Here is a 266,504-nt window from a genome sequence, read left to right as displayed (position 1 = left end):
CTCAAGTATTGACAGTATTTGGCCTTCCTGTTAAGCATTTTCTCATCATTCACTCAGAAATTTTCAAGTTTATTAAGGAAAAGGTAATCCTGATGATTTACTGGAAAGAAAATGTCAACTAGATTGAAGTGATTTACACACACAGGATAAGTGGAAATTATACATTTATAACAACGAATTCAAGCTGCTGATGTTAAGTTTCAAAAGCAAAGGTATGGGATTACTTGGCTCATTTGATAATTACCTCTGGTAAAATGCAATATTTTGAAACACAAACATTTTTTTCCTCCTTTTCTCTCTTTTACCTCCTTCCCATTCAAGCATTTAATAAACCCTGAGCTCACTTCCTCAGAGGAGGGACAATTACAGTGTTAACAGTAGCTAACACACATGCCACCCTTATGTAACAGACATGGTAAAGATATTAACTCATTCAGCCCCAACAGCCCTATGAGCAGGTACTGTTATTATTTCTATTTCACAAATGAGGAAACCAACACACAGAGTTTTAGATAACCAGCCCAAGTTCACATAGTTAGCAAGAAGTAGAGCTAGGGTTCAAAGGCTCAGAATCTGTGCTCTTTATCATTAAAGATAGTCAATGCTGTCTGTCAAGGATTTGAGCAGCACCATGGCCTCAGGAGAAACCTGGTAAAAGCTAATCAGACAATAAGGACAGAATCTAGGGTCAATGTTCTGTGAAGGCATGCCAGAACCTGAACTTGCTGGGAGGAATGTTAGTACTGTAGTCCATGGATGCATTGTCAGAGCATCAGGAAAGGTCATATTTGTGACCTTGCACAATGGTACCAAAGCTATGAGATGAGAATGAGACCTGAGCTCACTGGCTGACAGATGTGTGAGAAAACGATACAAGAGGAAGAGGTGAGATCCAGTGTTTGAGGAGATGGACCAGAAACAGAATGGTTGGGATGCATACTGTAAGGCATGGCTGCTTTTTTTTTTCTTTTTCTTTCTCTCTTTTTTAGAAATTGAAATATATAAACGCTGTATAATATAGGTTATAGGTGTACAATATAGTGATTCACAATTTTTAAAGGTTACACTCCATTTATAGTTATTATAAAATATTGGCCATATTCCCCATGTTGTACAGAATATACTTATAGCTTATTTTATACCTAATAGTTTGTACTTCTTACTCCCTTACCCTATATTGCCCCACTCCCTTCCCTCACCCCACTGGGAACCACTAGTTTGTTCCCCAAATCTGTGAGTCTGCTTCTTTTTTGTTATATCACTACTCTGGTATATTTTTTAGATTCCATGTATAAGTGATATCATACAGTATTTCTCTTTGTCTGGCTTATTACACTTAGCATACAGGGCACAGCTTCTCAAAGGGGCTTTACTGAACAGAATAGTGAGCTCATTAGGCTTGCACCTTAAATTAGCTTGTCTAGACACCGGATTTTACACATTTACCCCAAGTGATTATTTTCTGGAGAATAGACTAACACTAAACAGTTTCTCAAGGGATATATAAAACAGAAAAGTGAACTTTTTAATTTGAGAAAAGAGAATTGCTTGGGAAGATAACCTGTTTAGGAATTTGCATAGAGGACTTCCTCATGGTGGGCAAAATTGCCCCAGAGCAAATCAAGCAAAAGGAATTTTGATGAAGAAAGAACATGAATAAGGAGCGTTGGACTTAGAGGCTTTTTTTTTTTTTCAAAGTAAGGGAATTAGATAAACTTTTCTTCTCTGACCCAAGAATATTTCCATTGGATAACAGGTACAGTTGCACCAAGATCAGGTCACTCTGGCTCCCAGACAAGGTGAGATGGGCACCAAAATTCTTTCCTTCTCCTTTTGGAAGACTATATTCAGAGAACTCTCTTAATTAATACATCAGTTATAGCACAATTGTCATCCAAACCCTCTGGACTCTGTATTGTGTCTGCCGGTTACCTGACACCTGACCCAGTCCCAGCAGGAAGGCTGAATTCCAGGTCTCCCCATCTTCACTCCACTCCCACCTGCAGCAGTAAACATGTTCTCAGCCCCATCATGAGCTAGACTCAGACAACGGATCATGTATCCTTTAGTGTATTCTACCAGCATACATTTCTGATGGTTATATTTTCCAACCTTGACTCCCAATGAAGGGGGAGACACCTTTTATGGGATTTATAAAATCCTGTGCTCCGAATACAGTGATCACATTTAAACTTAAAAATGTGCCTTTTATCAAAATATTTAGAATTGAACATATTTTATCAAGGAAAGAGGTTAACAAGACTAATCTTCATTTCAGGCAACTAACAGAGCCTCCTCAAGTGGAAGTTATAAAATTCCTAAATATATAAACTTCCTAAAATGTTGGTTTAGATATCATCTCATATGGAGTCCTGAAAGCACAGAAAACATTCTCATGTAGCATAAGTCTAAGAAATTACAATGGAAAAGCATTTTTAAATTAGTAAAACTAAACCAATTTTACTAGTGAATCACCCTACCTATTCCTATCGTCTATGTAACTAGTAAAAGTTTCAATTAATAGATGCTGGGACTTCTGGTGGCACAGTGGTTAAGAACCTGCCTGCCAATGCAGGGGACACAGGTTCGACCTCTGGACCAGGAAGATCCCACATGTCTCTGAGCAACTAAGCCTGCACACCACAACTACTGAGGCTGCACTCAGGAGCCCACGAGACACAACTACTGAGCCCAAGCACTGTAACTACCGAAGCCTGTGCGCCTAGAGCCTGTGCTCCTCAATAAGAGAAGCCACTGCAATGAGAGGCCCACACACCACAATGAAGAGGAGCCCCCACATACTGCAACTAGAGAAAGCCTGCATGCAGCAATGAAGACCCAAAAAACACAGCCCCCAAAAGTAATTAATTAATAGATGCTCAATAAAATGGGTCCTGAATTAAGTAACCCATGTCATGTCAATATGAATGGTGTGGTCAAGGGAATAAATGCATTTTACTGAAGACTGAGAGAATTGCATTGATTTCCAAGCTCTGTCATGGCTCATTATACGCTCTTGAGCAAGTCATTGATCCTCTCTGAACCCCAGTCTTCCCATCTGCGAAAAAAACTATTGGATCTAATGGTCCCTATGATCCACTCCCACTTTTAAATTCTTCTTTTTTGCTTATTTATTATTATCTATAAGAAACCTTCCTAGAACACATTAAGAAAGAGGATTAAAGTTTTACATCAAAGTTAGGAAAGTTCATGGATAACTAGGCAACATTGATAAGCATGTGTAACGGATGAGTCAACGAGGTTGGAACTGAAACTTGGATACAAAGTCCTGTGGAATTAGGGATGCCCTCATAGCTCCTCTGGGGCTTAAAGTAGACAATCACAAAGCTGCTGTCATTATCCAGTTGGAAAACCTGTATTATTACCTAAAAAATCTAGTTGTTTTCTTCTGTTCCTGGCCGAATCCTGGAGTTCTGGGACCACGGTGGTCTTGAAATGCTGCTGTTACTACCAGGTAGATTTCAAAATGTTTAAGTGGTAGCTGTAGGAAAAGGCAATTTTCTCCTTCCTTAACCTAATCTAGATTTGGACCCAAGCCCCTTCCCTGAAACCCCAACAAAAGGCTGTGATGTTTGCAAAACTTCTGAAACTTTGGGGATAATGGAAGGAAATTAGAATGCAGAGAAGGAAAGTGTAAACAGGAATATTAGCTATGACTATTCTCTTCTCCATAGAGGTCCCCCATGGGCCATCTCTCCCCTTATACATGGACCCAAACTACTGACATGTTGAAGTAATTACGTAGCCCCCCAATGCAGAAAATGTCCTTGGTCATATCCTACCCTTAATTCCTCTCTTGCTGTGTAAGAAGGGAAAAAATTTCTATCTTCCCAGCCAATACAGTACTAACCACTAGTGATTCTTTACCTACAATTAAGACAACTATTTATAGATTATACAGAAAAATATTTTTTTCCCACAAAGTTTCCATTTCAGAATATAATCTGCACTGTACTTTTGTGTAATAAAAGCTCATTAAAGTATCACCTACCAAGAAAAAGAAAAGTTTTCTCCAAAGATAAATATGGCTCTTCTCCTAGCTAAACAAAAAATTGTTACCAAACTCTTCTTGTTAAATATGGTGGGCTGACCACACATTTTAATATGTGCTTTCTCCCCAAATCCCTTTAAAATGACAACAAGGAAATAAAAAAGGCATAAACCTACAATGTCAAAGCAAACAGGAATGATATGTGAAGAGATAGATTGCAACAATTTATTGGAAGAGATTTTAGAGGAATCACAAAATTCAAGAGTGACTGTCAAGGCTGAAAATAAGGGGACTGGTGAAATAATATAAAAAAGAGTAGTTGGACCCTGTGGCCTCTTCCCCAGCCCCAAGTAACTCTTACCCTCTATATTCATATACCACCTACCACTCGCCCATTTTTTATTCCTAAAAGAACTTGATCTGGAACTTATTTTCATAAGGAATGTTGAAAGGTAGGAACCACAACAGAGACGTTAAAATAAAGTATGTATAGAAAAAGTACAACCAGGCACCTCTTTCAAACAAGATTGCTGTCAGGCAGGCTTATATTTCCTGGCAGGAGATAGGGTTCTTCTTGGGAGAAATGGAATTGCCCCACAGGAAAAAAAAAATTAAGGATACTAAAATATAATGGTCCCTCCACAGATATGCCAGCTCACCAATTAACCATATATTGAAGCTCACCAGTCCACAAACTCCACGCATGAACATTAAGCTAGCTTTCAGTTAGCTTTGTTGGTGCCTCACATGGAGAAAACCAAGGATCACCAGACATTTGAAGAATGTCTCCAAGAAGAAAAACAGAGATAAAAACAAAGGAAAGAAAAAAATAAAAAAGGAACCCAGGGAATACAAAATACTGAGGGCCAGGCAGTGTTCTAGATGCTGGGGAAATTGTAACGAACAAAACAGACAAAAGTCTCTGCCCTCATAGAGCTTACATTCTGGCAGAAATGGGGAAGTAAACATTAAACAAAATAAATAAATAGATTTGTTAGAAAGTGATGTCTGCCACATACTGTGAAGAAAAAAATGTCAGTGGAGAGGATTAGGGAATGGGTGGGGGAAGAGGGGCAAATTTAAATAGAGTGGGTCAGGGAAGGCTTTATTGAGATGATATTTGAGCAAAGACTTGAAGGAGATAAGAAAGTAAATCATGGGACTTCCCTAGTGCCACAGGGAAGACTAGTGGTTAAGATTCCATGCTCCCAATGCAGGGGGCCCGGTTCCATCCCTGGTCAGGAAACTAGATCCCACAGGCATGTTACAACTAAGAGTTTGCATGCCACAACTAAGGAGCCTGCCTGCCGCAACTAAGACCCGGCGCAACCAAATAAATTAAAAAACAAAAAAGTAAATCATGGGGATACCTGGGGACACAGGTGAGAAGGAAGCAGTCCAGGCAAAGAGTAGTGAATGGAAAGGCTGTGAGGCCAAAGTGTGCATAAATGTCCAAGGATAGGAAGCAAACAATGGGTGTGTTCAGAGAGATAGTGGGCATCCAGATTATAGAGAGATTACTAGCCTGTTGAAGGGAATTTGAATTTTACTTTGAGTAATGGGATGAGCCATTGACGTATTTTTGAACCAAGGAATAACAAGACATGACCTACGCTTAAAAGAAAAGACTTATATTTGAGGGGCACAAGAGTGGAAGTAGAGACCAGCAAGAGACTAGAGGAATACTCCAGGCAAGAAGTGATGGCAGGTCAGAACAGGGTGCTAATAGTGGAGGTGAAGAGGAATGGATATAATTTGAAAGTAGAAGAATGATTCCCTGACAGATTGAATGTGAGTTGTGAGAGAAAAAAAGAAATCAAAGATAACTTCAAAGTTTTTGGTCTTAGCAACCTGAAAGATGGACATGTCATTAAGCTGAGGTGGGGAAGAATGAAAGAATAACAATTGGAGCAAGGAGGAGAGATCGAGAACTCTATTTTGGAAATGCTAAGTTTTAGATGACAAACACGCAAGGAAAATGTCAAGAAGGCAGTTGGATTATGGAGTCTATGGTTTGGGGAAAATATATATTTTAAAGTCAATACCACAAAGAATGGTATTTAAAGTTATGAGTGAGGACAGCAAAGACGTAGTATAGACTCAGAAGGGAAGAGGCTCAAAAACTGAGCCCCGGCATAATTCAATGTTAAGAAGCAGGGGAGATGAGGCACAAAGAGCAAAGGATAGTAGAAAGGAGTTGTCATTGAGTAGGAGGAAACCAGGAATGAGCAACGTCCTAGAAACCAGGTGAGAAGATGCTTTAAGGAGAAAGGAGAAATTTATGTATCTAGCAGATAAACTAAAAGGAAGACTGAGAACTGATCCTTGAATTAAGAAACATGGAGATCATGAGAGGCTGTGAGAAGGTCAGTTTCAGTGGAATGGTGGGGTGAAAGCTTGGTCAGAGTGAGTTTAAGAGAGAATGGGAGGGGATAAATTGAAGATAGCTAAAAAGAAGTACAACTGCTGTAATGGGGAAGTGGAGTAAAAAAAAAGGTTTTGTTTTGTTTTTAAGGTGGGAGATGTCTGCAGAAGAAAACTTCTTCCAAACTATATTTAGTATTATCAGAGAAGTAAGAAACAATAATGAAATGCTGTTATTTTTATTTAAAAGGGAACAATTAGCACAAAGCAGAAAAAGTTCAAAGGAATTATATGAAATAGTCAAAATTAAACAAACTTCACTAGTGGATTAGAATATATATTCAAGGAAACCTCCCAGAAAGTAGAATAAAAATACAAGGGTAGTAAAATAGGAGAGAAAAGATAAGAAAATTAGAGGTATAATTTAGGAAGTCAAGCGTGTACCTAACAGAACTTTCGAAGAGGAGACAGAACAAAATGGAGAGTGAATTATCAAAGAAACAATAGAAAAATAATTTCTAGAACTGAAGGAGATGAAGTTGAGTTTATTTTGTATCCAGCACAACGAATTTTAAAAACAAGACAAAAAAAACCTACCCCTTGGACAAATCATGATGAATTTTGAATAACAGTGTTAGTGAAAAGTTGCAAAAAGCTTTCAGAAGTAAAATCACATAAAAAGTACTGAAAGAATGCCTTACAAATTCTGAAGGAATTTATATTTTCCAAATCAGGACTCTACATTGCTAAGCCAGCCATCAAGTGTGAAATGTGAATAACGCCATTTCAGACATGCAAGAACTAAAAAAACAAAAACAACAAACAAAAAACTGCCTTACCATAGCCTTTCTGAGAAACAGTCTGACAATGTGATCTAGAAAGAAAAGAGCGAATGAAGATCGATACATCAGAAGACAAGGAAAGGGAATCAAGAAAAAGGGTTTGGGGGGAGGGGTGTCAACTTTGCTAGGCTAAATACATTTCCCAGAAATCCCCTTCCTTTGCCAGAGGTGGGATTCCTAGGGGAGATCTGGAGGGCAGAAATGAAGAAACAGGCTTTGTAGCTCTCACAGGCTGTTGCCTATCTGTTGGCTCATATCATTGGCATAAGATATCTGCCAGGCCTGCAGCTGCCCCGCCTTCCCCTGGATCTTCCTTCAGAACGTGACAAAAGGTTCAGCTTCTACAGGACACCCACAACACCCAAGTGAGAGGCAACGAGAACTGACACAGCTTTCAGTCCGTCCTCATGGGCTCCAGCGCCCGCTTTCCATACAGCCATCTACTCTGCATCTTTCGAACTCCTCCGGCATCTTATGTCAAGAAAAGTCCCTTTGAGAGACCCACAGTCACCTAAGGTCATCCCTTATATATCCTAGAGACTCTGCTTCTCTGATTGAACTCTGTTATATACAGGATCCCAAACAAGAAAACCGAATGCCAGAGAAGGAATTTTCCAAATGCACTGTTGTTTCCTGGAGGACTCCCTGCCAGAGCCCTCTATTCTTTTGCTCAAATCTGGATTGCTGGCCCTCTCAGCCTGCTACGTGAAGCATGTAAAAAGTATTCTTAAATAGACATTTGACAGATTTCCCAAAATGTATAGCTTCAGGTCCCACAAAACCGGTATCCTCCCCTGCTTACCAGTTAAGATAAAATGAAATGCTTATTCACTACTCTTCAGAGGTTTCTCACCCATCTGAAATTTTTTTTCCTCTTATATCTAACCAAGTCTAAACTAGTTGCCTAATAGGGCAAAGTGCAAAAGATGTTTCCTTATTCAATTTATTTTTCCTGCAAAGAATAAAAAGAGGTCTGGGCAAGGAATGTTTCTCTTTCGATGTGTAAGCAAGGACTTCAGAATTGCATATATTTTATGCTTCTGAACAATAACATCTTTCTTATTAAAGAAGAATCCCCCCATAAGATCATGTGTCATTAAAAAATTTTGCAACAAATAAATGTTAAATTCTAATAGAACACAGATTTTTTACACTAGACACATGAAAAAGAAATTAAACTATATTCTGTAAAAATATACAGGGGAAAAAGAAAACAAGAGCTCATGTTAAGTAAAACCACATTTTAAGATATGCCTTTAGACCCAAAGAAGATGGGCAGTAACAAAAGTGTCTGCTTGCACTCTACTCCCCAGTATGATTTCTCTGCTTTCTTTGATAAATATGCTATAAATCTTTTTCGTTCAGGTACCTAAATCCAATTTCTACATGTGCTTTTTTTCCTCCAGTTTTTAGATTCTCAAAATATTATCTCCTCTTAAAACATCATCCAACTAATTGGAAAACACATGATGATTCATACTTTTATGACCACAACTAAAAGTAGAATTCCCAGAGTTGTTAGCTATCCTGACAAAATTTCTGGACACTAGCAGAAAATTTAAAAACACGCTACTGACAGAAGTGTATTTGCACATTTGGATTTAAAATTTGTCCTTACTTTTCATTCAGCTTTTAATATTTTTTATTTCTTAGAAAAAATAAGACATCCTAAATATAATGCTCTAAGATACAGTTTATTTATTTTTTTGGCCTTGCAGCTTGTGGGGATTTTAGTTCCCTGCCCAGGGACTGAACCCCTACTGCCTGCAGTGGAAGCACGGAGTTCCATGGCAGGAGTGGAATTGTTTATGGAGTTCTAACCACTGGACTCCCAGAAATTCTTACTTTCACTTCAAAATAACTACATAATATTGAGAAAAAAAGCTTTATTGTGCACAATTACACACACATACTGATTCATTGTTTGGTTAGCCCACATATGGTTCATTACAATGAATTTATTTTTCTGCATATGCATTTGAGACCAGAAGCTGGTGTATTAAACTTTTTAAATTTACATTTAAAATTTACATTGCATGTGGACGACTTTACCAAAAACTAAGACTACCCCAAAAACAAAGGGTAGATGTCCACAGATTTGCATGACCAAGAGTACACACCAAAGTGATGCTCTAAGATTGAAGTGTTTTCCCCTGTTTCCTCCTTAGAGATATTGAGGGAAAATTCTAGAACTCTTAGATTAGACTTTTTGTCCCTACCTCCAGCAATCAAAGATTATGAAATATCAAAGCCTAATCTCAGAGTAACCCACTCGTATTGCTTTTTGTCTTGTTTGTCCTTATAAGCTAAAGAAATAAATTTATCTAGTCATCTTGAGCAAAAAAAAAAAAATTGAATTTATTGGAGGGATATTAAGGTAAGTAACAGAATCAATAACAGACTGCCACAAAAAAGCGGAGGAAGGCAGAACACCTACTGCTCCAAAAGCTTAGCAAGAGGAGTTCTTGGATTTATTCTGTTGTGTGCGCCCTTAAAATGATTTAATTTCAGTGGCAGTTTAGCCCCTGTGTCTTTCCATACAAATTCTACAACCCTAGGAGAGAAAATCCAATTATCCTAGTTACTTATATATCTTTGTACACCTAGACATATAGCACCCACACATCAGGGCTATATGCCTGCTTTCTTGCCCACAGATGATAGATTCAGGGGTAGAGATTTTTACCAAACATGACTACTGGGGGAACTTTTGTAAGCAAAGAAGGCTCCCAGTATGTACCATTCTCCTACCAGCCAATCAGGAAATTGAAAGAATGAAGAAAGGGGGAGGTATCCTGTTTACTAGAAGATTGTCTGGTTCAATAAAGGTGCCTGGCAAGCCTAATATCTCATCTCCCATGATGACTACTTTCACCAATGAATCAACCACATTGTATGTGCTCTTTTGTTATTGCTGCCATATACATATATATATGGCAGCAATAACAACTATATATATAGTTGCTATGTGTGTATATACATGTACGTGTGTGTGTGTGTGTGTTTGTATTCCAGTCATCTTTTACTTTATTTGCCTATTCCAATATTCCAATAATCCCTCTGTATCCTCTATGAATGAAATAAGCCTTCCCTGGCCAGCTAAGCCCTAAGCCCATGACTTAGGTTAGATATTTTCCTATGTGCTTACTCTCTTATATCACACATCACTATACTGTGTACTGGAGTTTCTCTTATTAAAGAGAGATCAGGGACTTTTTTCTTGCTTCCATATCCACAGCACCTAGCATATACATACCATACAATAGAGGCTCAAAAATATTTATTGTTCAAGGAATAATAAAATTCCCTATCTGTAATAGTATATAATAAAAGGTTCAAACTTGGTAACTTATATCCAGTTGGTATCTTAACATGAAGTACTTAGTACCAGGCCTAATATACAGAAGACATGCGATAAATTTTAGTTTCCTATTGTCTTGAAACAAGATTAGGACTGTTGAATTTGATCTGTAGAGAGTGAGGCAGCAATATAAACACACAGATAATTAATGGTTTCATATATATTGCTAATTTAGATGGGGAAGGAAGAAAGTCATTTTAAATAATCTAGAATTACTTGTGAGGCGGGGAAGAGGTGAAACTGGAGAAAACACCCTGCTCCTAAAATCATTTTCTAACATTGCCAAACTCACACCTCCAGCAGAATGAGAATTTCACATTCAAATAAAGAAAGGTAACAGAAACTTCTGCTTTAATCTATAACAGAAGGGCTTGTAGCAGAACAAAACTGCTACCAAGAAAACCTTGAAAAGATAGGTGAAACAAAAAAGACTATCTCTATGAAAGAATCAGGGAGTTACTCAGGCAGCCAGGGTTGGAGGGGCCAGATTGTAAAGAGAGGAGAGCTGTCCACAGTCATAATATGATAAATGTAAACTATTCTTGATTTTTTTTAAAGCATAAACTATTGATCAAAGCAAAAAATACACACAGGAAAAGTACACAAATCATTAGCATATAGTTCAATGAATTTTCTCCAACTACTTTTTCTGTAGTGTGGAATTCTGGTGATTGATTTTTCCTATTTTATATGTCTGAAAATATTTTTACCTTCATTTCTGCATATAGCATTCTTGTTACTCCACTGTCTTCTCACTTGTATTGCTTTCAAACTTGCTAGCATCCTTGTTCCTCTGTAGGTAACACTTTTTTTTTTCTCTTGTTGATTTTAAAGGAACTAAGTCTGCCCATTCAGATTATATTCTCCAGGAAGCTAATTCTAAGATAAAGTTTTGTTCTCGGGATGTTTATGAGGGAGTGGGCTGTGATCCACCTCTGTGGAAGCGGGCAGGTTCGGACAAAGGGAGAACCTATGCAGAGTTTTGAGCTAATATGGTCCATCAGAGGTATCCTGCTTAGGGCCAAAATGGCTGACTCCCGGCCTGATGGGACATTACTTGTAGGCTGCCCAGGGAGGGGAGAGACCCTGGCCAGAGGTGTCTCTCTATAACTGAGGAAATCGCTAAAGGGGCTGATGGCACACCAAGCAACAGGCAACAGATTCTCCCTTGAAGGAGGGATCTGGAGGTGGTGCATCACCATTTCCACTACATCTGTGAATACAATTGCAGGCATTATTCATTCACTTGATGGAAGAGAGCAGAGTCTAGATACCCAAGAGAATGTCTATTATTGTATCTTTTTGGTGACTCAGAAAGACAGTTAGATGCCTTTTTAAAACATTATGAATCTTCCAAGACTGAACCACGAAGAAATAGAAATTATGAACAGACCAATCACAAACATGGAAATTGATGCAGTGATTAAAAATCTTCCAACAAACAAAAGCCCTGGGCCAGATGGATTCACGGGTGAATTCTATCAAACATTTAGAGAAGAGCTAACACCTATCCTTCTCAAACTCTTCCAAAATATTGCAGAAGGAGGAAAACTCCCAAACTCATTCTACGAGGCCACCATCACCCTGATAACAAAACCAGGCAAAGGTGTCACAAAAAAAGAACATTACAGGCCAATATCACTGATGAATATAGATGCAAAAATCCTCAACAAAATACTAGCTAACAGAATCCAACAGCACATTAAAAAAAATCATACACCATGATCAAGTGGAGTTTATCCTTGGGATGCAAGGATTCTTCAATATATGCAAATCAGTCAATGTGATACATCATATTAACAAATTGAAGGATAAAAACCATATGATAATCTCAATAGATGCAGAAAAAGCTTTTGACAAAATTCAACATCCATTTATGAGAAAAGCTCTCCAGAAAATGGGCATAGAAGGAAATTACCTCAACATAATAAAAGCCATAGATGAGAAACCAAAAGCCAACATTGTTCTAAATGGGGAAAAACTGAAAGCATTCCCTCTAAGAACAGGAACAAGACAAGGGTGTCCACTCTCACCACTATTATTCAACATAGTTTTGGAAGTTTTAGCCATAGCAATCAGAGAAGAAAATAAATAAAAGGAATCCAAATTGGAAAAGAAGAAGTAAAATTGTCACTCTTTGCAGATGGCATGATATTATACATAGAAAACCCTAAAGGCTCTACCAGAAAACTGCTAGCACTAATCGATGAATTTAGTAAAGTAGCAAGATACAAAATTAATGCACAGAAATATCTTGCATTGCTATACACTAACAACGGAAGAGCAGAAAGAGAAATGAAGGAAACTCTCCCATTCACCATTGCAACCAAAAGAATAAAATACCTAGGAATAAACCTGCCTAAGGAGGCAAAAGATCTGTATGCAGAAAACTTTAAGACACTGATGAAAGAAATCAAAGACGACACAAACAGATGGAGGGACATACCATGTTCCTGGATTGGAAGAATCAACATAGTGAAAATGACTATACTACCCAAAGCAATTTACAGATTCAACGCAATCCCGATCAAATTACCAATGGCATTTTTCACGGAACTAGAGCAAGAAATCTTACGATTCGTATGGAAACGCAAAGGACCCCGAATAGCCAAAGCAATCTTGAGAAGGAAAAATGGAGTTGGTGGAATCAGGCTTCCTGACTTCAAACTATACTACAAGGCCACAGTGATCAAGACAGTATGGTACTGGCACAAAAACAGAAAGGAAGATCAATGGAATAGAATAGAGAACTCAGAGGTAAGCCCAAACACATATGGGCACCTTATCTTTGACAAAGGAGGCACGAATATATAATGGAAAAAAGACAGCCTCTTCAATAAGTGGTGCTGGGAAAACTGGACAGCAACATGTAAAAGAATGAAATTAGAACACTTCCTAACACCATACACAAAAAGAAACTCAAAATGGATTAAAGACCTACATGTAAGGCCAGACACTATAAAACTCCTAGGGGAAGACACAGGCAGAACACTCTACGACATACATCAAAGCAAGGTCCTTTTGGACCCACCTCCTAGAATCATGGAAATAAAATCAAGAATAAACAAATGGGACCTCATGAAACTTAAAAGCTTTTGCACAGTGAAAGAAACCATAAACAAGACTAGAAGGCAACCCTCAGAATGGGAAAAAATAGTTGCCAATGAAGCAACGGACAAAGGATTAACCTCCAAAATATACAAGCAGCATGCAGCTTAATACCAAAAAAGCAAGTAACCCAATCCACAAATGGGCGGAAGACCTAAATAGACATTTCTCCAGAGAAGACATACAGATGGCCAACAAACACATGAAAAGGTGTTCAACATCACTAGTCATCAGAGAAATGCAAGTCAAAGCCACAATGAGGTACCACCTCACACCGATCAGAATGGCCATCATCACAAAATCTGGATGCAACAAATGTTGGAGAGGGTGTGGAGAAAAGGGAACTCTCCTGCACTGTTGGTGGGAATGTAAGTTGGTACAGCCACTATGGAAAACAGTTTGGAGGTTCCTTCAAAAACTAAAAATGGAACTACCATATGACCCAGCAATCCCACTACTGGGCATATACCCAGAGAAAACCATAATCCCAAAAGAAACTTGTACCATAATGTTTATTGCAGCACTATTTACAATAGCCAGGACATGGAAGCAACCTAAATGCCCATCAACAAATGAATGGATAAAGAAGATGTGGCATATATATACAATGGAATATTACTCAGCTATAAAAAGGAATGAGATGGAGCTATATGTAGTGAGGTGGATAGACCTAGAGTCTGTCATACAGAGTGAAGTAAGTCAGAAAGAGAAAGACAAATATTGTATGCTGACTCATATATATGGAATCTAAAAATGGTACTGATGAACTCAGTGACAAGACAAGAACAAGGATGCAGATGCAGAGAATGGACTGGAGAACTCGAGATTTGGGGGCTGGAGGGGTGAAGGGGAAGCTGAGACGAAGTGAGAGAGTTAGCATAGACATATATATACTACCAACTGTAAAATAGATAGCCAGCGGGAAGTTGCTGTTTAACAAAGGGAGTTCAACTCGAGGATGGATGATGCCTTAGAGGACTGGGATGGGGAGGGTGGGGGGTAGTCGAGGGAGGGAGGGAATACGGGGATATGTGTACAAAAACAGATGATTGAACTTGGTGTACCCCCAAAAAAATAATAAATAAATTTAAAAAATGGCAAAAAAAATTGTGATAAAATATACACAGCATAAGATTGACCATTTTAACCATTTTAAGTGTATAATTCAGTGGCATTAAGTACATTCACACTGTGGTGCAACGATTACCACCATCCAACTCCAGAAATTTTCATTTTCCCAACTGAAACACTGTACACATTAAACAATAACTCCCATTATTTCCTTCTTCCAAACAATGACAACCACACTGTACACTCTGTCTCTATGAGTTTGACTACCCTAGGTGCCTCAAATAAAAGAATCATTCACTATACGTCCTTTTGTGTCTGGCTTATTTTACTTTGCACAATGTCTTCAAGGTTCATCCATACTGTAGCATGTGTCAGAATTTCCTTCCTCTTTAAGAATGGATAATATTTCATTGTATGTATATAACACATTTTGTTTACCTATTCATCTGTTGATGGGTATTTGGGTTGTTTCCACCTCTTGGCTATTGCGAATAATGCTGCTATGAAAATTGGTATACAATATGTTAATTGCCTTCTAATTAGTAGTTTCTGTGACTACTAAAGAATAAAAGAAAACAAAAGGCCAAAATATGAGCTATGAACTTCAATTGGTGAGATTTAGTCAGATTTTGAGTATTTGATCATGCAAACTACAGGAGAATTAAAAGCAGTTTTGCACAACAGGTTAAGTGTCTTTAAAAGGAGTGTTCAGCTTTCAAAAGAATAAAAGGCCACACACACACACACAAATCTGAACAATCTCATGTTCTCTCCACCCCAGCCAAACTGGATATATGCCATTTCCCAAATATAAGTTGTGCTTTCTGTTTCTGTGCCTCTGCCCAGGCTGTTCATTAAGTCTGCAGAAAGCTTTTGTCAAAGGATCTGTGATAGCCAACTCTGACCTGCAGATCAGAACAGAGCAAAATGCCAATAATTATTTTCCTATTCTGAGGCAATTTCATTTAGCATCTTTTTATTCCACTACTAACACCTATTTTGATTTATTCCCTTTTTTTTTTCAGTTTGTCCTTTAAATATCACATTATATACGTATTAGAGCCAAGGAATATTGTGCATTTTAGATCATAAGGTCCTTATGGTTATTCACTTATCAATAACCAGTTCTGTGTCATCCACAGTCAAGAGGCAGCCCCAGACAACAGCCCTGTCTGGTTAATTGATGAGTTTTGCAGTTGACATGTTATTTTTTTGCCTCCCAGCTTCTATTCCTGCTCTCTAATAGCATCTCTATTTCTGGCTGGGCTGGGGCTTCTCCATAACTTTTGGGGAAAATAATTCTGTGCTTCCACTGCAGGAGCCAAAGGACAGTGGGCTGAAGGAGTTAGATGCTTTCTCTAGAATTTGCACATTTAAGGAGAGACACAAGGAGGTCATGCATCCCAGAAGAGAGAGGCAGCAACATGCAGGCCAGATGGTACACGCTATGACACAGGTGCTCTGTCCCTTGCTTTCTGCTTCTCGGCTTTCCAGAGCTCCCTTAATTCCTCTTCATCCTGAAGCCTGATGGTCCCAGATGACTTTGCATTCTGAGAGTCCCACATTCTCCAGTAAATTTCAATAAATTCACTTTTGCCCAAATTAGCCGGTCAGAAACCAACCAGGAACTCTGATACATTACTATCATCTTGCCCCTACTCATCTCTCAAATTCCTGTCCCACTCTGGCCTGTATCTATTTTTTTAGATGTGTGTGTGTGTGTGTATACACACATACATATATAATATATATGATATAGACATATTTGTAGACGAAAATGTAGATGTAACTTTAGACACAGATGAAGGAATAGACAGATTATCTATCTATCTATCTATCTATCTATCTATCTATCTATCTATCTATCTATCTACCTACCTACCTACCTACCTACCTACCTATCTACCTACCTACCATCTCAAAAAATGAAGGATCAGATTCAGAAACAATGGAAGTGAAGGACAGTAACACAAGTTGGCAGTTAGCTTTTACACATCTCTGTTTAGAAGATCCTTATCCTAGGCTACTCATCTGATGATGCACACTACTGGCATGGACAAAGAAGCAAAAAGCACAAGTTGTGTTTGGGCAGTACCATGTAGCCAGTTTGCAAAAAGGTTAATAGAAGTAATAAAGTATGATTTGGCTGGAAAAGCTTAAGACTTGGAATTAGGAAGCCTGGGATAATGTTCTAATTCAAAATCTATTTAAACTGGGGTTCCCCCCAAACAAAGCCTGAGACAAAGATTTGGATGCAAGTAGTTTACTTGGGGTGGGGGGAGGAATCATAAGTGAGGGAGTAGTGAGATGGAACAGGGAGGAAAGCCAATAAAGGGTGCCTAGTGAGTGGGTTACAGCCCTAGACAAATGGGGCTCAAACCTGCTGGACCCTGTGAGAGACCCATATCAGAATTTCCCCTCATGTGGCGAGAGACCTGGGGTACGTATCTAGCAACTCCAGCCCCTCAGTGCTTGAGGGTTGCTTCTGTAGGTATTGGCTCCTCTCGTTTTAGTCTAGTCCTTCTACCTGTGCTCTGAATTCCAGCCCCCACCCCCTTTCTTCTCTAGAACTGTACTCTTTATCTTTCCCCTTCTCATTTTAACATCACCCTCTCTATCCATAGTCTTGTCCTCCTTTCACCCTACAGACAAGCTCAATTCTTTTATATGCTAGAAAATGAAAATCTCCCTTATTCCTGCCTCTAGCTACCCTCTCTAATTATTTCCTCTCCCTTCCAACCATGCTTGGTAGAAAGGGCAACCTACACTCACTGACTCCACGGTCTCACTTCCTATTAACCCTGAGACCAAAGCCAGTGACTTCTGATCCTTTCAGTTCGCTGCAACTGCTCAGAATAAGGTCACAAGTCTCCTCAGAGCAGTTTCTTATTGATTTCTTAGGCTACTCCTTCTTCAAAACTTCAATGGGCTTTCCTAAAACCCCTCCCTTTTAGTTCTCTGGGTGTCCTCCAAGTTTTTCATCTTTTCTTTACAGAGTATTCTTCCCCTGCTAGTACACTGAGTGTTCATGTGTACCAACTCCCAAATATTTAAAGCCAGGTTTCACTTCTCTCTGTAACTCTGTGTTTGGCTAACAGACATAACAACTCATTATAGCCTCTTCCTCTTCCTCTTCCCTTCCCCTGAAGGAAAAGGCTTGCCTTTGGGAGAACACAATGAGTTGGCAAAACCCCTATTCACTCATTCAGTTCAAAATCTTGGCAGTATCAGACATCATTCTTCTTCATCCTTTATTTCCTTAGTCAATAAGAAGTCCTATTGAATCTAATTCCTAAACACCAAACTCTCTTCATCAGCCCCATTGCCACAACCTCACTGCCACGGCAATCTTAACTTACGGCCTCATCACCTTAGCATAATCTATTGGTGCCTCCTCTTTGATCAATCTACTTCCAGTTTCTTTCCATGGCGAATATCTCCCACACAATAAGAAAACAAAAAGGTATCTTTATAAAAACAAATGTGACCACATCACTCCTCTATTTAATAAGGCTCAAGTGGCCCTCCATAATCAACAAGATAAAATCCAATTTCTTTCCTGTGGTGATCTAGCCTTGGTGTCAGTATCCACTGGTAGTCAAGCAGTCCCTACGGTTAAAGCCATTGTGACTCAGCCAAACTGGTATAGTGTAAATGCTTTGAAACCTCTGCTAAAATGTGATGTAGAAATAGATACTGAAAACTTGGAGGCCCAAGTCAGTATCTACACAGAGTCTTCTTTGTAAGCATAACAAGCACAAACATTTATATATCACTTACTGTGAGCTGGGTACTCTGAACATTTTCTATGTATTAATTCATTTAATCCTCATAACAGACCTTTGAGATATGTAGTCTTATTTTTATTCCCATTTTGCCAGTGAGGTAACTAAGACATAAAAAGAGTAACTTGCTGAAGGTCACGTATGCTAGGATTTGACTTGAAATAGTCTGGCCCCAGAAGCATGTTCACTTGCTGTAGTGCTTTACTAGCTTTACACAAAGGCAGTGGGCTTACCCAGCCTTAGAACATCATTACAACTCAATACTCTGTAATGGCCTATATGGGAAAAGAATCTAAAAAACAGTGGGTATATGTATAATTGATTCACTTTTCTGTACACCTGAAACTAACAGAAAATTGTAAGTCAACTATATTCCAATAAAAATTAAAAAAAAAAAAAAAAAGAACATCAGTACAGCCTGTGCAGGGATCTAGCTAATCAGCTGAGGGCAACCTAAACTTGGAGCATAACATTATAAGGAGAATCCTTGTTTCCACATGTTCCCAGTGCCCCGCAACCCCCTCCTCCCACCCCAACACACACCATACTCCATGAAAAGCTTCTGAGAGACCTGAAGTGAAACCATAGCTGCAGAGGATAATGGTGACCTCGGATCACATGGGAATGTTTTCAAAAATGACAAGATGCGGGCAGTGGAACAAAGAGCAAACAGTGGGACCCATCTTGAAAATGAGGCTTAGTCTAGCTTTCTCTCTCCACTCTGGGTCTGGACTATAGACGGGCTCCTAAGAACTGAGTTAAGCATCCCCCACTCCATTCTTGAATATTAAGGGAGGAGATGTCAGGTCAATGGAGGGAAATGTTTCTGCTTACAATATCTGCTAATCAGGATAGTTGAGTCACATGCAGTTAATTTCAGCATTGAAAGGAGACATAACTTTCTCAGAACTTCATGCTGAGAAAATGGGTCACACTAATTCATGCAGCAGAGGAAGAACACTGTTTATTTTAATAGTTGGTCTAGCTGGGACAGGCTAAAAGCAAGGCCGAGGGAAAAACACTGTTCTCATAATAAGGAATTAGCGAAGAACTTGGCGTTTCCATGGATAACCCAAGAGGAAGCCGGTGAAAGGGAGGAGTGAGTGAGATAAGAATGGGGAGTAGAATGTGAAGAATCCATCAAGATGACAGAAAGTTGGGTGAGAGGCAGCCAGTGAGAAATTCCAGGCTATGACCAAAGGTCTTTACAGAACAGGGGTGTTGAATATTCATTTTTAAGATGTTTGCTGCTGCACGAAGTCCTCTTTCTCCTCACTCCCTTGCACTGTTAACACCAAATCTTCAGTGAAAAGCTACCACACAGAGGTGCCTTGTGCCCATGGTATTTTGAGAAAATAAAGGGGGAAGAGGCCGTGTTCTGCCTTGGGAATGGGATGAAGAAAAAGAACAGTCAAGAGACTTGAGACAACAGCTAGACTTGAGAGAAATCAAGAATTCAGCAAAAGCAAAAAATAATAGAAAAACATTAGCGCCAAGATCCTAGAAGATGTTGGCAAATGAGATCAGGTTTCCTGCTGTACCGGTGATGGAGATGTGGTTTCCCCAACAACGGCGGGGGCTTTGGAACATTCAGGTAGCTGACACTTGAACTATGTAAGTAAAGTGGGTCTGTTTCTTATGCCACAAACTTACATGTGAAAGATAAATGTAACTCTTGTTTTTCTAACTGGATTTCAAGACTATATTCTATTGACTTCCGGGGCTTGTGGTAGGCGAGGTCTGCACCGTGCCAGGAGAACCATCTATTCCTGCCGCAGATACTGACCCCTCTTAGTTCTTCTCAGTCAGCAATCCACACAGGCTGCTGCTAAACCTTCCTCCTCTTCCTTTTCAGAGATTTAAGGGAAAGCCTCAAAATCGTTTGATTTCCCATGAAGTCTTCCTCTTTTCACAAATTGTAAGGGGTGGAAACTGATCTGATTTTAATCTTTTTTTCTTATGTCTGAAATTTTTAGCTTTTGTTTTTGGTATGACTAGCTGGGACCATCCTTCATGGAGGTGATGCATGCCTATAACTAGTCTGAATGGGGGAAAAGAAAAAAAACAAGAAAATGGGACAAACTAACACCTACAAATATTGTTCAGTTCCATTTGCTTGATATTCTCCCTTTCTTAATTAGTTCAAAATATTCCTTGTAAAATGACCATCCTGCAAAATAGTAAAACTGTATTTTTTTCCATTGCTAATTTCTGCTTTGATCTATCATTCATCATCTAAAAACTTTAAATGTTCAGTATTCTCTATCTGAGGTCAGCAAACTATGGCCCCTGGGTTAAACTGGACCCACTGCCTATTTTAATATTTTTAAATGGTTGAAAATAATTAGAAGAGGATTAATATTTTGTGACATGAAAATTATATAAAATTTAAACTGCAGCGTCCAAAGAGAATGTTATATTGGAACACAAACCATGCTCATTCATTACCTGTTGTCTGGCTGCTTGCACTCTACAATCGAGTAGCGGGATTGTCTGGCCCATAGTACCTAAAATATTTAATATCTGGCCTTTTAAAGGAAAAGTTTTTCAACCCTTGCCCTACACCATTCCACTGCACCTATTGTCAGGGTTTTATCTTTTTTTCCTTCTCTAGATTAGATTGCCTATCCATTCAATATCCCCCAGTTTTTAACTCTGGAAATTTAGTCCTCTTCTTGTAAGAAAGAACATTCTAACCTCTTTTACCTGGTTAATGAGTTCACACATGTTCTGCCAGTTCTCCCTCACCTTAGAATCTTTCTCATGGAAGGAGAAATGCAGTGTGGGAAGCCTTTTTATGCTAAAACAGCAAAAATCATAGCTTATACAGCTGTAGCTTCACTATATAATGCAGTGAATTTAATATGGCTCAATGTAACCCCAATCATGTTGGATATTCCTTGATTAGCCCACCTTTATTTTCATGCATGTACCAAATCTAGACTTGCAGAGCTCCCTTCTGTGTGAGAAAAGACCCTCTTCTGACCCAGAGTTCATCTTTTGTAGTTACTCCAGGTTACTCCTTTATAACTGTGGCAATTGTTGAGTTATTTCATACAATTTTAGTTTCAATAACAGGGTTTTTAAAGTAAAAGCTGAAAATTACTTTTCATACCTTTCTAATATTTTTCATATGAGTTAGGGAACAAAATCCCTGTCTATATTTCCATAATTTTGGAACCCTCCCACCTAATTACCTGATTTTTCTACTTAATTATTAAAAACATACATATAGTTATATTCAATATTTTTCTGTTGTAGGGGTGGTGGGAGGCTAGAAAAAAAAAGATACAGATCATTTTCTAATTTTTTATTGTTACTCACAACCCCTTTTTTAAAACCCTTCAACTTGATTTCTCCTGGGAAGCAAGCACTGCACACAGCACTACACTACTGCAAGCTCTGATCAGGTTTACAATGAATAGAGAAGGTGGGGTAAAAACACACAGACCCCCCCCCCCCAAGAATATACACAATGAAAATACAGGAAGAAGTGTATAGTAATTACAACTCTATAGTCAGAAAGCTATGTAAAGACTGATGACCTGCAAATATGTATGGAATTGTCAGAATCACAAGGGTTACATTTATTGAATAAGTGATTTTAGAAAGAAAAGGATCATAAATTGGTTATGCAGGAAAGAGCAGTTCAGGCTGGTGTAAACATTAATATTGTGTGTTGAGAGCAGCAATTAGGTATTTTGGAATCTACAGTCTGTCATACAGAGTGAAGTAAGTCAGAAAGAGAAAGACAAATATTGTATGCTCACATATACGGAATCTAAAAATGGTACTGATGAACTCAGTGACAAGAACAAGGACGCAGGTGCAGAGAATGGACTAGAGAAGTCGAGGTTTGGGAGGGGGCGGGGGGTGAAGGGGAAGCTGAGATGAAGCGAGAGGGTAGCACAGACATATATATACTACCAACTGTAAAACAGATAGCCAGTGGGAAGTTGTTGTATAACAAAGGGAGTTCAACTCGAGGATGGAAGATGCCTTAGAGGACTGGGAGGGGCAGGGTGGGGGGGAGTCAAGGGAGGGAGGGAATATGGGGATATGTGTATAAAAACAGATGATTGAACTTGGTGTACCCCCCCAAAAATAATAAATAAATAAAATAAAATAAAAAAGTCTGAAGTAGGCAGTAATGAGAGATGTTATGGTAATTAGATATGGGGGAAACAGAAGAAGAGCCTTGAAACATTACTTATGCATGTGGATTTGATATAATTAGTTGATATAATTACATAGTAATTAATTGATTTAATTATTTATACGTTCGGGTTTTTGAGCAAAAGAGGTACATAAAAATCATAATATGGTTTTCTCAATGCAAACACTAGACTGTGTTTTTCAATCAGGAGTGATTTTACCCTCACAATCCCCCAACACCCGAACTGCCGACCCTACCCTGACTCCAAGGGTTATTTGGTAATGTAAGGAGACACTTCTGATTGTCACAGCTGGGGAGGCAGCGTGCTACAGGCTACAAGAGGCCAGGAATTCTGCAATGCACAGGACAGCCCCCCACCACAAAGAATCATCCAGCCCCAAATGTCAATCATGCCCAGACTGAGAAACTCCGGGCTAAATTAAGGCAGAGCAGTAAAGTGCTCAAATTTAACCAAAAGGTGTAAGAATTAGGCCAGAGGTCTCCAACCAGTTCCCAGCATGACATGATCAATCTTTTTTTTATCAAGTTACCTGCAAATCTAAGATAAAGAGTAAAGATAAAATCACTTATAGTCAATTGTAGGATTATTCAAAAATTAATTTTACATTCTGCTCTTAATAGACTTTGTTTTTCTACCCATCAACATGGATGAATCTCAAGAACATGAGTGAAAACAAGTGAAGCAAGAATATAATCAGTATGATACCATTTATATGAAGTTCAAAAACAAGCAAAACTAAAAAAATATACTACTTAGGGATCTATACATATTGTTACACAAGAAAAATGAAGGAATTGTAACATTGATATCATTCAAGATAGTATTTTTGTCGGTAAAGGGGAATGAGTTTGGTGGAAAGCACAGGGGTTCTTAAATATACTGATTATATTCTATGTTTTAGGTTAGGAAGTGGGTTCTTGAGTGTTTCTTTTCTTATTGTATTTTATAATTTACATAAATGTCATACATTTTCTTGAGTCTTATCAAAAATCACATAATAAAAACAATCTTAAAGTCAGTTAAAAAAATAGTAGTATAGTGGTCGCTGAAGGTTTTTCCTTTAAGTTTTATCACCACCTGCAGGTTAAAACTAGGTACTGCAAAAAACTGTCTTCAGAGACCAAATTAATGAACATCAAAATAAATGAACTGTTAAGGCATTTGGGATATAAAGAAGCATAAAAGGCAGGGTTTCTGCTCTAGCCATGCTTGAAATCTATCTGTGGGTAAAGGACTACAGAACACGTTAAAGAGATAAACAATATAGCACAAAATATTATATTTTAAGTGCCCTCTGGTCAGTGTCATACTAAATATCAAATAACAGAAACAAATGATATATTACACAGCATGACAACTGATTTAATTTACCATCAGATCCCAACTCCTTGACTTGATTCATTCTGCTACCACCTTTGGCTGGGCCTTAATTACTTCATGCCAGTTACCACCTGTTCTTTGTCTCTTTCCCCTCTCCTCTGCTCTCCCTAGTGTGTTCTAAGCATTGCCATTAAAGTCTTAAAAATAACTACTTTACTATATCATTGACTCTTCCAAACCCTCAACTAGTTTCACACTATCTGTTGAACAAAGCCCAGACCTTTCATATCAACATTTAAGATTTTGTACAGTTTGACCCCAACCTGTTCATGGAGCTGGCTTTCTTCTCCTGCCTCCCCATCCCCATCACATGAATCCTCTGCTTGACCCAGTCTGTTTTCTGCATTATCCATTGCTTATTTTGGATGTATTTATTATCTGTGTTACAGGTGTGATCCTTTTTTTTGAACATCATTCTTCCACTTAGGCCTCCTCACCCATCTTTAATACTTTTTTTTTTCAAATGTGGAAAACTGAGATGTAGTTTCAAACTGTATCTCTTAGAGGCCACTCGTGTTCCCCATTTACATTTCCACCAGACTGTTGCCCCTAATTTCATCCTACTTAGAAACCCTGGAGCTATCATCATCTTTGAGGCAATATAATATACTTAATATACTCTTCCTCTGCATTCCTAAAGTACTTACTGTCTGTATCATTTATTTGCGATATTCATACACTACTCATACTAAATTGTTTCATTTTTTGATTCCTAAATTAGATGTGAAGGTTTTAGAAATCCAAGATAATTTCATCATTTGGGGGGGTCCTCTCTCCTCTGTTAAGATCAATAATGCCCATATTTAGTTTGAGGATCCCATTTTAATGTAAAAATTTCTCAGACTCCTCCCACCACCAGACAAGTAATAGTATTTGCATTTTTTATGGTTCATAAATTCAAAAAACATGACTATAATGATTCCAGTGGTGCTTCTGAACCCATGTGAATTGTTTCAATGACAATAGTTTCTACATATTTAAAAATAATATATATGCATAAAACAGTGATGATGGTGATGGCTTACCATGTGCCTGTATTTTTTTCCTATGCATTTTCTTAATCAAAAAAGTCCTCCAAGGAGTCAGCAGACCTCAGTTTAAACCTGGGCTCTCCCACTTGGAGCTGTAAGAACTTTGGTAATTTATTTAACCTCTTATTAGTAAAATGGAACTGATGCAGAACCACTATCCTCAGGACAGTTGTGAGAATTAAGAAAATCACAATGGATGAAATGCTAATTCTGTGTTCTGTGTCTAGCATAGAATAAACACTACTTAGAAAAAGAAATCCTTCTAAGGTAGGCATTATTATTTGTTCCTCCCCCTCATTTCAGAGATGGGGCCACTGAGGCGCAGAAAGGTTAAGTAACTTGCCCAAAACCTTAGAGCTAGGGATTGGTGGAATTACAATGAGGCCTAGGGCACACTGGACGACAGTAAACACCTAGCCCATTAGCTATTCTGTGTTGTGAGTTCCCAAGCACTTTGTTCTCTTATGAAACAGAATTTATTTACATTACACCCTATTCCTTCATCGCTCACTAAAATATGAGTTCTTAAAGGGCAGGGACTATGTTTTTGTTACCTAAGTAATCAGCACTGTTAGACACACACAAGGTACTTAAAAATGTATGACAAAGTGTCAAAGATCATTGCACTAAAACTGCACCCGGATTCAGTTGCAAATTACAGCAACAGGATGGGCTTTATTTATCTTAATTATGTACTTCTATTTCTTTTTATTTTTTTATTTTTTTATTTTTTTCTTGTACTTCTATTTCTATTAACTGGTATTGTGAACAATTTCTATCGGTAACTGAGGACGATTTGCTGTTAGAACTCCAGTGACCATTCTTCATTCCTCCTACCCTTATTTCACTTAAAACAAAGTTATCCTACAATTACAAACTGTCGAAAAACATGTCTTGCACGCAAGAAAAAGTGACCAGTGTTTAAACCTTTCAATTAGCCACACTGAAGGCCTTAATTGTCATTTTACCGCATTTGGGGGGTTTGAGAGAGTACTCGCCGACATACTAACCTTAACATGGCCGCTGCTGAGAGAAGCGAGTAAATAAAAAGGGACTTGAGAGACTACAGTTTTAGACAACATTTCTCCAGGTCAAATTTTGATGAAAATCATCTGGTTCTTCTAAGGAAAAGTAGCGGATTAATGCAGGTGGCATTAATTACTAACACCGATGATTCTCCCACTGACCAGCTATACAATGTTTGGCCAATTAATTGGCGTGGATCTATCTCCTCACGTGTAAAATTAGGCCCAGACTGTAAACACTCTTTCGTTTCCATCCCTTCGTGACAGGGATGTGGGTGGAGAGAGATCCCCATCTCTCGCCTTTTCTCCTCCTTCCGGCGCTGTCCGGAGCTGGCACCCCCCACGCAAAACCAGAACGCGCCTCCGCTCTCTCTCCAGCTGCCTAAAGGGGGATGGGAGGTGGGGGTCCAGCCACTTCCTCACAGGCCGCGACCTTCCCGCTGGAGGAGGCGGAAGCGCACAGCATGCTGGGATTTGTAGAACGAGCGGGCGCGTAGAACCCAAGATCGAGTTAGCATTCTGGGATATGTAGTTTCTAGTGGTTCGTTTGTGTACTCGTCACCCGGCTCCGGAGCCAGAGGTAATAACACGGACTCCAGCCGGTCACATGACTCCAGTCTAGAACGCTGAACGCAGTGCGGCTCCCGCCCGGGCGAATTTCGCCCCCGCGCGGCCGTTGCCGAGGAGACGGCGCATGTCTCCCGGCGCGTTGCCCCCTCTGCAGTCCCCCCGCCCCTCTTCTCCCACCACAATGAGATCCTAAGATGGCGCTGGCTGCGGCGGTTGGCGCCGAGTAGCTGAGGCAGACAAGGCGGCCATTGGGCCCTAAGCAGCCAGGGAACTTGGGGACTCTCCCTGCTGCGGTCTCTAAGGGAGGCCCGCCGCTAGTGGCGGGTCGTGGGGGCTGACCGCTACCCCGCCCTTGGCAGGAGCGGCTGCTTCGTTTACAGGTAATGCCTGCGCGTCCCCAGCCCTTGGCAACCGAGGGCAGCGCGGCGTAGGGGCGGGAGAGCAACGGCCCGGGGACACTTGACCCTGTAGGGCCTGGCCTTGGGCCCACGCCTCTGTCTGGGCTCCTGGGTCTTCTTGCTGCTGGGCGGGCAGTCGCCTGCTCCCCCGGGCCGACCGACGCGATCTCGGGGTGAGCATCCAGAGAGGCATCTTGGCGACTGCTGAACCCCCTTCTTGCCTCCCCGCCCCTCTCTCTCTTTCTGGCCCTGGGGAGGAGGCCGCGCTGCGCCAACTCGGGCGCTCCAGGAATGTCCCTTGAGAGTGGAGGAAGCGGAGTGGGGGCTACGGTTTGGTTGCCAGGGGCAGTGGGTCCAGTTTGACATAGCAAGGGGCCTTAGTGGCCTTCGTCTTCGTCACTGCGCCTTTCCCACCCTATCCCCTAAATTCTATTCTGTGGGCCTCTCGAGGTCCAGAATTTGGGGTGGAGAAGGGCGGGTGAGGAGTCGACGCGACTTTGGGGTTGGCTGTGAGCAGTGGGACTTCTGCTGTCTCGGGCGTTCCTAGAGCAGAAGGGCCGAGGGAGGCGTTCCTGACTTTGGGGTTTCTGCTTGCGAGGGGAATGTTAATTTCAGAGCTCTTCCCTGCCCCCTTCCTTTGCGCCCCTTGTCCATCCCTTACTGCAGTCCAGTTTGGATGGGCCCAGGGTGGGGAAAAACAAATTGCCGAATGGGATTCGGGCAACGTTGCTTGCTTTGCAGCAACGGGTGTTTGGGGATTAAGTAGTAGGCCCCGCTAGGGAGGCGGGTCGTCCAAACTTTTCATCCCGCTGCTCACTCTAAAACATCTCGCCCTATCAGAAAAAAAAAAAAATTCGAGGGGGCCGATTCAAGGTCTGTGTCGTGTGCTCTACGGGTGACGGATCGTGTTTTGGCGCTGTAAGAAGCGGGCTTTCTGGGCGCCCCTTCCACCCCCGCCCCGTAACTGCTTTCCAGACTCCGCCTTCTTGTATTCTCTGGTTACTGAAGTGGGTGTTGTAAAGCCTAGGGTGCACCTGCTCCTTTCTTTCCCTATCACCTTCCCAGTTAGAGCCACTGGAAAGCATTATAATTCTGAGTTTTTGAACTGAGTGTAAACCTTGCGTTTAAGTAGTGACAAGGTTATTTTTTAATGAAGTAGCTAGCTTTTAAATAAAAATTTCCTCATCAAGGGGTATGCAAAGTTCTGGAATAGTTTTGAGTGACAGGAAGTAAATGACTTGATCACTCTTAAGAGTAAACTTTGGCATGGGTTTTTCCATGATGATTATATTATAATTTCATTATATTCCAAAGTAGATATTAAGGTATCACATTGTTGTTTGGTAGGATCTTACAAGTTTGGAGAATTAAAACATGTATGCCACGTTGTTTTCCTAAAGGATTAAAGTAAGTTGAATTTAAAATATTGATAAATTGGATTTTTCCTTTTCTCTTGATTTTCTGAACATACTTTAGGTTATAAATATAGTTAGTATTTGTTATTCTGTACTTCATAGTGTAATTTACTAAAGTGATTTTTTTTTTTTTATCATAAGCACACAACAGCTTTAAGGTGCAAAGCAGGAAAGGAGCCGTTTCTGAGCTGCAAAAACTAGTTTCTAAACAGGTAATTTGACATCATTGTATGTTATTGGCCTTAGTGTTATAGTTGAAGAAGACTTTATGATGGATATGGTTATAAAATACCAGTGCATGTAGTGAACAAATGGTCTAGGTTTGCTGCCCTGTTTGTCCTGCTTTTTGGCATGTCACTTTGGTCTACCTTCATACATTTGTTTGAAAAGAGCCATATCATTGCTAATTATTAAATACTAGAATAGTTTATGCAGTACCTTTTTAAATGTTTTTGCACAGAATTTCCTCTTCAGCACATTTGAGTTTGAATGTGTCCTGTAACAATTGTTTGGAAAGCCTCTTCTTCCGAACTCATTTAACCTTAAGTCATCTTATACAACTTTTCTATTAATTGGCTGTTTTTATTTTTTATTCACAAAGTCCTCTACTTTTTGAGCTTGTTATATATATTGTTGTTTGTTTGTTTTTTATAAGCTGTCTAAAATTACTTTAAACATTAGTTTCTGTGCACAGTGCATTGTCAAATGCTCGTTTTGTAAAGACATTTCTCTGACTAACAGAAAAAAGTCAGTGTAAGTTCATTGAGGGAAAGTTAAGTAATTGTTTGCTAAGGACCATTCAGAAATTAAATGACTAAAGGATGAGGATTAGAAGAAATTTGTGTTAGAAGCATTTTAGCAATAATTACTCTTTTTTTAAAAAATCTCAAAATTTAATTCTATTTGTAAAATTTTAAGACAGCCCATTTTCGAAATATGTTTACTGTATCCTTACTTTCTGGGAAAGCAGACAAATCTTCAGCTCCCTTATGAAATAGGCTACCATGAGAAAATATAGATTGGCCATTGATTTATATCCTAATTGTAATTCTTGGTATTTTTTTCTTTTAATTGAAAGAGTATAACAGAATAAGACAAGAGAAGTGGAATTTGGGCAAGGTCAAATGTGAGGTTGTGTATTAGAGTTCTTAACACTGGAGTGTGTGTAATAGGCATTTGATAAAATAAAAAGTTATAAAATCAGTCAAAATAATTTTCCTTTTAACACATTAGAGTAGATGGATAAAATAGAATAAAAATATAGGGCAGTTGAGTTAAATTCACTTTAAAAGACCTTAGTTTTCTCGATTTGGAAAAAATAGAAAGTGTTTGGAATAATCACACTAGAGAATTTATTAAGAAGCCAGAAAGGGGTTCATAGCAGTACATTCATCTTACAAATTTGGTTGAGTGCCTACAATGTGCCACTTAATGGCTGTAAAGTACTAGAGATACCGCAGTGAGCAAAACAGATAAGGTTCCTTACCTCAGCGAGTAAACCTACATTTTGAAAGTGAGTGTGTAGTATGGTATAATATACCTTAAAGACACAGTTGATGCCATTTTATAACTATTTGACTGACCTTACCTTTGAGTTTGAGAGTAGAAGCAAAGAGAATAGGTAATGGGGTTTATCCAGAATTGAGTTGATAAAATAGGCAAATAGGTGAGGAGGCCAAGGATGCTAGCAAGACATTTTTGGAATGGCTTGCTTGGGTTTGTATTTGGGGTTGAGTAAGAAAACGAGGGTTTAACGGGTTCCTGGAAAGAGAAATGATCAAGGGGCTGGAAGTATACAGCAGGGCCAAGGGTAGGTTCAGCAGGAATGAGCAAGTGAGAGAAGTAGAATGCAAGGACTTAGGTTCAGAAAGAGGGGTTTCAGAAGTTCAGGATCTTGAACAAAGTATCTGTTCAGAGTATAAATAGTATTGGAATAGAGAAGATGAGATGGATGTTGGAACTGAGGTCAGAGTCTTAGAAAAATCATTATAAATGTTCAGGTCATGAAAGCACAGAATGAGGTGAAGAGTGAAACCACGAGCCAGTTATTATCAAGAAAAGTTTGACTGTCTTGGGGTGGACAGTAGGAAATGGCACCCAAGATAGGGAGAGTGGCATTTTTGATGGTTGATTTGTTCGAAAGAGGAAGGTTAAGCATTGTTAAATAAGAACGGCCTGCAAATGGTATCCTTTGCCCCATGTATCTGAAAGACGAGGAAGAGGAGTATCTTCTTTTAGAAATGATTTCTAGGAAATAGTGCTTTTAGAGTGACTTGAGTTTTTATTGAAGCCAAAGAAGCAGGAGGAATGTTTGAAAACAGATGGAGGATGTATAGGGAGTTTGTTTGTAATGGTCCAGTGGAAAGAGATCATAGGAAGAGCTGTTATCAGTAATGAGTATGGGATGGAGTGGCAGTGAAGATTGCAGTTGGTTATAGCAGGGTGTATAGATGTGCCTAGGGAGGTATATGTAATCAATGACAATGAAGTGACAGGTTTTGAACATAAATTGTAGAGAGGAAGAGGTTTTAGCAAGCAGAATTTAATTGACCTCAGGGTTCTCAATTTGCTTTTTTTGTTTTAAGAACTTTTATTGAGATAAAATTGACATAAAATTGACATAAAATAAACTGCATATATATAAAGTGTACAAGTTGATTTTTTTTTCTTATTCGTAATGTATGTATGGCAGTCCCAATCTCCCAATTCATTCCCCCCCCAACCCTCATTTGCTTTTGTAGAGAGCAAGGATATATTAAATTTTCTTGGTGTGGAAATGCTTTACACAGATTAACTGTACCATAAGATAGACCCAGTGCAATACTTGGTACGTAATGAGGTCTAATCAAATTTTTGTTGATTCAAATTGAGTGTTATATTGCAGTCTATTGTTGTAATCTATTCATTCTCCTCCCCCTAATACCTTAAGAGTTTTTTTTTTTAATTTAAAAAGGGTAATTATAAAGAGATATTTTAAGTTCTAGAAAATTATTGAAATTTTTAGAAAGTATCAAGTTGAAAGAACTATGGAAAAGATCTGTATGATTTTTAAGTACAGAGAAGAAATTGAGAAATTCCTCAAATGAAACTAAACAACATATAATGCCAGAAATTTAGGCATTTTCTTCTCAGTTTCCATTAAAAGTGATTAGTATGGCTGTGCACTGTATTAAGGCTTTCAACACAGTATACTGGTTATTGCTTTATATAATTAGTAAAAGAAATATTCCAAATAATGCAACCTTTAGAAAACTTGTACAGATAACATAAAATACCAGCATTGGTTATTTTGTGACTCTAAGTAAATATTTAGGAAGAAACCTATACTTTCTACATTATTTTATTTGGATGAGTATTTCTTAACCACTGCGCCACCAGGGAAGTCCTTGGAGGAGTATTTCTAAAACCTTGATTTTATAGCTGTCAGTTGAGAAGTAAGGTATTTCCAAAGACAGTTATGAATAATACCATTTGAGAAATAATATCTGAATTGTGAAGATTTTTGGAAAAATAATCCTTTTTTCTTTTTTTGATTAATTTTTTCTTTACTTTGTATTTTTATTTCAAAGGTAACTTTAGTCAACCATGGGTATTTCCATCATAATTAATACTGTGATACTCTACTTAGATATATATAATACTTCTCTATAGTAAGAATCCTATAGGATTCTTTCTCTTTCTGAAGGATTTTCTTTAGAAAGATCAGTCACTGAAAGTAGCTTATAAATTGCCATGATATTTTTGCATTTCATATCCTTTTAAGATAAGGGAACCAAATAGGCTGTCAGAAATAGCAAAATGAGACTTAAAAATAATAGTTTCAACTTAGTTTAGTAGGTCATAGGATGGATAGAAGTGCTTGTTTGAAGTAGAATATTGCTTTTATCTGCATTCAGCTTCACATACTGTCATCCATCACTTGCACTAATTGTTGTGTAGTGGCTTCAGCTTCCCATCTCATTGTCTTTCTATTAAACCTCCCTGGCAAAATCCCAACCTTGGTCGTATTCAGTGGAGTGTTTATACCAAGGCTGATGAGCACTGCTGGGGTAAAAAAAATTCACACTGCAGACTAGTGATATATTAGGGATATCAGTGAATGTTCTCCACTCTCATCTGAGTCCTTAGTGCTGCCTACAGTTATTCTTCATCACTGTTCCCCAGTCTCTCAGGCACTGTCATCTTACCCTCGCACATTTAATGAGCAATCCTTTTTACTTCACGTCTCTTAACAAACTCTCTCAACTTCCTACCACCAGATCTGCTAACCAGCCTGTATGCAATTCTGTCCTTTCTTCCTTTTCTTTTGTTTCCATGAGAAAGGTGCTCCTTTGCCTATCTAAAGCTAATTTTCTTACGGCCTGGATCCCAGTTGCTCCCGATTTTTCAGAGACCCCACAATTTATCTCCTTTCTCTTTTGCATCTTCATTCTCGCCCTGTATGAGCTCTATCCTGACAAATTTTAAATGTGCTCAAGATGCCTCCCTTTTGAGGAAACTTTCTTCTTGGCCATCTCTACCTGCTTTCCTTCATAGGCTGATTGCTTGAAAATAATCACCTCATCACTTTCTTTATTTTTTTCCCCTTCCCGTCATTAAATGCACTTGTTATGGAATTGATTCTTACCAAGGTTGTCAGTAACCTCCTTGTTGCTAAATCCAAGTGCACACTACTCACTACTTTCCTTATATGACAAAGTAACGTGGCATTCTTATCATACTCTCCTTCTTTATATTCTTCTTTATATACCCCCTTTTAGCACATTCTTCTGGTTTCCCTCCTGTCTTTATGTATCTGCTTAGTGTTCTTTTCCTTTCTCTTTTAAATACCAGTGTCTTTTTTTTTTTAATTTTTAAAAATTTATTTATTTATTTACTTATTTATTTTATTGCCTGTGTTGGGTCTTTTTTGCTGTGTGCGAGCTTTTAGTTGCGTTGAGTGGGGACTACTCTTTGTTGTGGTGCGTGGGCTCCTCATTGCCATGGATTCTCTTGTTGCGGAGCTCGGGCTAGAGGCGCATGGGCTTCAGTAGTTGCAGCACATGGGCTCAATAGTTGTGGCTCAAGGGCTGTAAAGTGCAGGCTGAGTAGTTGTGGCGCACGGGCTTAGTTGTTCCGCGGAATGTGGGATCTTCCTGGAGCAGGGATCGAACCTGTGTCCCCTGCATTGGCAGACGGATTCTTAACCACTGTGCCACCTAGGAAGCCCTAAACACCAGTGTCTTTTAAGATTCAGTCTTCATCTCTTACTCTTTATCTTCTCCCTGAACCTTCTGTACCACTTTAAGTTTTTTATGAGTTGATGATTTACAAATCTCTCTAGCCTAGATTTCACTTCTGAGGGATAAGTATTTGCCCACTAGACAAATTTAATTGGGTATACAATAGGTATCTCAAATGTTTCTAAAACTGAACATCATCTTCTATCAACAACAGAAAATTGTTTCTTTTCAAATTACTCTGAATGCATTGTCATATATGCATTTGTTCAGGCTAGAAACCTGGGAGTCATCCTTTAACTCATTCCTTGCTGCCTCATCTCCTACATCATTATAGTCACCAAGTTCCATTGATTCTGCCATAAAAAATTTTTCTTGCATTGGTCCTCTTCTCTACATACCTAGTGTTTTGATTATTGGAAATCTTTCTATACAAATAATAGTTTGTAATAATAATCATAAAATAATCAAAAACTATATAAATAGTTTATATTAATGAGTTTACAGATAAAATTTAGAAGGTAGAGAGATCTGCAGCTTTGATGATGACTTTGAGGCAGAAAGGCTGACATAAAGAAGAAAAATGACTTGCCTTTGTTTTCTACCTTTTATAGGGTGAGAGAGCTACTCCCATAGAAAAATCAGCTGAATGTTAATACATTGAGAATCGATCCACATGTTATTATTTCTTTAGCTTCATACTGATAATTTTACTTCTGTAGGAGTGTGACTTTTAAACCATTTGGTGTCATTATTAGTAAGTTACTAAATACTTGATCTCATCTTATGTCGATCACAATAAAACAGCGGACAGAGTTGTTTATAAACTTAATAGACTTCTTTTAGTAAATGGCTTTTAAAAAAGATTTTAAAAAATAGTTAATATATTTTTCCCAAACTAATTTTAATGTGTTTTTAAATTGTTTTAGAAACTTATATTAATAGTGTTCAAAGTCGTTAGCCTATAAATAGATCTTTAGAAAAAGCTTTTCATTTTAGGGGGAATTCATCATAATAAAAATTGAGTATAAAACATCTCTCTGAATATATTCTTGATAATTTATCTTAAAGTAAACTTACCTTATTACTCTACTGATAGAAAATGTAACATACTCTATTTTACAAAAAGAAAAAATTGGTAAGAGTTTTTATACTTAAATATTTTAATAATTTTCTATTCTAATTTCCGTTTTAAGATAAGTTGCTTTTAGTAATGTTAAGTATCATTATCACCTCTACTGCTTATGTATTTTTTTAAGCTCCTTTTCTTTAATATTGCAGATTATATCAATACATCTAGAAAAAGGTAGTTGTAAAATGTTTCATTTAAATGAGTCATTTCAGTTCACTGGACATACCTCTTTATGAGTATCAGTTATTTTGCAAAGTTCTTAAATATATTTTGAGTATAAAAAATGATGTAAAATATTGCTGAAAATATATGACAGAGAAAAGAGCAAAAATCATCACGTTTCTACCCCTGCAACCAACAATTGCTTTCATGCAAGCATTTTTTAATAAAGATATTAACTATATACTTTGTATTTCTTTCAGATTTCTCCATTTGTCATTTACTGTTTATACTCAGCATACTTAGGATTCGCTTGTATGTGAATAAAATCGGTTGGACATACTCCTTTTTATTTCTGCATTTCAAATTAGTAAAATCTCTATTTTTAAAGTCATTCTTTTTTCTTGTCTGTTATTTGACACTTTCATATTTTCTATTTTTAATCTACTAGGTAGTATCTTGGTGTTATAGTATAAGGCAGTCTTTCAGTTGGGAGGGAATTAAGCTCTACTGCTCTAAGGCATCTGTTGTTTACTGTGAATGAATTCCTATTCTTTGTGTCTGGAATGGTACTGGGTATGTACCATCCTTGGGAGAATAGAGAAAATTGTCACTCAAATCATTTTTCTGTGTTCTGTGTTTAAGATGAAGAATCCTGGTTTAGGAAGCCTGTTAAAGCTCTAAATAAACTTTTTTCAACATCGTTAGCAAACTGTCCCATCTACTGAGTAATCCAGTACTGCACAATTGTTGGGAAGATTAAATGATAAACGCACATAAAATATTTAGCATGGTGCTTGGCGTATAGTGAAAAAAATAGATGTTAGCTATAATTAATTTCTGTCATTAAATTTTTTGAATTGGGTTTATTTGCGGATTTTCTTTTTGGGTGGTACTAATTTAATCATATAGATACTTAATGTAGTTGAATATTTTGGGACTAATTTTCTACTCACTGACCTCTCCTGCAGTTCTTGCTTTTATTTTTCAGATAATTTTTTTTCTAACTTGTTTATTCTTCCCGATGGTTTTTGGAATCATTTTGTCAAATTCCAGAAAGAATCCCAGTGGGATTTTTCTTGGTATTTAATTAGGTCTATACATTTAGAATAAATGGTACATTCATAATATTTAGTCTTTTCATTAGGAAAGATTGTTTTTCTACTTATTCACATTTTTTATGTTGTTTTATAGAGTTTAATATTGCTTCTTATATTTGTTTAACTGAATCATTTTGCTGTACAGCAGCAATTAGCACAAAAATGTAAATCAACTATACTTCAATTAAAAAAGTAATGGTTCTTTATATGGGGCAAAAATATATTATCTAGATAACTTTATTTTTTTGTCACTATTATAAGTGATATCATTTCTACCCAGTATATTCTAGCTGGTTATTTCTGATATTTTGAAGTTCTCTAGGCTTTTAAAATGCATATTCTTTAAGAATACCACCTTTTCTCTTTCAGTATTAATATTTGTTTCATATTTTTCTCTTTTGTAGGAACAGTTTCAAAACAATGCTAAATAACTAATATGTGGTGGTGGTGTTCTGGTTATTTATTTAGTAAAGCTTTTTTGATGTGGACCATTTTTTTTTTCTTTTTTAAGCTCCTTATTGGAATATAATTGCTTTACACTCTTGTACCAGCTTTTGAGGTACACCAAAGTCAATTAGCTGTATTTATACATATATCCCCATAGCCCCTCCCTCCCGTGACTCCCTCCTACCCTCCCTGTCCTGGCCCTCTAAGGCATCACCCAGCATCAGGTTGATCTCCCTTTGTTACACAGCAACTTCCCACTAGCTATCTATTTTACAGTTGGTAGTGTAAATATGTCTGTGCTACTCTCTCACTTCGTCCCACCTTCCCCTTTGTGCCGCCCCCCCCAACCGCATGTCCTCCAGTCCATTCTCTGCATCTGCATCCTTATTCTTGCCCTGTCACTGCGTTCATCAGTACTATTTTTTTAGATTCCGTATGTGTGAGTTAGCATACAGTATTTGTTTTTCTCTTTCTGGCTTCCTTCACTCTGTATTTCAGACTCTAGATCTATCCACCTCACTACATATAGCTCCATTTCATTCCTTTCTGTGGTTGAGTAATAGTCCATTGTATATATGTGCCACATCTTCTTTATCCATTCATCTGTTGATGGGCATTTAGGTTGCTTCCATATCCTGGCTATTGTAAATAGTGCTGCAGTGAACATTATGGTACATGTGTCTTTTTGGATTATGATTTTCTTTGGGTATATGCACAGCAGTGGGATTACTGGATCATATGGTAGTTCCATTTTTAGTCTTTTAAGGAACCTCCAAACTGTTTTCCATAGTGACTGTACCAACTTACATTCCCACCAACAGTGCAGGAGGGTTCCCTTTTCTCCACACCCTCTCCAACATTTATTGTTTCTAGATTTTTTGATGATGGCCATTCTGACCGGCGTGAGGTGATACCTCATTGTGGCTTTGACTTGCATTTCTCTAATGATTAGTGATGTTGAGCCTCTTTTCATATGTTTGTTGGCCATCTGTATGTCTTCTTTGGAGAAATGTGTATTTAGGTCGTCTGCCCATTTGTGGATCAGGTTATTTGCTTTTTTGGTATTAAGCTGCATGAGCTGCTTGTATATTTTGGAGATTAATCCTTTGTCCGTTGCTTCGTTGGCAAGTATTTTCCCCCATTCTGAAGGTTGTCTTCTTGTCTTGTTTATGGTTTCTTTCACTGTGCAAAAGCTTTTAAGTTTCATGAGGTCCCATTTGTTTATTCTTGATTTTATTTCCATGATTCTAGGAGGTGGGTCCAAAAGGATCTTGCTTTGATGTGTCATAGAGTGTTCTGCCTGTGTTTTCCTCTAGGAGTTTTATAGTGTCTGGCCTTACATGTAGGTCTTTAATCCAGTTTGAGTTTATTTTTGTGTATGGTGTTAGGACGTGTTCTAATTTCATTCTTTGACATGTAGCTGTCCAGTTTTCCCAGCACCACTTACTGAAGGGGCTTTTTTCCGTTGTGTATTCTTGCCTCCTTTGTCAAAGATAAGGTGCCCATACGTGCGTGGGTTTACCTCTGGGTTCTCTGTTCTGTTCCATTGATCTTCCTTTCTATTTTTGTGCCAGTACCATACTGTCTTGATCACTGTGGCCTTGTAGTATAGTTTAGTTTGAAGTCAGGAAGCCTAATTCCACCAACTCCATCTTTCCTTCTTGAGATTGCTTTGGCTATTCGGGGTCTTTTGTGTTTCCATACAAATCGTAAGATTTCTTGCTCTAGTTCTGTGAAAAATGCCATTGGTAATTTGATAGGGATTGTGTTGAATCTGTAAATTGTTTTGGGTAGAATAGTCATTTTCACAATGTTGATTCTTCCAATCCAAGAACATGGTATGTCTCTCCATCTGTTTGTATCCTCTTTGATTTCCTTCATCAGTGTCTTAAAGTTTTCTGCATACAGATCTTTTGCCTCCTTAGGCAGGTTTATTCCTAGGTATTTTATTCTTTTGGTTGCAGTGGTGAATGGGAGAGTTTCCTTCATTTCTCTTTCTGCTCTTCCGTTGTTAGTGTATAGCAATGCAAGATATTTCTGTGCATTAATTTGTATCCTGCTACTTTACTAAATTCATCGATTAGTGCTAGCATTTTCCTGGTAGCATCTTTAGGGTTTTCTATGTATAATATCATGTCATCTGCAAAGAGTGACAATTTTACTTCTTTTCCAGTTTGAAATCCTTTTATTTCTTTTTCTTCTTTGATTGCTGTGGCTAAAACTTCCAAAACTATGTTGAATAATAGTGGTGAGAGTGGACACCCTTGTCTTGTTCCTGTTCTTAGAGGGAATGCTTTCAGTTTTTCCCCATTTAGAACAATGTTGGCTTTTGGTTTCTCATCTATGGCTTTTATTATGTTGAGGTAATTTTCTTCTATGCCCATTTTCTGGAGAGTTTTTCTCATAAATGGATGTTGAATTTTGTCAAAAGCTTTTACTGCATCTGTTGAGATTATCATATGGTTTTTATCCTTTAATTTGTTGATATGATATATCACATTGATTAATTTGCTTATATTGAAGAATCCTTGCATTCCAGGGATAAACTCCACTTGATCATGGTGTATGATATTTTTAATGTGCTGTTGGATTCTGTTAGCTAGTATTTTGTTGAGGATTTTTGCATCTATATTCATCAGTGATGTTGGCCTGTAATGTTCTTTTTTTGTGACATCTTTGCCTGGTTTTGGTATCAGGGTGATGGTGGCCTCATAGAATGAGTTTGGGAGTGTTCCTTCTGCTATATTTTGGAAGAGTTTGAGAAGGATGGGTGTTAACTTTTCTCGAAATGTTTGATAGAATTCGCCTATGAAGCCATCTGGTCCTGGGCTTTTGTTTGTTGGGAGATTTTTAATCACACTCTCAATTTCCGTACTTGTGGTTGGTCTGTTCGTGTTTTCTATTTCTTCCTGGTTCAGTGTTGGAAGATTGTACTTTTCTAAGAATGTATCCATTTCTTCCAGGTTATGCAGTGTATTGGCATATAGTTGTTTGTAGTAGTCTCTCATGATCTTTTGTATTTCTGCAGTGTCCGTTGTTACTTCTTTTTCATTTCTAATTCTGTTGATTTGCGTCTTCTCCTTTTTCTTCCTGATGAGTCTGGCTAATGGTTTATCAATTTTGTTTATCTTCTCAAAGAACAAGCTTTTAGTTTCATTGATCTTTGCTATTGTTTCCTTCATTTCTTTTTCATTTATTTCTGATCTGACCTTTATGATTTCTTTCCTTCTGCTCACTTTGGGGTTATTTTGTTCTTCTTTCTCTCATTGTTTTAGGTGTAAGGTTAGGTTGTTTCTTCAGTATTTTTCTTGTTTCTTGAGGTAGGAATGTATCGCTATAAAATTCCCTCTTAGAACTACTTTTGCTGCGTCCCATAGGTTTTTGGGTTGTTGTGTTTTCATTGTCATTTGTTTCTAGATAGTTTTTTATTTCCTCTTTGATTTCTTTAGTGATTTCTTGGTTGTTTAATAGCGTATTGTTTAGTCCCCATGTGGTTGTATTTTTTAGTTTTTTTCCTGTAATTGATATCTAATCTCATGGCGCTGTGGTCAGAGAAGATGCTTGATATGATTTCAACTTTCTTTAATTTGCTGAGGATTGATTTGTGACCCAAGATGTGATCTATCCTGAAATATGTTCCACGTGCACTTGAGAAGAAAGTGTATTCTGTCGTTTTTGGATGGAATGTCCTATTAATATCAATTAAGTCGAGATGGTCTAATGTGTCATTTAAATAAAGCTTGTGTGTCCTTATTTACTTTCTGTTTGGATGATCTGTCCATTCATGTAAGTGGGGTGTTAAAGTCTGCTACTGTTATTGTGTTCCTGTTTATTTCCCCTTTTATGGCTGTTAGCATTTGCCTTATGTATTGAGGTGCTCCTGTGTTGGGTGCATAGATATTTACAATTGTTATATGTTCTTCTTGGATTGATCCCTTGATCATTATGTAGTCCTTCCTTGTCTCTTGTAATAGTCTTTACTTTCAAGTCTAATTTGTCTGATATGAGTATTGCTACTCCAGCTTTCTTTTGACTTCCATTTGCATGGAATATCTTTTTCCATCCCTTTACTTTCAGTCTATATGTGTCCCTTGGTCTGAAGTGGGTTTCTTGTAGGCAGCATATAGAAGGGTCTTGTTTTTGTATCCATTCAGCCAGTCTGTGTCTTTTGGTTGGAGCATTTAATCCATTTACATTTAAGGTGATTATTGACATGTGTGTTCCAGTTACCATTTTCTTAATTGTTTTGGGTTTGTTTTTGTAGGTCTTTTCCTTTTCTTGTGTGTCCTACTTAGAGAAGTTCCTTTAGCACTTGTTGTAAGGCTGGTTTGGTGGTGCTGAATTCTCTTCACTTTTGCTTGTCTGGAAAGCTTTTGATTTCTCCGTCGAATATGAATGAGATTCTTGCTGGGTAGAGTATTCTTGGCTGTAGGTTTCTCTCTTTCAGGGCTTTCAGTATTTCCTACCATTCCCTTCTGGCCTGCAGAGTTTCTGTAGAAAGGTCAGCTGTTATCCTTATGGGTTTTCCCTTTTATGTTATTTGTTGCTTTTCTCTTGCTGCTTTTAATATTTTTTCTTTGTGTTTAATTGATGTTAGTTCGATTAATATGTGCCTTGGTGTATTTCTCCTTGGGTTTATTCTGTATGGGACTCTCTGTGCTTCTTGGACTTGGTTAATTATTTCCTTCCCCATGTTGGGGAAGTTTTCCACTAGAACCTCTTGAAATATTTTCTCAGACCCTTTCTTGTTTTCTTCTTCTTCTGGGATGCCTATAATTCGAATGTTGGTACGCTTCATGTTATCACTGAGGTCTCTGAGGCTGTCTTCTATTCTTTTTATTCTTTTTTCTTTTTCCTGCTGTGTGGCAGTTATTTCCCCCATACTATCTTCCAACTCACTTATTCGTTCTTCTGCCTCAGTCATTCTGCTGGTTATAGCATCTAGAGTATTTTTAATTTCAGTTATTTTGTTATCCATTGCTGTTTGTTTTTCTGAGTTCTTATGAACTGTTTCTTGTACTTTCTCTATTTTTTTTAATCAAGATTTTGTATCATTTTTACTATCATTACTCTGAATTCCTTTTCAGGCATTTTTCCTGTTTCCTCTTCATGTATTTGGTCTTGTGGGTTTTTTTCCTGCTCCTTTGCCTGCATGGTGTTTCTTTGTTTTCTCCTTTTGTCTAATTTATAGGATTTGCTGTCTCCTTTCCCTATGCTGCCTAGTAGTAATTCCTCTTGTTTCTGCCCTCTGCCCCCTGTTGTGGGGTTTGTCCAGTGTCTTGAGTCGGCTTCCCGGTGCGAGGGTCTGGTGTCTGCTTTCCAGTGTGTGGCTCTGTGTCTTTTCTCTCTGATGAGCAGGGCCGTGTCAGGTGGTGTGTTTTAGGGTATCTGTGAGGTTAATATGGCTTTAGGTAGTCTGTGGGCTGATGGGTGGGTTTGTGTTCCTATCTTGTTTGTAGTTTGGTGTGAGGTGTCCAGCACTGGCAGTTGCAAACAGTCAGACAAAGCTGGGTCTTAGACTCTGACACAGGGCTCCGTGAGAGTTCTCTGCAGTTAATCTTCCCTGTGTCTGAGGACTCCCTGGTAGTCTAGCATCCTGGATTCAGTGCTCCCTCCCCAGAGCCTCCTACTTGACTTCTGATGAAGTAGTCCAGACTTCAGAGGTTGCTTGTCCCAGTTATGTTGGGATCTTTTCAGTCCTTTCTGGTGTCCGAGGTCATCTGCTGGTGTTCAGCTGGTTCTCTGTGGGAATTATTGCGTCTTTTGATGTATTCCTGATGCATCTTTGGAGAGGGATGCATTCCACATCCTTCTACTTCACCACCATCTTTCTTTTTCTCTGATGTGGACCATTTTTAACGTCTTCATTGAATTTGTTATAATATTGCTTCTGTTTTACATTTTGATCCTCTGGCTGTGCGAGGTAAGGCATGTGGGACCCTAGGTCCCCAACCAGGGATTGAAGCCCCCCCCCCCCCCCAAACACACTGGAAGGTGAAGTCCTAACCACTGGACAGCCACGGAAGTCCCCGTTTTGGTCTTTTAACAGGAATATTCTTCATATCTTATTTTAAGATCATTGGCTATTGATTTGAAATATGCTTTTCAACTCTTTAGAAAATTATTAAAGTAACATGCTTATTGAGTATAACCTTTAACAATTATGAATCATTATGTTTTACAACTGAAAATTACATGATATTGTACATCAACTATACTTTAGTAAATTTTTTTTGAAAAAGTAATAAATGCTATTGAGAAAATCTCTATAAAAATATATATACCTGTAAGGAAGTACCAATGTATTTGTACTTTTTAAGATTTTTTTCAAATTAAGTGTTGAATTTTATCACTTTTTATTTTGAGATGATATTTAACCTGTTACATAATCTGTTTCATGTAATGTATTATTCTAATGTATATCGTAGCATTCAGATACCCATGGGATAAATCCTGCTTTGTCAGGGATGATTATAATCCTTTTAATATTATACTCTAGTGAATGGGAGAAGTTGGGATCTTAGAATCAAAGCAACTTGGATTTGTATTCTTTTATGACATTTTTAACTGAATGACCTTGGCAAAATTATCTAACTTCTTTGCATGTTAGTGTTTGTAAACTGAAAAACCTATTATAATTCTGATGTCTAATGGCTTACCCTGCCCCTTGAGTTATAGATGAAGTTTTTTTACTATCTTCTCTTTCACTCAGTCCCCCTCCAACCCGAGCAGTTCCACACCCAGTGGAAGTACAAAGTCCTCCACAAGATCATGTAGAAATTTATTTTCTCATGATCACCTCTGCTTCTGAACCTTTGCTTGTATTATTGCTTCTTCTATTTCTCAGCTCTTTGACCCAGGTGTGAAATTTAGTACCTTCCTTGATTTTCACAAACCCCACTTTTTTTTAGTGGGGAAAATTTGTAACTTTAGTAGAGTATATCAAGATCGAGGGAAAAACTATGAGATAGCAGCAATATAATTTAAAATAGGGCAGCAGGCATCGCTGTGTTTAAAACGTTTTTAGCTACTATATTCTTGGCTTTTATTGCCCGTTCACCTACCTAGTCCTGTTTTCTCTCTTGCTGCTTTCTTTTCATCTTGCTTACCATTACCTTCCTTCCCATTAAGTCCTAACCTTTCTCCATGTTCTGTGCACAGCAGTTCTAAGCTTTTTGAATCTTTGGCACAAAACAAATGCCCAGGTCTTTAGGGGTATTCTTTTTGAAGAGCAATTTTGGTTCTAGCTATTAGTAACTTTTTCCTACCTTATTACTGTATCTTTTAGGATTACGTTGAATAAATTAAATAGCCTTAAAGCGTGCAAGCCAGCAGACACTGAATATTGTGAGGTTTTTCTCCCCCACACCTCCATCGCTTCGGCTGCTTAATGCATGCTAATTGTACTATGCCTGTGGCAGCTAGATCATTTTGTCTGTGATGTATGGTTGACAGTGCCTCTTTTATTTCATAAAATCAACTCTTCTGAGATTCTTTTATATTGCTAAGCTTCATGGAATGATTTAAATTTACAATTTGTTTTTATGTGTTAAAAAAGTTAGTTTTCATTTGTTTTGCAGAAAATTCGTTGTAAAAGCCAGTATGGCCACAGGAGGAGGTCCTTTTGACGAAGGCATGAATGATCAGGATTTACCAAACTGGAGCAGTGAGGGTGTTGATGACCGACTCAACAATATGGTAGGATATCTTATTATTGATGGTGTGTTGTTGACTACTAATGTTGAAATGCAGCTTACCCCGTCTTAAACAAGTCATACTCACTGAAACTTGTTGTAAACACATTTTTTCTTGCTGGCCAAGATATTAAATGATCCTGGGCTGTATATTATATTACTTGAAGACATTTTTGTTTACAGGTAACATATAAACTTAAGTTAGCTTAAACCAAAAAGGAGATTTATTATAAGGATATAAAGATGTTTTATAGGAAACAAGTTAAAAGAATATAGCTGGGTTTTAAGAAGGGACTAGAAAAAGCAACCAGAAAGATGTCAAGAATTACTTTTTCACTATGCTGACTCTCTGCTTCTGAGTGCCTCTGCTTAATACAACTTTCTTTTCACAGACCAGTTTTCTCTCTTCTCTAGTGCACGTGGTACACTATGGCTGCCCCTTCATTCTAAAGTTTTAAGTTATGGCTGCAATTATATACTGAGTAGTTATCTGTTAGTTCCAACTTGACATTTTAAAGTATGATTATCCTAATTTGGATTAGATATGCATCTCTTTTCCAGTCATCTATGGCCAGGATTGGGTGGGATAAGTAGAACAGGAGGTTGGCAGGAACACCAACTCATGGATTGGAGGGGAGGGACAATTTGTAGAGATGGGAGTTTTGTTATAAAAGAGAAAAATATTTCAAAAGGTTTTAGTAAAGTAAAACTAAAAGATTCTTCCAGTATGGATAAGGTAGGAATTTATAGACCTTTTTGTTGAATGCGTTGAGTATAGCTAAGTAAATAAAAATGTTTTCTAATTGAAACATTAAGCATTTTTTGTTATTTCATATCAGACCTTATCATGTAGTATATTGTTGCCTATGGAAAATAGTAAGTTATATTTATTGCTTATAAGTGTGCTAGGCACTGTGCTAGATGTTTTATGTATGTTATTTTTAATTGAGTTTTAAAGGTGACACTATTTTAGAGATTAGGAAACAGATTTTGTGAAGTTAAATAAATTGCCTAGGGTCACACAGTGAAGCATTTCTTCATATAACAGTAATTGCTTTAGAACACAGATTGATTCCAGATCTGTCTACCTATACATACTGACTTTAAAGAAGGCCAGTAAAGGTATCTATAATTTATTGCACGGTTCAATTTATAAATAGTAAGTAGCCATTTTTAAAAATGCTTTTGAAAGTATTCAGACTGACGCTAGGGTTGGAGTTTAGGTATTTATGCTTGTTAATGATCTATGATAGGAAAGTAATTATTTTCTGAATAATTATAATTTCAGCACAGTGAAATTTAGGCTAGGTGTAGTGGAGGGAAAACGGGTTAGTACAAGTAAATAATTGAGTACGTAAGTAAATAAGACTATGTATTTATGTGAAAATATGTTTTATTTCATGTTTTATTTTCGATTTTAAGACCAAAAATTTTTAAGCATACCAAAATATTTGCCTGATTTGATAGAGGTCAGATTAACATTTGCCTTTACTATTTTAAAGGATTGGGGTGGCCAACAGAAGAAGGCAAACAGATCATCCGAAAAGAATAAGAAAAAGTTTGTAGAAAGTGATAAAAGGGTAACTAATGATATTTCTCCGGAGTCATCGCCGGGAGTTGGAAGGCGAAGAACAAAGACTGCACATGCATTTCCACATAGTAGATACATGACGCAGATGTCTGTTCCCGAGCAGGCTGAATTAGAGAAACTTAAACAGCGGATAAACTTCAGTGATTTAGATCAGGTTTGTAAATTATTTTAAAAATCAAGTTTTGACTGTAGGAAATATTTGCAATCGATTAAATAATTTGTCTTAATAAAGTTGAGCTGTTTATTTCCTTTATCTTTGTTTCTGTGCCTATGAAAAGAATGTTAATCAGTGGTGATGGTACTGTGTTCTTTGGAGGGCAACAAAGTCCTTATTTCTAAACTTGCTGAGGACAAGTTTTTCAGGACGTTATTATTATATGGTATGACTAACTTAAAGGATTTCATTTTGAAACTAAATTTTGCATGCTAGTAACTGAGTAAGATTGATGTTAAGCAAAAGGGAGGATCCAGTTTAGAGTATTTATCATAGGGTAAGTGTAGGATGTGCTGGGTTATCTCCAGTTTAGGGTGAAACCATTGTTTGTATTTATAATCACTGAAATCAAGTTTAGAACTAAAATCAAGCAGAAATGATAATGAACTCTTAACATTTTACTGTCACATCTGCTTCACAGAGATAAGGGTTCCAAAGATGCATAAAGGTAGATTCACGTCTGTTATGATGATGTTGATGATCCTATATCATTCAGCCACCTATGTATTAATGTTGAACACTTACTGTATGCCAGACACTGAGTTGGGTACTTTATCAGACAGTGCTTTGCATTTTCACATCTTTATGTTGATGTTCATATTAATTAACATTGATTCAGTGGGTCGAAAGCATGTGTTATATTCTGTGATCGAGTATGACTAGCAATATGAGTTATAAATATGGTTCATAATCGTACTACTTCATTTAGACTAATCTTGCTCATATTCACCATTTGAATTGTCTCTGGCAGAATGAGGAATAGGATGTGATAATTGAATTTTGATATTTTGGTAAAAGAATTTTGTTCGTTTGAAGCTGCTTTGAATTTTATAACAAGTCTGTTTATATACATCTCCTGAATCAGTATCTGATGGTGAAACTAAGAACATTGGAATTTTTTTTTTAAATTTTGAAAGATTAATGTTTGTGGGATTTGGTTTCTTTTTCATATATAGAGAAGCATTGGAAGTGATTCTCAAGGTAGAGCAACAGCTGCTAACAACAAACGTCAGCTTAGTGAAAACCGAAAGCCCTTCAACTTTTTGCCTATGCAGATTAATACTAACAAGAGCAAAGATGCTGCTGTAAGTCCTCAAAAGAGAGAAATGATTGGCTCAGCACAATGTAAAGAGTTGTTTGCATCAGCTTTAAGTAATGACCTTTTGCAAAACTGTCAAGTCTCTGAAGAAGATGGGAGAGGAGAGCCTGCAATGGAGAGTAGCCAGGTGATAAAACTTCTTTCTTTTGCTCTTTGCTTTCACAAACCTCAATGTAGAAACATTAAGGTTTAAAAAAAGAAATATTGGGTTATGCACATAGGAATTTTAGTTAGGTAGAATGAAAATACTTCCCTGACCTTCCTCATTAATCTATCAGATTTATTCAAAACGGTATAAATTTCTTTTTACCAAAATGATTGTAGAAATGGCATAGTCAGGTAAAATAAGACTTCTGTTCATCTGCTAAATGCTATATTGCTAATTTTTAGTAAAGAGGAGTTGGGGGCAATGTGATTAATAGATTGCTGTAGAAATTTTTTTAAATGGTTATATAAATCTTTTGAAAAATAGTTTTTTCAAAAGTATTTTAATTTTAAAAATTTGTAAAGAAATAAACACTAGAAAAATTTATGTAAATAATAGTTTGATATGCAGTTTCATAGAATGAAGTATTCAAGTGATGTAAATTAAAACTAATTTCAAAATTTTTAAATTAACAGCAGTTGGAATTGTAGTATTGTCTGTTATGGTTTGGTTAAATTCTAAATTTCCTTCAGATCTCTTGCATGTATGAATTCACACAATAAACCCAGAAGTATCTTTTGTTGTTATTCTCCTCATTTCCACAGACTGTTTATTTTCATGCTTTTCCCTCTCCTCCAAATATTTCCCCTGCAGATTGTAAGCAGGCTTGTTCAGATTCGTGAATATATTACTAAAGCTAGTTCCATGCGGGAAGATCTTGTAGAGAAAAATGAAAGATCTGCTAATGTTGAGCGCCTTACTCATCTAATAGATCACCTTAAAGAACAAGAAAAGTCATATATGAAATTTCTCCAAAAAATTCTTGTAAGTTTTGGACCTTTTAAATAGTGTATTGAGTTACTGTTGTAGTATATCAGTGTACATGTACTGATAACAGTCTGATGCCACCCCAGAGGAGTTAATATATTTTCAAAAAATTGTGCCATCCATTATAACATTTTATTGCCCTTTTTAATAGTTGTATGATTTATACCACTAAAATATTTCAGGCTAGAGAAAATGAGGAGGAGGATGTTCGGACTATAGATTCAGCTGTGGGATCTGGTTCTGTAGCTGAGAGCACATCGCTAAACATAGATGTGCAGTCTGAGGCTTCAGATACCACGGTAAGCGGCTTTTTAGTAATTAAAGTGCTGGAAATGAAGATATAAAGTTTTCCCCCATTTTTCAGGATGATATTTTTGTAGGCATTCCTTAATGAAAAGTATATCTCAGGGAAGAAACCCTCAGATTATTAATGCTGTGTATATTCATTTTGAACATGAAATTTTAAAGTTTTATTTATTAACATTAAAAATAGTTTTAATGGCTGATTAAATCTAATAATTTCTGATCTTCAACTTGCAGAAACCTGGTTTTTCCTAGTTTGTTTCATTAAGCACAGCTTTACTCATTTTAAGAAGCATTGGGAAAGTTGAAATTCATCGTGGATTTAAGAGCTATAAGTACAGTGTCATTGCTTAGCATGTTGTCTGTTGGAAAAGTCTCCCAAGTTCATTTGCCATTGAGGACCCATTTTGAGGCTGTTAGGATTTTCATTTCTCAGGCTAGCCTAGAACTGAAGCAAAACCAGATGACTGATAAATTGAGATGAAAATGGGACAGGGTAGCATTTACTTTGGGATTTATTCTAGTGAGAAAAATACTATAAATTATGACTGTGCAAAATGAAATGTATCAAAATACTGTCTTTTGGAAAAATAATCAGAAATTTACCGAACTTTGAGGAAAGATTTATAAAATAAACTTAGCTCATAGAAGTCAGTATGAAACTAGTATGCTTTTAAGCATTTTAATTTTAGCAGATGCACTTAAAACTGTGTATTAGTGAACTTGAAAGCCTTTCTTGTGAAAGGATAATGGCATCTTTTGTTTCTGAGGTATGTTCCAAAGTACTGTTCAGCATTAGGAATTTGAGGGTTTGTTTCCTTTTAGTATTGACCTGCATAGTTTCGTATCTGCCTCCTTTCTGTTCCTTGCCCTTCCTGATTTGAAAAGGAAATTTGAATTTTTTTTTCTCTCCATTATTTTCACCAGGAGATGCTCAGTGGGCTTGATCCATATGGTTGTTGAAGAATGGATGCTACTGTGGGGAAATTGTTTTTCTATTTACAATGGTGTGGGAATAATTTATTTCTCACATTTCATTCCAGCAGAAATGGAAGGGTTGGGACATGTGGGTAAAGGAATTCTGTTGGAGAGGGGAGGGAAATGGTATAATTGATTATTATAACTTATATGCTAGTATATATAGTGTTCACCATGATGAGAATTTGTTTCATAACATAAAATCAGGACATTTTGAAAATTAAATAATAACATAGAATAAATGTTAAAATATGCTTTAGCAGTTGTTGTATAGCTTACTGCCTAGGATATAATACTCAATTATAATAAGCCAGTAGTCTAGTCTATAGAAATTTAAGTCTAATTTAAAGTTTTATTGCCACTTGGGGGAGGATGGATTGATTTTCTAAAATATGGACTGGTAACTTTTTATATTTATTTACAAGGCTGGCTTATATGTTAAACAGGAGTTTGTGTTAAGAAATTAATATGCTACACTATTTAATAAAGGAGGCATCTTTTAGTCTGAGAATTCGGCCGTGCATTGAGGACAAACTAGGGAATTCAGCTTCACAAGAACAGGTTTCAGACATTGACGTTACTACAAGTCCAAAAGGGAAAGGTGCCAGACCTCCTCAGAATGACAGGGAACTGAGGCCTAATAGGAAATATAGCCGAAAACGTGGATTTCCCTCAAAGGTATACTTCACAATATTAACTTGGGACGTCTCTAAATGAGCACCTCTTTTGTTCTTATTTCCTTTTCCTCATTTGCTTTTCTGTTGTTGCTATTACTTTTAAATATGTACGTTATTAATGTGGTTAATTGTACTGTAATTTGCATTAGTAAAATGCTATCCCTTAGTGTTTTTCTTCTTTTCTGCTTTCTCATTCTCCTCTCCATGGGTTATGTGTGACAGCTGTTTTTATTTGCATTAACAAAGGACTTGAAACTTAATCCATTTTCCTTTTTTTGCTGTTGAGAACTCAAAATATAACACATTCTGAAACCTTGACCATTAGTTGCTGATATTTCTGTTCATGGATTAAGATGGTACTTTTAAGTTCTGTCTTATTTCCTGTAGTCATTCATTAAAGAAAGAAAAAATAGAGCAAGCTATTAGCTTTCCTGTTTTTCTAAGAATGAAATATTCATATTTTTATAGTGCCTTTTGGTTTATATTTTTCTTCCCATTGGAAATCCCTTTTATTCTTTTTTTTTAGAAAAATATTTAATTATCCAGTTGACTTGTTTCCTGATGTTTTTGTTACTTTTTCCTCTAATGTTTGCTCTAAATGTTCTTTCTTTTAATTTTCCATGATTTGCATAAAGACACTCAGGAAAGGTTTAAAGACAACTATTTGTGTAATTCCACTTAAAACAGTTTGAATAAAAAATAACATTTGTAAAAGTGCTCATATCCATTTGACAGGAGTGAAATGTTTTAATGAGTATGGGTAAGACCAGTTTCATGTTTTCTTACTAGCTTGTTACCTAGGATTAGGCTTTCTTTTCTGTTATGTACATATTTTATATTTTTCGTGGCTGTTTAAAAATGAGAAAACTTATCTAGATATTTTGGTGTCTCCCCCACCCCACCCCCACAAGGGTTTGAAGATACAGTTTGAAATCAGCTATATATAGTGCTCTTACTGTATATAAAATGTTAAGCAAAATGTGTCCCAATTCAACAGAAGAGTAAAGTAGCTGATTAGTTTTAAAACTGTTAGCATTGGAGAAGAGAAAGTGAATGGGGGAAAATAGATATCCTTTGGAATGTAATGTTCCTTTCTTTAAGTCTTCTGAATAGTGACAAACAGAACTTGAGTTGACAATTACTACAGCATAGTATCCGCCAGTTTTACTTTTTTCCTCTAAGGTGTTATGTTTACTTTTAAAAACCACTTCTCTATTTTTAAGTTTCTTTAAATAATGTCCATATAAATGAATATTATTTTCTCTTGAACTTCTCTTTGAAGTTTATTTTAATTTGATTCTTTTTAATCTTTTCATTCTTAGGGCCATCCTAGGGTAGTTCTATCAGCACTCTGTTTATAAAATGATTTCATTTTCTTAGAAAAACCCCTAATTCCCACTGACTGACTTTATTCTTTCTCTGCTATGCAGAATCTGTCGTTCTCCCCACCTGCCTTCATTCCCTCCTTAATATCCTTTCAGAATTTAGTATTCTGTTAGAAGACTAGGGAAAAAAGTTGGTGCCTTAACTGAGGTTCAGAGCTTAAAGGAGCCTTGTGAGTTGCAGCTTCATAGGAAATAATTGGTATTCTTGAGTTGCCTACAAGGGCAGAGTCCATATTATGAAATATTTTATAGGCATGATGACATTGCGTAATTTTTAAAAAGAGCCTTCCCTGAATATCTATGCCCTCATTGTTTTCCCATACTCATCTTTCCCCCACACTTAATCTTAGCTCTTAGAGAACTCATAAGCTTTTAAAAATACCATCTACCTATTTTTTGTTACTGTTTTTATCATTTCTAGTTATTTCATGTGGGCTAGATTTGTCTCCCAAACCAGACTTTGCTTCTTCAGAGAGAGTTTTAAATACAGAAGACCTAGTCTAAGGACATAATTTTGGGGCAGATAGTATGATGTGAAAAAACACTAGCCTAGAGCTTAGGAGTCTGACTTCCCCTCACTGTGATACTGGGTAAATCACAGCTTTATCTTCTCTGGGCTTATAATTTCTCACCTTTCAGATGACAAAAATTGGAGTATGTATTATCTGAAGTGCTTTTCAGCTATAAAAATATATTTGGATCCATGAAGAATTATTGGAAGAACATCAGTTGAGTAGAGGAAAGGAAGACTTAGGGTTTTCTGAAATTCTTTTACTTGTATGCAACTCGAGATTTCACTCCTAAGTTATTTTTTTAAATTTGTAAACGAAAAATGTACTCACTGAAAGTGACTCAAAAAGTTTAAATGAAAATATGTGTTTGAAGGATGGATATAGTCCTGGCTTCCTTTTTTGAATTTCTGTTTCATGCACCATCTTCTTGTCATATTTTTATCCCCGGGTATTTTTATTTATATTTTCTCATCTTCCCTTTCTTTATATTTTTCTTTTTTTTAAAATATAAGTTTATTTTTGTCTGCGTTTAGTCTTCATTGCTGCATGTGGGCTTTCTGTAATTGTGGTGAGCAGGAGCTACTCTTCGTTGCAGTGTACAGGCTTTTCATTGCTGTGGCTTCTCTTGTTGCAGAGCACAGGCTCTAGGCACACAGGCTTCAGTAGTTGTGGCTCATGGGCTCTAGAGTGCAGGCTCCATACTTGTGGCGTGTGGGCTTAGTTGCTCCGCAACATGTGGGATCTTTCCAGACCAGGGCTTGAATCCATGTCTCGTGCACTGGCAGGCGGATTCTTAACCACTGTGCCACGAGGAAAGCCCCTTTTCTTTATATTTCATTGTAATTCCCACTCACCTCCCTCAGTTCATCTTTTCTAAGTATTAGTCTGAAATGTTATTTATGTGGATGCAAAAATTAACCAGTAATGAAGCTCCACTGATTTCAAAAATTGTTGGGAATTCATCTTTTGGCTAGTGAAAAATCTGAAGTTCAGAATTCTTTATAATTAGAGCATCAAAGTTTTACACATAAATGCGATCAACGAGAATTAAAATTCTTTTTAAAAATTTGCATTTTAAAGGGTAGGAAACCATACTATTAAATTGTTTAGTAAATTCTTTAAAATTAGATAGCTTTAAGGTTAGCTTGAGGTCTAAACTATTTTTGAGAGATGGGAGGATTATGAATTAGATGGAGATAATACGTTCTTAATGATTTTCTTTTTTCCTAGATGACTTTTTGCCTTATTTGTGGAATGTTTCTTTTCTTAGTTATTTACCGTTGATACTTTGTTGGAGTATTTGATTGATGTCAACCTGGGGAGATTTCTCCGAGTTGTTCCATTAAAATCTGTACCTGATTGGGCGCGTTTTTGTTTTTGTTTTTCTAGGCCCCATCAGTCAGCTCTTCATCCTTTCCACCAGCTCCCCTGCCAGGTTATCATGGCCAAATAAATGTGAGGCAAGGACAGCCCAGGCAAGGCTCCTGTCTTAACTGTTTCTCCCACGGGGGAGGAAGCCTGGCCTCTCTGCTCTAGGCTCGTCTGAGGGGAGGTGGGGCAGGCTGAGCCCACCCCCCAGGAAACCGAGCCAGGGGGCCTGGTTTTACACTGATATTTTACCAGTGACTTTGGTGAAATTGATTTAGATCAAATCTGAAATGGCTACCTATCTCAGATTGATAGTTATCTCTCACCCTTCAAATTATTTTTTTCAAGATGTAAATAGTCTTGAAAGGAGCCAGAACTAAGAAGGTGAATTTTCATAGGAATGAATGTAATGTTAACAAGGTAACTCCACTTGTATAGGATGGGAGATAACTCAGTAAATTGTAGTTGATTTGAAAATGGCTTTAGTTTATTGGAAACTCTCCAATAAATAGTAGCTTAACCAAGATACATTATTTCTCTTCCATTGTTAATGAAGTCCAGTTGGCCAGTCCAGGATAGACAGAGCACTGACCTGGCTTGTCTGATATGTACATCAGACATTCTAACTGTAGTCTTCTACTTCCTATTTGATCTTCCTTTCTTTGAGTTCTTAATTCTGAGCCATGTACTTTTTTTTTTTTTCCATGTACTTATTTTTATTGCTTGCCAAATTATCACAGTTACTCATTCTTATTTACAATACTGATGAGTTCTACTTGGGGAGGTAAAGAGAAGAGATTTTTGCAAAGTATTGGTAAGGAAGGTTACCCAGAAGGGAATTTCTCTGCAGCCATCTGTGTTCTCCATAATTTCTCTTGGGATCACATGTACATAGGGAAACAGATCAGTGCCGTTTTACCTTCAAAAAAAATCATTGAACTTCTTTACTCTTCTTGTTAATTTTGATCAGAGCCAGGGGAGATCATTCATTTAAAGTCTACATAGCCCCAATAAAAATTTGATAGCAATGCAAATTTAAAATTGACTATTTCTAAGTTAATAGAAATATTTAATGTAAACATTATGTAAAATCGTTAAACTTTTAAGATATAAAAATTTTTAAAAGGCAGATTAATGGTGAAAAACACCACTATGGTATACATTTCATGCATAATTTGTCTTATTTATTGTTTCCAAGTTGTATTTAAATTTTTCTCTTTGATTAATTGACTATTTTTTCTGGTTGGATTACATTTGAATAGTTTTAAGATTAACGTTTAAAATTTTATAATTCCTTACAGGTGGTATCTATTTAATCTGTTCCTCTTTTAAGCAAAATGCTTTCTTTTGGGGGCAATTTCAATGTAATTTATGTCCTCAGACTCAGCTAAATGAGTATCTTTTAAAATAAAAAATAATAAAGATATCTTTGATGCAAAAGAATATTTTTTCTTCATTGTAAGCTTATATAAAGTGATGCAAGTAAATTAAAGCCTTTCACATCAAATAAGCAAATAAAAATATATTTTTAAAATTTCTGTCCTTAGAAAATAGTTGGTTTGTTTTTGTTTTGTCTTATTGGTTTTTAAACATCACTTCTAGGAATGGGGCAGAACATTTTTTAGTCCGGTCTTTTTCCAGGGCTACTTTTAGGGCATTAACCTGGTATGATCTGCTTTTCCTTTTCTGTAAGGTTTGGATCCCTCATTTGTGTGTGTGTGTGTGTGTGTGTGTGTGTGTGTGTGTGTGTGTGTGTGTGTGTGTGTGTGTGTAGTTCCTTTTGCCCTCTTGGCCTTCCTTTTTGTATGCCTTTTCCTTTATTTTCTTTTTGTTAATTCTTCATGCTAAGCCTATCCGTATGGTCATTTACCTTGAAATTACATAACTACCTAATTCTTAACATGACAGGCTGTCTCTGTGTCATGATTTTCTTCTTCTTTTTTTCCAAGCCTGTATCTAGGGTTGTATATTTAATACTAATGTATTATCTGTGTATGTACTTTGCCGTTGGTAGTTGAAACAGGAACATGGGTTTTAATAGGTATAAGTGTTGTTGGTCTTATTTTTCAGGCCAGAGATCCTCAGCAGGAGCCTATGGAAGAGATAGAAAATTTGAAGAAACAACATGATTTATTAAAAAGGATGTTACAGCAGCAGGAGCAGCTGAGAGCTCTGCAGGGACGACAGGCTGCTCTTCTTGCTCTGCAGCATAAAGCAGAGCAAGCTATCGCTGTGATGGATGATTCTGGTACGCCTCTATCTTAGAATGTTGTTTTCATGAGTAAGGCTCAGTGAGTAATGATGTGATTGCACGGTGGATGCTGGTTATTATATACTCAGATCTTGATTGTTGTCTCGTTTAGAAACCTACTTGTGAGGCTTACCCTGTCCTGTGCTTTTCTCTGGTTATGCAGAAAAGGTTGCAGGGACAACTCCTGGCCATCATACTGTACCGTGCAGACAGCCAGCTCGCTCTCCTTTTCATCAGAGAGTACCCTTAAGAGGTAAAAGGGACAGGCTGTAGTTCTGTTTTTGTACTTCAGATTTGTAGGGCTCTTGTTGCTTGTATTTCTGCCTTTTGCACTTTATTTAACCAGGATTGCTGTACTTTGCTTGCCTGCCAAGGAAGGGTTAAAACCTTAAGAGGCAGTGAATAAATGTAAGCTTCTTAGCTTCAGATGTGAGTAGTAGCCCTGTTATTTTAGTGAGGTATCCAATTGTATGCATTAGTTCCTTTGAACTAAATTTATATCCTATCCAGTCTTCCTGAGACTCAGAAATGTTCTTTTCTTTCTTCTTCCTTCCCTCATAGCCATGTATTACTTAGATAGAAATTGTATTGAATTCTTTAGTATTGAGTCTAACTTTATAGTTTGTCTCATTATCATCAAACCTATGTGTTTAGCTTCTCATTAAGTTGAAAAAAAAGTTTTGTTACTTATTAAAACTTAATGAAACTAAGGTACATTTCCTAGTAGTCTGTCATCCCAGTCTAATAATAATTTATCTCCTGTGGGCTCTCCATTTTAGGTCCTTACCGTGGTTACTCAGTTTATCGTGCTGTCCACACTAGCCCACTGGCTCAGCCCTGTTATACGTAATTTAATTTTCCATTTTCATGAGGAACTTTAAGACTTGCAAGTAACTTACTTTTTTGTAATAATTATATAGCTATATATAATAAATATGGTTGAGTATATAATAATAATGTAAATTTTATCCCCATTTTTTTCCTTGTAAAATTCAAAGTATCATTAGGTTTTATATTTATATTTAGGAAAAAACAATATTTGAACAATGACCAATACAGTTTGGTTAATGGCTAACTTTTAAAATATTTTTCAAGATTGGAGTATTAGATTTCAGAGATTTTCTTGTGATATATTATTTCAGATAGTTATATTTACGTCATCTCATTTGATCACCGCAAAATCGTAGGTTAGTTGCCAGAGCTTTTTTTAAAATTCTCACAAAAGAGAAGGAATTCTGACACAGAATTTGTGACTTGTCTAGGTTTATATGGAATTTTAGTAGAATCAGATTTCGAGTTCTAGGTGAGGGGTCTTCTATTTCTGAATATAAACCTTAAAGTAAGCAGATAATCTTTTTTATTTAATGTACAATTATGAGTCAGGGACCAGGAGGAGAATGAATAGGAGTTTACATTGGAATTTATTTTATGTACTATTTCGAAAAGAATTTTAGGTTAATGATTAAAAACATTTCCTCTTGCATTTATGAGATTTTGCAGGAGAATACTGATGAAAAAACAAACTTACAGTATTTAATCTTCTGGTATATAAGAGAGACAACATAATTGTTATGGGAAAGAGTGCTCCTTTTATCATTTAACTAGCAAGTTGTGTGTTATCTAGACTGTAATTGCTTTTTCTCCCCAAGTAGTTTGGACTAGATATGTGGGATTCTGTCCCGCCCTGAAATTCCAGTTTCTCATTGAAAACACTAATATTTTCCTTCAAAACAGAAACAGTTTATAGTCACTGTCTGTTTTAGAACTGGAAAGATAAGCATGGAGTGGTTGAGTAGTAGAGCAGTAACTGTTATCAAAAGTGTCATCAGAATACTGCCTTGTGAATACTGCCTCAGGAAGATAAAAACTGTGTTCTTTTAGTATGACTTGTATCACAAGCACCTCCTTCAATAAATGATCTGTTCTGCTGTAGGGGTCAGCAAGCTGTGGCCAACTGGATTTGGCCCCCTGCCTGAAGTAAAGTTCTATGGAATACAGCCATGTCCACTTGTTTATGTATTGTATATAGTTGTTTTTGCCCTGCAGTGGCAGAGTTGGGTAGTTGAGACACGAACTGTATTTCCACAAAGCCTAACATATTTTCTATCTGAATCTTTAAAAAAAACTTTGCCAGCACCTGTACTAGAACAGTGATTCTGTTGAGGGAGGTGGGGATTGAGACTGGTCAGAATGAGCTGTGCTTTTTCAGACTAACCACTTTACCTGCCACTTCTCCAACCCAGCCTGGTAGACCTGCCCACACCTTGACTCTTAGAGTCACTATTCTTAATTGGAATCTAACAGTATTCCCTCCTTGAATGTTGGGACAGAAAAAGATGAACCACTATACTAGAGTTGTGTGAGTGTTCCTTTATTTTAGGTTAGAAGGAAACATAAAATGATTGGTTGGCAGATAAATCTGAGGGTTAACTAGTTTCAAATTACATTGTGAGATTTTTTTAAATCTCACTTTTTAAATTTCTTTTTTTCCCAGATTTATTTTTAGCTTCTCAGAAATTAAAGTATTTTATTTATTTGCTTTAATGAATAGTTAACTTTCTTTCCAGTTGTAACAGAAACTGCAGGTAGCCTGTCTGGAGTCAGTATCACATCTGAACTAAATGAAGAATTGAATGACTTAATTCAGCGTTTTCATAATCAGCTTCGTGATTCTCAGGTAACTTTTATTTTTGGTATACTAGATTTAAAATCGCATTAACTAAAACAGTGCTTCTCAAACTTTACTGAGCATAGATAACACCTGGCATAATTAAAAAATGTAGATTTTTGGTCAGTGGGATCCCGCCACCTCCAAAATTATGATTCATATGTTTGGGGTGGGCTTCCCACCATGTGATTCCAGTGCTGGAAGTCTTGGAACTATACTTTGGGAAACACTGAATTTGAGGAAATATCTACTTTGAATAAAGTGATTAGTGAAACTTCCCTTTTGTATGACACATTCTGCTTCACCTTAAAGATTGTTAATAGTCACAACTGTTAAACATAAGTTAGTGTGAATCTGTGTTTTTGCAGTGTTTTACTAACAATTTTAAGAGAATTCTTAAGTTTAATTTCAGAGTTAATGAGTGTTATAATTTGATGACCTTTGTAAATAATGATATAAAGGCAAAATTTCAATCTGTTGAGTAAGATTGAGTAAGAAAGGGTGAATTAATACCTCTCCACTCAATGCATTATCTCCTGTCTGCTGACGAAGTTAAAAGAAAATGACCTAACTACTTTATGAGTTATCTACCAATATCTAGTACATTTTTTCTAGTGACCCTGCAGTGGCCCACTTGGAAAAACTCTCACATTCAAAAGGAGATACATACAAGAATGTTCATGACAGCATTGGATTAATAGCAAAGCAGAAACAATCTAAATGTCCATGAACAAGAAAATGGATTAATAAATTATGAAATTTATGTAGGGTGAAATCCTATAACCAGTTACAGTAAATGAATCAGAGCTAATGAATGAAAATGCAGGTTTAAGAAGGATACCACTTAGCTTATGTTTTAAAATGTGTAAAGAGTATATATTTTTTATGGATACATATACAGGTATTACAAAATAGAACATGTATGAGAATGGTAGATGTCTAATTCCAGATTGTGATTATCTCTTGAGAGAGCAGTGGGGTCAGGATTTGTATGTATAAAGCTTTAGCTGTATTTATAATATTACATTTCTCTTAAAGAATTGATGCAACTGTGGCGAAATATTAAAATTTGACTAAGCTCAGTGCTGGTTATTCATTATATGATTCCCTAATCCTTAGTGGATTTTTGAAATGTTTCATAAATTTTTTTTTTAATAGGAAAGAAGTGGTAGGAAAAACTGATAGGATAAGAAGTTAATGATGGTGGTCTTAAAAAGATGGTGAGAGAGAATGAGATTTTTGAAGGCTTATTCTACATAAAATGTGGCATTTCTAGCACCTAATTTAGATCCAGGTGATAAGGTGCGGTGAATTCCCACTGTGTAGTTAATGTGTGTCTATAAAACAGGATACATGTATACGTACATATATACATGTATCCTGTTTTATAGATATGGCGGCACATCGGGAAACAGTATATATAAAATTTGGGAATAGGAAATGCATATACTTACCCACCAGTATAAGCTACACAAATGTTTATCTCTTTTTTATAAAGAATATTTATGCATTTTTAGAATGAGAATGCAACCTTTAATTGCCTAGTCTTTTCTCTTCTTTTTTTTAAATAAGCCTCCAGCTGTTCCAGACAATAGACGACAAGCAGAAAGTCTCTCATTAACTAGGGAGGTTTCTCAGAGCAGAAATCCATCAGTTTCAGAGCATTTACCTGATGAGAAAGTCCAACTTTTTAGCAAAATGAGAGTGTTACAAGAAAAGAAACAAAAAATGGACAAACTGCTTGGAGAACTTCACACACTTCGAGATCAGCATTTGAACAATTCATCATGTAAGTAAATCTGGCTCTGCAGTGTTAGGTAGAGGACACGGAAATATATATGCCAACAGCTAATTACTTAGTAAATATTTAGTGAATGAATGAACGCATAGTTAGCCAAGAAAATTATAATTTTTGTGGGGAAATAGGACTTGCATGTGAAAAGTTTTTAAGTAACAAGGTAATGTATGGTAAAGCCAAATAGATGGTAGATCTGTAAAATTCATAAAGGGAGAAGAATGAATTTGGGCTTGAAAAATTGGTAGGATTTTAAATAAGGGAAAAGTATAAGAGAAGGTAACTGTTAGATAGTTGGACGTAATAATACTGCACTTTTTAGCATATCCAAAATTTTTCCTTAAACAAAAACTAAACCAAATTAGTACTTTGATTTTAAAACTATGAAACAGATTTAGGAAGTATTTATACAAAAAAAACCTGAGATATGAAAAATTTATTTAGTGCATAAAACCTCAACACCTCATCTTTTTAAAATACAGAGGTAGTCGTCTCAGGTGGGACTAGGAAAGGCATATAGTCTTCCTAGTTATACTAGTTAAATAGTTATACAGCCATTCCTCAGTATCCATGGGGGATTGGTTACAGCACTCCCACCCACACCCCTACAGATACCAAAATCTGAGGGTGCTTAAGTCCCTTATCTAAAATGGCATAGTGTTTGCATATAACCTAAGCACATCCTCCAGTATACTTTAAATCATCTCTGGGTTACTTACAATACTTAATACAATGTAAATGCTATATAAATAGTTACCAGCATGCTGCAGATTCAAGTTTTGCTTTTTGGAACTTTATGAAATTTTTTTTTCCTGAATATTTTCTGTCTGCTTTTGGTTAAATCTGCAGATGCAGAACTCTTGGATATGGAGGGCTGACTTACATAGAAAAGCCAATAGTCATCTTAGTTATACTGTAGGAACTATCTTTTCTCCTCTACAGAGTTTTTACTTGACTTTGTCTAATTCAGATCTAGTTACTAGTCCTCACTTATCCTCATACCTTTCCAAGCCTGGTCCTTGCCTCTTACTCAAACAGTTGGTAGTAGGAGGTGTAACATTGGAAATTGGAGTCAGTAGGGTCAACCCCAACTAATCATTATTCTTTAGCATTCCAGCTGGTGTCTTATTAAAGAAAAGACAAGGGATAGGAACATTATCTCTGGATCCCTGTTCCTTGTTCTTCACCCTAATTCTCTGCCACCCTTGAAGAACTGTACTATTTCTGCCCTGAAACGTACTACTTTCTTTTCCCTGATTTCTGCTCTTCCTCCTCCTCCTCTAGAGTGTAATCTCAGTGCTTATTGTTCCTAAACAGATGAGCGCAGCCTAGAAAAACTTAGTTTTGCAAACATTGTACTTAAAGCCTTGTGGTCAGTTTTATACACATAATGAAAGTAGCACTCTGTCTGCTGATGTCTAAAAAATCATATTTTTCTCTGGGAAACAGCATGAAAGCAGCAGCAAAAGGTAGGACAGTCAAGGAAAAAAGAGAAGACGCTTGACTATCAGAAACCAGCTGTAGCAGTTGATAATGTGAGCAACAAATGATGGTTGTCACTGTGAGAAGGAGATAAATGGTAAAGTGGTAGGAGAGAGAACAGCACAAAGATTCTTAATCTTCATTCCTTGCTCTTGAAGGCATAAGATATCTTTGATCTGTGTGGGCAGAAAAGTAATTAAAGTGTAGTTCAAGAGCTGTAGAGGATTAGCTATCATCTAATTAGAAAATTTTAATACTGAGTAGTATTTCATGGTATTATGTACCACAGTCACTCTAACAATTTTGCTTTATCTTTTGGAACAAGAAAAGTTCCATCTTGGAGACCAGATAGAATCCCTGTGGACTGGAACATTCTCAGAGATCTAGTCATCTAGGGCTGCACTGTAAAGATTTGTAGATGTGTACTTGCACATCAGATGCAGTGGCTCTATTTAACTTAACTGAGAACCAAGTTTGTCAGAGAAGTACTCTCGTTACTTTTTCAAGGTAGAATATCATAGTTCTTGTCAGTTTCCATCTTGTCTTTCCTTATTCTTTCCTTTATTTTAACTCTGGTTGGTTGAGGGACGTGTTAATAAACAAGTGGCTTGGATGTTATATGCTTAAGTTTCACACTTTAAAGCTTCAGGATTTAAGATGTTAATAATGACTTTTACTTTTTATTTTTCTATATCTGGGCAAGCTATGAATGTGTTGTTTGATGCTGTATTTGTTTATTTATGGTAACTGGTCTTTTTGTTTTTGTGTTTTGTTTTTTTTTGGTAGTTGTGCCTTCTACAGCCTCTCCACAAAGGAGTGTGGATCAGAGAAGTACAACCGTAGCTCCCTCTGCTCCTGTAGGCGTAACACCAGTTGTCAATGGAGAAGCCAATAGCCTCACATCATCTGTTCTTTATCCTGCTGCTTCTCTAGTTTCTCAGAATCAGAGTGAAAATGAAGGCCACCTAAATCCAACTGAAAAACTCCAGTAAAACGTTTCTACATACATTGTTTATATAGATTAGAATCGAATAATGGGGATGAATCTTGGGGGTTTTTTCTTTGTTGAAAATTCTGGAAAAACTGAATTTAATATGATAAACATTCTTAAGTGATATGGTGGTAGAATAAGTGTGTGTGTTATATGTGCATTCTTATTGTCCTAGAGAAATGTGACATTGGTAACACATGTCATTTCTGTGAACTAATGTGTTGCTCTTTTCCACATAAAGGGACTGCAGTTAAAAGATTTCTTTATTCAAATGGTTAGAGCCTAGGCAGCCCTGAAATTGTATCTCACGAGGCTGTGTGACTGTGGACAAATAGCACCCTCACTAAACCTCTTTTTCTTCACCTGGCATAATATATTTGTTCATAAAGGTGTTTTAAAGATTAAAAAACATTGGCATAATTCCTGGGACTCAGCAAAAACTCAACAACCTAATTATTCTTTTTGGTAAACATGTTATATACTGTGTAGATCTCTGTATGTTGTAGATAAATTGGGAACCCTCTGTAAATGCTAAGTAATGCCTGCATACCTGATTTGCCTAAGAGGTACTATTTAAATGGAATATTTAGTGTTTCACATTTTTGATCATTTATTAAGAAAGCTAGGAATATTTTTGACATTGACATTTAAGCTGTTAACATTTATACCTCCTTAAAGTGAACACTTGAAAGAGGGTTTCTTATGCTTTTGTCCGTAACACAACATAAGTAAACAAGGTGATGGGATTTTGAATAACCTGCACTTGAAATTACACTCATTATCGTCACATCCCCTGGATGTTTGACTAGGTTTGAATTTTGTTTGTGCTGGCTGCTACTGTATGAAAATAGTGTCTGCTTTATTTTGCTAAAATGGGTGTCAATATATGTATATTTTTGTTGTTGTTTATCAGGAAATTAAATGAAGTTAGAAAGAGGTTGAATGAACTAAGAGAGTTAGTTCATTATTATGAGCAAACGTCAGATATGATGACAGATGCTGTAAATGAAAACACAAAAGAAGAAACTGAAGAGTCAGAATATGATTCTGAGCATGAAAATTCTGAACCTGTTACTAACATTCGGTAAGAATTTTTCTTTAAGTTTGTTTTTCTAACAGTCACCCTAATGATACGTTTAATACGAAACAAAAAAAGCCTCAATAGAGTGCCTGTGGTTTGTCTTTAAGCTGTTCTCCTATAAATCTGGTGTTTTGGTCAGTGTGTTCTTACTTGTCCTGTAAAGGGAAACAAATAGGGAAGTATTGAGTATAGTAGTTTAGCACATTTGCTGTTTGTTTGATCAACTAAAAGTTAACCATAAGGAGTATATAACTTCATTTTCCTACCTCTTTACTTTTAGGTGTAATTTTGATTTTTTTAGATGTTTTTCATCTTAGATTTCTGAATAGGAGAAGTTAGTGAAAAGCAAGAGCCACTTATTTAGAGGATGAATTTAAATGGGGAAATAGCCAATAATGTTCATAGTTTAGAGTTATTTTATCAGCAGTTCTAAAACTTTAATTTTTTTATTATCACATTTATTTTTTACCTTAAATAACTTCAGATTGTTTTCTTTTTTTTAGAAATCCACAAGTAGCTGCCACCTGGAACGAAGTAAATAGTAATTCTAATGCACAATGTGTTTCTAATAATAGAGATGGGAGAGCAGTTAATTCTAATTGTGAAATTAACAACAGATCTGCTGCCAACATAAGGGCTCTAAACATGCCTCCTTCTTTAGGTATGATTGACTCTATTCACAGATAATTTTACTGTATTATTCTTGGGAAGTGGATTTTCTTTCTTTAGTACTCTTTAAGTTTATTAAATTATTGATTTCATGAAACATATTTTCAGCAGATTGTCGATATAACAGAGAAGGAGAACAAGGGATTCATGTTGCACAAGGTGAAGATGATGAGGAAGAGGAGGAAGAAGCAGAAGAGGAGGCAGTCAGTGGAGCTTCATTATCTAGTCATAGGAGCAGTCAGGTTGATGAGACTCCCGAAGATGCTGAATTTGAACAGAAGATCAACAGACTTATGGCTGCAAAACAGAAACTTAGACAGTTACAAGATCTTGTTGCTATGGTGCAGGTAAACATTGCTTGTTTTTTTTTTTTTTAGAAAAACTGTCAAATAGTATAGGTTTATAGGGTAATATTTATGTATGTGTTTGATAATTATGTTGGTATAAGTATACTAGTACACATGTATTGAGTTCTAACTGTATACTGGGTTTAAATGCTTAGCACTTTACATGCCATATTACATGGTGAAAGATCAGCAAACTTTTTCTGCTAAGGGTAGGTTAGTAAATATTTTAGGCTTTGTGGGCCCTACAGTTTCTGTCACAACTACTCAATGCAAAAGCAGCAATAGACAATATGTAAACAAATGAGCATGGCTGTGTATCAGTATGACTTTATGATAAAAACAGGTTTGGGCTTCCTAGGTGGTGCAGTGGTTAAGAATCCGCCTGCCAGTGCAGGGGACACGGGTTTGACCCCTGCTCCAGGAAGATCCCACATGTTGCAGAGCAACTAAGCCCGTGCGCCACAACTATTGAGCCTGCGCTTTAGAGCCCATGAGCTGCAACTATTGAGCCCATGTGCTGCAACTACTGAAGCCCACGTGCCTAGAGCCCATGCTCCACAACAAGAGAAGCCACAGCAATGAGGAGCCTGCGCACCACAACGAAGAGCAGCCCCCACTCACCGCAACTAAAAGAAAGCCCGTGCACAGCAAAAGAGACCCAACACAGCCAATTAAATAAATAAATAAACTTATTAAAAAAACAAAAAACAAAAAAAACAGGTTTGTTTGGTTTTTTGCTGGAGACCCCAGTTCAATATCACGTAGAACTTGGTAACATCTCAATGAGGTAGAAATACAGATTAAAGGTGCTAATTGACCAGAATTATACTATTGTCAGAGCCAGAGTTCAGACTGACATTCTGGCTGAGATCTTAACTCACTTGATATAGAAGAAAAACCATATATTGTCTTATTCAGTAAGGCCAAATAAGTAAAGTTGGAACTATTAGTTGTAAATTTTAAAAAGCCATTTGTATACATGAACATGAAATTACATAACTATTAAACTTCTATATTGATTGATGTGGTCCAAAGGCTTTTTGTAGTTTATTAGACTAGGTGTAAATCTTTCTATGAGTGATTGGACTTTTTGAAATCATTCCTTTTCATATGTTTTATATATATATATATATTTCTGTTCTTGGTAGCGTAATCACTATGGAAATATCTTTGAGACTTTCTGAAGTATTGAAATTTATATGATTTTTGGAAGCCAGAAAACTTCTGGTAAAATTAATGAGTGATTTGTATTCATTTAGGTTTGCTTAGCTTGTGTTAGGTTGAAAAAATGAAGCATAGAACATTAAAATTAACCATACTAATAAATGTATAGAAAAACGATTTTTTTGTGAATGAGAAAAATTCAAATGTTATTCACTTCTTTTGAAATGCTACTTATTTTAAATTACTCAAGTGAAAGATGAATGTGCTCCCATTTTTAAATAAAGGAAACACTACTAATAAACTCCCTCTGAACCTTCATTCATAATCCCGTTCTTCACAGAGGTTATTGTACATTTACATAGTTCAGCATGCAGTTATAAAAAAATTACATAGAAGTTTTGTTTTATATTTCTTTGTGTTTATATAAATTGTATAATACGTAAGTATTATTTTACAGCTTGCTTTTTTCCCTACTCCACAATGTCTTAGAGATTTTTTTATATCAGTGTATATAGTTCTATGTAATTATAATATAATTATGAAATGTAACTAGTACCACATGTTTATATAGAGTAAATACAGTTCTTTTTAACTGCAGCATAGTTTTCTGTAGTATCAATGGGCCTTAATTTAATTAATCTAACATCCTATTGATGTTTACTTTTGTTGTTTCCAATTTTTCACTATTTAGAAACAACTCTACAGTGAACATTCTTGCACAAGCTTCGTGGTGCATTTGTGTTTCTCAAGAGCAGATATGAAGAAGTGGAATTGCTTTGTCAGAGTTTATGCACATTTTAATTTTAATGGACACTGCTTAATTGCTCTCCAGAATGACTATATTAATTAATATCTAAGCAGTGGTGTATGAATCCACTTCTTTATACCCTTAATTACATTTTATTATATTGAGTTACCATACAGCTTATTTAACCATTACTGGAATTGGCTTTTGGCTTTTTCCAAGGTTTTCCTATTATAAGGGATGTTGAAGGAGCATAAACACATGTATACAAATATATATAGGTTTATATACACATGTATATATTTTTGCTTATATATTCAAAGTATTTCTGTAGATGGATACATAAGCTGATAACATCGGTTACCTGTGGAGAATAGAATCATTTGGGGAAAGGATGGAAGATTTTTCTAAACGTCTTTTTTACTTTTTGAACTTTGATTATATGACAGTAGCACCATTTGAAAAAATTAAGACAGCTTCTAAAGCAAATAATAATATAGGTTGTGCTATCTTGAACATCATTGTACTTGTTAATTACTTTTGCAGTTTTTCTTTAAGACTCCTCTTCTCAGATGTATTGCCCAAGGTGGAAATAATAGATCAGAAATGATGAATAACTTGGTGGCTTATAGATGAATCAGCTTAATTTCAGGCTAATGTTGAACAGAGTTCTTTTGCTTTAGGGAGTGTTATAAGACCTGAAATAACATGTATGAAAAATGAGAAAACTGCAGTACAGAGGGATTAAGGGTCCTTGTCCTGAGACCTATTAAAAAAAAAAAAAAGATCCCCAAGGTTTTATGTTTAAGATGGCTATATTTTACTTATTTTACTAAGGGTAGTTTTCTTTTGCTTGTGCCTTTACTTATATCCTCTTTCCCAAGAGACTCAGGAGAAGGTCTAAATAGTTACATAGTTATGATTGCATAAAGCAGTTATTACTCTTTTTTTGAAAATAAATTTATTTATTTATTTATTTTATTGGCTGTGTTGGGTCTTTTTTGCTGTGCGCGGGCTTTCTTTTAGTTGCGGTGAGGGGGGCTGCTCTTCGTTGTGGTGTGCAGGCTCCTCATTGCTGTGGCTTCTTTTGTTGTGGAGCATGGGCTCTAGGCACGTGGGCTTCAGTAGTTGCAGCACGTGGGCTCAGTGGTTGTGGCTCACGGGCTCTAAAGCACAGGCTCAGTAGTTGTGGTGCATGGCCTTAGTTGCTGTGCGGCATGTGGGATCTTCCTGGAGCAGGGATGGAACCCGTCCCGTGTCCCCTGCATTGGCAGGCAGATTCTTAACCACTGCACCACCTAGGAAACCCTGTTATTCTTCTTGATTAGATTACCTTAGAGAATTTATATGGCTCTTATAAAACCTTATAATGTCTTTCAAATCTCCAGATGTTCATCTCTTTTATTTCCTTAGTCTGTGATGCAACATGTGTTAAAACAATAATTCTCTAGTCAGTTACTTTTAGTATCAGAGTTTATATCATTTCAGTTGTTCAGACACCCTCATATGACAATCTGAAACTTGTTTTTTTTTTTCTCCCCTCATACTTTGATTTTTCCACTTTTTATTGTGTAAAAATGCCTCATGACCCAGCTTCTCTATCCATTTTAGTAATAAATTAGGTTTGCTTTTAGATTGAAGAGAAGACCAAAGTAACACCATGTCTATAAGCTTAGAATTGATTAGGCAGTTTTACAATCAAGAGTCACCTTTAAGATTTTACTAGAATTGTATTTCCAAAGGTTAAAGTTTCAGTTGATTTCTGCAGAGATAGCATGAGTATAAATATGAAGTATACAATATTAGATGTTTTTAAGAAAATGTCATAGATTACCTCCAACCCTCCATTTTAATAAGCACATTGATTTCAACAGATGATATGGATCTACTGTTAGGAAGCTATGAACTTTTGCTGTTTTTCCAGTAGTGACAGATTTGAGGTGGTAATTCTCATTAGTTTTTGTATTGTGAGCTGTTGTTACTTGTTTGGCAACTGAAGACCAAAGTGAGGAAATGGAAAACTTTAAGTGAACAAGTGATAATAGACATTGATTATTAAATCATTAATGTAAAAGTTACATCTGAAGAAAAATTATCTAATATCAAGAGTTCCCCGCTCCAGTGATATATTTTGTATCTTTTTCATATTCTCTAGAAAGCTGTTCTTTGATAGCTCAGAACCTGGTCAAGGAGAGAAAAGGGAAACTAATATTTGCCATTACTGGGTAATTGGCAGCTCAAATGATTAATGTGCTGTTTTTAATTTTAGTGCTTTATTTCCTGCCGTTGGTAGAGGATGAATTTCATTGTTCTCTAAAAACCATGTGCTTTCCCTGCTGCTTAAAATATTATGTTAATTTTACAACCTAGTTGTGTTTCCTAAGGTATGAATTGGATAATGTCTTTAGGTATCAAGATTATTTTAATATAATGATGCTGTTTTAGGATGATGATGCAGCAGATCAAGGAGTTATCTCTGCCAATACTTCAAATTTAGATGATTTCTACCCAGCAGAAGAAGACAGCAAACAAAATGCAAATAACACTAGAGGAAATACCAATAAAACACAGAAAGATGCTGGAGTAAATGAAAAGGCACGGTATGTGAAGCTTCTGGCTTTCCTGTCGTAAGAATTTAGTGCCTATTAAAAGGTACTCCACTAGGTACTGTATTACATTGTGCTTAATGCTGTTATCAGATTTACTAGAGTCCACAAATATAATGTCAATTTAATTATAGAGAGAAATTTTATGAGGCTAAACTACAGCAGCAACAGAGAGAGCTCAAACAATTGCAGGAAGAAAGAAAGAAACTGATTGAGATTCAAGAGAAAATTCAAGCATTGCAAAAGGCATGTCCTGACCTGCAGGTAATTAGGAAATTTCTTTCTGTTTGTCTGAAGAAAGATGTTTAAAACCTTAATTGAAAATACTCTTTGTCTTTTTCTAGTATTTATTTGATAGGTTTATATCCTAATTTTATGATTAATGAAATGGATGGATGAATGAAATGGGCTAGGGAGGTACATTTATACTGTGAAAGGTGGCACATAGGAATTGACTGGTTATTTCCATTCTTTCACTTGTTTGCCTGGCTGGTTATAGATTCAGAATGTGAGTGTTCATAACTATTGTATTAAAATATTCTGGTTTGAACTTTGCAGTTAAGGGACTAGCATTTCCATTTTTTACTGGCCTGAAATTACATAATAAAGCTATTAAGCCATCATGAGTTTTTTAAGGAAATTAAAACATTTGTAGTTTGAATATTCAGTGTATATAGGCTTATTAAATAGTATCCTTTGCATGGGTTTTTGAGATTGAACAGAGAAAGTGCAGCCTCTGCCCATGTCAGGTAATCAGGAGTAGCATCAGTGTGGGAGGGGAGGGCAGTGTCAGTTCTGTTGTGAGATTTTTCCTACACTTTATTGGTTATCTTTATTCTTCAGTCAGGTTTTGTTTTCAAAGAAAGGGAAATTTATATCAAATGATATTTCTAACATAACTTTATTTTTTAGACGCTTTTCTACTTTACCTAATCCTTTTCTTCTTGTTCCCAATCTAAATAATGTCCAGAGAAATATATGTCAGAGTTCAGTCAAGTATATGAAACATTTTATCCCTCATGTCTGTTGTTTAGGAGAGTTGGTTACTGCTGGTCAATTTTAGCCTGTGTTTTCGTCTTTGTTTTCTTACGTCAGATTTTCTTTGGATCATGATGGTAATTGAGGTAGCAAATTATGACACTAGAGCCCTAGAGAAGTAGTGAAATAATTGCTTTTATGAACTTAACGTATAATTGCTCTAATTCCTCATAATAGTTTTTATTCATTTTTAGCTGTCAGCCACTAGTGCAGGTAATTGTCCCACAAAAAAATATATGCCAGCTGTTACTTCAACCCCAACTGTTAATGAAAATGAAGCCAGTACAAGCAAATCTGCTTTTGAGCCTGATGATTCTTCAGTGGTAGATAATGAGGTATTGTATATTGTACCTTGTTCCTGGATCTTAAGTCACATCTTAAGGAAGAAAACGGAATTATCTGTGAAACATGTCTTTCAGTGTAGCCTATTATGTTCTTTTTTTTTTTTTTTTAATTTATTATTTTTTTGGGGGGGTACACCAAGTTCAATCATCTGTTTTTATACACATATCCCCATATTCCCTCCCTTCCTTGACTCCCCCATGTTATGTTCTTTTAGTTGTGGGAAGAAATAATTTTTTCCAAAAAGTAATTAAGTTGGGGTATTTTCAAAATACTCTTGCCCTTTATTAGCAAATATTTGGCAGAATTATATGTAAGGGATAGTTACAGTTAATAGTAATCATTTCAATTAGGAAAACTTGTCCTTTGGCATTATTTTTATATGGGATTTGTAGAAAACATTGTAACTTTCTCTTAATAGTTGATGAAGTGTACTTGGGTGCTACCTGTTTTCATTAAGAATTAATGATTGCCTAATATTTTCTTATTTATTACTAAAATGTCAGGTGTCTCTGTAAAAAGAATAGAGTGAGAATATAAATTTTTGTTGGTATTGACAGTGGTATTAACCTGTTTTTCTTTAAGGCTAAAACAAATGCAGATATTTCCACTAACTTGACTCTAATTTTTAAAATAACAGTTGTGGTCAGAAATGCGAAGACATGAAATGTTAAGGGAAGAGTTGCGACAGAGAAGAAAGCAGCTTGAAGCTCTGATGGCTGAACATCAGAGGAGGCAAGGTCTGGCTGAAACTACATCTCCAGTGGCTGTTTCATTGAGAAGTGATGGATCTGAGAACCTGTGTACACCTCAACAAAGTAGAACAGAAAAGTAAGAGAACTGTTTAAATCATTTAAAAAAGTTATCACCTACTTAAGGCCTGTAGGATAGGCAGCCTCATTTCCCCTTTGTATCACAGCACGAATCTATTGTTTTTAGTGATACTTGTGTTTTAAACATCACCTTTGTGACTCAGTTTGACTAAATCCAACTACTTTCTGTTCTAACTTCTCACAGCATCACCTTTTTCTCTTTTTTTAAAATTTTTAAAAAATTACTAAGACACTTGGTCAAAAGATGATACAGATTTTCTTGAGTTTATAAGCCTCTTAGATAAGTTTCAAGTTTATGAAAAGAAAATGCTTAATACTTTGTAGTGCTTTTCTATCAGGCCAGAAATAAATGCTTTTTTGCTTAAATTATCTGCTTTTTGTAAATTTTCGTAGGAAGTTGAAAACATTTTGTCGTATAAAACATTTAGTTTTTAGGATTTACGTTTGAAATTTCCATATTTAGAAGATTCCTAAAAGAATTGGTTGTCTATAAGGTCAGTTAATTTCTTATCTATATAGTAGTATTCAGATCTAAAAATTTGAAATCCAAATTTGCTATGACCTTATCCTTCGATATCTTCACATGGTATTTCTGCAATATTGCACTAAATCTTACTCTCTTTCTTACTCATAAAAAAAACTGTTCCTGTTCTTGGAGTGCCAATATGCATTTTATTGATCAAACTATATCTACAATATTTTATTTTGTTCTGTGTACCACACATCTGTACTTTAAAAAAGTTCTTTAGATTGTTTTGTTAAACATTTAGATGTGAGAACCATGGGTCTAGAATTGCGCTTTCCAATATGGTAGCCACTAAATATAGGTGGCTATTTAAGTTTAAATTAAAGTTCATTTCATTTTCACACCAGCCACATTTTAGGTGCTCGTTAATCATGTGTACTTAATGGCTGCTCTACTGGACAGCACAGATATGGATCATTACTACTGTTGCAGGAAGTTCTGCTGGATAACTGATCTAGAAAACTCAGGGAAAAGTTGAAAGTTGAGAGGGGTTTAGTTCAGGAATAAGTTCCAGGGGATATGATTACTAGTTTAATTTATATGAAGAATTGTGGAAGGCAGAGTAAACAGATTCTATATAACAGTTGGAGAGTAGCACCTATCTCATAGTTACTATGACTAAATGAAATTTTATATACATATACACACACACACACACACACATATGCATATACATATATACACTTTTTTTTTTTGGTACAGCGTTTTTTTTGTTTTTTGTTTTTTTTTTTGTTACAGTGTCCGGTACATAGTAGGCGGTAAAGTATTTAGCTCATCTCCAGAATGATCTCATATTGTTTTGTCTCTTAATCTCTAGAACAATGGCAACTTGGGGAGGTTCTACCCAGTGTGCACTAGATGAAGAAGGAGATGAAGATGGTTACCTTTCTGAAGGAATTGTTCGGACAGATGAAGAAGAGGAAGAGGAGGAGCAAGATGCCAGTTCCAATGATAATTTTTCTGTGTATCCTCCTAACAGTGCAAATCAGAACTCTTATAATATAAAGGAAACTAAAAACAGGTTAGTTTCACTATTTTAATTTTTTGCTTAAATTGAAGAGTCTCAAGTCTTTCTGACACCAAGCATTTCTTTGATTCTCTGAACCAACTGCGTGTTTTACAAGGTAATTCAATTCCAGCACTAACTATTTGGAGTCAGGGCAGACCCTACAGGTTAAGAGGCTCAGTCCCACAAGAGTGCCCTCACTTCAGATGCCACTTTAAAGTCTTGAGTCTTCAGGGCATCCATACTTTGTCTGACTTGGCTACAGACTTGGGGGTTCCCACAGCTCCTCTTCAGGTTCCATAATTTGCTAAAACAACTCATTGAACTCTGGAAAATACTTATGTTTACTGACTTATGAAAGATACTACTCAAGAACAGCTATATGAAAGAGATGTGTAGGGCAAGGTATGGGTTGGAGAGGGGCACAGAGCTTTTATGCCCTTACTGGGTACACCAGCCCTCACTGGGTACACCAGTCTCCCAGCACTTTACTGTGTTCACCAACCCAGAAGCTGTCCTAACCACTTTGTTTGGGAGTTTTTATGGAGGTTTCTTTACATAGGCAGAATTGATTAAATTGTTGGCCATTAGTAATGAAGCTCAGTCTCCCTCCCTGAAAGTTGGGGGATGGGGCTAAAAGTTCCAGCCCCCTAACACCTGGTTGGTTTTTCTGGCAACCAGTCTTCATCATGAAGTTAAGTAGGGCCTGCCAAGGAGCTCATTATGAGTCACAAAAGATGATTGTCACTCAGGAGATGGCCAAGAGTTTTAGGAGCTGTGTGCCGGGAACCTGGGACAAAGACCAAACATGTTATTTATTTTATCACAGGAGTACTGTTGTCGAGATAGATTCCAGCTAGATAGGATCAAAATTGAAAAGCTTTCATCTTCGCTCTTGTTTTGGGGAATTAAGCAAAAACAAAAATCATTGATAGTGAAAAAGATTTGTCAACAAAAATATTTACTACATTGTTATTTATGACTGAAAAATGTTTCATGTATAAAAGATGGTTAAGTAATTCCACTTGATGGGATGTTATGTGGCTAAGCTTAAAGCATGAAGAGTAGAAAAATGCTTGTGATATAACTATAATAACTTTTCATTTTGAAGAATATTGAATTATATGGACACTTCTCTGTAAAACATAAATGAGAAAAAGACTGGAAAGGATTGAAAAGTGAAATTCTACAAGACTAGAAATCCAGAATTTTTCTCACTCTATTTTCCATACATTTTAAGTCCTGTGAACTTGAGAATACAGGCGTACAGACCAGGGTTTCAAGATTTATTGCCAGATTTAAAAAACCAAGTAATTACATAAGATGACCTAATGCTTTAAATCTTGTGTTAGGTGGAAGAACAATCGCCCTTTTTCAGCAGATGGAAATTATCGTCCTTTAGCCAAGACAAGACAACAGAACATCAGCATGCAGCGTCAGGAAAACCTTCGTTGGGTGTCAGAACTCTCTTATGTAGAAGAGAAAGAACAATGGCAAGAACAAATCAATCAGCTAAAGAAACAACTTGATTTCAGTGTCAATATTTGTCAGACTTTGATGCAAGACCAGCAGGTAAAGTTTACTGTGAAAGTAAAATTTTTTTATCTTGTTTTTGAAGCAGTACACATTTTTCTCAAGTCATTGGTAAAACTATTCCGAAAATTTTTCTTTCCACAGACTCTATCTTGTTTGCTACAAACTCTTCTCACGGGCCCTTACAGTGTTATGCCCAGCAATGTTGCATCTCCTCAAGTACACCTTATAATGCACCAGTTGAACCAGTGCTATACCCAGCTAACATGGCAACAGAATAATGTACAAAGGTAATCTGTTTCTGAGAAGTAGTGAGAGTGTATAGTAAGGGCTAAAACTGAGCAGGAGTTTTACAGTTACCTTCTGGGAGAAAAGGGCATGAGCCAAGTTGCATTTTTGAATATCCTCTGACACCTGAGAATTTTATAAGCAGAGATTTTGCCCAGTGTTCGTTTTAATACTGTGAATCTGATTTTTTTTTTTAAACTATAGTGTTCAACTTTACACTTACCTTAGGTGAGTTGTGTAATGTGTAAATTACACATTGTTAAAGCTGTAAACAACAATACAAAAAATGAATTTGTTGTAATTATGCCTACCATATGATAGAAGTGCTAAGTGCAGTTCTTGTTCCAAAGACTGAGTTATTGAATTAAGCATGCAGGACAAGCAGATATTTGTTGTAGTAAACATCAGAGCAGCCAGTTTGTTCCACATACCATTGAATCATGTCTTACATATGTTCTTTTTGGATGTACTTTAATTTTTTATTATTATTATTATTATTTTTTAACAGACAATAAACTGCATATATTTAGAGTGTACAATTTGATATTTTTTTTCTTATTAGTAATGTATACATGGCAATCCCAGTCTCCCAATTCATTGCCCCTTGGATGTACTTTGCATAGATGGTAATATAACATGTTTAAATTACTGACTTCTTAAATTTTTATAGGTTGAAACAAATGCTAAATGAACTTATGCGCCAACAGAATCTACATCCAGAAAAGCCTGGAAGCAAGGAAAGAGGCAGTAGTGCATCACACCCTCCTTCTCCCAGTTTATTTTGTCCTTTTAGTTTTCCTACACAGCCTGTAAATCTGTTTAACCTACCGGGGTTTACTAATTTTTCATCATTTGCACCAAGTAAGTGGCTGAAAACTTAAATGAAGATAACTAAATGCGGAGTGTTTGAGAATAACATTTGTGTATTACATGGATTTTTATCAGTCCCTTTTGGAATAGTAGGAAATGTTTGCAAAGAAGGTTATGAACTCTTTTCTACATTGATTCTTTATAGTGAATGCTTAAACTGAATATGGTTGCTAATGAAATTAAGAAAATTATGAATGATTGCTTTGTCTCATACCTTTGAATTATTCAACAACTGTTTATCAAGGAAAAAGGGAATTAACCTGTCTACTGGCTGCTGTACATCAGGCACTGTGTAAAACATTAAGAGAGGAGAGGTGAATAAGATAATGCTCTTGTAGAAGAGCTTTATGTCTTGATAGGGAGATATACTGCTAGAGTAAAGGTGAGTGTTTGATTTAGGTTTATATTTACTTTTACTTAATTTAGGCTTTTATTCAGACCTTTTTTTGCACCTGTTGTGTGCCAGACACTATATAAATGACTGGGATTCAAAGATGAGTAAGTCTGGTGCTTTAAGGAATTTAGAGTCTAGTGAAGAAGCTGAGAATGTCAATAAATGCTTATTGCTTTGCCATGGGTGCTGTAGCAGTGGTGCAGATGAGATGAATGGCCTACTTTTCCTTGGGGCAAAAGCGTGTCAGTAAATCTGTTTTTTTGTAGAGGAAATGACATTAAAGCTAAAGAATGAATATAATTTTTTTCCAGGGAGATTAGAAGGGAACGGACTTTCTGATTAATGGAACCACTTAGAGTTACAAAGCGATGGAAGAGTTTATCACTTAGAGCGTTTAGAGGTCATGAAGTATGGCTAGTGTTTAGGGCCATGGCAGGGGAGGAGTACTTGATGTGACTGGAGAGCAGCGGAGACCTTTGTGCTGAGCAAAGAAGCTTACTTAGACTTTCTGTTGCTTACTTTAAGGGCCATTGGAGGATTTTGAGCAGGGGAATAGCATGAGATTTATAGTTTAGAAAGGTTACACTAATGATAGTGTTGATTGAGACTGGAGAGAGGGAGCAAAGAGTATAGATAGTGACTGGAAGTCTATTGCAGTAATAGCAGGGAGGAATGATAGCTTGACCTAAGGCATTGGCAGTAGTGGTAAAGAAAAAGGATAATTTTAGAGACATTCTTGAGGTAGAATGATCAGTTAGATGAGGTGAGTTGTGAAGGGAGGGAGTTGAAGGTGTTTGCCAGAGAATATCGGAAAAGAAAAAGGGTTGGGAGGGCTTTGTAAATATAAATATCTATATATCACAGTGTATTTTCTTAACAGGATTATAAAAACAATGGTGTTAAACGATTTAAAAGGTTTTTAGTTCTTGAGTGTGGATTAATATTGGCAGCAGACTTTTTTGAGTAGGCATTTAAGTAACAAATAATATAAGAAATTGCACATGCAGTTCCTTTTCGTCATAATATGCCTTATATCCATGCCAACTCTATATGAAGACTGTTCATTCTTCACAATCTAGTTCAGTTTTGTGAAACCTTCCCTGACCCTCTTCTCCTCCAAATTGTTAGTGGTGCTTTGCAAATACCTCTGATACAGCACTACATATTAAGTATGTGGTTATATTTTACTTCTCAATTAGAGTGAAAAGAATCTAAGCTTTGGAGTCATGCAGACCCAAAATCTAACCTGCACTTTCATTTACTAGGCATTTGATCTCTAAGCCTGTTTTCTCACTAGTAAAATGAATATAATACCTATTTCATAGTGTTGTTTTGTGCATTAAATGAAATAACATGTAACGTGCCTACAGTAGAGTCTTGTACCCAGTAATACTTTGATAAATATAAAGCATTATTTTCTTCTAACTTTTAGCTCTTAAGGGGCTGAGGATCAGTATTTATCTTTGAATCACCAATGCTGAAAACAGAATGGACTGAGCTGTAAAACAGTGATTGAATAAATGAGTGTTAGTTTATTTTAATTACAGTTTTTTTGTTTTGGTGGATTTGAATGGCATATTTAATTAAAACTGTTGTTTAATTTCATTTTAAGGCTAAAGATGCTTCTTTATTGTTGTCTTACCCATTGTTTTTATTTATTAGGTATGAATTTCAGCCCTTTATTTCCTTCTAATTTTGGAGATTTTTCTCAAAATATTTCTACACCCACTGAACAGCAGCAACCATTAGCCCAGAATCCTTCAGGGAAGACAGAATACATGGCTTTTCCAAAACCTTTTGAAAGTAGTTCTTCTATTGGAGCAGAAAAACAAAGGTGGTTGGTTGTAAACATAATTCATTATTTGCTTAAACATCACTTTGTGATTATATATAATTATATGTAATTGGAAAATGTAATTAGGAAGGATGTTTGTGATTGTTTGGCTTGATAGTGTTGGGAATACGAAGGTTTGACATCTTACCAGATGCCTCTCAGGCATGTACCTGCTGCTAACCCTGGAACAAGAGCACTTCAGAGTTTTGGTCAGGGTGTCCTTTGAGATTCATTTTGGAAGGATACAAACTAACTAATAGGGTGTTTCTGGCCTATCTGTCTTTAAAGTTATACCACTTCACTGTTTACTGATTTAGAACGAGAAACTAATATTAACTGCTGGAGGATAGTTGTTAAAGAGTGATGGTTCCTTTGTTTGATTTGTAGCCCCTGATTAAAGTAAGTTCCTAAAGCCCACCCAGGTGTAATGTTGAGTTCTGTTAGGTTATAAAAACAACTTTTGCCAAGGAAGTTTTAGTAATACATATCATCAGTCATAGTCAGGATTCCTTTTTCTCTCTGTTTCTCATATTTATTATTTTTTAATATGATAATCTTCCCAATTATAATTTTGACCCAAATAGTGTGAAAGACTCATTGGATTGTCTCAGGTTAATCATTCTCTAAAGCATTTTTGTGGCTTGATAATGTTTTTAATAATTGTTTTAATCCAGGAAATGATTTTGATAGCAAACTGGTAAAAATATAGCCTTTTTATTGTTATTTACTTCAGAAAAGCGTTTTAAAAGGATGAAAAGTTAGAGGTCAGTTCAGCCTAGTACTTGTTCTGTTAGAAGTATCTCTATGATTTTGTCTTTCCTATTCTTTTATGTATATCCTTTTATGTATATATAATATATGTCACATTACTTTTCTCTTTAGTTATGTGATTGGGCATATCTCAGGCTCTTAAATTAGCATTTTGACAGTTTAATTGTTAAATCATGACCTTTTTTGTTTTTTTATTTAACCAAAAATTCTTAGAATTCAACTTCTTGTTCACCTCCAGGAATCCTGTGATAGAGCGCCCTGACTTTGTTGACTCCTTTTCTTAGCTGTACTAACCATTTTTTCCTAATAAATCTTTTGTTATTATGTGAAAGTATTCTATTATTAGAGCCTAAGACAGTGGTTTAATGCTCAGTTGACATTCAGAAATGAGGATTGAATGAATCTCCATCACAAGCAGTAAACATTTATTCAAAGCTTTTGTGAGTGGCCTTCCTATTGGAAGGTCCCTACTTCATTATTATCTATATTTTATATGTGACTGATAGTAAAATATAAAACAACGGATGCATCTGGATATTATTTTAGATATTCAAACCTACTTCAGATTAGACCTCATCTCTTTCCAAAGTTTCAGCTATTATAGGTTCCCTGAATTAAATGGTTGGAGATAACAAAGAGGTCAGATGAAACATTGTAGTCGTGAGCTGGGGTCAGAAAACTTTTCCTATAAAGGACAAGGTAGTAAATATTACAGGCCATAGCATCTGTCATAACCATTTATCTCTGCCTTTTTGCACAGAAGCATTTCTAAACAATATGTAAATAGGTAAGTTGCTGTATTCTAAGAACATTTAATTTATGGGCAGTGAAATTTGAATTTTATGTAATTTTTATGTTATAAACTGTATTTTTCCTTTTAATTTTTTTTTTCAACCATTTAAGAATACAAAGATCATTCATAGCTCTCAGGCCATACAAAAACAGGCAGCAAGCAGAATTTGGCATGTAAACTGTAGGTTTGCTAATCTTTGTCTTGAGTTAATTCCTATAGATCAGTGTGTCCCAGATTATTATTCTTTGGAACACTTTTGTCCATGTCAGGTTCTGTAATAAAAAGTTTTGGACAGCTTGTTCACTGTGTTCCCTTCTAAGACATTTATAAAGCAAATTGGCATCTTAAAAGTTCAGAGGAGTACTGCAGACCTGTTTAACTTTGTTTTGCGTATTTTTTCCCAGACTTAGATGACCAGTGACTACCTATTAACATATTGAGGGATGCCAGTGTTAAGCAGATAAAATTTGGAAAGTGACACTAGGCTAACAGAGCTAAATAAGACAGTGTTCAGAGAAGTAAATTACTAGTTACATGGCCAGTTGTTTCCACCAAATTCTGGTTATATTTGAACTGCTTTAGGTGACACAGATCCATCTGTGTTTAGAAACTTTCTACTATGGTTCTTTTTCAGTTGTTTCTTTAAGTTTTTTTGTTTGTAATTTGTATGTCCCATCCTCCCTTGATCTCTCTTTCCCGCTCTTTCCATCATGAATGCTGAATCTTTGGTTTGGAACTTTCACTAGTGAAAATGATTTAGTGAGAAAGGTCTAAAATTAAAGTTTAAAGTAATTTAGTACATTAGCCTATGTAATATTTTCATATGTAATGTGTATTTTGTGGGAATATTTTTATAGCCTGTTGACAATTTTTATTTACCTGAATCTACTGGTAGACTATAAATTAAGTATATCTGGAGTTTTCAGTAGACATAGAAAGAAATATATCATTGTAATATATAAAAACTTATTTTCATTGGTAAGGAATCAAAAACAACCCGAAGAGGAGGTGGAGAACAGTAAGACACCATGGTTATATGACCAAGAAGGTGAAGTAGAAAAACCATTTCTCAAGACTGGACTTGCAGTGTCTGTTGAGAAACCAACAAATAGTAATCGCAAAAATCAGTTGGATACCAGTAGGAGAAGATGCCAATTTGATGAAGAATCGTTAGAAAGCTTTAGCAGTATGCCTGACCCAGTTATAACAGTAACTAAGACATTCAAGTCAAGAAAAGCATCTGCACAGGCCAGCCTGGCATCTAAAGATAAAACTCCCAAATCAAAGAGTAAGAAGAGGCATTCTACTCAGCTGAAAAGCAGAGTTAAAAGTATTGGTAAGTATTGAAATTTGTTGACTATTGATCAGCATAAATATTGGTAACCTTACTTTCACATGTTGACGTGTAATTTCAGTGTGACTAGATGAGTAGGCACTGTTCTGGACCCACTTGAACAAAGTCATTTTTAGTTACCTTTGAGAACTTTTTAAATAAAATTTATCAAATAGGGTTTGATGTTATAGATATTTTAAAACATGGCATTTATTGTTTTTTGTGCTTCTTAAAACTTCTTATATTTCCTATGTATGTGGTTCCTGTGAGCTCGGAACTTTTACTGTTCTCTCGTTTAATATTACATGTAAGACTTTATTCGTGACTTCTGGCTAGATCCGTGATGGACTCATTTAAAGAAATGTAGGCCTCTAACTATATTGCAATCTTTGAATATCATGTAGATGAAGTTGCCTGTAGAACAGGTTTGCTCTTAGTCCTTTAGGAACTGAACCTTAGTTAATGTGATGAAACATTCACCCATATTTTATTGAATCTTGTCATTGAATATCATATCAAAGTTTTCTTTATAGTGTTCACTCTGTGCCACTTTTTAAGAAAATAGGTTTTTATGCTTTTTGAAGAATTTACTTAAGTGTAATATAGTACTAGGTTAAAAATTGATTTCTTAGCTAAAATCTGGAATATTATAGCTAAAGGATGCTCCTTCCAGTTTGCAAGGGACACTTTTAGACTGTGGTCTTGAAAGGTTGTTCTGCATTCAAGGAGATAGTATTTAGTGCTTAAGAACAAAATAGTCTAGGCTTATAATCAGAAAAGTTTGAAAACTCACTGTACCCACTAAGTCCCTCTCTTGGAAGCTCACAACACAGAAGTGTAGTAAAGGTCCTGGGACACTTGCAGGAAAATATCCACTGGTAAACTGGCATCATTCATTTCAACCATTTTTGGTTAATGGAACCCTTGAAAAATCTGATACCATGGACGTGAAAAAGAAGACATGTACTTTTTTTTTTTTTTTTTTTTTTAGTTCAGTACTTCATGTATCCTAAAGTTCTGGGCTCCTACACCTACTCCCATGTAAAGAATCTGATTTTATGGTTAAACAAGCAAATTTAAGTGGGTAATATTTTTCTCAGCATAGACATTATCATCTTTGAAATAATTTTTCAGTTATGTAGGTTTTGGAGGAGCTGATTACTTAGTAGATTAGTGATCTGAAACCATTCAAATGAATGAAAATACAACTACTGTGCCTTTTCCATGATCATTCTTGGTGCCACTAGCGAACATTTAAGTAGATAGTGACCATTTTGAGAGAGGCCCTCTGGGTAACTGAACTTTTTATTAAAGTTCTTGCCCCCACAGGATGCTTTTTTGTCATATGAATAAATGGGAAGAAACCAACACTTGTTATCCCAGCATTCTCTCATTCAGCTAGTTGATTTGAGTGTGCTAGGGCAGTGCTTCTTAAACTTTAATGTTTCATACAGATCTCCTTGGGAATCTTGTTTAAAGTCAGGTTCTGATTCAGTCAGTCTGAGGAGGGACCTGATAGTCTGCATTCCTGACAAGCTCCCATGTGTTGTTGATCAGCATTGACGGTGTCGTCTGCAGACTACCCATCTGAGGAGCAGGGTCTTAGAGGACTCTTAGCCAACATATGGTCGTGTCTGCCTGAGCCTAGAAATCCTGGTGTATTTGTACTTTTGAAACCTCTTTATTCTGAAGAATTATGGTTCCAGGTATATAACTGAGCCTTTTTTTTTTTTTTAGCTTCAAGGCAAAAATTGACATTCTGATCTATTCTTTTGTATTTAAGTATAGAAATATTTGCCAAAAACACACATTCACATTTGTTCAAGAGGCATTTAAGACCATCTGTCAGTGAGAGCTCCACTTTAAGGCACACACACAAAAATAAAAGACCTGATAGTAGAATGGAACTAATATATGCAGAGTCAAAATAATATGTAGCAAAATCAAATTAGCTGAATCCTTGCTATTGAAATGTGAACCATAGAAAAGCAACATCTGCATCATCTGGAAGCTTATTAGAAATGCAGATTCTTGGGCCCCACCTTACATCAACTGAACATTACGCATTGTTTCTCAGTATGCATGTTAGCAAGATTCCAGATGTTTTAATATGAATATATGCACATTGAAGTCTGAGAAGTGCTGAGCTAGACCACTAATTTATGTTGCTTTTGTTCTCTTTATGGGATAGGAATAGCCATGATTTCTTAGAAAAAAGAATGTTTACTCTGTCTTGAAGCAGGAATGAAGGTTGGTGGAGGGAAGATTAGAAAGCATTCCAAATTGTAGCAACAATAAGAAAAGTAGTATAGAGTCAGGATGAAGCAAGAAGAGAAGATGAGAGAACTGGGGGAGGAAATAGGATATGACAAGTAGACCAGTGGGACTTAAGTTGCTGTCTTGAAAGATCTGCTACAGCCAGTTATATTGTCTCAGATTTGAACTGTTTCTATGTTTTTTGCGCATGTTGACAGTCTTGCAGAGGTGGCATACTGAATCTTCATTTAACTTTGTTTCCCATGATGGTAATGTACCAATGATGGTAGTCTTTAGAAGGTCTTTATATGTAAAGATACATATTATTGCATGCAAAGTAAGATTTTACAAATTATGTGCTAATCATCTTTTAAACTTCGGTTCAAATTCAGACTTTATGAGCTGAGCCTGATTTCTTGCCTTGCTGGGTACTTGAGTTATCAGACTCACAATTTGGCTGTACTCTACCAGGCCCATTTCCTCTTTTGATGTTATTAGAGAGGAGTAGAAGCATATAGTCTAGATGGTCCTCATTCTTTTCTTGGGAAATTGGATGGGACTGTTAGTATACTGACTTCTGGGTTCTACCCAGCCCTGAATCTGCTCATTTCTTCCTTCCCTATCTCGTTGCTCACTAATGAAGATTGAGATAAAATGGATGTCTAGCATTAGGCAAAACAAGGCTTGACAGATGTGGCCAGTAAAGAAATGGCTTGACAGATGTGGCCCTTCTTAGATTCAGAAAGTTTATTACTTACAAAATCAGAGAAAGGAAGGGTAGCCAAAGGTGCCAGCTCCCTGTGTCCCTTATTCCACTCACCACAAGGGTGACACTGAAATAGAAGGGGCCAGACGACAGTTGCATCATGAGTGGTGTGACATCCTGTAGCTTAGGAGCCAATGTTGTGCTGTAGCTAAGCCGCCCTAGAAGATGGAGAATGGGGTGAGCCGAACCAGTCTCATATTTCATTAGGGCCCAGGAAGGGATGAGAAGTTCTCTCATGACAGCCTTTCAGGGGAGACAGAGGGAGGCTCCTCTATTCCATGTTCCAGAAGGATCATAAGGCCTTCTGCCAAGAGTTTAGATTCAGCGACGGCCGCAACGGTTCATTCCTTCCCTGTGTGGCCTATGTGGATACATGGAAGGTCTCCAGGGTGCCATGGCTGAGCTGGTTCCCTACAATGGAGACACAGCTGGAAATACTGTTTCTTCTAGCTCTGTTAGCCACTTGTGCTGAGAAAAACAGAAAGGGGTGAGAGAAGGAATGCTGGAGTGAGACAGGAGATAACCCCTCTATAGTAATCAACATCGTATGTTGTTGTTGCTATTGTTACATGAGCTGACCTGGCCAGTGTTACCCTGAAGTATTGTTAACTTTTATTAAATCTCCTACTTTCCCTGGAGGGTTACTATTAAAGTGCCCCAAAGAGAAACTAATCAACAGTAGTACCTTAACTTTGGAAATCTAGCCCTTGATATTTTTAATTTGGGACTCATATAAAACCATGGGTTTTTTTTCCCCTCTTTTTTATAACATCTTAAAAATTATAGCATGCTTCTCTTCACAGTTTCAGCTGTTTGGGAAGGATGACTGATATATATATATTTTAAACTACTGGGGGTCCCTAAAGAGAATTTTGTGTATGCTACACAATATATATTTTAATTTTGATTAGAATTCATTCAGCACTTTTTACATGACCAGTAACAGCTGTCAGAAGCTTAATTTCTTTTATATAAATGTTCCTGTTAAAATAACATACTTTATTTTCTTCAGAGCGGTGTTTGCTATTAGTTAAATGAGCAGTAGTACTACCATTCATATCATTTTACATATTACTTTTGGCAAGCATACCTTTTATTGTTGTTTTATGTAATAGCCCAAAGTAACCAAGAGGGCTCTGTTTCCAGTAAGTTTCATGCAAAATGAATGAGAGTGGCTCGAGAGTCTGAGAGACCAGCAGAGCTGTCAGGAACCTATATATGAGATGATGAAGTCCTAGCTTGAATGGTGGCCTTAGAGAAAGAAAGGGACTTTGAATCCAAATAGGATATCCCAGAGAATATGTTGACAGTATACTTGGAACGTATTCGTTATGAACGGAGCAGCTGTTGTGATCTGGAGATAGAAGCAGCAAGGCTTTAGGTTCTGCTGGCTCTTTCATAGAGTGTCTGGGCAAAAATCAGAGCTCTGTGGTTCTTAGAGAAAACTTGGTTGGAGGAGATCCATGCAACTCCTCCTTCCATGGGGAGGGCACCTCCCTCCCTTCCAGGAGTAGCAGTCTTTTGCGACTTCAAGGTACTAATGGGAAAGGTGTCATTGAAAAAGGAGGTGGCATCCTCCCTACCCTGAACATGGTAGAGCGTTTACCTTTGCAGCTGAGGAGACTGAGGAGTTGAGAGGCTTCCTTTTATTGTCTTGATGGGAGGCTGACAACTTGCTATCCAGAACATCACTTCACCATGGGCATGAGAATTACAAGCTCTTTCAGCATGCTGCCATTAAAGCTGCCCAGCAGTTGGGTCCGACCTTAAGGGTAGATAAGAGTCATGACTGATGAATATAACAACACACATAAAAGGGACCAGTAGCCGGAGAGAAGACGTAGAAGCAGACCACTGGAACAGGTAAAATCTAATAAAAACAGAATTATTGAAGGAAATACTTACTTATGTGAAATGATAAGAATACTTAAGCAAATTAAATTATTTTAAAAAGCAGATAGAATTATAACAAATTCTTCCGAATTAGAAAAAATGATTTTCACATTTAATGTTTAGATTATTTGAAAAAGAGGACGAATGCTATTAAGTTCCAAATTACTGGCCTAGAAAATTAAAGGGAAGAGCTGTGTCATTACACAGAGCAAAATAAGAGATAAAATAAAGAGGGAAATGATTAGAGGCTTAAGGACAAATCTTGAAGATTTGATATACAAGGAGTTCTAAAGGAGAAAAAGAACAGGTGGAGAGGCAATAATTAAACAAATAATAAAGGGAAATCTTTATTGAAGAAAGACTCAAGACTACAGATCAAAGTAGTTGACCGTTGTCTAGCCAGGAGGCAACAAGAGAAAGTACACACCCCTTCTCTGCTATGTATAGTTTGATAAAATCCCTGAATTCCAAGGAAAAAGTAAAAATCTTCTAAGCTTCCGGGTTGAAAAACAAGTTACATGTAATGAAAAAAAAAACAAAACAAAACTGACATCAGACAGTCTTACTTACAACCTAAAAAAGTAGAAGAAAGTGAAATGACATCCATTCATGGACAAAAAAGGACTGCAACTCAAGAATCCTATTCTCTGACAAGACTCTTCACCTGTCAAGATGAAAAGAAGATATTGGTATATCCTACCTGAAGAAAACTATAGAAACAACATGTGAATCAGATAGAGACCTTTATATAGGGGAGGGTGAAAAGGAGAGGTAACAGTTCAGTAAAGAAAGCAGTAGTTTAATCTTAGCCATTAATAAAAATTCAAAAGTAAAAGTACAGGCTTCTCTGGTGGTCCAGTGGTTGAGACTGTGCTCCCAATGCAGGGGGGCCTGGGTTTGATCCCTGATCAGGGAACTAGATCCCATATGCCATAATTAAAGATGCTGTCTGCTGCAACTAAGACCTGGTGCAGCCAAATAAATAAATATTTAAAAAAAAAAGTAAAAGTAAAATATTAGCAAATTTAATCTGCCAATATATGAAAAGAATATAGACTGTCAGTGGGGTTTATTATAGAAATGTAATGATTTATTATCAGGAAATCTGTCAACATAATTTATTATGTCAACCACATTACAGAAGTCATGTAATCATAGCAGTAGATTTGATAAAATTTTGTCATTCCTAATGAAAATGCACCTAAAAAGGGAGGCAGTTATTTAAATATAATAAAGGCTGTTAGCTGATGCCAATCGCAAGGACTATTATAAATGAAAAGACTCCAGAGATATCTCTATCAAAATTAGGAATTAACAGGGATTCCCTCTCAACCACCATCAGTATTTAGCATTGTTTGGAAAGTATTATGACAAGATTAAATGATTGGAATAAATATTTGAAAAGGAGGGAAACAAATTTTATGTTTTTCTAAGCCAGCCCAAGAGATGCTGGAAAATAGCTGCCTAAGTTAACTAAGTAAAGTAATTATGAAATAAGGTTATGAAATAAGTGTGTAAATATTTTTCTCTATCATAGTAATACCCAGTAGAAATGGAAGTGGCAGGGAGTATTCTTTTCATAGTAGTATCCAAAGCTACTGGGGAAAAAAAATCCTTAGGAATAAATTTAACACGAAATGTACTAGATCTATAAAATTTTTTTGAAGAACATGGAATATGATTGAGCAAATTTAAAAACATAACTGTTCTTAAGTTACAATGTATAAAATTATAAAATATCAATTCTCCTCAAAGTAATAAATACTTTTAATGTGATTTCATTTTGAATCCCCATGGATTGTTTTTGAAATTGGGGGAAAAAGACCTCAAAGCTTATGTGGGGACTTCCTAGGTGGCGCAGTGGTAAAGAATCTGCCTGCCAATGCAGGGGACACGGGTTCGAGCCCTGCCCTGGGAAGATTCCATATGCCATGGAGCAACTAAGCCTGTGCGCCTAAAAAAAAAAAAAAAAAAAGCTTATGTGGAAGGACAGATGTCCAAAAAAAGCTAAGTTAAGAAGCTAGATAGGATTTGCCTTACCAGATGTTTAAGCATACTGTAAAACTTCTGTGGCATTGGAATAGATAAGTTAAACAGATGGAATGCCCAGAAATAAAACCCAATAAATATGGAGATTTAATATATTGACCGAGGTTGTGTTTTAATTCAGTGGGACAGGGTAGGTGTAAACAACTGTCCATGTGGAACAAAATAAAGTTGAATTCCTACCTTGTGCTAGATACCAAAAAGTGAATGTAAAAAAAATAATGAAATTTGGAAAATTTAATAGAATATATGTATAACCTATGGATGGGGAAGACTTTTAAAACCCAGCATATTACACAAAAAGTATACAAAAGCAGACAGCTGATTATTTAATGCCCTTTACTCTTCTGTCTGTTGTGGACATATATAGATTATATGTGATTATTTCTTGTATTTCCTAATATTGAAAAATTGTTAACTTGAAGTCTAGTAGAGAACTTGGGTTATATAAGATCTACCACGTAGTTTGAGTTGGGATATATTCACTGAGATGAATATCGAAGGACAATGAAGTGTTAGAATTTATTTCTGTTACTCCATGCCTCCAAAGGTTATTGCAAAGGTATTTCCAAGACATATTAACTATTTCAGTTTCTATTTATACCAGGCCTTGACAGCATTCTAAATTGTTACCTGTACTATTTCACTATGGAAATCAATTTCCCTTTCAGTTTGAGTTAGTTGCAACTGTTAACAGTTGTCACTTTTTTTACTCAAGGGTATGAAAGTGCCAGTATGTCTAGCACATGTGAACCTTGCAAAAGTAGGAACAGACATTCAGCCCAGACTGAAGAGCCTGTTCAAGCAAAAGTATTCAGCAAAAAGAATCATGAGCAGCTGGAAAAAGTAATAAGATATAGTAGGTCTACAGAAATATCTTCAGGTATGTTCTTTTTTTGGTTTGTTTTAATTTAAGGACTTCTTCATCTTAGATTTGAAAAGCTATATTAAAACAAGCTTAAAATCAACCTGTCACACTTTTCTATCATGTGTAAGGTTTCATAGTAGAGATTACAGTACGCAATTCTTAACATCAAGAAATGTAAACTGAAAATATATTTTATTGTTATTGTGATACTGCCTTTTGATAAAATTCTGAACAAACAAGTATAGTTGACATTAATTTGGTACTCTAATTTGAAATTATGGAAGTATTACGTGAATAAGAATTTGATACAAAATCATATTCCCCTGCTTAAAATCTTTGGCCTTCACCGTGCCTTGCAGCAGTAAGTCCAGATACCTTAATGTAACATATGTGGCCAGCAGAGATTTGATTCCTTCCTGCCTCTCCTGACTCATTTCTCACACCCTCTGCCTTGAACTTGACTCAGTGGCACTGAACTGAAGTTTTCCCATAGCCGCCTCACCAGTTGTCTCACCTTGGCAGCTGTCTTTTCTACTTCAAGTCCTTTTTGCTCTTTTCAGCCTTTTTCTCTGCTGGCTCTTAAATAAAATGTTAATTCTGTAACTCTGGAGTTGCATCCAAGTCCAAGCTGGGAGAGGTTACCCTTTCTCCTTTTGTTTTTCTCTCATAGCCTGTGTAAACCTCTTTTGTGGCCTGTATCACTTTATATAGTATTTACCTGTCTGTGTCTGTATCTCCTTTTTGAGTCCTTTGGCAGTAGGTAATATTTTTTCATTTTTGTATCTTAAATGTTAGCATGGTACCTGACACATGGTAGGCACTCAGTGAGTGTTTATTGAATGAATGCAGTCATATGTATTTGCCACCATTTTAGTTTAAATAAGTACTGGCACTTCCTGATTTATAAAGAATAAGTACATCTCAGAAATATGGAGAAGGAGGCAGTAAATATAGACTCTAAATTTTCAGTTGTCAGCAAGACTCTTGGTGAAAATGATAATAGTAGCTACCATTCATATTATGCTTTACTATTTACAAATTAAACAAATTACTCATCTCATTTGAGCCTCATAATCCTGTGAATTCATTTTATTTTCATTTTGCAGATGAGGAAACATGATCAGAGGGGGTATCTGTTTTTTCCCAGTGCTCATAAAGGACCAGTAATATTAACTGGTACAGGTTTTTTTGGGGGGGTGTGGAAATCATGCCCTTAACTCAGTACTTGTAGGCATCCATCCTAAGGAAACAAAAGTGAAAAGAAGAAATTGGGATTTAGGTGTTTGTTGAACATTATGATTCCAACTATTTTAAACAAAAATCTGGATAAAAATAAAACTGGAAAAAAATGCATCAAAATGTTAGTGGTTTTATTATCTTTAAACTCTATATTTTCTAAAACTCATTATAAGAGTATTTTTTTTTGTAATCAGAGAAGAAACATCACATTTGTTTATATTTTGAAATGACTTCCTCACAGTCATATTGCTAGCAAATTATAGAGCTGAAGTTTCAATCCTGGTCTCCTGTTAAGTCCAGGATCCTTTTGTCAAACATTCTATTGTTCCGACCCCAGCATTTTAACAAAGGTTTGTAGTTTCCATCTCCTTTCACTATCTTTGTCAAATACTGATGCCTTCAAACAGTAAACAGTTGGGTAGAGGTTGAAGAAGGGCACTAAATTGATAGGCTTAGTAAATTAGCTATCAGTTATCTAAATAATTCATAGATGGTCATAGTACTTCAGATCTTATTACTGTCACTTAGGAACATATAACCATCAAATTTTGGTGTACTAAAAAAAGTTTGAATAATATAAATATTCCTCTTTTCTAAAAATACTTATTTTTAGTTTTAACCATTACCCTAAAATTCTTTATAGCATGGAATAGTAGTTTTTGTTGTATCATCATTAGATCGTGGCACATGTGGCTTGGCTGCTAGTTTTGAACTGTATGCAGTGCTCCTCTCCCTCAGGAGTTGTGGGAGGGTCCCGTTGGTGTGTGTGCTTCTGAGGGTGAATGGCTGGAGTTTATCATGGTAGTCATCATGAGTCACAGCAACACAAGTTTACAGCAGAGCTTTCGATATTTCCCCGAAGAGATTATTTTTAAATAGAGCATAAACCATGCCTTGTGATAACGTTTCAGTTCAGGCAGACTATTTTAAAGAAATTTGCTTATTTTTTTCGTTCATTTATTCATATTGTAGACCCTGTCTTTACTATTCATACACATTTTATGTTCATCCTTATGTCTGCCCTTTCCTACAGCACATGCTAGGAGAATACTACAGCAGTCTAACAGAAATGCATGCAATGAAGCGCCAGGTAACAATCTGCTTAGTTTTGGTGTCCACTTTTTGTTAATTTTTTCCATTGGTCCTACAAATCCTTAGTTTTATTGTTCTAATTATTTTTTTTAGATTTAGTTTAGTGTGTATATGTTATTTGGCTGGTAAAAGGGAAAAAGAATTCATACTCACTAAATTCTGAAGCTTTCCATTTATAATTCTTTACTTTGTTGGTAAAATTGGCTCCTTTTCTTATTTTCATTTTCTGTTAGTCTATGTAACGTAACCAACACATTCATGTAGGAGGTAGAAAACCTTTTTATAATGTAGTATTTTATTTGATGTTATCTATTTTGTATTCTTTAAATGCTTATGAACATTAATATTTTTTGGAAACAAAAATATAATTTTTTTATTCTTAGCTCTGATTTACAGTGTTAAGTATTATGTATGACTTCTGTTGTAGCTATTTTTCCTTACCAGTCAACATGTGTAAAAAAATAAACCATTGAACAAAAACAACTATGACATGCAAAGACCATGATAAATAAAGATCATGGAAAATTGCAGAATGCTATTTTTGTCTTTAAACTGTGAGTTTTCATTAGACATGGTTCTGTATGATTTAAAATTGTAAATATTCTTTAATGCCTCCTGTGCTATACATGAGTGAAAAAGAAAAGCCTCTTATGAACCTTTAGGGGAATTTAAAGAAATAAGAACGTAACACAGATGAAGCTAAATATGTTAGTGGCACTTCCTGAAGAAAAGAACTCTGAAAGTAGGGAAAAAACCAAGATGGAGTCAGAAAAATCTGGCTGAGATCAAGGATTTTTCTAGCCTAAACTAATACATTTTAGTCCAGGAGGAGAAACTGGCAACAACTTTCCACTTCTGTCTTGTAGGCAGGAGGGATGAAGCATATATTTGGCATAATTCATTATTTGGGAATAATTTAATCTTTACTGATATATAATTTTATCACAGAGGTATGAAACATCATCAGATATGCTTTGTTCTTATATCTTTAAAAAACATTTTCTAAAACAACTGATCAAACTACAATATAATGTATAAATTGGGAAAGTTTGTATGATATCATCTTATCTGGAGTTTTCCTATAAGAGATTTGCTAGTTCTTGTTTTTGCTCATAATAAATATTTTTATAGTAATGTAGCACATTTAAACATTTTAAAAATACTAAGCATTTTAGTATATTATTTCATTTTATACTCATAAATGTCTGAGGCAAGATAGGGAAGTTGCGTATTTATTATCCTTATTATTTTATACTTTTGGAAATCGAAGCCTGAGGATGTTAATTTGCTTAGTAAATTAATGGAAAGTTTTTTCATTAAACTGTATTTGCTTTGCATTTTTAAAATTTCTCTTGCAAAAAGTGAATTTTTTAAATCTTTATGATCTCTTCATATTTACTTGAAAGTGGAATATATTAAAACACTCAACATTTCAAATTTTCTTTCTTGAAAACTTATCACCAATTTTTGTGAAACTTGAATATTTACCTACTGTGGTTCTACTGTTACTCTAGAAAGTTTACAGAATATGATAGCTAGAAGAACACTTGGAGTTTTTTTTTTTTTTTTTGCTGTAGAAAACTCAAAATGGGAACAGTTCCTAATTTGTGCTCTTAAAAGTAAAGGTATGACTATATAACTTTAAGGGTGATAATTCTTTGTTATAAACAAATACATATAGCAGAATTGTTGCTAAATAGTGATGCCTAGATTCTGTGAAACTGAAAACTTCATTTGGGTCACTGCTTGCTCCAACTTATACTGAGTATGTCAGTAAGACACTCTAGTAAAATTGACCTATTTTGTTATAGTTACAAATTCAATTTTTCATCAGTATAGCATGATAGCAGAGATTTGTGAATCAGTAGACCTAGCTAGATAAACCTTAAAATAGTAGGTTTCCTTGGCAGCATTTAGTTTATTCTCAGAATTAAAAAAATAATTTCCTTTACTGTAAAAAAAAAAATTCATATTAGCAAAAAAAGTAAATTATTTTCAATTTGCTTATTTCATTCAAGTGCTAATTTCCACTGATTATTCCTATGAAATGTATAAAATTTTCCAGTATTTTTCACTGAGAAATAACTTTGCTCTGAGTAATGCTAGTTAATGTTATTTGTCTAGTAAATAGGATATATCTTGATATTTTTAAGATTATTTTTATCTTGGTAATTTTAAGATTCTTATTCTACTTTAAAAGCTCTGAAGGTGTGTCTTCTGATTTTGAAGTAATTTAAAGCTGAGAGTAATGATACAAGTTAATAATCAGGAATGTACTTCAATATTAACTTCCTGATCTTTTATATCTTCCAGAAACGGGGAGTGATTTTTCCATGTTTGAAGCTTTGAGGGATACCATTTATTCTGAAGTAGCTATGTTGATTTCTCAAAATGAATCTCGTCCACATTTTCTTATTGAACTCTTCCATGAGCTTCAGCTGCTTAATACAGACTATTTAAGACAGAGGGCTTTATATGCATTGCAGGTATCTGGTACCTAACATTCTTTTTCCTATGCTTTCTGATATTGCCATTTTTCACAGTTCTATCTGGTTAGTTTCTTAGACTGAAGTATGTCCTTGTTCCATAACTATTTTGATCTGTTTTTTATGTATTCCCATGCCATTTTAATAATCTTCTTATATATAACTTAAGCAACTTTAGATAAAGTCTTTTTCTGAGCAATTTTTCAGTGTTTTATCCTAAATGTTATGTCTTTCTTATAGTTAACCTTTGAGATCAGGAGTATTGCATTTGCTCTGCTATCTGCTTCTACTTTTAATTTTGTGATTAAACACAGATGTTTTTCATAAATAACTATTTTATTTCCTTATTTAGGACATAGTATCCAGACATATTTCTGAGAACCATGAAAAAGAAGGGGAAAATGTAAAGTCAGTGAATTCTGGTACTTGGATAGCATCAAACTCAGAACTTACTCCCAGTGAAAGCCTTGCTACTACTGATGACGTAAGCTGATAATGATTAGTGAAATGCAGACATAATTTCATTATGCAGCTAACAAAAGTTAAGTAGGTTGTTAATAAATTGTGAGTATACCTAATATATTTGGTTTTTAGCTTTTTTAAAAAGCTGAGTATAATGTATTGCTTTATTTTGAGGTGAGGTATAAATTCAATCATATTATGACAGCAAACACCAAAAATTATATAGAAATGATAGGTTATAAGGTCTAAAATAGCCATATTTATATCTCCTTTGTCCAGCATAGGAGTCATAATAGACATTCGGTAAAAATTGTGTTCATTCCAAACATTGAGTAAACCAGACAGCAATTAAATGATCACAGAACCCTTGAGTAAATACAAGATAAATTGTGTCTTTGGGTTAGAAGAGAAGCCTAAACAAAAGAAAGCCCAGAAGAAAATGTAATTTAATGTATTAAAATTGATGAAGAAAATTTTGACTAAAGTAAGGCCTGGGCCTGGAAATGGAAAAAAGTTGTGAGGAAAGTGTGTATTTTCAATAAACTATGTTCTCCAAATAACACCTACCTTGCACATAGTGGATTGAATGATTGTATGGATACTACTAGGATACTGAGGAGATAATGAGCTAGGTATTTGGAAATCACCTGTTTAAAAGTTCAGACCCTGATTGTGCTGGAAAAGATTATATGTGGTCCTGGGATAGCGGATACATTCTTTTTTATACCAACTTCAGCACCTGAGTATTCATGGATAAGAGTGCCATAATTGATTAGCAAATATCTGCTATAGGTAGAGAGTTGGAAGCATATTATTGTGTTTCTGCCCATTGTTAATATAACATAAGTTTTTTTCTGAAAAGATAGTGTTTTCTCAAAAGATCATCTCTTCTTCATGTATAGTAATTTCCTTACAATTATTGCGGATTTTTTCTGAATTTTTTCTCTTTTTATTTTACTCATGTTTAAAACAAGACTTCCCCAAGTCATCTTTTCTGTTTAAAACTTTCCTTTACTAGGCTCCAACTCCTATATTACTATGAACAAAAACCTGTGTGCAAAAACTACATGGTTTGATTGACTTTATGCTATCAAATATAAATTAACTGCTACTTGGGATTGTTATTATAACTAATTGAAAATTGTGTTCTCTTTTTTTTGTGAGAAATGAAAAGTGGTCCAGGTGTATACATAAAAAATAGGAGATACTAGGTTACATTTAAGTTTATTAGGCATTGAAATAACTTACTGAGAAAGCATGAAGAGTGTCTGCTTTTAGAAATCTTTTTTAGTAATTTTATATCCTTAACTCCAGTGTCTTTCTTTTTATCCAAATTTCATATAGGCAGCATTACTTCCAGTTATTTTAAAGGATTTGAGCCCATTGGTTTGCACCATCAACAGTAAATTTTGAAAATTGAGCTACGATTTATGATAAAGTTAACCTGACAAGGCTTAAAAGTTAAATAAAATTTAAAGATACAGTATTACTTTATAAGTAGGTATCTTAGCTCAGGCTGGTACAATAAAATACTGTAGACCCTAAAAGGCTTAAACAACAGACATTTATTTCTCATGGGCCTGGAGGCTTGGAAGTCCAAGATTGTAGTGCCATCTAATTCAGTTCTTGGTGAGGGCCCTTTTCCTGGCTTGCAGATGGCCACCTTCTCCCTGTCTTCTTGTGTTGCAGTGAGAGGAAGCTCTGATGTCTCTTCCTTGTCTTATAAGGGTCATCATGGGGACTCTGCCCTCATGACCTCATCTAAATCTCCCAAAGGCCCTACCTCCCACTATCATCATATTGGGAGTTAAACTCCAACATATAAATTTTGAGGGGACAAAAAATTCAGTCCATTGCTATAGGGTCTTGGCATATTTATTATTACTTTTAAATAACTAAATCAGTTCTTTAATTTTTCATCCAAAATTTAAATTCTTTGTTAATGTCGACATCTTCCCTTTATTAATGTCTTTTAATCAGCAGTAGCAGAAGCACAACATCCAGTGTTCATATCCACAGATCTAGAGCAGTGCTATCCAGTAGAACTTTCTACAGTGATGGAAATGTCTTACATCTGCATTTTCTAATACAGTACCCTTTAGCTACATGTGGCTATCGAGCACTTGAAATGTGGCTAATGGGATTGAGGAACTAAATTTTAACTTTTATTTAATGTGAATAGCTGCATGGTTAGTGGTTGGATGGATATAGAGTCTCATTCTCCATGTTTCTAGGCCAAGGTCCTTTGAGTTCCATTTATGGAGTTTTTACACATATCTTTGAGAGCGCGTAAAAGTCTTCATACCAGAAAGAGAGAACTAAAGTAGACATCTGGGGATTATAAGTCAAGGAAGATGAGGAGTTGAGGTTTAGGAAGAAGAAGAAACAACTTGCATTTTTTATTCCATGTGCCTGTAAAATGGCAAAGGGGCACATCCACCTTCAAGTCTTACTTGAAGGAGTAACAAAATGGTTCCATTTCTTAAAACATATTCCCTAATGCCTGAATTTCCTTTAATCAGGGACAGACCTTTCATTTCATGATTTAAGAGAAAACTTTAAAAGATCAGTAGCTAGGAAAGAACACAATTGTGGAATGAGTTAGAATATAATTGAGACTCCCTCCTAATCACACTATACACAAAAATTAATTCAAAACTACTTACAGTCCTGGAAAAGTTAAAAGTATAAAACTTCTAAAAGAAAACAAAAATCTTTATGATTTTGACATAAGCAGAGATTTCATAGGAAATGTGAAAAGAAAAAAATTGATAAATGAGACTTCATAAAAATAAAATCCTTCTACTTTTTGAAAGATACCATTAGGAGAAAACAACCTCAGTACATATATCTGGCAAATGACTGTATAAAAGACAAATCCTGAGTATATAAAGAACTTTTACAACTCGGTTGTAAGAAATCAGCTCAGAAAAATGGGCAAGAGATTTGAACATGTGCTTCACAAAAGAAGATACATAAATGGCCAGTGTGCAGATTAAAACTACATGAGATACTACCTCACACCCACTAGAAAGGCTGAAATTTAAAAGATTGACAGTAAAAAGTATTGATGTGAATTTGGAGCAGTTGGAACTCTCACAGTGCTTGTAGGGTTGTAAAAATTATACAGCCACTTTGGAAAGCAGTTTGGCAGTTTCTTATAAAGTTAAACATAAACTTGGCATGTGACCCAGCAATTTCTCTTCTAGGTATTCATCCAAGAGAAATGAAAACATGTCCACAAATACTTGTACACTAATGTTCATAGCATCTTTAGTCATGATAGCCTCAAACTGGAACATCAACAGATAAATGGGTAAACAAACGGTGGTATATCCATACAATGGAATACTATTTCAGCCATTAAAAAATAATGAACTTCTGAAACACACAACAACATGGATTAATTTCAGAAACATACTGAGTGAAAGAAGCCAGTCACCGAAGAGTATATACTGAGTGGTTGCATTTATATAAAGTTCTAGAACCAGCAGAACTCATCTGTGATGATAGAAATCATTTGAGTGGGGTGTAGAGGATGCAGAGGAACTCTTTGGGCTGATGGAAATGGTCTTTATCTTTAGGAAAGATGGCTGCATCGGTGCATATATTTTTCAAAACTCAGTCTGTACACTTCATGGGTGCATTGTTATATGTAAATTATATTTCAATAAAGTTAGTTTTTAAAAATATGAATGATGCTGTCATGTTTTTCTTCTGATATGAGACAACCAGATATCATAGTAAGTTAGTAGGCATTATTAGAGTTTGAAGATAGAATTTCCTTGGGGGTGGAGAAATAATGTTACCTTTTCCAAGTTAGAATTTAATTAGTAGGTGGCTCTGTGTATTTTCATCTCAATAATGACAGAGTGTTCTGCAGGGTTACTTAATATTTTAACATTCTCTGTGACTCTGTCTTCAACCTTTTATAGCTTTCGTTATATCACAATTTTAAGTGTTTTATACAAATACTTAGTTTCTATGTTAAATTTTTAATATTAATCATAAAATTTTAAAAGAAATATTAGTGACTTATTTGTTTTTTTAAACTATAACTTAGGAAACATTCGAGAAGAACTTTGAGAGAGAAACACATAAAATAAGTGAGCAAAATGATGCTGATAATGCTAGCGTCATGTCTGTATCTTCAAATTTTGAGCCTTTTGCAACAGATGATCTGGGTAAGCAGAATTTTTTATAATCTTAGAACATGACTTTAATATAGTCTTTGCATTGCACTGATAAGGAAACAAAAGTCTAGAAAGGCAAGATGTGGTGAAAAGAATGTGGACTTCAAAGTCTATCCATCCATCAGTCTAAATTCAAGAATCTCTTAACTGTTAAAACTCTTTGACTTTGGGCAAATCATCTAACCTTTCTGACTCTGCCTATACTAAGGAAATGGGGTCTTATTTACTTTGCTGTATTCTTGCATAAAAGATACAGAATTCTCTAGCATGCATAATAGAAGTTCAGAGAATGTTAATTTCCTTTCCCTTAAAGGAAAGGTCATCCTTTGAGATCTTCTAGTTAATCAGTAGGAAAAATTCAGAGGTAGCAGTGCCTCATCTGGTCACATCTTCAATAAAACTGTTAACTTCATCATTTGAGGTAAGAACTGAAGTTTCATAGTGTATATAATCTATATTGGGAAACCCAGGCAACTCAAAGGCGTGGCACATTGCATTTTTTACATCAGTAGTAAAAAAAAAAAAAAGCTTAGAGGGTTGCATAGGTCAGAGAGAAAAAAACCCAAGTCCTAAATTTGGGAAGGTAATTGGAGAAAAGAAAGATGTCTAGGTACCTGATTCATTTTCCAGACTAGCATATCAAAATATACCCAAGTATTCAGTCATTCAGACTCCCGGGGCACTTAGTTGATAGAATAATGTAATGTTTTGTAATTCTAGTGTTTGTTTATATGCTGTGACAAGATTTAGGTGATTTCAAAGGCCTTTTCCACTACAAAGAAAAGGGCCAAGCCCTACTCTTTTGTTACCTACCTTTTAATAAACAGTAAGTTTTCCTTTTGGTTTATCCCAATTATAAGAACTCTAAGCACTAGCCCTCTCTGATTAAATACCTATCTAGTCTCTACTGAGCTCATCTCATTAAAGAGAAAAATCACTCTGTAGGCAACCCTCTCTCCCTTATTAGTTGTCCCTACTTTCTGAGTCGCCAAGCGATTTTGAATCCTGCCTGTTTAGTTTCATTAGCTGATTGTTTATTCACAGTCCTTCACCACTAGCCTTGTCTGAAGGGGGCAGAGGAGAATTGAGAAATCTCATTCTTAGGTCTTTTCCTTACCTTAATTGCTTGTATTAGGTTGGATTATTGCATCAGAATTTGCATGACATTTTGGAATTCATTTTTGCTGCACTGTTTATGTGAAGTAACATATGGACTTGAGAGACCCAGGTTCGAATTCTTGATTTTATATCTAACTGGCTGTGAAACCTTGGGCAGTCACTTAAGTTCTGTGAGAATGAGGGTACTGTCATCTACTTTATAGGATTATTTTAAGGATTAAGTAAATGTGATAATGTATGCCAAGTACCCAACTAGTACAGTATCTGGAACTTGTTAAGCTAGTTTTTCTTCCCTATGTTCAGACATTATATTTTTATTAATAAATTTTATGTAATACATGAAAAAGTTTGCTTTTGTAACTTCTAGAAATATTTCTGTTCCATATGCAGGTAACACTGTGATTCACTTAGATCAAGCATTAGCCAGAATGAGAGAATATGAGCGTATGAAGACTGAGGCTGAAAGTAACACGAATGTCAAATGTACCTGCAGGATTGTTGAGGATGAAGATGGTGCTGCTGCCATGACTACGGTTAATAATTTGGAAGGTGTGTTCTTGAATTGATGACAAGTAAAGTCATAGCTCCATATATAAAAAATTAAGAACTTCCTCTGATGTATGATGGTGATTTTTTGACCACTTTTCTTTTAACTATCAGCGTTACTAGAACTACATGGATGTTCCTTTGTGTTATTTTTGCATAGAATCATCAGAATTTAATATTCTGTAGAATTTTGCATAAATGTATATGTATAACATCATAGACTTTATTTTGCTAATATAGCATTTTCTTTTTTAAAGTAGGAACTCCTATTATTGAAAATCATAGTTCACAGCAACCTGTAAGTGAAGTTTCTACTGTCCCGTGTCCTAGAATTGATACTCAGCAACTGGACCGGCAAATTAAAGCAATTATGAAAGAAGTCATTCCCTTTTTGAAGGTAAGCAATAATTTTTAAAGAAAATAAACTACGCCGTGTTTTATTTTTTTAATTCATACCAAAGACTTCATTGTAATAAATTAAGAAAATAGGTAAAGAAAAAACTAAAAATTACCCATAATTTTGTTACTCAGAGATAGCTGCTGTCAATGTTTTGTCAGCCTTTCTATATTTTGTCCGTATATATGTGCATTCTGCTTTTTTCAAATATTAATAATACCATGAACATCTTACTGAATCACCCTTTTCTACTGCATATGTTTTTAATGGTTACACACTATAGATTCATTATTTATTCAGAAATATTTGTAGAATGCCTGCTTTATGTCAGGTTTTGTAGACATAGTAGTGAACAAGTCAAGGCCTTTGTTCTTGTGAAGTTTACATGCTAGGGTGAGAATATGGATTAAAAAAACAAGTAAATATAATACAGGTAAGTAGGTGTATATCAGGTAGTTATACAAGCCATGCAGCGAATTGAAATACAGTGATGTGATGGTGTCTCTTTTTGACTGGATGGAAGAGGAAACGTTTAAGCGGAGGTGTGAATAAGGAGCCGGCTTAAGCCAAGATCATTCCAGGCAGAGAAGGGCCTTAAAGTAGAAGCTAGCTTGGCATGTTAAGGAACTGGAGGAGGGACTGTGTGGTTGTAGGAAATTTGTGTGAGGTGATGTTGGAGAAGGAGGAAGGTCCAGTTATATAGGACATCATAGACATGGTTAGGAGGTTGGATTTTGTTCGAAGTTCAAAGGGAAACTCCCAGAAGATTTTAAGTAAAAGAGAAAATCTGGTTTGTTTGTGGAGAATTAAGTATATGGGTCAGAAGAACAGTGAGACAAGTGAGAAGTGATAATGGCTTAGACAAAGGTGTAGTACTAAAGATGGGGAGAAATAGACAGTTGGGATATATTCTGGATGTCAGCAAGTCCTAATAGTAGATAGGGTCACCTAAAGCACAGCACTAGATAAGAGAAGAGGGAGTAGAACTGGGGCCCAGGATCAGGTGGTCAAACATATAAAAGCTGTGTAAAAGAGGAAGAGCCAGAGTTGACTAAGTAGGACTGCCAGTAGTGAGCTGTGTTGATTGCTACTGTGAGGGTTGAGTATTCATAGAACAGAATTTCCTGTTATTTTATCAGTTCCTATTGTTAAACATTCGTGTTTATTCTTGTTTCTTTTTCACTATTATGAACAATACTTAAATGATTTAGCTAAATTTAAATATACATCCCATTTTTATTTCCTTAGAAATAATTCTTAGACATAGAGTTTCTGGCTTTAATGGTATGAATGTTTTTAAGGCTTTTGAGACATTATGCAACCTTGTCCCTCAGAAAGGTTAACAATTTATACTCCTCCTAACAGTGAGAGTATGAGACTAGTAAGCAGTACTCTTAATTTTGTTTAATAACAATGAAATGGGGAGAGAAAGAAGCGTCCAAGCCAGGACTTCTTTCTGAGATGGCCTTCTTTTACATTCTAATTTAAAATGGAAATTTTAAAAATTAGAAATGAAAAGGCGGTCTTTCCATTTAGATGTGGGCAACTACAAAATATGTAATCGTTGGGCTCATTTCTTACAACCTGCTTGTACTTGCCAATGTGTAGGGCATTGACGACAGAAACTTGTTTCCATATACTTATATTTCTTCCCTTGGTGGAAGCAGTTGCTTTCTTTGGAATATTTTGAGAGAAGAGAGATCTTTGAAAAGGCAGTTATAGAAACTGCTTTCTCTGAAGAGATCTGATAGCCAAGAGGAGAGAGGGGATCCATCTGTCTGTGCCCAAATTATTCCATGTAAAAACTTTTCAACTTAGCCTTTTCCTGGGCACCTGTCGCAGCTCCAAATGGTTCTTTCTGTCTCTGGTTCCTATTCTAATCTTTCAACTCTCCTGCTAACATTGCTAGTACTTTTAAGGCTTTGTCAGTTGCTGGTACTTGTACCTGGAATGCTCTTCCTTCACATACCTGCATGGCTTTCTCCTTTGAACCCTCAAGGCTTTAGTCAAATGTTACTCATTTGGTGAGCAGATCTCCCCTACTCCTTACCTGCTTTTCTTTATCTTCATTGTGCTTGTCACCTTATAACTTATTTAATATTTGCTTATTTATTTTGTCTGTCTCCCTTGTTACATGCAAGCTCCATGAAGTAATGGGAGATTTACATCAGAGATCTGTTTTGGTCACTGTCTTACCAGGGCCACATATAGTACATGTGTGTAGTAGGTACTCAGTAAATATTTAGTGAATGAATTAGTAAGTGAGTGGATCCACCAAACCTTGATTGTGGTTTTCAAACTAATTAAGTATAATTTGAAGTGTAGTTTGAAAACGGCCTGTAGGATCCAGATCAGATTCAACATTGCTCATAAAACTTTTTTTTTAATTGCCTGCGTTGACACATGAATTTTTGAAAAATGAGCTTAAATCCTTAGATTTAAGGGATCTTAGACATCATCTAGTTTGGCCACCTCATTTTACACATTTGTATAGAAGGGAAAACCCCCCACAAACTTACCTGAGTCAAGGTTAGAGGACCTGCCCAAATGAGTTTAGTGCGGAAAGGGGATTAGAACCTTGGGGTTACTTGATAAGGATGTTTTATGGACACACCTCAGAAAGTTAACCATGGTTTGGATTATTATATAGTTTGCACATGCTTCTAAAGAAAGGTTAAGGTGATGAAGAGAGTTGCCCAGAGGGGGCTTGTCAAGAAAGGACAATAGTTCTCAACTGGGTGTGATTTTGACCCTAATAACATTTTGTGATGTTTAGATACATTTTTAGTTATCAGAACTTGGGAGAGTGCCACTAGCTTCTAGTGGGTAGAGGCCAGAGAGCTGCTAAACATCCTGCAATGCATAGGATGTCAGCAGTGCCAAGGTTGAGAAAAGTTAGAAGATAACACAGAAGAAATTGGGTGGAAGGTGAAATGTGGTTGTGACAGTAGTTGGAATGAACTGAACTGCAAATAGGAATACAGGCAATATGGAAACCATGGCATGAGTAGTTCCTTAGGTACAGAAAGGAAGTGATGGAAAATGTTGTATCAGCCACTTTCTTTTACTGGCTGTTATCTGCTTTGGTGAATCAAAATTTGCAAACCTTTTAAAGTGTGTAGGGGGGAGCATGGCTGTTCTTATGAACGAAGTCTCCAGATGTGCATCTGAAAGCTGAGGAGCTTATGCAAGAAAAATAGAGTCTCATATTATGTGGATTAATATTTTTTAAACAATAGGTAAGTTATTTCCTAACCAACTAGGATTTTTCTCAGGAGCACATGGATGAAGTATGCTCATCTCAACTTCTAACCTCAGTAAGACGCATGGTTTTGACCCTTACTCAGCAAAACGATGAGAGCAAAGAGTTTGTAAAGTTCTTTCATAAACAACTTGGAAGTATATTACAGGTAAGAGTTTGTACTTGTATGACTTACCAGTATGTATTTTTATAAGGTTAACTTGCTAACTTATTCCTACATAAAGAAATAAATAACTCCATTTTAGAATCAGGTTGAAAGAGAAACAGTTTATAATTTAAATGTTTTTGTTAATCAGGATCCACACAGCCCTTCCTCAGTTTTGTCTACCATTATAATCGTGGGCAGATTCCATATATTAATTTGCAGATGAGATTTTTTGGTTCTAAGTCTAAGAAAATTTGACTGCTTTTCTTTTGTCCTGTTCCTGATTTTTTTCACGAGGGAACCTACATGAAGAATAAAAGTTAGTTTACATTAAATTTTGCCCAGAGTATTGAAAATTTTTCATGAGGTAGAGCTTAAATTACTGTGTTCTACTTTTTCTCTTATAAAACCTATTCAGTGAATTTTTTTTTTCATGAAGGACCCAGGGTTTGTATTTCTCTCCATCACTGTGCTAGATAAGGCAGTTTTTTGGGTGAGGGAGGGAGCACTGAACATCATAGTTGTTTACCTGTTTTCTAAATAGCATAGTCCATATTTTTAGGAAGAAAGAAAAATAAAAGCAGTTTTATTAAAAATGTGTAGAATATAGCAGATTTGTTCATTTGTTGATGCTGTATTTCAGCTTAAATAGAACTAAAGTTTACTTTTAGACTGACTCTGAAGAGAAAATTGAACTTAGAGTGATTGACTGGCTTACATAAAAGGGAAAACTTGAAAAGTTTTTAATGGTATTTTCTTCTTTCATAGCACTTCAGCTATCACTGTGGTTTTTATGTATCCCCTGGTACTGTGGGGGACCTCTTTTGAGATTAGGAATCCTTGTCTTATATACTTGTGGCTAGCAGTTATATTAAGTAGGGACTGAATCTGTGGATGACCGTATGTTCTTGTATACTCTTTAAGCAAGACTAGCAAGATTCCTACTCAGTAATATTAACTTATCTTTTCTTAGCCTATCTTAGACATTAGTTTTAAGTTTTTCAATGCTACAAAGTAATAAAATTGTTTTTTCCTTGGTGAGTATTATAATTTATATTTGTTAATTGTCTGTATCGCTCTACCTACAGTTGACGTTTACTATAATCTTAAAGTTATTTGGTTTATCTTTGAATAGGATTCACTGGCAAAATTTGCTGGCAGAAAACTGAAAGATTGTGGAGAAGATCTTCTTGTAGAGATATCTGAAGTGTTATTTAATGAATTAGCTTTCTTTAAGCTCATGCAAGATTTGGATAATAATAGTGTGACTGTTAAACAGAGATGCAAAAGGAAAATAGAAGCAGCTGGAGTGATACAGTCTTATGCGAAAGAGGTAAATGACATTCATTTTGATTTTAGGAGTAGTTATAATTAGCATATAAATATAGTTCTTGATCATTATGAATAACTAAAATCATACTTGACCTCAGCTAAAGTCGGTTTTTTAGTAATGTGAGTTAATCAGATTATAAATCAGTACATATGCTAGCCACATACTGACTCTCAGGAGTGACAGCAGTGGCTGAAGATGAGGAGTGCAGACAGGAATGGGCGGCAGGCATTGTCAGGTATCCACGTCACGTTATTGCTGCTTACACAGGTTTCCAGAAAAGAAAGGAGGACTGGGATCCGGCCCTGGGCCAGCTGCCTGCCGTGGCTATTGCCAATTCCAGTAGATGCCCCAGGAGTATTTGTCACCCCAGCCAATACTCACGCTTTGTTATTGGTTAGGATTTGGTTGCACATCCCTGTAGCTGCTTATACCTTCTTAAATTAGTCTTGATCACATATGAAATTGGAGGTTTTTTCCCCTCAACTTGAGGCATACCAGGAGGCTTTCTCCCTAGACCAGCACCCTTTTCGTGACTCTAATCATGCGAGGGAAAGCAGGTCAAGACCCAAAACAGAAAGAGATAACCCTTCTTCCTGAAATTGAAAGTAGATAAAGTCAAGCCATCTTTTTCACACTTTTCATGATGAGTTTATTCTAGACATTAAGTTTAAGATCATTTCAGCCATTGCTTTGAGCTTGAAGAAAATAAAAGAGGATAATACTATAAAAAATGATAGGAAGGGATGCATTAGATGGCGGAATCACAAGATTCCTTCAGCAGATGAAATGTGAGCTAAGCCATGGAAAGACAAGAGCAGTTTATAATGAAGATGAAAGGGAAGAGCATTCCAGGCAGAGAGAACTGTTAAATGTAAAGACTCTAAGGCAGGATTGAGTGTTCTGGAGAACAGAGAGAAGGCCAGGGAGGCAGGAACACTTTAAATGAGTTGAGCATGTAGATGAGGTCACAGATTTATGGAACCTTAGAAACTGTGGTAGGACCTTATATTTTATTTTATTCTAAGCATGATGGAAACTCATGGGAAAGTTTGAAATAGAGGAGTGACATAATCTCAAGTTTAAGGTTTGTCTGGATACAATACTGAGTAGGAATTGTAAAAAAGAGTAGAGATAGAAGCAGAGACATCAGTTGTAAGGCTGTTGTAATAGTCCAGGTAAGAAATGGCGTGTCTTAGCTTTGAGTGTGTAACAACAGATACTTTTGGATGATTGAGTCAATAAGGCATTCTAGTAGTTTAGATGTGGATAATAAAAGTAAACTACAGGTTGGTTCCTAGTTTTTTGACTTTTGCATTTGGGTGAATGAAGGGCCATTTACTGAGATTGGGAAGACTGAAGGAAGATGGGGCTTTGGAAGGAAAGAAATCAAGATTTTTGGTTTGGATTTAGTAAGTTTGTGATATTTCTTATATGTATAAGGAGATATGAGGTAGACAGTTAGCTTTTTGTTTTGTTCATTTAGAAGATTTAAATAAAAGAATTGAATTTATATTTCTAAGAAAAGTCATCTCTTTGGATCATGGTTAAAAAATGCAGCATTTGTTAAAGTTTACTGAGTCCTTAAGTGTAATGATGAATGATTACCCCTAAATTCTGCTTAATTGATTTGCTTATAGGCCAAAAGGATTCTTGAAGGAGATCATGGCTCGCCTGCTGGAGAAATTGATGATGAAGACAAAGTATGTGCCAATCAATGCTTTTGAAAAAGATTAAGTGATTTTAGCAGCTTTTACCTTAATCTTTGAGAGCAAAGTATGTCATAAAGTGTCCTTTCTTCTGACAGACTTTTCTTTTAAAAACAGAACTAAATTTAAAATGATTCTTTATATTTTTATTAGATAATAACTGTTTATGATAGACTTAGTATATACCTCTTAAAAATGTACTTTAAGGAATTAATTACTCAAATTTATTTGTGGCTAGGACAAGGATGAGACTGAAACAGTTAAGCAGACTCAAACATCTGAGGTTTATGATGGTGATGGTCCTAAAAATGTGAGATCTGATGTGTCTGATCAAGAGGAGGATGAAGAAAGTGAAGAATGCCCAGTATCTATCAGTAAGTCTGAGGGCTCTAGACTTAGGTTTATATATTCGGTCTTTATAGATTGCTTATTGAAACAGTTTGGTGGGTGGAATGAATACAGAATTAGGTGTCAAACAACTCTGAATTTGAATTCCAGTGTGACTCTGACTAAATTACCTGTCTTTTCTACACCAAAGTTTTCTAGTCCTTACTGTTTTGAAGATTTCAGATACTATACGTAAAGCACTTGTGCAGTGCAGGAATGCAATAAATGGTAACTAGTTTTAAGATTAAGTGCTGAAATTTTACTAAAAATTGTATATTAATCAACTTAGATTTGTCCAAAGCTGAAACTCAGGCTTTGACTAATTATGGAAGTGGAGAAGATGAGAATGAAGAGGAAGAAATAGAAGAATTTGAAGAGGGACCTGTAGATGTCCAGACTTCACTTCAGGCGAACACTGAAACTACAGAAGAAAATGAACACGACAATCAGGTATTCCAGTGCAGACTAACACACCCTCCACCAGTCTTACTGTAACTATTAAAAGCAGATTCTTTTTAAAGATGTTAAAATTTACAGCTTCCCCATTCTCATTTTCATGAATACAAACTTCTTTAATATCCTTATTGAAATCTGAAACACTATTATTATTTTTGTATTTAGCAATGCTTACATTTAAAGCATTTAAAAAAATTTTTTTGTTTGGTTTTTGTTTCTGGCCATGCTGTGTGGCACGTGGAATCTTATTTAGTTCCCTGACCAGGGATCCAACCCACGTCCCTTACATTGGAAACGTGGAGTCTTAACCACTGGACCACCAGGAAGTCCCTAAAAGTTTTTTTTGGATAACAAGTCCTAAAAAGCTATGCAGTTACTTTAGAAGATCTGGATTTTTAAGTTTTATTTTTTCTACTCATACATGGAAGTGGTATGTAACAAAATAAAATCATTCCCTTTCCTACCTTCACCTCATCCTGCCCCAGAGGCAAAACTTTGTATGATTTCTTCTATTTACCTCCTTATATCTGAATAATATGTATGTGTATTTATGTATTCATTTATGTATTAGACATTACCTACTGACTTATATTATAGCAGGTGAAGATTTTTAGGTCACTTGTGGCTCCTCATTTAATTATGTTAATCCTATCCACTTGGTTTCATTATATCTTTTGGTTAAATCTGTATTTAACCAAATATTTAGATGTAAACAAACTATGTAAATATTACTGACTGTTGAACTAAGCAAATATTATTTATTGCTTAGTCTTGTACTTTTTTCACCTGAATTTAATAATTGTCTCAATTTTTTATTTACTCCATTTTCTTTGATCACAAACCCAAAGTCTTTGCTGTGCCCACCAATAGCTTTATAAACTTCTCAGTAGAATTTTCTACATGAACCCATCAGTCAGTTTTGTCCTTTCTGGAGCCTTCTCCCTTCCTGCTCCATTCTGGGTTTGGCTCTTCTTTAGACCTTAAATAGCTACCAGCCTTGGTCCCCTTTGTTGTTCTTTATTAGGTCTCAGTTTCTGGAGTCAAATCTAATCTTTCTCTTCCTTGGTTTATTACCTCATTTTAGTGGAGCACATCTTACAGTAGCTCTCTAAGAAAGAGTGCAAAAAATATTTCGGGAATTTATGTTGTCTAGGAAAACTTAATGCTTCTATGTTGAAAATGCTTTTCCCTCAGGTCTTTGAAGGCCCTGCTTTGTTGTCTTCTAGTTTTCAGTGTTGCTGTTGAGAAGTCCAGTCCTTTTCTTAGTTCTGATTCTTCTTAGATATGTTTTTTTCTTTTTAGCTCTAGAAGCTTCTTCCCCCTGCAGTTCTGAGATTTTACAGTGTTATACACTGTTGTAGGTTTTTTTACATTCTCTGCACTAGGTACTCAGTTGTTTTTTCAATCTATAGCATGTTCTTCATGTTTGGTAAATTTTCTTTTATTTCTTTTATCTCCTCCTCACCATTTTCTTCTGGAATAAATGTTGTCACATGTTATTAGCCCTCGTGGTTGATCTAATTTTCTCCTCTCTTCCTTTTGTTGTCTCATTGCTCTTTCTGTTTTACTTTCTGGGAGATTTCTTTGATCCTAATATGTATATGAAATTATTTTTATTTCAACTGTCATATTTTAATTTCTAAGTACTTTTTTTCTGATTGTTGCTTTTTAATAGCACTCTGTTACTTCATGGGAGCAGTATTTTCTCTTATCCACCCAGAGGCTTTTTTAAATATCTACTGTACCTTTGGTGCTTATATTAAAGAATTATACACCAAAAAGCCAGTTGGGTTTCTTTTTGGCTTCACCGTAGGGCAGCTAAGTAGATAGCTTTTTGATAGAAAATCCCAAATGTCAATTCCTATTGGTCTTTTCTCTGGGGTGGTTTGGTTTCTCTAAAGGACGGTTCTCCAGTCTTCTGCCTGGGAGGAGGTCTACCTCCTTGGCTGTTGGTATTCTGGAGTTACATGTAGGATTAGGGCTGAGGATCCAACCATTACACAAACTTGCACTAGATCTTTCTGTTTCACTGTGGCACTTCATCCTGTCGTCATTTGTGCTTCCTGCAGCCTGCCCCTTCCCTGTTGCCCCCAGGTCTGAGGCTTACTAGTTCATTTTCTCCAAAATATAATCTCTCATTTTCTGTCAAGGTTGGGGGAGGGAATCTAAGGGTCCACAGTTTTCTTAAACAGCTTCAAACAACCACCAACACCACCCCTTTGTCACCAACTCCTACCCCACCACCGTATCCCTTCCTTCTTAGAATCTGGTACATTCAGTTATGAGGTGAATAATCTTCAGTTTTTTCTCCTCCTGCAGAAGGCAGTTAGCTTTGTTCATCTTTCTCTCCTTCTAGTCACTTCCTCTTCCTTTCACGTAACATCTACATGTCTTTTAGTTTCATTTAAGATAGAGTCTGGTCTGAACAAAATAATGAAAAATAGTAGAGTCCATAATATTCCAGCTCTTTATATTATTCTGAGGTTAAGAAAAGGATACCTTTTTTTACTCAGTCATCGTCAAATTGCAACCACAGCCTCCTTGAAACACTTTTAGAAGATAACTTAAGATTCCCTTGTATGAAGGTCTCAGGTTGGACATAACCACACATACCAACCATCTCCTGTATAGTGACCATATATTTAGGCTCTACTGTTAGACATCACTTTTTCCTTCTAGGTTCCACAGCATAATTTTGAAAAATCAGCAGAAAGCAAAAATGTCCCATCAGAACAAGAACACACCACTAGTAAAGGTAAGAAATCTAACTAAGTTTCAATGTTAAGATTATCTAAAGTGCCCTTTATGTGCTTGAAAACAAAAAAATGTAAATTCTTAGCTAATAGAAGTTCGAAGGTATTTTGGACCTGATATATGTCTTTTTTCTCTCCCTAAATCCTTTGTAGAAAACACGAGGGCTTTGTTTCTGCAAACAGCTTTTAAAGAAAAGTTGACAAATATTTAAACACAGAGAAAAATTTTGTAAGGAAGGTATCTTTAGATAATAAATGTAGGGGATTTTTTAAAATACCCATTCCTGGGCCTTACTCCTGAAAATCCTGTTTCATTAGAAATCAGGTGGATTTCAGAAATCTAAGTTTTAAAGCATCCCCAAACGAATCTGGTCATATAAACTTGGGAACCATTGATAAGGATAATTTCTAGTTGCCTTCTCTTTTGGGTCTTAAATGTCTTGATTACTCTCATTTATACATTTTAGTCTCTTTGGTATAATAGTGAAATTTAATGACAGTTGCATTACACTAACGTTAAGATTTTCTTTTAATGACAGATGACCAAGATAGCACTCCTTTGAAGCCCTGTTACCTCAATATCGTGGAAAGTGAGCAACCTTTAAATACAGCTGTCCAGAAGGACTCTCTTACTACCATTGATTCATCCAATCAGCCTAACCCATTGCCTTTACCTTTAACTGAAGTTGAAACCTTGGTGCCTAGAGTCAAAGAAGTTAAATCTGCTCAGGAAACTCCTGAAAGCTCTTTGGCTGGAAGTCCTGATACTGAATCTCCAGTGTTAGTGAATGACTACGTACGTATGGTTTATATTTCGTTGCTGTGCATTTTCTTCATTTTCAGGTTAACACTTCTAGTATGTAAACACAGCTCTGCTTTGTGTTTAGGTTTAGAAACTGTTGGAACATTTGTATTTCTTATTTAGACTTATTTTAAACTCGAACAGAAGAGTGATAGTGAGTTAAGATGACCGTCTCAAAACCTAAAATTCCACTTTTCATAGTTATGAGGACCAAAGAGATAAGTTTTATGTGGAAACCTTGGGAGAATTCAAGTTCAGATCTAAAGGGATAGTGATACGTGAATTATCTCTTAGGCTCCCCATGCTTGACTTCTCAACAATTTGGAACATGTCATAAATCTTTGATAAACCTGAAAGTTGACATTTGGGATGGGAAATAAAAGTTTGCCAGCAGTAGAGTCCCTGTCTCTGTATAGTGAATGACAGAAAAGTAAGCTAGCAAATCTGCATTTATGATGTAAGTAGGTAAGTTTAATTTTACTCTGGACCTTTGTTTCAATTTAATTTTATAGCAAATAGGTTATTTTTTGAATCCTTGGGTTGTTTATGTTTTATATACTGTACTTTCTCTTTTCGGTAAAAATGAAGGATTTATAATAATGTACCTTTAGGTCTGAAGAATGTGTTTCACACATTTTTCAAATAACATCCGTTTTCTTCCAAAAGATATATTTACAATTATGACTTCATAGCTTCTCAGCAAGGGGGCTTATAATGTTTCAAAAACATTACTAGAAAGAGTAACTCTCTTAACTGCTTTGTTTCACTACCAGTAAAATTTTGCATTTAAGACTGTGAAAGTTACTTATTAGATTTGTTCTTGTTATCATTTGATGAGTGCATAGAATTGCTATAGGAGGCGTTCAATCAAAATGAACTTGAAGTTAGATCATAGAGGGTCTCGAAGTTGAATTTTAGGCAGGGAGCACTGCTGAAGGTCTTTGTGCAGGAAAGTGAAGTGGTCAAAGTCATGGTTTTTGAAGATGAATCTGATGACTGTATAAGAAGTGTTGTCAAGGAAGCTATGTTAGGAGTCTCTATCATATAAATACAAAATGAGCTGAATGAGAGAGATGAGTGAGAGATGTTTCAAGAAAAAGAAAAACCTAAGGTTTCCACCTGGGTAATTGGTAGAATGATGATGCTATTAAAAATGAAAGAACTAGAATAGAAGACTTCAGGTTTCAAAGAAACAGTGTGAGGTGTTTTTTAGTAACTTTTGTGAGTTACTGAATTCATACCTCATCTTTTTATTTGAGCTTCCAGAGTTGATATTGAAAGTCTGTACATGTTTACTTATATTCTGCTGGAGATAGCTCTGATGCATTCTGTAAACATATCAAGAAATCAGAGTTGTTCTAATTATTTTAGCCCTCAGTATAACTACTACTATTTCTTCCTTTAACCTGTATGAGCTGACTCTTTGTTTTGTAAAATGGGGACACAGAAGCTTGATTGTATGTCCACAGTTGCAAATGTGTAGCCCTTCCTGTGAACTCTAGATTTCTGTTCTATTCATTGAGCTGAATATAGAAGAAAAGCGAATATGATAGACTTACATACATACACATGTAAAAATCCACTTTATCTCTTGGCATGGATAACTTTGGTTTAGATCCAGAGATAGAATGGATTGCCTTCATTAAATATAATTTGTTAATCTTATAGGAAGCAGAATCTGGTAACATAAGTCAAAAATCTGATGAAGAAGACTTTGTGAAAGTTGAAGATTTACCACTTAAACTGACAATATATTCAGAGGTATTTTGCTCTCTTTAATTAAAGTTGTCTTTGTATAACAAATATTATTGAGATGAAAAATGATTTTTGTGTTTTTAACTTTCATTCTAAAGGCAGATCTAAGGAAGAAAATGGTAGAAGAAGAACAGAAAAACCATTTATCTGGTGAAATATTATGTGAAATGCAGACTAAAGAATTAGCTGGGAATTCTCAGACACTAAAAGAACCTGGTAAGAGTTATCAATTTTAACCATATCATATTGAAAAGTTACTGAATCCGGATACTGTCGTTTTGTTTTATTTTTTTAAAATGTGCTACTGGTACCTGGAAGATAGAAGCTAAACATTAGAAAGGAAGCATTATTCTATAAAAATTTTAGTTCAGCTGCCTAATTTATAAAATAGTAGTATCAGATAATGTTTTCTGTTCTTAGTTTTAACAATATAATATATGCACATGGCTTAAGGAAGAAAGGTACAAAAGAATTAGTGATGATTGGCAAGAGCCCATTTCTTTTCATTATTGGTTTTGAATTCTTTTGGAGGAGATCCTCTAGATATCTGCATACTATTATAATTTTTCTTAATTTTAAAAATTAGATAATATTTCTTGTCTCCCAAATGAAAAGTATTTAGACCTACCTCTTCTTCTTTCGGTGTTTATATTATTTTTGGTTTTTCTGTTACCTTTGTTCTTATAAATATATACATTTTCTAATTCCGTCAACTTTGGTCATTAGCCAACTACTTGCTCCTCCCCTTTTCCTTCTGCCTTCTCCCTTCAGTTTTACTCATATTCTTAATGTTATTAACATTATTAAAGTAGACACACATTCTGTTTTTGTAACTATAATAATTAAATCTTCTATACTTTCCTGAAGATGATCTGTATAAATATGATTCGTTGCAGAGCCAAGTGATAGTCCCAGATTTCCTTCTTTATGGGTCCTAATAGCACAACCCAAGGGCCGCCTTGCATCAAGGTCAAAGATTTTCTTTTTGTTCATCCATTCATCAATTGATTAAACTCATATAAAATTTTTTGTTTTTTTTTAAGAAATAGAGTGAAGAGAGGAGCCAACCAAATATCAAACCTTCACTTAATTTCCTAGTCTTCAGTCCATTTCTGCCTGTTAGGATCTCAGTTGGTACCCTCTCCACTGCTGCTTGTTCTAATGTGTCTAGGCTGCAGCTTCCTCCACTCTTCACTATGCCTCCATCTGCTTTGAGCATTCTGGAAATTTGTTGTTGTCTCCTGTTCTCTGTTCTCTCACTCTTCTTTTAGTCTGGATTTATTCATTTTTATACTTTTCCTTTTTTTTTCTAGTGGGTGTTTTGTTTTTTTTCAGAGAGAGAGGAAGTATCTGCTCTTTCTGTCATCTTAAAATGGAAACCCTCACCTATGCCTTTTAAACTCTTGCAGTGTGTTATCAGGGAATTATTATAGCAAACTAAGTTTCTTTTGTAATAACTTTATATTAAAAGTGAAAGTTTTAATGGAAGAGAGCAATAGTAAACTAAATTCTTTAAGGTCTTAACTCAGTAAGTAATTTATAAGGCATTAACTATGATTCTGTTTTTCAGAAACAGTGGGAGCCCAAAGTACATGAGATGTCTCCAGAGGCCCAACTAACTCTCTCTTCACGTAGTCAATGCATATATGGCACTAAATAAACATCTGTTTTGATCTGTATAAAATGTAAATTAGTTTGACACTGCATTTTTGGTAGGTGTGCTAATTTCTGCCCATGGCAGTTTAAAACATCAAAAACTGAATTCTGGACAGATTCAAGCCTTGATACACTGTGGGTTTTTTTTTTTTTTTTTCTTTTTCTTTCTTTCATTTTTTTCTTCTTGATTTTTTTTTTCCCCACTGTGATGTTTGGTAACGTTAAATTTAAAATGTAGTTTTAAATAAAGTTTGGACTTATCTGTAAACTATCTTTTTTGGAAATTATGTTCAATTCTATTACAGCAAGTCACTGTTCTACATAATTAGGCTATTCAGAGAAGAGCAATGGTCAAGAGTTAGAGAAATATACTATTTATTGTAAAGCCCAGCCTTTAGGCCAGGCTTCCAAATAATGCCAGTGTTGCTGCTATTGGGTCTGTGTTCTTTTAGATACCTGCATGTCTTATTCCTGTGCAAGAATAGGGCAGGTTATAAAGGTATCTGGGGATATCTGTGAAGTTATTGTAGAATATATATAAATATTCTATTCAAATTGGATAATAAGTTTAGAATACTTGTCCTTAGTACCTAGAACTTATATAATTATCTATTAGATAAATATTTTCTAGAATTTCAATTCATATCTGTGTTGCCTCAGTCTAAAAGTAAAAAAAAAAAGTTTTCTATAATTAGAGAGTATTTCTGCACAGACAAGTAAAGTAACATTGTGATTAATTTTAAAAGAAAAACCAAGCTCTTTAAAGTAGGGATGAATATAATTAAACTTATGTACCAGAACATTAAAGTTCTATATGCCTTCAGACAACCTTGCCTTTTGAGATGATAGTTTTGGCCAAAGCATAGCAGTTGCTTTCTGTATGTAGTGAGAGAGAAGCAGGTTCTCAGATGGAGTATTGAGTAACGAAAATCTATGTGACCTCTTCATCAGTAAGTAAATTAGCTTTTTAAAAGTGTAATACTTTTAGATCCCAAACTTGCCAGATACCCAGTAAGGCTTCACAGAGCCAGTTAACAATTAAGTCATCTTTACAGATTCTTTCTTGAATAAAATATGAAGAATTGTTCCAAATAGTATTTTAAATTTGTTAACAATTAACTGAAGTAACCCATAAGAAAAGAATTTGGTTGGTATTCCTTTGAAATTCTTGCCTGATACCTCAGTGTGAAAGTACAGTGTCCAGTCAGGGAGTATTAAATGAGGATTTCCCTATGCGGACATTGACTGTATTGCTCCATAATTTAAATTATGTGAGACATCTATCTCCAACTTTAATAAAACTTATTCAGAGAACTACCATTCCGGAAATAGGAATTCTTATTCAACTGGCTTGTCTTCAGGGAAATTGAAACATAAGTTACATCATATTATGCTTAAGTTCTGTATTTGTTTTCTAGACTCTGTACAGAAACTTCATTTTGATACTCAGGCCAAGCCTTACATATTAAAACTCTCTCTCTCTCTCTGCATGCATATTGAAGATCGATACAGTGGAAGCATTGTACTTATGTCTTAGTTATTACTATAGTATCTGTGAACCTTATCAAATGTGCTCATTTGACTTACAGCTGTTGTAATCTGGTCTGTTGTTTTCTATTATAGTAGATAATTTAGTTTTAAAATACCTAGGACTTGAGAGCAGATAACTTGTTTAATATGTTTTTCCCTGGTAACTGTTGCTAAAGGGTTAGGCATTAAATATTACTGTTTGTCTTAATTTTTAAGTTAAAAATTTGGTTAGAGATGAAAGAGGAAGAAAAGGTCAAAAGGAGTGAAAGAGAAGCCTGCGCAGGTTGAAATAATGCCTAAAAGAGTGAGCTCACCAGACTGTACAGCAGGTCCTCTTTGTATTTTGTAACATTCACTTTGGGTAAATGCTTTTTCACTGTTAATAAATGTATATCCTGCATACAACCCTGAATTGCATTTTCATTTAAATTGACAGATTCATTTATGCTTTAGAATTTATTCCAGAATTGTGGCTTGACAATTTTAAATGTGTAAAAAAAAACTCAATACAAACTACTATGTATAAAATAGAAAAACAACAAAGTCCTACTGTATAGCACAGGGAACTGTATTCAATATCCTGTAATAAACCAAGATGGAAAAGAATATGAAAAAGAATATATTCATGTATAACTGAATCACTTTGCTATACACCAGAAACTAACATAACACTGTAAATCAACTGAAGTTTAAAAAAAGAATCAAGACATGGAAAATAATGACATATCAACCAGCCAGGGAGAAGATTTATTAAACTTGAGATGTTTCTGGTACAGTGCAGCCATGCTCTTCTATTTTTTTAGTAACATCTGTCTTGTATACTACGTACTCATATTTACTCAGAATTAGATTGGCATGTTTCTTGCTCAACTTCCTTTAATATAAAAAACTCATTCTTTATCTGTCAAAGAAATAATTGGCTCCGTACAAATATGGTTGTTCAGTTGCCTTGCTTGGAAGAGCCAGCATTTCTATATGAAAAACACCAGGAATTCAGCAAAGCATCAGACCCATCAAGGAAAATTATATCGAGAAGTTTGGGTAGAGGAGATTAATTTGAAGTCTTTCTGATCTTCTATACAATTACTGAAGGTCTTTAGTATTATAATAGATGCAGGTACCTCTGACAGTTGTTTTTCATTGAAATGTTTTATATCTACACTGTTACCATAAAATGTCATGTCAGATTTATTTCCCTACCCTTATCATTACCCTTCTCTGGCACTTTAAATACAATTAAAAGGAAAGGGTAAAGAAAAGAAAGCACATGTGTGGGTACTGTCCACTACACTCCTTCATTGTTCTGAGAACTTTTTTTTTAATTGATGTATAGTTTGATTTACAATATTGTGTTAGTTTCAGGTGTACAGCAGAGTGATTCAATTATGTATATATTTTTTCAGATTATTTTTCTTTATAGGTTATTATAAGATATTGAATGTAGTTCCCTGTGCTATACAGTAAATCCTTGTTGCTCATTTATTTTATATACAGTAGTTTGTTAATCCCATACTCCTAATTTATCCCTCCCCCATCTTCCCTTTTGGTAACGGTAAGTTTGTTTTCTGTGTCTGTGAATCTGTTTCTGTTTTGTATGTAGATTCATTTGTATTATTTTTTAGATTCTGCATATAAGTGATACAATATTTGTCGTTATCTGACTTACTTCACTTAGTATGATGTTCTCTAGGTCCATCCATGCTGCTGCAAATGGCAATATTCCGTTCTTTTTTATGGCTGGGTAATATTCCATAGTGTATGTGTGTATACTTCTCCTTAAATCAGTCATCTATTGATGAGCATTCAGGTTGTTTCCGTGTCTTGGCTGTGTAAATAGTGCTGCTGTGAACATTGGGGTACATGTAGCTTTCAAATTAGAGTTTTTGTCTTTTCTGGATATATGTCCAGGAGTGGGATTGCTGGATCATATGGTAGCTTTATTTTTAGTTTTTCAAGGAACCTCCATACTGTTTTTCATAGTGGTTGCACCAATTTACATTCCTACCAACAGTCCAGGAGGGTTCCCTTTTCTCCACACCCTCTCCAGCATTTATTATTTGTAGGCTTTTGATAATGGTCATTTTGACCAGTGTGAGGTGGTACCTCATTGTAGTTTTGATTTGTGTTTCTCTACTAAGTAGCAATGTTTGCATTTTTTCACGTGTCTGTTGGCCATCTGTATGTCTTTGAAGAAATGTCTATTTAGGTTTATTTATTGAATTGTATGAGCTGTTTGTATAGTTTGGAAATTAAGCCCTTGTTGGTCACATCATTTGCAAATATTTTCTCCCAGTCCATAGGCTGTCTTTTTTGTGTTGTTTATGGTTTCCTTTGCTGTGCAAAAGCTTTTATGTTTGATTAGGTCCCATTTGTTTATTTTGGTTTTACTTTTTTTGCCTTGGGAGACTGATGTAAGAAAATATTGCTACTATTTATGTCAGAGAATGTTTTGCCTATGTTCTCTTCTAGGAGTTTTATGGTGTCATGTCTTATGTTTAGATCTTTAAACCATTTTGAGTTTATTTTTATACATTGTGTGAGGGAGTGTTCGGATTTCATTGTCCAGCTTTCCCAACACTATGTGCTGAAGAGTGTCTTTTCTCCATTGTATATGCTTGCCTTTTTTGTTGAAGATTAATTGACTGTAGGTGTGTGGGTTTATTTTTGAGCTTTTTTTTTTAAACCCAGTGCTGGTTCTTCTGAGGAAAGCTGATGGGCTTTTCTAAGCGTACAAAAATGGATGTAACAGTCTACACAGACCCGAGTATTCTGTCCTGTTCTAAATAGCCGCAGAGTCCAAGCTCTAGGATCACTAGCAGCCCTTGCCTGAAGCAATGATTGAATAAATCCTCTGATGTTAACAGCTTCCTCCTGTGACACAATAGTCACTGGAGAGGGAGTGTGTGTGGCAAGGAGTGGAAGCTGAGGAAGGACATAGGAGGGAGGATTCTTTGTTTAATGTCCTAAGATCTACAGAGAGCTTGCCTTTTCTTTTCCGCTTAACATGGTATCCCTGATACCTAGCAGGCCACCCATGTTGTTGAATGTGCGCCCAAGTATATTTTTAACAACCTTATTTGAGCGATTGCTGTGAACTCTAAAGTATACAACTTGCTAAGTTTTTACATAGGTATGCACCCATGATACCCTTACCACAGTCCAGATAATAAACATATCTATCATCCCCCAGAGTTTCCTGAGGCCTTTTGGGACTCCTTCCCTCTCACCTCTGCCCCACTGCACCTCATCTCCAGGTGACCACTGATTTGCTGCACTGTTGATTAGCTTGCATTTTCTAGAAATTTATATAAATGCAACTATATAGTATATATCTTTGGCTTTCTTCACTCAGCATACTATTTTGAGGTTCATGTTGTAGCATGCATCAATAGTTCATTCCTTTGAATTGCTGAATAACATTACGTTGTATGGACATACTGAAACCACTTGGTGGTGGTTCGGGGGGCTCTGAGGAGCTCCAGTTCTTTGTCTCAGCACAGAAAGAATTCGGCGAGAGACAAAGTGAAAGATAAGAAGTGATTTATTAGAGCAGAACACTTGTGAGGCTTACAAGCAGGTGGGCAAGAGGGTGCCGTGTCCCAAGAAATCAGTGGGCTACAGTTTTATAATCAAATGAAAAGTGGGGAGGGAAAAACCACCTTCTTCCTCATTCTTGAGTAGACGTCAGGCTTCCATCATCAGCTCCTCTTCCATGTCAGGTGGGAGAGTTTTCTTATCCCTATGTAGTCAAGCCTGACTATCGTGGCACAGTGGAAATGAGCAAAAAGGCAGTAACATATACTGAAATACGGTAAATCATCTCAGGTTTTAGTATAATGTTACCTTTTCCTTATATTGTTTTCAGTGCGTGCAGAGCACGTCCTAGGAATCATTAAGTTACTGAGCTCACTGGGCAGGATATGGGTCTCGTGCCACCATTGTTTTGGGGCATGTCTCATGCTTCTATTGTGTGGTTTTGTTGCTAAGCAAGCCTGCTTGATGGCTTTGTGGTTAAACCTGCTTTCTTGCGTGATCACTAACTTACAGGGGTCTCCCATACTTTTTTCTTTACTTACAGCGCCCTAGTGGGATTAACTATTAATCACCTACTTTGTCCCTTTACTCTGTCCCTATCAGTACCACCACTGTTTATCCATTCATCTGTTGAAGCACATTTGGATTGTTTCTGGTTTGGGGTGTGTTTTCCAAAGTGGCTGTACCATTTTACATTACTACTCCATAACATGGTGAGGGTTCCACTTGCTCCACATCCCAGCCAGCACTTGCCATTATCAGTCTTTATAGTTTTTAGACACTCTAATACATGTGTAGTGGTAGCTCATTACAGTTTGACTTGCATAGCCCTAATAACTAAAGATCTTGAACACCTTCTGAGGTATACATTTGACATCTGTATGTTGTCTTTGAAGTGTCTTCAAATATTTTGCCTATTTTTAAAATTGGGTTGTTGGATTTCCTATTTTTGAGTTGTAAGAGTTGTTTATATGTTCTCGATAAAATCCTTTATTAAATCAGTGATCTGCAAATCTTTCCTGAGCTTAATGTTTTCATTCTTTTTTCAGTACCTATTAAAGAACAGTAGTTCTCAATTTTGATGAAGGCTGATTCATTTTTTTCTCTTATGCATCATGCATGTAGTATATCTAAGAAAATTTTTCCCTAGCCCAAAGTCATATAGATTTTTTTCCTCCCTCCCTCCCTTCACTGTTGGGTCTTCATTGCTGCATATGGGCTTTCTCTAGTTGCAGTGAGTGGGTGCTACTCTTCATTGTGGTGCACGGGCTCCTCATTGCAGTGGCTTCTCCTATTGCGGAGCACGGGCTCTAGGCACATAGGCTTCAATAGTTGTGGCACGTGGACTCAAAAGTTGTGGCTCATGGGCTCTAGAGTGCAGGCTCAATAGTTGTGGTGCACGGGCGTGGTTGCTCCGCAGCATGTGGGATCTTCTTGGAGCAGGGATCGAACCCGCGTCCCCTCCACTGGCAGGTGGATTCTTAACCACTGCGCCACCTAGTAAGTCCCTTTCTCCTGTTTTTTGCTAGAGATTTTGTAGCCTTAGATTTTTACATTTAGGGTCACCGATTATCATTTTGAATTAATTTTTGTATATGGTGAGAGATATGGATCAGTGTTCCTTTATTTTCAGATTAGTATCCAGTTTTCCAGTTCCATTTGTTAAAAATACTATCCCTTTTCTACTGAATTGCATTTGCACCTGTTGAATGCATGCTCAATTCATTTCTTTATCGAGCTGCAAGAAGTAAGAAGGATATAGAAAACAGAGCCAGACTTGTTTGTAATAATGATAAAAGCAGTACCTTGAAAGCTTTCCAAGCAGAACACCACGGAGAATCATTTATAGAACTTAAGTGCTGCCTTTATGAATAAAGCCAGGGGTCACTCCAGCCTGGTTCTATCGCTGACCAGTTAACTTAAGAGCAGACATTGTGGAAGGACAGAATAGAGTCTTTTTCTTATTCCAGTGCTGGATAAGTTATTGTCCCCAAAGGCTTCTGGGATTCAGTGACTCAGTAGCCAGAAGGGTTGAATGTTAGGCAAGTTGGTGTTTCCAAAATGACTTATGAGATGGTAATTATAGAGCCCTGGATACATCATTCAGTGTTGAACTTGACTTCAGTGTGAAGTGTTTTAGTTTCAAGCTGTTGATTCTGTCTAGATGGAAAATAACTGTCTTGGAACATAAAGCTACAGCCAAGAGTCACAATTCCTTGATTTCTTCCCACCCTTTCAGATCAGATTTTTCTAGGTTTAGAGGGTCCTCCATTGGTTTTTTCCTTCTTTTTTCAGTTGCCCCAACACAGGCACCTGTTATAGGTACTCATAGTGGACCCTCTGCCAAACTGGAGTTGTAACCCACCTGACCCCATCTCCCCAGGAAGAGAAGGATGCAGGATGCCCCAGAGATTCTTTGAAAATGAATCTGGCAATGGAAGTAGAGTAACTGTACTCTCACTCTTACAAACGTGTTCACCAATGTCATCTGACAACAGTTAACTGTTTTGAGTGTCTTGGGAAAAGGCATTCTACCCCCTGTTGGTGGAAGTGTATAAAGATTCAAACATTCTGGAAGGTGCTTCAGTAGTATCATCCAAAATAAATGTGCACCTAAACACATCTTTGTTATCTGCTCTGTAAACTTCAACATATTCAAAGTATGTTCACTGTAGCATTACTTATAATTTCAAAACCATGAAAACAAACTAAATGTCCATATATTTTAGAATCCTACAAAGCATTTTAAAAGTATGATGAAAACTGATAGTGACACGGAAAGGGATTCATACCACTAAATGAAAAACAAAAATGAACATAGGACATAGCACACAGTATGTGTGAGAGGTTACCTCCCAGGAGAGGAGTGAGATTAGAGTGAAATATAGACTTTTCATTTAAAAAAAGAAATTTTTTTTTTACCAAAAGGAATGAATTACTGTATTGTTTTTATATTTTTAAAAATATTAAGATAACCTAGCCCAGTGGCTTCCTGTATAGAAGCCATCAAGTAGCTCAGAGCTATAACTGATAAAAGTAGGTCTGATGCAAACTTAATGTGGTATCTCTGCACACAGACAAAATCCTTTATTTTACCATACCTGGGTTACATAACTTTATTAGTAAATTTTAAAATCACTATTAAATAAACTGTGGCAGTATCTAAAAAGCAGAACATGAAAAAACATTCCTTCTAGGTCAACTTGTCATTAGTCACTTTATTAAAAAATTGTACCTTCCAGTTTTTCTATGCTGAATCCTGTAAAATATTAACTGTAAAATACTGTTGTTCACAGTGCTAAAAGTTTTAAATTTGTTTTAATTTGAAGGAGAAAAAAGTTGCTCTGTAGGAAAACTAATGGAACTATCAAAAATAAAATTATAAAAAATTCTAGGGAAAACTGGACAGCTACATGTAAAAGAATGAAATTAGAATACTCCCTACGCTATACACAAAAATAAACTCAAGACGGATTAAAGACTTAAATGTAAGGCCAGACACTATAAAACTCCTAGAGGAAAACAAAGGAAGAACACTCTTTGACATAAATCACAGCAAGATCTTTTTTGACCCACCTAGTAGAGTAATGGAAACAAAAACAAACAAGTGGGTCCTAATGAAACTTAAAAGCTTTTGCCTGGGGCAGGGGGGGACTCGAGGGGGGGGGAGTCAAGGAAGGGAGGGAATACGGGGATATGTGTATAAAAACAGATGATTGAACTTGGTGTACCCCCAAAAAAATAATAAATAAAAAAATAAAAATAAAAAAAAAAAGCTTTTGCACGGCAAAGGAAACTATAAACAAGATGAAAAGACAACCCTCAGAATGGGAGAAAATATTTGCAAACGAATCAGCAAAGGATTAATCTCCAAAATATATAAACAGTTCCTGCAGCTCAGTATCAAAAAAAAACAAACAACCCAATCCAAAAATGGGCAGAAGACCTAAATCGGCATTTCTCCAAAGAAGACATACAGATAGCCAAGAGGCACAGGAGAAGCTGCTCAACATCACTAATTATTAGAGAAATGCAAATCAAAAATACAATGAGGTATCACCTCACACCAGTTAGAATGGGTATCATCAGAAAATCTAGAAACAATAGCTACTGGAGAGGGTGAACCCTCTTCACTGTTGGTGGGAATGTAAGTTGATACAGCTACTATGGAGAACAGTATGAAGGCTCCTTAAAAAAGTAAAAATAGAATTACCATATGACCGAGCAATCCCACTACTGGGCATATACCCAGAGAAAACCATAATTCAAAAAGACACATGCACCCCGATGTTCACTGCAGCACTATTTACAATAGCCAGGACATGGAAGCAACCTAAATGTCCATCAACAGATGAATGGATAAAGAAGATGTGGTACACGTATACAACGGAATATTACTCATCCATAAAAAGGAACGAAATTGGGACATTTGTAGAGACGTGGATGGACCCAGAGACTGTCATACAGAGTGAAGTAAGTCAGACGAAAACAAATGGTATAGTAATGCATATATGTGGAATCTAGAAAAACGGTACAGATCAACTGGTTTGCAAGGCAGAAACAGAGACACAGATGTAGGGAACAAACATAAGGCCACCAAGGAGGGAAGGGGGGGGTGGATTGGGATTTGGGGACTGCCATACATATATTACTGATAAGGAAAAAATATCAAATTGTACAGTTTAAATATATGCAGTTTATTGTATGTCAATTATATCTTAATAAAAGTTCTTAAAAATAATTCTACAGTAAAACAGTTCTGTTTTCTAACTACCTTGGGAAAGCTGCAACTGGTGCAACTGGTTATTTTTAAATTTTATTTCAAAGTATTTTACACAAAAATGATACACCAAAGGATAACTGCTTTGGTTAAAATTTAATAAATGACTTGAAAATTTTATTAGCTCTTCTCTGTGTTTTTAAGGCTGAATTTGTCATTGTTTTAAAAGTAACTGAGTTGAAAAAAGAAAAAAGCTAAAAGCACTTGTACTCAGCTCTTGAAATCTAAGATCTAGCTGGATAGTCTATTAATTCTATGATTTAAAAAAAAAAAAATAGGAGCTATACTTTCTTCTAAACAAGCACTTAGGATTTAAAAAAAAAAATCCATCATATTAGCTCTTGGCATATTGAGAGCTTAAGGAGATGATAGAAGAATTTTCAATATCAGATTACTTTGGCCATGGCAGGTTTTCAACATGAATTATTTGAAAGATACAAATTTTTACCTGGCGACAACAGTATTGTTCAGTACATATTGACTTGTTATAGATTATTCCCTTATTCTTTTGGTTATAAAACCAGCCAAACATCATTCCTTTGTCTTTGGCAGCACTAAAAATTTTGCAAATAGCAAAGATCTTCCGTTGGGCCTCAGTGTCTTCATATTTTAAATACAGGAAAAATAAGTGGCAGAGCCAAGACTAGAACCCAGATCTCTTAATGCCAAGTGGTGCCCCTTCCCCTTTGTGACACCATTGCTCACTGGCAATAAGAGTTATAACTTGGAAACTATTACATATATAATATGCACTCAGTATTCTTAAAGACAAAACAGAAGTGAAATTTTTACACATTTATTCCACCTAGCAACTGTAAATTAACAGGAAAAAATATATAATACTGAAAATCTATTTTCTATAGTTAAGATGGTAAACTTAATTCTCTACTGGTAATAACAGAGCGAGCCAATCACTAGGTGTTAGATACACAAGGAAATATTTATTTTCAGTAACTAAGATGAAAAGTCTTATTCCAATTTGGCGATATGGTCCATTGTACCTTGCATATGTGAAAAACAAACTTATTAACATCAAGTTTTTTCTCCTTGGTCACTGCTCCTGGGGGTAATGAGATTTCACACACCTGGACATGCATGGTCTTGTAGTTGACTTGTTAGAATTCCTATCTCCTATCATAACATTTTGAAATAATGCTATCAACCCAGTCTCGTATCTTATCTGTATGTGGCAGTTGAAATTGTTTACCCCAGTGGACTATTGAGCATGACTTGAGTTCATTGTTTTCCTGAGATTGAAAGAGGGTTGGCATTGAACTCAGGTGCTACATGTTTTCAAAATTAAACACATTTACTGTCTGTGTAAGATATACATATGTATTACACATATGTTATCCATGTATAAAAATAACGTCCATTTGCAACCGACAGGCTATTTGGAGGCATCCAAGCTAGCTGCCCATGACTGCTTTAACAATGCACATTCTTTCTGCAAATTAGAGTGTTATCATTATGTTGAAATACTTATTAAGAAAACTTTTTATTAGATGCACCCATGCACGTCTGTGAATAAAGAAAACTACAATGGTTCTGACGTCTCCAACAGCACCTGGATGTCAGCTGCTACCTAACTGCCTGCTAACCTGAGATGCAGTTTAAATCTGTACTCATAAAGTTAGAAGAAACCTTGGAGAAAAATGGGGTTAAACCCTCACTTGACAAAGGCTGACCTGAAGGTGCAGGAAGGCTTGGTGGCTTCTCCCAGGGCACAACTGAGCGATGAAGGAGTCAGAACCAGAACCAGGTCTCTGGGTTCACTTTCCACCCAGAGCTCTGTGATGGTGCTTTCTAACCTTTTCTCATGCCGTGGCACCCACAGAAAATGACACTGTTTTAAGACACACTGAGGTAAACTGAAGGGGATGTGGAACTTCATGAAAAATTCACGACATTTTCTATTAAAAAATTATTAAATGTGTAAATTAGGAACAAAAGATTTTTTAAAATTAACCAAATCCTGTTTTTAACACAGATCCTCCTGTAATTCTCCTTGCTTCACTAATATTACACTAGCATCACTGCAGTTTTGTGGAAACACCTCCTATCTGGGGGGGAGAAGCTGCCTTTGGATACCTACGCACTGAGATGATACCATTCAGTTAGGGTTAGTCATGTGAGATTGTGACCATTTAGTCATAAATTGAATAACCCACTTACATAACCCTTGTAATATTAATTCAAATACTATAGGCAGCCTGGATTTCTCCATAACCCGCACCCTCAAACAAACACGTAGGTACACACTCAGCATACATGACTGCTGACAGACACTTCCTCCAGTGACTCTACTAAATGTCACGAATACAGCTGATGTTATACAGGAATGAAGTGGCTGCAGTCTTGCCCAACTGGCAAAATTAATTGTGAAAGTTTGAAAGGTTAACAAGTTCTATTAGCACTTCTCATAAATAGACTGATTTCTGAAAAACATTTTTAGTAACTATACTTAGTTTTAAAAAATACATTGAATGATACTTATGAGAGTTTAAAATAGCAGTTCGCCTCCCATTTTCCACTAGTCTTTGACCTGCTTATCTACCATTGACTCACAGAACCTGGGACTGTTTCTGAAATTTATTTAATACCTTCCTGGGATTAGTGGGAAGTAGCCTAATTATGAAAAAGGAAACACTTCAATTCTGAGTATAAAAAACTGCCTTACATACTGGTTACTTCAAGAACCCCCAAAAGTACTTCTAGTCAAAGACCCATGTGTTGTCCATTAAGAGAAACATTCAGCTGAATGCCTGTCTCATACCCCTCCAGTCAAAATTAGTGAAATACGTTGCTGTTACAGACAGCAAAGACAATGGTATATTAATTTTAATAGAGCCAAGAGGAAAAAAAAACATGCAAATATGGCGATAAGAGTGAAAACCCAAAGGTGGACTATTTCACTACTGCGCACCTGGATGCAGAGGATTCAGTGCTCGCAGAGAATTTGCCTTATTCCATGGAGGTGGGGTCCCACAGTAGTTTTACTTGCCCATCCCCATCCCCAAATGTCAGACTGAAACGAATCACTAAACTCTGGATGACTGCTGTACTTCACTAACAGAAGTTATCTGTGTATGAGAGTAATCAACCAAAAACAGCCTCTGAATTGTAAGCAGACAGAGCAGGACAAGCGCACGCCTCAAAGAGAACCTGCCCCGAGCCTCAGTCTTTGGAAGGAGATCAGACGGCTGCACTTCTCAGCCCCGTGCGAGCTCCCCTCTTGCCGTCATACAGAGCGCATCCGGTAGGCCAGGTGTGTGCTCACCAAGCTATACAGGGGTCTGGACAGTCCCGCAGGTACGTTTCAAGTTGACCTTTAGTAACATCTATCAAGGCCGTGTATACCGTCAGCTGAAAGAAAAGTTATTTTTACTTTAAGGATGTCTTCAATTCTACGAAGACCTGACTCATATTAGCATTTTTTGTGGAATTGCTTATGAAGTTTCTTAGCATTAAATAATTAATATGTGTGTAAAGATACAAAATAAATGTTATATGATATAAAGATCCAAATAATAAGTCAATAATAATTAAAGCAACTGACTTCAAGAGAACCATTATTCCAGGTCATGAATATAAACAGGCTTGGGAGAGAATCTTCAGTTCTTTACAAGGGCTTAATTCTGAGCAGTATATTGCTTCACCACCAATGCTTTAAGACTCAACCCTCCTCAGTGCATAATTTGCAAAGACTAATGGGGTAGTGAAGTATAAACAGTTTAGCTTTGGCTATCCTTATCTAGAAAGCATTTCTCATGCTGTGAGGAAAACTATGCAGGCATGCAGATGAGAAGGCACACACTGAACTCACAGAATCTGTAACCCAACTGTGAGCTCACATGAAGCAGGCATGGGCAAAATGAGAAGTATGGCAGGGTCAGTGGGCATAAGGAAGGCTTCCCTCAGGAGCCACGTTCTCATCCACATGCTATCGGACAGGACCGTTTGTTCTGGCAGAGGTGATGGAGGCACACTGACTTTAGGGAGGGTTTAGGAAAAGCACCAAGGAAAAGAAGAGAAGGAACAAATGGGGAAAATCGGAGGAATCAGAAATACACAAGAGGGGGCCACTGGCTATTAGCAAATTGGATGATTAGGACACTTTTGCATATTTTAGCTATAGAGTAGGGAAAAGATAAAAGGATGTAATAACTTTTAAGAGAAACCCTAATCCACCCAGACAGAAAGCTGTCTGAAAACAGACTTCAGATTTGTTTTGTCAAGTTTCAGGTGTTAGTTGCAGCGTACAGCATTCGATTCCCCACAGGGAAGTCAAGACTGACGTGCTAGACTCAATCCAAATGCCATGCAAGTAAAGCTGGAAATAACACTCTGACCAAACTGGATATCAAACTGCAGCGACTCACTTCTTTGTCACATTCCAAGAGTTACAGTTTTAGTCACACAAAAACATTTTAAAAAACAGCCTTAAGCTGAACATGACCTGGGATTCTAGCTCTGACTGATCTGAGACAAAAGGGAAAGATAAAACATGGGATCAAATTCTTTTCCTAAAAGTAGATATATATACATATGTTTTTTTAAAATACCTTGTTGAGGACAGGTTTTGTTGACAGGACATCGTACATGGTTGCAAATGAGATATTCTAAAACACAAAAATAGTTCTTTTCAGTATATTAAATACAGATGTTGGCAGCCTTATCCACACAAATGGGTCATTAGACCAAGACATTCTTCAATCAACCTCCCTCAACCCCCATAAAAGAATTTCCCTTGGGGTCACTGTTAATAGGTGATGATTCTAATATATCACATTTTCTTTCTTTCTCTTCCTCCCCTCTTGAATTCTTGCCATTCAACTCCACAGAGTGGTGTCCAGCATTAATTAAGAAAGGGAAAAGCACAGTAAAATTCTGCTCTTTACATTAAAAACAAAAAAACTCAGTGGGGACTGTCCAGAGACAATGACTAATGGGAGGTTTACACATTCTTCAAAGGCCAATGAAAAATGCCAGAATGGAGATAACCTTTAATAGTCACCATTTTCTATATATGACACCGTGAATGTACCTCTTGGGTTGTCTGGTTTAGACACATCTTTGCAGGTGTTCTGCGATCATCAAGGAAGAAGGGATTTTTCCAACGGTCATAATTTGTTTGTACCACGTACCATCTACCCTGCTTGGGGTTGAGTCTAGATACAAAAAGAGAGATTGCTCCTAGGCTTCATGCCTTAAACCTATGTACATATGTCAGTCTATGCTTTAGTTTCTGCTTATTTTATGCTTTAACAAACGTACTTACTCCTGTATATCCAAAGACTGTTTTCTGTCTCGTGTAATCACACAACCCTCCCCAGACTTGTTGCCTCCCAGGATAAAGTATGCTGGGGCCAGTATCTTGGTTTTCGTCAGTATATTCTTGGCCTCTTCATAACTATATAGAAACATTTAAAACAAAGGAAATATTTTTAGTTGACTTGGGACGGAAGATTTTTTAGCTACGGAAACTAAGGGAAAACAAATATCTGAGGAACAGTATTTTTTTTAAAAGGATAGTGAACAATGGCTCGGGAAGAAACAATCCCTGATTCCTACGTGGTGAAACACTGAGATCTAAAATGTTCCCTCTAACCTGAAGGACAAACAAAACGGCCTCAAGAGGTCATTTTCCACCCTTATAGTCTATATCTTTCACTCAACAACAGAACTAGGGAAAATAACATAAATTATATATTTTATATATATATATATATATATATATGGCTTAGGAAAAGAAAGTAAACTTCTTGGAAATCAGAGCTATTAAAAATGGAAATGGATTTTCAAAGAAGACTAATAAATCTTATGCCCTGGAAATCATTAAAAATAGGATTGATGCTCATTTATTCTAGTCATTTGGATGTAGTACTTGCTAAAGGCAGTTTTGCTATTATAAGATTTTTGCACCAGCACAGAATATAACTTCTAGGTTAACAGGTATTATGATTTAAATGAAGATTTTTATTATACAAATTTTTCTTTTCTGTATGGGTGGGTGTTTTTTTGTACACCAAGAAAAATTCACAGATGCCCTTCACAGGGGCACTATCCTCAGCATTAAATAAGCCATTTTCTTCCTATAAACGTATACACGTAAAACATGAAGATTCCAGATGAGTGTCAAATGTTCACGTAAGGAATTCTGATATAGTTCCTCAATGGAAGATGAATCTGGGAAATATTTTAATATGAGTAATTTAAAATAAACTACATTAAAAGGACCATACAGCATGATGCAAAGATGGTTCAACATCCACAAACCAAATCAATTTGATACACCCATTAACAAACTGAAGGATAAAAATATAGGATCATCTTAATAGATGCAGAAAAAGCATTTGACAAAATTCAACACTCATTTATTCAACATCTCAAAAAAGTGGGTATAGAGGGAACATACCTCAACATAATAAAGGCCATATATGACAAGCCCACAATTAACATCATACCCAACAGTGAAAAGCTAAAAGCTTTTCTTCTAAGATTATGAACAAGACAAAGATGCCCACTGTCATCATTTTTATTCAATATAGTATTGGCAGTATTAGTCAGAGTAATTAGGCAAGAAAAAGAAATAAAATGTATCCAAATCAGGAAAGAAGTCAAATTGTCACTATCTGAAAATGACATAATACTATATATAGAAATCCCTAAAGACTCCACCAAAAAAAACTATTAGGAATAATAAATTCAGTAAAGTTGCAGGACACAAAATCAGTATACAAAAATCAGTTGTGATTTCATACACTAATAACAAACTATCAGGAAGAGAAATTAAGAAAACAATTCCATTTACAATTCCATTAAAAAGAATAAAATAGATGGGAATAAATTTAACCAAGGATGTGAAAGACCTGTACATTGAGAACTAACAGACACTGATGAAAGAAGTAGAAGACGATACAAATAAACAGAAAGATATTCCACGGTCATGGACTGGAAGAATTAATGTTAAAATGTCCCTCCTACCCCAAAGCAACCTACAGATTCACTGTAATCAGTATCCAAGGGCATTTTTCACAGGAACAGAACAATCCTAAAAATTTGTATGGTATCACAAGAGGCCCTGAAGAGCCAAAGCAATCTTGAAAAAAGAAGAATGACTATATTTCAAACTGTATTACAAAGCTATACTAATCAAAACAATGGTACTGGCATAAAAACAGACACATAGATCAGTGGAACAGAACAGAGAACCCATAATTAATTTATGAAAAAGGAACCAAGAATACACGTTGAGGAAGGGCAGTCTCTTCAATAAATGGTATGTGGGAAACTGGATGGCTACATGCAAAAGAATGAAAGCAAACCACTATCTTACATCATACACAAAAATCAAAATGAATTAAAGACTTAAATGTAAGACCTAAAATCATAAAACTCCTAAAGGAAAATATAGGCAATAAGCTCCTTGACATTGGTCTTGGCAATGATTTTTTGGATTTGACACCAAAACAAAGGCAACAAAGACAAAAATAAATAAGTAGGACTACATTATAAAAAGCTAAACAACAAGTAAAACCATAACAAAATGAAAAGGCAACCTACTGAATGGGAGAAAATATTTGCAAATCATGTATCTGATAAGAGGTTAATATCCAAAATATATCTAGAACTCACACAACTCAACAGCAAAAAATGACAATATGATTAAAAAATGGACAGAGGATCTAAACAGACATTTTTCCAAAGATGAGATACAGATGGCCAACAGGTGCATGAGAAAATGGGAAATGCAAATCTAAGCCACAATAAGGTATCACCTCACACCCGTCAGACTGGCTATTATCAAAGACAAGAGATAACAAGTGTTGGCCAGGATGTGGAGAAAAGGGAATCCTTGTGCACAATCTGTGGGAATGTAAATTGGTGCAGCCACTATGGAACCACCAGTATGGAGGTTCCTCAAAAAACTAAAACCACCATACAATCTAGCAATCCCACTTCTAAGTATTTATCTGAAGGACATGAAAACACTGACTCAAAAAGATACATGCACCCCCACATTTACTGCAGCATTATTTACAATAAGCCAAGTTATGGAAACAACCTAACTGGTCATCTAAGGATGAATGGATAAAGAAAATGTGGTACGTACACAATTTTATTTAGCCATGAAAAAGAATGAAATCTTGCCATGTGTGACAATATGGATGGACCTTGAGAGCATTTTGCTAAATGAAATCAGAGAAAGACAAATGCCATGTGATCACACAAGTGCAATCTAAAAACAAAAAACAAAAAGGAATTCATAGATACAGAGAACAAACTGGTGGTAGATAGAGGTGGTGGGGGTGAGAGGTGGGCAAAATGGGTGTAGGGGGTCAAAAGGTACAAACTTCCAGTTGTAAAATAGGTTCTGGGGACGTAATGTACATCACAGTGACTATAGTTAATAATACTGTACTGCATATTAGAAAGTTGCAAAGAGAGTAAATCTTAAAAGTTCTTATCACAAAGAAAAAAAATGTGTAACTATGTGTGGTGATGGATGTTAACTAGACTTATTGTGGTGATCATTATGCCATATATACAAACACCTAAACATTCTGTAGTACATCTTAAACTAATATGTCAATTATAGCTCAAGAAAAAGATAAAATTATAAATATTAAATCTGATAATAAAGTAACCAGATTACCTTGTGCTATTTTCCAGAACCGATCTAATGATAAACCCTATCCACTTGGCATCTTTCTTTCCCAAAATCCATTCTATGACACCTGGAAGAGATCAAACATACACAGTGTCACAGGACCTAGAAGAGATTAAACTACTAACCAGAAGCCACAGTCTAGCCCTCCTCTTAAAACAGATATTAGGGGCTTCCTAGATGGTGCAGTGGTTAAGAATCTGCCTGCCAATGCAGGGGACACGGGTTCGATCCCTGCTCCAGGAAGATCCCACATGCCGCGGAGCAACTAAGCCTGTGCGCCACAACTGTTGAGCCTGTGCTTTAGAGCCCGTGAGCCACAACATTTGAGCCCATGTGCTGCAACTACTGAAGCCTATGCGCCTAGAGCCCATGCTCCGCAACAAGAGAAGCCACAGCAATAAGGAGCCCGCGCACCACAACGAAGAGTAGCTCCCATTCACTGCAACTAAAGAAAGCCCGCACACAGCAACAAAGACCCAACACAGCCAATAAAATAAATAAATAAATAAATTTTTAAAAAGTCAAGGTTGGCAATTATTATAAAAAAAAAATAACAAAACAGATATGAAATTCCCATTTTATTTAAGAACTCTCTACTAACCCATATAACCGCCATCTGCACTGAAACGTTCATTTAGCGTAAGACTAAACAGTCCCTGAAAAGAAAACAAAACAGTGAAGTCAGAAACCTCAACCATCCTGTTTAAGGCCCTCTCACTGTGCTACTTTATACTGTTATATCAGGGCCTGGATTGGGGAATTGGGCGGGGGGGGTGCGGGCAAAAGAAAAATCAAACCATGATACTATCACCATGTATTAACAGAGCTTTCCTAGAAGTTCAAAGCATTTTTCACATCTAGTGTGTGAGATAAGTAGGTAGGATGTTACTGTCCACACTTCCCTGACAAGGAAACTGAAGTGCAGAGACTTAATGACTAACTTGCCTTAATGACTAACTAACCCATAGCCAGATTCCAGACTTAAATTCCCAGCCCTAGACACCCACCACATGCTTTATCTCCACCAAAGGCTCAGAAGCCTCCACTTCTGACTCTTCTCTACCATGTGAGCTCAAACCTATGAAGGAAGGTAACAAGAAGTGCCATGGGATGAACTGGGGCTTCAAATTCTTTTTTGGTCCTCATTTCCTGAGACTCCACCTTTCACAGAGAGCTACCTATAAAATTATGCAACAGTGGATTCCTTACTGGTTTGAATCCTGTCAACATGCCCACGTAACCAGCAAAGCCTGTCGCCTTGAAGACAGTTTTGTTGTTTCTTTGGAAGTCCAAATTCACTGTTAAAGGTTTTAGTTCCTCAGTTACGACCCAGGTATTATTATTTATATTCCACCTACAAAAGACAAATTTCAGTGACATTTAATAACAGTGACAGTGAGATGAGTGTGATGATGGTAGCCAGGCATCACACCAGGTGCTTTATCTACCTAATCCCTGGTGACCAGGCCTCAAAGGGGTGTTTCAGCATGGGTAGTTTTATCCTCCATTTTTCACATGATAAAATGGAGGCTCAGAGAAGTTAAGTAACTCCCCCAACATGACACAGCCTATAAATAGCAAACCCCAGGTTAATATTTAGGTCTCTAATTGATGCTTTTTTTTTCAGAAAGGTCAAGAAGACATATTAAATAGAATGCTACTCTTCCTTCTAAACAATAAACCAGATGTGCATCTAGGGCCTTCAAGCATGCTCCAGATTTCTGTTCTCTGAGTGCAACTCAGCTACAAACTCTCAAATAACTGAGAAAGAGTGTGCCCATCTGGTCTCAAAACTAAAGAATCTAGGACCTTCACTTCCGGTCATATTCTGAGAATGACTTGGGACTTACTTTTCATCAATGTAATAATACAATCTACCCTTCTTAGGGACTGAGACACACTACATCTTTTTTACTTACCCAAGAAATATTCCAAAATCCATGTTTCGTGCATGTAGTAGATGACCTAATTGAAAGTAAGCAGAAGAGACATATAACATCAATTATGACAGTATGACTGATTCTAAACCAAAGCTGGACACAATTCTGGTTAAGTGATATTCCCAACTGTTCAATCCAACAGTAAGAATTAAGCAGCATCTAATATCAGAGTCCATAACAAGCTCTAACTGCTGTCCCTGTCACACTGGCCAGATTCCCCTACAATACCTGAGAGCACAGGGTTCCAGGTAAGATTGGAATATGGGAAAAGGGCTGGTGGTCATTTTTTGGTTCACTATGACCAGGTCCTACTCAGACATAGCTATCTCAGCCTCACCTAATGCAACTTACCAACATGCTTCCCTTCAGGGACTGTCACCTATAGCTATACCCAGAGTATAGGTCAAAAATAAGAGTGAATCAGGGTAAATCATCCTGTGCCTTGTACTCTGAGGACTTGTCAGGAAAAACATGGAAAAGTGAAGCTGGTCTACACAGGGTCCGTTGGCTGGAAAATGATGGGAGAAAGTTTGTCCTGCCACCGGGAGGACTTACATCAAATCAGAAATAGGGGTATCAGTAGGACCATGAGGAAGAGTAAGAACGTTTCTAGTCCTGAAGTACTTCTTCCAAGAGTTTTTCATGCCTGAATTAAACTTTAATAGGCCTTACAGTGGTTTTAAAATAAGAATAGCTTTCAATTCCCTTTTAAAAACTTACCAAGATCTGTAAAACCATACTGCAACATGCACATGGTATTTGCACAGCAAGCCTGTACTTTACAATTTCTAATTTCATTTAAAGATTTTTCTTCAACTTTGTTCTCTGTACCACCCACCCTCCCTCAGCACATTTATTTACCTTCTTTGTCTTCTGTTATGATTGAAGTACAAATGGTAAAAAGTTCATAGAAAATACTGAATGAAATAATCTCTCCTATGAGAAAAGACAGGAAATTTTTTGGTCAATATACAGAACCATGATATTGTTAGAAAGTTCTTAAGAAAAAGTTTAATTATCATCACCATGTGAGTTTTTGCTTGGGTGTACATAAGTGTCCACAGACAGTCTGAGTGAGTCTCAATGCCTGGTGGAGTGGAGGTTTTTCATTAGCCTGTACTCTCTGCATACTCAAGAAAAAACGAGTCCCCAGAGGTGCAGCTACTGAGCAAGTTGAACGTTTGGACATGCTGGAATTATACTATATGTCCACTTTTTTGTCAATACGCTTTTCAGTTTTCTTTGGAGGGCTCAAATATGATAATTTAATACATCTGGGTCTTGGCTGGATGCTTAAAATGTATTTTGCCCAGGTTTTTAGAGTGTGACTAGTATTTCTAAGGGGAGAAAAGAGACAATAGAATAAGTGCAGAGCTTATCAAGAAATTCCATTGTAAAACATTTTAATTTCTGAACATTTTTCCTAAACTGTACAATAATAATACCACTTAGCATTTAATTTGAAGGTATACAACACACTTTTTCTCTGTTCCATTTTATGTTAACATGTCAAGCTTAACATGTTTTTTTCCCATCCTAATGTTTATTTCCATTTGATTTCTACTTTGGTGAAATTCCACTCTTATTATGAATCATCTGTTCATCTTCTCAATCCATTTTTCTCTTGAGATATTTATATGTGGTATTCATTTGCTAGAGTTCTTTACATAATAAAGGAATTTCTCATATAGGCTGAAAATATATGTATTTCTAGTATGTTAATTATCTTTTTAAAGAAGTAAAACCAAAAAAAATCTAGCCACTTTTGTTGATAAATACTATAGATTTTCAGAAATTCTCAGTCATCACTTGTAAAACCAAGGTATACAGAGGTTAATTAAAATAAAAGCTATTGCTTTGATAGCTTAAAAGTAAAACATTTGGGGTGGCAGAAAAAAGTCTTTCATTAAATTAAGTGCTATAAACTGGAAATGGAAATTTTAAAAATAGCTTCCAAAAAATCAATACTTAAGGATATGATGAATATGAAGACTATGACAAATGATATAACAAAGGATCTGATGAATGAATGATCTGCAAGACCTCTTCCCTGAAAATAAAAAATAAATCTCATATACCACGTCTGTGGCTTGGAAAAGTCAGTATCATAATCCCGCTGAAAATATCAGCAGGCTCTTTTGTTAAAGTTGACAGGCTGATTCTAAAATTTATATGGAAATGCAAAGTGTTTAGAATATCTAAGAAAATTTTAAAGAAAACAAAGTTAGAAAACTTACACTACATAATATGAAGACTTACTATAAAGCTTTTAGTAAATGTAGTAGCATGGTATTAGTATAAGGAAAGACAAATAGATAAATAAAACTTGGCAGAAAATCCCCAAATAGATTCAGATATAAGCAATCACGTGATTTACATCAAAGGCACCACTGCAATTTACTGAGGGAGGGATAGTCTTTTTAATAAATGGTGTTATCAACTGGAAAAAAAGTTGAACCTTGATCCCTAACTCATACCATATGCAAAAGTTAATTCAAGATACACCATGGGCCTATATATAAAAAGTAAACAAAAAACATACAGAAGAATATGTTGGTGGGTAGGCAAATTATCACTTAAATGTGCACAAAAAGCACTAACCATAAAAAAAAAAATGAAAAATCAGACTTCGTTAAAATTAAGAATTTCTGTTCATCAAAAATAGCAATAAAAAAAAACAAATGCAAGCTACAGGCTGGGAGAAGATACTCAGCATACATACATCTGCCAAAGGACTTGTATCAGTATATATATAAACAATTCCTTCAAACCAATAAAAATGGGCATTAGATTTAATAGGCACAATGAAGGAATGAGGGAGGGAGGGAAGAGAAGAAGAAAGGAAGGAAAAAAGGAAAAGGTCAATAAACTGTTCAAACTCATTAGTCATCAGGGAAATGTACATTAAACAATAACGGGTGAATATAACACATTCAACAAAATGGCCCAAATAAAAAAGACTGACACTATCACATGGAGATTTAGCAAGTAGAAAAAACGAAAACTCTTGTGCTATGCTGACTGTCAATGGATTCAATCACTTTGGAACACTGGTTGGCAGAGGGTACAAGGCTGAACATACAGGTACCCTATAACCAAGACCACAGCCCTATAACCCGAGAGAAATGAGTGCATATGCCCATCAAAGGACATGTAGGAGAATGTTCACAACTGCTTTTTTCTTAATATCTCAAATCTGGAAATGACAAATATCCTATTCACACAATAGCCTACTACCTATAATGATAAGTGCAAGAAACCAGACAACAGTTCATATCGTTCGGCTCTATTTGTAAGATGTTCAAGAGGCAAACTAATCTATGGTGAAGTCAGAATAGTGGTTACCAGGGGACTCAGAACTGTGTGAAGGCGCAGGAAGGAGCATGCTGGATTGCTGGAATTTGTTTCTGTATCTTATTCTGAATTGTGATTACATGCACGTGTACATGCACGTATACTCAGACTTGTGCACTTTACTGTATGTATACCATACCTCAATAAAAGAATTTTAAGTACTTTATTAAATTTTTTAAAAGGTGCAAAGTGAACTTTACCTAAAGGTATTCCAGTAACAGCTGCAATCCCCTTCATTTCCTCCTCGAAAGGGCCAGGAAAGTTGCCAAGTAGATCAGGCTGAAAAACAAATTATTAGCAATTATTCATCCCGAAGAGTGGCTTTGAGATTTGGTTCTTTTACATATAATTTGTACTAGCTATTTCTGCCACAATAGGTGAGCACAGCTTTTTTCTTTTAATATTTTATTTATTATTTATTTATTTTATTATTTATTTTCGGCTGCATCGGGTCTTAGTTGTGGCACACGGGATCTTACTTGAGGCATGAGGGATCTTTCGTTGTGGTGCCCAGGCTTCTCTCTGGTTGCGGTAAACAGGCTCCAGGGCGTGTGGGCTCTACAGTTGTGGTGGGTTCCAGAGCACACGAGCCCTGTAGTTTCTAGCATGCAGGCTCTAGTTGAGGCATGCAAGCCCAGTAGTTGTGGTATGTGGGCTTAGTTGCCCTGAGGCATGTAGGATATTAGTACCCTGACCAGGGTTTGAACCTGCTTCCACTGCACTGCAAGGTGGATTCTTTACCATTAGACCACCAGGGACGTCCCCAAAGCTTATTTTTCAAAGCACTTTCACATCATGTATTTCTAAAAGATTCTATGTAATACTCAATATTGGGCCCCTCTAACTCTTGCTTGTGTATCCTGTAAGCTCCTCGCAGGTACTAGGCAGAGACCTATGATTCTCAGATTGTTTTTTACTGCCTTATATTTCATCCTTTTCTCTAGAGAGATGAACTGCAATAATTCCACTTGGATGTCCTCACACAGGTCACAACACAGGAACATCACAACCACCTCTCCTCATCTCTCTGCTCTAACTCGCCCTCTAGCCACTGGCATCACACCCTCATTATTGTTGGCCTTCCTTATCTGTGTTCTCACTTTCTGAGGTTTCAGTTACCTGTGGTCAACCACAGCCCGAAAATATTAAATGGAAAATCCTAGAAGTAAACAATTCATACATTTTAAACTGCATGCCACTCTGAGTAGCACGATGAACTCTCCTGCCACCCCACCCTGTCCCACCTGGGATCCCCAACCATCGACACTTTCTGCTCCTGACATTCGACCATCAACTTGGTCATGGCTTGATGATCCAGGACCACCAGAATCAGATGCTCCTTCTTTTCCTCCTCCTTCTGAAGTAATATTAGGTCAGTAGTAGCCTAACGTCACAATGCCTATGTCACTCCCCTCACTTCACCTCATCACGGAAACATTTAATCATCTCACATCATCACAAGAAGAAGGGTGAGTACAGGACAATAAGATAGTTTGAGAGAGAGAGAGCACATTCACATAACTTTTATGACACTGTACTGTTATAACTTTGCTGTTTTATTAGTTGTTAATTTCTTACTGTGCCTAATTTAAAAATTAAACTTATCATAGGTTGTATTTATAGGAAAAAACAAAGTACATATAGGGTTCAATCCTATCCATGGTTTCAGGCATCCACTGGGGATCTTGGAATGTATTCCCCAAGGAAGAGGGGAGCTACTGTACTATTTCCTTCCCACAATCACAGCAACAAATCTGTGTTCTAGTCATTCACTAACCATCTGTTACAGTTAACAGCTGATCTTGGACTGAGAAGCATTACCACATCCTGTTAGCAAATGATGGACATATGAGCAAATTCAATGGTGGACATACATACTTTTTTTTTTGCATAATGATTTGGTTTATATACATCATGAAATGGTTACCACAATAAGTTCACTGAACATCCATCATCTCATATAAAGTAAAAAAAAAAAATTTTTCCTTTCAAATATAACATACAGCAGTGTTAATTATAATTATCATGGTGTACTTTACATCCCTAGTACTTACTTATTTTGTAACTGAAGCTTGCACCTTCTGATCACCTTCATCCAATCCACCTTTCCAAATCTGATCTCTTATTCTACAAGTTTGTCTATTTTGAAGTATAACTGACTTCCCAAATCTGATCTCTTTTTCTACAAGTTTGTCTGTTTTGAAGTATAATTGACCTACAATACTTTGTTAGTTCCCAGTACACAACACAGTGATTTGATATTTCTATACATTTAAAAATGATCATCAAGATAAGTCTAGTTACCACCTGTCACCATAAAAAGACATTACATTATCATTATTAACTATATTCCCTACACTGTGCATTTTACACCCATGACTCATTTATTCTGTAACTGTAAGTTGGTACCTCTTAATCTCCCTTACCTGTTTCTCTCCTCCCCCCACCCCTCTCCCCGCTCTGGCAACTACCTGTTTTTCCTCTGTATTTATGACTATGTTTTATTAATATTTGTTCATTTTTTTATAATTCCACATCTAAATGAAATCATATGGTATCTGTCTTTCTCTGACATATTTCACATAGCATATCATCTAGGTCCTTCCATGTTGTCACAAATGGCAGGATTTTATTCTTTTTTATGGCTATTATTCCACTGTATGTATACATATGACATCTTCATCCATTCATATATACTTTTATTTTCAACTGCAACTATTCACTAACAATTAGATCAAGATTTAAGCTTACAGTCTCTTGGTAAGATAATGTGTTTAAGATTCACAAGTCCCATTTTCACCAACTTGGTATTTATATGTAATGTAATCTAACTAGGCATATGATTCTTCCACCTAGGAATTCAAAGCATTGCATAAGTGGGATACTCCTGCCAATGTAACAAACAAACATGACTTACTGAACATTTCTTTACCATTTTTTACATCCATGCACTGGGCTTTACATACAGCAAGTCATTTAATCTTCACAACCACCATATGAAATAGGTATTATTAGTTAATTCTCCCTGATGAGAAATCTGAAGTTTCGTATGTTAAGAAACTTGTCAAAGGACACACAGCTAGTGTGTGCCTGATCTAACCAACTGATCTCCAATGTTTAAAGAACAAACAAAACCCCTAATGTTGTCTGATTGTCAAGTCTGGGCACCTAAACCTTCCGCACGCTGCTCTCCCTGCTGACATGCAGGTTAGGGGGATTAGGGCACCCGGGGCGTGTAGGGGCCTCTTCTGCTGCTGCTTCTGCCAACATTTGTATTTAGGGGAAGTCTGGCTAGTACAAACATAAAGGATAGCCTTAAGCAAAGGCTCTGAGAGCATAAACATGGGGAATGACAGCTCTGGTGGTTGGCAAGTACAACTGTCATGGTGTGCCCAGAAGGTTCAGCCTCTAGGACGATGATTCTCGACCAGGGATGGCTTTCCCCCAGGGTAGATTCAGCGAAGTCTAGAGACATTTTTGGTTGTCACAACTGAAGGGGTGCTACTGACATCCAGTGGGTGGAGGCCAGGGATGCTGCTAAACATCCTGCAGTGCACAGACACTGCCCACAACAAAATATTATCCAATCCCAAATGTCATTACTGCTGAGCTTAAAACATCTGACCTAGGGCCTTGGTTTCTCCCCTAATCCTTTGCACCCCGCCAGCCAGTGAGGGCAAGAGAAAGAGGATGATGAGACTCTCTCTGGGGGTTCCAGGGGCCAGGCCTTAGATTTCCCACTGGTTTCCTTTAAATAAAAAAAGGGTCTGAGAAATGGAATCTTCCTGCATGACCAGGAAATGAAATGGTTTGGTGACTGTACAGAGACAAGAAACACACAACCCAAGTGAGTTTCAATGGTCACAGCTACTGAGAGACGGGGCTGGGCTGAGCATGTCATCTGGTCATATCTAGAATCTCTCTCGGTGTCTTGAGATACTCAGGCAAAGTTCTTAAGAAAAAATCCAAATTTTCAAAAGTGAACTGGCAAACCTAAGTATATATAACAGAAGGATACTCCCAGATGAAATGTGGATATTTGCCCAATGCTCTGTAAAATAGTTCATACTTTTATAATAAAGAGCAGCTAACTGCCAAAATCTGCCATGCTATTTTGTGTCCTATTACTGTAATATTACCAAGCCCCAGAATTTTAAGTCCCTCTGAAGTTTTGACAGTAGTCTGAAATAAAAGCCAATTTGTCCAAACTCCTCAGAAGAGGCCTTTAAATAAATACCAGAGCCTTTGCTGAACTCTTGTGTGTATATGTACGTGTTTAACATTTACTGCAGGAAATAATATTTCTTACCAACTTTTGATCCACTAACTGTATAATTTTTCCACTTGGCTCAAATGTATTTATTAGAGTCTTCAGGGAATTCACTATAACTTTTAGCTGAAAAATAAATTAAAAAACTGATAAGAGACATGAAGTTTTGACATTTAAGATTAATATTGGTATAATGAAAACAGATATAAACCTTTTGACTTATTCACATGTAGCTAAATAAAAGAGTACTATTTAAAAACATATGTAAACACAAGACATCTTTAACATAACGTTTGATTAACTATTTAGATGTTGCATATGATATGAGATAAAGAAACAAATGCAAAGTCTAGTAAAAAGAGCAAGAAGCTACAGAGAAATGACATCTTTTCCTCTACTATCATTTATTTTAAATAGCAGAGAACCATGGGAAGCAGATTCTTAAAATACTTGGTACCTAATATCACGACGTGTTCTTTTAAATGCAATTATATTCAGTAAAGTCAGAAATAAAAGATTTAAGAATCATAGCATACCGCTGGTGCCTTGTCAACCATCAATTCATGCCATCTTTTGTATGGTGGTAAATCGAGATTTATGGTGTACCACGGAACTGGACCCCTGTAGCTGTAATGAGAGGTGTATCATCTTGAAATGTTAAAAGCAGCTTTTTCATGATGATTAGACAATTACATCTATATGGACATGTTAGAGACATATTCTTAATAACAAGAGAAAAATTGGTACTCAAATCAAACTTGTAAAAAAGCTCATTTTCCACCCAGTACTGCTGCCCTATGTTGTATATACAATCGTAAGTCATTTTGGAAATCCTAGAATAGAATTATATGTTCTAGAAGGTTAATGTGTAGTGGTGATAGGCAAAATAATCAATTTTGGCTCAGGAACTATATGTAACCTGATTATCACTGCTAGAAAATATCTGCCTTTTTCTCCCCCTCCTAAATCTCTACAGAGATTTACTCTAGGCTTTGAGCACTTCTCCAATTGGTTTCCCAGTCTCAAAATTCCCTCTTAGACAGTCTAACACTATTGTCAAATCATGGACTTCAGTGTTGGCTTCGGTAAGGTCACTTTTCAAGTCCCCAGAGTGGCAACATAGTGTATGAGCTTCCCATGATTGGCTTCCAGAGCCTTCACTATTCCCTCAGCCATGCTGCTCTTCTTATCATACTTCTCTTCTCATTCTTCTGTAGTAAGTGCAAGCCCAAGGACTGCTGGATCATACCCAACCCCCAAAGTCCTTCTCTTCAGTTTACACACAGCAACTTCTACTGCGAGGACAAAGCAACATTCACTTCCTTATCAGTGGAGCTGGGCGGTATTCCTGATGGATAAACTCTACAACTATTCTCTGTCACCATAGAAACTTTATCTCCTGGCACTTGCTACTGAACTGAAATAGCCTCTGAGGGTGTGCCACTCAGTGACTGATGAGCTTAAAGCTGCCTAAAAATAGGCAGCATGTGCTCCCTTACTGTCCTGCTCCAGAGAAGGAGAAGGTATGCTCCGGTGGGTGCTGCAGTGTTATCAGGCTCTTAAATACACAGACATAAACCCAGACTTATGTCTACAGTGGGGATGGGTGAAGGCGGTATGGCTTAGTTCCTAAAGGTCAAGAATTGGGGTCCTATTTATTCTTCTATAGTCATGAATAATTATTTGATTCTCTGAATAATGCCTCTGAGCTTGGGGCCGGGGTGTAGGTATAAGGTTTTATGAAATTCTTAACCAGCAGCCACTCACGCTGTGATTTGGACAGAAAAGGAAAGCACACGCAACTTTGGAAACACAAATCACAAGACTGAATTTTTTCTCAAAGCACTTTCAAGCTCCCGTTTCCTTAGTAGCTGATATCTATGTTATATACTATAACACGTAAATCCCAGAAAAAAAGCTTTATATAAAAACAAATGAATTCAGCTTCTGACTAATCATGATTTCACATGCAAAATTCTGTCCCACAATTCAATGAAATAATTATTGTTCCTCCCGTTATGGGCAGATGGCTCTAACCTCCCCTCCCCACCAGCGTACATCTGGATTTCTGTGCCCAGTAGCAATGATAAATTAGTGGCCCACTGGAGCCATGCACGTTGGTGGCACTGTCATAAGATCCGTGTTCTACCTGTGAACTTCAATCAGCTGCTTCTCCCCTCATAACATCCAACAAAACCCAAACCATGCCGCTGTATCTGTCCTGAACTCCTGACTCTTTTTCAGTCTAGGATTTCAAAGAAGAAATGGAGAGGAGATGAATTCATTACAGCAGAGGATTATAATTAAGTAGGAATGGGAAGACCCTAGAAGCCTCTCTACAGTAAAATCTCCACTCATCAGAATTCTTTGACAGAACTGTTATTAATCTGATTAAGAAAATCATTTTAATAGCTAAACCTTACTATGATTTTGGCTAACTGTAATCTCATGTTTCCCTCCTCATTTAATATTTTTCTAAAATATTTCAGTATTTAACATCTGCACCTCTATTTCCTAGAGAAATAAAGAGTATTTACCTTATGAAGGCAGTGAGGATTACATGAAGTATGCAAAAAATACTTAGCAGCATCAGTATTTATTTATTTTGGCCATGTCAAGCAGTATGCGGGATCTCAATTCCCCAACCAGGGGTCGAACCCATGTCCCCTGCATTGGAAACTCAGACTCTTAACCACTGGACCACCAGGGAAGTCCTACAGCATTGGTATTTAATCAATAGTGATCACTACAGAATATTTTCCTACTTTACTACAAACAATAAGCATCAAGAAATTATTTTTGATATTTCGCATTTCCTGTGCCCAGGTCATCATAATCAATATTAATCACTGACTGAACCCACCTGGCTGCCCAGGTAGCTTGGAAACTAGTCCAAGTGACAACATGCATACACAAGTAAGACAGCAGATGCGAAGCACAGTGCGCAGTAGAAAAGAAATGTTAATGGCACTCGGATCAGGGGTGCCCTGGTTGTCTGTCCCTTGGTCTCCAGCATTGATCTGACTGGTGAGGCTGGATCAACAGGTGTTTCTCTCCTCCCTCACAACTGCACATGCATACGTCCAGAATCTATGCACTTGATTGAAAAGGACTGCCTTAAAGGTACAGGAGGATGTGTTGTCATTCAAAGGTACATGAGTACCACACTTCTTTCCCAGACCTCAACATCCATGTGTAGTTCATAGAGGACGAACATCAGAGTGGGACCAAGGACTTCTGTGTAGGGAACAAGCCAGTGAGGTAGGAAGGAATCCAGCAGAAATACCAGGGCAAAAATATTTATATTATGTAGATGTATAAGAAAAATGTGCTTATTTGCCTAGGTGTGTATGTACACGCACACACGCGCACACACACACGCTAATGTGGAACCAGTTAAATGCCCAAGCAGGGACAGTCTGCAGGGCAATCAATTCATTGACACATACACATAAAAGGGGGTAGGGGAAAAAGCCTTAAATGTGGCAGGTACGCGTTACATGTTCAATGAATTGGGGCAGAGAGACCAGCCGACAGATGCTCGTAATCAATAAGGCACTGACGATCAATACGATGCCAGCGGTGATGGAAAGGAAGAGCCTCTCTCAGAGAGCAAGCCATTAGAGAGGACTGGAGTGCGCACTGGCTTCAGAGTAACAAAGGAACTGGTAACTTCTAAATATTCCTGCCAAATATTTGTTTCTTTCTACAAAAAGGTGAGTAAATCAAAAGAATTTAGTTTATTACAGTTTCACTGTATTTGGAACAGAGGCTATTTAGAAGATATAATTCAGACAAGTGTAGCACAATATTTATACACACACACACACACACACACACACACACACACACTTAAAGTGCCATAAAAACTGAAAAGTCATCTTGATATTACTGGTTAAAGTTGTATGTACTCTGCCTTTCCTTCCCTGCAGCAGGCTTCTTTCAGCAAGAGAAAAGAGCAGGGCAAAAAAAGGTTACCCTTCCCGAAACCTCTTCCTTCTTTTTCACATTCTGTACTCTGGGCCAGTGAGCTGTTCTTATGTCTTTCCCACGGGCCTCTTTAGCCCCATAGGATTTGAAAAGGCCAAAACCCTAAACTAAAAATATTAACGTTAAACACACTAAAACATGATACTGGCCCATTCCTTATGTTTTCCAATCCTGTTTTGTCCTCAGTAGCTTTGATTACCACACCAGGGTTTATTTTTTGAATGTTTCACATGAAACCCTATACTTTTTTGTTTCAGTATGATCGGGTAGGTTATACTCAGGCACCACAGAAAATCACAGGTCACCTCTCCATTTATCAGTAGGTAAATTCTTCTACCTACTTGGGGCAGGTAGAAGAATTCAGAGGAGAATAAATATTCTCCCCCCCCCCCTTTTTTTTTCTTTACCCTTTATGATTTTGGTAGGCTAGAAATGGACATTTTTGTCACAGGGTATTTTATTATTTGTCCAAAGTCTTAGCCAAATGCATAATACACAAACCTGAGAAAAATCAATTATCTCAGGACAAAAGACATGACTTAAGTTTTTACTCACTGTTGTTATTTTTATGAGATTATTACATGGAGAAAAATCTCCACGAAGGTCAGAGTGAGTTTTGATCATGTAATGTTTACTCACGTTGGTCCAGAGGGAGGATAGGTTGATTTTCTGCAGTCTTCTGTCCACTAAAAAAAAAAGACAATTAAAAGTTTCAGAAAAACTAAGTAGGCAATCTACAAAAGCAGCTTGTGAAGACAAAATCAAGTATGATTTGGCACTTTAGACTATTTCAATGCCTCTTAAAATCTTTTCCTCCCATAAAAACTTCTAAAATCTCAAACTTAAGTACATTTTCAGTCTCAATTCAATTTGCACTATTTGCCAGGTATTGTAACGTGGCTTTCCTACTGCAAATATATTGAGTAAAGAGAAAAGATAAGAATGTAGATGGACGGAGTTCCCTGGCTGCCTAGTGGTTAGGGTTTTGGGTTTTCACTGCTGTGGCCTGGGGGTTCAATCCTTGGCGGGGAAACTGAGATCCCACAAGCCCTGCAGCGCAGCCAAAAAGAAAAAAGAAAAAAAAAAAAAGAATGTAGATGGAAAATGTTTATGATAACTAGGTTGATTTATCATTAAAGGAAATTACTTCATAGGATCTGATATTACTTATACTTATGAGCCAACGCTATCGCAAGAGACTCGCATCCTAAACCAGATTTTCAGGGCACAGGGTGGGGGGAGCCTACATAATCTGGCCCTTCACACACCATCCTAGCCTCCTCTCCTGCCACTCCCCTAGTGTGAATAGTCACCTGCAACCACATGCTGTGGTCTCTCACCCTTTTATGCCTCTGCACACGCTTGCTTTTCCCTCTGCCTAGAATGCCCCTTCTCCACCTTGTCAACTTTAGGCTCCAACTCCTAAGATCCAGTTCAAATCCTGTCTTTTCTGTGAAGTCTTTATCTACTTTCCATAGGAAAAAAGCCACCCTCTCCTCCACACTCCCACAGCATTTGCACACATCCCCATCGCGACACTTCTGACACGGCACTGCAATTATCTGTGTGTCTCTTAGACTCTGTGTTCCTTGAGGCGTGTGGAGAGCCCCCACCACTGAGGCCACTGCTGGGACAATGAAGGAATGAGACTGTTTTAGGGAACATGGTTCAAGCTTAGCAGCAAAATAGAAATAGTTCTCAGTATAAAATGATAAAAGAAAAAAAGGCCACACTGATTTATCATTCTTTTATTACTAGTTCTAGATGCCAAGCATGTTTATCTCCTTTCCACTGGAGATCCAATATTGCAAAAGTTAAAAAAAAATTTTTTTTGAAAAATCATAAATCCACATTAAGAGGAAGCTGAAGCAGCGAAGGAAACTATTAGAACTGTAGTTTGAGCTCAGAAAATATATCTGCAGCAAACATGTGTGGGAATGGCGATCTGACATCCTATTTTAACTTTTGACTGTATTTGAAGTATATAAGGTAGCCGGACATTACCTGAAATTCAAATACTAATTGTTGTCAAAATCCTACAGTATGTTTCTCATATAAGTACTGTTGTGTCTTGTAATTTTAGGTTGAACTCATTAAGAAACAGCATCAACTATAAACTTTTATCAAAGGCTAATTTAATCATTAGAATTTAAATTCCATTTCTAAATTAGAAATATAAAATATTAGATATTAAATATCAACTTGATAATTCAGTATCAAATTAGCAAAAGCTAATTTCTAAGGCCATTCAGCGTTCAATAATAGTGACAGAGGGTGGTTCTTATTCAGAAAAATTTCAGTCTCAGCCCTGAGTTCAAAAGTTGTAGTAAAACTTCACTGCTGCCAACCTATCCAGCTGTTGAGTCAGGATAATTAGCATCTATTGCTTACAAAATTCACACATGTGAAAATCTATGACAGCAAAAGAAGTTCATAGTTGAATAATAACAACATGATAGGTTTAAGTATTTTCCACAAAGTACATGCCAGCCAACAATATAATTAATAACCACAAGTTTTAAACATCTTGCATTTGCAGAAGTCTTGTACATCTGTCCAACAAAGCCTTTTCCTGCTCCACACATATTTTTACCGGTCAACTGTTACATATCATAGCAGATTCCACTTCAGGTCTTACTGAATTACTAAATCAACTTCTTTGAAAACATCCTTGCCTGTTGTTGTTTTACGCAGACTATATAAGGACACTAATTGTTTAGTCTCAAACCTGGCATCCGATGCTTAATAAATATTGATAACTGATCAGCATCAAGAGTCAAGAAAAATAACTGGGAATCATTTGCGTTGTTCTTTAATTGATATTGATGTTGCTGCCAAAGTTCCAGTCAACTGTTCTCGGCTAAAGGCTGAGTGAAAAACAAATTTTCTCAGGACACATTTCTTCAACTTCTGCAATCAAATGTGATTTCATTAATTCACCGTTGGTAAATAGCTTTCCCTGCTTTGCTAACAAATAAGCCACTTGGAGACTTACTTTGGCTTCAGCCTCATTTCACTTTTTAAAATTCGTAAATAAAACCTGCTGTGATGAGATACTCTACTTTACATTTTGCTTTTCTAATCACTTTTTTCCTAGGAGTTGGGAATACTGTGATGACTGCTTGGTCTCGTAATGTCAACATACACTGCATTCTTTCAGCACAACTCTAGCATCACTGCATAATAAACACAATGCTTTGCCAGCTAATTGACAAGACAATCCCTACTTCTCGTGGCCTGAAGATCGCGTTTGAAGTCCACTTTTCTTGTTTTGATGTGATAGGTTTAGCCCAGTAATTTTCTTAAAGATCAAAATAACATGATGCATTGATACACGTGGCACTTACAATGCAGCTGAGTTATGACTGCATAAACGTCATCTGAAGTGCATGGAGCAGCAGTGAAAGCCATGAGCACACTGCATTTGGGCTGCACTGGAGCAACCCAACTGCTGCAGTGCTGAAGCAGCCGCAGACAAAATGCAAACAAGTGTAGCTGTGCCTGAATACAACTCAGTTTACGGACTCTGACGTGTGAATTTCACACAATTTTGACATGTCACGAAATATTAACCTTTTGATTTCCCCCAACTTTTAAAAGACATAAAAACCACCCTTAGCTTGCAGGCCTTACAACAGCAGGTGCCAGGCTGTAGTTTGCCAACCACCACTCAGGGTACTAACACCCATACTAGCTGCCCTTGTTCTTTCTAGATGATTTCTTCAGTTTCTGTCAAGGAAAACCCTTCAAGGTGGTATGTATGTGTGAAAAAAAGAGAGAAGACAGAGAGACAGTGTACGGGTTTAGTCTTTTGCTTAGCTGTAATGTCATATGCAGTTCTGTATGCAGAGGTTGGGATGGGGTTTTTTTTTTTTTTTCTGTTTGCTGGCCCCTCAACTGAACTCTCCTTTCATCCTTATTTATTATTCTTACTCTGCAGAACAAATGCTACTCTGAGCCAGGAACCTCTCTGGGATCTCCTTTTCTCAAAACAGCTTTGTTCTCTTTGTTTCATCAGTCAAAACTCCTCCATCTACTACCTAAATGCCAAGAAGTAATTAAACATCTCTCAGACACACAGAGACTCAATTGAAATCATATACTCTTGGACTGATACTAGTGGCGGCACTTAGCTGCATTAGTTTTCTATTGCTGCTACAATAAATTATCGCAAACTTAATGGCTTAAACAACACAAATTTATTTTGTTACAGCTCTGAAGGTCATAAGTCTAAAACAGTTCTGCACAGCTGAGTTTCCCCTTGGGCTCTAAGGCAGAATCTGTTTCCTTGACTTTTCCGGCTTCAAGAGGTCACCTACATTTGTTGGCTTGTGACATCTCTCTTTCACCATCTTCAAAGTCAGCAGTATAGCATCTTCTTTCTTCTTTGGCCTCCTGCCTCCCTCTTATAAAGGTGTCTGTGATTATATTGGGCCTCATGGATAATATAGTATAACACCCCCATCTCAAGATTCTTTACTAAAGCACATTTGCCAAGTTCCCTTTGCCATAAAAAATAACACATTCACAGGTTCTGGGGATTAGGACATGGACATCCTTGGGAAGCCATTATTCATCCTACCATACTATCTACACAAAAAGACATTTTCAAAGATGAAATATGTACAATCTCATTACAAATTGGGAATAACATACACACATTTGCAATTACTTTGGAACACTAACCCTGAATCCCAAAAAGCAAAATGCCCAACCCATAAGAATTATTAGTAGACCTCTATTAAAAAAATGTACTAACTTATTATTAATGAATTTTCATCAGTAAGCATTTTGTGGAAATTTCTCTTCTCTTTTGGCATACAAATATCTACATAACATCCTCAATGTTGCCTCTGCCCACAAAGCCTAAAAGATTTACTATCTGGCCCTGTACAGGAAAAGTTTAATGACTCCTGCCTGAGAGGAAAGACCTCCAATTCTAACAATTAGAAAAATACAAAGAAAACAAACGAAAACTAGCTCCAAAATATTCCAATATTTTAAGGAACAGAGGAAAATATAAAACAAATTAACACAAATTAATATCAGATTCAATACTCTAACAGTAACCCCAAGAAAAATTCAATATGCTGTTATAACTATAAAACAAAAACAGGATGGTATGAAAAAAAGTTCAACCAAGTAATTAAAAACATAACTGCTCATCCATCAATAGAGGAATGAAAAAAGATGTGTTGGGCTTCCTAGGTGGCGCAGTGGTTAAGAATCTGCCTGCCAATGCAGGGGACACGGGTTTGATCCCTGCTCCAGGAAGATCCCACATGCCTCGGAGCAACTAAGCCCATGCGCCCCAATATTGAGTCTGTGCTTTAGAGCCCGTGAACCACAACTAATGAGCCCATGTGCTGCAACTACTGAAGCCCACGCACCTAGAGCCCATGCTCCGCAACAAGAGAAGCCATGGCAATGAGGAACCCGCACACCACAACAAGGAGTAGCCCCCACTCACTGCAACTAAAAGAAAGCCTGTGCACAGCAAAAAAGACCCAACACAGCCAATGAGATAGACAGATAAATAAATAAATATATAAATTTATTTATTTAAAAAAATTATGTGTTACATATACAATGGAATACTACTCAGCCATAAAAAAGAATGAAATTTTGCCATTTGCAGCAACATGGAGGGCATTCTGCTTAAGTGAAAGAAGTCAAAGAAAGACAAGATACTGTATGATATCACTTATATATAGAATCTAAAAAAATACAACAAACTATTGAATATAACAAAAAAGAAGCAGACACAGATATAGAGAATAAACTAGTGATTACCAGTGGAGAGAGGGAAGCAGGGAAGGGCAACATAAGGGTAGGAGATTAAGAAGTACAAACTATTAGGTGTAAAATAAGCTATGAGGATATACTGTACAACAAGAGGACTATAGCTAGTATTTTATAATAACTATAAATGGAGTATAACCTTTAAAATTGTAAGTCACTATATTGTATACCTATAACAAATAATATTGTACATCAACTATACCTCAATAAAAAACACAGCTGCTGAAATAAGGATAGAAAAATAAAGGTGAGCATATCTCTCCCAGAATATAGGGAAAAAATTATATAGAAAACACAGCAGGGAAAAAAAAAAGAGAGAGAGAGAGATTTAGAGAATCAATGCATGGGGCCCAACATCTGATTAATCAGATTTCTGGAAAGAGAGCAGAGATAATAAAGAGGAGAAAATTATGAAAGAAATAATGTAAGAAAATTTCCTACAGCTGAAAGGAGCTGAGTTCTGAAAATGAAAAGGCCTACTGATTGTTTGAAATAATAACTGACTTCAAGGGCCTTCAGTCAGACACATCACTGAGTTATTTCAAAACATAAAGGATAAAGAGAAAACATAAAAGCTTCTATCACTGGGTTTGGACCAGGTGAGGCAGGTTTCTTACAAAAGAATAAGAATTACATTCCCATCAGACTTCTCAATAGCTAGATAAACGCTAGAAGAAAATAATGCCATCAAACTCAGCAGGAAACTGATTTGAAACTAGAATTTTATAGCTGGCAAAGGCATCGATCAATTTTGAGAGTTCATTTAAAGTCTTAACTATTAAGTCACTGCAAGGACTCAGAAAGTTCACCTCTCACACATTCTTTCTTACATTATGTCAAGATGTACTCTAGCAAAACAAGGGCATAAGAGAGAAAGATGGAACAGGATCCAGAAAAGAATGGCTCCAATTTACATAGAGCGGTAAAGGGAACCCTTAGGATGACAGCTCATCAACAGACATAGAAAGCAATAGTGCAACATTATATCAAGGAGACAGGTGTCCTAAAAAGGGGGACTCCACAGAATAAACTGCACAGCTGAAAGGCTGGAAGAACTTGAGAACATGGTAAGAGAGACTGAGTGTAAGAAAAAAAGAAAAACAACCAAAAACTATACAGGGAAATGATAGTCTTGGAAAAGAATGGTCCAAATAAAAAGAAAATGGTCTCAACTGGAATAGGAATTCAGTAGGTTTCAAGAAGAACAGACAGAACAAATATTGAGAGGATAGGTCAGAAGCTGAAAAATATACAGAATACAGCGATGATGGCATAGGTTTGTTTTCTTCTAATGAGAACAAAGGAAAGAAATTAGAAATGCCAATGAAAAAATCTGTATAAGAAAGGTATAATATATATACAAAGCAAACTAAAATGAATATGTGCATTTGGCATGAATATGAGTATTTGGTAGAGAATATATTTGAATATTCTTTTAGTGCCATTAAGAGTTACGGCTTTAGGATTATAGAAAAGGAAGTGTAATCACAGCACATTGAGCAATGACCAATGTTTTCAAGTCACACTTCATTAAACATTGTTTACAGTTTTCATTCTTTGAAAGGAGACATACAGACAAAGCATGGATGACTCCATTACAGTTACAATTATGTTATCAATGTTTACTAAGCAAGAGTGAAAGCATAAAGAACTGAAGAAGAAGAAGAGGGAGAAAAATGCAGAGGGGTCAAGGAGTCCACTTGCCCCACTTCAATATTGTGCTTAAGTACTGAGCCATGGCAATTAGACAAGAAAATGAAATAAAAGGCATCCAAATTGGAAAAGAAGTAAAACTGTCTCATTTTCAGATGACACTATCTTCTATAGAAAACCCTAAGGAATCCACTAAAAACTTTTTTAAAATGATAAACAAGTTGAGCAAGGTTGCAGGATACAAGATCACTGTACAACAATCAAATGTATTTCTATACAGTAACAATGAGCAAACTAAATGAAATTAAGAAACAACTCCATTTACAACAGCATCAAAAATAATAAAATACTTCAGAATAAATTTAACCAAAGATGTGTAAGACTTGTACATTGAAAACTACAAAACATTGTAGAAAAATATTAAAGACCTAAATAAATGGAAAGATATACATGTTCATAGGTTGGAAGACTTAATATTGTTAAGATGGCAATACTCCCTAAATTGATCTACAGCTTTAATGCAATACGTACCAAAATCCTAGCTGGCTTCTTTGCAGAAATAGACAAATGATCCTAAAATTCATATGGAAATTCAAGGGATGCAGAACATCCAAAACAATCTTGAAAAAGAATAACAAAATTAGAGGACTGACAATTCCTGATTTTAAAACTTACTAGCAAAGTTATAGTAATTAAGATAGTGCAATACCAGCATAAAAAATATAAATAAACCAATGGAACAATTGAGAGTCCTTACATTTATGCCAATTACAAACCATATATGTGATAAAAGATTTCTATCTAGAAAACATAAAAAATCTTACAACTCCAATAATAAAAAGACAACTCAATTAACAAATACACAAAGGATCTGAACAGACATTTCTCCAAAGAAAATATAACTCAATAAGCACATGAAAAGATGCTCCACATCATCTTTCCCTATGCCAATAGGGAAATGCAAATCAAAACCACAATGAGATACCACTTCATACCCACTAGGATGGCAGTAATAATAATAAATGAGTGTTGGCGTGGATGTAGAGAAACTGGAACCTGCAGGCACTGCCCTTGGGACTATAAAACAGTGCAGCTGCTCTGGAAACCAGTCTGGCAGTTCCTCAAAGAGTTAAACACAGAGTTATCAAGTGACCCAGCCAATTCCTCTCCTAGGTATAAACCTGAGAGATATGAAAACGTGTCCACACAAAAAAAACTGTACACAAATGTTCACAGCAGCATTACAACATCCAAAAGCAGAAACAACCCAAATGTCCATTACCTGATGAATGAACAAAATATGGTATATCCATAAATGGAATATTACTCTGTCATAAAGAATGCACATTTACTATACTGATAGATGCTACAATGTGGATAAATCTTGAAAACATTATGATATGTGAAAGAAGCCAGTTACATATATCGTATGATCCCCTTTATAGAAAATGTCCAGAATAGGCAAATCTATAGAGATAAAAAGTAGATTAGTGGCTGCCTAGGTAGGTTTCAGGGTTAAGGCTAAGTGGTGAGGGGTTTCTTGGGGGTGATGAAAATGTGCTAAAATTGATTGTAGTGATGATTGTACAACTCTGCGAATATAATGAAGCCATTAAGTTGTATACTTTTAGTGGGTGATTTGTATGGTGTGAATTATATCTCGATAAAACTGTTAAATAAAGAAAAAAGAAAGGTGTAGGGAATATTGAAAGTAAACTAAATTTTTATCCATTGTGGAGATGGATATGTACGAAGCAGACAATGCCTAACGTGGATTCAGACAAATACAGCATAAACATATTATCAACAGTAGTATTCATAAAGATAACAAGGGGTGATATTTGAAACTTTCAGCACCCAATTTGGCATGGGCACCAATTAGTCAAAATAGACTGAGGTGCAAATAACCAGTACGGCAGTAGAGCTGGTTTCTGGTTGAACATCATTTGAGCACAAACAGTTAAAAGTGTTTGCTTCCAAGATGAAAACTCTAATTTGAAAAGAGATGCACTTCAATGTTCACAGCAGCACATTTACAATAGCCAAGGTGTGGAAGCAACCTAAGAGTCCATCAACAGATGAATGGATAAAGAAGATGTGATGTATGTATGTATGTGTGTCTGTGTGTGGGTGTATATATATATATAATAGAATATTACTCAGCCATAAAAGGAATGAAATATTGCCATTTGCAGCAACATGGTTGGACCCAGAGATTATCATACTAAGTGAAGTAAGTCAGAAAGACAAAGACAAATATGATATCATATATGGAATATAAAACATAATATATATGGAATATAAAAAATAATATCAATACAAATGAATCTAATTACAAAACTGAAACAGACTCACAGACATAGGAAACAAACTTATGGTTACAAAAGGGAAAGGGGGGGGAAGGGAGCATAAATTAAGAGTATGGGATTAACAGATACACACCAATGTATGTAAAAGAGAGAAGCAACAATGATTTACTGTACAGCACAGGGAACTATATTCAATATCTTATAATAACCTATAATGGAAAATAATCTGGAAAAAAAAGCATGTAACTTAATCACTTTGCTGTACACCTGAAACTAATATTGTAAATCAACTACACTTCAAACAAAACACAGCAACAACAACAAAACAACAAAAAAAGTGTTTGCTTCCAGAGAAGGGGGATGGGGTAGGAGGAATAAGCCCAGAGACAGTTGTTATCATTTGCCTTCCTACATTACTTGATTTTCTTTAACTATGTATACTTGGATACACATTTTAAAATATCAAATTAAAAAACTGCATGATTTCATTTACACTATGTGGAGGATTTTCAGAGAGTGATTCCCTGACATGATTTTAAGTATTTTTAACTGTCATTATCTAAAATTACTTTAAGATAACAACATATGACTGCAGTGGAGGGCAGGGTATTCTTAATTCACTAGTCCTTGCTCAGTGAAATTGGAAATGGACACCAAAAAGCAGCACTCTACTTAAGAACACCTTAATTTACAACTACGAATTTTCCAAACATCACTTAATAAGAAGGGCAAGTATTAACTTTAGAAATGCAACTCTTACTTCATTCTAACTTATTCACTATAAGATTCTTCTAAATATCAGCGCTTTTGGTGAGTTTAAAATGTGGCTTGATTCATAAAAATCTAATTTATGCCCTTTTTATTGAATTTCAAGTTTTCAGGAACTTTAGGGTCATGCTCTGGATGCAAGGCCCAGCTCCATTAGTGACTAGAACGTTACACAGTGGTGACAGAGCCCCAGTCCAGGCTCCCCTCCCACAGAGATAACAATAAAACCTCAATTTAATTCCTAATAGGGAACAATCTGCACTTCCTTCAGGGCTTTTGATGATCACTAGAATCAACTCAGTGAGTAAATGAAATGTAATGATGCTCCTCTTTCCCTAGTAATTACATCTGCATGACTTGGGTTCCAAAGTCAATATAAAATCAAACTACAAGGCATATTTCTTACAACTGTGAGGGAAATTACCAGTGCACTATCAAATATTAGGAAAGAGTTCAACTGTCCAAGAGGTAAGAGAGCAACCTAGTTACCATACACACAGGAGTCTGAGGTTGATAAGACATTTTACTATGATAATCCCGGCAGCAATAAACAAACATGAAATACATAGACATGAAATCTGCAGAGAAACTGGCTGTGAGAGTAAAGGGTAAATGTGATTGTAATTTTTAAAGGCAGCAGCCATAAGACCAGAGTACTTCAGGTGTTCATAAGGTACTGACACCAAAGTCATTTTTCAACTTTGTTTTCTAAATTTTTTACATTAATTTTTACTGAGGTAGAGCTGATTTACAATATTACAGTAGTTTCATGTATACAGCATAGTGATTCAAATTTTTATAGATTATACTCCATTTAATGTTATTATAAAATATTCACTATATTCCCTGGACTGTACAATATATCCTTGTAACTTATTTATTTGATACATAGCAGTTTGTATCTCTTAATTCCCCCCTTTATCTGCCCCTCCCCCTTCCCTCTCTCCACCTGTAACCACTAGTTTGTTCTCCGCAACTGTGAGTCTGTTTCTGTTTTGCTATATTCATGTATTTGTTTTATTTTTTAGATTCTTCCTATAAGTGATAACATATGGTATTTGTCATTTTCTGTATGACTTATTTCACTAAGCACAATACCCTTTAAAAACAGTCATTTTAAACAAAAAGATTAGATTTGGGGTAGAGTGGAGACAGTTACATCCTTACTTTCAAGGGAGACTTCTACAAGGAAAGACAGCTTCAAAAATCTATGTACAGATTTGAAATAAAATTACAGTGAGCTCATTTGGTATTTAAAGATTATTACTATCTCCAAATTGAAATATACATGGATTTAACAGTAGAAAACCTTACAAAGATAGGTAAAAATTTAAACAGATGATAGGTATAGAATGTAAATAGATGAGAGGGAGCTATTAGGTAGTCTGCTTGGTATGCTGTGCTACTTTGTCAAAGGGTGAAAAAATATGATTAACTTAAAATCTTGATCTCTCTCACGTGTGCTCTCTCTCATTTTTGCTTCCTAAAGCCAAAGAAAGTGGTGAAAATCTCTGTAAAGTGTCTTGTAAATACTTCCTGAGTCAGCGAATTCTCTAATTACTCTGGTTATTTGATAAGAACTTGAACCTCTTTGAAACTAATCATTCTTTATGTCCTCCCCACTCACTAAAAAGAAAAAACTAGCTACAGAGCTACTTGACATAACTATATTTAGGGAAATAACATATAAAGCGAAAATTCTTCCATTAGCAACCCGAATGCTCCATGCCTATAAGAAATGACATAACTTGTCCAGCTTCCTAAAATATCTGAGTCCTGCAGAATGAGAACCCCAATGAAATGCATGCTTCTAAGACTGTACCAATGAGTTCAGAAAGCCCTCCTGTGCTTGTCTTATTCATATAATCAGGAAAAGGCAATGAAAGGTAACGTAAAGAAATTATATAGCTCACACCAGTGTTCTTACCATCGGAAAAGAAACTGAACAATTTCAGCAAGACAATTTCAATCTTTTAATTCACCAACAACTATTTTCTAAATAAGATTTGTTTCTTAAAGTGTTTTTATGTACAACAGAGCAGACACATAGTCAAGACATACTCGAACAAGAAAAGACAAGTTCCTTGCATATGTAACAAACTCAAAAAGACAAGTTTCTTGCATATGTAACAAACTCAAATGAGCAGGCAATGTTTTTCACTTGTTTTCTGAACTTTGAAGGGATGGTACCCTATTAAACTGAGAATATTTAGGTAAAAGGAATGTGAACAAACTCCACAAGGGCAAAGACCTCTCTCCCTTGTTCACTGACCTGTTCCCCGCATCTGGAACAGAGTCTGGCACAGAGGAGGCGAGCAGTATTTGTTGCATAAGCAAACAGATGGTATCTGTGTATTCCTTCCTTTAAAGTACTGGGGGAAAAGCAAATGCAGTAGAATAAAACTGGCCAAGCCAGATGGGGTTTATGTGATTTGGGGAAACTCTGTGAAAATCATTGCTGAAAGCTGATTCAGTGGCTTATGTCCACAATGTTATTACACACTTGAGAAGCAGATGCACAAGTTCGATTCAGCAATTCACTACTGAGCCAGTGTGTTTAATTTTCACACATTTTAGGAATCTGCTTAGATTCATGACTGAGAACAGTCATCTCACCCACTCTAATCCTTCCCTTCTGATCACTCCATAGGCTACTACAATCTATTTTCTGCTCCCAACACTGCGCTGGCCAAGGTGACCAATGACCTCTAGGGGCTAAGGACAACATATCAGACATCTCAATGGCATTCAACATAGGTGACCTGTCCCACCCTCTCCACTGAGCTTCCCTAACACTCGCTCTCCAGTTCTGGCAGCTGCTTTAACTTTGCCAGTTCTTCTCGACCTGATACATACATGTCCCTGAGGCTCTGACTAGGCCTCTTCTTTCCTTCTCTTCTATATGCTCAATGTTCACCTGCTCCAATGGGCTTCAAATAATATGCCTATGACTCCCAATATGCCTATAACTGGACTCTGAGCTCCAATCCCAAAGGCCTGCTGGATATCTCCATGCCATGTGCAATTCAACATAACCGAAGTAAAAATGATCTTCATTCTTCCCCATGTTCCCTGGTAGTGATGCCACCATTCGCCCAGGTGAGCACTTCAGAAAGGTGCCTGTCCCTCATCCCCATCCAACTCTTCCTTCAGCTCATTCTACCCCCAAATCTTCTCCGGAATCATCCACTTCTTTCCTTTTCCACTGGCACAACCCTCCTGTAAGTCACCCTGTTTCCTCCGCTGGACTAGTCTCCTCATATCCACCCTTGCTCCCTTCCAATCCAAATGGGTCTTTTGAAAGTGAGAAATTTATCACATCTTGTTTAAAACCAGTCAACAGCTTTCCACTGTTTTTAGGATAAATTCCAAAATCTTTAACAAGGTCTATATAGCCCTGGATCAAGTCACCTCCACCTCCTTCACCAGACTCTTCCTGCACATCTGTCATCGGCATCTCTCTTTTCAAAATATTTTTAAAATTTACTTTTGTTGAGATAATATTGGTTTTTAACATTACTGAGTTTCCAGTGTACAACATTATATTTCTACTTCTGTATACACTACAGCATGCTTACCACCAAAACTTTAGTTTCCATCCAGCATGACAGAGTTGATGCTCTTTACCCATTTCACCCTCCTTCTGCAGTAACCACTACTCTGTTCTCTGTATCTATGTGTTCGTTTTTGTTTGGTTTGTTCATTTATTTTGCTTTTTATATTCCACATTTGAGTAAATCATATGGCATCTGTCTTTGATTTATTTCACTCAGCAATAATACCTTCAAGATCCATACATGTTGTCACATATAGCAAGATTTCATCTTTTTTATGGGTGAGTAGTATTCCATTGTATGATTGGGGGGGGCGGACATCTTCTTTATCTATTCATCCATTAATGGGCACTTGCGTTGTTTCCATATCTTGGCTATTGTAAATAATGCTGCAATAAACATGGGAGTGCAGATATCTTTTCAATTTAGTTTTCATTTTCTTTGGATAAATACCCAGAAGTGGGATAGCTTGTTACCACCACCTCTTAATAGAATCAAAGAATAACTCAAGAAGACCTTAAAATATGCTATAGTCTGAAAAGCCTCAAAAGCAAAACAGAACAAAACAAAACCCACAGACAGTCCAAATCCAATTATTTTTCTTTGTAATTTAAAGCCAGTTCCCATGATCATATTTGTCAAAAGCAGTTTTGAAATACATTTTGTTACTATGTGGCTACAGTTTATCATAGAACAATTCAAAATGAAAATTGCTTATTCTTGTCAAAGGATGAAGTCACTGAACTTCTGTGAAGTTCCCCAAATACTTTCAGCCAGTGGTTCCCAGATTTTCCAGATCAGTTAAAAAATTGAGAGGGGCCCAGTACAGGGGAGTCCCAATTTTTATGCTCCAAAGAGAAGATGTTAAAAGAAACAAAACAAAGCAAAAACTCACACACATAAAAGAATATTTTAACAAAAAATTGGAAAGTAATAATCAGAATAAAAGTTAACATTCTAAATTAATAATTTTACAGCCTCATTTTTCTTGTTTCATTAAAGACTTGTGAAAGCAGTTTCCCAAACTGACACCAGAGGCCCGACTAGATTTTGACAACCACTGTTTCAGATAAGAACTATCAAATTCATGGAGGGGCTGTTGATTTTCCTTGTTCTAAAAATACCTTTTAAAGTAATTTTGCTTGGAAAAATAAAGTACTGAGAAAGAAAATAAAAGGCAGACCCTGACATCTGCAACTGTTCTGAGGTCCACAAATAGACCTCTCAGTATTATCACTTGCTGATCTGACACTCAAAAGCCAGGCCCTTTATGTTCTCCTGTTAGACATAACCAACCTCATGGAATGCCTACCTCAGCGAAGGTGGATCTGAGACATGATCAAATGTGACAAACCAAGGCCACTTGATGACTCTTTTTAAGCACAGACAAAAACAAGGGTACTGTGCAAGCCACAAAATACAAAATACGCCCTTCTCTTGCTAAACAAATGACTGTTGCCTCTTTACCCAATCACAGTGTTGCCTCACTTTCTAAAAACATCCAATCTAGGAGCAAACCCCCCATGCCTTAGACCTGCCCCTGAAACACACAACCAAAGTCTAAATTATAAAACAGGTTTTTCCTAATGCCCTTTAAATGAGAGGTCCCACGGTTGCCCATGGTGTGTATTCTTATTCAGCACAGAATAATAAGCCCAATTTCTTCAACTGTAGGTGTGTTTCCTGGGGTCTTTAGCAGAAAGCACTGGCAGTATCAAAGTATAAAATTCTTAAAAAATTTCCATACCCAACCACTTCAAAGCAAATTAATTTGCTACCCACACTAAAGCAGACTCATTTTTTTCTTCCATATACCTTTCCAATCCATACCCACATACATGTACTGTGTATTTTACTGTTACTGAAATCACTGTGCACACTATTTTGTCTTCTGCTTTTACTTGCTTTATCTTGTATCAGTTTTGAATCGCTGAACAACATCTCACCACGATTTTATTCTTAAAGTTTTCCTCTGTAGAGTAATAACATAAAAGAGGGGGGAGAAAAGAATAAAAGGAGAATGCACATCTTGCTCCCCATGTCAATATCCTCATCTAGTCTTAGGTCACATGCACTCAAGTTCCTATTTATATGATCTGTTGAAAAAGAAAAATGCAGTCGTATTGCTTTTAAAGAAGAGAATTATGCAAGAGCACCAGACTGGGTGTCCAGAGGCTTGAGCTCAGTCACGCTTCCGAAAACCATAGTGTAACTTCTGGCTAGGCATTTTCTCACTTGGAGTCAACTTCCTCCCTTGCAAAATAAGAGTGATACTGGTCCCTCACTGTCTCTTGTAGTTATCGAGTCCGTGAGGGGGAAAGACCCACAACTGTTCACTTGACTTGGGGGTGAACGCCACCAGGCAGCCACATCTGGGTGGGCCTGGGCTACTCCCATTGCCCTGGCTGGGGACGTCTCGCCCTTTCTCAGGACCCTCAGGATCTTAGCTGCTACTTCTCCTTCAGCACCTCGTCACCAGGCCGAGGATGCCAAAGTCCTCAAGCAGTGCGTTAATCATGTACACAAACCAACTGGAACTTTTTCTCTTGCAGTTCTGCATGAGCGAGGCTGGTACTGGTAGAACAAAGGTGAGGGTGTGCAAATCACAACCACCATTCTGCAGAGATTAGGACTTTTCTAAAAGGTTCCCTTGTTCCAGCACGTACCGAGTCAACTCGGGCTGCGGTTCGCCAGCCCGCAACCACACCTCAGTTCAGGACCTCTGTAAAGATGCTGCCACGACTAGATGTCCCGCAATCCCCGCCCGCCCCGCACCTGCGCTCCCCCACCCCAGGTGCACCCGCGCGCCCCTCTCCGCGCCCTCGGCTCCAGCTCACCCACCGGTGGCACCTGCTGCGCCACCGAGCAGGTGACGGTCACGCTCAGTAAGACGAAGGCTAGGCAACTCCAGCCCCGCATCCTTCCAGCCGCCAGTTCCACTGCTAAGGACGCGAGGGGAGGCCGCAGGGGGCACCTCCTAAGCTCGGAGCAGGCCACGCCCCCGCCGCCGCGTGACCCACGAGTCGGACCGTACCACGCGAGGCGGGGGGGGACGGTCCCGCAGGAGATGGGGCAGGAAGGACAGGACCGGGCTTTTCGGTGGCGCGGCAGGACGAGGGAGGCTTCCGACAGGAAGAACGAACCCACAGGATGGGGGCCAGCCCTTGCGTTAGGACCGTGGTGTTTGTCGCGTCTCCCCTCCCCCCCACCACTCTGAGGGCAATGGTTGCGCCGAACCCGAGCCCCGCCCCCCAGCCCCGCCCCGGCGGGGGAGGCTGAGGAACTTTCCCCCGGGGAAGTGCCTCCGCGAGGGGCCGCGCCCACCCCGCAACGTGGGGGTCTAGGCCTCCTCCAGCTCGTCTCCCCGCCAGGTGCCGTCGTGCGGCGTCCCTAAACAGTCCAGGGCGAGGTCTGCCCTCGGGCCGCTTGGTAACCGAAAGCCCACCAAACAGGCGCAAGTCACGAGCGTCTCAAAACGCGGCGTTAACACGCGACCGCGACCCGTCTTTGCGCTCTGAGGAGAGCAGGGCCGAAGTGAGTGAGGTTATTCGTCCCGACCGCGGGGTCACCAGAGAGGTGTCGGGGCCGCCAGGGGGATAATTAATTCTCACGGATACTGAAGGCTGTGAATCACCCATTTAGGCTTTCGCAGCCGAGCTGACAAGCCACAGAATTGAGGCTTGAGTTACTTGCCGTTAGGCAGCAGGTGGTACGTCCAGGTAGAACCGCGAAACGTCCTTCACTGATGGGAAGCAGCTGTGTGCTTTCGCCTACCTCACGAAAGGCTTAAGGTGGGCAGAGCCCCGGTGAACCTGGGAGGTGGGTAGGCATGCAGGGTCTGCTTAGCCTGCACCTGAAAAACAACCTTACAGATCCATTTACTTGGCATTCATGCCGGGGATGGACGCCGTCGCCCTAGTGGGATGAGTTACTTAAAAGTCCAACAGGAAATCTTACCCTCTGGGTTCCTCTTTCTCACTGAGCCTCTTTGACATCCAACTAGCCTTTTTTTTTTTTTTTTTAAATGCTTTAGTAAGACTCAGAATACTATCATGAAAATCTTCATTTTTTTTTCTTGTGTGTTTGAAATTGTAATTTTACCCATTTGTATTACTTCGTTTTCAAAATCAAACAATCTTTTTGTTGGAGATTGTGAAATGAGAATTTGGGGGATTTTTCCAAGGTTTTTTTTTTTTTTTTTTGGTAGATGACAGGGTTCCTCTCTCTGAGGAGGAAGTTTGACTTTTGAAACATATCACATGATTAAAGTGGTTCCAGATTCAGCCGTGAGCAAGCAGATCATAGAAATGTTCATTAATTCAAAAAATAGTTAATGTCCGCCTATAATGTGCCCATCATTTCTCCAGACACTGGGGATAAGCAGAGAAAAAAGACAGAAGGTTCCCCCCTCACGAGGCTTACATTCTAGATGAAAAATGGATAATAAACATCATACCCAAGAAAATTTATATAGGATGTTAGAAGGTAATAAATGTTATAGAGAAAGAGCAGAGTAAGGGGGATCAAGAGTAGGGAGAGTCACAATGTTAAGTAAGATGGACAGGACAAGCATTGTTGAGAAAGTGGTGTTTGAGCAGAGATTTGGAGGAGAGGCAGTTAGTTTTGTGGATGCCTAGGGAAGAGGATTCCAGGCAGAGGGAGCAGCTGGGGCAAAGGGTTGACAGTGAGAATGTGCCTGGCATGTTTGGCTGCACCAAGGAAGTCAGTGTGGGTGAAGCAGAAGGAAGAGGGGGTAAAAAATGTAGATGAAGTCGCAGAGGTAAGTGGGGGAGGGCAGATTATATAGGGCATAAGGAGCTATTGTAAAGACCTGGGCTTCACTCTGTGCAAATGTGTGTGTAAATAGGTTGAACTATCTTGGACCTTAAAATAAGCCAGGAAAAAAAAAAGGGGGGGGGGGAGAGGAGTCCCATCTTTTATATAAATAGCTATTTGGTTTGAAGAGTATTCATCTTTTAAAAAATTTTTTTATTGAATGACAGGTTTTTTAAATTCTGTGGTGCTTTACAAAATTTTACACACATGATTTCATATAATCCCATTTTATTGCCCCTCCCTTTCATTTCTCCCCAACAGGTAACCACTAGTTTGTTCTCTGTATCTTTTGAGTCTGCTTCTTTTTTTATTCACCAGCTTGTTTTATCTTTTAGATTCCAAATATGTTATATCATACAGTATTTATATTTCTCTGCATTATTTCACTTAGCATTATGCCCTCCAAATCCATCCATGCTACTGCAAATGGCAAAATTTTCTTCTTTTTTATGGTTGAGTAGTATTCCATTGTATATATATACTTTTTATGCATTTTTTTCCTACACTTACATCTTTTTTTCTTAACCTAGTTGATTCTTCAGTAGAAATGTACAGAAGGCCAAGGCAAAGCATGTGGCCATAGGAAACTTTGCTATGGTTTATGGCATGCGGACATATTCATAGAAATGGTATTTAAGTGTACAAATGAATGATTATGTTGGCCAGAAGGGTGGTTTAAATACTATCTTCACAGCAATCATCAAGTATAAGACTTAGGTAACCTATTTAGTATGCAGAGTCAGCATCAGTAATCAAATCATTTATCAGAATAGCTGAAGTTCTTAGCAAGCTGTGGACATTTTCTAATCTCCTACCTAACATTCCTGGGTTGCTGAGGTGGGGCCTTGATTTAAAATCATTGCAGCCTAACCACCCAACCCCTGAATGAAATCCACTGCACATAACACATTACCAAGTCATACCACAGGTATGACTTGATTTAATATGAGGGTGAGTCAAAAATTATCCACACTCTGGCTGTAGAATTTTTAGAAGTTTTAATATAACTGGAGTGCAGATAATTTTTGACTCAACCTCATAAAACTGAATATTCAAAGGTTTACACTAAAAAAGCATGAAATGTGGAAATAATGTTTCAGTTAAAAAAAATTTTTACTGGAAGTATTTACCAATGAGCTATTTAATTAAAAAAAGAGTATATCTAAAATATATAAATAAAAAACAGTATATCTAAAATGTAATCTGAATTTCAAAGCTTGATTTTTGCCCATCTTTTTAGGAAGGAATCTAGAAAATGAAAGATGAAACAGATAGAAAATCAGAAGTCTTGCAAAACTGTTACATGATTCTTTTCCTCTAGGAGCTGTATCTGTCACACTAAGCAAGATTACTTGCTTTATGTTTTACTTTTATATAGAAAAATATGTCAAATTATTACTTTTGGCTCAAGGTATAATGAGACTTTATTCTATTACAAAACTACAAATTAGGTGCTCACATTTAATCTAATTGCCCCCCATGTAATGTCAGAATCAAAGTTATCTTAATTATCCTTTACTTTGCACTTATCTGTTTCTTTGTGAAACATTTTTGATGTCTTATTGAATCCCTGACACCCCAGGCATGTAAGAACCTGAATAGCCACTTTACAAAAATGTCCTTTTGTCTATTTCTGCTTTCTTTGATAAGACTTGTGGTTCAGACCTGAAAATTATTTGTCAATTCAGTTCAAGTCCAATAATCTCTAAATCTTTTTTTGTTGTTCTGACTTCATATTCCTGCATAGTTCTATTTTACATAAACCATTATAATTACCTATTTAATGCTTCCAACCAGTTGTTTCTCATAAGTTTGTAGTAAATTCATTTATTCTCTCAGTAAACACTGAGCACTTACTCTAGGTGCTGGGTAACTAGTGAACAAATGATTCCTGCCCTGGGGCTTTCAGTCTTGTGGGAGAGAAAGATGAATGTGGAAGGGAAAATGTAAATCAAATGACTTCTTGTAAAATATCAATAGATTTAGCTCATTATTCCATGCTCTACCCTCTGGTTTAATATTATGGATGTTTCACCAACCTCAATTCCACTTCTCCATGATGCAGCAGCCATGTGGTTTGGATGAGCCATATCTTCATACTCAGCCTCATCTCTGGAGGTGGGCCCTGGTTGGCCTGACGTTTAAGGTTACCCGGCCCTCTTGCCCCCATGCTTGGTTTTGTCCTTACTCAGACTCTTGAATTCAGCAGGCTATGGTTTGAATCTCAGGGCTTTTGCTATATGATTGAGGCAATTGTCCTTCCTCTTCTGACAGGAAAGAGTAAGCTATTAGTCCCCATGGCTGCTGGCATTCATGCTGTAAACTTGAAGGGAGCTGCCTAAGGATGAATAAATACTGTGGACAGCACAGAGGAGAGGTGGAAAGAAACTGGGTCATTATGACATTGTGAAGCTGCTAGATCATCCATCCACGGAGCCTGTCCAACAACTGGACTCTTCATTACTGTGAGCCACTACTCTTCTTTATTATTTAAGCCAGTTCAATTTGGTTTGCTGGCAGGTTGAATTGTTGTATCTGATAGCATCCTAACCAATATGCACATAAAAAGAGATATGTACACCTTCTCAAGGGCAGAGGAGAATTTATAAAGCTATATATTTATAAAGCTATAATGCTTCAGTTTCAGGACCTTTACTTGCTCAGGCATCTTCCAAACCTTCTTCCTAATTTTACACTTGTATTCGTTTCCTTAAAGAGGACCATCCAAATTGTATAAGCTTTAGGTCTTACCAAGCCATCAGATATTTTGGGGGAGAAAATTTGTACCATTCTCCCCAACCCTAATTCATGCTTCCCTAGGGGAAGAGTGACTTACCTAATTGGTAGATAGCTGGATGGGTCACTGCATATGTGTGGCCTGGCTTCTCTAACTCTGTCACTCAGATCTGTGTGCCCACAGTGGTAAGCCCTGGATCACAAGACTGGAAGGGGAAGTAATTGCTGCCTTTGACTACATCTTTCAAATTTGGCACCCATCTAACAAATTTTTAAAGTACAACGTTGACATGATGGCTGTGAAGACTGAAGAAAGCATCATGAAAGGGTGGCTCTAGGAGACACTGAGAGAAGGTTGTAAAAATGGAGCCTTTTGTATGTACTTGCACCTGCTGCTCCCTAACCTAGCCTACCCCGCCCTCAGTTTATTGCCTTTCATGTTAGGAATTGGCTGTGCCCCTGGGAAGTAGTTTGCATTTGTCAAATGACTGAGTGCATAAATTCATTCCAAAGGAGAAGGAGTTGGCATCCCATCTTGGCCTCAGGTCCAAGTTGTTTTCTCTATTCCATCTTAATAGTAGTAAAGTTGATGTTGATTCCCACCCGATGCCTGTGTATTTCTCAATCATTTCCCAACCAGAAAAGGTGAAGAGAATGATTATCACCCTCAAATGACAACATACCTCAGCAATAGCAATTACAGTAATCTATGTGTTAAAAGTATTTAATGACCTACTAAAAGTACCAAGCAGATCACTAGGTGCTGAGAAAGATACATATACAGTAAAATAGGAATTCCTGATCAAAGGAAGTTTACAACTGAAAAAGAAAATACCACTAACATAAATATATATCAATTTATGGGGCCAACCACAATTCAAATGCATGTTATAGATATTCAGTTATATTGGGTTGAACCAAATGAAATTGCCATTTTTGTAGGTTAGCAAGTAGTTGACTATCAACACTTTCATACGGCCAACCTAATGTTACCAACACCCATAACATTCACAGTTGTTTGACTTGACTTGAAAGCTGGTGCCATCACACTAGATCATCTGTAGACCTGTGAAGCCTCCGGCTTTTCCTCACTCCTTGAAGATTTTTCACATCTGGCTCACTGTCACTCTTTTAAATATGATTCCTGTCAGTATTCTTGGTGGTTGCAATTTCCACAAAGACAATTTTTCCAATATTCTGGTTTTCCTTGGTTTCCTGACCTCTTCCCTCGCAATGCTCTTAGCCTCCATTTTACCTCAAATGCCCTATTCCATTGTCATATCTTAGACACTGGAACAGTTGCTTCATTTTGCTTCTGGAATACCAGTCTCTTTTGATTCTTACATGCCTCACTGTACATGTCTTCAATATCCTCTGTTGGTCTCTACTCATCAACTGACCTCTATATATGTAGGGTGCCCCAGAGCCTGGTCTTCAGATGTCTTTTCTTCTTCACCCATGCTCTCACTTGCTTGATTAAATCTTTCAGTGATTTCTCATTACCCTTCCAGTCAAGTCCAGAATTCTCAACCATGGCTCAGAAGGCTCTGCTTAAAAGCTGAATTGCTTCTGACTTCCTCTCTGGAAGGAATTATTGCTTATCACACCCCCTCACTCATTCCTTAAAGTAACTCTTCCAAAATACAGTGCTTTTTCCTGCCTCAGTGTTCTTACTCACTGGCTTCCTATGCATGGAATATTCTTTCTCATGCCTGACCTTCCACATATAACTCTTGAGAGTTCAGCTTAACTTATGTCCTCCTTAGAGAACACTTCGCTGACTTGCATCTTTCCAAACCAAGTTTGGTCACCCTGTTAAACAATTCTCAGATATTCTGTACTTTTTCTTCTCGGTTCTTTGCATACATAATTATTTGATTAATTATTTATGATTTGTTTAAAGTCTGCCTTCCTTAATCTATAAACCCTCTCAATACAGGGGTCATGTCTTTGTTGTTATCACTGTATCTGCAATATCTAGCACAATGCCTGACATAATGATGGTGTATGATAAATATATGATGATTAGGTGACATTACTTACAGAGCTCAAGATTCTAACTTCTTTAAGTAACAATACTTTGTGGGGAACACATTCAAGCTCTAACTGGGGTTCTACAAGCCTGTCCTTCTTTCCTCTTCCCTGACTACACTTCTTTGATTTTCTCTCTCTTTTGCTTTCTGTAGTATTCAGTTTCTAACCTTCTTGTAGAAAGTCTCCAATGTGTGATGGACCTTGGATGAAGTGTGAGTTCTAGAAAAAGGACTGGGTCAAGGACCTAGGGTGAGACACCTTGGGGATTGGGCTTTTATCTCAGAATATCTCTGAGATAAGCTTTCTTTCTATTCTCCAGGCTCTAAAATAAAGTTTTAGGGATCTTGTTGTTGTTTTTGTTGTTCTAGTAAAGATATGAGAAGCACAACCAAACCAATCACAGTCCTATGCTTCATTTTATCAGGATCATGTGAGAAAAGGCCAAATCTGTTCCTGGATGTTATTATTGCATCTGTATCTAAAATTCAAAGGTCTGAAGGAGTGGTATGTGTGAGTTGTAGGATATGCGTATATTCAGCCAAAGTGACTAATCCTATTTACCACCACAAACAGTAGATGAGAATTCCTACTGTTTCATGTATTTGCCAACTCTGGTATTAACTGACTTGAATTTTTACTAGTCTGGTGCCTGAAAATGCTATCTCACTGTAGTTTTATTTTGCAGTGCCCTGATTGAGAATGCAGTGGTGTGTTGGGGTGGGCTCTCATGAGCCGGTGACATCACAGTGTGATTGTGTCCAGTGACATCACATTGGTAGTTTGATTCATCCTATGATATTTACCCCATGGAAATCAGCAAACATTACAAATCAGGGCTTTCCCCCCTGGAGAGCCAAGTGTTAGGGATACCCTATATACCATTGTTGATAAGGTTAAATATTTTCTCATATATTTATGGCTTTTGTAATTCTTTGAATTATTTTATCTTAATTGGCTTGGGCTGTTATAACAAACTACCATAGACTGGGTGGCTTATAAACAACAGAAATTTATTTCTTGCAGTTCTAGAGGCTGAAAAGTCCAAGATCAAGGTGCTGACACATTTGCTGTCTGGTCTGGGCCTGCTACCTGGTTCATAGACCACCATCTTTTCACTATAACCTCACCTACAAATACCATCACATCGGGGAATAGGTTTCAACATATGAATTTGGGGGGAACAATAAACATTCAATCTATGTTATATCTGTTTGTGTCTTTTGCCTATTTTTTTTTAATTGGCTATCTTTTTTTTCTTTTTGATTCATTCACAATTGTTCTTCATATCTTATACTTTGCCCATTATTATCTTCAATACATTTGCTTAACATTTCTTATTACACCTCTGACCTTCCCTCTGGGATAATTTTCATTCTACCTAGACTTTTTCTCTTAATGCTGATCTATTGGTGATAAAGTCTCTCAGTTTTTATCTGACAATGTCTTTATTCTGCTTTAGTGCTTTTCTCTTGTTCTTGATAGTTTCAGAGAGTATAGCATTCTAAGTTGACAATTATTTTCTCTTAGCTCATGGAAGGTACTCTTCTGCTGTTTTTTGATGTCACATCTGCTAGTAAGAAGCCAGCAGTCAGCTGAATCGCCGAAATTTTGGGGTGATCACTCCTTTCTAGCTGCTTTTAAGATGAAGCTTTTTTTCTGTGTATTTCTGTAGTTCACCATAATGTGTTTAGGTGTTTCTTTATCATGTTTGGGATTCACTGGAAATCCAAGATCTGATGTCTGAAAAAGTCTCAGTTGTTATATCTATTACTTCTTTCTCATTCTTTTTATTACCTCCTTTTTACACCTGAAGTAGGCATTCTCATCATGTTCTCTCTTGACCTTTTTTTCACTGCATATTCCATTTCATTGTCCCTGTGAGCTGTATTTGGGATCAATTACTCCATTATATTCTGGCTCATTAATTTTCTTTGCTTTTGTTTAATCTGATATTTAATCCATCAGCTGAATTTTTAGTTATGATTTTTATTTTTTGAAGTTCTTTTTTGTTTCAAATTTTCTGTCTTTTTATAATCTTATTTCCTGCTTCTATCCCAGCTTCAGTTTTATTTCTTTAAACATATCATATTTAATATACCCCAATTAAATAACATATAGTTATTTAATATACATTTGATGATTAAACTTTTTTTTGCTTTCCTGATTCTCATTGATGGTGCTTTGTCTGTATATTTTTTATTTTTTCCTTCCCTTCTACTCAGTGCCAAGCAAAGGAAAAATTTCTGTTATTCACCTCTGTGCAATAAGATTTATTTTTCATGCCCTGTTACCCTTGAAGGTATAGCCCTTTCTAGTCATAGATTCCCTTCTGGGTGAGCCCAGGTTTCTGCCTCCTGTATCTTGGACATTTGTCAAAGCAAATGCCCAAAGTCTCCAGGATTTGGCAGAAACTTTCAGGTGAGAGTGAGTGTTGGTCCTCATTCATCTCTGAGGGTCCCTGTTTTCCCTTTGTTTGATATCTATAGATTCTTTTGCTTTCCTGATTCTCATTAATGGTGATTTGATGAGTGATGTTTTAAAAGATATTTAAAATCTTTTGTCCTGTGTTAGTTGTTTTAATAAGGAGTGCCATTCATGGTGTCTAATCTAGTATACTACTGAAAATGGAAGCCCTGGCTTTCTAAAATCAAGGTGAAACTCCCCCACTTCTGGGTTTGATATGAGTGAGATGAGAAATCCCAAGAAAGAAGAACTCTATGTAGTTTAAATGGTAGGTCTATTAGCACCAGACCCCCAACTCCTGGGTATGCGTTAGAACAGTGGGGGGAGGCGGAGAACAGAAGAAAGAATAGTAAATGTGTTCTTAGACATATAAGAGGACTTTTCATTGTTCACTTCTTATTTACACCATATGGTGAATTGATCAGTAATTTTCTAATATTAAAGAGAAAACTGAGGGTCCTGATTACAGTTGGAATTGGGCAAAAGGTGGAATTTCTTAGAGGTAGTATATTATTTGTTATATAAAAAATTAGTAGAGGATTGAAAAATGATACTTTATATTCCATGAATTCAATAAATATAAAATAATGTATTAAAAAGCAAATAATCTATTAGGTTTAGAAATAAAACACTAACTGCAAGAAAATTAAATCTAATAGTAACAGAGAGGGCTTGGAATTGAGAAGGTATATTTCAAAACTTGCAAAAATGAAAAGTGTACTTGATAAAAGAATGAACAGTCATTCTCCTGGAGGGTCATTCAGAGTTAGAGATAAGGATTTCCAGTGTAGGATGAAGGCATAGCAGAAGCACTCTGTTTAACCTTGCTGGTCTATAGTTAGCTTAAGGTGGAGTGAAAGCTCAGCTGAGCTGAGTTGACAGAATCTTTAAGGCAGTTGAATGAATGGTCATGATAGTGTCAATGCTAAGTCCGTGAAACCGAGGATGGGAAGCTCAGTGAAGAGAAAGACTGAAAGCCAGGTTCTAGGTGGGTTGAGGATGCTGATGCAGAATTGCAGTGGTAATGGGTGTGGATGGCATGTGCTTCAAGGCTGGAGTTGATGGGTGGGGATGATGGGAAGCTTCAAAACTTGTACTTGGATGATGGTATATGATTCTCTAACTCTGGGTGCACTGGAATGAGAGCTGAATTCAGCTTGGAAAAAAGTCAGAAGGGGCATTTTCATGGAGAGTCAAGAGGAAATTTGTCTACTAGAAATTTTTGTTTACCCTTGTGCTAAATGCTTAAGTCTTCATCCATTTTTCTGTTACGTAAAGAGCACACTGGTGTGGAATGAGGCTATGGCAGTAAAAGGAACATGGAAAAAGAAAAGGTGGTAACCATAGGTGAAGAGGTTGAAGAGGCAGTGGTGGATATATAGAAGGTCTTCTAGAGAGGATTTTTGGGCTAAAAATGAAAAACAAGGGAGCATACAAGACGGTTCTGTTTCTGTAGGAATTGGGGAAGAAATTATTTTTCTAAACACCAGTTAGGAAGGGATACACAATTCCTGGTGCTCTGCTTTAAAGCTGATCTACACTAGGATATAAGGCCACGGAGCTGCACAACAGCCTAGATTGGTCTGAGGTCCACTGGCCATTTCCAAACAAGTCACCACACTTCAGAAGCCATTTTACATACACAGGTAGCACCAGACCGAATGAATGCTGGTGGCCTGTAAAACTATTATCTTAGTTTTAAGTTTTCCCTGTTTTTTTTTCTGGTATTAAAAAAAAAAAAACTTGGGGGATTATAGTTAGCAGGATTAAAAAAAACAGGGAATAGTACTTACACAAGCATAAGGGATAATAAAGAAAAAAAAAGACATTAGAAGCTTGAAGCATTGCCTATTTTCTCCACATGTGATTGACTGCAGCTCTACAACTTGTCAGGTGGTATGGTTAGGAAACTAAGGTTAGAAGTCATGACTTAGGTAGGAACTGAGGTTAGAAGTCAAGTCCTTACCTTGGAGTCTACTTATATTTAAGTTTCCACCTTTCTAAAGGAGTAAAGAGACATACTTTTTGTTTGTTCTCTACCTTACGATTCCACTTATTATCTGAGTACCAGAATTAGGAAATAGCATGATGGATGAATAAACATTAATAAGTATTGCTATATCCCTTTTTCTCTACTAGCAGCACTCAGAGCAGGATTGCAAAACCTCATTAGGCTTGCAGAACACCGTGAGAACACCTGCAGATTTTTTGATTTATAAGGCCTTGCTATGCACTCCGAAAAGAAAATGTTGTTGTTGGTTTTTTTGTTTTGTTTTCTTTTATGAATACAAAGGCAGGGTTGAAACAAGGCCAAATGGAAAGAAGGCGTATTGTTTCTCCATCATGGAAAATAAGCCTCAGTAATGTTTTAAGAGAAGTAGCCCAGTGGCAAAAAATTAAACAGAAATGCATCAAATAGTGCCAGAGATTTTCCTGGGGTAAAGTACAAAGCAAATGTCATAAAGCAAAACCTACCTTAGCACCTATCCAGTTCCCTTAATGAAATATGCATTTTTAAAAAAAACCTGAAAAATAGGTGGGTAAGAAAAGGGGAAGTAAAGGTATGAAATTATTCCTTTTTATCATTGTTTCTAATCTTTTAATTAAGTGAAATGGATTTCAAGATGAGTGAGCCTGAAGAAATTATCATAGAGGTTACCTGCATTAACCTCCTTAGGCTAATATTGTTAATACCATAAAAGAACAATATCTTGAAAAGTCATTTTTGATGTTTTTCACCCGTTATGAAAGATATCACATCATAATAATTTGGTTAGTAAAATATGATGTCAAGCTAGCATATTTTAATATATTCTTCTGTGTCATAAGAGTTCATAATGACAGTAAATATACTCATAATTCCTGCAATAAGGAGTTTAAGCCATGGATTGATTAGCATCTACACTAGAGCTGACCCAGGAACTCCGTACCTTTTGGGTGGGTACTGGGTCATCTGGTATGCTGAGTCCATGTTAGGAATTCAGTCCTATTTTAAGATCTATGAATGTATTCATTTATTTTAATGGTTTCTTTATTAACTTCTTTCTGTAGGATGTTAGTTAGGTTTTATATCTGCATCTGGGAAAGTTCAGGTAGGTCCTTAATTTGGGGACGAGAGAGCCAGGAAGTAATGAGTTTGAGCACGTCATGGTGGAGTAGCTTGACTAGACTAACCATCTCACACACACAAAAATTAAACTTTGCACAAAATATTAAAATTATCTAAAGGTAATGGACAGTGACCAAAAGTATGTAGAAACTTGAGGGGAGTTAATTCTAGTAAGAAGGGAATCATATTAACATTTTTTCAACTTCAAGCAGGCCCAGGCAGTGCCACTGAGTCATTAAAACTCATACAGAAACCTCATATCTTACTAGTTGAGGAATCTGAGGACAAAGTTCAGAGTAACCAGAGTCTAGAAAGTAAGGAGGGAATCCTGAAAAAGGAAAAAACCACAGAGGGTACCACACCAGCCCAAATCTCTCACTGATGTCAGAACTTCACATCCTTGGGGCAGACATCAGGCAGCCCAGCTAAAATTAAAAGAACTGAATGGAGATTTCAGCTGTTGCCCACTGTGGGGAGACAGAATTTGGAGAGATCAACCAAGTTAACTGCCTACTAAACAATATCAACAAAAATTCTTCAGAGGGACAAAACAGAATCCTGTTTCTACAATGTATCAGTCACAATGTCCAGGATATTATATCAGACACCTGAAGAAACATACTAAAAAGGCGATCAGTGGTGACTGATCCTGAGATGACCCAGGTGTTTAGCTATTATAACTCTGCCTAAAAACAAAAACACCAAAAAAGACTTTTAATGAATGGATAGGAAACTTCAGCAGAGAAAAAGAAATTCTAACAACAATAGCAATAACCACAGGATCAGATGGATTCTAGAAGTGAAAAATAGTGTCTGTGATTAAAAAAAATCACCAGATGGGTTTAATAGCAATTTGGAGATGGTAAAAGAGTGAGTCAGTGAACACGAAGATAGAAAAATCAAAATGATCTAATCTGAAAATGTGTGAGCAGTCAAAATTGGGTACGGGGAGCTTTTTCTGCTTGTGCTTTTATTGTATATTGTATAACCTTCCTTTTGATAAGGTTACTAGACTAGTAAATCAGGGGAATGTTTGATCAGAATGTATCTTGATTCTGATAGTGCTTTAAACAAAATTTCTCATGATATGCTCATGTACGAGACAGAAAAATGTGGACCACATGACTATATGTAGATACATTCATTCTTGATCTCTGCCACTCTCGCAGACTGACTTCAGTGCTATAATGAGGGTTGTATAAAGTGCAGTGCTAGAAACAGGGAAGGAACACTCACCTATTACCTGCAATTTTTTACTCATTTGTTATCCTCCTTCACTAGCATATAAACTCCATGAGGACAGGAGACAGGCTAGGAATAAAACTGTCCTAGCACAGCAGACCTCAGTGATGTTTAATGTCTGAACCTCTTTTAATAGCTCCCATCCCATCCCACAAGTGAGGATGAAAGCATTATATACATATCCATTGTGGCTAAACTGTCCTAAGTAGGGAATGTCCCCAATTTCACTCTTATCCTCTGTTCTGAACCTACTCACTCTTCTGTAATGTTGCCTGTTCCCACCACTGCTTAATACCTGATTTCTTTCTCTCTGTGCAGCCCCCTTGTGCTGATATTTGTTTGGCTTGTGTGTGACCTGGACAGTGTTTAAGAGGTAGAATCAAAGCCTTGTTGACTGATTGGATTGGGAATTTCTAACTTCCTTTTAAAAGTACTGATTAGGCATCTACTGTACTAGGTAAGACTGTAAAGCAATAAGTAGGCTTCTACAAGCTGCACAGGAAACATCAGTGTCATAGAACCGCACTTCCTGCTTTATGATAGGATATCCAGAAAAGAAAAAAAATTGCACGGCACTTTAAGTGTGCACTCTAAGTTTCATTTCCATGTGAAACACTGCAGTTAGTTAAAAAAGTACATCCACGGAGAATCTCAATTAAACTTGATTAATCTTGGTTAAATCAGCACTAGTTCCATAACAGCCCAATAATTCTGTAAAAACACTTCCACTGATTTTTTTATTCAGAAAAAAACAAAAGGAAAAGACAGAAACAAAAATCCTGGTCATTTGCAGTATCTATCAGCTTTCAATCTGGCTCTCCTGTTTAAACAAAAGCAAATAATAAAAATTAATCTATGTAAAAACATGTCGTATATTGTCAACTGCTACTAAACATAAACTCATGCTCAGAAACTGTGCTCTCAATTTTGGTTATTATATTACCACACACATATTAAAATATTTTAATTAAAGTTTTACTTTTCAATTTTACATTTTATACTAAATGGATTTTATTCTCACAAAAAAAAATCTTTTCCAAATCTTTAACTCATTTTGCCTTAAGGGCTTTTTAAATCCATAATAGCAATTTTAATTGTCTCTGAATTTAAGCATGCCCTAAACTTCTATTTAACAAGGTGGCAATGTTGTAACAAGGTGGCAATGTTGTATTTTCGCAAGTGATAAAAGTTACAGGACATTGTCTTTAGTAAAGAAATGTCTTAAGGCTAATTTTGCAACATAAGACTTGAACAAATGGCAGGAGATTGCCAAATTCTGTTTCGATCTAGCATTTACTTGATTTATACTTGTAAGCTCACAGCTAAACCCCTCTAACCATTTTACTAATGTTGTAAATCTAGGACACTACTTACCTAAATAGGAATACTAACAAATAAATATCAATAATGGGCTATTATAAATATGCTGCACACATCTGAATTCAACTTAATAAAAGTGCTCTAATTTTATTATTCAATTTTGTACTTAGAAATTTTTAAACTGATTTTTATCTCATTTTTTGGAAACCTGTACTACTTTAACAGAACCCACTGAATTTTTGAAATTAGTCAAACTACTTCTTTCTAGCCCTGGTTCTAATAGTTATAAAAAGTTGACAGTAAATAAATTTATGAAGTAGTTTCAATCAAAGCTGAATTTCTTACAACAAAATATATAAGCACGGGGAATCTGGCTATTTCCAGATATTCTTTCTTGGTGATCTTTTCCCAGACTTATGATGTCCTTTTAAGGTAATACCACCACATTCAAAAGTTAGAAAGAAAGACAAAAATTTGAAAATTACAGTAATTAAAAAAAGAACATGCGTTTATATACACCACTTCTACTGGCTATTGAAAATAGTTGGAAAAGAGTAAAAATATACCTACCTGTCCAGAAGTGTTTCATGCAAAAATCCATCTTTCCGGGCCTTTTTAAGAATTTTACTGTCTTCTTTACTCACTTTAAGTTTGTGGTCTTGGAAGCTCTGGAATTTCTTTCTGTTAAGAAAATATCTTTCTTAAAAATCTCAAACTTTGATTATGCATGTTTACTGATGAGCTTACAAATATTTTTAAAAGTTTTTCGTTCATTTAAAAAAACTATTTGTTTTTCTTAAATAACACAGCTTTTCAACAACAAAAATGACTAGTACCCCACCATCAAGAAGGTATCTTTGGGTAGCTATACAGACTCAACATTTGGGAATGCTGGCTGGAGTCTCCTGTGTCCTGGCAGCATTTGGCCAGCATTATGTACTGACAATGACAGCCACTCTATTATAGAGTAGGGAGAACAGACTAACCCAAGTGACTTGAGCATTGAAAACTAGCACGATAATTAGGAAAATTGAACCCTTAAGAGAAACATTCAGCTTAGTGCTCTGTCCTAGAGTCTACATTATGTTGTCTCTTCTTGTCCTTCAAGTATTTATTTTAGGTGCCTTGAGAAGCATGTCACTGCCAAATCTATAGTTCTAAAAGAAAAACAAATACATACACATAATTGATTTCACACTGCTTAACATTTCCTTTGTCTTCTTCTGGAATATCATCTTTTTTCTTAGTTTCTCTTTCAGCACAGGATCTAATCTGGAATAGGAGATCAGAATCCAACAGGTTACACATTTATCTTCCCTTTGCCCTACCTTACTTGTTACAAAAGAACATTCTAGGTGATTTCTTATGCAAAAGAAGAAACAATTAACTTAGCAATTAGATTCGGAAAAAAGGTTCTATATATGTTTTTATTTATATATATTTTATATAAATAATTGTTATTATATGTTTCTTTAGAGCCCTTATATCAGAAACACCAAAGAGAAAATTATTTGAAAGGCATTTTAGAGATCAGATCCTGCTAAGCCAATTAGGCAATAATTTAACTAGTTTAATTTTGGCTGCAAAAGTAAATACAGTGGGATCAAATTATCCTGCTATTTAGTGTTCATTTTATAACATTGAAAGTTTAAGATAACAGCTGTTTTCCTATGTATAGGATATCACCAAAGACATTAAAACTTTCAACATAATGCAATTTGTTTTTACCTAATTGGAATCTATCCCTTTTAAATCCTCTTTATACCTTCATAAGTTTTGACAGATACTTACTATCACATGCCATAAATTAACTGACACAGATACAGCAATTAGGATCAACTAGGTGGGGCAAGAAGGGGACAGAATTCAGGGCCATGAAACTGGCAGTTTGCAACCCAAAGCACCCACATCTGAAAAGTGACCTCTGTGGCTTAGAGCACAATTCCAAGATTGCTTAGAAAGTGGTGAGCAATAGGGATGTGCAAATGATATGTGTACAACCGTATTGGCTGGAGGAGTCCCAGAAGACCTGGGGAAATTCTGGCCAGACCTGTGACACAATACTGCTTTTGGCAGGAGGGAATGTGTTCTGACAGATAAGGCCAGGCTATAAAGGTGGATTCTGACACAGACAAGCAGAGCCTGCAACATAAAAAGCAAGGTGGAAAGAGTGCTGGATTATCATTGCTCACAGCTTCCAGGTACCTGACTAGCCAAACAGACCCAGGGAAATCTGACAGGTACTTAATATAAAAACGGCTATAATTATGACTTGCTTCCTGAGAAGCAGTGTGGTGTGGGATGTAATTTCTAGAGTCGGTTGGGCCTGGGTACACATCCTGTCTCCAGTTTAGCTGTGTGACTTCATGAAGTGACTGATCAAAACACTGAGGATGTAAGGAGGGTCAGAGGCTGTTTCCTCCTCTGTAAAGTTAAGATAATAGGAACTACCTCACAGGAACACTATGAAGATTAAAGACAACTATGCATGTGCCTCACTCAGCAGAGTACCTGCAGTTTCTTGCTTTAGTTTTGTTTATGTAATTGAAAAATATTATGACTAACACTTTTTAAAACATAACAAAAGAAAATCTAGGTTTTAGATTTAAATATTTTGAGATTTTGGTAGTGAAAATGGCTTTTGAGAAAACTATGAAAGAGATACCGAAACTTCTAATCCTGAGCTGTCTAGAATGGTATTTCTCTATCAATCAACTCCAACTGATGAAATGAAGTTACTGGTATTAACATTCTTGTTTTAAAAGATTAGCAATATTTTTCAAAGTGTAAAGAATACTGTAAGACTGAGGATTATGAAAATCAAGAACATTTAAAAAATAAACTCAAATATATGACACAAAACATATACAGGATTTAAAACAAAACATATACAGATACTTGATAGATGTGTTTAAATTATGCTGATGGTAGAGAATATGTAACATGGATTTTTATGCTTTATTTATAAGGATTAAGGCCACTTTAGGAAAGGCTTTTTTCCCCTCATTTCTTTGAGCCTTCCACTCTGGCCTTCCCTAATGCATTTACACACAGCAAACCTGGATCAGACTGCAACATTTTAAAGAGATGTAGTCACATCATGTATGTGAAATGTATTAATCTATAAAAAAGTCTCATGATACCTTTATCATTTCTTCTTCTCCTGCTGTTTTACTTTTTGCTTCTATATCACCTGCTTCATTGCATCTAATAAAGCAGCTATTTGAGGCCAGTAAAGCCATTTTCCCCTAAATGAAACAAAATAAGAAGTTATAAGAATACCTGCAAAAAAATTCTTAAGTCCTGAGACTAAACTGACTTTTTTCCAAGACTAAAAGTAATCAGGAAAAAGACTGTGAAGAAAACCTGGAAAATAAAAAAAACATATAGAAAGGAAAACCAAGATCACCTATAACCTTACTACTCAAAGATAACCACATTAAATATTTTTAGTATATTCTATTAGTAGGACTAAATTCTAACTGTGGAATAGAATTATTTCCTTTGGCCTCAAAGATTTATTGAGGATATAACTGATTCAGTGTTTTAAAAAATTAGCTTTAAAGACAAAAAATTATAATAGTGTTTTAAATAAACTTTTCTCCATAATTAGAAAATATAAAAACATATCATAGTTGATTGAAGTATAATCAACTATACTTCAATAAAATTAAAAGAAAAAGAAAAAAGAAATGCAGAGAAAATATATAAAAACTAGCCTTCAATGTCTTTGAAATTATTGCTCAGAACTTTAAGAATCAATGTCTGAGGGACTTTTGGGTTAGGAAGAATTAAATCGTCTATCATATCCAGTTACAAAAGTGCTAATAACATGGATTTGATTTAATTTCTTATTCGACGTGGTACGGGTTGGGTTTTTTGTCATTTGGGTGACTCTTGGTGAGCATGGATGTGGCTGTATAGTCCAAGGTGGTTTAAATCTGTGCCGCTCATCCTTCCGCTAAGTCCCTTTTTATAATAAAGTTTTACTTGTTACATCAGGGACTTTTAAGTCTTTCTTTCATTTAAACTTAAAAAATTTAAAACTTAGTGTCCTTCCCAAAAATAAAGTGAAATGAACATCCCTAAAGTTCTGTATGGTAGTATCTGACTCATTATCCTGGCCTTATGATATGTTTGCTTTTTCTGTTGATATAATGAAGAATATCTATTCAGTTTTTTCCTCCATTTTTTTAATTAAAATTTTTTTTTTCTATTGAATGAGTTTCTTATATATTTTGGACATTAACCCCTTATCAGATATATGGTTTACAAATACTTTTTTCCAATCTATATGCTTTCTTTTCACTTTGTTGATTTTTTTCCCCGTGTTGCACTATTTTTTTTGAGATCTTTTTAAGGTTATGAATTCATGTTGATTTTTAAAAATTTTAATGCATTATATTATTGCGCTCTACTTTTTTTGTTTTTTTTTTTTTTGAACATATGCTCTCATGGATTGTTAGAAACTTTCTCTTACATTGACAAGGAGGCTTTATAAACAATAATAGTACTTACATCTTGAAAGACCGGTTCCCATTGTTCTCTTGGTCCAATTGCATCTGAACGCCCAACAACAAGTCCATCTGAATTTATACCAAGGTATTTTCCATAGCCAGATTTCAGGGCAATTCTTCAGATTAATAAAATAGATAAATGTTAAAACTGAAAGAAAATTAAATATGGAACATAAAAATAATATGTGTGTATAAAATTTCAGACTAACCATAGTTCAAATGTTCAAAAGCCATGTGTGGCTAGTGGCTACCATATTGGACAATGTAGTTCTATGTATACAATTTAATATTCTACTTTTTTTACTACAAGTATTATATAATACCTTATATTGAATAGCAAACATCTTCCAAATTCATTATTCTTCAAAAACTCTATTATAATGTATCATATTGTATTACAATGTATTAATTGTAGTTCAACTCAGACTCACCTGGAATCAGACAATTTGACAGCTGTAAACTGCTCTGGAGGACTAGGACCCTCATCAACTACAGGAGAAAAACATTTTGAAATAAATTTGAAATTTCTTATAAATATACATGTAAAGATACTCTTTAACTTAAAAAAACTTTCTTTTAAAACGAAATGTAAGAATAATATATTATGATGAAATTATAATACAGTATTCATATTATCAAGAGTTACTTTATCTTCTATATAACTAAAGTTTAGTTTTACATACTTAACAAGATAGGTCAGCATGTTGCTTATTTAGTCGCTTCCAATATACTATCTCTTTTTATTTTAAAATGCAGTCAGCACATAGACAAATAAGCACTTCATATTTAAAAAACTAAATGCTTTAATTTATTCAAGGGGTGGCCATTCAGACAAAAAGCTTCTGCTTTTTAATCTTCTAATACTTCATATCTCATTAGTGCTTCTTCCCATGGACTAAAAGGAATGAGAAAACTTCAAATTATTAATAGTTAGTTAATGCTCCAGGTTAGTTGTGGCAGGTCTAAAGAATAGAGGAATTCAAACTCAACCAGGTTTTCTTTTTCTTTCCATTTATTATTTCAATTATTCTTGTTGTTTCTGATTCCCATGGATACTCTTCTGGAACTATACAGAATGTTTTCAAATGTTTAAACTGGAAAGAGGGAGTTGCCAATAACTGGTAAATAGTGAGGAAGGAAAAAGTGGAAGAGTCAAATCAATGGATTCATTCCTTAGAAATGTATTTGAGATTAGTTAGAATTTGGCCTAAGTGAATGAACGTCATGAAATATATACTCAAAGTGGCCTTTTTCCTTTCATTGCTTCTGCCAGACACAAACCTTCTTTATGTGGAGCACCCAGTGTAAAAAGTCCATTGTCAAGTGCATGTATGTAAGTTCCTTTATCCATTTCAATCGCTATGGTTCCTGAAATTTCACCAAAGTTTGTTACTGTCCACCAGATTCCTGAAAAATAAAAGCAGTAATTTAGATTATATTTTGGATTTAACAGAAAGTTCTTACTTGTTGCTGTTGTCATTATAACATTTAAAAATTTTTTTAATTTTGTGTTTGTAAGAAATAATACAGGGAGATCTCAGATACTCTTTAGCTTTCTCTCAATGGTAACATCTTGCATAACTACAGTGCAGTATCAAAACTAAAAAACTGACACTGATACAATCCATGAAGCTTTGCAGGGGCAATGACTATTATAACCTGTTTCTTATGTATGCCTCCAGATTATAATTGCAATTGCTAAGACTGAGGTCAGGGAGCTTATTGCCTATATTTTCCTTCTAGGAGTTTTATGGTTTCTGGTCTTACATTTAAATATTTAATTCATTTTAAGTTAATTTTTGTGTATGATACAAGATAGCAGTTGAGTTTTCCCAACATCAATTATTGAAGAGACTGTCCTTTCCTGATTGTAAATTCCTGGTTTCTTTGTTGTAAATTAACTGACTACATATGCATGGGTTTATTTCTGGGCTCTCTATTCTGTTCCACTGTGTCTGTTTTTATGTCAATACCATATTGTTTTGATCACTGTAGCTTTATAATACAGTTTTTTTTTAAATTGGGGTATGGTTGTTTTACAATGTTGTGTTAGTTTCTACTGAACAGCAAAGTGAAGTAGAGTTCCCTGTGCTATACAACAGGTTCTCATTAGTTATCTATTTTATACCTATTAGTGTATATATGTCAATCCCAATCTCCCAATTCATCTCACCCCTCCCTTTCCCCCCTTGATGTCCATACGTTTGCTGTCTATGTCTGTGTCTCTATTTCTGCCTTGCAAATCGGTTCATCTGTACCATTTTTCTAGATTTCACATATATGCATTAACATATGATATTTGTTTCTCTCTTTCTGACTTACTTCACCCTGTATGACAGTCTCTAGGTGCATCCACAAATGACCCCATTTCGTTCCACTTTATGGCTGAGTAATAATCTATTGTATATATGTACCACATCTTCTTTATCCATGTCTGTTGATGGGCATTTAGATTGCTTCCATGACCAGGCTATTGTAAATAATGCTGCAATGAACTTTGGGGTGCATGTGTCTTTTTGAATTATGGTTTTCTCTCTGCCCAGTAGTGGGACTGCTGGGTCATACAGTAATTCTATCTTTAGCTTTTTAAGGAACCTCCATACTGTTCTCCATAGTGGCTGTATCAATTTACATTCCCACCAACAGTACAAGAGGGTTCCCTTTTCTCCACACCCTCTCTAGTATTTACTGTTTGTAGATTTTTTGATGATGGCCATTCTGACTGGTGTGAGGTGATACCTCCTTGTACTTTTGATTTTCATTTGTCTAATAATTACTGATGTTGAGCATCTTTTCATGTGCCTTTTGGCTATCTGTATGTCTTCTCTGGAGAAATGTCTATTTAGGTCTTCCGCCCTATAATACAGTTTGAAATCAGAAGTGTGATGCCTCTAGCCTTGTTCTTTTTTCTCTATATTGCTTTGATTTTGGGGGTCTGTTGTGGTTCCATACAAACTTTAGGACTGTTTGTTCTACTTCTGTGAAAAATGCCACTGGAATTTTGATAGGGATTGCACTGAATCTGTAGACTGCTTTGGGGTTAGTTTAGACATTTTAATGATATTAATTCTTCTAATCCATGACCATGGAATGTCTTTTCTATGTGTCTTCTTCAATTTCTGTCACTAATGTCTTACAGTTTTCAGTGTACAGGTCTTGCACCTTCTTGGTAAATTTATTCCTAGGTATTTTATTCTGTTCGATGCAACTGTAAATGGGACTGTTAATTTTGCTTTCTGATAGTTCATTATTAATGTATAGAAAATGCAACAGATTTTTGTATATTCATTTTGTATTCTGCAACCTTACTGAATTCGTTGATCAGTTCTAACAGTTTTTTTGGTGGAGTCTTTAGGGTTTTCTATACACAATATCATGTCATCTGCAAATAGTGACATTTTTACTTCTTTCTTTCTGATTTGGATGTCTTTTTCTTGCCTAATTGCTCTGGCTAGGACTTCCAATACTATGTTGAATAAAAGTGGCAAGTATAGGCATTCTTGTCTTGTTCCCAATCTTAGAGGAAAAGCTTTAGCTTTTCACTGTCAAGTATGAACCTAAATTGTATCCAGTTTTTGTTGGGTCTGATAATGATAATGTTATGTATTAAAAGAAAGAGCAAAACAGAAGGAAGAAAAGAAAGACAGAAAGAGACACTGATCTTATAAGAAATGCACATTTATGTATATATGTATAATGACACAGTATCTATGATTTATTTTAAAATTCTCCAGAAAAAAGTATGCATGAGATATCTCACAGTGGGCATGTGTGTAAATGAAACAAGACTGTTAAAATATTGATAATTACTAAAGCTCAGTGATTTATTACATTCATGGGAGATTCATTACATTCTTTTCTCTACTTATGTATCAGTTTGAAAATTTCCATAATAAAAAATTTTAAAAATTGAGTTAATCATACTGTACAAAACTATTCAGCTAAACAGGTCAGGTTTTTATTAACTAATAAAAATTTAGTAAAATTTTAGCTTAAATGAAGTTGGACCTTACCTAATGTCATATATACATACTAACTCAAAATGGATCAAAGACCTAAATTTAAGAGCTGAAACTATAAAACTCTTAGAAGAAAGCATATAGGAGAAGCCTCATGACATTGGATTTGGCAATGATTTCTTGGATATGACACCAGAGGCACAAACAATAAAAGAGTAAACAGACAAACTGGACTTCATCTAAGTGAAAAATTTTTCTGCATCAAAGGACACTATCAAGAGAGTAAAAAGACAACCGGCAGAATGGGAAAATATTTGTAAACCATTTATCTGATAAGGAATATAACCAGAATATACAGAGAACTCTTTTTTTTTTTTTTTTTTTTTTTTATAAATGTATTTATTGGCTGCATTGGGTCATCGTTGCTGCATGGGCTTTCTCTAGTTGTGGCGAGCAGGGGCTACTCTTCATTACAGTGCGTGAGTTTCTTACTGTGGTGGCTTCTCTTGTTGCAGAGCACGGGCCCCAGGCACATGGGCTTCAGTAGCTGTGGCGCACAGGCTCAATAGTTGTGGCTCGAGGGCTCCAGAGCACAGGCTCAGTAGTTGCCGCGCACGGACTCAGCTGCCCTGCAGCATGTGGGATCTTCCCGGACCAGGGATTGAACCCGTGTCCCCTGCATTGGCAGGTGGATTCTCAACCACTGCAACACCAGGGAAGCCCCAGAGAACTCTTAAAACTCAGCAACCACAAAAAAAAACCAACTCAATTCAAATAATGGGCAAAGGACCTGAATAGGCATTTCTCCAAAGAAGATATGCAGATGGCCAATAACCACATGAAAAATGCTCAATATTACTAATCATTAGGAATATGCAAACCAAAGCCATGAGATACCACTTCATACCCATTAGGATGGCTATGATCAAAAAACCAGAAAATAACAAGTGTTTGTGAGAATGTGGAGAAACTGGAACTCTTGTGTACTGCTGGTGGGAATGTAAAATGATATAGCGGTTTCTCACAAAATTTAAAATATGATTACCATATATGATCCAACAATCCCATTTCAGGGTCTATATACCAAGAAGAACTGAAAGCAGAGTCTTAAAGAGTTATCTATACACCCATGTTCACAGCAGAATTATTCACAACAGGCAAAAGGTGGAAGCAACACATGTGTCCATTGATAGGTGAATGGATAAACAAAGGTAGTATTTTTGCACAAGCGAATATTATTCAGCCTTAAAAAGGAAGGAAATTCTGACACATGCTACAACATGGATGAACCCTGAAGACATTATGCAAAGTAAAATAAGACAGTCACGAAAGGACAAATACTGTATGATTTCATCCTTACGAGGTACTTAGAGTAGTTGAATTCATAGAGACAGAAAACAGAATGGTGGTTGCCAGGGATTAGGTGGGAGTAAGGAATGGGCATTTATAGTTTAATGGGTACAGTTTCAGTTTTGCAAGATGAAAAAAATTCTGGAGATGGATGGTGGTGATGGCTGTACAACAATATGAATGTGTTTAATGACACTGAACAGTACACTTAAAAATGGCTAGTGATAAATTTTACGTTGTGTATATTTTAGCACAATTAAAATAATTTAGTGAGAGGTTTACCTTATAATTTGAATTATTTCTGACTTATAGCTGTAATTGTTTTCAGTAAAAAAAACTTTACTCAGAAACATTATCAACATGCTTTGATCATTAAATCTTAAAAATGTAATAGTTAACAATTGAAAATTATTTGTATTTTATATGTTCTCTGCCATATTGACCAGTACACTTAATGTTGATTCTCCCCAAATGACCTAGATTCAATACAATTCTCCCAGAAAATTCAACAGGATTTATTGTAGAAAGTAATAAATTGATTGTAAAATATGTATGGAAATACAAAGGATCCAGAAGAGTATAAAGAAGTACAGAGGTATAAAGAAGTATAAAGTTGGGAGATCACACCATCTGATTTCAAGACTCTATGAAATGACATAAATCAAGACACATATATCACTAGAACAATAGACAAATCAATGGAACAGAGTCCAGAAATAGACTAACACAGATAAAGTCAATTTTTGACAAAGATACCAAAGCACTTTAATGGAGAAAGAAAAGTCTATTCATCAGTGGTGCTGGGACAATTGGATATCAGTATGAGAAAAAAAAAGAGAGAGAGAAAAAATAATTTGTAAAATATATCTGGTTAAATAATATTTATCTATATCAGGCCTTTAAAATGATATAACAGACTCTCTGGGTTATTAAGGAGTCTAATGGTGGTATGTATTAAATCAGAGAGCTATGTGTCCTCTCTCCTGTGCTTTGCTCTGATGATGAAGAAGAGGCATCAGGGACCTAATGTGCTAGGGTATAAAAGCAACCTAACGCTCTAAGTAATATTTGAGCACTTTAAGACAAATATATATGAGTCAGTCATAAATTCCTTCTATTTTTTTTTTTTTTACTACTTATCACTACTAGGAAACATTTTTAAAGGGGTCTCAACCAATGTTAACTTTTCTCAGAATAAAGTATAGAAAACTGACTCACCAACAATATCAAGTTGAGTTTCTTCATCTTCTTCTCTTTTTCTCTTCTTCTCTTTGCTCTTTTTCTTCTTACTACAGGAGATAATTTATATAGATGACTTCAGATATATTGATTTGCATACTAAATGTTGTAAGATGGAATCTTAGAAGACTCTTTTAAGATGTGTATTGATATATAAATTATTGATTTACAATGATATACATTGATATACCCTCTTACTTCTAATACTGAGAAGTCTGACCCTGTACCTATTGTGTTACAGTTAATGTAACAGACTCTGGAGCCAGACTGCCTTTTAAAATCCTGATTTTGTCATTTCTTAGCTCTGTGATTTTTGGAAAATTTACTTAATCTTTTGTAAGTCAGTTTCCCCACCTATAAAATGAAGATAATAATTTAACCCAACTCTTAAGGCTATTGTGAGGGTTAAGAGTTAGTGCATATCTTCATATATTGCTTGTGAAAATGTAAAATGGTGCAGCCATTTTAGAAAAGAGTTTGGAGTTCTCAAAAAGTTAAACACAGAGTTACCACGGGACCTAACAATTCTACTCCTAGTTGTATACACCCAAGAGAAATGAAAACATACGTCCACACAGAAACTTGTGTAAGAATATGCGTAGCAGCATTATTCATAAGAGTCAAAAAGTGGAAACTCAAATGTCCATCAACTGATGAACGGGTAACACAAAATGTGTTATACCCACACAATGGAATATTATTCACTCATAAAAGGAATGAGTACTCACACAATCTAGATGAACCTTGCGAATGTTACCCTGAGTAAAAGAAGCCAGATACAAAAGGCCACATATTATATGATTCCATTTACATGAAACATTTAGAAGAGGCAAACTGATACAGACAAAAAGTGGATTAGTGGTTGCCAGGGATTAGGGGACGAGCAGAATGGGGAGTGACTGCTAATGACTCTGGCGTTTCCTATTGAGATGATGAAAATGTTCAGCAACTTGACAGTGGTGAACCCTTGAATACACTAAAAGCCACTGAATTCTACATTAAAATGGTGAGTTTTATAGTATATGTATTATATCAATAATTAAAAAAACAACAGTGACTTTTAAAAAAGTTAATATGCAGAGCTTAGAACAGTTCTTGGCACATAGAAAATGCTACGTATGTGTTAATTATATTGATGGTTATAATGACTATAAGACACACTTGTTTGCATTTTCATCACAAAATAAGCTTTCAGAAGCTAACTGTCCCCTCCTTCCTATGCGTTCAGACAGTATCAGTTTCACATGTATTCAGGATAAATTCTTGATGCCAGACCCCTAGGCAGAGGTCTCAACAGCAGTGACTTCAGTTTGCTCCGTGACACTTTCTTTCCATCTCACATAAAAGTTCCTGAAACTCTATCACTGAGACCAGGATGAAATGCTCAACATTTGTGTGAATGATCAACCCTGAGCAAATCTACCAGTTAAAAAAGAGGTGGAGGTATGAGTGAGCAGATATCTTTTCCTAAAAATCTAATACCCATAGATCACCACTATAACTTCTTTCCTGAATTTGGCTCTACTTATTTACTGTACATGTTATCGCATTTAATGCTCATAAGAATCCTTTTAGAGTATCACTAATCCCTCCCAATAAACGAGTAAACGGAAGCTCAAAGATATTACCTAACCTGCCACAAATCACAAAATTGGTAATTGGGGGAGTGCAAATTCGAATCCATATCCTTTTCAAAATCCACATCAGCATACTGCATTAAAAATTAATTTTTTTAGGTGGGAGGGAGACAATGTTGAAAAATTATCCCTAACAAAGGAAGTTACTGTTATGACCTACACGATCAGACTAATACAGACCCACCAAGCACAGGTCTGGAGGCGGGTGGCTCATCAAGCGACCTGAACCTGTGGCTCCCGGGCTATTATTGGTCCGCCCAGCTAGGGCGCAACTTTGGCGGCGCGTCTCTGCACCTGCGTTCATCCCGGCAGGAGGCCAGGCCCAAGGGCCGGGAGCCTGAATGACAGCTCCCCGAGGCCTCCACGAGACTCGCCGCAGGGAGGGCAGAGCGGAGGATTGTCGGAAAAGAAGGGCAGAGTCTCCCGCACAAACCTGCGGTCTTACCTCTTGGCCTTGGTTCCCTTGAGCACGAGTTTGGTGGACTTCACGTAGGAGTATTCGGCCATGGTCGCGGTGCCGCTTCTGTATTATGACGTGGGGGCTGGCTCAGGGCAAAATACGTGAACGGAGCAGGAGCGGGCGAGGGAGGCACAAAGTGGAGACGGAGTCCGAACTCCCTGAGAACGTATGCGACAGCAGAGTTGGACGTGTCTCCCTCGAAACCCTGGCCTTTTTCACCGGAATACTGAGTCCGAAATAGAGCTCTGCTTCCTGTTTACAGCCTGGGACTACGGCAACCGCAGTGGGCCTAAATAGACCAGCGTTCATTTGCTCCGTGTTGAGAACGGAAGCTAGGCCTTTCTGAATGAGGAAACCTCGGAGACGCGCCCTCTGGCGGATGTGGCGGGTCTCACAGCCCTTCTGGGAGTCTCTAGACACTGGAGAGAGCCGCCTACTAGGTCTTGCGAGGAGGCGATAATTAGATCAGGGGTGAAAAGACCATCAGCTCTCGGGATTCCCCACGGCGGATGGGTGCTGACCGCGTCCTGCGGCCGAGGCGTGGGCCGGCGTGTGCGGCGGGACGGCGGGGGCGCTGGGTAACACAGAACGCGTTATCTGGCCTTGGACGACTTCACAAGCCATCTCCATCCCATAAACGTTTACTGTACTGTTTAAATTAGGGAGACTTGAGTAAAGCACAGGAAACAAATAGAGAATAAAATAGGACAATTAAGTGCCAACATGCAGGAATTTGGGTGGAGGTGGGGTGGGAGGGTGACGGTGAAAACTAATGTAATCAGAGAGGTCTTTCCGTATAAGGTGGGTCTTGAGAGGCTTTCACAGCTTCAGTCACCTGCTCCAATCTCTTCAACAGATTTATAATCCACCTACCTGATTCCATTTTCTCCCCGTTCCAAACCATCTTCTGTAGTGCTGAGTCATCTCTCTAAAGAAATAGCTGATCATTATTCCCCTACCTGAAATCTGTTAAAGGGAAGCCTGTTGCTTTCGGGAGGGAAAATCCTAGCATCACTTAATAAACAGGTGATCGTGGCCTCTTTCCCCACCACTGAACCCCTGCCACATTAATTCCAGTCAAACAAAATTACTGGAAATGTTTGAAAGCTCTGTTTGCTTCTGCTGCCTGGAATGCTGCTCTGGCCTCTTATCCACCCTCTTCATGTGACCCCCTTTTTTTCAGCCTTTAAGACAAAGTCAGGCCTCATTTCCTCCAAAATGTCATCTTTGAAGGACTTCCTGTGTTCCCCCAAATAGCCTTTGTTTCTGTAGCTTAATTGTGTGCTTTTCGAGCACAGGAACTATGGCTTATTTATCCTTGTTCCACCTACACCTGTACCCAATGCCTGCTTCACAGTAGACCTTGCCTAAATGTCAGTTAAAATATTAAGATTCTAAAGCCTGGTGTGGGATAATGAAGAGAGTGGAACAAAGTGTAACTTGACTAGATAGGAGCGGTTGTGGTAGAAAAACAGACATAGACATATTGGATGGGAGAGGAATAGCAGGCCATTGGAAGTCAATTCCTTATTTATTTATCAGCTCTCTGCAAAGACAATGCATGGTGATAGGAAAATAAAAAAGATGCTTTGACTCAGGGCCTGATCTTAAGGGCCTTCATCTAAGTAATGTGCAGTGAGAGGGAGTATAGCGTATAATTAAGAGTGTAGCTTCTGGAGACAGACTGCTTGGGTGGACAAGCCTTGCTGTCTTTATAAGTTAGATGACTTTGTAAGTTATTTAACCTCCACATAACTATGTTTCTTCAGCTTTAAAATGAGAGGATACCTCCTAGGGTTATGATGAATATTGAGAGTTAATATAGGAAAATACTTTTAAAAGTTCCTGGTAAATGGTGCATCATAAATGTTAGCTGTTATTATTAGATATCAAAGGGCCCTGAGAAAGATATAATGCTGTAGCAGGTGGTGACATGTTATAGGAGTTTGTGCTCTTGTCTTCCTCTAGAGATCAGGAGCAGCTTAATAGTCAACGTGGCATCTGAGAAGGGTCTTGAACAATGGGTAGGATTTTGACAGATGGAGATGGAGGATGATAGGCATGTCTGATAGTAGAAGCAATACTAGCAAAGGCATGGAGGTAGAAGAGTAAAGGGCTTGTGTAAGGAGCAGTGAGCAGCCCTGTCGTTTGGAGCACAGGGCATGTAGATTGGAGTGGTGGGAACTAGGATTGAGAAGGCAAGTTGGGGTCATTTTTTAGCTGAAGAATTTGTATGAAATCAGTAAGCACTTGAGAGTGGTTAAATAGTAATGGGGCGAGATGAACAATGTGGTATTCCAGGACGCTTGTTATGCAGCAGTGAGTGTGATGGGTTGTGTAAGTGATACCAGGACCCTCCCACTCAGGCCATAGCTCTTTGTGACATAGAAAAATGGAGACCAGTTTGAATTTCTTAAAGAATCTTAGGCAAGGCACCGCCATTTTGGCTGGTGGCTGTAGGAACACGCTGTGTGGCTGAGAAGTGAAAGCAAGAACTGATTTGGCCTCTGCGTTCCCCTCCGCGAGGGGAATCCGTTTCTCCAGAGGAACTGGATATTCTTACTTCCTTAGAATAATGGCAGATAAATTAACAGGAATTGCTATTGTCAACCATGACAAATGTAAACCTAAGAAATGTCGGCAGGAGTGCAAAAAGAGTTGCCCCATCGTTCGAATGGGAAAATTATGCATAGAGGTTACCGCCCAGAGCAAAATAGCGGGGATTTCTGAAACTCTTTGTATTGGTTGTGGTATTTGTATTAAAAAATGCCCCTTTGGTGCCTTATCAATTGTCAATTTACCAAGCAACCTGGAAAAAGAAACAACATATCGATATTGTGCCAATGCCTTCAAACTTCACAGGTTGCCTATTCCTCTTCCAGGTGAAGTTTTGGGATTGCTTGGAACTAATGGTATTGGAAAGTCAACTGCTTTAAAAATTTTAGCAGGAAAGCAAAAGCCAAACCTTGGAAAGTATGATGATCCACCTGATTGGCAAGAAATTTTGACTTACTTCCGTGGATCTGAATTGCAGAATTACTTTACCAAGATTCTTGAAGATGACCTGAAAGCCATTATCAAACCTTAATATGTAGACCAGATTCCGAAGGCTGCAAAGGGGACGGTGGGGTCTATTTTGGACCGAAAAGATGAAACAAAGACACAAGCAGTTGTGTGTCAGCAGCTTGATTTAACCCATCTAAAAGAACGCAATGTTGAAGATCTTTCAGGAGGAGAGTTGCAGAGATTTGCCTGTGCTGTCGTTTGCATACAGAAAGCTGATATTTTCATGTTTGATGAACCTTCTAGTTACCTAGATGTCAAAGAGCTTTTAAAGGCTGCTGTTACTATACGATCTCTGATAAATCCAGATAGATATATCATTGTGGTGGAGCATGATCTAAGTGTATTAGACTATCTCTCTGACTTCATCTGCTGTTTATATGGCATACCAAGTGCTTATGGTGTTGTCACTATGCCTTTTAGTGTAAGAGAAGGCATAAACATTTTTTTGAATGGCTACGTTCCAACAGAAAACTTGAGATTCAGAGATGCATCACTTGTTTTTAAAGTGGCTGAGACAGCAAATGAAGAAGAAGTTAAAAAGATGTGTATGTACAAATATCCTGGAATGAAGAAAAAGATGGGAGAGTTTGAGCTAGCAGTTGTAGCTAGAGAGTTTACAGATTCTGAAATCATGGTGATATTGGGGGAAAATGGTACTGGTAAAACGACGTTTATCAGAATGCTTGCTGGAAGACAAACCTGATGAAGGAGGGGAAGTACCCGTTCTAAACGTCAGTGATAAGCCACAGAAAATCAGTCCCAAATCAACTGGAAGTGTTCGCCAGCTACTACATGAAAAGATCAGAGATGCTTACACTCATCCACAATTTGTGACCGATGTTATGAAGCCTCTGCAAATTGAAAACATCATCGATCAAGAGGTGCAGACATTATCTGGTGGTGAACCGCAGCGAGTAGCTTTAGCTCTTTGTTTGGGCAAACCTGCTGATGTCTATTTAATTGATGAACCATCTGCATATTTGGATTCTGAGCAAAGATTGATGGCTGCTCGAGTTGTCAAACGTTTCATACTCCGTGCTAAGAAGACAGCCTTTGTTGTGGAACATGACTTCATCATGGCCACCTATCTAGCAGATCGAGTCATTGTTTTTGATAGTGTTCCATCTAAGAACACAGTTGCAAACAGCCCTCAGACCCTTTTGGCTGGCATGAATAAATTTTTGTCTCAGCTTGAAATCACATTCAGAAGAGATCCAAACAACTATAGGCCAAGAATAAACAAACTCAGTGAAGGATGTGGAACAAAAGAAGAGCGGAAACTACTTTTTCTTGGATGATTAGAGTGAATCTGAGACTATTGATAAGCCATTTATTAAAAGAAATATTTATTGGGAATTTTGTCATATAAAACTTAAATCAAGTTTGATGCCCCATATGCTCTGGAGCTTGAAATATAATTTACTTACTGTAACATCAAAAGCTAGTTGTGTTGTAAATTGTAGTCTGAATACAGAAAATGCCAGTTTTCTGTTCTTGATGATAAGGACCTTTTTGTGCATAACATTCTAAAATGAAGACAGCTCAAGCTATACAAATTACCTCCAAGTTTTCATGATGTATGGGAAGATTTTCAGTAGGTGTTTTATATATTCATGTACCAAATGCTGAGCAGTGTCGCCCCCTTTTAAAAATCTTGAAAGAGGTTTCTATAATATGGTTTGCCAAGTATGCCATTATAATGAAACTGCCCTTATTTTAAAAGCCAGTTGATGACTCCACTGATGAAATTTGATAAATAAACATCAGGATTATAAAAAAAAAAAAAAAAAGAATCTTAGGCAATAGTAAACCCCCGATTCCCGGTGGCACCACAGAATCAAGATCGGCCCATTTCAAACCTGACTGAGAACAAAACCATCACAAATGATTTAGTAGATTAGTATCCAATTTAGTTCCTAGAATCTAAGAGGATGCTTAGTACTGGAATCAAGATAAAATCATGACTCTCTCTTCTAGTCCCACCCTCCATTTTGAAGTTAAGCAGCTGCTTTGTCTTTTTTTTTTTTTTTTTTAGTTAATTTCATTTTCAACTCCTCCAGATTTCTGTGGTTTCAGGAGTTACATAAGTGCTCTAGGATCTTGATGAATGGAGGAGGTGTGAGCAAACACTGTTTTTAGCAAGAGCAGAAATTTTAAGTTCTGTTAACATATTTTCCATTAACATTCCCAAGTTTTCAAGGTTACTCAATGAGAGGGATCCTTGTGCAATTTTCCAGACTTTACTGATCTTAAGATATGTTGAGGGGATTCCCTAGCGGTTCAATGTTAGGACTTGGTGCTTTCACTGCCGTGGGTCCGAGTTTGATCCCTGATCAGGGAACTAAGATCCCACAAGATGTGTGGAGAGCCCCTCCCCCCCCCCCCAAAAAAAATCACTGCAGATATATGTTAGAAATACTGACCCTCAGGCCCCTCATCTAGAGATTGTTATGCAGAAGATCATTGATGGGACCCAGGAATATGTGTTTTTGTTAAGTGTCACAAATGATTCTTAGCAGTCAGGCAAATTTAGGAAACATTGACCTAGAATTTATGTTTTCATGGCTGGCAGCTGGAGAAGGTTGTCCCCCAAGCTTCTATCTTTTCTGAAAATTAAATATTTATTTTTTAAAAGGAAAATTTTTATAACTAGATACAATATTTACACACATACTATATGTATTGTACTATACTGTATCTTTTGTCATCTGTATACTTAAAGATGGGTAAGAATTTGCAAATAGCACTTTGTAAGGTGCAAGAGCTTCAAAATCACGTCTGAAATCTTTGATGTTCTGTTATAAATGGTGACTGGGGACTAGATTTAGAGGAGAAACCAATTATGCTTTAAAGTGTTCTTGTGAAAAAGGCTTTAAATGAAGGAAAATCCTTATATTTACTTGAGCTAATTTAAATTGAAAGTTTTAAACAAATTACTAACCCTTCCCTTTTTAAAAGTTTTCATTTGAGATGAAAATTTGAAATAAAAATTTAAATTGATATTTATTCTCTATTAGCATCCTTATGCAAAGGTAACATATTTTACATTTCCAAAGTTTTATTTCTTAATTTTGCTGGAAGGAATTGTTTTTCTTGAGTTTTTAAAAGCAAGGTAAAACAATTTTTTTGACTAGTGCATGTGGTACATTCTTCCCAATTTTTTGGTGGCAGAAGATTAGGTTTAACAGTGATTTCAGTGTGAGAGCAGTGGAGTCCACGTTGGGTCCAGATCAATTGCACTAACTTTACTAAAATTGTGTTCTGTTGTTTGGACTGAAAGAAAATGGAGGCGAAACATATAGATCTGGTATGAAAAAATCGGCCATTCTACTCTCTGTTTCTATGAGAGAGTACACACACACACACACACACAAATATATATGTGTATATATATGTATATATATCACATCTTATTTATCCATTCATTCATAGACAGACATATAGGTTGTTTCCATCTTTGCTATTGTGAGTAATGCTGCAATGAACTTGGAAGTGCAGATATCTCTTTGAGACACTGATTTCCTTTCCTTTGGATATATACCCAGAAGTGGAATTGCTGGATCGTATGGAAGTTCTCTTTTCACTTTTTTAAGGAACCTCTATGCTGTTTTCTATAGTGGCTGCTCCAGTTAACATTTCCACCAGCAGTGCATAAGGGTTCCCTTCTCTCCACATCTTTGCCAGTACTTATTATCTCGTCTTCCTGCTAATAGAATGACAGGTGTAAGATGATATTTCATTGTGGTTTTGATTTCCATTTCCCTGAATATTAGTGACATTGAGTGTCTTTTCATATACCTGTTGGCCTTTGGAAAAATATCTACTCAGTTCCTTTGTCCATTTTTAATAGGTTTTTTTTCTATTTAATGAATTACTTATATATTTTGGATATTAATCCCTTGTCACACATATGATTTGCAAATATTTTTTCTCACTCTGTATAATGCCTTTTTAATTTGTTGATTGTTTCTTTTGCTGTGTAGAAGCTTTTTAGTTTGTTATGGTCCCACTTGTTTATTTTGCTTTTATTGCTTGTGCTTTTGACGTCACATCCAAAAAATTATTGCCAAGACCAATGTTGAGGAACTTTTTCTCTATGTTTTCTTTTAGGAGTTTTATGTTTTCAGGTTTTATGTTTGTCTTTAATCATTTTCAGTAAAAATATTTAACATTTCAGGAGTGTTACGAAGGGTATCATGAGCACATCTTCCAAGGACCTAAGCTAGGACATTCTGAACTGTATTCTTTATGGATTTACTTCAACATGTAACATTGACTAATGTGCACAGAAGATATATCACATAAAGTACAAGATGACAGGACAGGTGATATATGACATTCTACCACATTCTATCATTTTCTCTCTTATCAAAGCCTCAAAGTGTCTTCTTTTTTCTTTTTTTTTCCGTTGACATTACTAAGCAGAGCCCTATTGCGCTGGAGAGAGAGGACATTTAAAATATATGTCTTAGAGAGAGAGGGTATGAATGAAGTGGTTTCAAATAGGTTGATGACATGATGGGAGCTCTTTGTAGAGATGTTAATGAATAATGCCCACAATACGGAGCACTGCCCCGTATGGGGGAGGCCTGGAGCAGGGAAATAGTTTCCAGATTTTGCAACATAGCTTGGGTGAGGGGAGTGGGAGATGATTGATCAAGTATCATCCTTAAGAAATGGAGTGGGTGGAAGCTACTGCAGGGAGTATGTGCTTTAGAGTGTCAGGTCTCAGATTTTCTGGTAGCAGAACCCCTTTATACTCTTAAAAATTATTGACCCTAAAGAGCTCTTTTTTAAAAATATGGATTATATCTATTTATATTTACCATACTAAAAATTAAAACTGAGAAATTTTAAAAATTATTAGAAAATAGACCTGTCACTTGTTAACATAAATAACATATTTTATTAAAATTGATGAAAAGAGTGGCATTGTTTTATACTTTTGCATATATCTTTAGTATCTGGCTTAATAGAAGAAATTTTGGTTTTCCTGTCTGCTTCCACATTCAATTTCTTGTAATATCACATGCTGGGTAGCTTCTGGGAAACTTCCAGTGTACACTGGGAAGAAGATGGGAGTAGGAGAGGCAAATAACACCTAAGTACTGTCACGGAAAGGGTTTTGACCTTGCAGGCTCCCTGAAAGGGGCTCAGGACCTCCCAGCGTCCCCTGGACCATGTGAGCAGAGAGTAGAGGGTAAGTTCAGGTGAGAAAGCAGCCTTTGTGGGGAGATGTTGTTGACTGGCAGGGGGAAGTGGGGTTAGGGAGTATGGAGATGAAGGCTGTGCTCTTCTTTCCTTTCCTTTTCCTTTGCACTATTGTTGCTAGAATTTACTTTTTAGATTATGATATTGCCAAAAATTAGGAATTGTGTGAATGGACATCATTGATACTGCCTGATTAAATAATTTTTTTAATCTGTCTTCTAAGTTTTTGGTTCATTCAAAGAAATCTTCTGTCTCATTTTTTCCCACACCCAAATTTGGAATTTACAAAGGGTCCTTGAAGCTGTATTTAGATGATGTGTCTCCCTGAATACACTTTGGGATCACTTGTAAATCTCTATAATCAATGCTATGCTGTCCTTTAAATACAAATATGACACTACTCCTCATGTAGAAAGGGCTATAGAAACCTAAAAAAGTGTTATTTTAAATACAACCTGATACTACTTGAGCAAAATGTTTCCACTTTCTTATTTGTCCACAAGGTGCTGCTGTTTCCCTTCTAATAACAGAAGGCAGCTGCTCCCAAGAACACAGGGTACTCAAAAAATTACCATAGTTCCTATTCCATAATTATTGTTTTCAGGGTGCAATTAGGTTTGTCCCATAGAAGAAACATGTAGGGTTTTTCTTATAGAAACATAACTTATGAGTTACTCTAAAATTTGGCATTGTCGGAGTGAAGATTTCTCTTTTTTCCTTATAATTTCATTTATAATAATTATATTTTTAGTGATACTAACGGCTTCATAAAACATCATTATATTATATACCCAATGACTGTGAAATCATTTGCCTTGAAGCACAGCGAAATCATCAATCAGCAAACTGGGTCTGAAATGAGGCCATTTTAAAGAAAGCTATTTACACTCTAATTTGTAAGTTGGATTTGTTTTTGTTTTTGCTTTTTTTTTAAATTAAAACATTTCTAAAATGTACTAACTATGATTGTTTAAAAAAGGTAATGGTTCTTTTTATGGTAAGGAAATAAATTGAACCTCTGTGCTGGAAAGTGCAGAAAACAAATGAGCATTCTTTATAAATAGATTTTATTGCTGGTTTAGAAATTACCTTATGTGCTTTTTAGATGGTGGAAAAATGAAATCAGCCTCTGTCTGCACTGTGCATGCAGCATATTTGCTGTGTCCCTTTCAAGAGGATTATGGAATGTTGGGAGGTCAGGATTCTCTAAAAAGGGAATTCTAAGAAATGGCAAAATGAGAAAATGAAAATAAAGCAAGCCTGGTTGTTTAATATATATACTGATGGAGTTGAGGGAAAACTCTGGATTGGGAGGCAGCAGATCATGTTCTGACTTTGATGGAGTTATCAGTGGCTCCAGGAGGCCTGGTATTCAGTGGAGGCCAAGGCTGACTGGGAGTCAGGTTGACGGGCGTTAGAACAGCGAGAGAGGCCACTGGTCAGAGGTAATGCCCAAATGTTCAGTGTTCAGTGCTCAGAGCTAAGCAGGGCGTTAATGTGCATCCTGAGGGCAAAGCTGACACCTCATTCTGATGGGCAGGATTAAGTAGTCTCAGAGGTCCAACAGAAGCCACAGAGGTGTGCTCTGCAGATATTGACTGGGGAGCAGCATGGAGATGTTTCATCCCATGTAGTAAACATTCTTCGATAGTCTAAGTGTGACAGAAACATCCTTCAGATGTGGGTTAGAGGTTTGGTTCCTTGGAGCCACAGCCCTAGAGCTGATACTTCAAGGGAGGAGAAAGGAGACAGCATCTCATAATGGTAGGTGACTACAATTAAACAGGATTTTTTTAAAAAGAGAATTCTTATGCCTTAGTCTGCTTGGGCTGCTATAACATATTATCATAAACAAACAACATTTATTTCTCTCAGTTCTAGAGGCTGGGAAGTCCAAGATTAAGAAAGCTAATCCCATTATGAGTTCCTCCCCCTCATGACCTCACCTGAACTAAATTAACTCCCCCAAACCCAGTCTCCTGATTTCTCCTACAATCATCCCATTGTAGATTAAGGCTTTAACATACGAATTTTGGGAGGACACAAACATTTAGTCCATAGCACCTTATCTAGTAAAATCTAGTCCCTGAAAAGTATATAAAATGATGACTTGATTCTTGTCGAAGCTGTCAGTCTGGATTTCTTAAAAACAAAGCATACTTGATTATTTCTTCTAAAGATTTATTCATTCTTACCCCATTATATTTACAGAATTTTTACAGAATTACATACGTGAGACTTCTAATAGTTTAATTTCTCATAGGAGGCTTTATAACATTGTAGATAAAACATGTGCTTTGAAATCATACAGTGGAATTTATGAACAAATCCACACAAAACCCTATTATCGTCTACTCTTACTGTTCCAATTTTGCTGAGGAACTAAATTTGAGAGACTTGCCCAAGGTCGCACAATTAATAAGTGGTATAGCTGGAGTTTGAGTCTAAGTCTATCTGAGTCTAGGACTTATTTACCATTCTCCTACAGTGCTTTTTAAGACCTGGAGAATGCTAGCATTCTTTCTTTTGAAATCTCACTTCTTTCTGGGTAGCAGCTTTATTAATCTGTGAATAGGGTACCATAATACAGACAAAAAATTCTTTGAAATCTTTAGTATTTGTGGTGAGATATTGTCAGTGGGCAAGCATCATTTGAAGCTTCTCTGTGCACCAGCTCTGTAAGAAGTAGAGACATTTCTGTTGGCCTGTGGAGGACAGAAAGCCCACAGCTTCTATCATACCTTCCTTTTTACTTCGTCTCCAAGGAGATGGACTTCTGTGGTTGGTCAAGTTTAAGGATCTTTTATGAGCCACAGCTAGAGGTAGAACTTCCCTAACTCTAGGTAAAAATTTATGGGCAAGCTGGAGAGCTAACATAGCTTGCGACTACTCCTTTTGGGAGAAAGTCTAATCATTTCTTTTTTGGGGACCCCCTTTGTTCCCCTAAATGTTGCATAAGGCATGTCTGAATTCTAATCCTTTGGCAGTAGAGAATATCCACTCTCTTCCACCAAACACACAAACAAAAACAAACAAGAAAAAATAAAACAAAACCTAGGCAAGCTTCCCTGGCATCCTTAAGACCACTCTTCGTCTGGGTGCTTTCCTCATCCTCTCTCTGACAGGTGTTTGTCCCTTTCTCATAAGGGAGTGTCCAGATCTAAGACTTGAGCTTGGGATTTGGGAGAAGTAGGTGGGAGGGGTCTCTGGCTTGCTTTGGCATCAGATCAAGTTAGTAACAGTCCTTCCAGCTTTAAGCTCAGCTGTGTTTGGGGGAAATCTCCAGGTAGCAATAAAGTATTATTTTCCTGTGCTTTGTTTTCTGTACATATATATCTTTCTTAGCGACATAGTGTGGAGATTTGTTCCTTGGCCAAATACCATCTTAATCACTTCCATTATGGTAAATTGTATTCCCACGTGGAAATGAAATCTAAATGGAGATTCAGTGGACAAGTACAGTGAGAGAATTACATTATGGGGTAAATCCTTTAGTGTCTTCTTAGGGATATTGACTGTTACCCGTCTTGTTCACCAAATTCTAGGCTTGCATAAAAGTGATGTTTTGGTCTGAGGCAAACTTCCTGATTGGTTAGCAATAAATTTGACTGCCTCCCATAGGACTGCTGGGAAATATCTCCTGTCTCAATCACAAATTTCACTATTTGAAGATGTGAACTGGGAAGGTGATTAATATTCATTGAGTAACTGCTGTATGCTCAACTCTATGTCAAGCACTGGACATATTAAATAATTTTGGATATCTTCACATTCACCCTCACAGCAATACTCTGATGTACATGTTATTAGTCCCATTTTAGAGATGATAAACTGAGGGTCAGAGAGACCAAGAATCGCACAACTAGGAAGAGATGGTGCTGAGATTTGCAGCAGGTCTAACTCTGGGCTACCACATTTATGCTGTCTCTTCACTAGCGAGTTCTGCCTTTGATTCATGGAAGTCAGTCTTCAGGAATTAATCCTCAACTGTAGGTTTCACAGGGAGGGGCTGCCACTTTAAGCTTTGTGGTTGAAAGTGCAGATCTAGAATTTGGGGAAAGGCACAGGGGAGGTCTGGTTGATAAACTTCATGTAATTTGTGGCGCTCTGAAAGACTGTCGCCAAATTCTCTGCCCCACTGGCTTTTCCATAATAGTTCAAATGTCATATGTCTCAGGTTAAATTAAGGAAATTTTCTAAAAAGTTTAAATAAAAGGACTGAGAGATAAAAAGCCAACTCAGATCTCATGCTTAGGTCCCAGAGTTTTGTTCAACCTAAACAGGCCTTGGTTCAATTTGAAGAAGGCAGAATTGAGCTTGGGAATCTTTAGCAAACCCATCTGTGTGCAACATTCACTAAACCATGAGTAGAAGTTCACTTGACAGATTTACTGAGTTAGTTCATATAGTCCAAAGGGAAACAGACACAGGCCTACTTGGTTTTGATGGGGACAAAAGACAAGTCTGGGGACAGTAAGCCTGGGCAAGCCACCAGGAAGTAGGCAGGGGCCGGGGGAGGGTGGCACTGGGAGTCCAGGGAACTTGGCACCTTTGGGTTGGCTGAATATCACAAAACTCAACTCCGCTTTCTTCAGATGCTGCCCAGGTCTGCTGGAGCTAACAGAGCTCTGAGAAGGACTGCTGCATGGCCTGAGCATGGGTCCTGAGCTACCTTCCCTCATCAATATCTTGGCTGGAGTCTGTGCAGTTGGGGGCAGTGTGCCTGGCTTTCTTGATCCACACCAGAAAACTTGCTTTTGAAGTGGTTTGGAAAGCTCAGAAAGAGACGTGCTTCATGGTATTGATATTGCTGCCAGAGAGAAAAGATTCTGCTTTTCATCAGCTGTTTACTCCAGCAATCTGTATCTCTCTAGCACCTGCTGCTGATGGCCCTGCTATGCTGACACACAGATAGCACAGTTGAGAGTGAACAACAGTCAAGAGTCCTGTTCCTCTCAATTCCAGGTTGGGCTAGAAACAACAGGCTTAGGATGTTCCGATGCTCGAATGCAGGTAAGCTGGAGATCTGCGGCAATTCTTAAAACATGAGGCTGGATATTCTTTACAGTTTCCCCAGATCCAGGAATTGGCAGGGCTTGAAAAAGAATCACTGGCAGGAAGTTCATTTTCTTTATTGCTACCTCCCCAGCCATAAAACTAAGAATTTTTTACCTAAATCATGTTTGGTATCTCATGGGAGTGGGAGATCATTTCCTTCAGAGTTTTTCCCAACTGGAGTTTAGTTCTAGGGATTTGATAGTTTTAATAGTCTTTTTGAATTTGAAAAGCTTTTCTAATTGATGTTTCTCATATTCTCTCCCTCCCCCCAGAAAGCTTCTGATTTTGTGTCTTTAGGTTTTCCCCACTCCCCCTACCAAATCTCAGATTCCTGGAAGTGAAATCCTTTCATTTTGAACTTCATCATCTTTCACTTAATTAGAATTTCATTCACTTATTGTGCTAGGTTTAATTTCATCCCTTCAAAATAACCTTTTTCTATTTGAGTTTTCTCTAACTTTTTGACCCACAGCTATTTCAATTCTTGCAAATAAGCAGAAAAGGGAACCTCTCCTGTGTCTGGTGATTTGTGTAACAAAACATTTCGTGGTGCTGACTCCCTGATTTGTACTTTGTTAATGAATAAAAATCTTAATAAGAATTTTCTAATTTTCAAGATTTAAAAATATAGTAACTGACATTGTATCTAATTCAGTCCACATTTCCAGTGTGAAATAATGTCAGGAGCCCTGTGACCTAAAGCTGACAGTGGGACTAACTTCCTATGGGACCTCAAGCAAACCACTTCATCTTTCTGCTCCTTCTTTCTTCATGTGTAAAATGTAGATAACTTGTCTGCCCCACTTAATTCACAGGATGACTGCATTAGATCATGGACAGCTAGGTTTAATGAAAATCATTAAGCTCTACAATTAGGTACAATATTATCTGTAATTTATAAGCTTCTGCAATCCTGCGACCGTAGAGGAAGTATCCTTCTTCTGGTAAAAGAACTCTCTATAGAATTTCTGCAGGATCCCTGGATCTATTGGATCTCAGGAATATTCAGTAAACCTCTTCCTCTAGTTTGAATCTCTCTTTTTGGGGGGCTCCTTTTATTCTATACTTGGGTGATTTTCTTCCCCTTTCTTTGGTTCAAATCCTTCTTCCCACATCTCCTTCTTCCTTACCTTCAAACTCTAAATGCTAGAGTTCCTCAGGTCTTGGTTCTGGGCCCTCTTCTCACTTGATACAGATTTTCAACAAGATCTTAATAATTCCTATGCTTTAAATATCATTTAAATGCTTATGATTCTCAAATATAAATCTGTACTACAGACCTCTCCTGCTAAGTGCCAAAACATCATGTCCAACTGCTTTTTTTTTTTTAAGTTTCCACTTGGATTTTCGCAGGCATACCTAAAATCAGAACTCAGAACTCTTGAGTTCTATTCCCACATTGATGCCTTTTCCTAAATCTGTTCCTCCCGGTTAGCTTATTTCTTATCCAATCTTCTTGTTCTTCCTAGAAATCACCTCCATTTGCCTACTTGCTTCTGCCAGAAATGAGGCGTAATCCTTGATGCGTCCTTCTTTTTGCCACACCTCTAGTAGAACCACTTGCAATCGAGTCCTGTTATTCTACTTCAAAAACATGTTCTAAAAGCAGTCTCCTTCCATCCCCATTAATACTTCCCACCTGATGTGTAAACAAAACTCCTTTTTCCAACTTTGTGCCCCTTTAATTCATTCTCTACAGAGCATCCAGAGAGATCCCTTAAAGATTTTGATTGGATCATACTTCTCCCCTGCTTAAAAACTTTTAATGGTTTTCCACCTACAAGGTAAATTCTGCTAGACTGCAAGCTCTTAAGGATGCAGGGAGTAAGTCTGCCTAATTTATTTCTGTTTACCCAGAGCCTAGCCCCGTGCCTTGTACCTAATGGGCACCTAATGCATTGACCTAGCTCTCATCTACCCTTTCAGCCTCACCTTTCATGCCAGTACTCATTTGTCTTAGTCACTTTGTTCTTTTCTCAGATCCGTGAGCTGGCCTGGTCTGGGCTGCTTGGACTGGGATGCACTCACTCTCCCTTTGGCTAGCATTCACTTATATCCTTACTACACTAAGTGGTGTCGAAGACCAGCAGCACGGGTATTCCTGGGAGCTTGTTAGGACTCAGGCTCCACTGTAGACCTAATGAATCAGAATCCACACTTTGACAAAGTCCCCAGGCGATTCATATGCACATTAAAGAATGAGAAGCTCTGCTGTAGATCTCAGCCTAATTGTTAGTTCTTTAGAGAGACCTTCCCCAACTGGCCAGTATAAATTAGGCCAAGTAACGGATTCACTCACCACATCTGTGACACACTGAAGGGAAAGGAAGTGAGATGCAAGGAAGGAAGGCAGGGGAGGTAAAGCCTGCCAATCAGAAGCTGTTGACTTTTGAATTTTACCTAAAGGCTGACCTCTCAAGTTTTGGATTACGCAGAAGAGCATGTGAAATCTGTGAATAGTTTGATTTGAGCAAGTGGAAAACTGCAAGAAGTTTTGTTTGCTTTCACAGATTTTTGAGTCCACTCTGCAAATCCCTTTATGTAGTTAGCTGTTGTTTTGTGTTGATTTGTCACATTATGACACCACAGGATAAACGCACAGCGGAGTCACAATCACTTTGGGTTTTCCAATATTTCATCGATCCCTGGTTGTGCATAGTGGAAAATCTGGCTAGAACACCTTTTCTTTAATGTAGTTTGATTCCAGCTTTGTTGCAAGTCAATTGTTCACTGTTTTGTTGCAAATACTTTAGACATTGCATCATTCATTGACTCATAGGTTTGTGGTTCCTGGGGCCTTCTGTAGATTCTGTCAGAAACCCCAAAATAACATTACTGCAGATCTCCAGCACTTTACAAAGGACAAGCAATGAGTGTTCAACCAATGAACTAAGCCATGGTTTGTGACAGGGATGAAAGAAAACACACTAATTAAAAGTAAACATCTTCATTACTTATCTCTGAAAGCATTTCTAAGCATACGTGTATGCTTTACTTGTAAAATATTTTGTTGCTTCTATTGCCAAGTATTTCAGGATTTTATGGGGCCAAAGTATTTTTATTAATTTAACTAGACAATTTGTTGGAGTTATTCAACATACTAAAAGTGTTGGCAGAGCTGTCATTTTAAAGTATAATCCCACGCGATCCTTGAGCATTACAGCTGCTCCTTGTTTGTTTAATAATAGAACTGATGCGTACTTAATTTTAGAGGAAAGCTGGGCGCAGGTGTAGTGCTATTTAGAGGTAATGGAGGACACATCTGACATCTGCTGCATGATCTATAGGTAAAGCAAAGCAGAAGTTAAAATCAGCCCTATGTCAAATCTACATAGTTTAAAACTTCACAAAGTTTTTCTGGGCATTGACGGAGGAAGTTTAGTAGAAGTCTAAGGGAATGAGAGAGAGGCCAACACTTGTTGATTTGTCGATTACCTTCTATGGGGTACTCATTTAATCATCACAACCACTGTTTGAGATGGGGTTTATTTGTTCCGTTTTACCCAAATGAAAAATTGAGCCTCAGATGCCTTTCTCCCCCTGGTTACACATTAAAATCATAGGAGTGGCATTAAAAAAACACATTGTACACTCATTAGGATGGCTATTATTAGAAAATGGAAAATAACAAGCATTGGCAAGGATGTGGTGAAATTGTAACCCTCCTGCATGGCTGGTGGGAATGTAAAGTGGTACAGCCTGTGGAAAACAGTATGCCAGTTCCTCAAAAATTTAAACAGAACTACCATGTGAGCCAGTGATTCCACTCATAGATTGATATACATCTAAAATAACTGAAAGCAGGGACTCAAAGAGATACTTGTACATCCGTATTCATAACTGCATTATTCATAATATCCAAAAGGTAGAAATAACCCAAAGTCCATTTATGGATAAATGAATAAACAAAAGGTGGTATATACATATGATGGATTATTATTCAGCCATAAAAACAAATGAAATTCTGATGCTTGCTGCAACGTGGATATGAACACATATGCTAAGTGAAGTAAGCCGGGCACAAAAAGACAAATATTGTACAATTCCACTTACATGAGGTGTCTAGAATAGGTAAATTCATAGAGACAGAAAGTAGAATAAAGGTTACCAGGGACGGGGGGAACGTGGGAATGGGAAGTTATTGTTTAACGGGTACAGGGTTTCTACTTGGGATGATGAAAAAGATCTGGAGATGGATGGTGGTGATGGTTGCAAAACATTTTGAATGCACTTAATGCCACTGAATTGTTCACTTATGAACGGTTAAAATGGTAAATTTTATGCTGTCTATATTTACCACAATAAAATTTAACACATTGCTTGGGCTCCAGTATCAGCCAAGTCTTGGGCATCAGTGTCCCCCAGGTATCTTCTGCTTTCAAGCTGTCCTTTCCAGAGCTGTTCCAAGATCCTTCTTGGTTTCCAGTTTATGCCTTACTGTTTCTGAAGAGCTCCACTCATCAAAGCCAGCTTTATTTCTTCCTATTCTCACTTCAACCCTCTACTCTCAACCTCAGCTAGGCATTAGCAGAAAATCAAGATGACTAAAATTTGCTGTAGGATACCAAATAATCTCCAGGATTATTGGTTATTAACCCCTATGACTCCCTTGAGAGTGGAGGATCCCTAAACTCCCACCACTCAGTCAGGCATTTGTATGTCAAAAACGTCTTTATTTTTGCTAAAGCTGGGGGTGGGGAGAGAGTAATGAACAGAGCCAGAAGCTACTCTGAGGCCCAGTGAAGACCTCTAGGCTCATAACTCCAGGGGCCAGGATCAGTGAGGGAAGTTGATGGCTTCACATCCTTTCTCTACTACTCTGTTTCTTCCCTTTGCTCTGTGCAGCTTCCCCTGGGGTCCAGATCCTTAACTATCCGCAGTTTCAATCACCTACCTTCCACCCCCTTGAATGAAGGAGCATAGTTTAAGTGAGGGTACTGAACTGCATTAAATTACATTAGTTCAGGGATCTTGATTATTTCCACACTGGCTTCCAACGCTGGAGAAAAATGTGGATGTTCTTCCCTATAACAGACATGTCACTACATGCCATCTTGATCATGTTTTTCCTAGGACATATATAGATATAATGTCTATTCAAGCCATCTAGAATTTAGATTTTGCTTCTGGATATACATTTCACTTTCCTCTAGTGTAAAATATAGTATTGGACTAAACAATATCTCTGCTTTCTTGAAACTCTAAGATTGAATACTTCCATGGTAGAGTTCCTTTTTCTCCTGGTACCTCCTAAGTTTAGCTTCATTCATTGGCTTGGCCAAGCCTGCCTTCTTCTTTCCATCTGCTTTTTCCCCTCTGACTGAATCAAGGTATACTAAAATTTTTTATTTTTATTATTTTACCCAGTAGCTCCTTTTATGAAGCTGGTCTCTGATACCGTTTCTGTTGAGGATAATGAAAAATAAGCAAGACTGAATACAGTTCAATATGTCTTCTATGTATTTAATGGCAATATTCTGATAAGAAAGTAAGAGTGCTTCTTTTTAACTTATCATTTAATACCAGGCAGAGCAGTTAAAGAGAAATTAGAAATGAAATGTTACGAGTGAACATATTTACAAAACAGAAACAGACTCACAGACTTAGAGAAGGAGCTTATGGTTACCCCAGGGGGTGGTGGGTAGGGTGGAGGGAAGGGATAGTTAGGGAGTTTGGGATTGACCTGTACACACTGCTGTATTTAAAAAGGATAATCAACAAGCACCTACGATATAGCACAGGGAACTCTGCTCAATGTTATGTGGCAGCCTGGATGGGAGGGGAGTCTGGGGAAGAATGGATACATGTATATGTATGGCTGAGTCACTTTGATGTGCACCTGAAACTATCACAATATTGTTAATCAGATATACTCCAATAGAAAATAAAAAGTTAAATAAATAAATAAATAAAGGAAAAAATAAAGAGAAATTAGATTCCAGAATCTCACATCTGTCAAACTCGGGTATCTTCTCACTGATTTTTATTGAGGCCTTTCTTATGTATTTTGCCTGGTAAACTTCTTGGCCCAAATGGAATAGAGTGAGGAACTGGCAAATGGAGATCACATGTGCAGTGCCCTGCTGGGGCTGAAAATTAAATATTCAGGAATTTTGTGAGTTGGTTGTTAAACTCCTAGTAGCTGGAAATTGACCACGGTGGGAGTATTTACACCATGGAAATCAGCAAATGTGACAAATCCAGGCTTCCCATCCCCACCCCACAACAGTTTACCAGCACACTACTTTTATTCCTCTTGTAAACATTCAGAATTCCTATAAATATTCCTAGCCCCCCTACACTCCCTGCCTCACTCAGAATAAGCCACAACAGTGGCCAATAAAGCCCTAAGTGAGCTCCCACCCCCCGCCCCCGACCTGCCTCATCCTATTCACCTGACTTCCAGTGTTGCTCTGCTTCTCCACGTGGAGAGGCCTGTTTCCAACCAGGGCACTCGCCCCGCTGTTTTCCTGTTTTCCTGGGGCACCCTTTCCCCAGAAATCTGCAGATCTGGTTCCTCACCTCCTTCAAGTCTTTGCTCAAATGTCACCTTCTCAGTGAGATCATCTATATTAGCTTCTTATTACTGCTGTAACCAATTAGTACAAATTCAGTGGCTTAAAAGAACACACATTCTCTCTCAGAGAGAATCTACTTTCTTACCTTCTCCAGCTTCTAGAGGAGGCTCACATTCTGTGTCTCATGGCTCCTTCCAGGCAACAGTTGTATCACCCCAACCTCTGTCTTCACATATCCTACCTCTGACCCTGCTCCCTGCCTCTTTCCCTTATAAGGACCCTTGCGATTACATTGGGCCCACCTGGATAACACATGATAATCTCATCTCATGATCCTTAATCACATCTGCAAAGCTATTTGGCTGCATAAGGACATGGATATGTTTGGGGGCCATTATTCTACTACACCCTCCTTGACGATCCTATTTGACTTTGTACCGCCTCTCTCCCAGCATTCCTAATCTCTCTTCCCTGCTTAATTTTTCTCTGTACACATTACCACCTCTTAGAATATTATATATTTTACATATTTGTTTTGTTGATGGTCTGCCTTCACCCACTAGAATGGAATCTGAATGAAGGTAAATAATTTTATTTTATGTCATTGCTGCATTTTCATTGCTTATGATAGTGTCGAGCATTTTACACACACACACACACACACACACACACACACAGGTATACTTGTTTAAATGAATTAGGTAGAGGACTTTGTGAAAAGAAACTGACGTGACCTGGGGGTTCCCCAGTGAGAGGAAAAGGCCATGTGGTAGAGCTTCTAGAGGAAGTTGAAAAGCTCCAGAGATCTCCCAAGTCAGAACTGCTTTGTCTGCATTGAAATACTTACCCAGGTTCTGGTTTCTCATCTTTTCTCTCATGTTTGCTTTTGCTCTTTCTTTGAAATATTCTCAAACATTTTGTATTAGTTTCTGACTCTAGATTATAAACTCCTGAAGGAAAGAAACCATTTTTCTCCTCATTTGTTCTATAATCCTTCTACTCTGTTTGCATAGTGCTAGACATTGGATATGTAGGTGCCTAGTATTTGCTTTTCTGATTTCTTACCTTTCGTTTCATATAAATCAGTTTAAAGGGAGAAAGGGGACCAATGCTCTCAATTGTCTGTGGGCTTTTTGTGAGGGGAGATGTTGGGGGAGCTGTGAGGCCTTTACTCTTTGAAGAAAACTTCTTTGTAGGTGTAGTTTTCCTCGTTTGGGCACAATGATAAGAAAGTTGGAATTTGCAATATAGAAGATACCTTCAGAAATGGTTTTTCCATATGAGATTTCTATGGTTGATATTCTGATTTGTGTGAAACAGTAGGTTTGTATGTCTATACCTAAACCCATCAAAGCCACAAACTTCATACACTACTATAACTTTTCTGTTAACTCTGGATAAAAGTAGGGTAATGGTATGAGTTAAGTTTTACTTCAAAAATTTCAGTTTGTTTATGTGAAGGGTACTTTTACTTTCCAACGACCTATATTTTAAGATGTCAAGATATTTTTCTTGATACTTGTCTTAATCTGTTTATGCTGCTATAACAAAAATACCATAAATTCGGTGGCTTATAAATAACACATGTTTATTTCTCACATTTCTGGAGGCTGGGAAGTCCAAGATCATGGTGCTAGCAGAGTCAGTGTCTGGTGAGCATCTGCTTCTTCATAGATGGCCATCTCACTGTAACCTCACGTGGTGGAAGTAGTGAGAGGTCTGTCTGGGGCCTCTTTTTTTAAAAAAATAAATTTATGTACTTAATTTATTTATTGGCTGCATTGGGTCTTCATTGCTGCACATGGGCATTCTCTAATTGTGGTGGGTGAGCGGGGGCTACTCTTCATTGTGGTGCAAGGGCTCCTCATTGTAGTGGCTTCTCTTGTTGCAGAGCACGGGCTCTAGGCATGTGGGCTTTAATAGTTGTGGCATACGGGCTCAATTGTTGTGGTGCACAGGCTTAGTTACTCTGTGACCTGTGGAATCTTCCCAGAGCAGGGCTCGAACCCATCTCCCCTGCATTGGCAGGTGGATTCTTGACCACTGCGCCACCTAGGAAGTCCTGGGCCCTCTTTTATAAGGGCACTAATTCCATTCGTGAGGGCTCCACCTTTATGATCTAATCATCTTTGAAAGGCCCCACCCCAAAGTACCATCACATCGCATTAGGGATTATGTTCTCAACATATGAATGAATATTGGTGGGGGGTGGGGGTACAAACATTGAGACCATAACAATACTTATGGAGAAAATAGAATTCTTATTAGCATTCTCAGCTCCATGTTGAGAATAGATATTTTGATACTTGTCTTGTAGTCTGAGACTTGGACCCACAGATCTTCCTGCGGTCTACCTACAGGTTAGCAAACACAGAGAAGCAACAACATGAAATCCTCACTGGGCGTTTCTGGTAGTTACATTTACTTATTCCAGAGCAAAGTTAACATATGATGAGAAGCGGAGTATTTTCTGTTGCCATCTCAGGCATGATGACAAGAACCTTCGGAGAAAAGCATTAGTGAATTGCGAGGATGCTGGATGCTATAACATCTTTTGCCTTCAAGGCATTGTGAACAACTTGAATCAATCCAGTAACCTTATCAAACACAAGCAAACAGTAAAATGAAAACCATTTATCTGAAACAGCAGGTTGGAAACATCACTGGTACACTTTGACGTTGTCTCACTAATGCTGCCAAAGCTTTGCTCCACCAGAGCAGGGCATGAATTTTTCATTGCCCCAATAATCAAGGTCTTTAGAGTTTCATGGTATTTTCTCTCTAATAGAGCTAATATGTTAAGCATTGTTGACATTCTGCTTATGGTTGCCAAGGATAACATTAAAAAAACTTGCTTTGAATGATATTATAAAAAGGAAATAACTCTGGTATAGGAAATAAAGTTGAGTTATGTGCTGTCTATAAAGCCATTTAAGGTGGGATGGGGAAAACCTTTCAAATTGATTTTCTATAATAGATGCTGACATCTTTATTGGATTTATTTGGAAAAAAAGGAAGAAAAATCCCCAAATTATCTGTTAGGGTTGACTTGTGGAAGGCTCAGCCCTATTGGCCCCCACGTCCACCCATCCCCACCCTTCCTCTTTAGATTCTTTTTCCTTACTCTGACTTTATAGAGAAGGAACTCAAATGAATCCCAGGTAGTAACCCTGGAAATTTATCAACTTGTTCCCATGATGCTACCATTGCTTATAAAGCATTTTCAAGATTGTTCTACTGGATTTGTCTTCAGAGCTAGTGATGAAATGTGTGTTGAAGTCAGTCTTACTGGTTTAAGCTGCATTTTAGGGTCACATACAGTGGAACTAATGTGGACTTTGAAGTTTCATAACTGTTCAGAATCCCGGCTCTGTTCTCAGTAGTGATGTGAAGTTTTGGACAGATTATTTAAGCTCTTTGAGCCTGAGTTTTCTGGGTACAACAACACATACCTTATAGGGTTGGTATATGGATTAAGTGTGGTCACGTGTGTAAATCCAGTACAGTGCCTTCTTTCCCTCCTTCTCTTTTTTCCGCTCCTGATTTTCCATCAAGGCTTACTCTGAGGTCTGACTTCTGAGAGGTTAGAATCAAGCCTGGTGCTTGCTAGAAAATGAGAAGCTAGACTTGGGAATGGTATCTGTGATGCTGGAGGCCCCTGCAAGTCCTAGGAGGAAAGTGAGGCAGGTCAGGAGAGTGGGAGGTGATGCTCTGGGCTCTGAAGGCTCCTTAGGCAGTCACTGGGATCTCTGATCAAGGCATTATTAGTGCTGAGTTATTTGGAGCCTGAGGTCATGGCAGATATAAGAGATGGGTGGTAGTTATTGCCTTGTCAAGGGTCTAGTAGCTTTAAGCCCAGTTTAATCCCTTCTGTCCTAGCCAAATTCATGGGCAATTAAAATTCCTCTGACATTTCTGGTCAGGTCTCTGTACCACTATTTCTCATGTGCAAGGGCATCTTCTTTGGGCAAATGGAAAAGTCATAGTGCATCTGGGGCGGGTAGGGGCCCAGTGCTCTTTCCTCTTCATTGTCAAACCTGCGGGTTGCCAAGGTCAGGACAGAGCCTGGTTATAGCAGTTTGGCAATAATATCCCTCATTTTTGAATAAATAAACCCTTATACAATTTCATCTCCCATTTACTTCACTTGTTCATTCATTCAACACATTTATTTGTGGAACAATTGGCCTGGGAAGAAGGGGGCATTCCTTAGCATCAAGGGGGAAAGAAGAGAGAATGTTCAGAGATATAAGCCTGATTTTGTATGACTTTTGACAGTTTCTAAAATAAAATAAGATCTAACCTGGAAGGGAAAGACCTGCTATCACTGGAAATATTAAAACATCTAAAAAATCCGCACCAAAAAACTTCCAAAATGTTTTTAAAAGTGATTACCCATGTTGAAATGACTGTGTAGCATTCCAAGGTTTTAAAGTATTCAACCAACATAATTAGTGTCTTCTGTGTGCCTGGTACAGGACAATTGTAGTGGGAGTCACAGAATGAATTGGAAAGTCCCTGACCGTAGACTACTCAGTTACCATGTAAGTGTAAATACCTCGGAGAAAGTACCTCCTGTTCTGGGCGAGAGGACACAGTCAGCAAGTGTACCTGGTGAGAGGAACAAAGATGGTATTATGGAGAAGGCGTTATTTGAGTTAGTCCTGAAGAATGAGGAGGATTTTATGAGGCAGATATGAGAGGCATTTTGTTAGTTACATGTCCTGCCTCAGCACTTGTTCAGAATTTCTATTTCATTTGCTCTTTAGAGATACAAAACTCACATTTTGTATCTCAGGATAAGAAGAGAGGATCAATTCTTTTTGTGCAGTATTTTTGACAGAATTTCTTTGTGTTGCCAGGCTTACTCATAGAGCTGAAGCTTGTCAGAGTCCTCATAACAAATGCATGATTGAACTAAATTACAACACTTCTCCTCTGGCGCTGGAGCCTTTCACTACCCCAGTGCTTTGGGGGGGTGGGGGGTGGGGGGTGGTCTGCCTTCTGTGATTTATTTACAGACCAAATGATAACCAATAACAATTCATTCCCAGGTTTAAACCTATAGCAGGGGTCAGAAATAATTTAGATTTTATGATTTGCACTGATAAATGCAGTCTTCCAAAACTGTTGTTTTTCTAACATGCGTGAATATACCCAGCCAGGTGTAGAGTTCTCTTTAATGTAGGGAGTTAATGAAAGTGCTTTATAAACTAAGTTCTAATATTGTTATTATTATAGGTATGCTTTATTAAATATTGGGTGATTTTAGAAAATACAGGGATTTTAATTGTGAAATTATTCTAAAACATGCGGAAGAATTTGGGGATGATCTTTCCTTTTAGAACACCATGTCTGGTTTTTAAATTCTCTTGATTTATAGTTTTAGTAGAGGGTAGATTAGCAATGGAGTGTATTAGTGTCCTTGAGATGTAGTAAGATTTTTATATAAATTTTTAATCTATCAAGAAAAAGTCTCTATAAATAAATAGGATCACTTTTGTCCCATCATTTTGAAGGATGATTTAAGACCACAGGAAATACTGACTTACCTTTTCCAGAGAGGTAACTAATTTTTTTTTTGTATTTTTAGTTTTATCCCAATTCATCCTGTCTACCTGTGATTAATTGAAACAATATGTTATCATAAACTTTAACAGAAAAGTTCTTCTTTTCTAACCAGAAGAGAAACGTGAAATGTTTTGCTTTCTTGGGCCTGATTTCTATACCTCAATATCATAAAACATTCTTGACACTTCTATAATGTTTAGCTTTAATTTTTTTTTCTTGGCTTAAACAATGGAAATGAATTACTTGAATTTTCTCCTCCTCCTGCTGTACAAAATGGAACCTAATTTATCCTTCTACCCCCAATCCCTGGAACTATTTCTTTCACTCCTGTAGTCCCTATTATTTCCACCTTGTTCAGGTCAGAAAGCGGTGAGTCTTCTTACCCCCAACCCCTGCCTATATTCCCACCTTCTGGTTTCTGTTTATTCTGCCTTCTAAAAATCTCTTGTCCACTTTCTTTCCGTTTCTACAGCCACTGTGAGTTTAGACCCTTATCATTTATTGTAAGAGATTCCTCCTGCCCCTTCCCAATTTATATTCTTTCTAAAAGGTGATGTGATGTGATGTTGTCATTCCCTCCCTAAGAAACCTTGCACGGGCCCCTGACACATATAGAATCAAGTACCAACTCTTAATATGTTTAGATAGTCTTCCATGTTCTGGCTTCCATTTATTTTCTCAGCACCTCATTCTCCAAAGTAATCAAATAGCTTGCGCCCTCCTGTCTCCTGTTGCAGACCTCCATGCCTTTCCCTCTACCCTTTGGCTACCTCCCTCTTGTTTAAACTAAAAAAAAAAAATTATTTATTTGTTTGTTTATTTATTTTTATTGGAGTATAGTTGCTTTACAGTGTTGTGTTGGTTTCTGCTGTACAGCAAAGTGAATCAGCTATGTCTATGCATATATCCCCTCCCTCTTGAGCCTCCCTTGATTGATTGACTGATGCCTGACTGTGTTATTGAACTTTGTACCTCCCACCTGTTGCGTTTTCTGGTATTTGTACACTCCTGGTTTTTGTCTTTCCACCTGGCTTCTGCCACTTGTACTGCCTCTGGCTTATCTGCCTGATTCTGGTTGATTGTGTTACTTGTAAGCTTCCTATCTACTTGTTCTCTTGATTATTTTTTAGCCTCCCTGGATGAGGCTCCTTGTCTTTGTACATATAAACTGCTGTTGGCTTGAGAGTGACAGTGTGTTTCTAATCAAACTGTTTTGTTACTATCCATCCATGACAATGGCACAGTAGACAAAATGGGTCTGTCTTTGAGTGTATTAGACCTTACCGTGTGATCCATAAGTGTATATTTTGTTACTATCGACGTTGTTGTTTCCTAATGGGAGGGTCAAGAAAGTCAGAGTCTTGGCTACGGATCTGAGTTTAGACTTTAACTTTTCTTAGGATATTTGGGATCCCTGCTAAAATCCTGAATTTTGTGTCATTTGGTGACCTGATAAATAGGAATTTTGTTTTACTATGAACTGAGGAGAATTTCAGCATTTGTCTACTGTATCATAATTTCAGTAGATTCAAAATGTAAAAGAAACATTCATTTTTTTTTTAACACAGGAGCATTCCAGGACTCAGTCCTTAGCCCTCTTGCTGTCTACACTCACCCCTGATGAAGCCCAGTGGCATTAAATGTCATCTACATACTGAAGCTGCACAAATATGTATCTCTAGTTCCAACTGCTTGCTGAACTCCAGGCTCATATCTCTAACTGCCTGCTAATTCTTGCCACTTGGAAAAGTAACAGACAACTCAAACATCGCACCTGCACGGGAGAATTCTTGCTCCCTTACTCCCATCCTTGGGCCCCTACACCTGCTCTGTCCTCAGTCTTCCCCATCTCAGTAAGAGGCAGCTCCACTGTACCAGTTGCCAGGCCAGAAAACTCACCCTGACTCCTCTTTGTTTTTTACACCCCAACCAGCAAACACTGTTGAACTATATTCAGAATCTCACCTTTCCTCACCACATCTATTTAGTTCACTCTGCTTCACTTCGTCATCATTTTCCTAGATTATTGAAACAGCCTCTTAACTCATTTCTCATTTATTCACTCTTGTCCCCTGCATTTTATTCTTCACTGAGCAGCCAGAGTAAGCCTTTTAAAACATGAGACAGATAATGTTTTATCTGACTAAAACCTTGCAATCGTTTTTCAGATCAAAGTAAAAGCCACTATCTTGTCACAGTGAATGAGGTCTTAAATGATCTCCTTTCCTGACACTTTCCTTATCTCAAGTCCAATCATGTTCCCCTCTTCCATAGTAATCCTCAAAGATGCCAGACAGATGTGCTTCTTCTGCCTCAGGGCCTTTGCACTTGTGGTGCTCTTTGCCTAGAAAGCTCTTCCACTACGTATTACCTTGGCTCACTTCCTCTCTTGCAAGTCTCTGCTTAATATTACCCTATCATTGCAGGACTCTTTTCCAATCACTTCATTTAAAATAGCACTCCCACCATTCTCTAGTCCCTTATTTTACTTTATTCTTATTCATAGCACCTCTTACAACCTGACATTTTATATACACATTTAAAAATTTATTTACTGGTTGCTCCCCCTCTCCCTTATGTAACCCCATGAGATTAGGGACTTAATTTTGTTTATTGCTGTATTTTCAGTTTTAAAAATAGTACTTGGCATATGGTAGGCATGCAGGTAAGTATTGCACTTATGAATGGGTGTATTTAAGAGGTACAGTTAAACTATTTTAAAGGTTGTTTCAGTAGGCTAGGTGCTAAATATTTATTTGTGAAAAAAGAAAACCAAACAAATGATAGGGAGCCCAAATCCTTTCTGAAAGTTTTCCTTCAATCTTTGGGCTAGCTTAGTGCCCCCAAGGCTCTCAGTTTCTTGACTCTTAATGACTCACTGTATTTCTGTCCCATTTATTTGTTGATTGTTTTGTACCTTGTATTGGTGAGTTATTTTTTTATGTACATAGCCACTCTTTTTAAGAAGACTACAAATTTCTTGAGAGTGGGGACTGGGTCCTAAACTTGTATTAGGTACAAAATGAGATTTTAACGTACAAATTAAACCTGTTTCATTAGAATCTATTTTAGTTATATTGTCAATGCATACAAATGATTAAAGATTAGGGCATAGTGTACATTGTGTGGCTTTGGGTCCAAAAGTTAGGATAAAACAGAATTAAAAGTAAAAACCTGGAAAATAGCAACTGTACCCCTAGTCTGAGTGTTCTTTGTTCTGTACAGTAATCTTTATACATGACAGAGTAACCGCCTGTCTTGTTGGAAGGTGATTGTAATAATATCAACACCAACCCTGGCATCAATACTTGAATAAGTCCCAACTGACAAATATTTGTGCAGAAGTGTTGAATATTCCATTTTAAGTGTATGAATGGAGGCTTAAATATTTTCCACACATTTTCAACACACGTTGGGTAACACAGGTGTTTAGCACAAGAAGAAAGGAAGGGGAAAATGTGCCCTCAGTTATTTATGAAAAACGAAGAATCTATAACTTTCTTTTGTACCATAAAATATCCCCAAATCACATAGTTCAAGACTTTAGATTTGGCCCATCATGGAGTATGCTTGATGTCTATTGAAAAACTAGTACCATATCCAAGTGAAGACATCATATTTTTTCCCCTCAATTTCATTCTACCTCTTTATTGTCATATGTTTTCTGTAGCTTTTTAAGTAATTTTATGTTTTCTTAATTATTTACTCTCTATAGAAATCTGTAGATAGTTGTATCTCTCCAAAGTCATTATTTAGGCAAACCACACAGATCTGACCTTTCAAATCTTTTCATATAAATTATTCATTGAGGTGTTTAATTGTTATTTTCTGTTTTCTAAATTTACTTTAATTTTCTGTATTTTTCTCACCAAAAGTCCTGAGAACTAAGCATAACACTGTGATGCTGATCCACTAGGTCCTTTTTGAGACGACCATATCACTTCTCAGTGGGACTAGATGCCTATGTTGGTACCACCCACACCTCAGTCACTTTTTTTTAAAGCTGTCGTCACTCATAGTAAATCCTGTTTTAGTTTCTTATAACAGTTCTATGTCTCTTCTACTATTATACTTTTACAAGGACCTTCCTTCCATTACAGAAAGGTGTTTTATAACATTCCCTACAGAGATATTACCTTACTAGGCTGGATCTTATTTTTATTGCCTGCCTCCATTTCTAATCTGACTGTATTACTTGGTTTCATTTCTCAGCTCTGAATGTTAACAACACTGCACAGATGGATGTTGTGATTTGCTTGCAGAGGTTATTAAGATGCTATTTGCTTCTCCTCCTCAAAGTCATTAATAAAGGTGGGGAAAGTCAGTTCAAAAAAAAACCCCCATATTATAGCATTAGAAACTCTCCCCCACCCCAAAACAAATTTAATATGCCATTACTTAACCTTTCCTTTTGTTTTCCTTCACTCAGTTGAATCCCTTTCACTGTGCTCATGGCAAAAGAAATGTAGTCCGATTTTGTGAGTTGAATTAGATGAGTCCCTGAACTTTCATCATTGTTAAAGTCAGGATCTAGGACATTTTCTTTTATGAATTAACATTAACTGCATCAAAAGAGCTTAATGAGATTCACCTGGCATGATTTGTAAGGTTGTTATTTTTCAGAATTTACTGAAAAAGAGAAGCCTTTTGATTTGTTATGCTTTCAAGGAGTAGAAAACAGCAGCTGGGAAAGGATATTGAAAAAGGTCAAAGTGTGTTAAGACATGGTTGAGTTCCTTTCCAACAGATTGGTGGGGATAATTTTGTGTTCAGGTTATACTGGTGTCAGCAGTCTGAACCAGACAACATGCAGAAAGGGCAAACAGAAAATGACCTAAGGTCATTCATTTAACAACCAAATACCCAAATACCTACCCCAGACACTGGGATGGCAATGATGAATGAGGGACATGTTCATTACTTTGTAGACATGTTATACTGGGGTTAGCTGACAAGTGGAAAGACCATTTCAGAACAGTGCTATTACCCAGGAAGTTCAAGTTTCTGTAGAAGCCCATTGTGCGAGCACCTACCCTCTTTAGAACTAACTGAAAACAGACACGTCTCATTTGGAACTGTTAGCAGTTCCAGTGGAACTGGAATGGAATTAAAAAGTTGTATGAATCAACATAGAATACTTATTTACTTGGACTAATAATTTAGTTGTATTAGTTAACATAAAAAGAATTTGTAAGGCCAGGGGAGGAAGAGACATGGGAAGTTTTTAGCAATGCTATTGAAAACACATACGCTATACTATGTAATCCTTGGAAAAATGTGATAAGAACATGTTTAAATGCAATGCAATATGAAGCTGCAGAAAATGCTGCTGAATATTATTCACTGATTACTCTTCACAGCACAACCATAGGTACTTAGTAGACATTAATTTAGTTGGTGAATAGAATTAAGGAGATGCAGAGGGATAGAAATTCTTGAAATTGCAATTAAGCATGATTACATCAGAGGACAAACTTCATTTGGGTTATTTCTAATGACTGAGAGGGAGGAGTTGTCCCGGGATTGCATCCTGTGTGAGGTCCAAGTTGGGGAGTTTCTGGTGGGACCAGTCAGTTCTTTCTCTAAGAGGGAAATACGTATCTCTCTCCAGTGAACTTTATAAAGTGCCCTAAATTTAGAGTGGTGCTTTTGGTAAATCCCAGGAATAGCGTCTATTATGAAATCTTGAAACACTCAGAGATGGCTTTGCCTTCCAGGAAGGGCACCGGCTAAGATAAATGAGGTGATACAACTGTCCTGACCTGGTGATCCTGGACTTGAAACTTGTAGAAATGCCCTTGGTGCAGAAACAGTGCAGCTCACTCTCTGGACTCAGCTTTGCCTGTAAGAGCAGAGCCCTCTGCAATTGTAAACTTGAGAATCTTAGCTGTAGACTCCAACACACGAATGTCCTTATGTTCTTAAATTCTATATTCCTGTTCACTTCTGTTCCGTTTCCCCCATGTTCTCTATTTTAAAATTTGCTGCTGTGCCAGAATCTTCCTGGCTCCATGAAGGTGGAATTACTTGGATGACTGTTTATAACATTGTACTTTCTCTATCCTCCTGCCTTCTGCTCTTTTTGATTTACCTGTATCTTTTCTCTGTATCAGCTGCTGGTCTTGACTTTAAATAAATAGAAAAATTTCCTTTCTTTTAAAACTTCCTTTACTTGTCAATATCTCCTTAAAAAATAAGTAAGGATGAGAATAGAGTAACACAGATTCCAGAAGAAGAGAGAGGGAGACAGCAGCAGGGCCAAAAGCAAAGGATCACGTGGGCTGTGGTTTTCCACTTTGCTGGGGACTCTAACATTTATCAGTCCTCAGACTATGACGGTTTCTGCCATCTTAAAAATGTTCCTGTTCTCTCTGTTATGACAATGATGTGCAGCAAATATGGTCTGCTGAAAATAAGAAGATTTAAAAAAATTGCAGCTGTAATCTGGATCCTTCTGAGATGGTGGATTATGAAAAATGAATTTGAAAAATGGACACCTATTGTGAAAAATCACATTTGGGTGAAAACTGAATATATGAAAACCAGGCAAGACTTTGGTGTCTTTCATTAACCACAGTGTGCCTGCCAAGTGAAAAATAGTAAATTACAAGGGATTTTTGTGGCAGTGGAACTATCCAGTACCTTCACTATGGTGGTAGATACATAAACCTACTCTGGTGATAAAATTGTACCAAACTTAATAAACACATCTCCACACACAAATGAGGACAAATATAACTGGGGAAATCTGAATAAGATTACTGGATTGTACAATGTCAATTTTCTGGTTGTGGTATTGTATTGTAGTTTTGCAAAATGTTACCATTGAAACAAACTGGGAAAAGTACAGAGGATCTCTTGCTATTATTTCTTACAGCTGCATGGGACGCTATAATTATCTCAATAAACACTTCAATTAAAAAAAAGGACTTGCAGTGAAATCTGTTTTCAGTATTATATCATGATGATTTTGCCTCTGAAGAAAATAAATCAGTAAATTCCTTTAAAAATTAGGGTGTAAGGATATAATTGCAAAGGAAAACCATTTCTGGAAATTTTAGCTAATTTGCTTATAAGAAGAATGATATCTAATAATTTCTTGGAAGGAGGTTTAGTTTAAAAGTTTCAGAGTAATATAAGCAATTTGGAAATAATGCATAAAGATTCACTTTCGGTGTATTTTTAGATGATGTTATGCGTTTTCATATGTGAGAATTTAAATGAAAACAGTTAAATAGTAGGCACTATGATATAATTACACAATTATTTAGAGAGCGGTCTGTTTTCACTAAGTTTTACAGTCTGTAAAAGATGAATTCTTTCCCTACACATCCAGAATGTAACCTATACGTATAGAATCAAATAATAAGTAATAAAAACACTAAGTTTACCATTCCAGGTCATTGTTTGCCATTTGAGTGTCAACGTGTGTGTGACCTTGGGAGGCCACATACTTAGCCCAGCTGTTCTCTTAGTCAAGGCATTCTCTGAACTTTCCTTTTGAAAATGCTTTTGGACTCTATGACATTAATTTGGATATCATCGGAGAAGGAGTGTTTGTTTTTTGAGGAGAGTGAAATACTCAAAATCTACCAAGTTAAGTCTGGTAAATAAAATGGTAGATGAGATTGAATCATATTCTCTTGGGTCAAAAACAAGGGATTATTGTAAAGCTGTGCATTTACTTTTCTTGTGTGGTTTATTTATTGGTTCTGAAAAACATAAGAAATGTTCAGAAGCTCAAAGGGGTAAGCCTTTAAGATGCTCATTTATGTGAGTATGTTTATTATACAGCCATAGTTGTATGATTCTGTGGGCAAATCTTATGCATAATATGGTTTGATACACTGGGTATTATCCAGTCAACCAAGACACATTTGCTGAATAACTTTCTATATTCCAAATGATGAAGGAATAAAAAAAAGTATTAGATATATTTTCAACCCCATGAGATAATCCCATTCCATTGGTTTCATTTACTCCCTATGCTTAATTATTAATGGACAGACATTGCCACTCTTGACCTATTTTATTGAGAGATTGGTGATTACTGCATCCTGGACTGTGTATCCAGGATGGAGTACCTAGCAGATGTGTGTGAAACTGGATCCTTGTGGGCCAGAGATTCTGAGTGTGAGAAATCCTTGTTGACACCAAGCAGAAGGCCCCCTGCAAACTCCTAGAATGAGCTGATAAAGAATTTGGGAGGACTCTTGCTCTGAACATTCTGGGAAGATTTCCTTGTTCAGGGAGAGAGTTGAGATGTGCTTCTCGAGTCCTTTATCTCAGGAAGGTAATGCTCTCCTGTTTCTCCTCTGAGGGTGCCCAAGCGAATGCTGTGTTCCCTATAGTTCAGCAGCAGTTCTATTTCAAGGTCAAGAAATCAGGGAATTCTCCAGGTGTTAAGTGTTGTGCTTGAGAATGAACCTGTAGACTCTGTGTAAACAGGAGTTAAATCTTTATTAGGTAGGGCCCTGTGAATTACTCAGAGGCTCCACTCTGCGCCCATGAATTGTGGGTTGTGATCAAGTTACTGAATATCCATGTTGCTTTCCCAATCAGCCTTGTTTCTGAATGTCGGTATCTTTGCTCAAGGATGCAAAGTGACTTTAATCTTCTTGCTTACCTGTTGAAGAATGACTTCTTTGCGTCTCAAGTGAGTCATCTAAAATTTTAATTTAATGACCTACTGAGGTCCACTGATGATAAAAATAAACATTATATCAATATAAAACAATGCATATGTAGAAAAAAATTCCTAACAGAAATATTTGGGTTACAAGTATCACAAAAGGAAGGCTCACTTTTAGAGGGTGAGAGTACATAATATAGACAGCCAGGCGTGTTAAAAAAAAGAGAAAGGAATCTAAAAAAAAGGAGAATTGGAATAAATTGTATTTTTGAATTTTTACTTTTTTTTTAATCTCTAGGTTTTGTGGGATCCAGTTCCATGACAAAATTTTTCCTATTCTTATTCTCCTGGTGAACCTTGTAATTAGGGAAAAACTAAAAATAGATCCTCCCTTGCTACATTTTGGTTGAGTAACCTTATTTTTGGAATCAGCATGAATATAAGCCTTATACTCAAATTAAGCTTATAAAATAAAATGCTGTTTCTTTCAGATTTGCCTCTGTAGCCTCCATCCCTCATCAGATGTCAAGATTAATTCAGTTACAGTGGATACAAGGTTTATTCTTTACATAAGAAAGAAAGCATTGTTTTCCTACAAATGAGTAGAAACTGCTGAAAGATGGGGCCCCGGCATCATGCTTTTATCTCAAGTTCCTGGGAGAGTCAAGGTGCTAAGAGATATTATCCATTCTCCTCCAAGATATTTTTAAAGATCCCTAGGCCTCCCATGTGCTAGAAGGTGAGAGAGGATTTAAAGTATTTCTGAGAATGATTCCTCACATTACAGTGGTTTTCTATTACTAATACAATACTTTCCTAACATCTGTGACAGTTTTATTTAATTTTTTTCCTCCAAAGTAATGAACACAGGTAACTTCTCTTAAGAAACAGATTAGTTAAGTACCAAACTGTTTACACTTAGCTTCAAGTGGTTCAAATTTTCCTCTGATATACTTTTTGTTTTTCTAAGAAAAGTACAGCTATATGTTTATGAAAACTAAAGAAATTCAAAGAATTCCTTGGCGGTCCAGTGGTTAGGACTCTGCACTTTCACTGCTGAGGGCCCACAAGCTGCGAGATTGTGGCCAAAAGAAAAATCAGCTTTGGAGAAGGAATGTAGCATTTCAACTGCTATAACCTTTTTATTAGCTATTACTTATAACCAAGAACTCCAGTTTTCTCTTCTGGGTCTGTCTATTGTAAAGGGTGCCACAGTGGCTCTTTGGGTGCTGCAGAAGCAGGAATGAATCCTTCTGGGCAGTAGAGGCCTTCCAAAATGGGGAATGTACGTTCCATGAGGAAAGAGATTTTTGCCTCTTTTGTTCAATGTTCTATCCTGACAGCGAGAATAGTGCTTGGTACATAGTAGACCCTTAGTAAGTAATTGTGGAACGGAAGAATGAATCCTCAAGAAAAACTGTGGGATGTGGATTTGTTGGAGCTGGAGTGCCAATGACCTTCACATGGGGAGAAAAATGTTATCAGTGAGTGGCACTGATGCCTTGTTCCTCCTTTATCCTAAGAAAAGCTGCCCCCCTTTTTTCTGGGCTTGGTACCTGAGGGAGCAGAGCTCTGTAGCCGAGGTCACATAGCTCTACAGCTCCTCAAGGGGCCAGAGTTGAGAATTTGAAAGACCTCGGAGTGGCTACATCGACCTTGAAGAGAAATGCCAATCAGCAGAGGGGTTGTTCCCAGGGCCACACGGCTGGCTGGGCTGGGCGCCGGCCAGGTGTGGAAGCCTTTTCTCAGACTCATCAAAAGCATGCCTTAGACCTGGTTAGTAAAGTATAAACCAGCAACCAATGATTATATTTTAGAGTTCTTATTTCATCACAAAAAACTCAGAGTATGTGAAGATAGGCTGGAATGTGCAAAGAAAAGCTAAGAAAGCAGATTTCTGATAAGACCAGCATGTGACTTGTATAACAGCTCTGAATTACAGTCTGAAGGATGGAATGCTGACAGTTCCTTCTTTCGTGTGATTGCTAGGATTTTATTTCTCCCCATAACAGGTCACTTTTGAGCCAATCTTAAGATGAGAAAATACTTTGAAGAATTATGCATGATGTGGAGTATACCTCCCTTGTTATCAGAAGGGGTTCCACTGCTTACAGGGTGGATGGAGATGATGCCCATGTCTTTGGACATAATAGCTTTTGACAGACAGACCAAAATAATTCCTTTTGAGCCATGCAGTTGTCTGTAAATCTGCTTAGTTGGTCATCCAACGTGATGACATTTAAGATATAGTTGATACACTGTTGATCTTAAAGAAACATTTTGAAATTAATTTGTCAGACCTGTGCAATATTTTATCTTTTCAGTTTAATAATATCCAAATGTGCTTTTGGTTGCTTTTGTGAAGCAAAAAACACATGTGTATTTCTTCATAAATCAGTCAGTTAGCTTTGAAAATACAGTGCATTTCAAGTATGTAGCAAAGACCCTCAGAACACAATTATTAAAGCAGCATGAGGAGTTGAGTTTGCTTCAGTTTTGGATTTTTAATAGCCTTCACTGTTATATAGTGAAGACAGAATTATGCCATAGAAGTCTCTGGTTAGGAGCCAAGACTTTTTCTTTTCTATTATTTTAGAGACTATTGTTTCTTTCCTCAGAAGGAAACATATACATTTATACTGTTCGGTAAAAGTATTAGAAAATATAATTCCCATAAACCTATCCTGTTGACTCTTTGGGTAAAAATGCTGGCACATGAACTTGAAATTTCAAATTATTACTTTGTAAGAAATTTTTATGTACTTCCAATTAAGGTGTTATTGCACTTGTGTTATTTGCTGGATTTATAAAATTACGTTGAAACCTTTATGTTTGTAAAGATATAATGTATTTCAATGTAACTTGAAAGTGATTTTAAAATACACATCAAATCCATCACTTAATTCTGTCAGTTTGGTCTCTAAGTAATTCTATTTCCTCATTTATTTTAATTCCAACACCTATCACCCCAATCCAGATCATCACCATCTCTTTATTATCTGAACTACTAGAATAGAATCCCCTCCCAATGCCCTGCAATAGTTAATGACACAGGAAAACATCTTATGGTTTTTATGTAGAAGAGCAAAGTCCTAATTTTTTTTTAAGCTCTTTATTGGAGTATAATTGCTTTACACTGTTGTGCCAGTTTCTGCTGTACACCAAAGTGAGTCTGCTGTATTTATACATAAATCCCCATATCCCCTCCCTCTGCAAAGTCCTAATTGAATGTTCAAATAAATCATGATGGAAAATACACCAAAAGTACTAAATTAGATACACTTTCACTATGTGTCTAGATGTGGATTCTTTTGAAAATTTTTTATCTATTTTGCTTGGAAATATTCAGGTTTTCTTATTTCCTCTATTCTCCCCTTCTGGACCGTAAATAAAACTTTGTTAAACCTAAGCATGTTGCTCTTTATTCTGCATTTCATTATGTCTCTGAACTTCATTCTGGATAATTTCTTTATATTTTCTCAGCTCTGTGTAATTGTTTGTTTATCTGATCTATTGCATTTTTAACTTTAGTGATTACATTTTTCATTTGAGAGGTTTTATTTCGTTCTTTTTCAAATTATCCTGATTTTTTTTAAGAATTTTTACTGAGATATAATTGACATACAATGAACTGCATATATTTAAAGTGTACAATTAGATATATTTTTTTTCTCCCCCCTTGGTGTCCATATGCTTGTTCTCTACATCTGTGTCTCTATTTCTGCCTTGCAAACTGGTTGATTTTTACCATTTTTCTATAGTCCACATATATGTGTTAATATACAATATTTGTTTCTCTCTTTCTGACTCACTTCACTCTGTATGACAGTCTCTAGGTCCATCCATGTCTCTAAAAATGTCCCAGTTTCATTGCTTTTTACAGCTGAGTAATATTCCATTGTATATATGTACCACATCTTTTTTATCCATTCATCTGTTGATGGATATTTAGGTTGCTTCCATGTCCTGGCTATTGTAAAGAGTGCTGCAGTGAACATTGGAGTGCTTGTGTCTTTTTGAATTATGGTGTTCTCTGCATATATGCCCAGCAGTGGGATTGCTGGGTCATATGGTATTTCTATTTTTAGTTTTGCAAGGAACCTCCATACTGTTCTCCATAGTGGCTGTATCAATTTACATTCCCACCAGCAATGCAAGAGCGTTCCTTTTTCTCCACACCCTCTCCAGCATTTACTGTGTGTAGATTTTCTGATGATGTCCATTCTAACCGGTGTGAGGTGATACCTCATTGTAGTTTTGATTTGCATTTCTATAATAATTGGTGATGTTGAGCAGCTTTTCATGTGCCTCTTGGCCACCCGTATATCTTCTTTGGAGAAATGTCTATTTAGGTCTTCTGCCCATTTTTTGATTGGGTTGTGTATTTTTTTGATATTGAGCTGGATACACTGTTTATATATTTTAGAGATTAATCCTTTGTCTGTTGATTCATTTGCAAATATTTTCTCCCATTCTGAGGGTTGTCTTTTTGTCTTGCTTATAGTTTCCTTTGCTGTGCAGAAGCTTTGAAGTTTCATTAGGTCCCACTTATTTATTTTTGTTTTTATTTCCATTACTCTAGGGGGTGGATCAAAAAAGATCTTGCTGTGATTTATGTCAAAGAGTGTTCTTCCTATGTTTTCCTCTAGGAGTTTTATAGAGTCTGGCCTTACATTTAGGTCTTTTATCCATTTTTAGTTTATTTTTGTGTATGGTGTTAGGAAATGTTCTAATTTCATTCTTTTACATGTAGCTGTCCAGTTTTCCCAGCAACACTTATTGAAGAGGCTGCCTTTTCTCCATTGTATATCCTTGCTTCCTTTGTCATAGATTAGTTGACCATAGTTTATCTCTGGGCTTTCTGTCCTGTTCCATTGATCTATATTTCTGTTTTTGTGCCAGTACCATACTGTCTTGATCACTGTAGCCTTGTAGTATAGCCTGAAGTCGGGAAGCCTGATTCCACCAACTCCGTCTTTCCTTCTCAAGATTGCTTTGGCTATTCGGGGTCTTTTGCATTTCCATACAAATCATAAAATTTCTTGTTCTAGTTCTGTGAAAAATGCCATTGGTAATTTGATGGGGATTGCATTGAATCTGTAAATTGCTTTGGGTAGGATAGTCATTTTCACAATGTTGATTCTTCCAATCCAAGAACATGGTATGTCCCTCCATCTGTTTGTGTCTTCTTTGATTTCTTTCATTAGTGTCTTATAGTTTTCTGAGTACAGGTCTTTTACCTCCTTGGTTAGGTTTATTCCTAGGTATTTTATTCTTTTTGTTGCAATGGTGAATGGGATTGTTTCCTTATTTCTTTTTCTGATCTTTCATTGCTGGTGTATAGAAATGCAAGAGATTTCTATGTGTTAATTTTGTATCCTGCAACTTTACTAAATTCATTGATTAGCCCAAGTAGTTTTCTTGTGGCATCTTTAGGATTTTCTATGTATAGTATCATGTCATCTGTGAACAGTGACAGTTTTGCTTCTTCTTTTCCAATTTGGATTCCTTTGATTTCTTTTTCTTCTCTGATTGCTGTGGCAAGGACTTCCAAAACTATGTTGAATAGGAGTGGTGAGAGTGGACATCCTTGTCTTGCTCCTGATCTTAGAGGGAATGCTTCCAGTTTTTCACCATTGAGAATGATGTTTGCTGTGGGTTTGTCATATATGGCCTTTATTATGTTGAGATAGGTTCCCTCTATGCCCACCTTCTGGAGAGTTTTTATTATAAATGAGTGTTGAATTTTGTCAAAAGCTTTTTCTGCGTCTTTTGAGATGATCATGTGGTTTTTATCCTTCAATTTGTGAATATGGTGTATCACATTGATTGATTTGCATATATTGAAGAATCCTTGCATTCCAGGGATAAACCCCACTTGATCATGGTGTATGATCCTTTTCATGTGTTGTTGGATTCTGTTGGCTAGTATTTTGTTGAGGATTTTTGCATCTAAATTCATCAGTGATATTGGTCTGTAGTTTTCTTTTTTTGTAATATCTTTGTGTGGTTTTGGTATCAGGGTGATGGTGGCCTCATAGAATGAGTTTGGGAGTGTTCCTTCCTCTGCAATGTTTTGGAAGAGTTTGAGAAGGATGGGTGTTAGCTCTTCTCTAAATGTTTGATAAAATTCACCTGTAAATCCATCTGGTCCTGGACTTTTGTTTGTTGGGAGATTTTTAATCACAGTTTCAATTTCATTACTTGTAATTGGTCTGTTCATATTTTCTGTGTCTTCCTGATTCAGTCTTGGAAGGTTATACTTTTCTAAGAATCTGTCCATTTCATCCAGGTTGTCCCTTTTATTGGCATATACTTGCTTGTAGTAATCTCTTATGGTGCTTTTTATTTCTGCCATGTCCATTGTAACTTCTCCTGTTTCATTTCTAATTTTATTGATTTGAGTCCTCTCCCTCTTTTTCTTGATGAGTCTTGCTAGAGGTTTGTCAATTTTATTTATCTTCTCAAAGAACCAGCTTTTAGTTTTATTGATTTTTGCTATTGTTTTCTTTGTCTCTATTTCATTTATTTCTGCTCTGATCTTTATGATTTCTCTCTGTCTACTCACTTTGGGTTTTGTTTGCTCTTCTTTCTCTAATTTCTTTAGGTGTAAGGTTAGATTGTTTATTTGGGATTTTTCTTGTTTCTTGAGGTAGGATTTTATCGCTATTAACTTTCTTCTTAGAACTGCCTTTGCTGCATCCCACAGGTTTTGGATTGTTGTGTTTTCATTGTCATTTGTCTCTAGGTATTTTTTGATTTCCTCTTTGATTTCTTCAGTGATCTGTTGGTTATTTAGTAGCATATTGTTTAGCCTCCATGTGTTTGTGTTTTTTACAGTTTTTTTCCTGTAATTGATTTCTAATCTCATAGTGTTGTGGTCAGAAAAGATGCTTGATATGACTTCAATTTTCTTAAATTTACCAAGGCTTGATTTATGACCCAAAATGTGATCTATTGTGGAGAATGTTCCATGTGCACTTGAGAAGAATGTGTAATCTGCTGTTTTTGGATGTAATGTCCTATAGATATCTATTAAATTCAGCTGATTTATTGTGTCATTTAAAGCTTGTGTTTCCTTATTAATTTTCTGTCTGGATGATCTGTCCATTGGTGTAAGTGGGGTGTTAAAGTCCCCCACTATGATTGTGTTCCTGTTGATTTCCTCTTTCATAGTTGTTAGCATTTGCCTTATGTATTGAGGTGCTCCTATATTGGGTGCATATATATTTATAATTGTTATCTCTTCTTCTGGGATTGATCCCTCAATCTTTATGTAGTGTCCTTTCTTGTCTCTTGTAACATTTTTTATTTTAAAGTCTATTTTATCTAATATGAGTATCGCTACTCCAGCTTTCTTTTGATTTGCATTTGCATGGAATATCTTTTTCCATCCCCTCACTTTCAGTCTGTATGTGTCCCTAGGTCTGAAGTGGGTCTCTTGTAGACAGCATATACATGGGTCTCGTTTTTGTATCCATTCAGCCAGTCTGTGTCTTTTGGTTGGTGCATTTAGTCCATTTACATTCAAGGTGATTATTGATATGTATGTTCCTATTACCATTTTCTTAATTGTTTTGTTTTTGTTTCTGTAGGTCCTTTTCTTCTCTTATGTTTCCCGCTTAGAGAAGTTCCTTTAGCATTTGCTGTAGGGCTGGTTTGGTGGTGCTGAATTCTCTTAGCTGTTGCTTGTCTGTAAAGCTTTGGATTTCTCCACCGAATTTGAATGAGATCCTTGCTGGGTAGAGTATTCTTGGTTGTAGGTTCTTCTGTGTCATCACTTGAAATATATCATGCCACTCCCTTCTGGCTTGTAGAGTTTCTGCTGAGAAATCAGCTGTTAACCTGATGGGAGTTCACTTGTATGTTATTTGTGGTTTTTCCCTTGTTGCTCTTAATAACATTTCTCTGTCTTTAATTTTTGTCAGTTTGACTGCTATATGTCTTGGCATGTTTCTCCTTGGGTTTATCCTGCCTGGGACTCTCTGTGCTTCCTGGACTTGCATAGCTATTTCCTTTCCCATGTTAGGGAAGTTTTCAACTATAATCTCTTCCAGTATTTTCTCGGGTCCTTTCTCTCTCTCTTCTCCTTCTGGGACCCCTATAATGTGACTGTTGGTGTGTTTAACATTGTCCCAGAGGTCTGTTAGGCTGTCTTCAGTTCTTTTCATTCTTTTTTCTTTATTCTTTCCTGCATCAGTGATGATCACCATTCTGTCTTCCAGGTCACTTATTCACCCTTCTGCCTCAGTTAATCTGCTATTGGTTCCTTCTAGTGTATTTTTCTTTTCAGTTATTGTGTTGCATATCTCTGTTTGTTCTTTAATTCTTCTAGGTCTTTGGTAAACTTTTCTTGCAACTTTTCCATCTTTGCATCCAATCTTTTTTCAAAGTCCTGGATCATCTTCACTGTCATTATTCTGAATTCTTTTTCTGGAAGAGTGCCTCATTTAGTTGTTTTTCTGGTGTTTTATCTTGTCCCTTCATCTGGTACAAAGTCTTTTGCCTGTTCATTTTCTCTGTCTTTCTGTGGCTGTGATTTTCAGCTCCACAAGATGAAATACTGCTGATACTGCTTGATTCTGCTGTCTGCCCTCTTGTGGAGGAAGCTGTCTGGGAGGCTTGTGGGTGCTTGCTGATGGGAGGGACTGATGGTGGGTTGGGCTGGGTGGATGGAGCTCGGTAAAACTTTAATCCGATTTGGTGGGTGGAGCTCAGTGACACTTTAATCTGCTTGTCTGCCAGTGGGTGGGGCTGTGTTCCCACCCTGGTGGTCGTTTGGCCTGAGGCTACCCAGCCCTGGAGCTTACAGGCTCTTTGGTGGAGCTAATGGTGGACTCTGGGAGGGCTCATGCCAATCAGTACTTCCCAGAACCCTTGCTGCCAGTGCCCCTGTCTCCTCGGTGAGCCACAGCTGCCCCCCACCTCTGCAGGCAACCCTCCAACACCAGCAGGTAGGTCTGGTTCAGTCTGCTATAGGGTCACTGCTCCTTCCCCCTGGGTCCTGGTGAGCACACTTTTTTGTGTGCCCTCCAAGAGTGGAGTCTCCATTTCCCCCAGTCCTGTGGAGGTCCTGCAATCAAATCCTGCTGGCTTCCAAAGTCTGATTCTCTGGGGATTCCTCCTCCCATTGCTGGACCGCCAGGTTAGGAAGCCTGACGTGGGGCTCAGAACCCTCAGGACTTCTGCAGTATAACTGTTCTCCAGCTTGTGAGTCACCCACCCAGCATTTATGGGTTTTGATTTTAACACGATTGCGTCCCTCCTACCATCTCATTGTGGCTTCTCCTTTGTCTCTGGATGTTGGGTGGTTTTTTTTTGGTGACTTCCAATGTCTTTCTCTATCCACTCATCTGTTGATGGACATTTAGGTTGCTTCTATGACTGATTTTTAATAATAGCATTTTATTCCTATTTTGTGATTTCTATTTCTTTTTTGAATAATTAAGGTACTTATTTTATATCCCATATTTCTAATATATGAAGTCCTTGGTGGTTTAATTCTACTGTTGATTGTTTCTGCTAACTCTTAAATATAGTTTTTCATATTTCAGATTGAGCTCATGTTTAAATGCCTGGGTTTTTAAACATGAGCTCAATGTTTATTGTTTATTTTTTAAAGCTCTTTATTGGAGTATAATTGCTTTACACTGTTGTGCCAGTTTTTGCTGTACACCAAAGTGAATCAGCTGTATTTATACATATATCCCCATATCCCCTCCCTCCTGCAGCTCCTTCCCACCCTCCCTATCCCACCCCTCTAAGTCATCACTAATCATTGAGTTGATCTCCTTGTGGTATGCAGCAGCTTCCCATTAGCTATCTATTTTACATTTAGTAGTGTATATAGTCAATGCTATTCTCTTACTTTGTCCAGCTTTCCCCCTCCACCCCATGTCCTCAAGTCCATTCTCTACATCTGCATCTTTATTCTTGCCCTGTTTCTGAGTTCTTCAGTACCATTTTTTTAGACTCCATATATGTGAGTGAGCATACGGTATTTGTTTTTCTCTTTCTGGCTTACTTCGCTCTGTATGACAGACTCTAGGTCCATCCTGAGCTCAGTGTTTAAAAGCTTATGTGCAAGAATCTTGCAAAGTTTATGTTGATGGTGCATCCTTCTGCAGAGAATTTGTTTGTGTCGCTTGGGCATTCCAAGGTATAACCAACCCAGGGCTACTTAAAATAGTTTCTTGTTTGAACTTCCTTGGATCTACTAGGTAGTATCATTTAAAACTCAAACTTTGGAGTATATCGACCTTGTGGTTATTGTCATGGAAAACTTTATTTTTATTCCTGGCAGGTCAAGAATGACATTTTTATTTGTCATCTCTTTTTGTCAGTGGATGAATATACTTTTTGAATTGACTCTGTGGACCCTGGCTTTATTTGTAGATCTTAATTTTAACTACTCCTTCGGGTTGATATCATACTTTGCCTACTGTCTCCTATAAAGCATATAAAGCTCAAGCTTCCAGCCCCAAAGGTTGTTGTAGATACCTTATTACACCCCTATTGCAGTGACAGCTTACCACTCTGGACTGAAGTCCTCATTTCACTTTTTGGCCTTTGAAAATTTCTACCCCCTTTAATTATATTATTATTTCTAGGTCAATTATACATTTAAAATAATTTAAAAATATTCTTTAGTATTTCTATATGTTTTATATGATGAGAATTTTTCAGAACTTTCATTCTACTATATTATTAAAAATTAAAACACACAATACCCTCTTAATTGGTTTCCCCCTTCTGCTTTAGCCTCTTTCCAGTCCATTCTCACCTAATAGGAAACAGGATGTTAAAAATGCAGATACAGGGCTTCCTAAGTGGTGCAGTGGTTAAGAATCCACCTGCCAATGCAGGGGACATAGGTTCAATCCCTGCTCCGGGAAGATTCCACATGCCATGGAGCAACTAAGCCTGTGTGCTGGGGGCGGGGAATGCAGATATGATCATGTTACTTTCTTGGTAAAATTCCTTCAGTAGCTTCCTGCTGTGGGCTGAACCTTCCCGTAGTATCTGTAGCTGTGAGCTTATTTGGAAATAGGGTCTTTGCAGATATAATCAAGGTAAAATGAGATCATACTGGATCAGGGTGGGCCCTAATCCTTGGATTGGTGTCTTCAGAAAAAGGGAAATCAGAAGACAGAGACGAACACACAGGGAGAAGCCATGTGGTGCTTGGGGTTATGTTGCTACAAGCCAAGGAATAAGGATTGCTAGTAGCCACAGGAAGCTGGAAGAGGGACTTAGAATAGTTTTTCCCTGTGAGCCTCTACGTAGGAAACAACCATGTGATCAACTTGATTTCAGACTTCTGGCCTCCAGAACTGTGAGAGAAAAACTTTCTGTTGTTTTAAGCCACCCACTTTATGGTAGTTATGGTCACCCTAGAAAACTAATACACTGGTAAACAGATGGACCAGTGAAAACTAGTACAGCAGATCAGAGAAAACTGAAAAGTGTTTTCAGAGGTGAGGCCCGGAAACAAGCTGATTGACACTGCAGAACGAACAATCTTCCTTTTATAATTAGTATAAAATCAAAGAGCCTCAGTATGGTCTGTTATGCCTTTTTGATCCTTCCTGCTTTACTTTCCTAGCTTCACGTTTCTTCCGCTGCTTTCACTGGCCTGTTATGGTTCTTGAATAAGCCAAACTCTTGTTTGACTCAGGGATTTTGTATATGCTGATCTCTCTGCCTAGGAAACTCTTTCTCCTATGCTCTGCTTGGATAACTACTATTCGTCATTCATGTCTGGTAAAATGTCACTCCTTGAAGACCCCCTCTGTAATATTTTTCCCCCATCAGCCAGCTGAATTAAGTCCCTTAGTTATATCTTCTTATGCACGTCCCCCCTTCCTAGCATTTATCATGGACTGTGGCTAGCATATGTATGTTATTCGTGTGATTGTTTTTTTAATGTCTGTCTTCCCCACTGGACTGTATGCTTCATTAGGCAGCAACTGTGTCTGTTTTATTCTTCTCTATTTGCCTAGCTAACAGCATAGTGACAGGTATGCAATAAATATTTTTGAATGAATGAAAGAACATTTTAAAGCTTACAATTAGATGGATGGACACAAAGAGAAAAACATCCAGTTTTCAAGTTTTTTTAATCAGGGCCAGAGTATTAGGCAAATCATTTCAATCATTTTTACTTATGTAGCTATTCTGACAGGTTAATTATAAATGTCATCATAGTAAAAGAGCAACTACTCTTCATTCACTCAGAGTCGTTTTTGAAATATATTTTAAGTGCCATATATTAGTATAATTAGTATTTTTCACCAGTTGCTTATAATAGATACCATTTAGATTTTAAACTAAGTTGGTTCAGTGTTCAAACTCAGTACTTTGTTTATACCAAGATAGCAGAAACACTCAGTGAAGATAGTATGAAATGTATTCTTTCTCTAAAAGATGCATATAAACTTGTCATTTTGTGCTTAATTATGGGTAATATTTAAGATCACCAAGGATTTTCTATACAACAATTCTCAAAATTCTTTCTAGAATGTGGCTTGTGAGGCCCACGTGACAGAATTTGCCACCTGGCTTGGTTTGGCAGAAGGCCAGCTTACTGACCCTTACAGCAGGCTGTGAACTTATCTTTTAAATGATATATATTTCCTGAGTGTTTTCTCTGTACTCGTGCCCTGAGATAGTTAAATTATGGAGGGCACAATTCTATAAATCGAAATATATCACAAAGAAATGTGGCCTTAGGACCTATGGATTTCTGAGAAAATACAGCTGAAGAGACAACTGCCGTGGTCGGCCCCAGCTACTCCATTAAAGAAGTCTGCTCTAGCTGGCCTCAGTTAGTAAGTAAATTTTGAGGCTGCTGAATAAAGTAAGCAAACGTATAGGAGCACCATATGGAAATGCCACTTTGCTGAAACACCCCCTTGATCTATTCCAGCCGTTAAACATGGGGACATATGGGTTTGTGTTACGCGTTCTTCAAGTGCTAGAAATGTTACTAAGACCTAAATTTACATTGAGCAAAATTGATAATTGCTTTTAATATAGAAATGATGATAATGGTTTCGGTTGTACCTTGAAAATATGCTATTGAAAGACAGTAGAGGTGTGTATCTACCTTTAGCTGGTAGGTCAAAAGTTTACTAACGGATGTGGTAGCTGTGTATATGGTTGCAGGAAGTACCCATTCAGAAGAACTCCTTGCAGATAAGCAGCTGTGATTTGTGTTGTGTCTTTTTCTCTAGAGACATCCTGCTTGATGCGGTGGTCAAATGAGATTCAGAAATATGGAGTCCATTGTTGTGAGTCCATATATGATCTGAACAGGTCTGGTTCCCTTCTGTATCTGCAGGAAATTTAAAAGGCCTGGTGATGTCTAGAATCCTTTGGTGTCTTTGACATACAGAATCATAGGCTTTTAGAGTTAGAAGGGATCTTTCCTTATGTTTTGTCTATCCCTTTCCCCTCATCTAAGATGTGAGACCTAAAGAAGTTCCTTTTTTGCCTGAAGCAATGCCTCTAGTTAAGGGTGAACCAGCATTAGAACCCAAGTCTCCCAATGACCAGTCAGCTCAATGCTTTTGCACTGAACTGTGCTACAGCTGAAAGATGTCTTGTACCCTATGCTCATTGAAAACTGACCTATAGCTTGGGCAAAATTGACCTATTTAAAATAAAAAAACAAACACAACAAAAACCTTTTTTCTACCCAGAGACAGGTGGTTCCTGTTAGTGCTGTTTGCTTTAGGACACTTTGGGTTTGTCTTGGAAGTCGAGTACATCATCCTCCAACAGGCGCAAGACCTCTTGAGCTGTCAGTCTTTCAGGGGTGCTGCTGGTCAGATCTACCAATCTGGCTGCCAGAGCTTTATTGCTGTTATCAGTTGAGTTCATCTGATCTAGAGATTTATAATAGGAGTTCTTACTCCAGATCTTAGAAGATAATAGAAGGATTGGTTGAGACAGAATGAATGAACTTAACATATATAAGGAGAACTTCATACACTTTTTAAAATACAGGAAACATGAACATAAATTCATAATAAACCAACTAAAATGTATATACTATACATTATGGATATGGTACTAACTTTGAATTCCTTGTTTTTTGGAATTCATGAAAATCAGATCCAGAACTGGTAAAGAGAGTTTGTTGTGTAGATTATGTTACAGGATGACCTTCTGTTTGTCCCAGGTTGAGCTACATAGGATGGGTTGCCTGTGTGTATCCCATGTTGAATACTATTTGTAGAGATTTTATGGTTTTCTGAAAGTTCTCCAAGCTTATATTTGAATAAAGACAGTTTCTTTTTACCAACTTAATGGAGATGTAATTTATATACAATAAAAGGCATATATTGTAGAGGTAGTTTTGATGTGTTTTGATGAGTGAATGTGACATAACCAAGATATACAAAATTTATGTCACCCCTGAAGTCCCCTCTTGCCCCTTGTCAATCTCCCTCCCCAGTCATCTCCCAGCCCCAGGCAACCACTGACTTACTTTCTGTCACTATAGATTAGCTTTGCTTATTCTCAAACTTCATATACATGAAGTAATACAATATGTACACATTTGTGTCTGTCTTCTTTGGTTCAGCATAAAAAAATCGCATATTTTATCAAATATTTCTAAGGAGGATAATTTCATTTACCATATCATACAAAATACCAGTTGACCATTTTATCTTGAAAATACCTTGAACACAGCTCTTTGCTTGGTCTCCTCTCTAGTCATCCCCTGACAGTCTGCTGCAGTTCTGTGGGTTGTTGATTGGAGGTAGAAGTTTAGAGGTCAAGGTCAATTTTGAACTAAAAAATACTCCCCACCAGAAAATGTTTCAGCACTTCCATATATGATGGTTAAATACCCCCATGGCTGCGACTCTGAACTTTTTGTTTTTAATTTTTTAAATTTTAATGTTAATCTTTGTGTGTGTGTGTTTGTATAAATTTTTTGTTTAAGCTCTTTATTGGAGTATAATTGCTTTACACTGTTGTGCCCATTTCTGCTGTACAACAAAGTGAATCAGCTGTATTTATACATATATCCCCATATCCCCTCCCTCCTGCGACTCCTTCCCACCCTCCCTATCCTACCCCTCTAAGTCATCACCAATCATCTCAACTTTTAATGCTCTACATTTCATGGCTATTCGTAATGCTGGAAGCAACCAAGTCTCTTTTTCCAACTTGGTTACTATGAGTCTGCCTAGGGAGATCCCTGGTAAAAACTGAGAAGCAGGAGAAATCAGGTTTTGGTTCCTTTCCAATGACCCTGCTTGTTTACTCTCTTTCCCATGTCATGTGTATTAATCTCTCATACCCTAGCAATCTCCCACTGTCATTCCCACCTAGATCTGTCTCGCACATCTTTCCCTCCCCACAGAACCTTCCTCTTCAGGGTCTCATTTCACCTGGCACTGCTCTCAGCTAGCTCCCATTTCAACAAGATGGGCTCATCAACTGCATCTTAAGTTGTGGGATGCAGACATGTGCCCAGCACTTCTAGGAGCTGCAGGTGAGTAAGATATTATGGTTCTTGTTCTCAGCGAGTCCAGAGTGTGGTGGAGGATGTTCAGACAACAATTCTAATCCCCAAACAATCTTTTCTCTTCTTCTGAAGGGTCCCTATTGTGTATTTGGGAAAATGAGGCTATCTGTGGGTCACCATTCCTCAGTTACTCACGAGGCCAGCGCTCCTCCACATCATGTTTCTCTCCGCATGGTTGTGGGGCACTGTTCACTTTGTTCTTAGCTGTGGCTTGGAATCCCAGGATATGAATCCTCTCACAGCCGTTGTGATACCACTGCATGAAGGGGAAGTGGGGGATTTACATGTAAATAAAGGGTTGGCCTCACTTCTAATGGACCCCAGAGTCCTTTTCTGTCACCACCACTCAAAGTTATGTGGACAAACCAAGGAAATTGCAGTGCCCATGGGAAGATTTAAAAATCGTCTCCTAATTATTAGTTCTTTTACCATCCAAGAGAATAGTGCCCAAGAGTTAAAAGTGTGTGTGTTCTTCCTGTTATTAGTTAAAATAGTCTATTCAGAAAAATAGGTTGCTAAGAGGATTTTTCCAAGACCATGGGACATTAAGTTTCTGAACTCATTGTATGAAAAGTTTGTTTCAAAATTAAATTTTTAAATAATTTTCTCCCAGAAGTAGGGTTTTAAAAGTGTACTTTTGGAAATTGTAAGAAGGTATATTAAAAAAATTTCAAGTATGCCACTTTTATTTCTGGGGCCCACAAATTAATATAACACTATCATTGTCAACTAAAATAGGAGAGAGTTAAGGAGCATAGCAGAGAGCCATAGTTCAAGTGATTTGAAGTTTCCTTAATATGACTTTAAGCTCCTGGAATAGGGAGAGATTTGGAACTTAAGAATATATAAGGATACATTAACCTTTTCTCAGAGGTTATATAGCAGATAAGAAGAGCTCTAAAAAAAATTCTGGCTCTAATGCAATGTATTCAGACAAATACGACCTCCAAAAAAGGCATCTGAATGAATGGATTGGCCAGGAAATTAAAGTTGAAAATGAACACTGCTGAAAAAGGATGAGTTTGGAAAATGAATGTGTTTTCACTGAAATGTGAAATGGAAGGAAAAGGAAAAGGGAATATGATTCATGAAGATTTTGTGATCTGGTACTAAACAAGGTGGACTAGCAATGGTGATTCGGCCTCCAGATAGACACTGTCGTATCATGATTTACGGCTGGGGATCTGGGAGTGGGTAAAGGATACTATTTGCATTGATCATATGGTCTTATTTCATCAGAATTTAGATCTTTAAAATAAATGGGAGGCATTTGATTGGAAGGCATTTGATAACATTTGTATAGTAAATTGCAAAGAATTGATTACAAGTGATAAAAAGATTTTGAGAATGAACTGGTGAAAAAGATTAAAAAACTATAATTGCATGTGAAAGTAAAATGGCCTATTCAGCTCTGGATCCAGGCTTTATTTTCTTAAGGTCAGACAGGCAATTTAAACTACAAAATTAAACATTAAAGGATATGGCTTTAAAAACAAATGAATTTAAATCTCAGTAGAAATCTGAACTTCTTATAATGTACTTTGTTGTTCCAGTGTTCCTTTTATTTAGCAAAAGCTTTTGTTTGCAAGAATTTATAGTGAGTGACCAACATGGATTTACTGTAAGATTTTGCCACTGAAGAACAGCTTTAATGAAATATCAGAAAACATTATTTTTGCCCCAGATCTACCATCACAAAGTTGTTCAAGTGATTGCCACTTACAAAACCCTTTGAAATTTTTTTTTGGTATTAGTATATTTTATTTGTATTTTTGATGTGCTGCCTGTTTTTCTTTTGTCCCCTCTCCCAGAGGCAAACAAAGGATGGGTTTCCACGGCTTTTTCACAATAATCACCCAAAACAGTTCCTAGGTCAAGGGTCAGGAATGTGGTTTTGCCCTAGACCTAGACCTAAGTCAGTCTGACTTAGGGGGCATCTGCCCTGTACACTTGCCTAGGACCCTATGATCAGAAGGGTCCTGCACTTGATTTAAAGGTCTGCTGTCGAGGTCTTGAAATTCTAAATAATTTTTTGAGCAAGGATCCTGCATTTTCATTTTGCACCAGGTCCCACAAATTATAGCGCCATTCTTGCTGATAGTAACATGATAGCTGACATTTATTACAATCTTACTGTGTACCAGGCATTGTTTTAAATTTCTCATATATATCAGTGCATTTAATATTTACAACAAACCTCTGAGTTAGGTATTATGGTTCCCACATCACAGAGGAGAAGCTGAGCCCAGAGAGGATAAATTGGCAAAACTAGTCAGCAGTGGAGCAGAGATTCTGGCTCACATTGCCTGCTTCTAGAGTGGGTGTCCCTAACTGCTAACCTCACTGCCTCCGCCCCACACATATTTTCTCTTCTAGTTCTCCTGCAAAATTCTCATTGCTTGTGATGTGCTGAAACGGGCAACACCGAAGGAACCCTATACAAGCTTTGCTTGCTGGGAACGCATGTGACAAATGCAATGTTGTGACCTGAAGAAGCCAAGCATAATTCCTTAATCTCATCTAAATGAACTAGCTGTTACCATGGCCAGGTTTCTGAGGCAATAGAAGAAAGAAAGGAAGTGAGTGAGGGAAAGAACTTAAAAAAAAAAAAAGGCGAGAGCACGGGCTGCAGACATTCAGGGTCCTGGGCAGCAACCAGCTTGGGAGGAGTGAGGTGCGGCAGGACCCGGGCAGGCTGGTGGAGAAAGGAAAACATAAGGAAGAACAATCCGTGTTGCCTACTTAGCAATTTGATTGTGGCAGATGCTGGAGACAAATGCATATGCTTTTAGATTGTTTTAGGGGGACTGAGTGAGAACAACGTTTTTCTAATTTGCAGGTGGCTGGGGCTGTGAGTGCTGGTGGGCCTGTGGATGGATGTGGCTAATGGAGACCAACTGCTGGGAGATGCCCGAAGAGGCCTTCCTGCAGCTGGGGCTGGGCAGGGGATTTACATGCTAACGGGTTTCAGGCTCCCCAAGGAGTCCTTCTTGCTGCCCCTCAGATCATGTTATCTAGGACATGGTACCTAGCAGGCACTCAGTAATATGTGGGCAATGAATGGGTGAACCTAGCCACTGGCCCACTGTGCTAGTGTTTAAGGCAGGCTCGATATTGAACATCTATTTTTCTGACTGATTGGGTCTACCAAGTTACAATTTGTCATACTTCTCCACTCCAGCCCTCCCGTAATTCTTGATATACCAAACAAGGCACGGGGACCTGGAACATTTGTATCTTCTTGGATGTTTCATTGCCAGTGCCCAGCCTGGCACATGCTAAGGGCTTAAATACTCCCCCCCCCCCCAGAAAAAAATGGATATTGTTAATGGGGGATAAAAATCAAAGTCAATCTTTGAGGTCCTAGGTTCCATAATTTCCCTCCTAGGCTAAGTATGGTGACCCAGCTCACTGCATTTTGATATCCTGATGCAGCCAGTTCATGACTGATAGACTCAGATGGAGGCTCCTTGCTTTGCGTTAAAGTGCTAAAGGCTGGTAAACTCCCCATTTGCTTTGAAGGGGAGTCAGCTATGAGGAGGCGCTGAAGTATCTACCTTCTAGACAATGTCATCTTTGGAAGAGTATTTTTCTTCTTTAATACCATCAAATGTAGAGACCAAAGACCTGGCAGCCATGTGATTATAATTACCTATGTTAGATGTCTGTGCCATGCCTAAAACTCCTATTTTAAGCCTGGCCCCATAATGTGCATCACTGCATTCCCAAGTCTGTATTTCTAGCAAGGCAGTCCTAGATGGGTGCCTTCTTTCTGGGGATTTTACCATCTCCCTCTCTCCCTACCTCTTGTTTTAAACCAGACCTGTATTTTTGATCAGAGAGGTTAGGGCCTACTGCTCATGTAACTTCTGATTATTTTCATAGCCAATTTTCTATCACTAGAACGTCTCATAATATTCTGTCATTTGGGATGGCTCACTACTCATTTCTGGTGAGAAGGTGTTCTCAAATTTTAGTACTGATCTAAAAGACATGATACAGTAAATAAAAGGAAATAACAAAATATTATGAAATATTGAGCATTTTTGAATCTTAATTATTTGAAAACTAATTTGTTTTAACATCTGCACATCTGAAAAATCAGACATTTGGACTATGAACAGGAACTATGATCATCTTGCTTATAGCTCACACCTACTGTTAGGATTGTGCCTGGAAAATACTAGAAACTTAGCATTCGTTGAGTGACTTCTCAGCATTCTGAAATCATTTTTGTATTAAAAAGCTTTGGTCTTGATTTTTGAAGATAATAAAAAAAATTAAAAATGGATAATTAACAAACTGATATGTTTATTATTATCCGTTTCCTACTGTGTATACTTTGGAGTGATGGATTATTCCCCTAGATGTTGTGAGCAGGGCTGCTGGATGCATCGATGAAAGACAAGAGGATAGAATTTAGAAGATAAGAATTACTATCACCATTAGTTATCCCCCTTTTCCCTATTGATTATGGGGCTAGTGGAAGGTCTAGGGAGTTAGCATTTCCAAGGGGAATGTGTAGGATGACAGGGCACTTACCATTTAGGCGTGGTGTGACTTGTCTACCATCTAGTTGTTTATCTCCTTCTTAGCCTAAGCATCAGGGGAAAGTGTGTTGTCTGAAAGGACATCTTAAGAATGTAATGCAAACAAAGGATATGCATCTGGTCCACATGGGAATGTTCCCTGCTAATTAGTTTGGCAGATGGGAATGCTTTTGAAAAAACAGAATCCTCAGTCCCAGGAAATCATTTTCTTTTTCGGTAAGAAAACTCAAGGGACTACACACTCATCTTCCTGTTATTCAGTGGTATAATTCTAGATGTATATTAAAGGTTTAAAACCAATCAGGTGCAAAATATCCATGTGGTGTCAAGGCACCAGGGAGCAAGGCATCCACAGCCTCTATCAATTCTAACAGTGCTGGCATCTGCTGTCTCTATAGGTAGCAAAGACTTTTACAAGCAGTGCTTCACTTCTTCAAGCATTCTAGAAAGATAGAAATCCTTAAGAGAAATTCTAGATTTAAGGTGAGTTTGAAATTGTGTTATAAATTGCTTCTGCTTGCTCCTTGTTGCCCGTAAGCCACAGACTCTGAAATGGAACGCATTTCACAAATTGGGCTTTCCCATCATTTCTTGCAGGGAAGCAGCTGTCCTATTTCCCCTAATAAGTTAATAAGCCTAAAAATGCAACGTAAGCCTTCAGGGTGTGTGATTAGAGAGGCTTGCCCATGCAGATTGAATGCCTGGGAGCAACATGACGACTCCTCCCCACTATCATACAGCTTCTTCACTGTGGAGATCTGGCCAATTCTGTTGTTATATTTATGTGGGGGAAAGAAACCAGCACACCAGGTGCGAGGAATAGTGACTCCTAAGAACAGAACCAGACTTCAGAGAACCATTTTAGAATCTGCAGGAATGTCATACTAAAATAATTATTTCTGATCACAGAGAGCAAATTCTAGAGTGGAAATATCGCAGAAGCTCTATACCATCAACACCCTGTATCCATGGGATCCATATCTGAGGATTCAACCAACCTCAGATTCAAACCAACCTTGAAATATATTTGGAAAAAAATTCCAGAAAGTTCCAAAAAGCAAAACTTGAATTTGCCACACACCGGCAACTATTTATATAGCATTTTACATGGTATTTACAACTATCTACATAGTGTTTATATTGTATTAGGTATTATAAGTAATCTAGAGGTGATTTAAAGTATATGGGAGAATATGCATAGGAGAATATGCAAATACTATGCCATTTTATACAAGGGGCTTGAGCATCCTTGGATTTTGGTATCCCAAAGAGTTTCTGGAAACAATCTCCCATGGATACAAAGGGATGAGGGACAACCATACTCAGAAACCTGAGGGACTCATTGCTTCTGTCCACTGGAGTGGGGAGGAATTCAGTCCAGAGCGCTTCTAAAAAGAGCCAGCATAAGGAAAGAGAAATGGCTCTGAGAGGAACTTGACTTTCCCTGGGCTCTTGACTTTCTTCAGGTTCAGTGTTCATACAGAGCCAGATATTCTGCAGATTACAAGTGACTGCTGGCTCTTCTCACTTGCACCCTAGCAAACTCTGTTCATAGTTAACCCAGGGTAGGAGATCTTTTGTGACTGTGATTGCCAGGGAGCTTTATCTTTAGTTAATGGGTATGGTAAAAACAATTTGCACAATATGATAAGAATAATAACATTCAATTAGCAAGGGCTTCCTGTGTGTCAGGTAATGTACTAAGTGCTTTAAAAAGAGAATGTAACTCTTTTAATGCTTACCCTTGGCATACGAGGGGATATTATTGCTTTAATTTTAAATATGAAAAAGGGGAGTCTTAAGGGAGGTATAGTCTCTGGTCTAGGATCAAACAGCTACTAAGTGATAGAGCTGTGGTTCAAACTTAGGTCAGTCTCACTGTGCTTGTGCTTATAACCACTGCCTCTAAGATGAAAATAAAAATGGGAAAGTACTATGTAATATTTATACACTGTAGTGGTTTCAATGTGAGGGAAAATATCTCTCAATGATTCCAGTTCTTTCTTCTCTCTCCCCTGCCACAACCCATTGAGAACTACTGGTATTACACTTTATAAAGTGATAAAGGGTTTTCGTGTACATTTTCTCATTCACAAATTGGGACTTTTCCTGCTTTTCTATCCCTGACAGCTCTCTTATTTCCTTTAATGATGGAGTAAGTTCTAAAATACAATGTAAATTGTAAGGGCATGTAAAGTAAGGTTGCCAGATAAAATACAGGCAATCCAGTTAAATTTGAATTTCAAGTAAACATTGAATAACTTAAAAATTTTTGCTTATGTACCAAATATTGCATGGGATATACTTATACTAAAATATTATTGCTTGCTTTTTAGAATGCAGATTTACCTAGGCATTCTGTATTTTTGTTTGCTATATCCAGCAGCCCTAAATTAAATCAGAAAGGTCTGTGTACAAAGTGTGAAACTGAGTTTGCTGTTTCATGCCACTTGCTCAGCGGCCAAGGCAAAACTCAAATGAAATGGGTAAAAGAGAAACCTTGGGGCAACTATACTGAGTGCTTAGATCTACTTGCCTTATATAATTAGTCTTTTCAGCAAATCTTGCTAATATCAAACAGTGTTCTCAGTCATTGATATTCTGTGTAGTGTGGAAATGATTAGAAGCTTTACAAGGATTATTTTACCTTTATCAATAGTTCAGTTGAAGCTCCACCAAGGTGAGAGCCTCAATGCAAACCTTACTTTAATATTTTCATGATTTTACTTTTTATCTGAATGTACTGCAGGGCCCTTGAGGTCTTCTGGAAAAACAGTCCTTCTATCAGCAGGGACATGAACTTATTCATTAAAGATCAGCATTTCTGCTTTTGAAAACTGGCACATGGAGAGCTAAGGTTGTCCGTTTATCCACTGATCCTCAGTGGTTGACTGGACACACTAAGCTCTGGAGTTATTCCCCTAATCACTTTGAGTCAGAAAAGCTACCTCTTTTTTAATGGAATGAAACCATTAATGTTTCAGGGATGCCTGATTTTCTGGGCAAAGGAAGCTTATTTGGTAATAATATCTTAGCAGGAATCATGGTGGTGGTGGTAGTGGTGGTAGTCGTGGTATGTGTGTGTATCTGGAGTGGTGGATGAAATGGATGTGTATTTCTTTTCTAGGGTGACTATGATGGAAAAAAATTCTTGTCTCTGGAAGTTTACTTGAAGAATATTTTAGAAATATATGTTTGTTGAGCACTACATATTTTAAGCAACAAACCAAGTTGTAAAACTGCATTGCAGCAACATTTATTTTAAAAAAAGTTGCACATGGTATAAGCAGTGAAACATAAGTGGGACTTTGTGAAATAAAAGAAATAAAGAAAAGTTCTATTTTTTCTGACAGTATTTATAGGTTTTTAAGGCCCTGATTGCCATTGCTTTCTTTCTGAGTTGCTTTCTCTCTGATTGATGATGTGTCTCAGATTTGGTTACTTTTCCCCACATGTTAATTTCAGATGTTTTTCACTGGGTGAATATGGATTGATAATATACAGGAAAGTAAAAACACACAGGAGAATTTTAATATATAATAAAAAGGAATTCCGTTGTAAGTGATCTGAGAGCTCAGTTCTCTTACTCACTCTCTGTTTTATTTAACAACTCCCAGTCTATTAAGACTTTGCTTCACTCAACGATTTCATGTTAATCATCTTTTGTTTTATAGCCCCCTTATTTTCCTGCTGCAATCAATATCCCATCAGCTTCACCGACCATCTACTCTGTGATCTATGAGATGGTGCTGGTACAGGGCTGAATTTATACCAGAGCAATTTGCTGTAAATGTTACCAACATTTTATCCAAAACATTTCTTCCAGTTTATTTCATAATTTTACTACTTTTCACAAAGTTGCTTCCCTACTTTTAGAGAATAGGGAGTGATAAGTAAAATATAAAATGCCTATATAGAGGATATAGAAATTGGGATTGGAAACACAAAAGTCCATGAAGTGATATACGTTAAGTGTGAGCTCTGTTTTTACACTGTGACAGCTGAAACGCAAACTTGATGAATTCATTTCTACCTTGCTTGCAAAACTGGATCTTTTCAGTGAGAATATATTTTAAGGCATTTCTGGATCCTGCTGGTGTGTTCAGCTTGCCTTGACTCAAGCAAAATCAGTCAATTCTGGCACGCTGTAGATGCGTTGTACTGATAACCTCAGATCCCTTTCCTTCTTTACATTTGCCTGCATTTGGCTGGTGGCAGCTGTCCTTTATATCATTAGTAGAAATCCAAGTCACACACCACAGGGGGCTCTGAGTTCTTCGTAAAGATTAAATTAGAAATTAAAAGTGCATTATCCCCCTGTAAAAATACATTATCCAGACTGTGATGCCAGCATTTTTAATAAAATAAATGATTGAGTTACCTCATTTACTCTTATCACCAAATGTAATTTTTTCCGTATCACTCAGAAATGGGCAATTAATTCCTTCTTGATGTCTGTTAGGACATTTTATCTCACAAAAAGATTTTAATGGTAGTTATGGCACCTTGTACTTTTCAATGATTATAATATTCATTTTAGAAGATACTATTTTCTTCTTAAATCTTAAATCTAATTCCCAGTGTCTACATGAGGCAAATATATTTTTAATTTGTTCCTAGATGTCTTTTTGCATTCTGTTTTGAGTGTATAATAAAACAGAGTGAAAAAACAAATTCAGTATGTGTGTAAATTCTCTCTTGATGAAATCACTTTGGTGTGGTCCTTTAAGGAGAAGTTCCAACAGCAACTAATTTTAGTGACTTAATTCTAAGAAGTTAATAATTCCTGCCCTCATGTCCTCTCGTGGCTGCTTGAGGAAAATGGGAAAATGCTTAAAGAATAAAATTAATACACAAAGTCATACTTATTTTACAGAGAGTGAGATATATGAGGATTAAACAAGATAGAGTACTTGTCAATATACATAATGTCCAGTTATGTTGTTGAAAATTGTAAGAGTATGTTAATTATACTTTTACTGATGTCTTCTAACTTTCTCTCTCTGTACATGTGTAACTCTTTTCACATTTTGTCTCTAGATGAGAAAGTACCTTTTGTAGTTGCTATCACCCTCTTTCATTAAAAAAAAAACAAATCTTTTTTTTTTTTTTTTTTTTTTTTTTGTGGGCCGCACTGCACAGCTTACAGGATCTTAGTTCCCTGACCAGGGATTGAACCTGTGCCCCTCTGCCATGGAAGCACGGAGTCCTAACCACTAGATCGCCAGGGAATTCCCACTACCACCCTCTTAACTCTGGAATTTTGAAATCACCTTTTACAGCTCGTTGTGTCTGGGTATCCCAAGCAGATGTTGCTTAAAGTAGTAAATGTTCTCGGGGCAGCTGAACAATCCAGGTGACTGGCATGGCTGTCGTGGGGGATAATCCTTTTCACTGGAGGAGAAGGTTGCTTCATAAGAGATTTTCTTTTTCCTTGGTGCATCATCTGGAGCTAGGCCAGGCCTGGTCCACAGGGTCCCTGCCACATTAATTAAGTTCTGATCTTGTACCAAGCTATGTCCTCACAGACTGATGCTGGGAGCGACTAGCATCTACAAATGAGTATATTTGCTGAGGATTTTGTCCCTCACTAATAAAAAATGGAGAAAGAGCTATTTAGTTGGCAGGAATTATTCAAAGCCAGTGTCATGCATTTATGGGAAAACTCCTGTAAATCTAAAGAAAGGTGATTTACTCACAGTGGGAATAGATTTAACACAGATTAGAAGCATGTTTTCCTCCTTTTCTGCCTTATCTTTTGTATTTCATAAGAGGTTAAGACCAGCTCTGAAATATTATTAATGTGTTTTATTTCTACTGGCAAAAAGTAGCTTTAGCCATGTAATGAAATTCCACCATTTGCTAATGATGTCTGCCTTTGAAGTATAACTGTTTCACTGCAGGCACAAATTATGTTATGGATATGATATTGTGCCATGTAAATGTGAGTTTTTGACCTGCTAATTTATAATGACTGGCAGATGCGGAGACCTTAAGGGAAAGACAAGACTGGCACTTGGACAACTAAAATGTTTAAGGGTGATGGATTCAAACATCAGTTTTCAGGAAAGAATTATTCTGAAAATATGTATGTAAATGTGAGTAAGTAGACCATGGTTCTTCTTTAGGGCTTATGGATGCAGAATGCCAAGACTGCATAAAAACAAAAAACAAACAACAACAATGACAAAATGAGGTCAAAGGTCAGGTAATTTGGGAGTCTTTGGACTGAACCTGATTCCACTCTGAACCCAGCAACAAGGGAGGATAGAGTGTCTGAGGAAATGTATATTAGCTGGGCTTCCAAGTATCAGGCCAATTTCCGGAGATGGTTCTCAAAATTCCTCCTTTTCTGCATCTGCTTGCTGCTCTTTACATCAAAAGGCAAAACAAGATCCCCTCCACCTGAACCCAAGCTGGACATATGACTGCTTTGACCTGCCAGAATGTGGTGAAAATGGCATTCTGGTACTTTTAAGCCCAAGCCTAAAGAGACTTTCGCTTCCTTCCTCTTGGAATACTTGCTCTTGAAACCCTCACTCTTAGAAAGCACTTGCCATGTTGTGAAAAGCCCAGACTGCATGGAGAGGCCACGTAGAAGAGAATCAGAATGCTCTGGTATTGCTCCAGATGAGCTCACGGCACCAATGCCACCCATATGAGTGAGCTATTTTTTTTTTAAATGCTGAAAGACATTTCATGTTATTAATTCAAATGGATAGCATTTTTTGGTCTTCGTTGGGTAAGAAATGAATGAAAATAAAATCTATCTTTGATTTCCCATATACTCCAATTTTATAAAACTGTCAATGTTATTATTTAGGATTGAGCGAAAACATAATTGCCACTGAAATGGTATGAAAAGCAAAAGCAGCATTAGGAGTTTCACAGGTTTCCACTGATTGCAAGAAAGTCCGAGATATCACACACCCTCCACAGGGGGTCCTTTGGCATTGCCTGCACCATGCTACTTACATTAGCAAATAGTGCTTACAAGAAGCACATAATGGCAGACCGTGTCACATCATCGAGTCTGATTGGGGTGCCTACCTCTGAATGAGGCCACTCATAACACAATCCAGGGCCACTCCCACAGTGTCAAATCTCTTCTTACGCTGTGGCTGGCACCAGTGCCAAAAATACCATCTAGCGCTCTCATCTCAGCTCTCCTGTCCCCTATACTCACCCTGTTGATGAGTGAGCTATTTTGGATATTCCAGCCCTAAGCCTCAGATGGACTGTAGTCCCAGCTGCTCTCACATGTGGTGGAAAACCCACCCAGCTAAACCCAACAACCTACAGAATCATGAAAGGTGCTGCAGGGTTGCTTCTACCCCAAAAGGGTACCTTCTTCTATTCCCGGAAGGGCCCTTGTAGGGTGGGCATGGCCCTGAGTGTTAGAGTGAACCCGTCACCGGATAAGGAGTCTGTAAATCTGCAGTTTACCTGCCTGCAGAGAGCTTATACCTCCACAGTCCTCATGCTGTAGTAAAGTAGATTTTTGCATTTTAAATGGATGTTTGGAGTGTGCTGTGCTGATGCTAACCCATGGGAGATAAATGCCGGGAAGGCTCTCAAGGGAGAGGTTATAAGGTTAGAGAGGGGCACCTCCCCCGTTCTAGGAGGATGATTCTGGTCGTGAAAGTGAGAATGAGTGAACGATGACTTTTGTTTGAAGAAGTCTTTTGAGATTTTGTCTCAGACTTCTAAAGGAACCTTGATCATTTAAGCAGGAAGATAGTGCTTTCATGTCCAGGTGGCAGAGAGACTCGGGCTTTGTCCAAGAGCTATTTACACATGAAATCTTTGTATGTTTAAATTTTACGTTTATGTTATATTGTAGCTTTTTTGACATTATGTTCTAGGTTTTTTCTCCCTAGACCAAATCAAGGCTCATGCCTTTATATATAAATCTGTGGTTTGTTTTTCAAGTTTTTAATTTCCCCCTTAACTTTTTTTTTTCATTTCTTGTTAAAGATTATTTAAAAGCATTGTGAAGTTTATCTTATTTGTCCATGGAACAGTCTGATTTTTTTCAGAAAATGTAGGTTATGATAAAGACATTGTAAAAGAGCATTTTCTTACTTTCTGACATAAAATATTCGGTTCATCTTGTATCCACTCTACCCTAGCCCTGAAATCAACCGTTTCTTTAAGGAGCCCTGGTTTCTTTTAGTGGGGAATTGTATTAGAGACAAAGATCTCTGGGCACTAGTATGGTAGGAGGGTAATTTTTGACGGAATTAAACTGGACTTGGAATGCCTTTCACTCCAAATTTTATTTGGACTCTGGCCAAAATGGTGTCTATCTTCTTTTACAAAAGAAAAAGGACTAATTTTCTTCCTTACACTGAAAATTATCGATAAATTCAAGTGACTGAATCAGAATGAGGGGTACATATTTGAGGACATCAGCTAGATAATTAAACCCTCAAATCTGCTCCTAAGGACACAATTTCATTTTTTCTCTCTAGAATCTTTTATTTTTAGCACTTGTAATGAAAAATGTAATATAATTAATAAATTTGCTACATCTAAGAACACAAACTATGTTACTGAGTACAGATAAGATTTTGACTGTATTTTTTTAGAATATATTTTAGAAATACTCAGGGGTTTGGCTAAAACCTCCTATAATTTCACTTCATGTTGAAATTATTTGCTTGTTTTTATGCTGTTTGTCAAGAAAATTCTGAGATTCAGAGCATTTGGTGTGTTATGAAAAAAGAATGAAAATAACCTTAAGGTCCAACACTAATGGGAATATAAGAGTTCAGAATTAGAATATAAAAAAATTAGGACCGTAAGAATCAAATCAGAAATGAGAGCATGCCTGGGGGATGTGCCACGAAATCGGTTATAGGGTCACCATGCCACAGCCTAGTTGTCAGTGATACAGCGATATTGAATGGAATATGTAATAGAATCTCCCATTTCTTTTTAATAATTAATTAATTAATTGGCTGCATTGAGTCTTTGTTGCCGCACACTGGCTTTCTCTAGTTGTGGTGAGCAGGGCCTACTCTTCATTGTGGTGCACGGGCTTCTCATTGTGGTGGCTCCTCTTGTTGTGGAGCATGGGCTCTAGGCACTCAGGCTTCAGTAGTTGCGGCACATGGACTCAATAGCTGTGGTTCACGGGCTCTAGAGTGTAGGCTCAATAGTTGTGGCTCATGGGCTTAGTTGCTCCGAGGCATGTGGTATCTTCCTGGGGCAGGGATCGAACCTGCGTCCCCTGCATTGGCAGGTGGATTCTTAACCACTGCACCACCTAGAAAGTCCCAGAATCTCCCATTTCGGAAGAGCAGTTACACAATGTGGCTGAGAGTAGCTGAGTGTGTGTCTGTGTGTGTGTGTATCTGCCTATGTGGGGGGGGAGGCTTGTGATAGAGGGAAGGAAGGTCCCTGTGTTTTTGTGTAAGGATGAAGTGGATTGCCATGTTTTCTAAGCTTCTAAATACTTTCTACCTGTAATGGGGATAATATTTGGAAATCTATCACTATACTTTTCCATTCAGAGAAACTAATCTGCTTCAGCATGCATTACGATTATTACAGAAGCCATGTTTTACTTTTGATATCCAAAATAGTATTTCTGAGTCTACCATAAGTCCAAAAGCCAGGGATTGGAGATTTAGAAATGTTTTTAAAATTTAAAATTTAACGTCCAGAGACATATCTCTGATTTGACTAGATCACAAAGTTTTATTTTAAGCCATGGGATAGAGAGAATCAGAATATGATGTCAGAGAAATTCCTGCTGTAGGAAAAGTGGAGAGCCTCTACCTCATGGCCTGGGAATCACAGCAGGTGAAGGGAGAGGGAGGCAGGATAAACAGGAGGTGAGGCACAAGCATCGTGGCTCTGCCACCCTGGGGCGAAATCTCACAGAAGCGTCCTAAGCTAAGTTGAGGGGAAAACCAAAGGCAGAGGGACTTTTCTCTTGCTTAGTGTTTTGAACCTTGGTAGGGAGACTGAAATACAGGGCAACCCCTTAATAACAAGGGGCTGTTATCACAGAGTAAAAGCAGCACTGTTGGGCAGAGGGAGCTGGAGTCAGCACTTTGGGTCCCTTTGCCTTAAGGGGAAAGTAGAAGGTCACCAGGGCCTTGCTTCCAGGGGTCACCAATGTAAGTCACAACCTCTCCAGGCATATCTTAGAAGAAGTTGTGTTAAGGGACCAGGGAACATGGCAGGCTGGTGGCTTTATAGCAGAAATCAGCAAAGATACAAAGGACCCATGCACACCCAAAGCTGCTTCCTTAAACTGCTCCCCACAAGCCACCCCTGTGGATACCTGAGAGACTGAACATTTACTCCCAAAGGACAGAGTCAGTTGCCAAGAGTTGCCATTTGAGCTGTAAGGGATTGAGACACCATTAAATGGCAAGTTGAAAGCATTTCTCTGCATTTCCCCCATGGTAACCCAATATGATAGAGGTTTGAGAGAAAGATTCAATTAGTCATAGAAAATGAAAATGCTACATTTTCTTTGCTTGAGTAAAAATGTATGACATTAGATTCCATTACATATTCTTTGGCAGAGGGAGGGCAGAGATCATTCCAGAATCCTGGCAGGCAGTTTTTCTTACTGGGAACCCCCCCTCCTTCGCGCTTATAGCTGTTCCCACTAGTTTTGCAAGCCTGAAAATTGGACTGCTATGCCTGTTGCCCACGCTGTGTTATGAGACTCCGTAGAGAGTCCCATGTATATATTTTGAGTTTTCCTGGGTAAGTTGTCCATAGTATTCACTTATGTGTGAAATAGAATTGGTCCCAAACTGTTTGACCTCAGGAGAATTACCTGTAATTGGTTCTGGGAGATAAAATATGTTTCCCCGGGAGTTGATGATTTTGAAAGGGTAGTTTTTCTTCTGGGCCAGATAGACATGAATCATCAAAAAGGTGTATAATGCAGTATCTTTGTTTCTGACCACAGAATCCAGGTGTAAGGCTCTGATAGTGGTTCCAGGTTTCTGGTCAGTCTCACTGGGTTAATAGTAATTACTACCATTTGGCTGGAGCTTTGGAGTTTTCACAGTACCTTCACGTGCATTTGTCACATTAGATGGTGTTGCTGGTATTGCATGGTTTGTGTCTTCACTTACTGACTCACACATCCGGCCATGAGGTTTTGTCTCTTAAGAATTTCTTCACGAAGTTGATTCTGTTACTCAAAGCTGTTTCAGAATAAGACAAAAATGAATGAGTAAAGAGACCCTTGACCTTTCCTGCTCTAGAAGATCTAAGTTCCCTGTCTGTGGTTAGAGAAGATAAACTTTAGTTGGTATTGGGAAGTGTTTTTCCTCTAGCTTGACCTGAGGTCACTTTTCAAGAACAAGCAGGTAAGACTGTTTGTTTCAGCTTACTTTTTCAAATTACCGGTAAGGATTTCTTTGAAAGCCTTGTAATCCATAGACGTTCTGCAAAGGCCTGAATCTTAGATGCTGGACTTTACTTCCATAGGTTGCTAAAAACGACCAGAATTGGAAGGAGTCACAATAACCAAATCTATTTTTTGAAGTACATTAGCATGTGGTTTTACAAACTCGCCTTTCATTCCTGTAAAAACCAGAGAGCGCTGTCATAAAAATACTGTCAAGATTTACTGCTTCTTCATGAGACCCAGGACTAAGCCGGAGGGACACCAGGCACCCTAAGCCTACTTATAGCTGCTGCCTCTGAAACCCTACTCTGTAATTTGGTAAGTGTTTTAAAGAATTCAACTAAATGGCTACCACATGGTGGAAAATTAGCAATCTGGGACTGAGACTTTTGTGTGGTATTAAATCCACATATGGAAAAAATTAAATATCATCCTCAATGCCCTCCATGTGTTCAGTTGTATTAAATGAAATGCTTAAAAAGTGTGACATTATTTAACTTTTATAAGGTTTGTCACATCTAGTAAAATTATTACTGTTCTTTTGAAAAGCTTCATACAGGTGCCTTCTGAGCTCACATCAGTCTGGCTGTCCTATAATGTACATATAATTTGTTACTGGATATAGCACAAGGCAATCAACAGAACTCCAACCAGGGCAACTTAATATAGCACAGAATGCAGTAACTGGCAATAGGCAATGCTGTGGTAGGTTGGTCCGTAATTATCTTCTTTTCTGTAGAAAGGATTTTATAAAACATGAAGAATGAAGAATTGACCATAAATTGCTTTAAGAAAATTTGACGCTGTAAAGTAAATGACTCCAAGTACTTTATATTTTCATAGATGTAAACAGTAGTGCCATGTGACAGTCTTAGTCTGCACTTGCTAATGTGCCTAGGTTGCTCAATAAATGTCATAATCATATTGATACCACTGATAAAAAGGATTTTTCAGGAAATTTGTCAGCTTAACTCGGTTTCCTCTGGTGCAAGAAGATACTTCCTGAGCTTAAGGGCTAGTTGCTCCATTTACTAGAGACTGGCTAGTATATTGGCTGCTTAGAACCCAAGTGTTCCCAGGAACCCTGTTTCAACAGGTGTGGTTTACAGCCCATCAGTGTCAGAATCATCTGGAAGATTTGTTAAACACATGAGATCTGGGCTTCATTCTAGATCTACCACATCTGCATGCATATCACACTCTCCAGGTGATTCTTATTCATTCTAAAGTTTGAGAGACTGACAGTCCAAGCCTTTTGGTTGTAGAGAGAAAACCAAGGCTGAGAAGTTTATCAAATGTCCCAACTATATACAGCTGGTGTATGCAGCGTGCAATGATACATTATTACCCAGCAATCCCTGGAGGTTTTCACATGTGCCAAGCGGTCCGCACAGAATTGATTCCCTGGGATAAGGTGGATAGTAAAGGTGTATTGACTAATCCACTACAATGGCAGTCCTTGTCAGAAGGAACCACTCCACTGTATTGAGTCCACTGTATTGGACAGTGGACAGGGAAACTGTGTGGAAACTTGATACCCAGAGGCCTCAAACTCTCCATACAATTTATGCAGTGTCCTTACATTTCCTACATTTAGATTCCAGTCCTGGAGCGTTTTTTTTTTTTATTATTTTTTTTAAACCGTGGGCCAAAAGAGTTCAACCTGCTCAGATCTGTAATAGATCAAACTCCCAGACAGTTTAAAAGGTGTACTTGGTTTCAAACAGAGCATAGCAAAATTTATCAAACCCAATTCCTCCCTGTAAAGAACAAGACTGAAGTCCTTTTTATGGCTTCATACGGTGAGACAACGTCTGCTGGGCAGAAGCTCCAGGTTCTGCTTAAATGATCTTGCATCATGAGAAATACCTGGGCTCAAGTCGTACCTTGAGGCAAGCAGGGGGCGGGGCGGGGGTGGTCAATGATTATGTATAAAGAAAAACAGATGAGCTCTTTTCAAGGAGGATTTTGAGTTTCTCAGGCATGATTATTCCTACCACCCCATGTTGCTGCCATTCTCAGTGACAATGTCATTGTGGCTTATGTTACGATACTCTTGGCTGCCTGGGTCCAGATTTCCCATGGAGCAGCAAACTGCTCAAGGCAGCTGGCATGTGATCAAATGCTCAAAGAGCACTAAAAATGTAACTACCTGTAAAAGTCAGTATTTTTCAAATAAGTGTTTTTTTCTTTGGTTCTGAATTTTGTGCAGTACATTAATGTCACTTGGGAGTGGGCATCATGGTATCCGATGAGAGCACTCCTGCAGTTGTTTTCTATTTCTATAGGGCTTCTTCACAAAGCAGTGGCAAACGCCCGTCAACTGGGTAGTTTCAACCCATAAGTGCCTCTTTTTTTGTTGTTGTCCAGGATATTCCTTCTTCTTGGATCATCTGTGAAGAGTGACTGTTAACTTCTCATGTTTAACTGCCTTTGAAGTTCCAACAGAATCACCAGAGTTGAAAGGCAGTCTTCTTTTTTTCTAACAATGGTTCAGGCTGAGTTTTGTGGTACAAAAATATCATTTGTCATTTTTTGCCACTATTGACAAAAAATGAGCATTTACCCACCAGCAGCCAAGAGTCAACAGTTTTCAAAGAGATTAGTAGAATGTATGATTCCTTTATTTATATTTCTGGTTGAGAGGGCAGATGGATAACACTTGGATTTTGGAGTTAACTGTACTTTCTAATGAACTATATGGTTCCAATTGCCAAGAATAGGAGAGCCAACCACCCAGTTTTGAATGTGACAGTTGGCCTTTGATTGCTTTGACTCAGTGAAGGGGAGATTACGGGGGTTGGGTCCAGTTGGAATGGGCTGTGGCTTCCCTTCCTGCAGCAGGCATCTGGCGTAATTGGGTCCTGGCTTTCACTTGCCAGGGCAGTGTGTGTATTGAGCAGAGAGGAGCTGTTGTATTAAAGGGAAGGCTGCCTTCTGCCTGGCTTAGGGCCCCACGGAAAGTCTCCCTGCCATCTGGCTCCAGTGAGGGCTGAAGAGGCGAGTGCTTCTGCTGCATGAAACACTAAGTCCACAGCCCAGATGAGATCTGCAAGGACCACTGACAGTTTGTGACACTTAAATGGAAGGGAAGTAAAAAAACACAGACCTGCTCCTCCACCAGTTTGGCAAATACTAGTTAGGAGAACAATAAAATATTTCAGAAGTGATCTTATATAAGATTAAGATGGATCATTTGTTAATTAATTAATGCAAAGTCATTTGATATGTAAAATGTATGTGGTTGTGTGTGTATATCTATCTGTATACATGTACATATTTATGCATATAAGTAAATGTTATGCGCACATTATTTTAACTTAAAAAGCACACACATATATTTGTTTGCCAATCTTTTGATATTGGTCCAAAGCCTTTTCTTTAATTGCTGGTTGGTTGATTGGAATCCTGATTGTCTTTGTTCCAGAAAGCACCACCACAAGTCATTTTCCATTTATTTAAAATAGAGTGAGATTTTAAAGATACTTGCAGAGCGACCTGAAGGCAGATTCCTTATGGAGTTTTACCTACTTTGATGGCTGTTTTAGAAGGTGACTCATCTCTACTGAGCTATTCCAAAACAATCACCTTCATGTTTTATAGAAACAATAATCCTCTTTTTGCACTCTTTACCAATTTCAATAATAGTTCCTTAATTTAGGTAGTTAAAAATGCAACTAGTATAAAGGGTTTGGGTACAAACACAGCTGACTCATGATAACCAAACAGCCCGTGGGATGGGAGGAGAAGGGAGCAGCACACTAGTGTCCTGTAGCCAGAAGTGGCATTGCTCAGCATGGTTTGCAGAGGAAATGGAGAGCATTGGTTAATGCAGGGGATTGGATTAAAGAAAAGTCATTTGAAAGAGGTTCTGTTGTATTTAAGAGGAGCAAGCTGCTGCCTTTCACCTATCTCTGTGATGGACCCACAACTTAGAAAAGTGGTGAGCTAAGGACCTTTCTTAGGGATACGCAGACATGATTCTAATTAGAACTGTGAATGCTGAATGTGCGTAAGCTGTTGCATAACTGCTTTGATGGGCACAAGCTTGGCCTTAGGAGAGCACTAGGGTGTGGACGGGGTCAGGCTTCCGTTCATGGACCTTCCTTGTCCAAATCTTACTGGGAAAGTAAAGTATAGAATGTGTTTGCCCTTCTATATATGAAAAAAATTGAGACTTGACAGCAACATTAAAAAAAAGATATTAGTTGAAGAACAGAGCTGAAGAACAACATCTGGTTTTGGTAAAGTCTGGCCTTTGTGCCCAATTTTACAGCTAAGCTGACTGAAGTACCACAAGGTCATGACTCATCTAGGGTCAGCTCATCGGTCAATAGCTCAGTTGCTGTCTGATCCCCAAACTCTCGTAACTTTCAGCCCCATATTTTAACTATTAAGCCACGTGGCCTGCTACAGAATATGCCACAAAATGTCCCAGATGTGCACTGAGAGAAATCCTTCCATGACCCAGCTAGCATCAAGTCCCCTCAGGATTTTCCTGGTTATTAAATGTTCTTGGAGACCTCTCCTCCAGTGTAAGCGCATTAACCCGAATGTTATGAGGATTTCCCCACATGACAGTGTTATAAGATTTTCTTATGAGGTCACTTCCTAGGAAGGTAGGGATTTAAAAGCTGCCACAACCGGCAGTGAAGCAAGCAACATGTGGCTTTGCTTTCTGTCTGTCATTTTAGCAATAAAGAATTTATATAGATAAGATTTCTAAGACAGCTGATGTAGCTTTTTTATTTGTTTATAGGCTTTGGTTTCACCTTGAAAACATCCTCTCTGAACATCAGAAGTGCATTTCATCCCTGAATGGTATATTAACTTCCAACATTTCTGACTTCCAGTCATGAGGATTTCAAAACCAATTGCATATAGCACTGAGGCTTTTCACTTTTAATGGTGCATTCAGAAGGCCAGCTTTCCCCATTTTCTATGCTATCTTCATCCCATTAACTACTATCGGCTCTGATAGAAACCATCCCTCTCCCTGAAAAAAAATAAACCACATACTAATTTGCTTCTTGCCTCCTAAAGGAAGTATTCAGATCACGTAGGTAAACCATACTAAGACAGAGTATGTTGACTGCTGGTATATATTTTCCCCCAAACCATCACTCAAACCAGTCTTTTATTTCCATTAAGGTTGGCTGGTAGCTTTTAACTTGGGCCCAAACAGTGAAACATAATACAGGGTATTTCTTTAGAAATGTTGTGGAACTTTTATGGGACATTCTATTGTTGTTAAAAAAATTTCCCACCAATTTGTTAATTTTTTCAACAAAGTTTATGAATTTACTAGGACCTTTTTTAGAAAACACAGATTCACTTCCCCACACCTTCCAACTCTGTACATGATTGTCTGATACAAAATTTGTCTGAGTTTATTTAACAAAGGGCTGCCTAAACTGAACTCTGTTCTACTTTTTTGTTTTCCACATATATTTGCTAACTCTGTGTAATTTGGTATTTTGTTCCTCTAGAACACATTGCCAAGCTTGTGTAACCAGTAATTAGCAGCTGCAGGCCGAGTGACACACAGAGACAAGGAACATGGCAGGAGGGATGTAGGAAGCCAGGCTGTAGGATGAAATGGGCCACCCAACAGGAGACCTCAGAACTAACAGCTCAACCACATCCTTGCTGATGTGCTTCCCTTTCCCAAGTTGGTTCTGAGAAAAGTCAGGATGCCACAAAAGGCTTCTGTTTCCAAGTCTAACAAAGGCTTCTTCATGGAGACCTAGTAGAGCCAAGGTGTGTTTGAGTTAATATCTATGAAATTCTGTCACTGCTTCCCTCTGAGGCTTTGGAAAACCACTTCAGTTTCTGTTTCTGTCTTGTCCTGTGGGTTATATTCTGGAAAAACATGACATAAGCTGAAATGATGGAAGTCAAATGTAAGTTTTTCATAGAAATGGTGTAAGAGGGAATTATGCCCATTTAATAAGAGATATCACTTTTACTCCTTTCTTCCTCCCTCCCTCCCATTCTTCATTCTTTCCTTAAGAGATGTTGAGTATCTATTATGTGCAAGGCATGGAATACAATGGGAAATGACATCAAATGTCTTAAGTCATATAGTGTAAATCTTTAAATAGTGTATGTAAATTAAACAGAGCAACTGTCAGCAATAATTATATTTAATTAAGTAGCTAATCAAAGTATATAATAAAAGTTCTTTTAACTCTCTATCCGTCCTACCTTATTTTGATGATAATCATTAGAATGGTAAAAGAACTCTTCCAAACACTAGCCCAAGTTAATCTTCAAAACATCTTTATTGAATTGAATTCAGAAGGGATTCAGAAGGACTTATTTGGAGAGTTTTAAAATAAAAATATCATTTGTTATTTTCCTGACTATAGTATTATTTTATCATAGAAAAATTGGAAAATTCTAGAAAACATGAGGAAGAAAATAAAAATCATTAATAATTCTGTTACCCAGAGCTAGCTAACACCATTGGTATTTTAAACATTTCTTATGGCCTTTATATATATGTATTTGTGTACATACAAAGAAAAAAAAGAAATGTTGTTGTATATATTTATATAAAACGAAATTGAGATCACATGGTCTATATCAATTTTAAACTTGTTTTTAGAATTTAATATGTCAGAAGCATTTCCTTTGGTTAATAAAGTTTTATAAAATATGATTTTTAATGGACTGCAGAATATGGCATCATGTGAATATACACATAAATTGGAGGTTATTTAAAAATTTAACTAGTATAAATAACCCTGATTACCTTTTTTTGTTTTTTTAAATTCATTTTCTAGATAATTTAAAAAATTTTATTGAAGTATAGTTGATGTACAACGTTTCAGGTGTACAACAAATACGTATCCTTATATATAAACCTTTATGTATGTCTTTAATCATTTTTTTTTTAGAACTTTTATTGAGATACAGTTAACATACAATAAACTGCATATATTTAGAGCGTACAATTTGGTATCCAAATCTCCCAGTTCATTCCCCCCCACCCTCCCCACTTTCCCCACTTGGTGTCCATATGTTTGTTCTCTACATCTGTAGATCATTTCTTAGATGAATTCCTAGAAGAAGAATTACTGAAATTACTGAGCCAAAAGAGATGATTACTTTTTAAGGCTCCTAAATTCCCTCCATTGTGTTTTAATTAGCAATGGATGAGAATAATTGCATCCTATATATTTTTTAATGTATATAAAATTTTTAAATTATTGGGTTTTTTGGGAAATATTTACATAGGAACTGTATTCAGATTATGGAAATATCTGAGAGAATGAATCTTGGAATATTTTTCAGTTAAGTTTACATAAGTGTTATTCACTTTATTAGTTGCAGTGTAGTTATACAAACTATTCAAACCAGCTAAGTCATTGAGTCATAGAGACTGACTCTGAAAGCCTTAAAGATTATGTAGGCCAATCTCCTACGAAAATGGGACTCTAGTATTTCTTACAAAGGGTTAGTTTCTGCTTGAATAACTCCAGGGACTAGGAGTTCACAGGTTCACCAGGTAACCCTCATATAGTCTTCATTTATGTAGGTCAGGCTTGTGTATGCTTATCTGCCTTTGGGTCCTTGGAGGTGATCCAAACAGACTTCATAACCAATGAACCATACTGTTGGTTTACATTTCCCAGAAGTTGTGTGTGGTACATATTATCTTCATCCCATATTTAAAAATTTACAGTGAAATAGGGACAATTCAAAAAGAATCCAGCAAAATAATGGCACTAGATATAGGTCAGTTTCAAGTTACCTAATTATGGTACATGACTATATTGACTCTGTGACTCTACCTCCTAGAATGATGAATTTGCTATTAAGGGGAATGTCTTAGACTGTATACATTCCCTGAAATATAATCCTGCAATAGGGACACTGGGGATTGTATCATGGAAAGTTTCCTGGTATGTAGAATTCTTAGAAGAAACACTATATTTGTGGGGTTGGCCAACGAGATGCCTTCTTATTATTTAGTGTTACCATAATAGCAGGGACATTTATATAGTACTTTTTATTTAAAAATTATTGCACAAACATTATTTTCTTCTTTGAATTCTGAAATAATCCTGTAAGGTAAGTATAATAATTATGTTATTGCTATATTATTATTATTGCTAGGTATAACTACATTTTCTCCACTTTATGGATGAAGTCAATGTTTTGCCAAAAGTCACAGTTAACTTGAACTGAAATCAGCGCTAAAATTCAGGAACAGAACTTCTGATTCCACATCCTGTGCTCTCTTCCCCTCTTAATTTAATATGGTACTTAGTTAATTGTTTCTTAATGCTTATTGATTTTTATGATTTTACTATGAAGTAAACACCCAAGAGTTCTCTATGGGTCTTAGGATTTCTATAATCCAAGGATTGCATTCAAAGCACTGTGTGGACTTGGGTCAGATAGTCTTTTTTTTTTTTTTTTTTTTTAGAGAAGAAATTTGCATTTGTATACCATGTCCACATGGCCAAAACCATTTTTTTTTTAGATTAGTACAAATTTTATCAGTAAGAGTGAATAAAGGTCAAAATCTCTCTTGTTAGATTCGATTGCCTGTCACACTTATCAGAGAGGGAGTAAAAATCTAGAGAAGCCTGTGACTGGCAAGTGGTGTCTGCTGATATTGGGCACCTTCACTGTTGAAGAAGAGGGGGTCAAGTTGGAGGGGGCAAAGATTACCCCTTTTGTGTCCAATTAGTATTTATTTATATGCATTGCTGTACATTTATAAACATTGGCATCTAGAGGGTGGAAGAAAAAAAGAATGTAGACTTCCTGAGCCGAGTATGACCTTCTGCTCCTTGAATGAGAAATGCCGGAGTGAAGATAAAGGTCATGTTGGAAGACTTTCGTTAGTCCATGAATCAGACTTTTATTTCAAGCTAACTCTTCATGCTGGCACCCTGGGGGGTAGTAAAACAGAGTTCTAATCAAAACAGCATAATGAAATATAATCTAAAAAGGAATAGGTTTATAGGTGAGCCTTCAAAACAGACAGGTGTTTTGTTATTTTAATAATAAAATTGTCTAACCGACAAGCTTCTTTTGTAGGTCAATATGATCTGTGAGATGCATTTTTTCAGAGTTTCAAGCAGTCCCATAGTTAGTAAGGCACTTAAAGGTCACATAAGAAGAATGAAAATGGGGCTTGGAAAATGTTTCAAGTTAGAAGCAGTGTAGGGCAGAGCTAATATTAATTTTCTTAGGCATCAATATACATTTTTTTTTCTATGTGGATGAACTGATTGAACTCAATGAATTTGTGGTTTCATTTAATCAGTAGATATTAAGTGCCGACTATGTGTCAAGAACATTGTTAGATCTTGTAACTTACCTAGTCCTTTACTGCCACAAGTGGGAAAGAACAGTCAGGAAGTAAAAGGGTAATTGTGAACTGAAACGAAAATGCGTCACATGATTGCACTAAGCTATTTGCACAGCCCCATGCTCTCAGGCCCATTGCCTCCCAGAAAATGTTTTAGCTAGGTTTTCCTTTTTTTTAAATAAATTTATTTATTTTTTTGGCTGTGTTG

General features: G+C 37.0%; 4 protein-coding genes and 1 non-coding gene across 35 annotated transcripts; 2 read left to right on the top strand and 3 right to left on the bottom strand.

The window, feature by feature from the left end:
* Positions 1–26,750: 26,750 nt before the first annotated feature.
* On the top strand, positions 26,751–116,329 carry PCM1 (pericentriolar material 1). 29 transcript variants are annotated; one of them, XM_057696491.1, is made up of 43 exons: positions 26,751–27,107; positions 28,682–28,752; positions 44,178–44,295; positions 45,794–46,036; positions 47,152–47,322; positions 47,995–48,165; positions 48,351–48,467; positions 49,939–50,127; positions 55,462–55,639; positions 55,806–55,895; positions 58,210–58,319; positions 59,883–60,099; positions 62,374–62,575; positions 63,492–63,662; positions 64,163–64,320; positions 64,437–64,675; positions 69,030–69,184; positions 69,325–69,454; positions 70,423–70,563; positions 71,211–71,401; positions 72,747–72,950; positions 74,288–74,507; positions 74,613–74,758; positions 75,427–75,617; positions 77,683–77,854; positions 80,402–80,754; positions 88,431–88,595; positions 90,853–90,909; positions 93,225–93,397; positions 93,750–93,881; positions 97,923–98,043; positions 99,562–99,720; positions 99,975–100,114; positions 103,390–103,524; positions 104,657–104,854; positions 106,492–106,554; positions 106,799–106,934; positions 107,237–107,397; positions 110,083–110,158; positions 110,696–110,952; positions 112,627–112,719; positions 112,812–112,929; positions 114,284–116,329. In XM_057696491.1, the coding sequence occupies exons 3-43, from the start codon at positions 44,200–44,202 to the stop codon at positions 114,307–114,309; spliced, it is 6,465 nt and encodes a 2,154-aa protein (XP_057552474.1). In that variant the 5' UTR covers positions 26,751–27,107; positions 28,682–28,752; positions 44,178–44,199; the 3' UTR covers positions 114,310–116,329. The 29 variants fall into 29 exon arrangements, with proteins under 29 accessions (XP_057552474.1, XP_057552469.1, XP_057552467.1 ...); XM_057696486.1 differs by having other exon boundaries at positions 47,053–47,322; positions 64,440–64,675; XM_057696484.1 differs by having other exon boundaries at positions 47,053–47,322; positions 99,978–100,114.
* Positions 53,475–53,614, bottom strand: LOC130830666 (small Cajal body-specific RNA 21). The gene has a single exon (XR_009047838.1). It is a non-coding gene; the product is annotated as a small Cajal body-specific RNA 21 (non-coding RNA).
* Positions 116,330–125,134: 8,805 nt separating the features above from the next.
* ASAH1 (N-acylsphingosine amidohydrolase 1) lies at positions 125,135–163,522 on the bottom strand. 3 transcript variants are annotated; one of them, XM_057697419.1, is made up of 14 exons: positions 163,369–163,522; positions 147,081–147,127; positions 142,988–143,078; positions 142,491–142,577; positions 138,382–138,460; positions 135,689–135,763; positions 134,807–134,852; positions 134,097–134,241; positions 133,489–133,543; positions 132,873–132,954; positions 129,495–129,626; positions 129,261–129,384; positions 128,779–128,835; positions 125,135–127,579 (listed from the first exon to the last, which is right to left on the bottom strand). In XM_057697419.1, exons 1-14 carry the CDS (start codon positions 163,444–163,446, stop codon positions 127,490–127,492), a joined length of 1,188 nt encoding a protein of 395 aa, XP_057553402.1. In that variant the 5' UTR covers positions 163,447–163,522; the 3' UTR covers positions 125,135–127,489. The 3 variants fall into 3 exon arrangements, with proteins under 3 accessions (XP_057553402.1, XP_057553404.1, XP_057553403.1); XM_057697421.1 differs by lacking the exon at positions 163,369–163,522 and adding an exon at positions 159,246–159,329; XM_057697420.1 differs by lacking the exon at positions 163,369–163,522 and adding an exon at positions 154,428–154,516.
* A 14,148-nt stretch (positions 163,523–177,670) lies between these two features.
* Positions 177,671–191,720, bottom strand: FRG1 (FSHD region gene 1). The gene is made up of 9 exons (XM_057697996.1): positions 191,415–191,720; positions 189,312–189,382; positions 184,066–184,191; positions 183,216–183,273; positions 182,786–182,900; positions 181,411–181,515; positions 179,448–179,539; positions 178,838–178,948; positions 177,671–177,767 (listed from the first exon to the last, which is right to left on the bottom strand). Exons 1-9 carry the CDS (start codon positions 191,474–191,476, stop codon positions 177,731–177,733), a joined length of 777 nt encoding a protein of 258 aa, XP_057553979.1. The 5' UTR covers positions 191,477–191,720; the 3' UTR covers positions 177,671–177,730.
* A 2,171-nt stretch (positions 191,721–193,891) lies between these two features.
* Positions 193,892–195,830, top strand: LOC130830181 (ATP-binding cassette sub-family E member 1-like). The gene is given in 3 exon segments (XM_057697219.1): positions 193,892–195,188; positions 195,190–195,735; positions 195,737–195,830. Coding segments are annotated over 3 exon segments (1,791 nt in total). The 5' UTR covers positions 193,892–194,004; the 3' UTR covers positions 195,798–195,830.
* Positions 195,831–266,504: the final 70,674 nt, after the last annotated feature.

Source organism: Hippopotamus amphibius, chromosome 10, assembly GCF_030028045.1.
Source record: "Hippopotamus amphibius kiboko isolate mHipAmp2 chromosome 10, mHipAmp2.hap2, whole genome shotgun sequence".
NCBI classification, from domain to species: domain Eukaryota; kingdom Metazoa; phylum Chordata; class Mammalia; order Artiodactyla; family Hippopotamidae; genus Hippopotamus; species Hippopotamus amphibius.
This window is presented reverse-complemented; position numbering and strand designations above follow the sequence as displayed.

What these genes read in the sequence shown, in the direction of transcription:
- PCM1 (XM_057696483.1), top strand. Translation starts at nt 44,200, where the DNA reads ATGGCCACAGGAGGAGGTCCTTTTGACGAAGGCATGAATGATCAGGAT. An exon ending in CTGAGGCTTCAGATACCACG is followed by an intron (nt 48,468 to 49,938) that starts GTAAGCGGCTTT and finishes TATTTAATAAAG; the next exon opens with GAGGCATCTTTTAGTCTGAG. An exon ending in AACTGACAATATATTCAGAG is followed by an intron (nt 112,720 to 112,811) that starts GTATTTTGCTCT and finishes TTCATTCTAAAG; the next exon opens with GCAGATCTAAGGAAGAAAAT.
- ASAH1 (XM_057697419.1), bottom strand. Translation starts at nt 163,446, where the DNA reads ATGCGGGGCTGGAGTTGCCTAGCCTTCGTCTTACTGAGCGTGACCGTC. An exon ending in TGGCGCAGCAGGTGCCACCG is followed by an intron (nt 147,128 to 163,368) that starts GTGGGTGAGCTG and finishes TTTTTTTTTTAG; the next exon opens with TGGACAGAAGACTGCAGAAA. An exon ending in AGTTAGTGGATCAAAAGTTG is followed by an intron (nt 138,461 to 142,490) that starts GTAAGAAATATT and finishes TTTGTTTTTCAG; the next exon opens with CCTGATCTACTTGGCAACTT.
- FRG1 (XM_057697996.1), bottom strand. Translation starts at nt 191,476, where the DNA reads ATGGCCGAATACTCCTACGTGAAGTCCACCAAACTCGTGCTCAAGGGA. An exon ending in GGGTGCTCCACATAAAGAAG is followed by an intron (nt 183,274 to 184,065) that starts GTTTGTGTCTGG and finishes TTTCTCCTGTAG; the next exon opens with TTGATGAGGGTCCTAGTCCT. An exon ending in GAGAAGAAGAAATGATAAAG is followed by an intron (nt 179,540 to 181,410) that starts GTATCATGAGAC and finishes CTCCTATTCCAG; the next exon opens with ATTAGATCCTGTGCTGAAAG.